General features: G+C 47.7%; 4 protein-coding genes, 3 non-coding genes and 1 pseudogene across 8 annotated transcripts in view; 3 read left to right on the forward strand and 5 right to left on the reverse strand.

Moving 5' to 3' along the window:
• The first annotated feature begins 6,891 nt into the window (after window positions 1–6,891).
• Window positions 6,892–87,887, forward strand: ACBD6 (acyl-CoA binding domain containing 6). The gene is made up of 8 exons (XM_049776579.1): window positions 6,892–7,284; window positions 11,890–11,954; window positions 13,716–13,812; window positions 35,497–35,579; window positions 48,886–48,991; window positions 58,370–58,459; window positions 82,022–82,052; window positions 87,596–87,887. The coding sequence occupies exons 1-8, from the start codon at window positions 7,060–7,062 to the stop codon at window positions 87,751–87,753; spliced, it is 855 nt and encodes a 284-aa protein (XP_049632536.1). The 5' UTR covers window positions 6,892–7,059; the 3' UTR covers window positions 87,754–87,887.
• LOC126015168 (uncharacterized) lies at window positions 37,727–37,839 on the reverse strand (annotated as a pseudogene).
• Window positions 52,758–52,864, reverse strand: LOC126015167 (U6 spliceosomal RNA). The gene has a single exon (XR_007498059.1). It is a non-coding gene; the product is annotated as a U6 spliceosomal RNA (small nuclear RNA).
• On the forward strand, window positions 57,316–57,422 carry LOC126015024 (U6 spliceosomal RNA). The gene has a single exon (XR_007497932.1). It is a non-coding gene; the product is annotated as a U6 spliceosomal RNA (small nuclear RNA).
• On the forward strand, window positions 62,168–62,355 carry LOC126014907 (U2 spliceosomal RNA). The gene has a single exon (XR_007497856.1). It is a non-coding gene; the product is annotated as a U2 spliceosomal RNA (small nuclear RNA).
• Window positions 87,888–97,547: 9,660 nt separating the features above from the next.
• On the reverse strand, window positions 97,548–130,149 carry LHX4 (LIM homeobox 4). The gene is made up of 6 exons (XM_049776542.1): window positions 130,092–130,149; window positions 110,933–111,104; window positions 100,810–101,012; window positions 99,561–99,715; window positions 99,025–99,190; window positions 97,548–98,166 (listed from the first exon to the last, which is right to left on the reverse strand). The coding sequence occupies exons 1-6, from the start codon at window positions 130,111–130,113 to the stop codon at window positions 97,772–97,774; spliced, it is 1,113 nt and encodes a 370-aa protein (XP_049632499.1). The 5' UTR covers window positions 130,114–130,149; the 3' UTR covers window positions 97,548–97,771.
• A 21,326-nt stretch (window positions 130,150–151,475) lies between these two features.
• Window positions 151,476–177,512, reverse strand: QSOX1 (quiescin sulfhydryl oxidase 1). 2 transcript variants are annotated; one of them, XM_049776469.1, is made up of 12 exons: window positions 177,140–177,512; window positions 170,105–170,205; window positions 162,114–162,159; window positions 161,719–161,821; window positions 161,160–161,250; window positions 160,285–160,430; window positions 158,646–158,777; window positions 157,334–157,463; window positions 154,401–154,523; window positions 153,646–153,793; window positions 152,812–152,991; window positions 151,476–152,216 (listed from the first exon to the last, which is right to left on the reverse strand). In XM_049776469.1, the coding sequence occupies exons 1-12, from the start codon at window positions 177,438–177,440 to the stop codon at window positions 151,501–151,503; spliced, it is 2,217 nt and encodes a 738-aa protein (XP_049632426.1). In that variant the 5' UTR covers window positions 177,441–177,512; the 3' UTR covers window positions 151,476–151,500. The 2 variants fall into 2 exon arrangements, with proteins under 2 accessions (XP_049632426.1, XP_049632424.1); XM_049776467.1 differs by lacking the exon at window positions 158,646–158,777.
• Window positions 177,513–197,568: 20,056 nt separating this feature from the next.
• Window positions 197,569–285,877, reverse strand: part of CEP350 (centrosomal protein 350) — a 91,685-nt gene continuing 3,376 nt past the window's right edge. The window contains exons 2-37 of the mRNA XM_049776645.1: window positions 284,949–284,992; window positions 283,630–283,744; window positions 280,843–281,002; window positions 272,830–273,449; window positions 271,122–271,235; window positions 270,679–270,792; window positions 269,432–269,578; window positions 266,054–266,715; window positions 264,437–264,558; window positions 253,631–254,700; window positions 252,440–252,593; window positions 251,755–251,897; window positions 251,166–251,352; window positions 249,450–249,664; window positions 248,671–248,834; window positions 247,418–247,528; window positions 246,654–246,785; window positions 245,474–245,610; window positions 243,967–244,089; window positions 241,000–241,169; window positions 238,225–238,421; window positions 234,983–235,167; window positions 231,801–231,888; window positions 230,252–230,398; window positions 228,896–229,053; window positions 221,128–221,330; window positions 219,212–219,432; window positions 216,070–216,214; window positions 214,685–214,845; window positions 212,687–212,823; window positions 206,957–207,039; window positions 203,187–205,162; window positions 201,791–202,198; window positions 201,552–201,698; window positions 198,453–198,575; window positions 197,569–197,971 (exon numbers count right to left, since the gene is read on the reverse strand). Coding sequence (XP_049632602.1) covers window positions 197,807–197,971; window positions 198,453–198,575; window positions 201,552–201,698; window positions 201,791–202,198; window positions 203,187–205,162; window positions 206,957–207,039; window positions 212,687–212,823; window positions 214,685–214,845; window positions 216,070–216,214; window positions 219,212–219,432; window positions 221,128–221,330; window positions 228,896–229,053; window positions 230,252–230,398; window positions 231,801–231,888; window positions 234,983–235,167; window positions 238,225–238,421; window positions 241,000–241,169; window positions 243,967–244,089; window positions 245,474–245,610; window positions 246,654–246,785; window positions 247,418–247,528; window positions 248,671–248,834; window positions 249,450–249,664; window positions 251,166–251,352; window positions 251,755–251,897; window positions 252,440–252,593; window positions 253,631–254,700; window positions 264,437–264,558; window positions 266,054–266,715; window positions 269,432–269,578; window positions 270,679–270,792; window positions 271,122–271,235; window positions 272,830–273,449; window positions 280,843–281,002; window positions 283,630–283,744; window positions 284,949–284,992 — 9,248 coding nt within the window. The 3' untranslated portion in view covers window positions 197,569–197,806. The remainder of the gene's footprint in view (window positions 197,972–198,452; window positions 198,576–201,551; window positions 201,699–201,790; window positions 202,199–203,186; window positions 205,163–206,956; window positions 207,040–212,686; window positions 212,824–214,684; window positions 214,846–216,069; window positions 216,215–219,211; window positions 219,433–221,127; window positions 221,331–228,895; window positions 229,054–230,251; window positions 230,399–231,800; window positions 231,889–234,982; window positions 235,168–238,224; window positions 238,422–240,999; window positions 241,170–243,966; window positions 244,090–245,473; window positions 245,611–246,653; window positions 246,786–247,417; window positions 247,529–248,670; window positions 248,835–249,449; window positions 249,665–251,165; window positions 251,353–251,754; window positions 251,898–252,439; window positions 252,594–253,630; window positions 254,701–264,436; window positions 264,559–266,053; window positions 266,716–269,431; window positions 269,579–270,678; window positions 270,793–271,121; window positions 271,236–272,829; window positions 273,450–280,842; window positions 281,003–283,629; window positions 283,745–284,948; window positions 284,993–285,877) is intronic.

Consider the following 285,877-nt stretch of genomic DNA (forward strand, 5'->3'; position numbering starts at 1 on the left):
GGGATGCTGAAGATAGAACCCAGGTCGGCAGCATGCAAGGCTACATGCCTATGTAACAAGTATACAGCCCTCCCTACTGTACTATTCCTATAGCCCCAGATTCATGGATTTCTTTCTCCAATTGTTCCTGCAGAAACTAGGGCTAGGCGAAATGGGATATGGAGTTTGGTTATCACCATTCTCTCATAGTCTTGGGGGGGGGCATACCCAGTGGTGCTCAGAGATCACTACTAGTGTGTTTTGGGGACCACAAGGGATGCCAGAGATTGAACCTGGGTTGGGCACATGCAAGGTAAATGTTCTTCCCACTGTGTTATTGTTCCAGCTTGTATAATTTTGATAAACAAAGTTGCTCAGCGTGAATTAAATGATCACACTAATTTGTGGAATATATTAAAAAAAGATAGTATGGTAATAATATCCAAAGATAATAGAGATGAAAGCCAGAAGGACCACAAAGAGCAGGGGGGTGCAGTTAGAGCAGAGAAGGGAGTACTATGACAATTATGGAATACAATGTTGGAACTGAATCAACAACTTTGATTCAGTGTATCTATTGATGATTTAATGAAAGACTTTCTTCTTTTCTTCTTCTTCTTCTTCTTCTTCTTCTTCTTCTTCTTCTTTTCTTCTTCTTCTTCTTCTTCTTCTTCTTCTTCTTCTTTTCTTCTCCTTCTCCTTCTCCTTCTCCTTCTCCTTCTCCTTCTCCTTCTCCTTCTCCTTCTTCTTCTTCTTCTTCTTCTTCTTCTTCTTCTTCTTCTTCTTCTTCTTCTTCTTCTTCTTCTTTTCTTCTCCTTCTCCTTCTCCTTCTCCTTCTCCTTCTTCTTCTTCTTCTTTTTTTTTTGGCTTTTGGGCCACACCTGGCAGTGCTCAGGGGTTACTCCTGGCTCTATGCCCAGAAATCTCTTCTGGCAGGTTTGGGGGACCATATGGAATGCCGGAACTAGAACCACTGACCTTTGCATGCAAGGCAAACACCTTACCTCCATGCTATTTCTCCGGCCCCTAAAGCCTTTATATATAAAAAGGCTTTTATATAAAAAGATCCTCCTTATTTTATAAATTAAAAAAAATCACTAATTTATGGGATTGAACCTTTGGTGTTTGGGACCTTTTATTCCTGCACACTACCTATTCTAAATTTTGTGTCAACTCCTACTAACCCAGAATGTTCACCTCCAAAGAGCACAATGCTTAGACACCAACAGGGTGTCTCTCACTCTCTTGCTCATGCATCAGTGGTGGTGGGAGGGGAGGACAGGCTTCAGATGAATGACGACATCTGTGGCTAGAGTCCTCTTTACTTCGACTCATTGCTTTGATGAGTCACTCATCCTTGATGCGTTGGTACGTGAAATGCTCCCAGGGGCCGGAGGGCTCTTTCAATTTCTTCCAGTCCACTCTCAAGCTAAGACATTTCTGAAGAATGGCAATAGAGCAAAGAGAAAGGCGACGCCTCGTTTCATCGAAAGTCACACCAAAAGGGGCTTGATAGCTGTTTAAAACCAAGTCAAAGGGTCTGGAGCGATAATCCAGGGGTACGATGTTAGCCCTGCGTTCAGCCGACCAGACCCGGGTTTGATCCCTAGAGTCCCATAGGGTCCCAGGAGCCCGCCAGGTGTCATTCCTGAGCACAAAGCACTGTCGAGTGTTTCTCTAAAACAAAACAAATAAACAAACAAACAAAAAATCAAGACAGAACCAAATAAAAATGAATCCCAGTCCTTGTGGTATATGCATCCAACCTTCTGAAAGTGGAAAGCCGGAGGACAAAGCCAGGAGAAACAACATGGTCTAGGTCGCCATCGTGTGGTCAGTATCTGTATTGCACCTCCACTCGGCCTGAACCCGTCCAGGCTTAATTTTGATCACACGAGCGCCCCCAAGAGGCATGAATCCAGCAAGACCCATACGAAGACATGCTGCATTTCCCTGCTTTGTCCTCCTCCAAACAAAAGTTTGACTGAGTCCAGTGACTCAACCAAAAATTACACCAATGGATTAGAAAAAACGTTTTAACTTCTCGAACTGAACAGACAGTAAAGGAGGGGGGGGGCCACTTGCTTCGCACTGACCCGGGTTTGAGTCCCTAGAAACTCCCATGTGGTGCCTAATTGCCGCTAGGGTTCACTGTTGACTACAGAACTCCCACCCCCATCCCGAATCAATAAAATAACGAAAAAGTTAGTTTCTTAACTGGTAGAGATGCAGCGGAAAAGGATTCCTCCTCCGACTTCCTGCCTATCTCAACTGGATGGTGAGACCCTCCCACAGCTGGTAGGGTCTGTGGTTGGTAATAAAGGGGTTGCCTTGCGGGAAGGGGAGAGGGAACACAACAAGGAGATGAGACAGAGGATGGATGCAGAGGAGCAGGAAGAAGGCTGCTTAGCTTAGAGGCCATGTGAAAAAAAAAAACACATGGCAATTAGGGCCTTGTAATAAAGCTGGATGTCTCCTGAAACTTCAACTGACTGCCTGTGGATCATTTCTTCACCATCACGCTGCACCTACAGACCTGCTGCCGAAGGGGCTGCAGGCACCGGCCAAGCCGAGAAAGGCCTCACCATCCATCCACAACACCAGAACACTATATAATTAAAAAGACAACAGGAATGTAATCTGGTAAAACATTTTGTTCTTAATTCTTTAATACTTTAATTTCCAGGAAGCTACATCTAATTATCCCTGAGAATTTGAGGAGGGTGTTTATTATTATCATAATTGGGTTTTTTTGGGTCATACCCGGCGGTGCTCAGGAGATACTTTTGGCTCTACATTCAGAAATCACTCCTGGCAGGCATGGGGGAACCATATGGGATGCCGGGATTCGAACCACCATCCGTTCTGGATCGACTGCGTGCAAGGCAAGTGCCCTACCGCTGTGCTATCTCTCCGGCCCCTTATTTTTTAATTGTTCATAAAACTTAGCAGATGGAACGAAAACGCTCAAGTCAAGGCATTGATTTTCTTTCCTTTTGTTTTCTTTCTTTTTCTGTTTTGGCTTTTGAGGAGTCCCACCTAGCTGTATTCAGGACTTACTCCTGGCTCTGTACTCAGGGATCATTGCTGGTAGTATTTGGGAATCATATGTGGTAGTGGGAATGGAACCCAGGTCAGTCACATGCAAGACAAATATCTTCCTCATTGTACTATCCCTCTAGTCCCAAAACACTGATTTGCCTGCTGTGGCTCCATTTATTATTATTATTGTTTGGTTTTTGGGTCACACCCAGCAGCACTCAGGGGTTACTCCAGATTCCACGCTCAGAAATCGCTCCTGGGAGGCTCAGGGGACCATATGGGATGCCGGGATTCGAACCAATGACCTTCTGCTTGAAAGGCAAACAAACACCTTACCTCCATGCTAACTCTCTGGCCCCTTATTTATTTTTTTCTTCTTGCACTTAGTGAAATTGTGCTGGCTATTGCATTGGAAGGTATTCAGACTCCTTTAACTAAGACAAGATAATCGCTCACTCTCCCTGTTTATCCTCCTCGTTACAAGAGTCATATTAATGTGCTTAGAAGTACACAGATTACTGAGAAGATTATCTCCCAGGTAAATAAACACATTGATTGTGATGTAAAAAGTGGTGCAGGGGCTGGAGAGATAGCACAGCTGTAGGGCATTTGCCTTGCAAGCAGCTGATTTGAACAGATGGTGGTTCAAATCCCGGCATCCCATAGAGTCCCCCATGCCTGCCAGGAGTGATTTCTGAGTGCAGAGCCAGGAGTAACCCTTGATCGCTGCCAAGTGTGACTCCAAAACAGAACAAAACAAAAATGGTGCAGACTGATCCTGAGCGATAGCACATCCTAGGATTCCATATGTGAACCTGGTTTCTTAACATAAAATAAAATAAAATGGACTTAATGTAAATATAGGGTTAGTACTGGGGGATGCAGTGCTGTGAAATTAATTAAGGACTGATGCATGATTTCCAGGCTATGAGTCATCTTCCCAGCTCAGTGAGGTGTTTCAAAGGTGTGTGTGTGTGTGTGTGTGTGTGTGTGTGTGTGTGTGTGTGAATGATTCAGTGACTGATGGCCAACATACAAGCAAAAGGTCATGAGCATGATCCCTGGTATCATGTGAGCTGAGCCTGAGCCTTGTTCTACCATAGACTCATCTCTGCTGTCTGAGATCCCTGGCACCACATCCTAACTTAAGATGTGCTGAAATGGTAATAATAGGGAGTACGAACTCTGGCCTAAGGAATCTGGGTAAGATCTGCAGGGAACCCAGCTCCAGCTGAAGACTGTGACTCCCCCAGGACCCCAAATGTCAATCTAATTCCACCAGAAGACATGGCGTCCTAACTTCTAATTGCACGTCTGAGTTGCCTGGTCTTCAAAAATAAAATTTTTTTGTCTACACCCAGCAGTGCTCAGGGGTCATTCCTAGAAGGCTCAGGGGACCATATAGGGTGCCGATTGGTAGCATGCAAAGCAAATGCCCCAGCCCCTCATGGCCCCATGGCCCCCAGCACTTGAAACTGGTCAGTCTTTAAAGACTGACCAGTTTCAAGTGCTGGGACCATGAGGAAGGACTTGGGACTCTGGGTCCTCAGGGATGCTGGATCAACATATTGTTTACAAGGTCCAGGCACCTGCCCCATGGCCATGCCTGTAGCTGTCCAGCTTTCCATTGTTTAAACACATTACAGAGTTTTCTGGGTCGTCCTGAATTCTGGTGCTGTTTGCTTCAGACTCCATTAATGGCACGTGCCTCGGTGGACTCTTCCTCCTTACCCAAGAGAATTGCTGAACATTTTGTGCAGTTGGGGCTGAACATTTCCCCAAATCCAGATGGCCCTGGATCACTTTTAGCTTCAGAGAATTAGGCTTTACTCTACTTCCCATTATCTGAAAACTTTGCAGGCCACAGAAAGGACCACAGGAAGACTACAGAAAGAAACTTTTTAGTGAATTTTACAAGGCTGTTAGTATCCTATGGCAAAATTGAGAAAGGATAGATTAAAAAAAAAAAAGAAAACTAAGAGAAAAATAAAGACATTTAACAATGTTATATTTAAATAAATTCATAAAATTTGGAGGGACCAGCGTCATCCAGGAGGGTGTTTGCCTTGTACAAGGCTGAGCTAGGTTCCTTCCTGGCATTCCATATTGTCTCCCAGCAGGCCAAGAGTAAAGCCTGAGAGCCAAGTGTTTTCGTTTCTGGGTGTGCCCCCAGAAACCAACCAAACCAACAAATTAAACCATCTGGGGAGGGGAGGAAAACTACCACTCAATATAATCTTTTTGTTTTTGGGTCACACCCGGTGGTGCTCAATTTCTGGCTCTCTGCTCAGAAACCGCTCCTGGCAGGCCCGGGGGACCATATGAGATGCTGCGAATCGAACCAGCAAACGCCTTACCGCTGTGCTATTGCTCCGCCCCTCAATAGTATCTTTAAATTGGGCTGTAGACTGCAGAAAATAATAGCAAACAGAACCTAGAGACGGATAAAACAGGGTTTATTCCAGGAATACAAGTATCGTTCCAACATAATACAATCGAATATGGTGGGTGATTGAAACAGGCATTTCAATTAACTTATTATTATTCTCAATATAATCCATTAAATATACTTGGTTCATCACTTGTTGAAAAGAAAAGGGAGAAAAAAGCAAACATCATTTTCAAAGCTGTCTAAACCGGTGCCATTCAATTCCCATTTCTAATAGGAATTGTACAAGCAGATGCGGCTTCTTCCAGCAACCTTATGGTCTACGATGGTCTGACCCACAGCCTAACCTCTGATCAGAACAACTTAGGTTTTCTCCTTGCTGCCAGACTGCGCCTTGCAGCCTCGCGTGGGCTGATATTTTAGGAATAAAGCGGAAATAATCATCCCTAGCCCCAATAGCAAAGATGTGATGGCTTGCCTTCTGTTCAAAGCCAAATCCCCTAAATCATGAGCCAGAGTAAAAAACGTGCTTTGACCATCACAAGGTTCCAGGTCCCTCAAGAACCTAGAATTGGTGAACAAATCTCAGGACATGATCTTGTGACACTCTGGTTAACTTTGGTGAATTTGGGACTAGAGTTGGCCAAGAACAGTGCAACAGCTAGAGCAAGGGGGAACAGATGAGAGTCAGCTAAGCAAGGGGGACAGGTGAGTGAGCTAAGCTGGGGAAACAGAGAACTTCCAGCCCCCATCGAGCCTCCAGTTCTCATCCAGGCAACAGGTGTACTTGCAGGGAAGTGAGGCCTGTATTGGGACACTCCTTGGGGAGGCGAGCGCAAGCGGAACCTTTTTCCTCTGCTCTGAGTTTCCCACGACCCCTTTACCCTTGGACCTGATAAACAGTTTCCGGGTCAACCAGACCTAACCCAACGGTTGAAGAAGGCAGTTTCTCCCAGGAGCAGAGTCGCTTCACTCCGGAAGCCGCTCCATATATGGCAACCCCGCGAGCCGCCCCACCCCCTCGACAGATTAACGCTAAGAAGATGCTCGGCACGCTCTGCCCCGAGCGCGTGCCCGTCTTCTACGCTCTCCATTGCTCTCCATGCCTTGACCCCGCCTTGCTCCGCCCCTCACGCCTCGGCGTCCAATCAGCGTTTACGCGCCTCCCGCCCACACGCCCTCGATGTCCTATCAGAGTTCGCGCCCGCGACGCCCCGCCCCGGACCCTCGAGGTCCTATCAGCGTTCGCGCACCGCCCTCAAGGCCCCGCCCCTTTACGCAGAGCTTCCTCATTTGGGCGTCATCCCGCCCTCTTGGCTTCGAGGTCCTATCAGCATTCGCTCCCAAATTCTCGCTGGCCTATCATCTTTCGTGTCCAAAGCCCCGCCCCTAGCCCGACGCTCCGCCCCCTCTACGGATGCTTCGGGGCTCCGTTTGGGGAGACCTCCGGGTGGTCGGACTGGTTGTTGGACGTCGGGTCGAGATCGGGGTCGGGGAGGCCGGAGACAAGCCCAGGGAGCCGGGATCGGCCGCAACCAGCTCTGGCACAGGAAGGGAGGCAGTGAGGTATACCCGAGTCGGAGCTTGGGGGCTCGGCTACAGACCCCGCAGCTCTCGGATCCGAGCCGGGCGTGGACGTCCCGACCGCCATGGCCTCGCCGTTCCTGCCCGCCGGAGCCGCCACGGGCTGTGACAGCGGCGGGGAACTGAGCTCGGGGGACGAATCCGGAGAGGCGGAGTTCCTGGGGCACCCCGAAACCAGGGCACCCCGGAATCTAGCCGAGCTGTTCGACAAAGCCGCGGCGCACGTCCAGGGCCTGGTGCAGGTGGCCAGCAGGGAGCAGCTTCTGTACCTGTACGCCAGGTACAAGCAGGTGAGGTGCGGGGGTGGAGGTGCGGGCCTTAGTTTGGCCCCAAATTGCAGAGGTTGGTTGTTGCAGGGTCTGTGGATAACAGTCGGGTGCAATTAATTGCTGGCGATGGGTACGGGTTGGGATGCCGGGGGGGGGGCTTTTTGCTCAGGGAGAGGCCCCCTTCAGAGCTCAGAGGGGTGCTGACAACTTTCCTAACTCGGGGTGCCCCTTGTAAGCACTTAGATTCCTAGGGGTCTTGTTCCAGAAGCTGAATGGGATTACAGCATCTCCAAAGGCCTCCCCACCCTTCCATGCAACCGGTGATGTGAAGAAAACTAGTTGTGGCCCCGAATGGCATCTGCATTAGTATTTGTGTTCTTTATGGCTGTTATTTGGCTTGGGGGGGGGGGCGGGTCCACGCCTGCTTAGTGCACCCCGGGACCGACCTCAAACCCCTCTGCATTGCTTTCTCCATGTGCAAAGAGGGTGCTCCCCTTCGGAGCCAGACTCCCCAGCTTTTATTCGTTTACTAGCATATTTGGACAAGGTGATTTTAAATTTTTTTTAAACCCTCCAGGAGTCTCAAACTCAATTTACCTGCGGGCCGTAGGAGGCAAAGTCGGGGTGATCCTTGAGTGCAAAGTCAGTAGTAAGCCTTGAACATTGGGGGTGTGTGACCCAAACAACTAAAACAAAACAAAACAATAAAAGATTCCTCTAGGGCAGGGCCACAAAATGTTGTACGGAGGGCCGCAAACGGCCCGTGGGCCGCGAGTTTGAGACCCCTGCTAGGCTTAAGTTCAAGGGTTTTTTGTTTTGGGCCGCACTCCCGGCTGCGCTCAAAAATCACTCCTGGCAGGTTCGAGGGACCATTTGGGATGCTGGGAATTGAACATAGATTCGTGCTGGGTCATCTATGTGCAAGGCAAACCCTCTACTTCTGTGCTATTGCCCGGCCCCTAGACTTAAGTTCTGATGGAATAAACGTATCTCTCTCTTCGATACAACTCTGAAAATGGGAGTGTGAACTCAGGGTGAAATAATGCCCTTCTTTTATCCCAACCCTTCACCCCCCCCCCAAAATAAATAAATAAAAGGGAAGGTCAACAGGAAGAGAGCAGATAATTCTGCCTTGGGTCTTCCAGAAAAGTTGGTCCTAGCAGTGAGAGTAATGCAGGACAGAGCAAGTAACGTAGGATTTTAGGTATTTGAGAAAGAGCTTTTTCTCAGCCAGCAACTGGGGAGCATCTTTTATATGCCAAAGCGTTGGGGTCAATTCTAAGCAGTTGACTTGGGGTATTTAGGAGGAGGGTGTTTGGAGCCTATCACTGACAGGCTTTAACTCTAGCTATGGACCCCGAGGATAGGAGATTCTGAGTAATTTCTTTTCTTTCCTTTTCCTTCCCTTGTTTTTCTTTTCTTGTTTCTTTTTCTTTCCCATCCTGTGCCAGGGGATCACTCCTGACAGTGCTCTTGGGGACCCATTATGTAGTGCCAGGATTTGAACTGCGTGCCAAGGCAAACACCTTAATCCCTGCACTGTCTGTCTAGCCCATTAGCATATCATTCCCTTGTTCTAACTTCTTTTTTGTTCTCTATACAATGTATTTTCCTATTGTAGAAAGAGTTCAGGGACTCTCTTGTTCTCAAAATGAATTTCCTAAAGGGTAGATGGACTTTCATTGGAGCTGGGTGAGTATGAGTTTTGGGGATACGAGTGAGGAGCTTGTCATGTTTTTCAACCATTTCACCTGTGTCCGCTCCCAAACCTGTTTCTAGCTCCCATATCCTACAGATTGGTCTTTAGACTAGATTGTGTGTGTCCTCCACACCCCCATGTATATGATTTTCACCTGTGGTCTCCTTTAGAATATCCGATGGGCCCATGAGAACTGTATGGCCCCAGGTAAGAACGCCCATGTAAACCATAGCGCTCAGTGCAAATTGCCCTCTGAATTGACTTTTTGAGGAGGTGGGGCCAGGGGCCACACCTGGTTGTGCTGACTCCTGGCTCCTGTACTCAGGGATCACTTTGGGGATCATAACAGATTCTAGGGATCAAACCCAGGTCAGCTGTGTTCAAAGCAAATGCCCTACCTGCTGTGCTATTGTTCCTGCCCCTAAATTTTTTTGGAGGGGCCACATCCAATGTCTCTTAGAGGTTACCCCTGGCTCTGTGCTCGGAAATTGCTCCTGGCAGGCTCTGGAGACCATATGGAATGCAAGGGACCAAACCCGGGTCTGTTCCAGGTCGGCCCTGTGCTAGGCAAATGCCTTACTGCTGTGCTATCTCTTTCGCCCCTAATTTTTTTTGGGGGCCACACCCGGTGACGCTCAGGGGTTACTCCTGGCTATGTGCTCAGAAATCGCTCCTGGCTTGGGGGACCATATAGGACACCGGGGGATTGAACCACGGTCCATCCTAGGTTAGTGCATGCAAGGCAAATGCCCTACCGCTTGCACCACCGCTCCAGCCCCTAAATATTATTTTTAATGGACTTCTGCAGTGTGTTAAAACACCTGTCTTTGCTCTAATAAAGTTGAGAGTCCCATATAGCTCTTATGTAGCAGACTAAAATGTCCCATAAAGTTCGTTTTTATATTCAGACTCACACCCTTCTATGGGCAGAATGAGGTGTGGATGTGAAGGTGATAACAACTTAGCTGAAGTGTGTAAAATAAAAATATCCGTGAGATGGAGAGACAGCTCCAGACACTGTTTCTTTTCTTTTTTCTTTTTTTCTTCTCTTCTCTTCTTTTCTCTTCTTTTTTTATAGGCTTTTGGGTCACACCTGACAGCGCTCAGGGGTTACTCCTTGCTCTGTGTTCAGAAATCGTTCCTGGCAGGTACAGGAGACCATATGGGATGCTGGGATTCGAACCACCATCTATCTTGGATTGGCTGTGTGCAAGGCAAATGCCTTACCATTGAGGCACCGTGTTTCTAACCCCAGCGGACAGGTCTGATGAAGCAGGGTAGCGGCTGAGAAATAATACCAAGCCAGTCAAAAGATTCATTGGAGTTAGCCTGCTTTTACTTCCTGGTCTCTCTGCCATGTACTCTCACTCTGGAGCCCCAAGCCAGACTCCTTTCCTTTCTCAAACCAACTCCCAAATCCTAAGTGGGGAAAGGCCAAGTCAGATACAAAAGCAACTATCCAATGGGTTTTTACATCTCACTCCTGGTAGGCTTGAGGGACCATATGGGATGCTGAGGATTGAACCCTGGTTGGCCACATGCAAGGCAAATGCCCTACCTGCTAAGTACTATCGCTCTGGCCCCCGTGAGAGAGCTTTGTTAATATGCCTTTAATTTCCACACTTCTTTATGAAAGTTCTGCCCCTTTTATAACAACAGGCAGGAGATCAAACCTGGGTCTGTCCTGGGTTGACCGCATGCAAGGCAAATGCCCTACTACTGTGCTATCTTTTCGGCCCCTCGTTGCATTTTGTTTTGCATGACTAAGCATCGAAATTTATTTTGGTTATTTCCTTGATTGGGCATCTATTCACTCAACCCTGAAATTTTTTTTGGTATTTGGTTTTTATTTTATTTTTGAACTTTAATAAATTTTTTTTGGGGGGGTCACACCCGGCAGCGCTCAGGGGGTTCCTCCTGGCTCCACACTCAGAAATCACTCCTGGCAGGCTCGGGGGACCATATGGGATGCCAAGATTTGAACCACTGTCCTTCTGCATGCAAAGCAAATGCCCTACCTCCATGCTATCTCTCCGGTCCCTTCTTTTTTTTTTTCTTTCCCTTTCATTTTTTTTCTTTATTTAAGCACCATGATTACATACATGATTGTAGTTGGGTTTCAGTCACAGTTTTTGGTATTTGGGCCACACTTGGCGGTGCTCAGAGGTTTACTCCTGGCTTTGCACTCAGAAATCACTCCTGGCAGGTTCGGGAGACCATATGGGATGCCGGGGATTGAACCCGGTCATCCCAGGCCACCTGGTGCAAGGCAAATGCCTTACCGATGTGCTAACACTTCGACCCCAACCATGAACTTTTTAGGGGGAGATCAAGTACTAATAGTGGTAGGAGAATCAGCAATATTACAGAGCCTGAGAAATTCAGCCATAAAGCTTGATAATTGAATGTTTAAAAATTCCTTATTATGGTGCTAGAACGATAGCACAGCAGGGAGGGCTTTTGCCTTGCACATGGCCAACCTGGGTTAGATCCCCGGGATCTTATATGGTCCCTAGAGCCTGCCAGGAGTAATTTCTGAGTGCAGAGCCAGGAATAAGCCCAGAGCACTGCCAGGGGTGGCCCCAAAACAAACAAAATTCTTTATTGTATAAAAAGCAATAATGACTGTGTGTGGTTTATAAATTGTCTATGTCTAATTTGCTAAGTTAGGAATGAATGGTTTTCACCTGTTTTCTCAATATGTTGTGGTATTTGCTGTTAGATGCAAGTAGCTAAAACTGTGTGGCTTTAGTATTTAATTTTTATTTACTTTTTTTCAACAAATACACAGTTAGCTATTCTATATCTATGCAGATAATTTCTAACCTATAGTTTACTAAGTAAAAATAACTAATTAGAATAAAACAAAGCTTGCTGGCATTGCTTTTAGAAATAAAAATTGATTTTTGTTTTCCTCCTCCATCTAGGTCAAAGTTGGAAACTGTAATAGTCCTAAACCAGGCTTCTTTGATTTTGAAGGGAAGCAAAAATGGTAAGAAATGCTGGGATTCCAAGGAGGTCTTTGGAAATGGTTTAGGTGTTGGGGGATTAGAAAGTCATGAGCGGATTAAAGAATTATTTTTTATATTAATCTCTCCCCTTGAAGACTCTGCTATACTGCCAGGCAATTGGGAGGGAGATTAACAGAATCGGCTTGTAGCTAAAGCTCCTAAAGGATTCTGAGCTGGAAGCCAGCATGAAGGTGGTCTCGATTCCGTCCCACTCAGTGACCACTCACTACGCATCCCTCTGGGGGTCTCCAGAAGGTCTCTGCATGGGGGCCTTCCTTGCCCACTTTATTTCCTCATCTCCTCTGCTTTTCCATCCACCTCTGTCCCCCCATGGGCATCTCTGACCAGAGTGTCCAGGGTAGGAGGGGAACAGGTCAGACACTGTGTAAACTTCTGATTTCTGAGGAAGATTCACCCAGGGCCGGGGAGATGCTTTGTGTGCAGACTTTGTACACAGGAGACCTGACTTTGGTCCCCAGGGCTACATGGGCCCCTTAGCACTGCCGAGTGAGTCCAGAGCCCAGAGTATCTCCTGAACACTGCCAGAACCATCACTTCTCCAGAAAAAGAAAAACGTTTATTTTTTTAATTATAATTTAGGGAATGAAAAGTTCTGTTAGGGCTGGAACAATATCAAAGTGCGGAGGGCACTTGTTATACATGTGGACGACCCTGGTTTAATCCCTAACATCCCATATGATGCCCTAAACACTGCCAGGAGTGATTGCTGAGCACAGAACCAAATAAACCCCTGAGCACAGTTGGGTGTGCCCCCCCCAAAAAAGAAAAGGTTTTGATAGAAAGCTATACTTGGTGATGCTCAGGGCTTACTCCTGGCACTGCTGGTGTCCCTCACAGTCTTAATTCCTCTGCCTATCACTAGGTAGCAAAGGAGATACTTCCTTAGTCTTAGAATGGGAATGTTTGGGGGCCGGCGAGGTGGCGCTACAGGTAAGGTGTCTGCCTTGCAAGCGCTAGCCAAGGAAAGGACTACGGTTCGATCCCCCGGCGTCCCATATGGTCCCCCCAAGCCAGGGGCAATTTCTGAGCGCGTAGCCAGGAGTAACCCCTGAGCATCTAACGGGTGTGGCCCAAAAAAAAAAAAAAAAAAAAAAAAAGAATGGGAATGTTTGCATCACAGCTTCTCCATCCAGCTGTGGAGAGACATGTTCAGAGAGAGATAGGCTTTTGAAACACTTCAAGAGCACTGTGCTCAGAGCCAGTTAGAGCCTGGGACACATGGGAGGTCACACATTTAGAACTCAAGGCTCCTGTGGTGGGAGATAATAGGTGACCCTGAGAGGAGCTCAGCTGATGGTGCCTCGCCCCAGCCTCTCTCCTCGCCCTTCACTTTTCTGGGCCCTGCCTGAAGCCTGGGACTCTGAGCAGGGTGGAAATGTGCCTCCTACCTCCCACCCCCAGACTCCTAACACATGAGCCATACGGGGTATGTTATTTTTTTGAGGGGGGCACTTTGTGTTGGTCTGACCCAGAAGCCGTTCATGGAATGGGACCCAGTCTTCTCTGGTCCCTCAGACCACAGATTAGCTTAATTGTGACAATAGTTAGGGTGGCTCCCCAAGAGGTGGCCAGAAACATTTAGTGTGTGTGGGGAAAATATCATGGGGAAGGGGTGTCTACACCAGCGCCCTAGTCAGGAAGTGGAGATGGCAGGAGAGATTCAGTGCAACAAGTGAATGAGGCATTCCCAGCTCTAAGAACAACTCTCTTCTGTGTGACAGGGAGGCGTGGAAGGCCCTGGGGGACTCATGTCCCACCCAAGCCATGCAGGAGTACATCGCCATGGTGCGGAAGCTTGACCCAGCTTGGGACCCTCAGGTAAGGCTTCACAGGGGGAAGAAAGACTTCTCTCAAGAGCACACACCAGCTCTCTTGCACCCAGTTCAGGCCAGAGTCACAACTTGCACACGTGCTTAATGGGAAAGATTCAGGGCTTGGGGTAACAGTTCTCTCAAAAGAACAGCTCAAAAGTTCTCAAAAGACCAGCAGCTGTGGGGCCAGAGCTCAATAGCACAGTGGGGAAGATTCTTGCCTTGTATGTGGCTGCCCCAGGTTTGATCTCTAGCATCTTATATGTTCCCCTGAGACTGCCAGGAGTGATCCTTGAGCACTGCTGTGAATGGCCCCAAAACTAAAGAAAGACCAGCAATTGATACTAAGAACCATTTTGTGTGAGTGTATATTTGAGCTTAAAACACAAGAGTAGGGCCAGAGAGATAGCATAGAGGTAAGACGTTTGCTTTGCGTGCAGAAGGACGGTGGTTCAAATCCCGGCATCCCACATGGTCCCCGTGCCTGCCAGGGGCAATTTCTGAGTGTAGAGCCAGGAGTAACCCCTGAGCGCTGCTGGGTGTGACCCAAAAACAAAAAAAACAAAAACAAAAAAAAAAACGAGTAATAATTTTAATGATATCAAGACTCAGTTTCAGAATTGAGTAGTTCGGCTTGGCTCATCTTCATTGCCTTGAGAAATATAGGTTTCTGGACTTTCTCACCCTGTAACCACAGCCCCCCATCAACCACCTTCTTCCAGGGACTGCCAGGCCACAAGTTGTGTGTCTGAGTGTGACTTGTATGATGTTTGATGTCATGGACACAGGGATGCCGGTGTCTCTCTCTCCCTGCCCAGCTTGCCACAATTCACACCAGTGCTCCAGAGCCGTTAGCATCGTGGCCAGTGGCTGGGTCCCCTCTCTTCCCAGGGCTGGAGAACCAGTCTGCTCCCTTGACCAGTAGCCCTACTTTTGGCAGAAGGTGCCTTCCGGATACCACATCTGTGTAGAGCACTTATGCCAGCTGAACTCTACGCACGGTTTCACCCAGGCGTTTGCTGGCTAGATGGATGCAGCTGCATGGCTGTGTCGAACAACACTCCGACATCCACTCGCTCCTGGAAAGACACAGGCTATCTACTGTCCTCACTGTCCACTGACCCCTTCCAGGGCCACACATCTCGGATATGTACCTGTGGTAGTGCGGCTGCATCTTATCTTATGGAGCTCATCTCAATTTGAGGAACATTTTTAGTTTTTTTTGGTTTTGGTTTTTGGGTCTCACCTGGAAACGGTCAAGGGTTACTCTTGGCTCTATGCTCAGAAATCGCTCCTGACAGGCTCAGGGGACAAGATGGGATGCCAGGATTCGAACCACCATCCTTCTGCATGCAAGGCAAACCCCTTACCTCCATGCTATCTATCGAGCCTGCATCTCCATTTTTTTTTTTTAACCACTAATACACTCCCACACCCACTTGGTGTGCACACTCCCTTTTTCCCAAATGGAGGAATTATAACCTTAGTGCCACATATTAAATCTATAGCATATCTGCAAGTTTATAATTGACTCTCAAAAATTTTCTTCATAGTCATTATCTCAAGTTAAGATTTAGTGTCCAATACAGGAGTCTTGTTTGGTTGGTTGGTTTTCTCTACTCCAAAATCGTCTCTTAATTACGATCTTTGTGGGGTTTTTTTTTTGTTTGTTTTTTTGGTTTGGATTATACCTGGCGGCATTCAGGGATTACTCCTGGCTCTGTGCTCAGAAATTGCTCCTGGCAGGCTCGGGGAACCGTATGGGATGCCAGGATTCAAACCACCGCCCTTCTGCATGTAAGGCAAATGCCCTACCTCCACACTATCTGTCCGACCCTAAATTAGGATCTTTTTGAAAAAATGAAAGCCAGTTATATTGCACTGTCCTTCGAGTTACATCTCTTTAAGAGTTACTCATAATTAGTTTTGGGATATGCCTTTTTTATGACAAAATTGATTTTTCCCATTACATTATACCAAGAGATGTGTCTATTTTTCTCTCTGTTGGTTGGTTTTATTCCTTTTGATCTCTTGATGCAGGGGTGTTTGCCAAACTTCTCAACAGTAAAGAACCTACTTGCTTTCTGTAATTAGTGAGAATTTGTTTGGATGTTTTTGAGTCTATGTAAATTTTCTTTTTCCTATTCAGATTTCACTCCCTGAGTTAGTTAGTGGCTAGGAATGACTTGCTAACTCCATCATTTCTCTTACATTTATTCTTTGGCATTTCCCTGTTTGGCTGGGTTTTCCCCTTTCCCTTTATTATTCATTGTAGAGAACTATGAAAGGCTTAGGTTTTGACTTGCAAGCTAATAAGTTAGCAGTGACTGTTCTTTAGATTCTGTCAGAGGCAAGACTCCGGGCTGAAGCCAGAGGCCTAGAGTCCTTTGTTAGTTATTCAGGGCACAATTTGCTACAGGAACTTGATTGGATTTGCATCAGTTTCTTGTGTCATTGCCCCCCCCCCAATCCAACCAGGATGGTACAGGTCAACCTAGCCAGATTCCTCCATATGCCAGGAGGTACAGGGGGGCTTGGGGAGGGTGGGAGGCATGATTTATGTAGCAGGTGGAAGCCATTCAGTGTCTTGTTAGGATTCAGGACGATATTGGCTCCTTCTTGACCAGGTGCCTGTGCCCATGATCCTGAGAGGCTGGTTGAACTCTGGCATCTGCCTGAGGGTGTACAGGCCCTGCAATTTAGTATTCTGGCAAATACCCCGAATACCCACATGTTCTGTGAGTTTCTCCTTTTTTGGGGTGGGGGGTGCACACTCGGTGATGCTGAGGGCTGACATTAGGCTCTGCATTCAGGAATCACTCCCGGTGGTGTATGGGAACCCTGTGGAATGCCTAGGATCAAACCTGGGTCAGCCACATGCAAGGTCAGTACTCTCCCTGGTGTGCTATGGCTCTAGGCCTATTGTGAGTTTCTCTTCTATTTGTCAAGTGGAATCTGGAGCTCCCCAAATACACTGGGTCTCTCGAACCCTTTCCAGGACAAAGAAAAAGAAAATAATATAGCTGGGGCTGGAGCGGTGGTGCAAGCAGTAGGGCATTTGCCTCATGCACTTACCTAGGACAGACCACAGTTTGATCCCCCAGTGTCCCATATGGTCCCCTAAGCCAGGAGCGATTTCTGAGCGCATAGCCAGGAGTAACCCCTGAGCATCACTGGGTATGACCCCAAAACAAACAAACAAAAAATATAAAGTAATACAGCATTTTCCTGGAAATGTCTTTTTTTTCTTTTTTTTTGGTTTTTGGGCCACACCCGGCGTTGCTCAGAAGTTACTCCTGGCTGTCTGCTCAGAAATAGCTCCTGGCAGGCACGGGGGACCATATGGGACACCGGGATTCGAACCAACCACCTTTGGTCCTGGATCAGCTGCTTGCAAGGCAAACACCACTGTGCTATCTCTCTGGGCCCTGGAAATGTCTTTTTTAAATTAAACTCATGAATGGCTCCCAAAACCACTGCCACCTTCCCCCACCCATCATCATTCCGGAGGTCCCCCCCAATGGCAGCTGCACCCATTTTAGGAAGGAAATCCTGGTATTGTCTGTCCACTCTGGCCCCAGGGGCCACTTCTTCCCTGTGAGAGCCCTTTCTTGATTTCCAATCAGCAGGTTCCCTTGCTGGCAGTCACTGGCGATGGGGAGGGGTTGGAAGCCGAGATCTGGAATGAGGGTTAAGCAGAGGCTTCTGGGGTGGAAGAAGTGGAGTTTGCTGTATCCTTGCCAAGATGAGGAGGACCCAGGACTCAGTGTCCACTCCCTGGCCCTTCCCCAGGTCTCAGACCCCAAGACTTCTCCTTTCTCACCTATGTGCACCAATGGTACTGAATCCATTTGATCTGCTTTATTTGTGCTGTGCAATCACTACCTTCACCTCACTTCTCTCTCCTTCCTGGGATTGAGGCTTCTCTCTCCTTCCTGGGATTGAGGCAAGAGATGGCAGCACCTAAGAATTCAGCTGAGCAAGGGCAGGAAGGGAGGGAGGGGACCCTGAGATCTGGTGGAGGAGAGTGGGCATTCCTATGGAGCGCGTAAAACCCTTTTAGGAATAGAATAGTGAATCATAGTGCCTCCAAACTAAATCAGTAAACCTACAGTGATCTCAACTTTCAAGCATGTTAGAGTGGAAGCACCTAGAATCCATGTGCTGGACATCACTTCCACTGAGTTTTCTTGTCTTGGCCAGAATATGTGGCCTGGGTCAGCTCTTATTATTCCCCAAGTGCCTGGACAACTTCATTCTACACTCTTCTCTGGGGCTCCTGGGCCTCTAGAGCTCACTAGAACTCACTCAAATTAGAATTTGAGCAATGCCTCAGTGCATCCTGTCCCCTAACATCCTCTCTCTTTTTTTAAACTCCTCCTAAGGGTAGTTCCTCACCTCTGCCTCTGAGTCCTCTGCCCAGGGGTTCTATGCTCACTGGGTACCACCAGTCCTAGCACCAGAGCTGTGAATTGAGAGCATACAGACATTTGCATTCTGGGATGCATCTAATCTGGAGGTGGCAGGAAGAAAATAGCCAAATTGGACCCTTCCTGGGGTGATTCCATGGTGGAGGAAAAGCAGAGAGGGGTAGGGGTGGAAAAGGGTCTGTCTTAAACTTGATGGTTGAGGAAGGTTCTCTGGGCCTAGGTTTAGATTTGTTTGGGGGCTTCTCCTAGATCGCTCTGTGCTCAGGGATTACCCCGAGTGGGACTCGGGGACCAGGTTGTGCCAAGGAATCAAACATAGTAGTTCTGCATGTACAGCCCCCGATGCCTGCTCTTTCTTTGCACCTTCTTTGCTGTTTCTCCTCATACCTAGTAGTACCTCTACAAGCCACTAGAGGGGGCATCGATCTTTAGAAATAAGTTTATTCCCAGAATTTCTAGGCTTCTTGGAAGCAGAAAGTTCAGTGTCAGGGTCAAGAATGTTGAGTCCTGGGGCCAGGGTGATAGTACAGTAGGGAGAAGAGCATTTACCTTGCATGCAGCCAACCCAGTTTGACCCCTGGTATCCTATAAGGTCCCCTGAGCCTGCCAGGAGCAATTTCTGAGTGTAGGGCCAGGAGTAACACATTAGTGCTGCCAGGTGCACCCCCCCCCAACCAAAAAAAAAAGAACCTTGAATTCTAATGAAATTAAAACAGATCCACATTCTAAAAGAGCTCTCCAAGATGCCACCCTGGCCATGTTGCCTTTCCTAGCAGGTTCCATAAGCATCTTCTGCTTTCCACACTCCTGTTTCTCTATCTCTGCAGCTTGTCTTCATGGGCCATCTGCTGTGTGTCCCCAAGGTGGAGCCCCCTCTTCAGGGCATCCTAGGATCCCTCTCAGGGAGCTTAAAACTTCCCCTGGATTTAGGAGGGAGGGTGAAAAAAAAAAAAAAAACTTCCCCTGGATTTATATGTGATTCACCGGCGCTAATTTCCTGTGGGTGGTGACTACAACAGAGCCTGGCCCCTTATGTTGTGTTTGATGCAATGTAAATGCAGATGCAGGAGTGTAGCGAAATGTGCTGGCCTACATGTGTGTGTGTGTGTGTGTGTGTTTGTGTGCATGCATCTTCCACTTCTGCGCAGATTCCAAGCCCATCACTTCCCCAATTATAATAGAATCAGGTTCAGAGGAAATTGGGTTAAGACTGTGTGCATCAAATTCTGAACTTCCTCTCTTTATTCCTTTATATATGGGTGGTTTCCCTGCTCTACATATTTTGGTCTGGACTTATTACTTAAGATTAATTGGATTAAATACTGTTTTCATTGGTTTTAGGTTTTTGGGTCACAACTGGCAGTGCTCAAGGATTACTCTTGGCTCTAAACTCAGAAATTGTTCCTGGCAGGCTCAGGGACCATATAGGATATCGAGGATCAAACCTAGGTCAGCTGTATGCAAGGCAAATGCCCTCCCCACTGTACCATTTCTCTGGTTCCTGAATACTGGTTATTTGGGGGGGGGGGGGTCTATTTTGTTTTGGGGTCATTCTGGCATTGCTCAGGGCCGACTCCTGGATCTGCACTCAGAGATCACTCGTGGTAGTGCTCAGAGGACCCTATGGGTTGCCTGGAATTGACTCTTGGTAAATCACATGCAAGGCAAGAGCCCTGTCTGCTGTCCTATCTCTCAGCCTCTCTGTTCTTAATGCCAACGTGATAAAAATTATGATCATATTTCACTAAGAATTATGTTTCGGATGGGTAGTTGGGACTTTCAGAGGTGAGAGAATATTTGGAAAATGGTTTTCCTGCTATAGATTTCTATTTGCCTCAGAGATTATTCAGGAAAACCCAAATTTTCTTGGCTGGATTGTGTTACGTAAATAAATTGAATTCCTTTTCATGTAGCGGACACTAGAGGGCAGTGAAACACTATTGAAAATTTTTGCGCTGTCTTGGTTCCCAAGCATGGCCAGTAGTGAAATCTGAGTGCAGAGCCAGGAATAAACCCAAAGCACCGCCAGGTGTGACCACAAAACAAAACAACAAATGTAGAAAAGTGATCTTTCAGTTTATTCTTTATTCAGAAACCAAAGTTTCCAGCATTTGCGATAAGAATTCACAAGCTGGGTTTTAATTTAACAGTACTGAGAAGTATTAACTTGTGTATTTAGATTTACATTGAGAAGTCATAACATGGGGATAAAACTTTTAGAATATTAACCTTATTTTGTAAAATGGAAGCTACATGTATATGCACACACACAGATACATAAGCACTTCCCAAGATAGATTTTGTTTTTGTTTTTGGTCACACCCGGCAGCGCTCAGGAGTTACTCCTGGCTCTATGCTCAGAAATCGCCCCTGGCAGGCTGGGGTGGGGGGGAACCATATGGGTTGCTGGGATTTGAACCACTGTCCTTCTGCATGGAAGGCAAACACCTTACCTCCGTGCTATCTCACTGGCCCCAGATTTTTATGTTATTTTTTTGTTTGTTTCCTTGATTTTTAGATTTTCGTTTTTGTTTTGTTTTTTTGGGCCACATCCGGCTGCGCTCAGGGGTTACTCCTGGCTCTATGCTCAGAAATCGCTTCCAGCAGGCTCGAGGACCATATGGGATGCCAGGATTCGAACCACCGTTCTTCTGCATGCAAGGCAAATGCCCTACCTCCATGCTATCTCTCTGGCCCCCCCTTTTTTTTTTAGATTTTTTAGTTTTTGATAGAGGTATGAGACTATAAAAAATATTTTAATCTGAGAATGCCATAACTTTAGCTTTGTAAATTTGTTTTTGGAAAGTGTGTTCGCCCATGTGCATGTGCGTGCGTGTAAATCTTCACACTGTGCTGAACTGTCAGTGTTCAGTATCAATAAAGATAGAAAAGGGAGTTTAATTCTGTGACTGAGAAAATAGATCAATGTATTAAAACCTAAAAGATGGAAAGTTGTGGTTCTTTACCCCAAACCATTTTACCTTTATTACTTACTTACTGAAAAGAAATGCCTGAGCAACTGTATGTATCTCCATTTTAAAACTCTTAGGGCCAGAGCGATAGCACAGCAGAGAAGGCATTTGCTTTGCACGAGGCTGACCCGGGTTTGATCCCTGGTGTCCCAAATGGTCTCCTGAGCTCACCAGGAGTGATACCTGGCTGCAGTCAGGAGTAAGCCCTGAGTATTGCTGGTGTGACCAATAAAACAAAACAAAAATAATTATAATTAAAAAGACATTGCCTTTTGGGACATTAAGATTTTGTTTCGGGGCCAGAGAGATGGCGTGGAGTTAGGGCGTTTGCCTTGTATGCAGAAGAACGGTGGTTCAAATCCTGGCATCCCATATGGTCCCCAAAGCCTGCCAGGAGCGATTTCTGAGCATAGAGCTAGGTGTAACCCCTGAGCGCTGCTGGGTGTGACCCAAAAAACAAACAAACAAACAAAAAACAATAAAAAGATTTTGTTTCAGATACCTTGATGGATGATGCGTTTGAGGTAGCTTTTCCACTTCATCTGCCCCAATTTTTTGCATCAAGTGTAAACGTTTTATATAAAGAGATAACGTTTAAAATAATGTTTAAGTTATGTTTAAATTTTCTTTTTTTTTTCTTTTTTCTTCTTCTTCTTCTTCTTCTTCTTCTTCTTTTTTTTTTTTTTTTTTTGGTTTTTGGTCATATCTGGCAGCGCTCAGGGGTTACTCCTGACTCTATGCTCAGAAATTGCTCCCGGCAGGCTCAGGGGTCCATATGGGATGCCGGAATTCGGACCATCATCCTGCATGCAAGGCAAAAACGCCTTACCTTCATGCTATCTCTCCGGCCCCCTAAAATTTCTAATGTTTGTGTAATTGGCTGGCTAAATTCTTTTGATCACAGTTTAAGCATTCCTGCCCTTCTTGTCCTTTCTACATCTTAATTTTTATAGTCCACGTGGCCTTTCTGGGTATGTTTTGTTCTGAGGGGTTAGTTTAGACTCCCATTCTTTTTGTTTGTTTTTGGGCCACACCTAGCCACACTCGGGTTCCTCCTGGCTCTGCACTCAGAAATTATTCCTGGCAATTCTTGGGGACCCTGTGTGATGCCAGGTATTAAATTTTAGTTCAGCGCTAGATTTCTTTGCCTCCAAGTGTCTAGTCTCTGTTTCCTGTTCAGATCTATTTTGTGTCATGAAATTAAGGATGACTGTTAATTTGTCCTTTGAGATGTAGTTTAGCTTAGATTTATTGAATCTCTTCTGGCTCCATTATTTAGTATAAACTAATGTTGTAATCTTTCTGAAATCTTATAATAATAATGATTAATTGTATGTCATCTTCTGAAGTTTTTTTTGTTTGTTTGTTTTTTTGGCCCACACCCGTTTGACGCTCAGGGGTTACTCCTGGCTATGCGCTCAGAAATCGCCCCTGGCTTGGGGGGACCATATGGGACACCGGGGGATCGAAACGTGGTTCCTCTGCTTGCTTACCTCTAGCGCCACCTTCACGGCCCCATCTTCTGAAGTTTTTAAAGAATTGATGCAGTTTGGCCTGCAGTTTTCTCTGATAGTTTGATCCCAGATTACGTAGTTGTTTCTTTTTGTAAACCTTACATTTTGTTTTGTTTTGTTTTGGTTTTGGATTTTGGGTCATACGCAGCAGCGCTCAGGGGTTACTCCTGGCTCTATGCTCAGAAATCACTCCTGGTAGGCTCAGGGGACCATATGGGATGCTGGGATTCAAACCATCGTCCTTCTGTATGCAAGGCAAACGCCTTACCTCCATGCTATCTCTGGCCCCTAAACCTTACATTTTTGATGGTGTAGATAAAAATCTTAAAATTACATAATTCTGTTATTCTGCCATGGGACTGTGTGGCATTTTTTTTTTAATTGGGCCACACCTGGCGATGCTCAGCAGAAGTTTATCCAGATAGGCTTGGGGGACCCTATGGGATGCCAGGGATCAAACCAGGGTCAGCTGTGTGGAAGGCAAATGACCTACCCTATCCACTGTGTTATGGCTCTGGTTCCATGTGTGTGGCTTTAAAAAACACACATACACAGATACAACTGAATTTAGGGCTGGGTAGATCAAGTGGCAGAATGTCTTTTTTGGGTGGTTTATTTGGGCCACACCTGATGGTGCTCACTGTTTACTCCTGGCTCTGTGCTAAGGAATCACTCCTGGCATAGCTCAGGAAACCACCTGGGGTTCAAATTCTGGTCAACTACATACAAGACAAGCACATTACCCACTGTGCTATCTCTCTAGCCCAGAATATGTCTTTGAAGCATGAGGCCTTGAGTTTGATCCCTGGCACTCATGTTCCCCTTCTCCCCCTATAAACAGAAGACAGAGCTAAACTATAAGATCAGATGTATTGTGTATTTTGTGTTTGTGGTGTCTTCCAAGGACATGTCACTAAGTTGTGGCCTTGTCCTCACAGACCTTGGGCCTGACAGAGTGTGGGAAACACATCAAGAACTGCGGCCTGGTGAGGCTCTGTCTTTGTTTCCTTCCTTCACCGTCTTGGCTTTGCTGCCAACTGTCACTTAATGGTGCCTGTCAACTTAGAGTGATGAAGTGGTGGAAAGGGTTCATATATTTGGTGTGCAGGTGACCCCCCAGCGGAGGATGCGTAAATAACAGACGCTCTAGAGCCTCCCCTACTCCCGTCTCCCTAACTCCCAGCTTTCATTCTGCAGCAGCTCTGCAGATTTTACTGCCTTGGAAATAATCCCTCTGAAATGTGGGGCTCTGCTTATGAGCAGGAGACCGCCTTCCTGTGTGCACAAATGCGCATTGTACGTGGAAGGAGCCTGGGTATAAATCTTCCAGGTGGCGCCCATCCATCTTTCATATCATGCTGAGCCACCACACTTGTGTCTGTTGAGTTCTTTCTGGGCTCCCAGCAACACTCTGGTCAATTTATACACCTTTAGACCTGCTGGTGAAGAACAGAACATCAGCTATCTCTTCCTTTCAGGACTTTGACCCGACTTCTAGCTATTATTCTTTAGGAATAAGGAAATGTTTCCATTGCAGGGACTGGAGCAATAGCATAGCTGGGAGGGCATTTGTCTTGCACACAGTTTATCTGGGTTCAATTCCCGGCATCCCATGTGGTCCCCTGAGCCTGCCAGAAGTGATTTCTGAGTGCAGAGCCAGGAGTAGCCTCTGAGTGTTGCCGGGTTTGGCCCAAAGACAAAAAGTTTCTACTGCAAAGAGAAATATAGCAATTCTCAGGAACTATTTTTCCTGGGTGGGGGGCTGGGAACACTTCCTGGTAACATTTAGGGGGTGCTTAGAGAGTGCTGAGAGGGCTGTATGCAGTTCCCAAGAGTTGGACCTGGGCCCTGGCATGGACATTGTCTGCTGGGTCATCTGTCTGGCTGGAGGACAACAGTTTTTCAGCTGTAGATCTCTGTTTAAATTAGGTCCCCAGATTAATGCCATTTGAATCATGTGCTTTCCAAGTTCATTTAACTTAACCGTACATATTCTATTCTTTAAAAATAAATATTTTGGGGGACTAGAGTAGTGGCGCAGCAGTAGGGCATTTGCCTTGCACACGGCTGACCTAGGACAGACCACAGTTTGATCCTCCAGCATCCCATATGGTCCCCCAAGCCAGGGGCAATTTCTGAGCTCATAGCCAGGAGTAACCCCTGAGCGTCACCGGTATGACCCAAAAACCACCACCACCACCACCAACAAAAGTAATTAATATTTTTCTAGAGGGGCTGCAAAGATAATATTTCAAGTAGGGTGCTTTTCTTGCCTTACATGTAGCAGACCTTAGTTTGATCCCTTCCCCTCCCCTGATGGTCCCCTGAACCCACCAGGATTTCCCTGCACATAGAGCCAAGAGTAAGCCCTGTGGGTGCTGGGTGTAGCTCCCCCAAACAAATATATATTAAGCAGAAGCTAACTTCCCTCTTAGAGCCACATAGAAGATGCTGATGGAGCTTTGGTTGGTATGAAAATCGCTAAAACTGCCCCTTCAACCTTTCATTGTTTGTCTAAAATCTGTTTACTGGAGGACCACATCAGCGGCATGAATAAAGAATTGAGGGTGGGTTTTATTTTTCAGAGATCCATGCTTCTGCCATGCTGTAATATATATTCCAGCCTAAGTGTGTGCTGTTTCACGGGGCTCTCGTCTCATACAGCTCCCTGTATTTAAATAACTCATATCATTGCTATTCTAAGTAGTACTTTTGCAGCCAAACATCTGAAAGGTGATTGACTCCCCCCCTCCATAGCTCCATAATTTATAAGAACCTGTAAAATGTAAAGTCCAGTCCAGGATGATTTTGGTACAACACATAATCTTAATCTTGGCTGTGGAGAATAAGTCTGTTCAGAATTGACGAGTTAACCCACCCGCTAGAATTTCATGGAATAAATTTTTTGCCGCACGCGCGCGCGTAAGAGTGTGTGTGTGTGTGTGTGTGTGTGTGTGTTGCATTTAATTTGTAGTGCTCGGTATCTTTGATTTTATGTCTTTGGGGAAATTTATGATTGGGCAACTTTATTTATGGCTTTGAAGTCTCAGCTTAGGCAATTGATTGAAATACAATGTAAGGACACTGGTGTGTTATTTTTTTTTTTAGAAGCTGAAATTGGGAGGATGAACCCACCTTGCTATTGTGGGGGTTGTTTGGCAGTAAGGGAAGAAGGAAATAGCTGGTTCATTTCTTTTTTTTTTTTTTTTTTTTTTTTTTTTGGTTTTTGGGCCACACCCGGTAACGCTCAGGGGTTACTCCTGGCTATGCGCTCAGAAGTTGCTCCTGGCTTGGGGGACCATATGGGACGCCGGGGGATCGAACCGCGGTCCGTCCAAGGCTACCGCAAGCAAGGCAGGCGCACCTTACCTTTAGCGCCACCGCCCGGCCCCGCTGGTTCATTTCTTGATACTTCTGGGGCCTCCATTGTTACTTTCTTATTTATTGTATTGGGCCTGATTCGCTTTGGGAGATTTGTAGTCTAGTATTGTGTTTGGAAGCAGTACAGGAAGATGATAATTCATCGAGATTATATATGTGGAAAAGAGTTTGTAAACTATAGTGCGTAATGCGAATATAAATTATTTTTTATTGTTTTGCCGACTGTAGTGTGTAGAGAGGCAAAGGCTTTTATTTACCTTCTCTCACAAAATCTGTTTTTTGGTGCTGTGAGATTAGCTCCAGGTTGGCCGGCTTGGGTAAGTGACAAGGTGGAAATAATCGAGGTATTGTGAGAAGAAAAAGGAAATGCATCATATGCTGAGGGCATAGTAGTGAATTTAGGTTCTTAAAGAACTGATGGAAGTAAGTCGAGGCCAGGTTCCTTCATTCAGAGTTGGAAAGCAGTTTCTCCCCCTATGTCTATTGAATTAGTCAGTTGCATGGATCAGATTTCATAGACCACGTAGGAAACAGATACACTAGTTTTAAAAAAATCCACTTTCCACAGGGTTGATTTTGAACCCTATGCCATAGCATGAGGCCAGCACAGGCCATGGGAAGCCTGTTTCTGGTCTGAGACTAAAGGTACCTGGGCAGTGGCCTCATTGCTTTTAGATTGTGGCAAAGATGGAAGTGGGGGCAGGGAGAATGGAGGTCAAAGATCCTGAGGCCAAGAACCAGTCAGGGTCAGGGCCAGAGCAGTAGACTAGTGGGGGAAGGCATTGGTCTTGCATGTGGCTAACCCGGGTTTGATCCCCAGCATCCCATAGGGTCCCTTGAGTACTACCAGTAGTGATTCTTGAGTGCAGAGTCAGGAGTCAGTCCTGAGTATCACTGGGGTTAGAACTCCAAACAAAACCATGAAAGTAACAACCACCTACGAGAAAGAAGCAGTTACAGAGGGTTTGGGGTGAGTTTCTTGGTGCCTGTATTAGGAGGGGAAAAGTCACCTCATCTGCCATCAGAGAGGACCGAATGAATGTGGCAGTGAGACCAGACCCCATGGAACTGGTCCCATAGCCGCTGGACATCTGAGCAGGCAGGTGCTTTTGTGGAAGCTGAAGGAAAATGCAGGTCCCCCTATTGTGGGTCTCTTTGACTATCTGGAGTTTAGTGATGGGGATGAAGACTAGGACTTTGTCTTTCTCTTATCTCAGTGTCACCTCCATGACATCTGTGGACACATTGGTTGGAAGTTCTAGGACTCACCAAGAAATCTGCCTGCCTGTCCAAGGTGCTGACCATGAACCACCTCACTGGAGCTAGGAGTCCCACCAACATGCATAAAAACAATAGCATATGGGGCCGGAGAGATAGCATGGAGGTAAGGCGTTTGCCTCTCATGCAGGAGGTCATCGGTTCGAATCCCGGCGTCCCATATATGGTCCTCCCGCGCCTGCCAGGAGCAATTTCTGAGCCTGGAGCCAGGAATAACCCCTGAGCACTGCCGGGTGTGACCCAAAAACCACAAAAAAAAAAAAAAAAAAAAAAAAAACCAATAGCATAAAACAAATAGAGGTAGAAAAAATGATTTTTGTTATTTTTGGTGCTTATCTTTGGAAAACTCTAACGTCTTCTCACAGATACAGAATTCAGGGTTTAAAGCTTCTTTTTCTCTCCAGTGGAATTGCCTGCTTATGATTTTCTGTTTGTTTTGGGGCCACACCTGGCGGCACTCAGGGATTACTCTGGCTATGTGCTCAGAAATGGCTCCTGGCAGGCTTGGGGGACCATATGGGATGCCAGGAATCAAACCTGAGTTTGTCCTGGGTCGGCCGCCTGCAAGGCAGACATCCTACCACTGTGTTATCCCTCCAATCCCTGCTTATAATTTTTAAAAAATCTGCTTTGCTTGCCAAAGATCATTCCAAGTTGTATGTGGGCAGATGTGCTCCTAGTGTGCACTGCACTTCAGGTGAGCTTTTATTTTTCCCCTTCACAGAGAATGTGTGATTATTTTCCCTTTACACAGAGAAGGCTGCCCTCAATATTATTCTATTTGGATTGTGCACCAACCTGGGAATTTCTTCGCAGTGCATCCTGGGAGTTGCGGGGCAGCTGCTCTAACTATTTCTCCTAGAATGGTTCAGGTTGGCCCTGAAAGAAACAGCCCCATGAATTCCTGTGACAGTTAGGAAGGGCCTCATTCTTGGAACATTGCACACCCCCCAGGACCATGCCCTCCCTTCCTTGGAATGATTCTGAGAAGTGTCACTGGAGACTTTTCTGCCAACCAGAGGCTTTTCACAGTAAAGGATGGAAGCCACGTGATGCACTTATTTCCTAGACGGGAAGCAGGAGGATGAACTGGAACTTGAAAAACCAAGTGGATCATCCTTGGCTTTTTTTTTGTTTTGTTTTTTGGGTTACACCCAGCAGTGCTCAGAAATCACTCCTGGCAGGCTCGGGGGACTATATGGGGGATGCCAGGATTTGAACCACCATCCTTCTGCATACAAGGCAAATGCCCTACCTCCATGCCATCTTGGCCCCCATCCTTGACTTTTATGAGGTTATCTGTGGAATTGGTTCTTCTCCCATCCCTTGTTTCTAGGAGGTTCAGAAAAGGTTCTTGTGGGCCTGGAGCGATAGCATAGATGAGAGGGTATTCAGCTTGTACGTAGCCCACCCAGGTTCGATCCTTGGCATCCTATAGAGTCCCCTGAGTAATGCCAAGAGTGATTCCTGAGCACTGCAGGAGATGGCCCCAAATCAAACTAAAGTGCCAAACAAGAAAAATCATCTGTGCATGATCCCAGTTAGGAGACAAAGTGCTAATGAAAGTGGGAAGGAATAAAATGAATGAACGAGAATGGTTACTTGTTTACAGAAAAGTGGGCAGCTTAGACCCGTAGCCTTTGAGCCTTGGGGTACATGTCTCAGGTTGCTACAGAGATTTTAGGGTAGGGTGGAGCAAGATCACACTCTGTTATTAAGCCACCCCATGATTGTGTCATTGTGGCCGAGTGGTTGAGCCTCTGTTCTATGTCCACATTATGCGGCCTAATGATAAACTCCGGGTCAGCCCCACACCAGGAGGAGGCAGGCCCATAAATCAGGGTTACAAATGATGTGCCCCAAAGGGGTGTTTACCGGTTACTTTAGCCAACTTAGAAATGAATAACTTAAGACCTCAAGTAATTAGAGCGAGTCCAGATGGAGAATATTGCTAAGATGGACGGCGATTTCTCAGGGGGTTGGTAAGGTATGTGGACTCTGCTTTGATGCCCCTTCTCGCTCCAAGTCCTTATTTCTCCCCAGCATTATGGAACTCCTGAACATTATATATTTTATATTTTATAATATTTTTTTATATTTTATAATATTTGATAGACTCAGAGCAGCCTTGCTGGGGACAGTTTCCACAGTGGCAGCACAGATCGATGTTAGATTTCAAGTATGAAACATGATTGGTTGGCCTCATGAGTTTTCCTCTTGGAGTTCCAACACTTTCAGCTGTGTTGTGTAGAAGCATGTCTCAGGGACCATGATGCTTATTACAGCTAACAGCCTGGTCTGTTAGGGCTTCTTCCAAGTCGCAGAACATTATGACTTAGGTGCTTTGAAAATCAGCCACTTCTGTTCATTGCTTTGATAGGTTCCAGTCCTATCTTCAGAGTGGCCACCTTCAAATCACATGTGGAGTGAATTCTTTTATAGAACTGCAGTCACAGAGAGTCCCAGGAAATCCCTCTTGAATATACTGTGCATATAAAATCAGTTGGATGCTGCTAGTTTATTGCTTTAAAATTGAATCTAGTCCCCAAATGACGTGTGCACTCTGCACAACGACACAGTTAAGACTCTGCAAATGTTAATTAACCTGGTCATTGGCAGTGACCTGCAGAGCATGGCAGCTTCCTCTCCAATACTCTCAGTGCTCCCTCTCTAATACTCTCAGATCTCCTTCCCTGATGCTCAGTCCTCCTCCTGCAATGCTCTCAGTCCTCCCTGGTGTTCTTGGTACTTCCTTCCTGATGCTCTTTTTTTTTTGCTAGTTTTTGGGTCACACCCGGCAGTGCTCAGGGGTTACTCCTGGCTTCATGCTCAGAAATTGCTCCTGGCAGGCACGGGGGACCATATGGGACGCTGGGATTCGAACCGATGACCTCCTGCATGAAAGGCAAACGCCTTACCTCCATGCTATCTCTCCAGCCCCTCCTGATGCTCTTGGTTCTCCCTTTTCAATGCTGTTGATGCTCATTCCTCCCTGATGGTTTGTTTGTTTTTGTTGTTGTTATTGTTGTTCTTTTTTTTTTTTTTTTTTTTTTGGTTTTTGGGTCACACCTGGCAGCGCTCAGGGGTTACTCCTGGCTCCATGCTCAGAAATCGCTCCTGGCAGGCTCAGGAGACCACATAGGATGCCGGGATTTGAACTAATGACCTTCTGCATGAAAGGCAAACGCCTTACCTCCATGCTATCTCTCCGGCCCCTCCCTGATGTTTTTGATGCTCCTTTTCTATCTAAGGCTCTTGATGCTCCTCCTTCCCCAGTGCTCTTTACTTCCTCTCTGATGCTCTTGAGGCTCCATCAAGAGCATCAAGCTCTTTGTGCTCCCTCTCTGATGCTCTTGATGCTCCCTCTTCCTCCCCAATGCACTCTGTGCTCCATCCCCATCTCTGAATGTTTTGGGCTCATGGATGAAGCTGGATGCCCTGTGGGACAGCATCCAGGTAATGTGGGGGAAACAGTCCTGGCTCAGCTCTGTCAGGTAGCGAGGCTCAGGATCCCTGCCTAGGTAGATCTATCCCCCACGTTTGTCCCTACAACCTCTTATTTCCAGATGTGCCCCAGTTTCCTCCTGGCTCTTGGCATCACATGTTTGCTCCTGCCTCCTGCTTCACCTTGCTCTGGTGGAGCTGTGCTCACATGCCGGGTCCAATGAGCTCCAAGGTGAGGTTTGCTGAGTCGCCCTGCACCCGACTGCAGCAGTAATTGAAAACACCAGCGCTGTTGTCACGCCCTCATTAATGGGCTCAGAATCTCCATTCACCCTGGCGTGTAATTGCAGCTGGCAGGCACTGTTCCCCATGTGTCTCTCTCAAGGGGCAGTTGCCTCCAGCCTCAGGAAGGCAAAGACTTCCTGCAACTTTCAGAGGTTTTGACAGTGAACTGATCGCTTTGAAAGGACAAGACTAGAAAAATCACAAGGACTGGAGTGACAGCACAGCAAGGAAGGCATGTGTTACCTTGCATGTATTTGAATTGGGCTTGATCCCCTGCACCCCATAGGGTCCCCTGAGCACTGCTGAGTATGAAACCCCCCCAATAAAAACGACTATAAAACCACATGAGCTTTTTTTGGAGGGTACCAACATGGTGCTTAGGCGGCCTAAGGGCCCCAATTATGACTGTGTGGACTCACAAAATCCTATGGCTGGACTGATGAATGCATCACCCAAACAGAAGCCCAGTAGGGTAATAATACGTGGTGGCTCTTTCTGTGCCCACATCAGCCTGGTCTTTTCTGGAAGGATCCTTGTTCAGAGGGTGGCATGGTCTCAAAGGGTTTCTTTGATCTTGATCTTGCAGCTGACTAAGGTGGAATCGAAATCAAGTGATAAAGATTCTACCAACACCTTATCCTCACTCCTCTGAGTGAAGGATCATTTCAGTGTCTCAAATAATAGAGGCTGCAGCAATGGAAGATTTGGCAAATTTTATCCTCTTGCCTGCCAAATCAGTCACTCTCTTTCTCTGTATGTGTCTCTCTCTCTTCTTTCTGTCTCATTCACTGCTGATGCAACATAAAAATAATCTGATGGATTTGGAATAGAGAGAAGTGGAATAGACTTCTTACACCTCTATGAGAAAACATTGCATTGGAATGGAAATCCAGGGGGTAAAGCCACCAAAAATATACCCTTTATTTAACTGCATATAGCAGTGCTCAGGGTTCCCTCCTAGTGGTGCTTGAGGTACCATGCAGGCTGGGGATTGCATGAGGGACTTCTATTTGGGAAACAGGCACTTCACTGTCTCTGGCCCTTCACCATTGCCCTTAATGTACATGATGCAGAAAGGGATTAATTTGAGGAAAAGAAATGAGCAAATTGCTTTTCGTGCAAAAGTCATTCATCATAGCTTTGCTTCTAAGTGAAAATAACTTACATAGAAAACTAGGAGGCAATTAGGGTAGGTAGTGATTAAGATTGTATTAGAAAGAGGGAGATGAGAGAGGGAGGGTGTGAAAGAGAGAATAATAATCGGATGTGTTTTCTCTCTCTCCTTCTCTCTCTCTCTCTCTCTCTCTCTCTCTCTCTCTCTCTCTCTCTCTCTCTCTCTCTCTCCCCCCCCCCCCAGGCAGGTTAGGCTAAGGGGAACAAGATTAAGGAATACCTTTATGACTAAAGCAAGAACTGCAAATACAGTAGGCGAAACAGTGATTTTCAAGCACTGCAGGACAAATCGTATTGGGTGATGAGTGAAGGGAAGGAAAGAGGGATCCCTGCCTGTGTCTAGAGCTTACAGCTAAAGGCAAAGAGAGTTGAAGGAATCTTACTGTCTGACTGATAGGAGCAAAAATGTGTAGGAAGCAAAGCTGAAGAGGATGTTTCGGGAGTCACCTCATGCCACAGACTGGACAGTTTTATAGTTAGAATGATGGTAGAGCTGGGGCAATAGCACAGTGGAGAGAGCATTTGCCTTGCCCATGGCTGAGCCGGGTTAGATCCCTAGTATCCCGTAGCACCACTAGGAGTGATTCTTGAGTGCATGCAGAATCAGGAAGGAATAAGCCATATGCACTTCTGGGTGTGCCAAAAACAAATCGAAAAAAGATATTACTTCATAACTACAGAGCCAGTGCAATCACCAGCCAAGTTCCAGCTACCATTGTTATTTATTTATTTATTTATTTATTTATTTTGGTGTTTGGATCACATCCGGCAGCGCTCAGGGGTTACTCTTGGCTCTGTGCTCCTGGCAGGAACAGGGGACCATATGGGATGCCGCGATTCAAACCACCATCCATCCTGAATTGGCTGTGTGTAAGACAAATGCCCTACAGCTGTACTATCTCTCTGGCTCCCATTGTTTGTCTTTCAAAGAGGTCGGTTTTGCTTTTCATCTGGTGAAGTCCACAGCAAAGTCAAGAGGAAAGCTGGTGGAAAGGGACCAAATAGCCATGCATCTTTTCTGTCAATCAAGGCATTAATAATTGTACATACAGAAATGTGTACAGTGTAACAGGAAATGCAGATCAAAACAACCCAGTGGAAATGGCCAAAACCAAACATGACAACCTACTGAAAAATTGGTAGCGAATTTGAATCGATGCTTCTGAAAGACCTGCAGATGGCCAGCAGGCGCCTGAAAAGGTGTCCATCCAGACTAGTCATGAGGGAAATGCAAATGAGCATTAGGGCGAGATGCTGCTGCACATCTGTCCAGATGGCCGTTCTCAAAAAGACAGGAGCTAGCCAGTGTTGGCAAGGATGAGAAGAAATGTGGGCTCCTTTGTTCTCTGGGTTAAGGCGAGGATAGGAGGGGAGAGATGGAAATTGGTGTGGTCACTATGGAAGAGAGTATGAAAGTCTCTTAAAAATTTTAAAATAGGGGGCCGGAGAGATAGCTTGGAGGTAAGGCGTTTGCTATGCATGCAGAAGGACGGTGGTTCAAATCCCGGCATCTTATATGGTCCCCTGAGCCTGCCAGGAGTGATTTCTGAGCAGAGAGCCAGGAGAAATCCCTGAGCTGGGTGTGACCCAAAAAAATTTTTTTAAATAAGGGGCTGGAGAGATAGCATAGTGGTAGGGTATTTGATAGCATGGGGCCAGCCAAGGAGGGATCTGGTTCAATTCCAAGTATCCCATTTGGTCTCCAGCCTGCCAGGGCAATTTCTGAGTGCAGAGCCAGGAGTAACCCCTGAGCACAGCTGGCTGTGGCCCCAAAATCAATCAATCAATAAAGTTTAAAATTTTTAAAATAAGGGGCCGGGCGGTGGTGCTAAAGGTAAGGTGCCTGCCTTGCCTGCGCTAGCCTTGGATGGACCGCGGTTCAATCCCCCGGTGTCCCATATGATCCCCCAAGCCAGGAGCAACTTCTGAGCAAATAGCCAGGAGTAACCCCTGAGCGTTACCGGGTGTGGCCCAAAAACAAAAAACAAAAAAACAAACAAAAAAAATTTAAAATAAGGGGGCTGGTATAATAGCACAGTGGGTAGGGCGGACTGGAGAGAGAACAGAAATGAAGATGCTTGTCTTGCACACAGCTTATCCAGTTTCAACCCCCATCCCCTGGACACCTCCAGGAGTGATCCCTAAGCACCACTGGGTGTAAGCCAGCACTCCTGCTCCATCTACACCTCAAAAAAGAACATAGGAATAACTGTGATGGATATTTATTGCCTTATTGTGACTATCTTTGGCATGAACTCATTGTATGAAATGGGCAAAAGATATGAAGATACCTTCCCAGAAAAAGTAGACCAATGAGATGTTCAGCAGCATGTGGGATTAGGGACTTGCAAAGTAAAACAAGGAGAAACTGCTATAGAATTATTCAGATGACTATAGTGATAATCCCTGCCGCACTACATGCTGGCACATTGAATGGGACAAGGATTTCTCATTGACCAATTTGACCAAATTGCCTAATTTCCCCGGTCAGGACTTGGAATACTGTGTTGTTTTGTTCTAGGCTCAGAGGAAAGACTTTCAGGTTTTTACCATGGAGTATGATGTTAACTGGGGTCTGAGAGATGGCCATGATGACACTGAGGTGCATCCTTCTCTGCCCACTCTATTGAGTGTCCTTTTCACGTGCAGATGTGGATTCTGTCCACTAGTTTTTCTGCATCTGTTGAGATAACTGCATGATCTTTTCTTTGGAGGGGCACCCCCTGTGATGCTCAGGGGTTACTCCTAACTATACACTCAGAAATTACTCCTAGCTAGCCATATGGTACACTGGGGATCGAACCAAGGTACGTCCTGGATTGGCAGCATGCAAGACAACGCTCTACCACTGTGCTATCGCTCCGGCCCAACTGCATGATTTTTAACTTTCATCTTTTGATAGCATATGTCATATTGATACGTAGATGGTTGAACCATCCTTGTATCACAGATAGCTTCTAGTTGATGCTGCTATATGAATGTTTTTTGAGCTTGGTTTGCTGATAGGTTGAGGAATTTTGCTGTGATTACAGAATTACTTTTTATGGTACTATTTGAGTGAATTTTCTGTTTTGCTTTTTTTGCTGTTTCCTGGGCTTTGAAGAAGATGTGGAATGGCAAGTCTTTTAAGTGACCAATAGCGTAGTATTTCGCCCTAGGCCTAAATACACAGTGCTTTAATTCATGTTTCTTTTTTTCCATTTTTGTTTCTCAGTCACCAGAGAAGAAAGGACAAGAAGCAAAAACAGGTTTTGGTGGGCCAGTCGTTAGTTCTCTGTATCACGAAGAAATCATCAGGTAATTATTTCTCCACTGGTCTTTGATAATAGTGGAGAAAAGGGGGAGAAGGAAGAAAATGAGAGGCTGAAGGGTGATAACTAGTAGGTCAGTAAGTGGTAAGGAAGGGAGTAATCTCTGAGCACTGGGCCAGGAGTAACCCCTGAGCACCTCCGGTGTGATCACTAAACAAAATATTGAATTTTGGAGCAGTGAAGACAGGCTGTTTAGTGAAGTTGATGAGAGATGGTCCTGCTTATACTTTGTGAGCTACAGTATATGGTGTTTGATTTTTCTGTTGTTTGTTTCGTTTTGTATTGTTTTGTTTGGCCACACCTGATGAAACTTGGGGATTACTCCTGATGGTGCTCAGGGGATCTTATTGGGGTGCCAGGGGTGGAACCCAGGTCTGCTGTGTGCAAAGACAGCACCCTCCCCACTGTGCTATTGCCCTCCCCTGGGAAAGATGTTCTTTAATTGACTCAATTGCTGTTTCTTGGCAGAATTAGTTCACCTGAGGTGAAAGTGCTGATTGCTTTTCTAATTTAAACTGTCCAAGGAGCATGAGGGGCTGGCTCAGCCCTCAGAGCTTGAGGCTGAGAGTTCGGTCCCCTGAGGTCCCCTGTGGATCCCTCTGCATCTCACTGCATGTGCCACGATGGAATGTGTGTGTGAGCTCTGTGGCCACGAGAGAGTGAGCCCCTGTAGGCACATATGTGAGCAACATGGCTGGATGTGTGGCTTACACGGGCATATATGTACACACACAGGAATACACAGACATGCACACTCGCATACAAACACGCGCACAAAATTGCACACAAGACAAGATGTGTGATGAAAAAGTCCCCTGGATTACGCCCCCCCCACAGGAAAATTCCAAAAGACTTAATGGGGAAGACTATATTTCCTTTATATGTTTGATAGCTGTATAATAATACCCCCTAGTCTGTTTAACCCCAAATATAAGTTAACCTCCTAAACAGCTTTTTTTCTTTAATTCCTTTTTTAATTTTTTTGCTTTTTCTTCTCTTTAATTTCACCAGATTTGGTTCTGCTTAGTACAAAAACCTACAAGAAAAAGTCTTGCCTGGGATAAAAGCTCAGGTCAAAACCAGAGCACAGAGAATGTATAGACTATTATTCTTACCCCCAATTCCACCAGCAATATAATTTGGCACCATCCCCTTTTGCACAGGCACTTTATTTATATAAGGGAAAATCTTATACACAGAAACAAACTCTTACCTACTTGGGATAAGAACCATACATTTCATAAAACAGGAAGCCTTCCACCTTGAGCATGTGCCATGTGGACCCAACTTATTCTCCATGTGATTGGACAGCGACTGTCCAACCCAAAACCCCAGATCCCAGACGTAGAACTGACTCAGGTCCCAGCAACAGCACCAGGAACCAAATTCCTCCCTAGGAAATTCCTAATACTGCTCTGGCACCAACTTGCAACAGTTTTGATATGACACCCTGACATGAGGAAACAGCAACAACCTGATCTAAGAGAGCGTTGCCCTATCTCGTCACCACTGGTCTGATGCAATCAGGAGACATGACAGCCTTTGCTATATGCAAAAACCAAAGTCGCTAAACTACAGAAGACTGACTTTGACAAATATAGACTGGGTAGAACCTATTGAGGGACCATGAGAAAGTTCCTAGCTGAGGCTTCGGCCTAGGATTCATACAAAAACCAAAATCTCTAATTTCAGAGGTCTGACCTTGACAACTGCAACTGAACAGAACAGAACTTTTGGAAACATACTGAAAGTCTCTATCCTAGGCCTTGTTCTAGGATCTGAGCAAAAAAACAAGACCACTAATTACAACAACAGGGATGGAACAGAACTTATAGAATCATTAAAAAAAAAAAAAAAGCTCTCCTAGCCTTCATTCTGTGACCTACGCAAATAAGATCTCTAGCTACAGAGGCGTGATGTCATCATCTACAACTGACCAGAAAGTTCCGTGGCGCCTTAAAAAGAACTTGGGGTGTGAAAATGAGCATGTATGGAGTCTGTAGTTGTTCTCATAGCAGTATGCTTTAAGGGTGGAGAAACCCTGTGACTCTTGGGCCAAGGAAATTCCCGTTCTAATTTCCCCAATATTTACTGTGCCTTTGCAAAAAAACAAAAAAAAACACCTTTTTTTTTTTAAATATGGAACGCTTCACGAATTTGCATGTCATCCTTGCGCAGGGGCCATGCTAATCTTCTCTGTATCGTTCCAATGTTAGTGTATGTGCTGCCGAAGCCAGCATGAACACAAACCTTTTTAAGTAGTAGCTGGGTTTTTGTTGTTGTTGTTGTTTTTGTTTTCTATTTTATTAATTTTTTTGTTTGGTTTTGTTTTCTTCTGTTTTGCTCTTTTTTGGGGGGTTGTTTTTTTTTTCTTTTTTGGGGGGGTTTGGTTTTAGGGTCACATCCGGCAGTGCTCAGGGGTTTCTCCTGGCTCTATGCTCAGAAATTGCTCCTGGCAGGCTGAGGGACCATATGGGATGCCGGGATTCAAACCACCATCCTTCTGCATGCAAGGCCTTACCTCCATGCTATCTCTCCGGTCCTGCGTTGTTCTTTTTGTACTTTGTTGTTACTGCCCTGTTGTTTTTTGTTTTTGTTTTTGTTTGCTTTGTTTTGTTACCCTTTTCTTATTTTTTTCCCTTTCTCCTTCTTTTTTTTTTTTTTTTTTTTTTGGTTTTTGGGCCAAACCCGGTGACGCTCAGGGGTTACTCCTGGCTATGCGCTCAGAAGTCGCTCCTGGCTTGGGGGACCATATGGGACGCCGGGGGATCGAACCGAGGTCCATCTCCTAGGCTAGCGCAGGTAAGGCAGGCACCTTACCTCGAGCGCCACCGCCCGGCCCCCCTTTCTCCTTCTAAAGGGAAATTTATAACATCTAGACGCACTCTCCCTAGTTCCCCCCTTTTTTTTTTTTTCTTTCCTTTTTTCTTTCTTTTTCTCCTTTTGCTTTTGTTTTTGTTTCTGTTTTTCTTTTCTTCTCCCTTATATTTTCATATATCTACAACAGAACCACATTACTGGAATCATCTCCTTCAGCCTCACAATTTGAGGGGGGAAAATGGATGGTACCAAGACCAGACAGTCGAATGAACATTTAGTGGAAATAAAAAATGATCAGATTGGAACACCAAACCCACAGTCAACGACAACAGAATCGATACCCAATTTACAACAAGCTGTACAAGTGGGGAACAGTTACACTAGCATTATGGGGGGTAAAAGAGGAGTATATGGGAGGCATGCTGGGAACAGGGGTGGAGGGAAGACAACACTAGTGGTGGGAATGCCCCTCAGTCATTGTCACTATATGCCTTGAATTACAATTCACTTTGACCACAATAAAAATTAAAAAAAAATAATTGCACAGAGAAGTGCACCTTCATACATACATATACACACATGCATACAGACATATACACATACAGACACACACATGCACACAGTTGCACACTCAGTACAGAGACATGCACACAGACACAGAGTTGCACCCATGCATGGACATACATACAGACACATATACAGATGCTGCCTCACAAAACCACCCCACAGCATCGTCAAATGGAGAGGTGGCTATACCCGGCAGTGCTAAGGGTTACTCCTGACTCTACCCTCAGGAATCACTCCTGGCAGGTTTGGGGGACCATATGGAATATCAGGGATTGAACTTGGGTGGGCCACATGGAAGGCCACATGCAATGCCTTACCCATTGTGCTATATCTTTGGCCCTGTTGGTATTTTTTTTTATAATTTTTTTATTTTTAATTATGACAACAAAGATGCAAAGAAAGAGGACAAGATAAAGTTACAGTAGAAGGACAATCACCCATAACATAATTCTCAGAAGTCCCCTTGCTGATAACTTTGAACTTTTAGCCAAAGAACATTAAGATAAATAAAACAGAATCCATGTACAATTACTTTGTCCCTCAAGTCCCCAGATTGTAACACATTATAATATTTCAGCACACAAGGCAATCTAAAGCCATAAAACTTACGTAACTCCTTAAACATTAGAGGCATAGTATTTTTTACATTTCCATGTACATGCATATTAGCTTGTTAACCTCACATTTTAAGTGGGTTTTTTTTTTTTAAGGATTAGAGTCAAAGGAGCACAGTAAAAACGGTGTTAGAGTGGCAATTGTTGTTTGCCCACCAAATATGAGGGGCATGGAAAGGAATAACCTTGGCCTAAATACAAAGAGACCCTACCCCTGAAGTTTCCTGGCATAAGACCAACTCTAGGCTCCAGGCAAGCTAGATAGTCCAATCCAAGACATTGTCTGTAGTGCCAACACACTTTTATTTTTCACACAGTCTCTGTTGTTGGGTATCATGTTTCTGTATTAAAGATCCTGGAATCTGCATATCCTACATTGAAGTCAGGATGTGGAGCATCCTCTCGTTTCACCTCACAATTAAAGGGCAATGCAGGGAGCCCTGTCCTGTAAGCAGGTTGTTGTTGTTAAGTCTTCTCAGTGTTAAGGGAAGTCTCTTGAGCAGGTCGATGTCTGAGCAGTGGTAGGGTCTTCTGTGGTAGAGGATTGCTTCCAGGTGATTTTATAGACAAACCTGGATGTTTCGTGGATGGCTTCCCTGGTTCAGGGGTGAATGGAAAATGCCCTTTTCTTCTGAGGCCTGTGCTAGGTCATTATGTCAATGTTCAGGGTGTAAGGTCCGTTTGCACTACAAGATTTGTGTGTTCCAATCTCTATTAGATAGGATTTTATTTGTATGTATAGTATTTTCCCATTTTATTGTGCCTATGCAAAAAAGGAGCAATGCCACGTGGCATTATTGGTGCATATGGGGGCCATAAGAACTAGTCCAACAATTCCCGTGACATGGTTCAATCATAAGCATTAAACTGGGGGACACTTTCACCAAAATTCGTATTTTTTTTTTAAGAATATAAAAATGTATCTCTAGGTTAGTTGTAGTTGTTCTCATGGTAGTATGCTTTAAGGGTAGAGAAACCCTGTAATTCTTGGGCCAAGGGAATTCCCGTTCTAATTTCCCCAATATTTACTGTCCCTTTGCAAAAAAAAAAAAAAAAAAGAAGAAACACAAACCTTTTTAAATAGTAGCTGTTTTTTTTTTTGTTACTGTTTTTGTTTTTTATTTTATTAATATTTTGTTTGGTTTTGTTTTCTTCTGTTTTGCTCTTTTGGGGGGGTTGTTCTTTCTTTCTTGGGGGGTGAGCCCTCAACCCTGTGGTTTTGGGCCCTTGGCCTGTCTCAACTATCAGGTGCCATGGGCAGATTTGAAAAGCCCTTTCACTTTGTTAGATTTTTAATAAGAGCTACATCTGCAGGGTGTGCCGTGTGTGTATTTGGGCCCTTGGCCTGCCTCAACTATCAGGTGCCATGGGCAGACTTGAAAAGCCCTTTCATTTTGTTATATTTTTAATAAGAGCTACATCTGCAGGGTGTGCTGTGTGGTTCTGGAGATGGAACTCAGGGCTTCTGCCACTGGGACACCTATGATATCTGGGACCAGCTTGGAGCCTGTTTGGGTCACGATAATACACAATAAGGTAACAATAAATGGCTCCCACTTTAGGCCTCCTGCCAATCTTCTAGAGCACAGACCCCCTTCCCGCTTATTTGGGGGGTTTGATTGTTTGGGGACCACACCAGTGATGCTGGTGGGGGCTTACCAAGACCCTATGGGATGCTGGGCATTGAACCCAGGTTGGCCACATGAAAGACAAATGCCCTCCCCACTGTGCTATAGACGCAGCACTGTTCATTTTGGAGCTTGTCCATTGGGCAGGTCCACACCATGGACACTGCTGGTTTTACCACTCAGGATAGTACCTTACCTATATGGCCTTTGGGCAGTCCCAGAAGTAACTCCATTCTCAGGCATTCTTTTTTTTGGTTTTTCGTTTTTGTTTTTGTTTTTGGGTCATACCCATTGACACTCAGGTGTTACTCCTGGCTTTGTGCTCAGAAATCCACTCCTGGCAGGCACAGGGCCTGCCAAATGGGATGCCAGGATTTAAACCACCGTCATCCTCGGTCGGCTGCATGCAAGGCAAATGCCCTACTGCTGTCCTATCTCTCCAGCCCCCTCGGACATTCTTGAATTCTGTCCGGCACCCAAGAACTTGTGCTGTCCTCATTGTGTCTTGCTAACACTATGTCCCTGAGGCAGGGAGAATGGGTGTTGTCCCATCTGGGCAGCAAATCTCTCTTGAAGGAGCTGAGGGATCCTTGATTTCTTTTGCAGACAAGCCAAAATGACCACACTAGTAACCCAGGACTTTGCAGAATTCATGGCTGGTACCTAATGACACGTGTTGCAAGAAATCACTTTGGGTGACAGGGTGGTGGTGGTGGCTGGGCAGGTTTGTGCAGCACTTGGCCCACATTGGGTGAAGAAGACTGGAAGGAGCAGGGCCAGATAACTTGTGATTCGGGCCTGGGCTCCATTTTCCAACCTCCCACTGTGGTGAGGGTTGTTGGCTGCTCTGATCTCTCCGAATTTTATTAATCCCACTTACGCAGGCCACCATCTGGCCCTTCTCGCTCCCACCAGCCCCGTGCACAACTGCAGTGATTGATGGGCTCGGGAATTGATTAGTTGTTCCATGAGACAAATGAACTGTTTTGGCAGAAAATACCAGAGGTCACCCGCGTGGTCAGGCTCAAAAGCCTGCAGCATTTTAAAGACCTGCTCTCTGCTTCCCTCCGTGACTAGAAAGTTTCCCTCCTGGAACAGTAATAGATTGTGACATGATCTTCGAAGTACCTTCTCTTTGGGGCTCCTAGAAACCGTGGTTCTGAAACAGCATCCGTCCATCAAGTTCAAATCAAAAAAAGACTGGAGTGAAAGGAATGATTGTAGGCAAGCATTATTATTATTTTTTTTTTTTGATTTTTGGGTCACACCCGGCAGTGCTCAGGGGTTATTTCTGGCTCCAGGCTCAGAAATTGCTCCTGGCAGGCACAGGGGACCATATGGGGCGCCGGGATTTGAACCGATGACCTCCTGCATGAAAGGCAAACGCCTTACCTCCATGCTATCTCTCCGGCCCCAGCAAGCATTATTTTTGAGGAAGTAGGACCTGGTCCTCAACTGTGGGGACAATCTAGTGATGCCTGCACATTTTCTTATTCCCGTTCTCTGCACCCAAGAATTTTCCTGAGGTATAATTGGAGAAGAAGCTACCGCAATCCTGGTTTTATGCTGATTTATACAGTCAGGGTAACAAAAAAAAAAAACCATTATTTATTTTTTATTTATTTTTTTAGCCAAAGCACTGCACAGTTCAGACTCCAGCCCCTTTGTAAAAAAGCAGTTTCCCCACTGAAGCATGAGCAGTTTGGGTCACCCCTGTTCCTTATTTTTGCAAAAGGCTTGTCTGGGTTCTGCCACCACCTGCGACAGGCCAGATCATCAGGGACATTGCAGCCCCTTTGACAACTCTGCCCTTCGCCCCAGAAAAGGACTCAGTTCCCTCCTCTCCCCATCTGGTGGGTACCCCAAAACCTTTTTCATGTCCCGTGCCTGTCCCCTCCTCCATGCTGCTTGTGATCCACCTTGTGTTAACACTTTGGCCATTGGTGATGAATTGGGTGACATATGTCTCGTTCCATTCGGCTGCTTCCTGGAGCATCACACAAGTGTGCAAGCGAGTGGTCCACTCCCCCTGGAGCTGCCTGGATCCCGATGAACTTGAGTTATGGATTTATTCCGCCCGGGAAACCTCAGCTGGCACCAGTAATTGAGAAGGCAAAGGTTTGTCTGTGGCACACACCTCTGGGACCCTGGCTCCCTTCCCCCTCTCGGCCTGCCTTTCTCATGAAAATGATCCTGGTTAGACTCCCGCCACATAATAACGCACCAAGCAATTAAAAGCCATGGGTGGCTGGAGAGTGGAGAAAAGGTTTAGTTAATGAGCTTTTCCTCTGCCAGGGCCCCTGAGAGCCTCTGGAATGACAAGGCGATTAAAGCAAAGAGATAATTATAGATGATGTGAAAATGGGCCCCCAGGGAGCCAAGCCCCCCACCCCCAACAGCCAGCTCTCAGGCTCCCATCGCCTGCCTTCCCCTTGAGTGTTTGCTTTGGCCAGGTGCTCCATGTACAGTGCCCAACCGAGTGCAGGCACAGCCACCTGTTTGCAGGGTTGCCCCTGGGGCATGGATCTCCTACCCTAAAGGCCGCGTACCCCCCCTCCCCCCCCTCCCCTTGCCCATTCTCTGCCTCATTCTTTCTCCTTCCTGTAGGTAGAACCTCTGAAGTGTTAGAAAAACTAAGGTGTGTTGCTAAAGTTTGTGTGTATGTGTATGTAGGTGCTTTGTGCATAGAAAGGCCTGTGGTTATGATACTGTGCCCACTGTAATAAATGGGGTTCTGTGTGGGACAGATGACAAAAATGCTTTACAGGGCCCGGAGAGATAGCACAGCAGTGTTTGCCTTGCAAGCAGCCTATCCAGGGTTCGAATCCCGGTGTCCCATATGGTCCCCCGTGCCTGCCAGGAGCTATTTCTGAGCAGACAGCCAGGAGTAACCCCTGAGCACCACTGGGTGTGGCCCAAAAAACAAAAAAAACAAAAACAAAAAAAAAGCTTTACAGAGGGGCCTGAGAGATAGCATGGAGGTAGTATGTTTGCCTTGCATGCAGAAGGACAATGGTTCTAATCCCGGCATCCCATATGATCCCCTGAGCCTGCCAGGAGCGATTTCTGAGCAGAGAGCCAGGAGTAACCCTTGAGCGCTGCCAGGTATGACCTAAAAACAAATAAAACAAAACAAAACAAAAAATGCTTTACAGAGCTATAATAGGGAGCTAAAGCACTTGTCTTGCACCCTCCTGACCCTGGCTGGGTCCCTCAAGCACTACCAGCAATCACTTTTGAGCACAAACTCAGGAGTATGTCATGAGCATGGCTAGATTTGACCCCAATCCCCTCACTCCCCCTCACACCACACATAGACACACACAATACTTGTACGGTTTGGCTTTTGTTTTGGGGCCACATCTGGCGGTGCTTAGGGGTTACTCCTGGCTCTATACTCAGGAATCATTCCTGGCAGGCTTCAGAAGACCAAACGGGATGCCAGAGACTGAACCTGGGTTGGCCGTGTGCAAGGCAAATGCCCTCACATGTGTTATGACTCAGGCCCTATCACACACAGTACTTTACAGGGAGAGAATTTAAGATGTTAGCAAAGATGTCAGCATCATGTCCTAGAATCACTCTTACCAGTGTTCAGGGGACCATTTGCTCACTTATTCTGCTCATTGTTTCTCATCCCCTAATTTTTGTTTTGTTTTTGTTTTGGGGTTACACCTGGCAGCGCTCAGGGGTTACCCCTGGCTCTCTGCTCAGAAATTGCTCCTGGTAGGCTCGGGGGGGAGGGGGGGAGACCATATGGGATGCCTGGATTCGAACCACTATCCTGCTTACAAGGCAAATGCCCTACTTCCATGCTGTCTCTCTGGCCCCTCATCCCCTATTTTGTTTTTGGGTCACACTCGGCGGAGCTCAGGGGTTACTCCTGACTGCGTTCAGAAGTCACTTCTGGGGGGGCCAGTAGGGCCCCAGGTAGGGCGGTAGAGCGTTTGCCTTAGAAGCAGAAGAATGGTAGTTCGAATCCCGGCATCCCTTATGGTCCCCCTGAGCCTGCCAGGAGCGATTTCTGAACGTAGAGCCAAAAGTAACCCCTGAGCGCTGACAGGTGTGACCGCAAAAAAAAAACAAATAAAAAATAAAAAAATAAAGTCGCTTCTGGCAGGCTCGGGGAACCTGATATTCTGTTTCTATCAAATTCCAAAACTTTTAGACAGCAAATAAAGCTATTCCCCACTTCCAAAAAAGAGAGAGAGAGGGAAAGGGAGGGAGAGAAAAGAAAGGAAGGAAAGCATAGCATCCTAACAGTTGGGGGAAAAAATTTCCCATCAGACAACTAACAAGGGGTTAAAATGTCCCATATACAGAAAACTTGGAAAACTCACTCCCGAACCTAAACTCAAACAACCTAATTAACAAAACAAACAAAAACAGGGCCAGAGAGAAAGCACAGGGACCCAGAGATAAAGGTACTGACCTTGCACACAATTAGGCCAGGTTGGGTTCATTCACAGCACCACAGATAGTCCCCTGGGTACCACCTGGAGTGACCCCTGGGCACAGAGTCAGGAGTAAATACTGAGTACTGACAGGTGTGGATCCAGCGTCCCTCCAAAAGTAAAAATCCTGAATAGATACTTCTTTAAAGAAGACACATAAACAGCCCAGAGATGCAAAAATAAATAAATAAATAAAATAAAATTAAAAAATTTTGCTTACTAAGGTAGTGCCAGGGGCTACAGACCTGGGAGCCCATGTTTCATGTGATCTGGGCATCCATGCAGAGATGGCTAGGACAGGACATGGGGGACCCTCTCCCATGCATTGTTTATGGAAAATAGCGTGGTGAGACCTAAAACAAGAAAGAATGGAAATCCCCTTGTCCACCAGCCCCGCTCATGGGCTTTTCCTAGAGCCCCAGCCATGCTCGGCACATGGCCAACATAGGGCAGCATGGACCTAGGCATCCAGATGAAAGTATGCCCAATGCATAGTGCTTTGATGCCGACAACAAGGAAACCCTACCTTTGGGGCCAGCGTGGATGTATCTGGGGATGCTATTACTGAGAGCAGTGGGGTGTAATACTTCCATCATGGGGAATGAGAATTTCAAAAGCAGCTCCAAGCTGGCAAGAGATGGCAGGATAGAATCCTGAACTCAAGGGAAAACAGTGGAGTTGGGTGATTGGGGACTTGGGGCAACACCCAGTGCCCTCAGGACTTCCTCCTGGCTCTTGTGTCTTCCTGGTGGTGCACAGAGGTCCATATGAGATGCTGCAGATGGAACCCTGGTCGGCCATGTGCAAAACAAGCAAAGCACCCTCCCTGCTCTGCCCTCTTGGTGGCCAATGTGCCAGTGTTACAGATGAGACTGGAATTTAGGTTTCATGAGTTCAAGGTCTCTCATTACTGGAACTTCCTCCTTGCTCCAAAGAGAAGTTTGCCACAATGTCATTCCCAGTTAATGAAATCAAATTTGATTGCTAGTAATGGAGTAGAATAGCTTCAGTTTTTAATTTTGAAGAATATGTTACAGAGTTTTTACAAATGTGCTTCCCTTATCAGATTAGGAAGCATTGTCTTTGCATTTATCAAAATAGTGATGATGAAGTTTCCCTTGGATTAATTGTTTTTTATTGATTTTTTACTTACCTTAATGGTGGCAAATGTAACTCCGTTTTGTGGAACCTGTTAGTAAACGAATTTATAGATTTTTTTTTATGTGATCGCTGGTGTTCAGGAGTTGATCAGAGTTGAACTTAGATTATTTATTTAATTTAGGGTATTTATTTTTTGGTATGCGCATTTAAAGTATCAAGAGCTAAACAACCCTGAAGATCTGAGAATGCATTTTCAGTACCCAGTATTTGTGTAAATCATGGTTGAATAATTTTTCCAACATAATGAGTTATCTACAAGAAGTGCCAGCCCATTGCTCTTTCTCTTTGTCAGTGTTTGTTTTGGGAGGGGGGAGGAAAATAGGTTAAATTGCAAGGCACCCTCATCGACACGAGTAAGATTATAAACAGCTTTTTATTTGAGACTGTTAACAACTGTCTGGTCCTAGAGTTAAGTGCTGTGTCTGAACCTATCTCAGAACAGTCAGTCACTGTGTGGGGAGGAATTGGGAAGCAAGATGGGCGGACTGGTCCTTTGGTGCACTGGACTGGGTGGGCTTTCTGTTGCGATGATCTAAACCAGACGCTTCCACACACTGAGCCAGAGGATGTGGCCTCCTGCCCTCCTGCCTTGTCCATGTACAATGGGTCACTGTGGCTCTCTGAAGAGGATTCATGATCTCTAAGCCCCACGGATGTTAGGAATCGCACTATTTAAACACAGTAGTGGGGGCAGAGTGATAGAACAATGGTAGGGTGTTTGCCTTGCATGCAATGCGGCTGACCCAGGATGGACCCAGGTTCAATTCTTGGTGTTCCATATGGTCCCCCGAGCCTGCCAGGAGCAACTTCTGAGTGCAGAACCAGGAGTAACCCCTGAGCACCAGCAAGTGTGGTCCAAAAACAAACAAACAAAAAAAATCAGTAACACACTTAAAGAGTTCTTGTATCGGGGCCGGAGAGATAGCATGGAGGTAAGGCGTTTGCCTTTCATGCAGGAGGTCATCGGTTCGAATCCCGGTGCCCCATATGGTCCCCTGTGCCTGCCAGGAGCAATTTCTGAGCCTGGAGCCAGGAATAACCCCTGAGCACTGCCAGGTGTGACCCAAAAACCAGAAAAAAAAAAAAAAAAAAAAGAGTTCTTGTATCATGTGAAGAAAGGAAGACATTAGGGCTAAAGTGACAGTACAGTGAGGAGGGTTCTTGCTATATATATGTAACCAACCAGGTTTAATCCCTGACACCTGATATGGTCCCCCAGTCCTGTTGAAAGTGATCCTGTAGTACAGAGCCAGGAGTAAGTCCTGAGGACACCTGGAGAAGAAACAAGGAAGAAGACAGTAATATCTAAAACAGCAGTGGGTTTATTCTTAGTCTGACAAGTTAATAAATACCTTTTCTGTTTGTTTTGTTCTTTGGGGATCACATCTCGTTATGCTCAGGGCTTACTACTGGCCCTGTCCTCTGAGATCACGCCTGGTGAGGCTCTGGGGACCATATTGGCTATTGGGGATCAAAACCAGATTATCTAGTTATAAGGCATTAGTGCCTCCTGCCCTCACTCTTCTATCACTCCAGCTCCCATAAGTAATTTTTTTTTTTTTTTGGTTTTTGGGTCACACCCAGCAGTGCTCAGGGGTTACTCCTGGCTGTGCACTCAGAAATCGCCCCTGGCAGGCACAGGGGACCATATGGAATGTTGGGATTTGAAACACCGTCCTGCATGCAAGGCAAATGCCCTACCTCCATGCTATCTCTCTGGCCCCAATTTTTAGTTTGTTTTAAAGCTATTTGTAAATCAGGGTTTTGTCTGTCCTGGTCTTTGAACACACCTACCTTCCTAACAGTAGATAATGCAGCCCTCTCCCCCAATCCTGGGTGTGACTTCCTGTGGGGAAACTGCTCAAGTGACTTTAGGGTCCCAAAACTACATCCAGGCCATATCTGAGATCTGCTGTTCTCAAGAAAATCCTTATAAAATCTGTTAAGGTTGGGTCATTCCGCAGCACATAAGTCATGTCAAAAACATGAAATTTTATGGACTCCTCAGTAAAATAGATCCTTTTGTTGTTGTTTTTTCCTCTAATTAGGGAAGAAGACAAAAACATATTTGATTACTGCAGGGAAAACAACATTGATCTGGTAACCAAGGCCATCAAATCGCAAAGTGTGGATGTGAATATGAAAGACGAAGAGGTAGGAGAACTTGCCTGGCCCCTTTCTGCTCTTTCTCCTCACCTCTGCCCTTCCTTCCATTCTGTTCCCTTCTGCTCTGTCATCCAAAATGACAGCAGCTCAGACTCCTCCAGTGCAGGACACATTGGCAAATCCACATGCCCCCTTATTGCCAAGATAGACCCTGTGAGCATCTTGCCTACTGTGGGTGCAGTGCCCGTGAGGGGGTGCACTGCTGGATTCAGTGCTGGCACTAGGCTGTGATATGGCCAGAAATCACTTGTGGCCCCAGGGGGTCACAGAAAACAAAGGTGCCAGGAGCACATGCTTGATTTAAGAGATGGTATGAGCTGTGGCCTTGCATCACCCACCTGCTCCCAGTTCCCCTGGTCCCCCGAGTTGCTTGTAGGCAAGCATGTCCCCCATTTTATTCCCTTCTGAATCTTCTGTCTTGCTCTCACTGTTTCATTATGAAAACCATAGTAATGAATCAGAGGGTAAGGTAGTTGCCTTGCATGTAGCTCATGGAATATAGTCCCCCAAGCACCACTGGGAGTGATCCCTGAGCATAGACAGAAGTACGATAGTTCTCCATCCTATTAGTAAATATGAATTGCTATTTTACAATAAAATAAAATTTAATTAAATAGATAGATCTATTGGGGGCCAGGGTGATAGTACTTATCTTGTACAGAGCAGACTCGAGTTTGATCCCTGGCACCCCATACCCTGAGCACCATAGCACTATAGGCAGGGTATTCCAGGGCAGCTGCATGCAAGGCAAATATTTTTCCTGCTGTACCATTTTTATCTATTTTAAATATACTGAGACCTTAGGTGGGAAATGAGGAGCCCACATGCCAGTGCTCAGTGGCTTTTCCAGGTCATGCTCAGGAGTTGCTCCCAGCAGTACTGGAGGTGACGGTGTGGAGCTGGGAATTAAACCCAGGCCTCCTTTCTGAGTATTCAGGGAACCTATTAGCAGCTTTTAAGATTCCCATCTGTGGACCAGTTTATCTGTCCTTCCTGGCTGCCTAGGTCCCCATTAGAGCCTCTGCATATTCATGTGAAGATCTAGAATTTTAGTTTAGTTTAAATGGTCCTTTTTTATTTTACCTTTTGGGTGCACCTAGAGATTTTCTGGGCAGATTGGGTATGATATGCCTTATACAGAGTACAGCTGTTACTGGGTTATTGCTCAGCAGGGGGCCCTGGAGTTTCCAGGGGTCTCTCCTCTCCCTGGCATGCTGGGGGATATCAGCTGGCACCCTAAGCCCTCCAGGGTCGGGCCTCCCCAAGATTCCCAGCCTCTGCCCCCTGTTTGATGCTTCTATGGAGTGTTCTCTGGCATTGATAGGAGGAGGCCGCCCCACTCATTGGGGTCACCCCACAGTGACCTCACACACTTCCACCCAGAGTTTCAGCAGTGGAAGATCAGCTCTCAAGTCCCAGGCAGGGGATCATCCCATTTCCTGCACGCTCTTTGGAGTCCAAGGAATGCTGTTGGTTTTTCCCTTTGTTTGGCATTTTTGTGTGTGTGGATTTTTGCGGGGAGGGAGGGCTGCACACCTGGTAGTGTACAGGGCTGGCTCCTGGCTCTGTGCTCAGTGATTACCCCCAGGCAGTGCTCAGGGAACCTTATAGGATGCCAGGGATCAAACCTGGTTGACTAATGCTCCTCCATTGGGCCTTTTCCATATGTTTTGGAGAGGGGGCCCCTTTCTCAGGGCTAACACATGGGGAAGAGAGCTGGGGCCATCCAGTGACCCCTCTCATGACCCCACAGTCTACTCAGCCAGAACAGCACCCCTTCCTCCTGCAGGGTGGGGAGCAGCCTTCATCCCACTAATGGGAACAGTGTACCCTGTCTCCTACTGCAGAAGCAGTTGCCCTCTTGGGCCGTGCTCAGCATAGCACTACTCCACAAAGTGAACCCCAAAGGCAGATCCCACACATGCCCTCGTGGGGGCCTCAGGTCAGTGGGAGCCAAGGCAGAAATGTCTAGAGCCCCAGGGGTGCCCACTGCAGCTCACATGTGAATACATGTGAACATGAGTGTCTGGCGCTCTGCACCTTTGCTGTCTCCACCTTCCCCGCTCTGTGATTCGGCTGTCTGTGTGGGTCCCCCCTGTACCCCACCATCTGCCAGAATAGGGTGATTCCATTAGCAGATGAAGTGCTTACACATTCATAGACTGAGACGCCCCGAATTCAGCTGGGCACGCGCCGAGCTCTGAGCACATTTCTGCTCTCTGGGCCGTGGCTGTGTGGGCCGGGATTTGCATACTGATGGTGAAGCTCCTTCATTGTTAGGGGCCTCAAGTGGGAGGAAGTAATTTGAGAATGTGAGGGGGCACCGAACTTAAAAAATAGAGTCAAATTTTCTATCCAATTTTTTCTTTTTTTTTAATTTGGGGGCTACACCTGGCAGTGCTCTGGGGTTACTCCTAGCTTTGCACTCAGGGATCACCCTTGGCAGTGCTCAGGGATGCCAGGGATCAAAATTCAAGTGGGCCCTGTGCAAGGCAAGCACCCTACCTGCTCTATTATCTCTTTGGCCCCCAATCTTTCTAAATAAAATCAATACCACTGCTTCGAAACAAGGTTCTAGCAAATGTCTCTGCCTACAGGCGAGCCTTCATAAACCCAACATGTCTGAGGTGAGTTGCTAAATAAATATTTTTAACCCTTTCTCAGAAAATCAGCCATTATTTCCCTCTGTAATAAGTTGGGTTACAGTTATTCTTGAAAGAACATTCAGGGGCCCCAGAGATAAGATAGAGGTAAGGGACTTGCCTTGCATAAGGCCCAGTTTGATAACTAGTACCCCACACAGTTCCCTAAGCTCCTCCAGGAATTAGTTACCCCTGAGCACAGAGCCAGGAATAAACCCCAGCACTGTAGGTTTTGGTCCCCCAAACCTGAATAAATCAATTTAGAAAAATAGAACCGCCCAACCTCAGTCTAGCTCTTGGCTGACTTAAAGGTGCATTTATTTCACCTTAAAATCTGCTTTGAGCACATTAAAAATTACAGTCCCCAAATGATAAACTGTAGTTAACATTTCCTATACGCTGAAATAAACACAATTGTATTTCCTGAATTATATCCAGGCACCCATAACTATAGCACAACAAAGCACATACATCAAATGCCTGGAATAAAATATTTGTATTTGGTTGTTATGTTATTATGAGGAAGTATCGTTTCTCCTTATATATCTTCTATTCATTATAAGTTCAGTTGCCACCAGATTAGTAAGGCCTGTAATTCTCATCTGAGACCCTTGCTTTGCAGTCTTTGCTGGAAAAGGTGCATGATTGTATGTCCATAGCCCAATTGGGGTGGATCACATGTTTTAAGGTCCACGTTTATAGCATCCTGGTTATATATATATATACTCATTTATATTAGCTATTTGTGGACTCTGGGCACTACTCCTATGGTGCCAGGGGTCCAGCGGGGGGCCATGCCAGGCCAATGCTTATCCCTGTGCCATCTCTCCAGCCCTAAAGGAAGTAAATAGTTCTTCTTCCTATGGGGCCAGAGTGGTGGCGTAGTGATAGGGCATTTGCCTTGCAGGCGGCTCACTTAGGAAGGACCGTGGTTCGATCCCCTGACATTCTATATGGTTCCCTGAACCAGGAGCAATTTCTGAGTACATAGCCAGGAGTAACCCCTGAGCATCACAGGGTGTGGCCAAATCCCACCCCCCTAAAAAAAGTTCTTTCTTTTTTAGTAAATTAAAAGATTCTAATGAAATCTCCGTGGTTTAAAGGAAATAAAAAAAAATATGGAACGCTTCACAAATTTGTGTGTCATCCTTGCGCACGGGCCATGCTAATCTTCTCTGTATCATTTCAATTTTAGATTATGTGCTGTTGAAGTGAGAACAGTAGTTTTTATTTCTTAGAGGAGAATTACAAATGCTTTTTCTTTATATCTGGGAAAGATAAGCTAATGTAAATGATTGAAAACAATCTGGTTGGGGCCGGAGAGATAGCACAGAGGTAAGGTAATTTGCCTTAGACACAGAAGGACGGTGGTTCGAATCCTGGCATCCCATATGGTCCCCCGAGCTGACCAGGAGTGATTTCTGGAGTAACCCCTGAGCGCTGCTGGGTGTGACCCAAAAACTAAAAAAAAAAAAAAAAAATAGGAAACAGTTTGGCATTGCTCCTGTAGTGCCAGTCCTCAGACCCAGCCCTCCTCCATTCTGACCCTGTGTTCCATCATTGAGCCTTCACCCTCGCCCTCTCAACAAGGTTCTTGTTTTTTCACAGAGAAATGGACATGCACCTGTATGTGTTTTGTTGTTAAGTAGATACCATCTTTGACACAATGGTGAGGTGACCCTAGGACATTTAAACATGCCCATGTTGCCTGGGGTTGGTTTGGATTGGGTTTTGAGGGGGCTACACTTGGTGGCTCTCGGATCTTACTCCTGGGATTAGGGATCTCTCCTGGCAGGGTTCAGAAACCCATATGGGGATTGAATCTAAGTCATGTGTGTGCAAGGCAAATGCCCTACTTGCTGTCCTATAGCTCCAGCCCCATTACCTTTGAAAAGTGCACTTGCTTTTTGTGTGCCTATCTGAAAGGACCCTGAGAATACCAAGTCTTGTATATGATAATTCTTCCCATTTAGCTTTGTTATTCCAAGAGGAAAATCGAAAAAAGAATTTATTTTACATGGTTTTAGGACAGGTAACTAAGGATAGCAAAGATGTATTTAAAATATTAAGCCTCTGCTTTCCCAAAGATATGGAGGTAGCACCACTTAACAATGCTTTTAAAGCACTTTAAAGCATCCATCTGTGGAGATAGGGTAGGACACACCTCCTTGGTTATAGATGTTTGTCCTCCCCTCACCCCAATATTTTACTGCATTTGAGTTCCAGGATTTAGCTAGTGCTCACCCAGCAGTCTGGAAGGACTTATGGCAATCTAACAGAAGGTTCTTTATAATAATAACTTCCCACCCCAACCCCTCCACCCTTAGCATCTAAGGATCTTTGGGGAGATTTTTTTTCCATTTGGTTGTAAAAACTATAGAAATAGCAGCTTTTAGGGGCCCACATTCGGCAGTGCTCAGGACTTACTCCTGGCTCTGTGCTGAAGGATCATTCCTAGTGGGCTTGGGGACCCTATGGGATGCCAATGATCAAACCTGGGTCAGCCACATACATGGCAAGTACCTTACCCACTGTGCTCTCTGGCTCTTAAAAAATTATTTTAGTGGGGGCCGAGAGATAGCATGTAGGTAAGGCGTTTGCCTTTCATGCAGGAGGTCATCGGTTCAAATCCCGGCGTCCCATGTGGTCCCCCGTGCTTGCCAGGAGCAATTTCTGAGCATGGAGCCAGGAGTAACCCCTGAGCACTGCCGGGTGTGACCCAAAAAAAAAACACAAAAAAAAAAAATTATTTTAGTGGAGCCAGAGCACCCAGCAGGTAGGGTGTTTGCCATGCAAGCAGATGACTTGGATTTGATCCCTGGTATCCCATATGGTCCTTGGAGCCTGCCAGGAGTAATCTTTGAGCACCAAAAAAAAAAAAAAAAGATGCTCAAAAAGGTATGGCCCAAAAACCAACAAAAGAATGATTTTAGTTCACAAATTTGTGAGAGAGATTATCTCATAAATGATTAGAAAAAACAATTATATCGGGCCCGGAGAGATAGCACAGCGGCGTTTGCCTTGCAAGCAGCCGATCCAGGACCAAAGGTGGTTGGTTCGAATCCCGGTGTCCCATATGGTCCCCCGTGCCTGCCAGGAGCTATTTCTGAGCAGACAGCCAGGAGTAACCCCTGAGCACCGCTGGGTGTGGCCCAAAAATAAAATAAAAAAAAAAAAGAAAAAGAAAAAACAATTATATCAACATGAGTGCACTGCTTCTTATTTGGAAAGAAGTTTTTAAGCATTTTTTTCTTAATTTTAAGACCATACTCAAGGATCAAACTCAGGTTTATTACATGCAAAGTTTGTGTTTTAGCCCCTTGATGCATCTCCTGACCCAAAACAAATTTAGCTTTTTTGTTTGTTTGTTTGTTTGTTTTGTTTTTGTTTTTGTTTTTTGCTTTTTTGTTTTTGGGCCACACCCAGCGGTGCTCAGGGGTTACTCCTGGCTGTCTGCTCAGAAATAGCTCCTGGCAAGCACGGGGGACCATATGGGACACCGGGATTCGAACCAACCACCTTTGGTCCTGGATCGGCTGCTTGCAAGGCAAACACCGCTGTGCTATCTCTCCGGGCCCTAGCTTTAATGTATAACTAATTCCTTGTTTCCCTGTGAAGCAAAGACTCTGGAATTTTGTATCTAAAATAATTCAGCAGGGCAGGAATGCTAGTACAACAGGGAGGGCTTTTTTTTCTTGCCTGCAGCTGACCCAGGTTGGATCCTCAGCACCTCAAAAGATGCCCTGAGCCTGCCAGTAGTGATTCTTGAGCACAGATGAGAATAAGCCCTTAATACCACTGCATGTGACCCCAAAACAAACAAAATAAATAAGATAAAAAATCATTCAGTAATTGTACACTGTAGGATTCAGAGATGCATGTAGTTTCTGAAATAGAATTTATTTCCTCATTTGGGCATTGTTGGCTGTAACAGAGACCTCACTGCGGACTACTGGTTTTGTTATTACTTAAACTAATAACATTAAAGGAACATTGGAGAGGAACTTCCATAAGTTGAAGAGATTTTCCAATGCCAGGTTGCATTGATCTCTGTTCATCGAGAGACTATCTCGATGGCAAACATTCCAAAGCCCTATTCCCTTTTTTCTCTGCTTATTTACCTGTATGCTTAATCTTGCTCATGTTTTTGCACTTTTGAATATTGCATAAAAAAAAAAGAATCATGAGGTGTTCTAAATAGGGTCTCCCGTAGTTCTACAGAAAAGTCATTGGCAAAGGCAATTTATTCTAATTCGAGGTTAATTAGTGAACCATTAAAATAATGTGTTACCAAAATTCATTGCATTGCAGGTCAGAATACATGTTCAAAAACGTCAGCATAAGTGTCTGAGGGCACATTGCCCTCCTGAAACACGGCTGTGCTGGCGCCACCTTTGGGAAAATACATCCAAAGGGGAAGTCACCACCCAGGTCCAATCATAAGGGCTTCCCCTAAAGTACATTTTTGGCAACCCAGATGGGAACTTTTAAAATATTGCTCCCCATTAACAGGAAAATATGTGCTGCCATCTGCCTGCCCTCAGAAACTGCTAAGGATTTATATTTTAGCATTGTACGCAGTGACCCTCTTGGGTTAAACCGAAGGAGAAATTACCAGTATATCTAGTAGGGGAAAGTATTGAGATCCCTGAATAATATCTTTTGACTTAATGACGAGGTGGTTCTGATACAGCAAGAGCATTTAAACTCAAGTCATTCTTGTTAGTGCAGCGGGGAGGAAGCTTGCTTTGAACGCGGCTGACCCGGGTTTGATTCCAGCGTCACATAAAGTCTATCGAGCTCCACCAAGAGTAGTTACTGAATGCAGAGCCAGAAGTATCTCCTGAGCTTTGTCGAATATGAGATTCCCCCCCAAAACACACATACACACACACACAAACACACATACACACACACACACACACACACACACACACACACACACGAGTTTAACTTCATAGCCCACTGTGTCTATTTCTAAGTTAAATTAAAATATGCTGGAGGCTTTGGACTGGGGAGAGAACGCAGCAGACTGGAGCAAAAGTTTTGTATGCAGGGGACCCGGCCTAGCCTTGAAATCTTTGTTTTCTGGGCAATTCCAGCAGCAGTCCCAAGTTCGGAGCCAGGAGTAATCCCTGAGCTTAGTTACTCCCCATCAGAAAAAAGAGGCAAAGCAAAATGTTCAGGACTAGAATTGATCTGATTCTTTGATAGTAAAAGCTGTTGTAAACCTAGTAACCTTGGAATACACTGAACTTGAAGTTGGTTCCTAGGGAAAGCTTTGCGGCTATGCACTAGAGCAACTGACTGGTTGGAACCGCCAGAAATTCATAATTTGAATTCCAGAAACCACTCTACTCTACAATACATTTTCAAACTTGGAGTTTTGGTACTGTCTTCTATTTTGTCCAAAATATTTTGCCAGTAGATGCCAAAGCAAGCAATTTTGTCATTATCACTAATTTACCCTTTTCTGTTTCGTTTTGCTTTTGTTTTTCCATGTTTTCTGCTTCTCTTTCTTTTTGGATTTTGTTATAAAGTAAAATACAATTTCGAACAAATAAAAATTATGTGAGCCAGTGGCAGGAAAAAACGTGTTTCTTTGGTTCTCTCTTTTCATTTTGTTTTAGGACTAGTTAATCTCATTAAACTCATTAAGAGTTTAATATAGTGCTCGCTTCGGCAGCACATATACTAAAATTGGAACGATACAGAGAAGATTAGCATGGCCCCTGCGCAAGGATGACACGCAAATTCGTGAAGCGTTCCATATTTAAAAAAAAAAAGTTTAATATATAGCTCACTATAGCTATATATAGTTCACTATAGCTGGTGAGGGGTTTTAGAAAAGTCTTGAAAAGCACTGTGTCTGGGAAAGCCAGCCTGACCCAGCTGTTAGTGCTTAAGTCTTTTCAAAATGGACATTAAGTAGGAATTTCCACTGGCCATGGAGAAACATTCCATTTTTTTTTTCTTTTTTGATTTTTGGGGCCACACCTAGCGGCACTCAGTGGTTATTCCTGGCTCTGCACTCAGGAATCGCTCCTGGCAAGCTCAAGGAACCCTATGGGATTCCGGGGATTGAACCCAGGTCAGCTGCTTGCAAGGCAAATTTCTTCCCCGTTGTGCTATCACTCCGGCCCCACATTCCTTTTTTGTTGTTTTTGGATCACACCTGGCAGCACTCGGGTTTCTCCTGGCTTTGCACTCAGAAATCACTCTTGGCAAGCTTGGGGATCATCTGGGATGCTGGAGATCAACCAGAGTCAGTCCTGAGTCGGCCATGTGCAAGGCGAACACCCTGCCTGCTGAGCTATCATTATTTTAAAGATGGCATCATACCCACTCTCAAACTGTCATTCGTTTCTCGGGAGAGGAGCCCTTAGCTCTTTGGAGGGATTGTTTATATTTTGCACCAAATAGGTTCTGATAGTGGATAATAGATTTAGCACATCCGTAGTTTCTGTGAAAGTAGAAAGTTTCTTCAAAGTTTGGCAGAAAACATTGGTCTGGACTTGCTTGATTTGGGGATTGAAACCCTGCGCCTCATCTCTTTGAGGCCTGAGAACACTTAGACAGTGTATTACTGTACTGAGCTTTATCTTCTGCTTTGTTCATTCAGCACTATGTTTTCCTTAGCATTTCATTTGCCTTTCCCTTAGTGTTGCGTTTCCTGTTCCCACTCAGTGAATTCATGAATCCGTTTCTCTGTCTGGGTTTCTAGGGCAGAGCATTGCTCCACTGGGCCTGCGATCGAGGCCACAAGGAACTCGTCACAGTCTTATTACACCACAGAGCTGATATTAAGTGCCAGGTAAGCGCAGTGGGAAGTTGGGGGGGGGGTGCTTTTCCTCAAAAAAGAGGTTGGACCCTGCATTATGGGTGTGGGGGTGACAATTCAACAAGTACTAGTATCTCCAACAGTGACATTGGGTGGCCCTCATTCCTCTCTTCTGCCACACACATCTTTAGCACTCCTGGGGCCCTCATGCCCCTTCCCCCCACCCCACCAAACCTCAGTAGAAATGTGCTTTCTGTATCCTTGAATTTGCCTACTCTTGCTTTCTCCTGAGACATGGCGTCATTAGATTTCTTTCTCCTTCCTGGGATCATTTCCTGTTTGTGGTGAAGATTCTCAGCCGGATACCACTGTTGGGTTGTTCTTCTCAGTACTTAGGGTCATATCTGAGATCAAAGTGGTTAATAAATAATAACCAGCTCACTTGAGAAGTTGGCAAATGGAGCAGTAGAGTATACAGCAGACCAGCAGGTATACCCGAGCCTTGGGAATGTTGGTAGCTTGGGGTTGATTAGGAGACTCTGAAGCCATTCCTGGCAGTAGTTGGCCAACAAAGCTGATAATTCAGTGCTTGGGCCTGAGGCTGCGTGGTGCCAAGAGAGCTCCAGGGTTACACATCATTGCCAGATTGAACCCAGGTCAAAGACAGCTTTTTCACAAATGCTGTTTTCCTGGTTAGTCCCACACAGTAGCTTAGTTCTGAGTCAAGTCCTCAGCTAAGGCAGGGATTTGTGCTGGTCTGGGGTGAGGGGCACTGCACTGCTGGTCAGGCATTCAGGGAGTTGCTGCTTCAGTCATCTGCAGCCAGAGGGGATCAGGGGCTTGCAGCCCCCTTGGAATTCCTTCCCCACTCGCCTGATTGAAAATTCCTTTCAGATCAAGACAATGCACGTTGGAACTGAAAGGCTCCCCCTCCGCCCCCCACTCCCCTGAGACTCAGTCTTGCTTAAACAACATTATCATTGACTGCCTCTGGGTTGCCAAAAAGCCAAATCAATTTTATTCGAAGGATCCCAGGCACTCGCTCCCAGCCACGAGTGTGTAGAGTTGAGGTTGGTGGCTGTTGAGTCCCTGAAGACAAAGTCTGTTCCCATGGAGGTGGGGCAGGGACACAGGACTTGGAGTGTTAGAGGCTCCACTGGATCGTGCTATAGCTGGCAATGCCCCCCTGGGGGCAAGCCCGAGGAGTTTTGCATTCTGGGTGCCAGGAATCACACCTGGTCATTTTATTCTTTTATTTGAACCAAAGATCTGTAGTGATTCCAGCAATGTTTCTGCCATGTTCTAGCACTGCTTGTTCGTTTCAGATCCCCATATCAGGGAAACTGGAGAGGAGAAAGGGCACCAACCTCAGCCCCCCTCTCAAAGTCCCCAGAGTAACTTTGATCTTTTAAGCTCTGGAGGAAAAAAATTGAAACTTCTCCTCAAGTGTCCGTTTGAAGGGCAAAGATTTATTGCCAGGCCTTCTCAGGCTGATTGTGGAGCCACATAAAAGGTGGAAGTGGGGGGGCCAAGAGAGAGAAGGCTCATTGGTAGGGGGTGCTCCTCTGTGTGGGAAGGAGAGGCTGCTCACTTTCCAGGAGAAGTAAGAAATGCCTTTTGAAACCTGGAATATTGGTGATTTCTACCCAAACCATTGAGCATCACACCATTTTCATGAATAGCTCTGTGACTACATGTACATGCATAGAAACTTCCAAAACCAGAGCAGAGGCACGGACGGGTTAAGGCCTGACTGAAGTGTGACAGGCTCCGTTCCTCACAGCCACTGCTTAGGGTTCCTGAGCTCTCCCAGGAATCAGAAGCAACCACTATGTGTAGCCTAGGCCCTGAAGACCTCCCAAAATAAGATTTCAAAACTGAGAGGCTAGAGGGATAGCACAACAGTGGGGCATTTGCCTTGCATGTAAAAGGATGGTGGTTCAAATCCCAGCATCCCATATGGTCCCTGAGCCTGCTGGGGGTGATCTGATCTTAGAGCCAGGAGTAGCCCCTGAGCACTGACGGATGTGACCCAAAAACAAAACAAAATAAAACAAAACAAAAATATTTCAAAACTGAGAGAAACGGGCCCGGAGAGATAGCACAGTGGCGTTTGCCTTGCAAGCAGCCGAATCCAGGACCAAAGGTGGTTGGTTCGAATCCCGGTGTCCAATATGGTCCCCCGTGCCTGCCAGAGCTATTTCTGAGCAGACAGCCAGGAGTAGCCCCTGAGCAACGCTGGGTGTGGCCCAAAAACCAAAAAAAAAAAAAAAAAAAAAAAAAAAAACAACCCAAAAAAAGTAGATAAGCGTAAGACAGCAAATGACACAATCTGTGCCTCTGTGTGTGTGTGTATGTGTGTCTGAAATCCTTCAGGCATCATCAAGGCTGTGGAAGAACATGACATTAATCTACGATGTGCAATGTGAGTGGAACACATGACATCCGTCTTGTGTGTGGGTAAAAAAATACCTGATGTCAGTCCTGTGTGGGTAAAACGCACATAATGACCTTTGTGTGGGTAGAACATATGTGATATCAAGCCCATGATTTGGGTGGGACATACATGATATCCTGTGTGTGACTCCAGCCAGGAACTCCAGGCTGTAGTCTTAAGCTTGAAGCCTCCAGAACAAGAAACATTTGATTTCTCTTATTTAAGTTACGCCCTCCATGCCCCCAATAGTACATATACAATCTACGTAAATATGGACATTAAATGGGAAAATTGTCGACCCTTTAGAAGACGTTTTGCTCCCTTAAAGAATTTTCTATTAGGGGCTGGAATGATAGCACAGCTGTAGGGCATTTGCCTTGCATGTTGACAACCTGGGTTTTGTCTTTGGCACTCCATATGTTCCCCCAAACCTGCCTGAAGTAATTCCTGAACACAGAGCCAGGAGTAACCCCTGAGTGCTGCCAGGTGTGGCCCAAAAACAAGACAAAAAAGAAATTTATGTTAAACATTCCCACCCACCCCCATCCCGTCCAAAGTTTTCAGAACTAGAATGCAAAGAGAAAGAAGGATGGAAGAGGGGTGATTAAACACGAGCATTGTGGGCATTTTGAAAAGAATCAGCAAACATTCATTTGAGTTTAAAGCACTGTCGCTTTCAAAATGTGTCACAAAGGGGGATTTTGTTTGAAAATGGAAACCAGAAAGGGAGAGAGTTTGAATGGCTGGTAATTGCCCGAATTAATGACCCAGCAGATCCTCAAGCTAGCTAAAGGAGTGACTGATGTAGGTGTCCCTTGGGTGGCCATCCACCTGGAGGGCTCTGTATACAGGTGAGGAGCTAGAAGCTTCCCACCCCCACCTGGTATCTCGTCCCCTCCCCGCCCACCTTCTCCTAAGTCTGTGCACACTTGGGTGTAAAGAACAATTTCACCTGGGCCTGGAGCAACTGTATTTAAACTGGGCCTAAGCGATAGGACAGCAGAGAGGTTACTTGCCTGGCATATGACCAATGCAGATTCAATCCTCAGCGCCCCATGTGATCCCCTCTCCCTCGAACTGTTAGGAGTGACTCCAGAGCATTGTCTGATGTGACCACCCCCCCAAGCCAAAAAATAAAATAAAAATTAGAGAGTCAGAGAGACAGTCAAGGAGTGAGGCACTTGCTTTGCAACAGAGCACCCCTGGTTTGATCCCTGGCACACATGGTCCCCTGAGCACAGAACCAAGAGTAAGCACTGAGCACTGCTGGATGTGCCCCCTTCCCCCTCAGAAAAGAGACTATAATCGCTTCTCAGCCTTTTGGCTAAGATCAAGTGTAGTATCTGTTTTTATCAGTTTAATATCTGATATGTCCTCTATCCGAGGACAATATATTAAATGGATTTTTGGAGCTGGGAGTTGGAAGAGCTTGCTCCATCTGCTCCGCGCATTGACCCGGTATTGCAGTACCTCTGGGAACGGTGCACAGGAAAAAAGAAAAGAGACTATAGGGGCCAGAGTGATAACATAGCAGTAGGGCGTTTGCCTTGCATGCGGCCAACACAGGACAGACAGATATTGGTTCGATTCCCAGCATCCCATATGGTCCGAGCCTGCCAGGAGCGATTTCTGAGTGCAGAGCCAGGAGTAACCTGAGTGGCACAAGGTTTGAAACCCACCCCCTCAAAAAAAAAAAGGAGAGAGGGACAAACTATGGAGTGTGAGATATAGATATAATTTCATCATTTTTCCCTAGGTGCTTTTCTGTGGTCCCTTTACATCTCTCAAAATCCATCCTTCACTGATTTGAGGGGCTTCATTGGAATCCCACACATGCATTTATTCTGGTTCTGTACTTGAATAGTTGAGCCTGAACTCAGTCTATTTGGGTAAAGATCCCACATTTTGTTGTTGTTGTGCCACACCCTGGTCAGTATTCAGGTCAAACTCAGGTCAGCTGCATGTGCTGCAAAAGCCCTCCCCACTGTGCTTCGCTCTAGCCCAGGATTCCATATTTGAACAAGGAGGCATCATTGGCTCTTAATGCCAGAACAGCTCTTACATTTTTCTGGGTTTTTTTGTTTGTTTGTTTGTTTGTTTTTCTGTTTTTTTTCTTAAGCTCCACAGTTCTTTCCTTCAAAACGTTCTATTTGTGGATGTGAACTTTAGTGTCTGGTTTTATAATCCCCACAACAGCTTGTTGCTTTTTGCCCTGGTTGTACTGATGAGGGGAAGTGAGCAGACTTGTTCGTGCTTTCCAAGTCTTATTCTGGTGGTTATTTGTGGGTCTTACTGGAATGTTGACATTTTTTTCTCCATGTAGACGTCCTTGGCACTTTCTTATTCAATTTTTTTTTTTTGTGTGTGAATGTATCGTCTTTGTTATTAGAGTTGGTTTTTTTTTTTTTTTCTTTCCGGATCATGTTGAGTACTTTAAAATCTCTCTACAGTCTTTAATTTTTTGTTTGTACCAGCTGGAGGCTAAACAATTTTCTACATCTCAGCTGTTTCAACTGTAAAGGAAGCCCAAAAGCCGCTTGATTTTCTTGCTTTACTTCTATATTGTCCTTTCACCAACTGTCATTGGTGTCTGAATGTGACCCTAATTTAGGGGTCCTTAGAAAAATCCAGGCTAATGTGTTAAATCACCTGTATAATTTGCTAGAGAATTGCCCTAATTCCACTTAAGAATATGCAACTTAATGAAAGTCAGGTGTGAAAACAGGCACTTTTAGCCAGAAACACAATCCATTTCGTCACATGACTTTTTTTTTTTTTTTTTTTTTGCTGAGTGAATCACTATGAAAATAGCCATAATCACCAATTATTTCTTTAGTCCTGAACTATCCTGAGTCCTTTCTCCCCACCACTTTGCTCCCATCTGAGATAACATCCTGTTTAGGGTCCAGAGGAAAATGCATGAGCTTCAGCCCTTCCTTCCCTTGGGGACGTTTCAAATCCTTCTCGGAAATGATCGACATCTTAGTTTGACATAATCCACAGGACCAAGTGGTGGGGGGAGAGGAGGGAGATTATTACATCTGATAACTTGACCTTTTAAATGTGGGTGTTTCATTTTTCATTGCCACCATCCATTGCATGTCTACCTGTCCCTTTTTCTGTAAGATTACTTGATAAGAACCCTAACATTTTTTTTTTCACAAAGGCTTTTGATAAATCACTGGTTCATAGTGCTCTGGTATGTCCCTTTATCCTAAGGAGTGGCCACATTTACTGGAATTTCTAGCTGGCATTGAGAATAGGATAGTGTTCTGAATGTGCTTTGCTTTTAAGGATGTGCTTGCTTTTATCGTGTATGTGTGTATGTGTGTGTATACATGTATGTGTTAGAGATCACAACCAGGTGTGGCTCTTTATGTGTTGCTGAATATTCATCCCTGTATGTATGAGTTAGAGATCATGTGTGTGTGTGTGTGTGTGTGTTAGGCTTTATGTTATATGTTATATATCAGGCTTTCACTCTTGTCTCAGAGCTCATTGCAGCCAACTGCAGTCATTTTGATATTGAAGTTGCTGCTTTACTTAGAGACCCTAATAAATTAATTTATTTATTTTGTTTCCTATAATCAAAAGAGAATTTCAATAACAAAGGAATCAAAAGGTTTTGTGGGCCAGAGAAATAGCACAGCAGTAGGGCATCTGCCTTGCACAAAGCCTAATCAGGACTGATAGTGGTTCAAATCCTGGCATCCCATATGGTCCCCCCAAAGTAACCCCTGAGCACAATGATTTTGTGCTGTGTCCAAAATAACAAATTGTTCATGTACCTAGCTTGGGGGGTTCTTTAAAGTTTCAAAACTTTTTTATTTTTGTTTTTGGGCTACACTGGTGACGCTCAGGAGTTACTCCTGGCCATGTGCTCAGAAATCGCTTTTGGCTCGGGGGTCAAACCAAGGTCCGTCCTGGATTGGCTCCATGCAAGGCTAACACCCTACTGCTGTATTGCTCCAGCCCCTAAGGTTTCAAAACTTTTTGTTGTTGTTGTTTTTTGGGTCACACCCGGCAGCACTCAGGGGATACTGGCTCTGTGCTCAGAAATAGCTCATTTCAGGCAGGGGGGACCATATGGGATGCCGGGTTTTGAACCACCATTGGTCCTGGCTTGGCTGCTTGCAAGACAAATGCCCTACCGCTGTGCTATCTCTCTGGCCAGGTTTCAAAACTTTTACAGGTTTAATATTAATTACCAAATATTGTATTTCAGATTCTAGATATTCATTCTTGCATAATTTTCATTACATTTTAAAATTATTTATTTAGACCTAGGTAGTAAGTTGTAACATTGCAACAGTAGATTTAGCAAATTCTGATATCACAATTATTGTAGCAATGAACTGGATTTACAATTCTTTTTTTTTTTTTTTTTTTTTTTTGGTTTTTGGGCCACACCCGTTGACGCTCAGGGGTTACTCCTGGCTATGCGCTCAGAAGTTGCTCCTGGCTTGGGGGACCATATGGGACGCCGGGGGATCGAACTGTGGTCCGTCCAAGGCTAGCGCAGGCAAGGCAGGCACCTTACCTCTTGCGCCACCACCCGGCCCCGATTTACAATTCTTGTTGGCTAGTAGTATATTAGCTATCTCAGTGAGCCTTGGATTAAAATTAATCAATTTGCACATTATACTTTGCAAGCTTATATATTGCCATTTTAGTGGCATTGACTCTCAGATTTTTTTGTATTCACTATATTTTAATTGGTATAGAGAATTAGTATTATCTAAATTAACTATATTAGTAACATTAAATTACCATTATTATTAACTAAAAACTTGTATTTCCTTATATTGTGTTTTATTTTCTCCTTGATGTTCTGAAATAAAGTTTTTTCTATTTTTAGTCACACCTAACAGCCTTCAGCCTTCTGACTCTGCACTCAGGAATCACTCCTGACAAGGCTCTGGGGACCTTCTGGGATTCCAGAGATTGAACTTGGGTCAGCTGTGTGCAGGGACACACAGCCCCTGCCGTGTCCTTGCTTTGCTGTTTATTGCTTCAGTCCTGAAAGAAAGTTTTAAGCTGACATTCTTACAGATGCTTGTTGTGATGGGTCACTCCTCATGAAACCCAGGAATAGTAGTACCAAGTACCAAAGTAGTACTTGGTAATTTTTTGTGGTGGTGGTTGTTGGTTGATAAGACAAAATAAATTTTGTTGAAAGAAAATGAGAGAGAAAGAAAAGGGAAAGAGAGAAGGAGGGAGAGAGGGTAGGAAGGAGGGAGGGAAAGAGAGAGAGGAGAGGGGAGAGAGAGAGAGAGAGAGAGAGAGAGAGAGAGAGAGAGAGAGAGAGAGAGAGAATGAGAGAGAACAGAACAGAAAGAAAGACGAAGTAAGTTAGGTCACCAAAGCCAGATAAATTGATATTGGCAGCTTCTGAGCGATGTGCCTGATGAACCATCTTTCAAAATACTTCTTGTCCATTGCGCTGTCCCTTTATTTATTATTAAAATAGCATGATCCATGAGGAGCTTGGGGGTGACTCGGGGCCTCACTAATTCTAATTAATCCAGTCGGGGAGAGCAGGAGGGTAAATGGGACAGTCTATCGGATTGAAATTCATAACTTAATTGAGGTCAAAGTCCCGAACTGGAAGAACAAAAGTCTTTTGCTCGGACCAGGCAGATCAATAGCAATAAATATCTGGCTTGGGTACAAGTGGCTTTATCGTGACAGATTATCTGACAGTGGCCAGAGGTCCTGGTTCTGTTCAGGGCAATGTCTTGAGCCTGCCACGGTGCTGGCTGATGTCCGATCCGTACCCCTGACACTTGGGCGGGAGGAAGCCATTGCTCTGGAATTCCTCAGTCTTCACAGTTGCTGCATGCTTATTTGCATGTTGTTCCTCCAGGAGTAACATTCTGGAGGGATTGGAATTTTGAAAAGGGTAAAAAAAGACTTAACCTTCCAGAGCACAGTGCCAGGGCTATCTTAAAAGGTTGACAGAGTCGATTCCAATTAATTGTTCAAAAGGGGCAGAGTTATTTTGGGAGAAAGACCTAAGAGAAGCTTGCATTGGCATGATGCAAGTGTCATTGGGAAAGTTTGGAGCCAAAGGGAAAGGAAAGAGTGTTGGAAAGGGCCAAGATAGTACTGCAGGGAAGACCTGAATTTTATCCCAGGCACCCCCTAGGTCCTCTAAGCATCACTAGGAGAGACCCCTAAGCACCACTAGATGTTGCTTTCCCACCAAAAGAGAGAAACAGACTTGCAGATCTTTTTACTCTTTTGTTGGCATAATGCACCCCCCAGGCAATCATACCCCCAACCTTGTAGGGTTATGTCCCTGAGCGAATCACCAGTATCGGAAAAGCAAATGGGGGGGGGGCCTCTCCTGCCTGTGGGGCTTCTAATGGAAACCCCTCTTGCCAGTGGAGGCTTCTCTCTCCGTGCACCCTAAGTTCAAGGATACGAGTGGATGAGTGGGAGGCACCCTTTTAATTGGCAGGCTGAGGTCTTGGTGTTGCTGCCGGGGATGGTGATGTGATTAGTGACACCCTGGCTTCATCAAACCATACCCCACCCTTGTCCCCCACCCCTGCTTCTGCTTTGTCTTGCCTGTTGAGGCAGGGATTTGAAAATGGATCCCATCACAGCATTGGAAATTGGGGTACAGAATTCCAGGTTTACACTTTATGCTTTATTGACTCCAGCTCCCTCCCCTGCCTTGGGATTTGCTGGGCCCTGGGACTGAACTCTCTCACATTCCAAATCACATGCTGGAGGCATTGCCCTCAAGAGAGAATCTATTAGCTTGTAGGCTGGAATCATAGGACAGTGGGGAGGGTGCTTGTCTTCCCCTCAGCCAACCCAGGTTTGATCCCAGCATCCCAAAGGATCCCAGAGCACTGCCAAGAGTGGCCCCTGAGCACTTCTGGGTGTGACCCGAAAATAAAAATAAGTGAATATATATACATACATAGTTGTTATTGTTATTATTTTTTTTACCAATATGGAGATTTAACAGACTGTTAGTAACTGGAATTTCACAGCATTTTTATTTAGAATTTCATTGCTAGTGTTTGAGGAGTTACTGGCAGCAGCTGAAAGAGATAGTTCATTCCATTCTCTGTGGAAGGGCCAGAACGAGCAATCATAAAGCATGTTAAGTTCTTAGGCATGAAAGGGTACGCTGGGGTTTATGTCCGAGGATGCAGCTTTTATTTTTGTTTCATTTTGTTTTGTTTTGTGGTCACACCCAATGGTGCACAGGGCTAACTCCTGTCTCTGCACTCAGATCACTCCTGGTGGTGCTCAGGGGACCCTGTGGGATGCCCTCTCCACTGTCCTGTCATGCCAGCCCCATGAATGCAGCTTTTAAATGATGCATACATCTTGGTGCATTAAAGAGTATTGGCCAAGATTGTGAGGGTGGCTGTGCTCGATGACCGAGTAGGGGGACTTTTGCCCCCAAATCCCGTTCCTGGCACCTTCTCTAGCCAGCAGGCACACCTTGGCACTGCTTCAGGGACCGAGATTGGAGGCTAGCTGAAAACACATGTGGTCTGTGTGGACCTTGCTTATCATCAACCCCACCCTGTCTTCCCAGAGGGAAGACAGAAGGTCATTTGGGGGGGGGGGTCCCAGGATGCCACTCACAGTGGGTGGGTAACTCAGCACTAAACCTGAGGATGTGGTGATGAAGAGTGACCAGGCACCCCTGTACTGATCAGGACCTCCAGAGCTGCCCCCTGCAAATGCTTGGGGGACTATGTAGGGAGCAAACCAGTGCAGGCCAGATGCAGAGCATCCAACCAACATACTCTCCAGCCCCTCAGAAAATGGGGTTTGGTTGGTTTGGGGGTCACTCTAGGCTTTGCAGTCAGGCAGTAATCAGGAGACTATGAAATGACAGGAATCAAACTATTGGCCATGTGCAGACCAAGTACTCTCTCCCCACTAAACTTCTTTCCTGCCCCTTCAAAAGAATGCATTGTTGTTGTGTTCTTAAATTTATTTTTAATTACCATGAGATACAGTTCCAAAGTTGTTCATGATTGAGTTTCAGTTATACAGTGTGCAACACCCTACCCTTCCCCAGTGCACATTTTCCACCACAAATGTCCCCATTTTCCTTCCCATCCTTCCCGATGGGCTCCCCACTGCCTGCCTCTGTGGCAGAGAGAAAATGTTTTTCTTTTTAATTGTCCTTAGCATGTGTTGGAAATATTGGATGACTTTTGTTATGGAGCATGTGTGTATCTGTTTGCTGGGAAGTTGCATTCTCTGCCAGGGTGACCCATGCTTTTTTTTCTCTCTCTAGCAGACCCCAAGCCTGAGAAAGCACCTGTATTTTTTTTAAAAAAAGAATTACCCTTAACACAAAGTGTCCCACCTCCGATTGATTAAACCTTGACATGCTATATTACTTAAGAGTTCCCCGAGAAAAATTAAAACCCTTTGACTGGGGTTTTGCAATGCAGGGAAATTTTTAGTGACATTTAAAAGGTTTCTCCTGTGTTCCTCTAATGGGATAAATAAAAAAAAGGCTTGTTTTAGCCCAGCAAATGGGGGCGCAATCCAATTTCCTTGATTCCATCAAGACACTCTTGGAGCATTAGCCGGTGCAGTAAAAAAAAAAAAAAAAAGTAAAAGCCAACTGACCCCCTTCGCTGGGTGGCCTTGAAAAGTGTCCGGCTAAGAAGATATTTGCCCAGCACAGCACACTTGGTTATTGCTCTTCCAACACGACCGTTGATGGAAAATCTTATGTGAAGTTCCAATAAATGTCAGTTGACGTTATAGAACCATAAAAACAGTGTGGCCGCCTGTAATGGTCCCTCTGAGAGGTGGGCTGTCACGGGGATGTGAGGAGATACCTACTTGTCCAGTGTATTTATTTCCATTAATAAATACATATATGCATTATTTTTCTAAGAGAAGAGGATTTGTTTAAAAACTACCTCATAGTCAGCTTTTTCCAACATTGATTCATTTCACTGGTAGTTGGTGGTTGGTGTTCATTCACTCCTTTCAGTGTCAAAGACAGGAAGTTTCTTTGTGGAAAATAGACTTGTAGGTCTTCTACAGGGCTTCCTCACGTGCAAGTACTACCCAACCCCAGCCGTGTCCCCCGCCACACACACACACAGATGTTCTGGGGCAGGGAATCAAGCTGGCATTTTTAGGAAGTTCCCAGATAGGTCACAGAGACAGGACAGGGGTTATGGCATCTGCCTCTCCTGTGGCTGTGCCCAGCTTGGTTCTCAGAATTATCAGAATTATCCGATGTGGTGCCCTATTTCCTGCCAAAAAAATTTTTTTTAAGTTTTTGGGGCTAGAACAATAGCAAAGCAGGTAGGGTGTTTGCCTTGCACGTGGCTGACCTAGGTTCAGTCCTTGGCATTCCAGTGGTCCCCTTAGCCTGCCAGGAGTAATGTCTGAGTGCAGGACCAGGAGTAACCCCTGAGTGTCAGTAGGTGTGGCCCTCCAAAAAAGTTCCTAGACTAGGTGACTGGAGAGATAGCACACCAGTAGGGCGTTTGCCTTACACACAGCTAATCCAGGACGGATGGTGGCTTGAATCCCTGTATCCTATATGGTCCCCCATGCCTGCCAGGAGCAATTTCTGAGCTTAGAGCCAGGAGTAACCCCTGAGACAATTGCGTGTGACCCAAAAACCAAAAAAAAAAAAAAGTAAATAGGGCTGGAGTGGTGGCGCAAGCCTTAAGGCATCTGCCTTGCACGCATTAGCCTAGGACAGACCGTGCTGGTTTGATCCCCTGGAGTCCCATATGGTCCCCCAAGCCATGACCAATTTCTGAGCGCATAGCCAGGAGTAACCCCTGACCGTTACTGGGTTGGCTGAAAAACAAAAATATAAAAATAAATACATAGGGGCCTGGAGAGATAGCACAGCGGCGTTTGCCTTGCAAGCAGCTGATCCAGGACCAAAGGTGGTTGGTTCGAATCCCGGTGTCCCATATGGTCCTCCGTACCTGCCAGGAGCTATTTCTGAGCAGACAGCCAGGAGTAGCCCCTGAGCAACGCCGGGTGTGGCCCAAAAACAAAACAAAACAAAACAAAACAATCAGATTAGTAAGGGAAAAAAATCACAAAAAAATCGAATTAAACATTTGCAGACCCCGAATGGAACTGCTCGGGGTAAGCGAATGTTTAATGCGATTTTTTCTTACTAATGTGATTTTTATTGTGATTTTTGTAAGTGAATAATCGCGAATACTGCGATATTTGAAGGCTGACCGCAGGCCACAAAATGTTGTACGGAGGGCCGCAAATGGCCCGCGGGCCGCTAGTTTGAGACCCCTGCCTTAGTGGGACACACAACACAGGTCACGTCTGTGTTTCAGAGCCAGCCCTGACACTCTGCTGATTCCCAGCCCACATCTGCAGAATGGAGGGTGCCATTGTGTCACATTGCACCCTAATGTCCTGGTTCAGACAGGGCATATCCCACCAGGACAAATAGTTCTCAGATTTTTATGCAAGCAAATGCCTTGAAGGAATATGAGCCACTTGTTATTTGCAATAAATTCTCCATGTGTTGCTTTAATTCCACTGTTTTCTTTTCTAGTTGTGGGTGACAAAACAAACCCTCAGGGCTGACTCCTGGATCTGCTCTTGGGAACAACTCCTGGCAGGGTTTGGGGGACCTATGGGATGCCAGGGATGGAACCTGGGTCAGGTGCATGCAAGACCAGCAGCCTTCCCACTGTGCTATGGCTCCATCCCCATATGGTTTTCTTTGAAAGTCCCTAGGAATACCTTCCCAGCATCTGGAGTCCCCCAACAATCTTTCTGGCCAGAGATGGTCCTGAGTATAAGATTCTTGCTCTAAAAGCTGCTTGCATACAGCTACTTGTAAAAAGTTCGAGGTTGCTCATGTGCATATTTGGGGATGCAGCTGTTAGCTGAGATTGAAAATAACTACAGGAGACCTGGAAACCACTTGGGTTAAATGGCTGCAAGTAAGGTACTGGGGGGGTGCCCCATTTTTTACAAGCCCCTTGAAGCCCTGTTTTCTGTGTTCCTTCCCAGAACCAAAACCTGGTGATAAGTCAGGGGGTTCTGCTGGCCCTTGGGAGGCACTATCTTGTTCCCCTCCCCTATGTGAGTGGGTTGGGGGGGGAGCAGGTTCATCCTTGGGGCGTCCATCCCTGCAGCTCTGATCCCCGACAGCTGGTCCTATGTAGGCCTGGTGCCAGCCGAGCCCCTCCCAGCTTTGTGCCCCAGATTATTCAAAGGAGATTAGTCCTACTAAACCCCTTATATTTAATTATTTCTGTATGTATTGCTAAAGCCCACAGTCTGCTTATTTGGGGGACATCATGGTCCAAGTCCTTGTCTTTAACCTAGTTTTGTCAGCCCGTCAGGTCTAGGGTCTTGGCTGGGTCCTGTGCCTGCTGCTGTTTCTGGAAAGGCTCATATAGGTCACAAATAGGGATTAGCCGGGGTACCTTGAGCCCGGCCACTTCGATGATTTCCTTGTGGAACTGACATGCCGTTTAAGTTCTCATTCTGCTGCCTGGGTTTGCGCTGCCATTGAGGTCATGCATGTAATCCGAACGTCCTTTAGCTTCCTTAATTGTGAAATGGAGCAATGCTTCTCAGCTTGCTGACTCCTCCAGGAACCCTCGTTTCAGAACCATTAATGTGTCCACAAAGATGCTTTGACATGGCAAGCACGCATGTATGTTGGTTTCCTTGGAAGGAAAGAAAATCGAGGCATGCCAGAGGCTCATAGTTAAGGACATCTTCTGCTGCCTGTCATCTGTGAAGGGATCTAGTTTCATTGATTTCAGTTGGGTTTTTTTCCTTTTGTCTATTTTACCCCTAAAATGTATTACATTTTCCCTGTATTTGTAATTTTTCTAAAATATTCTTTAGCATAGTAGCTGTAATGGAGATACATGTTAAATTTCAGTAAAAGATGGAGGTTTAGCTCCTAACCAATAAATATACAGAGCTGTGAATAAAATGGAGATTCATTATATAGTGCATTGTGTTTGAATGAACCTAAAACTTCCCACATGTGTATTATCAGATTTTAAGGCCATGGCCTTTATTTATTTTTTTATGGGCCACACCCAGCAGTGCTCAAGGCTTAATCCTGGCTCTGTGATCAGGAATCACTCGTGATGGTGCTCAGGGGACCCTAGGGGTTGGTGGGAATAGAATCCAGGTTGTCCATGTACAAGGCAAGTGTCCTCACCGCTGTGCTATCATTCTGGCCCCAGTGTTGGAATGTTCGACTTGTAATTGAAGTTTGGGAAATCCTTGGAGCTTCTCAGGTGACTCAGTAATTGGAAGATACTCCCATTTCAGATAGGTGCTGAGTGGCTTCAGACAGTGTTTGCCTAGGGCTGAAGGACCAGGAAAGTGGCAGGGGAGGACCAAGCAAGATACAGAGGTCAGCTCCATGCTCCAAGAGTTATTCCTCAACCTCCAAGAGTTATTGCTCAGCTCTGAGTCAGAAGTGACCCCTGAACGAAGCAGGGAATGACCCCAAAACAAAAACAGAAGAAAACAGAAAGGGTCAGAAGCAGACCCTTAAGGAAAAGGCAGTTTACCCCACTCATAAACTACAGTTTCAGAAATCAAAGGGTTATCAGGAGAGCCACAGACAAGGAGGGATTTCCAGTTTTGATCTGGCTAAGTTGAAGAGGTGCTGTGGAAAAACTTGAGGAAGCATCTAGAAGGGCAGGAAAATTCTGGACTGATACATGTGTGCAACAAATTTCCTCGAAGAATGAGAAGATACTGGAAAGAAGGTCAGTGCTAAAATAAACAAACATCTCTCCTTACCTAAATCTGCAGGTAGACAGACCAGACGCCTGGCCCTTACATGGTTTTGGAGCCAGGGACCTAGTTGAGGTTCCTGATCAGTACCTGCAAGTCATGGGGCCTGAACAAATACCTAAGCTGAGGCTTCCTTGTTTGGGATATGAAGACGTCTCATGCAAGCTTCACAGGAGAGCCCCCATGCTTTGCTCAGAGCAGTACACGGCTTTGCTGCCACCATCAGTGTTCCACTTATGGCCGTCTGGCTGGTTGCAAGGTCAAGTGAGAGAAGGAAAAGAGCCACAGTAAGGTTTGCTCACTCAGCTGGGAATGGGCGCATGTAACAGCTACCTCGATGCTGCCATGGGTGTCCAGACCCCTGAGTGAGGTTAATGGACTCTCCTGCTCTTCATTTTTAACCTGCATCAAAGATTCGTAGATCTTTCTCCACTGGTGCTTAATGGGCACTAACTTTCCCTTAGGACAGAGAAATGAAACAGGAAATAAGAAACTTGAGCTTCTTTTGGGGACTCAGTTTCCCTTAATACTGGTCCATTCAGGCCAGAGCGGTGGTGCAAATGGTAGGGTGTTTGCTTTGCACGTGCTAACCTAGGACTGACCGTGGTTCGATTGCTGGTATCCCATATGGTCCCCCAAGCTAGGAGCAATTTCTGAGTGCATACCTAGGATAACCCCACGCATCACTGGGTGTGGCTCAAAAACAAACAAACAAAAAATACTGGTCCATTCAGGACTGGAGAGATAGCACAGTGGGGAGGGCCCTTGCCTTGCCCGAGACCAACCCTGTTTGATCCTCAGCATCCCATACAGACCCCTGAGCACTGCCAGGAGTGATCCCTTACTTAAGAGCCAGGCATTAACTCTGAACCACAGCCAAGTGTGGCCCTAAACAAAACTAAAATAGTTTGCTCTCAGAATCTGTATGTGATTTTGTCCCCTGTTAGCTGTATTTTGTTTTTCTTGCCCCCCTCCCCCCAAAAAGCAAAGTATTTAATCTTTCTCTAGAAGACCCAGGAATTAGATCCAGGATTAATGCAGAGGTGTAAAAACAGAAGGGAAAAAAGAGATCTTTTCGTGACTTAAAGAAGCTTTTCAGTTCATTTGAAGAAGAGCAACTGTGTGGCAGGTGGCCAAGCACCTTTTGTTACGAATTAGAGGACCCAAATTTGAAAGAAATTGGCGGAGGAGGGGGATATGAGAGGAGGGGCTGGAAATGGAATCGGTAGCTTGGGTGCTTGCAGGTAAGTAGAGGGTTAAGTCGAGAGCTGTAGAAGTGGATTGTGTCTTCCTTGTGTGATGGGGCCTGACAAGACATCAGTATTCTATTCATCTGTTGGGAATTAGGCTGTTAATCCAATCAATGACTCTTGAGTGAGTTGTGGTCCCCCCTCTGTGGAGCAATCGGATCAGGCTGCAAGGCCTGTGGCAGGTGGCAGGGGGTGGGGGTAGGGTGGGGGGGTGGCCCTGTTCATTTGCCCTCTTCAGAGAACCAGGTACCACCTCAGCCCAGTGAAGCAGCTAGAGTCCCACACACACCCTGGGCCATTAACTTTGACGCTCAGAGTGGTCCAGCCTTACAGTGTCCATTCTTACAGTGATTTTTGCCTTTTTTTCTATGTCTGAAACTCGAAATTGTTTTTCCTGCTGGTGTCTCTGTGTGTGTGTATGTATATATGTATGTATGTATGTATGTATTGTGGTAGTAGTGAACCATGTTTATGTGTTTGGATTTGGTGAATCATCTGGAGTCTTTGACCTTTTTACCAGGCCCTACCTGAAAGTCAGCAGGGTACCAATAAATTTCAGTTTAGATTACAGAGACACTAATTAAATAATGTTTTAATTTTAAAATCTCTTTCTCTGAGGCATGCTAATTATAATTAAATCAAATTTTAATTTTAAAATCTCTGAGTTGGAGCATACATAATTTTGACAATCTTTTTTGCAGGGTAGCAAAATTTGATTTCTAATTACTGATTAAATAGCCCATTAAGTACATTTGGAAATTATTATCGAACTGGCTAAATAGATGTTTAGCATCACCATTGCCTCTTCTAAAGGGCAGCCCAAAATTTCTCCTCAGAAGCAATAAGGCAACTGAGCAGAATAACCAAAATGGAAAAATAAAAACAAAGATTAACTCTCAGAGTAGGTCTAGAATCCTTTCAGGCTTTCGTGGAGACAGGCTTTTGAAGGATCATTTTAGTGCTTCCTATTCATTTCATGGCAAGTGTCTCCTGAAGAATTTCTAAGAGCGGCCAGAATGCACATCAGTGTAAAAACAGATGGGGGAGGTTGGGTGGGCGGGGACAGTGAGACTAAACATCTGGGGGTTAGTGCTTGGTGTGGGTGCTCTGGGATGACTGTACTGTCTATGTGAGTAGTCTTAGTCGGGTCCTCAGTCCCCAGGTCAGTTGCCAACCACAACCAGCAAAGTGGGATGTTGTGGTTAGTAAGTAGTTTCCTGTGATTTTGAGCCTTCCAGATTGATAAGCTTTGTTGGAGGAAATGACAGCACTTGGGATTCTCAGAGAAGGCACAGAGAGAATAAGTTCAGCATGAAGCAAGGTGGCATGGACATTTTTTGAATCTAGGAGATAAATATTTCAGGGTTCACACATTGCTTTTTGGTGAGATTTGTCGGGACAAAATAATTGTTGTTTTGGGGCTGTACACGGCAGTCTCAGTGTTTACTCCCAGCTCTATTACTCCTGTTGAGGCTCAGGGGACGCTATGGGATGCCAGGAACCAAATCAGGGTTGACTGTGTGCAAGGCAAGAGCCCTCCCTGCTATGCTATCGCTCCAGCCTTGAGAACAGACACTTTGGCCTGTGGGGAGTTAGAAGGGCCTGGATCTCGGAGTGCACGTTGCATATAACAACATGAACTCAGCTCTTGTAATAAAGTTTGGGATTCAATCTCTGGCTGTGATAACCAGACAATAGGGAAGGGCCATTAGTTCTGCTGGAATTGGCCCCATGGTGCCATCACTACATGCAGGTTCCTGATTTCTAGTGTCCCTGAGCTTCTTAACCCAACCTGATCTTTTTCTTCTTTGGGGGAGGGGATAGGGGTTTGCTGGTACTCCTGGCTTACAAGTGATCCACGGTGGTACTCAGAGGACTATATGGTGCCAGGAATCAGGCCAGTGTCAGCTACATGCAGAACAAATGCCTTACCTACTTATTTACCTCAAAAATATCATTTTGTGGGTGGAAGCAATAATACAGTGGGTAGGGCACTTGTCTTACACACAGGCAACATGGGTTCAATCTCCAGTATCCCACAAGTTCCACTGAGCTCTGCCAGGAGTGATTCCTGAGTGCAGAGCCAAGGAGTAAACCCTGAGCATCACCAGGTATGGCCCCAAAACGATGATAATGATGATGATGATGATAAACCAATTTTATTAGCCAGAGAGCTTGCATGCACCTGACTGTGTTTGATTCCCAACACCACATATGGTCCCTCAAGCCAGCCAGGAGTAAGCCCTGAGCACAGCCAGGGGTGACCCAGAAACAACACAAAAGCCTCACTTGGGTGACCAGCTGAGCATACAGCAGGCTTGGGTTTAATCTGGAACCACTGAGACCCACCAAGCAGAGGTGGGAGCTTCCCCCAAGTAATGCCAGGTGTGGCCTAAAATCCAAGCAAACCAAATGCCTCCTTACCTAAGAAGAGTCTAGTTACCTAAAATCGGTTTAGAGGTAGAAATATGTCAAGAGAGAGGAGTGACATTTTTACAGTGGCCTAAAGCCAATAAAAAGAGGAGTAAGGGCCCGGAGAGATAGCACAGCGGCGTTTGCCTTGCAAGCAGCCTATCCAGGACCAAAGGTGGTTGGTTCGAATCCCGGTGTCCCATATGGTCCTCCGTACCTGCCAGGAGCTATTTCTGAGCAGAAAGCCAGGAGTAACCCCTGAGCAACGCCGGGTGTGGCCCAAAAACCAAAAAAAAAAAAAAAAAAGAGGAGTAAGTTTACCTTCTTTCTCCCTGGGGAAGGCAAAAAGAACTTCCTTTAGAGAAGAGGGAGTGATTTTCTAATGGAAATTTGGCACCTAATTTTGCTCTATTAACTAGAGAATTAAAAATGACAACTGCAAGAACAAAAATGAAAATGCATTTAGATTTTACTTGTAGATTTATCCAGTAAATCTTCCATAGGATTTTCTCAGGTGTTTTGTGTGTGTGTGTGTGTGTGTGTGTGTGCGTGCGCGCGCATGCACGCTTGTGTGCCTTGCACATGTCTGACCCAGGTTTGATATCCAGCATCCCCATAAGTCCCCTGGACCCCGCCTGGAGTGATTTCTGAGTGCAGAGCCAGGAGTCAGTCCTGAGCATAGCTGAGTGTGACCCAAAAGCTAAAAAGAAAAGAAAATACTACTCAGGCTCTTTGCAAGCTTTTAGGGCTAGTTTTTTTCAGACAGAAGGACTTGATTCTCCCAAACTGGGAGGCTCAGCACCCCTGAGCCTGCTGGTGGGGCCCTAGTGCCACTCAGCAGGCAAGAACCCCCTGCCAGCCGCCTGACATTTAGACATTCCCATTTCTACATCATTGCTTGATGGCACCACCTTGGCCTTCACTTCCTTCAAGACCTCACAACCTTTTTTTTTTTTTTTTTTTTTTGGTTTTTGGGCCACACCCGGCTTTGCTCAAGGATTACTCCTGGCTGTCTGCTCAGAAATAGCTCCTGGCAGGCACGGGGGACCATATGGGACACCGGGATTCGAACCAACCACCTTTGGTCCTGGATCGGCTGTTTGCAAGGCAAACACCGCTGTGCTATCTCTCCGGGCCCAAGACCTCACAACCTCTTATTCCTTACATCTCTTACCACCTCCCTCCCGAGCCCACCCAAACTCCAAGTCTTAGCATTGTCAGTTCATCTGGATCAGGAGTGAAATGCCATGGGGTCCACTGGTCCCCATGCTGAGATCCTCTTTCTCCCTGGAATGGCTTTCACTTCTTCACTTCTTCACTGTTACCAAGAATTTGGGAGGACACAGAAGGGCCTCCTGGGACCACTCTCAGTTGTACTTGGTCAACAGAGCAGGTGGTTCACTGTCAGGGCTCAAGGATATGGCGCTCAGGGACCCCTGAATTGTTCCCCAGCCCCCAGAGTTTTGTGTTTGTTTTGGGCCCATATCCAGCAGTGCTCAGAGCTTATTCCCAGCTCTATCCTCTGGGATCACATCTGGTAGTACTCGGTGGACGACATGGGATGCTGGGAATGGAACCCCAGGACAGCTGCATGCAAGGCCAGTGCCCTCCCTGCTATGTGTCACTCTGCCTGAATTTTATTTTCAGTGTGCCCAGTAGGGAATGATAAGAAATCAGATCAGGGGCTGGAGAGATAGCATGGAGTAGAGCATTTGCCTTGCATGCAGGAGGACAGTGGTTCGAATCCCGGCATTCCATATGGTCCCCCGAGCCTGCCAGGAGTAACTCCTGAGCGCTGCCAGATGTGACCAAAAAAAAAAATCAGATCAGGACAGCAGGACCTGTTCAGGTTTCGGGCCCTGTTGTCATTACTTCAGGTGTGTGTTTGTTGCTTCTTAATCCTGGCCAGGTCTGGAATGTTTGCGTGCTGTAGTAAAAAATAATCTCTGTTCTCGCACAGAAGTTAATGGTCAGGTGCCTAGGAAGGAAACCATCATTAAAGTGGTATTAATCAAGCCATATAAAAGGTCTTACTTTCTCTCCGCATTCAACTTCTAATTAGTCAGCTGTATACATGTGAGAATATTCAGGGATAGGAAAGTGAAGGCATAGAACATAGTGTTTTTAATGTCTAGAAGTATCTTTGCATAAGTCTGTTTCTCCCTCGCAGTGTCGCTTTTGTAACCTGGAGCTCAGCAGTTTTTAAAAAATTTTTTTCGTGTTAGTGGGTTATTTTGTTTAGTATTCAGCAGTATTCTTTACCTCCACGTGTAAGCTTTTTGCAAGGACTGCAGATGTATGGCCAATTTTAATTTATTGGAATTGTTTTTGCTGCTGTTTATAAGAACTCTATATTTATTAAATTTGAGCATTTCTTTTAGCTAAAACCGAATGGAAAAGCATAAATAACCATGACAAACAGTCCTGTGCAGGAGTGGCCATTTGAAATGAAACAACCAAAAAATTTAATCAACTTAAATTTAGAAAAATTAGCTGATATAAGTTGTAAACCAGATGAGTAAAAGCTTTCACTTACTCATTCTTGACAGTCAATTCCATTTATTCTTTGTAATATATTTAAAAACAGTATGTTTATATATAAAAAAAACAAACTAGTAAGGTTTGGGTTCCTATCTTCTGTTTTGTGATGATCAAAAAAAACACTGTTTAGAGTCATATTTATGCTTTCATGCAAATTTCATTTAACTTACATATGAGAAAAAATAGGAGGAATATAAGATGATATATAAGATAATATAATATATATATTATATACTTCTCTTAATTATAACAGTACTCTACTGGAGTGGTTGATTAATATTAATCATTGATGACAGTTAAAAACAATGGATTTTGGGATCCAAGGCAATAGTATAAAGTGGGGAGTGCTTGCCTTTCATATCCCTGACCCTGGTTTAATCCCCTATACCCCAATTCCTGCCAGGAGTAAGGCTCAAGTGAAGTTATCTGATTCATTTATGGACTCAATCTTGCGTTATTCTACGTACTAGCATACAAAACACAAACCAGCGCAGAACTGGAGGGTTGCAGTTTGGCTGGAAAATAATGGGGAATAATAGCTTGTTCTCTGTCTCCCCAATACCTGTGCTGAAGCACCCCCTGTGAGGTGCTTAGGCGGGTAAAGCACAGGGAGACCACAAAACCCAGTGCTCTCATACAGCCTGTCTCCCTGGCCCCCACTTTCCCCTCAGCTCTCAGCATGGGAGTGACAGACCTTAGCTCACTGTGTCCATTGGAATTGATTGTCAAAGGATCAGAACTCTCTTTCTCATTCCACATAGACTACTTCAGCCCCCAGCATCAGCACTCAAAGACCTGAGATTAGGCCTGAGGCACAGAACCATCAGGAAGTGGGGGCAAGAGGTCCTGTCATGCTTGTGACTAGCAACCACTGTTTGCCTTTTGTTTTGTTGGTTTTGGTTTGGGGGCCACAGCTGGCAACACTCCTGGCTCTCACCCAGTGTCCCCCAATTGCACAGAGGTATCCTCCTGCCCCCCTAGATGTTCCAGCCTCCTGAAGGCAGGGGGGTGCTATGGAGCCATTTGGGGAAAGCCTGCTCTTAATCTCTTTTGTCAGTTTTATAGTGTTGTTTCTTCCTCCCCCCCAGAACACAATATTCATGTTTAATATTAAACATATTTATTTGCTTCCTCACTTCTCCTTTTGAGCGAGGAGGCTGTATCCCCTCAGGGACTGTCTCTCTCGCTCAGCCCTGTTTCTCAGTGCCTAGAATGGTGACTGGGATCCTGGTTGAGCTCAATAAACATTTTTAATTAATTGGAAATTGGGCAAGAGATCAAGATTTAGTATTCCTTTGGAAACGTGATTAAAAGAAATTAATTATGCTTCCACCTCCCAGTGGAGAGAAGCAATTAGAGCCGGAAAGAGAGTGAGTAGCCATGACGCTCTCACATGCATGGCACCAAGAGCCACAGTCGAAAGCTGAACCAGGGCTGGAGCAGTAAGACAATTTGGAGGGCGCTTGTCTTGTGGCCTTCCGAGGGTCGATTCCCAACATCCCAGAGAATCCCCCAACCACTGCCAAGAGTGATTCCTGGCACAAACCCAGGAGTAAACCCTGAGCAAGGCTGGGTATGGCCCAGAATACAATACTTCTGTTTTTATATCAAACATACTTGATTCTCAAATAAGGTAGACCTTTGGAGAAGCAATGTGCTGTCACTGCATTGGTATATGGTTGACTCACTCTCCCAAGTAAGCCTTAAGCACTACCTGGTGTGACCCCAAAAGAAGTAAAATAAAAACTGCTAAGTTACCTTATTTTGTCCAAACCCAGTTTAATCTTTAGCACAGCGTAAGGTTCCTCTGAATACTGCTGGGTGTGTCATCCTCTCCCCCTCCCCCCCCACACACGACTAACTTTTATGGTAACTTATTGTTTTTTTTGGATCAGTGAGTAGCTTAGCACCTCTACACACACAAACACTTTTATGGTAACTTATTGGCTTTTTGGGTCAGTGAATAGGTTAGCAAAAACAGTGTAACGTTAGTCTAGAAAGGCACTTTTCTGGCTCTGCACACACACAGCCAAGCTGCCTGGTTTGTATGGGGGGGGGCGGGCCTTGTGAAAAGTGACTGTGGCTTCATACAGCCAGGTGTGCACCATGCTGTCGGGGTTGTGGGCTAACCCACCCCATGTTGTTTTGGTATCTCTCACATACTGTTCACTTCTTTCCCAGGATAATGAAGGCCAGACAGCGCTGCACTATGGTAAGTCACTGTATCCAAAGCATCGCTCTTGTTTAGTTGAACTTTGTCCAACCTTAGAAAGTGCCTCCCAGGGCTGAAGAGGTAGCACACTGAAGAGGGCATTTGCCTTATGTGGTTGACCCAAGTTTGCTCCCCGCACCTCATCTGGTCTTCCAAGCACTGTCAGGAGTAATTCTGAGTGCAGTCAGGAGTAACCCCTGAGTACCGCCCAAAAAAATAAAAAGTGCTTCCCCAAACACACACTTTTTTTCTTTTTTCTTTTTTTTGGTTTTTGGTTTTTGGGCCACACCCGACAGCGTTCAGGGATTACTTCTGGCTATCTGCTCAGAAATAGCTCCTGGCAGGCATGGGGGACCATATGGGACGCCAGGATTCGAACCAACCACCTTAGGTCCTTTGTCGGGTGCTTGCAAGGCAAACGCTGCTATGCTATCTCTCCAGCCCCCAAACACACATTTTTAAATAGATTAACATGTTGATGCTGGTGCTGCAATTTGCTCTAATGAAGCCCTATCCAAGTGCTACGCATCAGTGTCAGCCTAATTACTAGTCAGTAAAGCAGGAGATGTCTGGAAATTTATGTGGATTTTTATAGAAAATGGAGAGTTTCTAGTGCCTGTGAAAACAGAAACTTTTTCGAACTTCTTTAATTTTATTTGGGGAGGGGCGGGTTGGATCACTCCCAGCAGTGCTCAGGGATCACCGTGTGTCTCTGATAATCGAACCTGGGTCAGCTACAAGCTAGCCATGTACCTTAACCCTTGTGCTATCTCTCCAGTTTTTTTGTTTGTTTGTTTTTGTTTTTTTAAACTCATTTTCCCAGCCAATAGGTCAATCAAGTTAAGAAATAATTGGGGCGGGAGAGATAGCATGGTGGTAAGCCATTTGCCTTTTATGCAGAAGAATGGTGGTTCGAATCCCGGCATCCCATATGGTCCCCTGTGCCTGTGATTTCTTTTTTTTTTTTTTTTTTTTTTTTAGTTTTTGGGCCACACCCAGCGGTGCTCAGGGGTTACTCCTGGCTGTCTGCTCAGAAATAGCTCCTGGCAGGCACGGGGACCATAAATGGACACCAGAATTTGAACCAACCACCTTTGGTCCTGGGTCGGCTGCTTGCAAGGCAAACACCGCTGTGCTAAATCTCCGGGCCCGCCTGTGATTTCTAAGCATAGAACCAGGAGTAACCCATGAGCGTTGCTAGGTGTGATCCAAAACCAAAAAAATAAATAAATAATAAAGAAATAATTGAGTCGGGGCAGGAGAGATAGCATGGAAGTAGGGCATTTGCCTTGCATGCAAAAGGAGGTGGTTCTAATCCCACCATCCTATAAGGTCCCCCGAGCCTGTCAGGAGTGATTTCTGAACATAGAGCCGGATTAACTCCTGAGTGCTGCCGGTGTGATCCAGAAACAAAACAAAACAAAATTGAGTTAAGTCATTAAAAGAGAGGCTATGGAACTGGAGAGACAATATAACAATGACCCTGGTTTGGTCCCTGGCATCCTGTATGTGCCTCTGAGGCCCTCCAGGAGTGGTTTCTGAGTGCAGGAATGACCCCTGAGCATCACTGGATGGGTCCCAAAATCTAAAAACTAAAATCTAAAAATAGGGGCCAGAGAGATAGCACAATGGTAAGGCATTTGCCTTGTACACAGCAAATCCAGGACAAAAGGTGATTTGAATCCCGGCATCTCATTTAGTCCCCCGTTGCCTGCCAGGAGTGATTTTTGAGCGCAGAGCCAGGAGTAACCCCTGAGTGCTGCCAGGTGTGGCCCAACCCCCCACACACAATCTAAAAATAGGGGGCAGTAGTTGTATGGTGAGTAGGTTTTTGCCTTGCATGCTGCCAACCTGGGTTCAATCTCTGGTATCTTATATGATCCCATGAGTACCACCAGGAAGTGATCCCTGAGTTCAGAGCCAGGAGTAAGTACAGACAGGTGTGCTCTCACTCCACACTTCCACACTTGCACATGTGTCAAAGCCCCAAGAAGGGAGCAGAGGAGAGCAGAGGTAATGGGTCCCTGTCTTCATTCATGAAGAAAGCAAGGGGCTGTGCCTCAGACAGTGGTGTGGACCGTGGAGATCGGCCTGTTTTTCTTCCACCTTGCCTGGGCTTTCCCATTCCTGATTGGGAAGTCACTGAGGGCTCAAGGGTCTGTGTTCAGCCTCTGAAGATGGGAAACATGAGCCCACAGGCTTATGGGCACCAAGAACCTTGGTGAAGGGGTAAAGACGTTAGGGGGTGACTGCTGCGGGGGTGGGGGGGTGCTTTGTGTCCATGCAGCTGCTTCCGTGGCCTGATTTCTCCTCCCCACAATTGCTCCCAGATCTAAGAATCGTGCCCAGAGTAGAGCCTTTAAAAACCCCAGCATCTCCATCATGGATTCGTCACTTGGGAAAGACCAAAGTGAACCCCAGAGGAGTGATGAGTCAGATCATCACACACAACAGCTTACTCTGGAGATCTGAGCACTAGAGACATGAAACTGGAATGTTCTAGCAACTTGGGGACATTGCCCACAACTAAGGGAAGAATTACTTCTACTTTTTTTTTTTGGTTTTTGAGCCACATCTAGCGGTGCTCAGGGGTTACTCCTGGCTATCTGCTCAGAAATAGCTCCTAGCAGTCACGGGGGACCATATGGGATGCCGGGATTCCAACCAACCACCTTAGGTCCTGGGTTGGCTGCTTGCAAGGCAAACGCCACTGTGCTATCTCTTCGGCCCCCACTTTTACTTTTGATATTTTTGTTTTGTTGTTGTATTGGGGCCACTCCTGATAATGCTCCTGAGTTATTCCTAGCCTTACTTTTCAGGGATCACTCCTGGAAGTGCTCAGGGAACCCTATGAGATGCCGGGGATAGAACCCAGGTCGGCTGTGTGTAAGGCAAATGCCCCTACTCACTGGGCCCTTTTTCTAAAGGTCTCTAGACTGTGGCCTTTTTTGTGATTGTCAGGATGGGAATTTAACATGTAACCATAAGAATAACAGCCACTTCTTGCAATTGGCTAGGCCAATCTGATCCCTTAAGTCACTTATCATCGAACCTCTTTCCACTTCACATTCACTCTCTGGGGACTGTGTGTGGATTTCAGGGTCCCCACAACCCTGTTCTTGGAACTTTCCTCCAACCCTGCCGATGAATGCCAATGAGCTTGGGGATAGTACGGGGTGGGTGGGTGGTGGTCTGTTGTTGGGTCTGAGTTACGGTGTGACTTGACAGCTGTCCTTGAGTCCCCGGCCCTGCTGATCAGAGCCCTTGTCAAGTCCCCCCCCCCCCCCGCCCCCACGCAGCCCATAAATCCTGGCAGCTTCAAGGAAACCTGGGTGGGAGCCAGGAACTAGGGAGCCCGAGGCCAGTTCCGCCTGTCCACTTGCTCCAGTTTGCTCTGGGGGCATGTGGATCCTTGTGATCCACCATGGAGAGGTGGTGGGGTGGGGTGTGGGGGTGAGCCCCACCATGCCGCGCCCCTCATCCCTTGCCCCTCTGGGAGGCTGAGAGTGTGGCCATGCGTCTCCCCAGGGAAATCAAGGCTGCTCCTCACCCGTGCCATCACGTGCTCCGAGTGGGCAGGCCCTGCGCCCCCGCAACCGCGCCCTCTCCTCCTCTCCTCCACAGCCATCTGTTCTCTGCCTTCCACCCAGTTTGCAGAGCAGTGGGGTGGGGGCCCTAGTGGGTGGGATGAGGGAGGCACATGAGGGGAAATAAATAAATAAAAATTCCTCCCCCCCAAAAAAAAATTCATCACCAAAATCCCCCAAGGATTAATGGATTCAAAAGGTTCCTGGCTAGGCTCAGAATGAAAAATCCATCTTCACCTGGCCCGCCCTGAAATACTTGACAAATAAGGGCTCCCCAGGCCCCATAAATTCAGCGCCCTACGAAGCTGCCCCCAACTCTCCCACCGCCCCAGCCAGGCTTGGGGCTCTTTCTTCCCTCTTTTCCAGCTGAGCTTTGGGGACCCTGGGATAGGCTCCTCGGTAATGGAGAAAATGTGTGCCCCGCTCCTCCATTATTCCGCTCAGAGGCGGGGGCAGACCCCACATTTCGGGAAGATGCCTCTGCCTTGGGAATTGTGCTTCTCTGAGCAGATGCCCAGGGCACAAGAACAATTAACTAATGAATTTTTCGCTGGTCCCAAGTCACCAGAAACACTGAGCAGGATGGAGAGTCTCCAGCCCACTTGGGGGCAAAATCGGGTTTGGGTGTTTTTTTTTTCCCCTTCCCAAAACTATTTGTTGGACACAGAGCCTGGGAGTAAGAGACGAGTGTGATCGATTCTGCTTGCTTGGCTCTCAGGTGCTAAGAACCTCTTTCTAACCCCAAAGGGTGCCTCTTCCTGGGAGCCCCATCTCCCTGCAAACTTCTTTCCTATACATGTTCCTTGTCCCGTTTCTCTGTAGCCCCTGGCCATGTGCACTCCATCCTCTCAGTGTTTGTGGACAGGAACCAATCCCTGGCATTTATTCAGGAAATTCATAAAATTCCTTTGACCCTGCTTGGGTTGACCCCAAGCATGCTGTGACAGAGCCACTGGCTAGGCCAGTTGATACCAGGCAGCAAATCTTTAGCCTTTTATTTCTTTGTCTGAGGTTTTGGTGTTTTGTTGTTTTTTTTTGGGGGGGGGGTTAACTGTGTCTTGAACGGTTCTTTTTTTGTTTGTTTTTTGTTTTTTTGGGTCACACCCAGCAGCGCTCAGGGATTACTCTTGGCTCTGTGCTCAGAAATCGCCCCTGGCAGACACGGGGTATCAATGGGATGTGGGATTTGAACCAACGTCCTTCTCCATGCAAGGCAAATGCCCTACCTCCATGCTATCTCACCGGCCCCATCTACTTACTATTATTATTATTTTGTCGTGTTTTTGTTTTTGGGCCATACCCGGTGGTGCTCAGGGGTTACTCCTGGCTATCTGCTCAGAAATAGCTCCTGGCAGGCACCGAGGGCCATATGGGACGCCGAACCAACCACCTTAGGTCCTGAATCGGCTGCTTGCAAGGCAAACGCAGCTGTGCTATCTCTTCGGCCCTTGAATGGTTCTTTAGGAGACTCCCTTCCATTTGAATCTTCTTTCATGTTCACTAATTTGTAGGTGAAAAGCATTTCTGGAATTTAAATTTAAAATATTTAGACTGGGGACCAAACTATATGTCAGTTGGGAAGATGCTGGCCTTGCACATAGTTGACCTGAGTTTGATCCCTGGCATCCCATAGGGCCCCCTAAGCCCAGAGCCAGGAGTGATCCTTGAGTGCAGAGCTCAAGAATACATAAATGCAACATTAAGTTCATGACTGTCCCTCCATTATTTGTTATTTATTTTTGGGCCACACTTATGGTACTCAGGAATCACTACTAGTTCTGTGCTCAGGGATCACTCTGGCGTAACTTGGGTGACTCTGTAAACCGGAGGTGGAACCGGAGTTAGCACAGCAAACGCCTTGAGCCCTGTCCCCACTTTGGGGCCCCCAGGCAGATCCCCCATGCTTCCGTCTCTCCCTCCATACTGTATGGTAACCTGTGCTCTTTGTGCCCACAGCTGCAGCCTGTGAGTTCCCGGACATTGTGGAGCTGCTACTCCAGGCAGGTGCAGACCCTGCAGTGCGGGACCAGGAGGGTTGCCTTCCCGTGGAGGTGACGGGCTGCAAGGCTGTGTGTGCACTGCTGCAGAAGCACCAGGTACCCGGCTCCGGCTAATACCACAGCAAGCGTGCTGTGTGACGTGCTTAAATCACATGAGGCAGGGCTGGCCTGCGCGCCAGGGTGAAGACTCGCCCCCTGCCACCGCCTCTGGCCCTGACTGGCTAATAAATGCTCCTGGTTTACAACATCTAAGCAGTTCTTCTGGCGCATCACTGGCCGCCCAGGGGTGGAGAGCACAAACAGGTTGGACCTCAGGGTGGGGGCCTTGTAGCCTGGCATGTTGAGTCCCAGTTATATCCCTTCAACCACAGACTGGAATACAGAAGCAGAGCCAGAGCGGTAACACAGCTGGGAGAGCGTTGCTCGAGGGTGTGGGTGGATGTTCAGGCTCCACTGCTTCAGCTGCATCACTGCCACCTCCTTTCTGCGCCCCCCAGAGTTGAATATTTGAAGAAATGTGATTTGTCTGTCATAGGGAAAGAAACCAAGATGGTTCTTAACTGTCCAGGTCTGTGGGACGCTGCTCCCAGGAGTCCTTCTCTGTGTCTCATTTGTCATTGACTGCTTGCATGTTTGGGGTTTGGGGCCACTCTTTTGGTACCCAATGTTCTCCCCTGGTTTGTGCCTAGGGGGTCACTCCTGGCAGTGCTCAAGAATCAAACCACGGTCAGCCACACACAAGGCAGGTGCCTTCATCCATGTACTCTCCTTCCAGCCCTGGGCTGGCAGCTTTCCATGCATTTTTATAACTTGCTTTGCCACATGTCAAACTCTCTGTACATGATTTGATCCCCACCAGCGCAACATATGGTTCCATTAGGGACCCCCATGAGGGACCCCTGAACACAGAGCCAAGAGAAAGCCTTGAACACGGCCTGATATGACCCAAAAACTACAATAATAATAATAATAGTAATAATAATAGTTTATTTTCTGTATAAATGAGGAGGCTGAGGCTCATAACACTTTAGGGAAAAATGCCCAGTAGAACACTCCTACGTACATGGGCACTTTCAGATAAACCAGCCTTGCACATAGTCTGGATGACCATCAGGTTTGGCCATTCCTGAAGCTTCTCCTACCTGCCTCAAAGTCCCCTTAGATGGATTAATTGGGACTCTCTCCTGATAGCATCATGCACTTCTGGTGTGGGCTTTTGTGATATGGTGGCCTGAAAAATGGTCCCATTCTAGAAGCTTCCCTGTATCCCCTTTATGGCTGTCGTGCAGACCATGCTCTGCTTATCAGAAATTTGGAGCCCAGCTTGTATGAGTCCTAGATGTGTCGTCTCTTTGACATACTCTAAAAGCTTTGTTTTGTTTTTATCATCTTTAACTAGACCAGTTCAATACCTTTTTTTCTTGATCTTCTATAATATTTACATGTTTTTGTTTTTGGGTCACACCCGACAGTGCTCAGGGGTTACTCCTGGTTCTACACTCAGAAATCGCTCCTGGCAGGCACAGGGGACCATATGGGATACTGGGATTCGAACCACCATCCTACCTGGTCGGCTGCATGCAAGGAAAACGTCCTGCCATCGTGCTAACTGTCCAGCCCCTCTTTGACATACTCTAATGAGACTTTTGTTTCACATGATCAGTTCCCAAGTGGGAGCAGTTTTCCAAATTTTCATTAATTGACAAGTCTGTGAAAGGATTGAATGGAAGCTACATTATTACTCGCTCACCCCTGAAATATTCTTTGCCACAACTGTGCCCTGAAAAGCAGGATTTAATGGCTTGGCCCCTGTATGTGTCACATACTGGGGTGGAAGGGTCTATGTTTCTTTTATAGCAATTCCTGAAAGGTTTATTTCCTTTGTCGTATGAGATAGCCTTGTAGGAAAGCAGATATAAAGGGTCAGAGGTAACATTTTTATTTTGTTTACTTTGGAACCAAAATAGTGCCCAGGGTTTACTCCTGGTTCTGTGCTCAGGAATTACTCCTGGTTCTCTGATCAGGGATCACTCCTGGTTCTGTGCTCAGGGCTTCCTTCGGGCAGGCTCTGGGGCCAAGTATCAAACCCAGGGCAGCTGCTTGCAAGAGAAAGCACAGCAGGGAAGGCACTAGGCCTTACAGCCAACCTGGGTTCTATCTCAGCATCCCACATCACCCCACCCCACTCCTTAGCACTGCCTGCAATGATTCCTGAGTGCAGAGCCAGGAGGAAGCCCTTAGCGTCACCAGGTATGTGGCCCCAAAAACAAACGAAAAACCAAAACTGAGGTGGGGTCCAGAGTGTTGAAGTCTAAGCCCAGGTTCCACTCCAGCCCAAGAAGCCCATGCATAGGTGAGGGGACCCATATCATTCCCAATCATGGGGGTTCCTATGGTGGGTGGGAAGTGTCCATAACAGCACAGACCTGAGGCCAGAAGCAGACTTGGGGGACAGAACCTGAGGCAGCTGCCAAGCATCTTTGCTTTAAGTGGCATTGAACAGTTCGCCTCATGAGCCTGGTTTCCATTTTCTGCTCCGAAGGTAAGTCGGGCTGACGGCTGCTCTTTCACAGCCCCGCACACTCGCTCACAGAAGGGGGGGCTGGCTGGGCCAGGGACACGGACACGCCTGCAGTGCATTGGCTGGCCCATGTTGATGGCACTTTAGCTGCACTGGGGAGTCTGGCCCACCTCCAAAAACAGGAGAGCAAGACATATATTATTGTTTATAATCTGCTTTATTCCGCCCAGCCGTGACGGCCCCAGCCTTCCATGGGCTGCCTGCTCCAATCCCTCGTTGCCTTTAACTACAGATGCAGAAAGTGGCTAATGTGCCTTTGCCACGAAGCTTGGCATCCACTCCGGGAAATCGCTTTAATTGAAAAGCATTAAATGGTAAAATGATGCTAAAAATAATCATCATCAAGGCTGTACATAGGCAGCAGGCAAAGTCCAGGCCCATCGGGGAAATGGGATGGAGGAACCCCCTCAGGATCAGCACCCCTTCAGGGGCTGGAGAAGGACTGTGCACATTGGCAGGGTCAGGTGCTGAGAAAGTAATGGGACCCCCACAGCCACTGTCTGGGACCCAACTTGGAGGAAGGAAACAAACTAGAGGGGCTCAATGTTTGTGGCCCAGGAACTACACGCTAAGATACTTCCCCAGTGGCTGAAATAGGAGATTTAGTCTCCAATGTCTTTCCTGGGCCTGGACCATCTGTTAGAACCTATTTACCATGTTAATGGCCTTTCTCAAAAATCTGCCCATTGCCAACCCTAGTGCCAAGACCAGTTTTTTGTGGGGAGGAAGGAACTTTATTTTAGCTTTTTCAGCAAATTCCAGCCTGGCCCAAACCCCCACATCCCTCCTCCTTAGGTGACCCCAGGTCCACTGAGGGTTGACAAAAAAGAAAAAGAAGTTATTGTGGTGATGAGAGGTGGCGACCCAGCGCAAGAAGTTGCCTGAAAAGCTTTGGAAGGGCAGTGCTCGTCTGGACTCAGTCATTCATATGCCCCTCTGCTGCCACTTTTCCAGATAGATGACAGCGGTGCCAGTGATAGACCCAGATGCATTTCTTTTGGTGGAGACACTTGGTTTGAGCCACACCTGGCAGTTCTTGGAGACCACTACCAGCTCTGAGTTCAGGGGTCCCGCCCTGTGGTGCTTGGGGGACTATGTGCTGGAAATGAACCAGAGTCAGCCACAAGCAAGGCAAGGTACCCTTCCCCCTCAGTGCCTTGCTAGCCAACGATGCAAATTTGGGAAGGGGGCCATTAGGACCACACCTGGCTGTGCTGACGCCTGACTTGGTGCTCAGAGATCACTCGTGGCAGGTCTCAGGAGACCCTATGTGGTGCTCAGATGAAGCTCAGATAGGCCGTGTGCAAGGCGAATCTCTGTGCACTGTTAACCTTTTCAGCCCCATGGGATGCAGTTTTTGTGTTTAGCAAGAGTGAGGGGGCATCTGGGAAGTGACTCCCAAGCCTAAGGGTACAGCTTTGCTTGTGGGGGCCCTGGGCTTGATCCCCAGTACAGCCAGGTGTGATCCTACAAACAGGAACAATGCCCAAAAGGAAAGGGAATTTTTCTCTCTAAAGTTTCCAAAGGAAATTTCTGGGCTCCATTGGGCATCAGCCAGAGAACATGGCTCCATGGAGGTCAGCCTGGTCTACTCAGGGTTCAAGCCCTGGCCCTGCACAGCCTCCCTGGCACTGCTGGATATGGCTGTGGTGATCAATCCCAGCACCTATGGGAAAATCTCTCATCCCCCCCAAAACAGTGGTCCTCAAATTTTTTAAACAGGGGCCAGTTTACTGTCCCTCAGATTGTTGGCGGGCCGGACTATAGTAAAAACAAAAACTATGAACAAATTCCTCTGCACACTGCATCTATCTTATTTTGAAGTGAAGAAACAAAACAGGAACAAATACAATATGTGGCCGGCGGGCCATAGTTTGAAGACCCCTGCCCCAAAAGAAGAAGTGAAAGCCCAGGGCTGTGGTTCAGTGGAAGAGCACTAAGGAAGAGCACTGGTCTTGCACATGAGAACACTACCCGTAAAAATAAGTCACAATAGAGGCCAGAGAAATAGCACAGGGGTAGGGCATTTGCCTTGCAATGTGGCCAACCTGGAGGGACCCGATTCGATCCCATATGGTCCTCCAGCCTGCCAAGGGCAATTTCTGAGTGCAGAGCCAGGAGTAACTCCTGAGCGCCACTGGTGTGGGCCCAAAACCAATCAATCAATCAATAAATAAAGTTTAGGGGCCAGGAAGGTGGCGCTAGCGGTAAGGTGTCTGCCTTGCAAGCGCTAGCGTAGGACGGACAGCGGTTCGATCCCCCGACGTCCCATATGGTCCCCCCAAGCCAGGGGTGATTTCTGAGCGCATAGCCAGGAGTAACCCCCTGAGCGTCAAACGGGTGTGGCCCAAAAACCAAAATAAAATTAAAAATAAATAAAGTTTAAAAAAGAAAAGAAATCACGGTAAGGCCCAGGGAGAGGGTGATAGCTTAAAGGGGTGAACACAGGGTGCCTAGGTTCAAACCCTAGAACCACATGGTTCCCCCAAGCATTTCTGGGAACCACACAGCCCTGTGCACTGTTCTGGGAGCACCACCAGGTGTAATTCATAAAAAGGCCCAGTGTATCTGGGGGAGAAGAGGGGTCACCTCATTCTGCTGGGCTGGTCCCTTGCAGTTGTCAGTGGATAATTAAATCATCTCCCTAGAGGTTTCCTCAGCACCAGCATCTATCTCCCTCCTGACTCTCCCCCGCCCCAGTTGCTCCCAAATAGGCCCAGGCTCTATCCCAGCCCCACCCACCCCCCTAGCGCCAATCCCAGTTTTCAGCCTCTCCAGATTCAAGAGCTGCCTCCGGGCACCACATGTGGCATGCATACCTCCCTCCTTCCCTCTGGCCAAGGTAAAGGTCATAGCAACACCCGGCTAGAAAAGGCCCAGCCCTGGAAACAAGTGGCACATGGCTGAGAGTCCACCCTTTGACTTTGCACCTGCCACCAAAGGGGTCTGAGCAGGAGTGAGGGGCAATGGATTCCTGGAAATGATCCCATTCACTGCTGGGGTGGACTGGTGACTAGGGACTGAACCCCAAGTCAGGACAGATCTTCACCTTCCTTGAGAAGCTGAGGATATTCATTATGATATGAAAGAAGAAATGTTAACGCAGGATGGGGTTTGGCATTAGACCCCAGAAGTCACACTGAGGAAGGACAGGAATGGGTCTGAGAGGGGAGACTGAGGGGTTGGCTGTGTGCAAGGCATATACCTTACCTGCTGTGCTATCTCTCCATCATCAACCTCCTTTTTACAGTAAAAAAAAAAAAAAAAAAAAGGCCTAGACCAGGAGGTGGCATCATGGGTCGAGCACTGGCTTTGTGAAGCTTGGGTTTGATCCGTGATACATTTATGTTCCCTTGAACCCCACCAGGAGAGACCCAAAATCAAGTTTTATAAAAAGGAGTAGACCAGAGCAATAGTACAACAGGCAGGACACTTGGCCAATCTGGGTTGGATCTCCAACACTACTTAGGTCCCCTCAGATCCACTAGTAATGATCCTTTTTTTTTTTTTTTTGGTTTTTGGGCCACACCCGGTGACGCTCAGGGGTTACTCCTGGCTATGCGCTCAGAAGTCGCTCCTGGCTTGGGGGACCATATGGGAAACCGGGGGATCGAACCGTGGTCCATCCAAGGCTAGCGCAGGCAAGGCAGGCACCTTACCTCTAGCGCCACCGCCCGGCCCTAGTAATGATCCTTGAGCTTAGAGCCCTGAGTATCATCAGCTATGGCCCCCTAAGACCCAAAATAGAAGAAATGGAGAAATGGAGGCATGCTCAGAATTAGTAGATGGAATTAGATCTGTCTTTTTAGGGTCCCAAGTTCTGGCTCTTCAAGCCCTGTTGGGGGGGCCTTCTTGCTTTGGGGGAGAAGGATCCACATCAGTTCAACTTCACAATCCACATGTTTCCCAAGAGCCCCCTCCCAGGGCCACCAGTGAAGAGTTGGTGCATGGCATCTAGAGAAGTCAAGTTTATTGGATGTTGTGTTACCAGCCCCGCAGCATGCGGGCAGTCAGGAAGTACAGACACAAGGCGCCGTGCCCAGGGCACATGGCAATAAATAAGGAGGGGAGGGGCCTGGGGCTTTTTCATTTTTCATTTTCTCCCCCTCCCACCCCAGGAGATGAGACTCATTCCCTCTTTAACTGTACAAAATTTACACTATGTTGGACGGGGCCTCACCTTCCCACCCTGAACCAAGGGGGTTCTGGGGCTGAGGGCTGAGTGCAGCCAGCCTGTCTGACTGGGCAGGTGGGGATATGGACGGCCTGGGTCAGGAAGGGGGAGCGCAGATGCGATGAAGGGGTCCATCTCTGCTGTGCTCTGCTCCCTCTGTACAGAGCTGCACCGCCCCACCTGCAGCTATGCCCCGATTCTGTGCTTCCACCCTGGTCCCCCTCCACCCCCCAAGCCGGGGTACTGCCCGACTCTGTTGGCTCCAGGCCCTGCGACTGCTGCCAGCAGGGCCCGGCACAGAGCCGCTGCAGAGAGAGACAGTTGATGTGCTTTGGATTCCGTGTCCAGCATGCCCAGAGCCTCCCATCATTGGGCAATAAGACAGATCTCGTTTCCGCTTAATCGCCATTTTCTGCAGCCCACCATTTCCAAGTTTTAAAGTGCAATGTTGCAGAATAAGCCTCCTCTGCCTTCCCAGGCCCAGCTGGCCTGGAGGTGGCCCTGGTTATAACTCAGGTCTGGAGCTGTGTTCAAGAGGAGTTGCCAACAAGCCCCACATCCAGCTGTGGCCACCTACTACCTCGCCAGCAGAGGGCGATCTTTCCTCTGCCCCACTACTGCACCACCAAACCAATTGCAGTCTCTCCACCAGAAGCAAACTCTCCTCCCAACTCCACGCCTCTAGGCTAAGATGTCACCTTCAGCCCCTCCACCAGAGGCTGCACTTTCCTCCGCAATGCCACAATGCCCCAACAAGCCTAAGTTGTCATCTGTAGCCCCTCCACCAGAGGGCGCTCTTTATCCCCAACTCCACAACACACCAACAGAGTTAAATTGCTGCCTACAGCCCCTCTTACCAGGTGGTGCTCTTTCAAAATGGCCTACAGGAGCTGCAGTACCTTGTCTTACACTCTTGCTATTCCTGCTAAGTGAGGAGAATTATGATGCCTATCAACCCCCATCATGTTTTATATTGGGGAAAGAAAACAAATCTTTCCAAAGCACTGCCAAATGCCTGCCTTATTGCGTCTGTATTCCCCTGCAAGAAGAGAATCCTCTATGACTGTACCCTTTACCTCCCTTCCCTATTCTTGGCAGGGGCACAAGCTAGGCAGCCCAGAGACAGAAAGGCATTTCCTCAGGTTGCACAGCAACCCCCTCAGCAGCAGCAGCACCAGCCAGTTTGAGGAGAGGAAGAAGGTAACTGATATTTCCCACCAGTTATTTCCTCCACAGTTTTACTGTTCTGAAAAATCCATGTTCTTTTGTAGCCCCCACAGTTGCCATTTTCCACTCATTGCCATAACCACTCCCTGAAACTGAGGTGTCTTTTTTTTTCTCACTACTGTTTAGCTTCTAAATCTAGCCTGAGCATTGCAAGGAGGTTGCCCATTCATCACTCTCAGAGCCAAGGACATGCCACCTTTTTGCAAGTGCCTCTAGAAGACCTTGTTTAGTTCTAAAATTTACCCACAGCATCTTAGCTAGCAAGCCGGAAGGGGGGGACCACTTTCTGCCTTCATGACTGCAAGAGAAGAACCTCCCCTCAATTCTGTTCCCTCCGACCCCTGTGGGCACAGACACCCCCCTGCTGGAGAGAAACTTCTAATCTGAGAGCAGCTGAATTTAACCTGTGCTTCTTTCAGTGCCGGCTGCCTGGGGGCGCATACATCAAAGTACTCTGGGCTTCCCACCAAAGCTGCCAACTAGCCACCTTTCCCAGTGACACCCACAGCCCTGCTCATGAGTTTCCCCAGAAATTTATGACTAAGGAAAGGGAAGTTCCCCTCCTCCTGCCTGATTCCCTGCTCAGCATCCACTGAACCCCCAAATCTGAGTGCCACACTGCACTCCCAGTAGCTATGTGGATCCAGAAGAGATGGGGGTGCCATGATTGGTGCAGGGGAGATGGTGATTTGACACCCCCCACCCCAAGGAACATGGCCTCATCTTCATCCTCACATGGCCTATTGGCTGGACACTGCTTTCCTGTGCTCACCCCGTGGACTCTCCACGGCACTGAGGGGAACCTCAAAGAGCCTGTTTTCAGGACAAGTGCAGCCCAGCATGTGAGCTTAACAGGCTGGAGTGTGCACCCTACTTCTCCTGAGCACTGCCAGGAACACCCCCCAAGCATGGAGCCTGGTGCACCTGAGAACCCTTAACAGGCATGAAAGAAAAAAGGGTGAGCTCAGAGTGAGTTGAATGGGACCATCTGTCTGGGAAGACTAGGCTGAGGCAGGATGCTCCAGGCTAAATTCCTAGCTGATGTTCAAATGTGCAGTCCGGTGGGGGCAGCCCCTGAACCTCAGGATGGGCCTTAGGAACCTGTGGAACTGTTGTCTCTCCCCAGGTGATGCCACCAAGGAGGTCTTACAAATCCAGGTGACCTATGTGCAGCTATACCCCACGAAGCAAAAGCCAATGTTGGGGCTGTTCCCTAGAATGAAGGATGGGAACCACAAAACATGGTGAGGATGCGGGTAGAGAAGGGCCTGATGGTGGAGGGGAAGCTGAATTCTCAGAACAGTTACAGGGTGGGCTTGCAAGCTCCTTCAAGCAGACTCCCCAGGCCCTTACACCTGCAGAACTAGGGTTCTGCCCCCCTCACCAGCCTGCCATTGCCCAGGAGAAGAAGCCCAACGGTCTGCAACCTTCTGCACTGTTTGCTCCGCCCCCTCTGGCCCTAGGTCACCTCACAGCCTAGATGACACACAAATGGAAAAAGCACATGGTCTTGCTGGGACAGCGCCTGGGACAGGGCTGAGCCAGGAAAGCTGCAACTTGGGGGCATCCCAGAAAGCCCAAATGATCGATTCTCAGACAGATGCCTCTGGTGAGCATCGGGGAGACTTGCGGGCAGAATAGGAATGGGGTAGGCTCCTGTGTCCTCAGGGTGCTCTGTATCAGGTCCTTGACTGAGTGACTTCGGGAAATCAATGGTCAGGAGTCATGGGGTGGAGTTTCCCAAGTCTGTGGCACTTTTCTCTTGGAAACTGAGGTTCAGGGACCATGAGGTGCACAGGGCAGCAGGTTAAATTCAGGGTGGCCACACACAGTGTGACCACCGGAAAGCCAGGTTGCAGGACAGGTGGAATTAACAGAGCCTGTACCCCTGTGCCTCATCATCCGAGCAGTGGGGTGGGAGGTTGAGATCCCCACAGGAAGAGCATCAAGGCCAGCTCTGATGTCCTAAGGCCTGTAAATCGTGGACTTGCCAATGGTGTGCCTTGGACATTCAACCCATACATCTCTCTCTCTCTCTCTCTCTCTCTCTCTCTCTCTCTCTCTCTCTCTCTCTCTCTCTCTCTCTCTCTCTCTCTCTCTCTCTCTCTCTCTTATTGGCGATGGAAAGTTGGGGGGCTGGACAAGGGTGCCTAGAAAGGAGGGTGCTCCATCTCATCGAGCCAGGAGGCAGGGCTGGTCGGGAAGTCGGGGTAACCCACGCTGCTCCCCGTGGAGATGTCGGAGGTGGGGCCCCCTGCCAGGGCTCGCAGCGTTTGGCTGACTCCAGGGCCCGCATGTGCCACAATGCCCAAGTTATTGTCCACGGTGTAATCCAGCCCATTGAGCAGTGGTGCGTGCGGGGGCAGGGATGAGATGGAGGAGGGGGACTGGGGGACCCCGTAGGGGCTCCCATCCCTCAGGTCCTGATAGGGCTGTCCCTGCCCATCCACGGAGAAGCTCCCGTTCATCAACTGCCCAGCAGGCACGTCCGCCACATTGCCGTAGAGCCGGTTGGTGTGTCCAAGCTCAGAAAGAATCTGATCCTCTGTGGGCCAAGGAAGAGGAGAGTGAGGAACCGTAGCCCGGACCCCTGAGCTCCCCTCTGCCCCCCAACATGACCAGGAAGACCCCAAGGTGACAGTAGTTGGCCGCATGAGTGCCAACACTAGCCCAAGCTCCAACCAGGTTGTGAGGGGATCCACACTGGACCCCTGTGGAGCAGGAGGAGGAGTGGACGAGGTTGGGGGGGGGTCATAGAATTTACATCTCCTGTGGAAGTTCTACGTTCTCACCCTGATGGGGACAAAGTCCTTCCCCCTGGCGACAGAGATGTTCCAGGTCAGAGCCCTGGAGTCCTCCCTCATCTGGGAAGTTCCCATTCAGCCCCACAACTTCCCAATGTCCTGATGTGGGTGGGATCAAGGCTCAACAGAGAAGGTGCCTCTCAGCTTGGGGAGGCCCTTGCAGAACCCACAGATACCCAGGACCCCTGCCAGCCTCGATGTCCCCTACACCATTCATTTCCCCATAGATGAGACTTGGAGCAGAACCTGGGTGAAGCCACGTGTCTCCCCCAAAAGAACGCTCATGTTTATGTTTCATGGCTCTCAGCAGATGGTGTGCAGGGCTATGTGGCTCCAGGAGAGGCAAACAGCCAAAGCATTAAACCCTCTGTGACACAGGGGCCAGAGGAGGAACAAGGCACTGCAGGACTGGTTCCCAGGAGGAACTGAACTGGGTGGGGCCCCAGCACTGCAGACGGAGGGTACCCCGAAAGGAGAGAATCCTAAGGAAAAGAGCAGGGGAGTCAGGGAAGCTATGTGCATGCATCTGCAGGACTGGACTGGACCATAGGCAGGAAACCCTCCCTGGTTTCTGCTCCTGGCCTGGGAGTACAGCTCACCACGAAAGCTGAGTTCACTGTCACTGGCCCCGCAGTCCTCAGCCGAACTCTCCTTGTCCTGTTTACCTCGGCTGCGCTTCACACTCTTATAAAACTGGCCCCAGCGGTGCCGACCTGCATCCTTCTTCAGCCGCTTCTCCTTGGCCCTGCGATTCTGGAACCAAACCTGCAGGGGCATGCAGGGGACATGCTATGGGGACCATACCAGCCCACAGGCTTCCTCCAGCAGCTTGTACTATAGGGTACAGGGGCCCCCACGTGATGGAGCCCCTCCCAACATGCATCTGTCTTAGAACCTGCTGCATTTCATTATTTTCGTGGTTTGGGGGGAGGCTACACCTTGTGGCGGTCAAGGCTAACTCCTGCCTCTGAGCTCAGGAGGATGCTGAGGGGGCCCTCCAAGATGGCCATGTACTAGCAAACTTCCTACCTGCTGTCCTATCACTCTGGCCCCACATTCTGGGCTTCACGGCCTTTGCCTGACTCGCCCTAGGGGGAAGGTATCCCGCCCTCATGTGCAGAGGTCCCGCACTCACCTGCACCACCCGCATGTCCAAGCCGGTCTCGGAAGACAGCTGCTCCCGCACGTGCCTTGCTGGCTTAGGTGAGTTCTTATAGGCGCTTTTCAGCGTCTCCAGCTGCTTGGCCGTGATGGTGGTTCGAGGCCGCTTGCTCCCCGCTTCCGAGTCATCTGCAGGGACAGATGCAGGTCACTAAGCTGGCCCCAGACTGGCCCACCCCCAGCACCTCATAGCCCTGCAGCAAACAGTGTGCATGTTGGGGGGGCAGGACCCAAACCCTACAAAATCCATTACCACCCCCAGCCCAGACAGTGAACTTTGTCTTAGAGCCAAGACCTGGTGGGCTGGGGGTGGGGAATGTTTCAGGACCCTCCCTAGCATTCCAAACCCAGGATTTCCTTTGGTCAATTATGGGGACTACTATGCTGTTATCTGAAGCTTGGAAGCTATTATCACTTAAAACCCCCTTTAGACCTGATAATAATGGCATCTGAGTATTCATTACACTGTGGGGCTGGGCAGGTGGGAAAAGTTCTCAGGAATCAATAGCTTTGCTACAATCACTCAGCATGCCCTGAGCAAGGAATATAAGAAAATAAAAAAAAGCAGAAAGCAGTGAGGCAGAAAAATCTGTGCACCTCAACCGACAGCTTCTTTTTCATGCAAACCTCCTAGATGGACATGTCCTGGAAGGGAAGAGCTTCCACGCACATAGGGTGTCCCAGCCCCAAAGGCACCTTCACTGTGGGGCGTTTTTGTTGGGAGCAACCCCAGTTCTGCAGGGCTGGAATGAGCTGTATGCTCGGCCCCTTGGGCATCAGCCCAGCTTAGGTGCCCTCATAGTCTGAAAGAAGCAGGTGCCCTGGGGCTGGAGAAAATGGGGTGCACTGTGCTCCCGGAAAGGGAAGAGACCAAAAAAGGGGGTCCTGGCAGGGATGAGGCCTATCACAGGAAGATTAGGTGCCTTATGGGATACAGTGAGCTGTCTGGATTAGGGGTTTTGTTTCGTTTTGTTTCGGTATTTCGATTTTGTTTTGTTTAGGGGTCACTCCTGGCAATGTGCATGGGGTTACTCCTGGCTCTCTGCTTAGGGATTACTCCTGGTGTGGCTCGAAGATCCTATGGGATACCAGGGATCAAACCCAGGATGGCTGCGTGCAAGCCAAGCACCTTCCCCGCTACTCTATCACTCTGCCCCGGGATGTGGTGATGTGAGCACTGAGCAGGTAGAGGCAGGCACAGGTGGGCATGGGCAACCCCTCACCATTTTGCTTGGCCGTCTCGTAGTCCTCCTTGCACACGAGCCTCCCGTCCTCCATGAGGTAGAACTCATCGCCCGTTGCGAGCTGCCGGTGGCAGAGGACACAGGCGAAGCACGGCAGATGGTAGACGAAGTCCTGGGCTTTTCGCACCACCTGGGTCGGGGGGATGCCCTGCTGGCAGGCTGTGCATTTGGTGCCAAAGCGCCTGTGCGGGGGGAGGGGGGGTGCAATGGGGCTGAGCAGTGTCCCTTCTCTCTGCCTCCATATTCCCAGAGCCCTGTCACCTCTCAGCATGGCCTCCAACGAAGCTCTGGCCACAGACAAAGAACACACACCTCCAAGGTCCCCATAGCTTCCACCCTAGGACCTCCCCATTCCACAGGCACCTCCCGGAATCACCTTCACATTAAGGCCTCGAGGACTAGCCCTGACCAGGGTGCAGAGACATCCGATGCACACTGGGTTCCTTGGAGCACTTCCCCTCCCTCTGTCTCTCCAGCCCCTATTTCGGGAGTCCAGAAATCCTGGAGAGATGTGCATTGGAAAATGCTGCTTCTGAGCCAGGAGATGCTGAAAGGGCTGGAACAGTTTTGTATGAAGGAGCCCCAGCACAGCCATGGAGCGAACCTTCACTCCCCACCCAAAGTTCAAATAAATAAAAAAATATATGCTAGGGAGAGCAATAGTAAAGTGGGGGAGGGTGTTTTTGTCTGTGAAAGGTTGACCTAGGTTCAATCTCAAAACCACATAGGGTTCCCTAAGTCCCACCAGAAATGTTCCCCAAGCACAGAGCCAGGAGTCAGCCCCTGAGCATATCAGCTCCTGATACTGGGTGTGACCCCAAAACCACACACACACACACACACACACACACACAAATGCTACTTTGGACCAGAGCAATAACACAGCAGGTAGGGTATTTGCCTTGCACACGGCCAACCTGGGTTTGGTCACCAGCATTCCACACCTGCCAGGATTGATCCCTGAGCATCGCCAAGTGTGGCCCAGAAACAAACACAAAGTGCTACTTGTGAGGCAGGAGAGATAGTACAAGGCTAAGTGGGTCACTTGGTTTGAGGCCCCAAACCACAGGGTCCCCTAAACATCACCATGGCACCATTCGGCCCTTCACATTGAACTGCTGAATCTGATAGGCAAAATATGTCCAGAAAAGGAGCCCCCCCCCCCAAAGTGCTACTTCCAATTCACTGCTGGTGACATGTCTAAGGACCGTCTAAGGGGCTCAACCAGGCTGGGTCCGATGGGAACAGACTAGCCACAAACACCCAGAGGACACAGATTGGGTGTCACGACACCCCTTCCCCATCCCCATCCCAGGCAGACATAATCTCAGCAGAGTTGGGGCGAGGAGGGATTGGGGGAGCAGGAAAGCTGAGGTTGGGGGACCAGAGAAGCTGGGCACGGGGCAGGGTTGGAAACCAATCAACCTAATTATTCCTGACACTTCGCACAGACCAACTTCATCTTCCTCGGGATGAGAGACTCAGCCTAATGGATCTGGGGCAGGTTGGATTTTAATGGTCCTTTTAACTAATGCTTAAAGGCAGCGTGATTTCCCCTGAAAGGACAGTACATATTTCATCCGCATTAATACCAAATAAATTAATTATGGTCACGGCGATCATGATGAATCCCAGATTAATGCGGAACGATGGGGCTCTTATGCTGTAATGATGCCAGGAGGCGGGGGTGGGGGGGCTGGGGGTGTGGCTGGTGGCGGTCCCCAAAACCCCCTCCCAGAGACAGGCTGTCTCAGAGAGATAGGGGGCTGGTCTTTAAGTCTAAATGGGGAACCCCAAAATAGTCAGATGATCACCCTTCTGGGATGGGACCCCAGGAGAAGGCTGGGACATGAGGGACTAAGGTATCCAATCTGTGGGAACCCTGGGGTCCAGGCCTCTTTTGTGGGGTGCAGGGGAGTTAATGGGTACACAGGCGACTCTAGATCTCCCCCATATTGATCACACTCATGTTTTGGTAGGATGTAGACTCTGCTTTTAAGCTTTTCCAGGGGTTCAGAGTAAACAAAGAGCTGGCATCTAATGAGGTAGGTTGGGGCGGCTTAGAAGCCCAGGACCAGGCTTGGGGCCCACAGGCTCATGGGGGTTTCCTGGGCTGAGCAGGAAGCATCAGATGGAGCATGGAGGGACAGACTGAGAGCAGCGCTGTGTGGCCCATATGCACCCCTGCCCAGGTATGCCTCTATCCTTAGGGGACCCTCCCCAATCAAACCCTCCCTGGTCAGATGGCCAAACCCAGGGGTGTATCTCATCCACCACATATTCGGGGAAAACTAGCACCATCCCCAGAGCTCTGGGCAGTTCATACCAATGAGGGGGCCAAAGAATAGTACAGTGGGAGAGGGCACTGGTCTAACTCCATCCCTGGCATTCCACAGGGCCCTGAGCACCACCAGGAGTGATTCCTGAGTGCAGAGCCAGGGTGAAAGGGAGACCAGAGAGAAGACTGTGAGGGACCAAGACACCACCCGTCCTGGGAGTGACTGCAGGGATGAGGCCCTGGTCTTACATATGGCATGCCCCCCCCCCCCCCGCAAAGATTCCCCAGAACATCACCAGGACCTACTGCTAAGCACAGAGCTAGGAGAGCCCTTAAATAAGAAACCAGAACAAAGCAAGTATGAGCTGGACATGGCACCAAGTTCTGATCCCCCACTACCCCCTGCGTGCTTACAGGTGGGAGACCCAGGTTGGAGCCCTGATACCGCCACCAGCTGTGCCCCACCCTGAGCACTGACACTAGAGCCTTTGAACATGACAAGATATGGGACATGGCTTCTAGAGCTCAGCAGACCTGGGGCTATCAGTTCCCAATAAGTACCCTCAGTTACCTATAGTGAGACTGAAAGCACATGCTAGGGAGGTACAGCCAGAAGAGAGTGAAAAAGGCCCCCTTTATCCATACCCATTTACTAGCAAGAAAGCAACAGATCGGGGTGTTTACCCTGATCAAAGCTGCAGGCCCCTAGAAAGTTGCTGCCCTGTCTGTTTACATGAAGGGTCCACCCTCAAGTACCCGGATCTCAGACCAGTGACAGATGGTAGAGCCATGACTTAGGGTAAGCACAGAACCAGCTGGTTGCGGCCCAGTCTCCTTGGTCTCCAAGAAGGTCAAAATTTGGCCACAACCCAGAAAATGGATGGTCTCAGTGACCCAGGAAGGAGCCATAGGAGAGACCAGGGCACCTCAGGGCACTTCGATCTCGTCCATCACTGGCACCAATTCGGCCAGACCTAGCCACTGGGGCAAAGAACACTTGCCTCTCTGCAGGGGCCAGGCCAGGCTCTGGTGAAGGGGCTCCCCTGATGAGGCAGCTAGGGTTGAGCCAAAGAGGAAGGGCCAGAGCTGTAGTCCAGTGGGAAGGGTGCTTGTCATGCACTGAATAACCCGGGTTTCATTCGTGGTACCCGATATGACTTCCTGAGCCCACCAGGAGAGATCATCCAGCAGAGTCAGGAGGAAGTCCTGAGCTTAGTCTGGTGTGGCCCCAACACAAAAATAAAAAAGGACAAAGGAGATTCTAGGATTTTCTTGTGCCAGCAGCACCCCAGCATAAGTAAATGGATGACGAGGCATGAAGGGGGTGGTGAGTGTGGACAGGCAGGGGGTGTGGGAGAAGGAAAGATGTGCAAGTGAATAAGTGATGTCTGGATATATGAATGCATATGCATTCATAAAGAGAGAGAAAGTGTTCTAGATAGCAACATCAGCTCTTATTGGGTTTAAAAGCATGTCTGACACACACTTGTACCCTCACAGATTTGCCAGCCCCTTACAAACTCCTCAAAGACTCCTGAGGTCCCCTCATAGACCCCCGTGGGCCCATCACAGATCCCTGGAGACTTCTCATAGACTCCTGCTAACACTTCACAGATGCTTCACAGACCTCAAAAAGATCCATGCAGGGCCTGGAGAGATAGCACAGTGGAGTTTGCCTTGCAAGCAGCCGATCCAGAACCAAAGGTGATTGGTTCGAATCCCGGTGTCCCACATGGTCCCCCGTGCCTGCCAGGAGCTATTTCTGAGCAAACAGCCAGGAGTAGCCCCTGAGCACCGCTGGGTGTGACCCAAAAACCAAAAAAAAAAAAAAAAAAAAAAAAGATCCCTGCAGTTTTTCAGACCCCTGCTGACCCTGAGGACTCACATAGACCCCTGGGGCCCCTCAGACTCTTTATACATGTGTAGCTCTATTGTGAGCCCCACTTTGGCATGTTCACGGCCCATCTCTCCCCCCACCATTTAGAACTCGGCACTCAAAGCCTCTTATCTCCTCTTTGCACCCCACAGGCCTCATCTCAGCCCAGACCTTCTTCCCTCACTCTCAGGGGACCCCAAGACCCTAAGAGCCCCGTGTGGGTACCCTTCTACATGCTCAGCCCAGGTGACCTGAGCTGAGTGACCTCTCCTTCATGTCCCAATCCCACTGGCTCTGCCCTGCTGAGATACTAGGGTGCAGCACCTGTGACCCATCCCACCTGCCTCTGTATCCCCAAAGTCTGTGACTACCCTCCCCCTGTAGTGGGACCATCTCACCCCCATGGCCTTGCCCTCTCTTCGGGTCCCAAAGTCTGTGTCCTCTTTTCCCATGAGTTCCATCTCCTCTACCCACCCCCAAGTTGGCACTCTTGTGGCACTGGTGGCTCCACCCAGTGTACTCTCCAGCCCCCTTATACCCCAACAGGAATCCTTGTATCCTCATCACAGGACTGACCCCTACAAAGGGTTCAGAGAGATTTGGGGTAAGTCAGAAACTTTGGAAGGAGCCTGGACTTGACCTAAACAATTCCAATGCCTGGCCTCCTCCTCTGGTTGCCACTGGTGCAGACATTTCCAGGACGCAGGTTGGTGCTGGGGGTTCTGGGGTTATTTTGTGCCTGTGTGTCTTCTCCCTCACTGACATGTTCTCCATGTATTTCTTCTCCCTGTCACTACACTTGACAGGTGACTCGCTGATATTTACTCTGACGTATGGGCCAATATTTCCAACGTGTGTCACATTCTGGCCATGCCCAGGGCATGGAACATTCTGGTGTGTGGCCAGCCTTGTCCTGTGTCCATCTTCCAGAAGGGGCGATACTTAGGAGTACCTAAGCCCTGAGAAACCCCCAGGCACCCACCAGCCTTGCTAGAATCACTCTGGAGGGGGGCAAAGGGGAGGATGTCTGCTTTATATTCAGGTTTTCTTTATTCTGGCTCCAAGTGGAGCCAGACCCTCTCAGATGCCAGTCCTGCCCCTACCAGTTAATAGTGTTTAGCTTTTGGTTTTTGCCCCTTTTGGGGGGGTCATACCTGGCAGCGCTCAGGAGTTACTCCTGGATCTACGCTCAGAAATCACTCCAGACAGGCACGGGGGACCATATGAGGTACCAGGATTCAAACCACCATCCTTCTGCATGCAAGGCAAAAGCCCTACCTCCATGCTATCCTCTCAGGGGAAAAAAAACCAAGGGCACATGAGTGTAGGTGCTGGCCTTGCCCATGGTCACCACATACATATGACACCCACATCTTCCCTCTTGAGATGTGACCTTCCTATTTTCCTGCTTTCCTAATGGGAGGTGAACTGGGGCTCTCTCCACCTTTGGAGAATCACACGTTTGCTCTCTCTTTTTCACTCTCACTCTTTTTTTTTTTTAGTTATTTTTTTTGGGGGGTCACACCCAGTGACCCTCAGGGATTACTCCTGACTCTACACTCAAAAATCGCTCCTGGCGGGCTCTGGGGACCGTATGGGATGCCGAACCAATCCACCGTCTGTCCTGGGTTGGCCACATTCACCGTCTGTCCTGGGTTGGCTACATGCAAAGCAAATGCCCTACTGCCCTGCTATATTTCCAGACCTACACTCTTGCTCTCTCTTAAGCACTTTACTCACTCTTTCTCTTCCTCTACCTCCTCTTCCTCAGAATTTTCTCCCCCCCACAAAAAAAATTAAACCTTAATTTTACTTCCAAATAAACAAATAATATCCAAGAGGACTTTAGCCACAGTATAGGGCTGGGTCCTTGCCTTGCACATACATGACATAGGTTCGATCCCTGCCACCACACAGGATTCCCCGAGCCCACCAGGAGTTAGCCCTGAGCACAGCCAGGTGTGGCTACAAAACCAAAAGGGGGTGGGGGGCTGGAACGGTGGTGTGAGCCATAAGGCATCTGCCTTGCGCGCACTAGCCTAGGATGGACCACGGTTCAATCCGCTAGTGTCCCTTATGGTCCCCCAAGCCAAGAATGATTTCTGAGCGGATAGCCAGGAGTAACTCCAGAGAATCACTGGGTGTGACTGAAACCCCCCCCCAAAAAAAAGGATAGTGCTGAAGCGGTGGTACAAGTAGTAGGGCATTTGCCTTGCACACGCTAACCTAGGACAGACCATGGTTCAATCCCCTGGAGTCCCATATGGTCCCCCAAGCCAGGGGCCATTTCTGAGCACAGAGCCAGGAGTAACCCCTGAGCACACTGGGTGTGGCCCAAAAAGCAAAAAAAAGGGGGGGGGAATTCTGCTGCTGGGGTGTAGGAGCAACTCCCATGGTTCTCTCCACCATCCGGGTCCCTGCCTGGGGACCATGTTTCTACAGTCCAGAGGTCATGGACTTTGATGCTGTTGTGGTGTGCACAGAACTGCCCTCCCCTCAGAGCCAGGGGCTTTCACCAGGGATCTGGGAGGTGACACAGGACACGCATAGGCAGAAAAGACAGACATACATGCCACCATGTATCCCCTTGGTCCAGGGTCCAAGGGCACCTCCTTAAGGACTTTCTTGGACCCTGGTCCTGAGTCTTTTGCTAAATAATCCTCTGAGCATCCTGAGCACAACTATGTCTCCACCTCAGGGAACAGAAAAATGACAAGAAGCTACACGTCTGACACTCTCAAGGACCTAGGACATGGATCAGGAGTGGAGCACATGCCTGGCACATGAGAAGGCCTGGGTTCATCCCAATACTATAGGGGCTTCACAAACTCCAGCTGTGGTCCTGAACACTGAGACATCAGGTCTGCAGTGCTGGAGAGACCATCTGAGGGGACCACAGAAAGGGAGGAGGGAGTGAAGGAAGGAAGGAAGGAAGGAAGGAAGGAAGGAAGGAAGGAAGGAAGGAAGGAAGGAAGGAAGGAAGGAAGGAAGGAAGGAAGGAAGGAAGGAAAAGAGGGAGGGAGGGAAAAACAAGGAGGAAGGAATAAAGAATGAAAGGAAGGAAAGAGGGAAGGAAAAAGGAAGGAGGGAAGAAATGAAAAGGGAAAGAAGAAAGGAGGAAGGGAAGAAAGGAAAGAGGGAGGAGGGAAGAAAAGAAGAAAGGGGGAAAGAAATGAAGGAAGGAGTGCGGGAGAAAGGTAAGAGGAAAGGAAAGAGGGAAGGAAAAAGGAAGGAGGGAAGAAATGAAAAAGGAAAGAAGGAAGGAGGAAGGGAAGAAAGGAAAGAGGGAGGAGGGAAGAAAAGAAGAAAGGGGGAAAGAAATGAAGGAAGGAGTGCGGGAGAAAGGTAAGAGGAAAGGAGAGAGGGAAGGAAGGAAGGAAGGAAGGAAGGAAGGAAGGAAGGAAGGAAGGAAGGAAGGAAGGAAGGAAGGAAGGAAGGAAGGAAGGAAGGAAGGAAGGAAGGAAGGAAGGAAGAAAAAGGGACAGGAGGGAAGATCCCTTAATACCACTAGGTGTAGCCCCTACACAAACCCCCAATAGATAAATGCTTCAAATTATAACTACTCGTGGCCAGAGAGATAGCATGGAGGTAAGGCATTTGCCTTTCATGCAGAAGATCATTGGTTCAAATCCCGGCATCCCATATGGTCCCCTGTGCCTGCCAGGGGCGATTTCTGAGCGTAGAGCCAGGAGTAACCCCTGAGCTTTGCCAGGTGTGACCCAAAAACAAAAACAAACAAAAAAAAATTATAACTACTCCAGTAACTCCTCCTCTTTGCGAAATGTTCTGGAAACTGGCCCCACTCGCATACCCATTTCCGGACCTGGAGGTCAGAGTTGGGAGTGACAAAAGCTGCATGTGAGCCAGGGCCTGCAGCAATTGGCCCTGGGTAGAGAGACATCCACACACAAGCCCTGTTCCCCAAGCCTGCTCCCTTTGCTAGGAGCAGAGAGACCAACACTGGGCTGGGAGCATTTTCTATTTTGTTTTTGCTTTGGGGCCACTCCCAGCAATGCTCAGGGATCATTCCTGGCAGTGCTCAGGGGAATTATATGGGGTGCTGCGAATTAAATCCTGCAAGTGTCCTCCCCACTGTGCTATCACTTCGGTCCCAAGGGTGTTTTCCAGAATCTGCTGAGCAGATGCATCACTGGGGGTAGTCCTTGGCCCTTGGCCTTTTCATCCACAAGGTCACAGATCTGCACCCTCCTGAGCAAGAGGGCTGAGTGCACCCCGTGGCCACAGCGCCCTCCTGTGTACTCAGAAGGCATTGCAACCCAACATACGCAGGAACTCAGCCCTGGGCCTCCCCTCTGGGCTTCAGAATCTGTTTCCCTGGGCTAAAATGGGTTCCAAGACCCTAGAGACAAACACAACAAGCAATATCAAACGTCATAAAAAGTGTTACCCAGCCAGGTGGAGCTCAGGGGAGGAAAGAAATATCACGACCATAGAGAACCATCTTCCAGCCACACTTCCTCCCAGGGGCCCATGTGTTCGCCCAGTGTCCTGTGCTGGCAGTCACCAGCATTAGCACGCCCCCTCCTCCGTGCCTATAGGGGGCGTTCTTCACAACAGGGACTCCCCAGGGCAGGATAACAGGGTGCCTCCTGGAGTAAGGCAGGTTTGGGGCTTGGTCTTCCTCCCTGGTTTTCTTCCCAATCCCAGGATGCGCTGTTCATTCCTGCTACATATGCTAGGCCCAACAAGCCAACTTCCAACAACCCAGCAGCTGCCAACCTGTGCTCCTTCTCCCTAACCCATGGGGGCCCAAGTAATGACATTTGGGAGAGAAGACACAATCTAAATATCACTGGAAATTCAGCATAGAAGGTACCTTCATCCCAATCTAAAGTTCCAATAGGATTTTTTTTTCTGATAATACCCCTGTCTCATTCCCAAAGGACAGTGTTTCCCGGTGGTTAGAACTGACTACTTGGTGCTTTGGTTTGGACCTGACTGAGTTGGGGGAAGGTCTGGAACAGCAATGGCCAGCATGGCCTCATTTCACAGAGAAGCAAATTGAGGCACTAACCAACAAGAGCAGCCAGAGCACAAGAAGCCTGGGGACAGGAGGCACCTTTAGATACAGCCCCAAGCCTCGAAGAACCCATGGGCAGAAAAGACCCAAGTGCTCTAAGGTATCAAAACCAAAGAACTGAGGGCCAGAGCACCCTGAGGAGGGTGCATTTATCTTGCATAAGACTGACCGTGGTTGATCCCCAGCACGCTAAATGGTCCCCTGAGCATCACCAGGAGTAATTTCTGAGCACAGAGCCAGGTGTAATCCCTGAGCATCGTTGGGATTGGGCCCCAAAACTAAAAAAAAAAAACAAAAACAAAAAACCAGAAACACCCAAGAACTTGGGGCCAGTGTGATAGCAGAGCAGGGAAGGCAACTGCTTTGCATACAGTTGACCTGGGTTCAGTCCCTGACATCCCATAGGATTCCCAGAGCACTGCCAGGAGTGCTTCCTCAGTGCAGAGACAGGAGTAATCCCTGAGCATCACAGAGTGTGGCCCCCAAATTCAAAGCAAAAACAAAACAAACTAAAACACTAAAAAAAAGGGGCCCGGCCTTTGCCTTGCAAGCAGCCGATCCAGGACCAAAGGTGGTTGGTCCGAATCCCAGTGCCCCATATGGTCCCCCGTGCCTGCCAGGAGCTATTTCTGAGCAGACAGCCAGGAGTAACCCCTGAGCACCACTGGGTGTGACCCAAAAAACAAAAAGCAAAAAAAAAAAAAAAAAAGGACTCAATGATGGAGGTTTGCAGGCCCTTGTCTGGCCCAAATCACTGCCCCAACAAGGCCCTGATGGGGAGTCAAGAGTCAAGTCTTCAGCTCAACATTCAGGGGTTCCCAACACAGAAAGTGAGTCTCCTCTCTTCCTTCAGCTCCAGCTAGCTGCCCAGGGAGGCCCCAAGCCTCAGATTGGTGGTCCGACTCACTTGAAGAAATCCTCTTTGCAGTAGACACTTCCAGCCCTGGAGAAGCAGCGCTCGGCCAGCTGCATCTGGCAGTCCGCACACTTGAGGCAGGAGCTGTGCCAGTGTCTGTCCAGGACCTTGAGGATGAACTTGTCCAAGATGTGCTGATTGCAGCCTGCGCACTGAGGGATCTCTGCAGGGAAAGAGACTTGTGTGAGCCCGCAACACTGCCCCACCCCACCCCCTACCCCAGGACCCAAGGCGGCCATGTACAGTCATGTAGGTTATGCATTGCACACAGACGCCCATTCTGATCTTAAGCATGTGTTGGGCTGACTGGGCTGACTTTGGGTGCTTTGGGCTCACAGAGACCATCTTCAAGACCCCCCTTTAATGCCAACTGTAAAGTACAACACTCTATGTCCCCCCCAGTTTTTACTAACCAGTGCTAAATCTGTAGCCTAGGTGGGAGCAACAGTCCAGTGAGTGAGGCACCTGCCTTGCATGCAACCGATTTCAATTTGATCCCTAATACCAAAGATTCCCAAATCACATGCTCCCCAAGCACCAGAATGAAAGAAAAAAAGGTATCTTAATACTTGAGGGTTTCTGTGTGTGTGTGTGTGTGTGTGTGTGTGTGTTTGTGTTTCCACGTGTTCAGTCTTTCTCTGTAAACTCTGAAGCTAATTTTCTTAGCTCATTCTTTTCCCTTAAAAAAAATTAGGGGTGAGGGCTGGAGCGATAGCATAGCTGGTAAGGTGTTTGCCTTGCATGTGGCCAACATGGGTTTGCTCCCTGGCATCCCATATGGTACCTCAAGCCTGCCAGGAATTTTTTTTTTTTTTTTTTTTTTTTTTTTTTTTTTGGTTTTTGGGCCACACCCGGAGGTGCTCAGGGGTTACTCCTGGCTGTCTGCTCAGAAATAGCTCCTGGCAGGCACGGGGAACCATATGGGACACCGGGATTCAAACCAACCACCTTTGGTCCTGGATCGGCTGCTTGCAAGGCAAACACCGCTGTGCTATCTCTCCGGGCCCTAGGAATGATTTTTTAACCCCTGGGTGATGCTGGGTATGTCCCAAAAACAAAAACAAAATAAAAGGGGGGGGGTTTCAACCTGAATGATAATATAAGGGTTAAAGCACTGGTGTTGCATGTCTGAATCCTAGAATTTAATTTCTAGCACCATAAAATTTTTTATTTTGTTTTTAGGTCATAGCTGGCAATGCTCAGGGGTCACTCCTGGCTTTGGATTCAGAAATTAATTAATCCTGGCAATTCTTGGGGGACCATGTGGAATGCCAAAGATTAAACCCACGTTGGCTGCTTGCAAGGTAAACACCCTCCCCCATGGTATTATCACTCTGACCCCTCTAAAAGAATATCAAATCATGAGGCCAAAGAGATAGTACAGGGTTAAGATACTTGTCTTGCATAAGGCTGACCCTGATTCAACCCCTAGTACTACACAGCATGGCCAGGAGTCACTTCTGAACACAGCTAGGTGTGCCCCAAAACTCATAATAATAAAAATAATAATAGGGGCCAGGAGAGATAGCACAGTGGCCTTTGCCTTGCAAGCAGCCGATCCAGGACCAAAGGTGGTTGGTTCGAATCCCGGTGTCCCACATGGTCCCCCGTGCCTGCCAGGAGCTATTTCTGAGCAGACAGCCAGGAGTAACCCCTGAGCAACGCCAGGTGTGGCCCCAAAACCAAAATAATAATAATAATAATAATAATAATAATAAGTATTTCTTTCTGATAGAGAAATCTTTACACCTGTTAAGTTCTAAGAATTCCATGCAACATGGGTAGTGGACACAGGTATTAGTTGGCTCCCAGCTATTACCCAAAACAAAGAAATTCCCTCAATTTCCTCTTCCTTTCTCCTATCCTTTGGATTTTAAAATCAAAGGATAGGACATCCTTTCGATTGGACAGCATGATAGCAGGATAGCATGATAGCATGGAGGTGGAGCATTTGCCTTGCATGCAGGATGGTGGTTTGAATCCCTGCATCCCACATGGTCCCCCGGACCTGCCAGGAGCAATTTCTGAGCATAGAGCAAGGAGTAACCCTTGAGTGCTGCCGGGTGTGATCCCCCCTCCCTAAAAAAAAAAGTTCACCTGGATCTCACTGGACCATCCCCTGCTGGTTAAAGTTGTACTGATGAAATAAACAGGTTTCACTTTGTCTTGCAGGGCAGAGACACCACAGGCAAAAAGCAAACTGACTCCATGATTCTCTCCTGACTGCTTGGTTTAATAATTCTTCATGGCTACCTGCTTCAGACACATTCATTTGGGGTTGAAAATACAGTGCATGGGGTGGGTGATTTCTTTTTTTTTTTTTTTTTTTTTTTTGGTTTTTGGGCCACACCCGGTGACGCTCAGGGGTTACTCCTGGCTATGTGCTCAGAAGTCGCTCCTGGCTTGGGGGACCATATGGGATGCCGGGGGATCGAACCGCGGTCCTGTCCAAGGCTAGCGCAGGTAAGGCAGGCACCTTACCTCTTGCGCCACCGCCCGGCCCCGGGGTGGGTGATTTCACAGACACAGGGACTCTCTCAATTCTAGGGGTCCAGTGGGGTACAAGGAGGGCCATGGAACTTGGAGCCAGATCATGTCTCTGATCCGGAAGCTCAGGCCTTGCTCAGTCTCTCCTGGCAGTGCTCAGGGTGAGCCACAGCCCCAGTTGCAGAGCCTGGAGTTCAGCCATTGAGCTGTGGGCCTCGTGGGTACTGTGAATGGCCACTCCAGGACCACTGTGCTTAGCAGAGGCCTCAGGTCCCCCAACAGCCTGACTTGGAACATCAGCAGATGCCCTGCAGCTCCCTCAAAAGACAATGCCAGCTCCCCCTAGCTGTGCCACCGATCAGGGTTTCCATGTACCCTAACACATATAAGCCTACCTGGGCATACCCCTCTCTCAGGAATCCTCAGTGGTTGCCCCTCTGTCTGTCCACAGCAGCCTGGGGAGTTTCTGGGGCACAGAGAGGGTGGCAGAGCCTGGCTCCCCTGGCATACATCAAGCCCAGCACCAGGAAGGAACATATGGGGGGACACTGAGAGGGAACACACAGGGCAGGAGAACCTACCTGCCTCTGCCCATCTTGGCCAACAGGGAAGTGGGGGGACTCATTGGTTTGGGGGTTCAAGAGCCAAGCACCAGCTGCAGTGCCCATGGGGACCACAGGGGTTTTGTGGAAACACCCCAGGTCTCAGCGGCAGGAGCCTGTCTGGTGGCAGAGCAGGTTTGCTCTGCGGGGGACATGTCTCAGGTGGGGGGGAGGGCTGAGAGCTGCCCATTTCCACCTCATTGTGGCTTGGCCTTGACCCCAAGGGGAAGATACAGTCATATATCTCCTCCCACTCACCAAGGCCCCTGCAGAGTCAGTAGAAGCAAACCCATAAAATTTATTTCCTGCAAGTTATCTTTGGGAAGCTTAATCTGATGAACATTCTAGAGAGAAGCATCAGAGATAATATATGCAGGCAGGGGAAGTGGGTGGGCCCCAAGTCTTCCAGGCAACAGCACATTCCAGAAGAAACAGCAGGGAAGAGGGGCGCTTCTCGCTATTGAGCTGCCCCCAAACTCTGTGTTTACAGAGCAGACATGGGCCCAAACTGGGGTCCTTCAGGGAGCAACTAACACTGGTTTTAAAAGAAAAAATCCTTAGAACCAGACTCAAAGTTCTAGAGAGGAGATTTTGTATGTAAGAGCCCCCACGTTTGAGCCCAGAGGTACCTGGTTCCCCCTTCTCCCAGAAGCACTACCAGGTGTGGCCCAATCACAGAGATGGGGGATGGAGAAACTGTACAAAAGATGCTGACCTTGCACATGGTTGACCCCCCCCCCCCACCTCCCAGCTCAATCCCTGGCACCATAAAAGGTCCTCAAACACCACCAGGAGATTCCTGATCACAGAGGCAGGAATAACTCCTGAGAACTTCTAGTTGTGGCTAATCCCTCACCAAAAACATACTTTGTGAATTTTGAAAGTCAGGGATTCTATTGGAAATTTAAGTAATACACAGTCTTACATGGAAAAGACCCAGCAATTTGGTGCTGGGAAAGATGATAAGGGAACTGTCAGTGGTCCTGAAAGCAAGTTCCCTCAATGCCCCACAAGTCAGAGTGCCATACCCCTACTTCACAGATTGGCAAACCAAATTGAAGGGGACCTGCAAAGTGACCAGGGTCCCACTTGTCCACTTGTGCAGGATAAACAGGCACCATCAATCCAACTGGGGTAACCTGAGTTGGCCACCCCTCCCTCATCCCATCTGGAAGTTTCTCGAGCTGAGATGGAGCTGCTGGGAATGGAGGAGACAAGCAGACTGGTCCATGCACAGGGACCAGGAGCAAGGGTGCCATGGCCTGTGATTCTTGGGGCCAAATGAGGGGCCCCAAATGCCCAGGAAAGGCTTCAAGAGGGGGCACCAGAATTGCTGAGTCCCTCTACCTGTCTCAGGTGAGATATCAGTGACATTGTCAAGCTCAGCTTCTTCTCTGGCAGTGAAGGAACAGAGAATAGGGACATGGGCATTCCCGCCTTTCATATCATCATATCGTCTTCATCACCATCATTCTGATCATTATCATCATCGTTATCACCACCATCATCATAATTTTTGAGGTGCTGAGGATTGAACCCTGGGCCTCACACCTGTAAAGTCAGCCCTACCACTGAACAATTTCTCTGGCCTCTTCTACATCATTATTGAAATTAATATGAAACACTAAGAATTTTTCAAAGAGCAAGAACATTTTTCTACCAGCAACAAATTATTATTATTTGCAACTTAAAGAAACATAGCAGGACAGTGTCTAAGCGTTCAAGGAGCAAAAGAAACCATACTCAAGTAATCTCAGTTAATTTTGAGTTGCAGGTGACCCCTTTCAAACCTGAGATGACAGAAAACCCTAGGCCTCTGTCTTTAGAAAAGAATTCAGCCCCTCAGCTCACTTCCTGCTGTGAAGTCATTTCTGCTCAAATGAGTGTGTTTATCTGATCTGCAAGCCAGTGCTTTTGGTGTCCCTCCTGCTGGCTCTAGGTACCAAGGACAATAAGGCTCTGGAACAGTTTGCAGAACCACAGTTCACAGCAACCTAGCAGTGCCATGCCACTTGGTTTTTCCATTTGATTCTGCAGGGGGATGTGAAAAAGAATATAATTGCCCACAGAGAGGTTAGGTCTGTGTGGATGGGCAGAAACACAACACTCAGACAGACAGACACATACATACATGTACTTGAGCAAAAATGCCAACACTCAGATGAACAAATACACACATGCACACTCGCGTCAAAATGTTCAACAGTTAGATCCTCACACACTCACATACATGCTCTCACATAAATACACACTGGGAGAGAAAATAAACCAACAAAATCAACACTTCTCTTCCCATTCTATGTAAAGCCAGACACTCTTCTGAGGTCCAACACACACACACACACACACACACACACACACACACACACACACACACACACACAAAGCAAGGCTTGGCTGGGGGATGGAGTGTCCACAGCTTAAGTTTGAGCCTTAAGTCCCACAGAAAGGGCAGGAGAAGTCTTGTGTCCAACATTAATTTGAGAGAACTAGTGGGGTTTGCATTGGAAAGTTTCCAGTTCTGTTTAGACTTTCAATATCTGTATTTTTAGAGCTGCCTAAATGTTTGCAACTCATCCTCTGAGATATCAGGGTCCAGATCCTAACCTAGGGCTGGGGAGATAGTTCAACAGGCTGGAGTATTGCTTTGCATGCAGGATTAGCCCCCAGAACCTCATCAAGGCATACCTTGTGCCATGCTGGGTATGTCCTCCACTGCTACCACTGTACCAATTGGTAGCAGTGTTACCAATTTTTGTTAGATCACTAACGTCATGTCTGAGCCTCAGTTTTCTTACTACTAAAATGAGGCTACATACTAGCACTGTTTCATGGGATTCATGCATGAACTAATTAGGCAACAAACCCCTAAGTTGCATGATATGGACCCCTCTTCATTTCCCCTGACAATGGTCAAGACAAGTTTTTGTGACATATAGCAAAATGATTGTCACCTTATTTCTCAACATTCCCCCCCTTTTTTATCTCCCTTCCCACTCCCCACCCCAACAAAATATTCTTTTTTTTTTTTTTTGGTTTTTGGGCCACACCCTGTGACGCTCAGGGGTTACTCCTGGCTATGCGCTCAGAAGTTGCTCCTGGCTTCTTGGGGGACCATATGGGACGTCGGGGGATCGAACCTCGGTCCGTCCTAGGCTAGCGCAGGCAAGGCAGGCACCTTACCTCCAGCGCCACTGCCCGGCCCCCAACAAAATATTCTAGTCTCTCTTCCAACCCAAGTCTTTTTAGATCAGGAACACACAATCCTCAAGTCAAAACAGCAAGGAATGGAACATTCTAAGGTGCTGACTCTTTAAATTAAAGAAACCTGTTATCCTTTTCCTCCACAGAACATGGGCAAATGTGGACCAGAGAGATGACACAGTGGGAAGAGTTCTTGCTTTGCTCACAGCTATCTCAGGGTCAATCCCAACATCCCATATAGTCCTCTGAGCCCTGCCAAGAGTGATCCCTGAGCACCACCAAATTTGCCCCCCAACAAAGAATGAGGGTAAAATTGTCCTTGATGTCCCTCTTACCACATATAAATTAAATACATATGAAACCCTTTTGGTCTTCAGAGTCTGACCCTACTTACTTTGGCCATATTTCAGATAAGAGTAGCAAAGGTTTTTAGCACTTTTCCTGGAGACTCAAAACACCCAAAGGAAAAAAATTTTTTCTGAATTCCAAACCCTTTGCCTATAGCAAAGGTTACTTGATCAAGGAAAGGAAGAAAGAAATGAAACCCAGGGGCAGCCTCTCCCTCGGAACACCTGAGGGCAACAGAAAATTCTGTCTCAAATCTCCACCAGAGCGGTTTTAGGAAGCTGCTGGGAGTATAAATGAATGGAAAAGTCTGTGGTTGATCAGATGCCCCACACTGCCTTGATACTCTAATAAACGTCAGGGGAGGTATATAGGAGAGATAGTACAACAAGAAGGGCATTGCCTTGCACACAACCAACCTAGGTTCAGTCCCTGGCATCTCATATAGTCCCCCAAGTAGCACACAGGAATGATTCCTGCACACAGAACTAGGACTAAGCTCTGAGCACTGCCAGGTATGGTCCAAAAACAATAATTCCTGTATATTTTATATTCCACTCATGTTCCTCCATTTCTAGGAATCTTCTTTCAACCTGGACCATGGGTTTGGGGGGAGGAACTACCAAATAACATGCCAGACCCTTTAATTCTTCAAAAGGACATGGCCAGAGCAATAGCAGTGCAGGTAGAGAACTTGCCTTGCACATGACCAACTCATATTCAATCCCTACATCCTATGTGGTCCCCAGAGCCCTGGCAGGAGTGATTCCTGAGTGCAGAGACAGGAATAATACCTGAGCTCAGCCAAGTATGGCCCAAAAATTAAAAAAAAAAAAAAAAAAAAGAAAGGAAAAGAAAGGAAAGAACGAAGGAGGGAGGGAGGGAGGGAGGGAGGGAGGGAGGAAGAGAGGGCAGGAGGGAGAGCAGGCAGGCAAGAAGGAAGGAAGGAAGGGAGGGAAGGAAGGTGGGAAGGAGAGAAGGAGGGAAGGAAGAAAAAAGAAAGGAAGGGGGATTGGAGTGTTAGCACAATGAGTAGGGCATTTGCCTTCCATGTGGCTGACCTTGGTTGGGTCCTTGGCATTCCATATGGTCCCCTGAGCCTGCTAGGAGTGATTTCTGAGCACAGAGCCAGGAATATCCCGAGTGCCGCTGTGTATGGCTCAAAAACCAAAGGAGAGAGAGAGAGTGATAGAAGAAAGGAAGGAAAGAAAAAGATAAGAATGAAAAAAAAAAAGCCCGGAAAGATAGCACAGCGGGGCGTTTGCCTTGCAAGCAGCCAATCCAGGACCAAAGATGGCTGGTTCAAATCCCGGTGTCCCATATGGTCCCCCGTGCCTGCCAGGAGCTATTTCTGAGCAGACAGCCAGGAGTAACCCCTGAGCACCACTGGGTGTGGCCCCCCCAAAAAAAAGAATGAAAGAAAAGAAGGAAGGAGGGAAGTAAGAAAGTAAAAAGAAAGAAGAATGAAAACAAGGGGAAAGTTAAGAATGAAATAGGAAGGAAAAAGGGGAAATAAGGAAAGAAAGGTAAAGAAGGAATGAACAAATAAAAGAAAGGAAGAAGGAAGGAAAGATGAGAGAAAATGACGGAAGAAAGGAAAGAAAAAACAAGGGGAAAAGTTAAGAATAAAAGAGTGGGGGCCCGGAGAGATAGCACAGCGGTGTTTGCCTTGCAAGCAGCCAATCCAGGACCAAAGGTGGTTGGTTCGAATCCCGGTGTCCCATATGGTCCCCCGTGCCTGCCAGGAGCTATTTCTGAGCAGACAGCCAGGAGTAACCCCTGATTACCGCTAGGTGTGGCCCAAAAACCAAAAAAAAAAAAAAAAAAAAGAATGAAAGAGTGAAAGAGAAAGAAAAAAGGAAGGAAAAGGAGAAAGAAAGAAAAAGAAAGAAGGAATGAACAAACAAAAGAAAGGAAGGAGGAGGAAGGAAGGAAAGAAAGAAGGAAGGAAGAAAGGGAGAGAAAGAACATGGAAGAGAGCAACCAGGTGAGGAAAAATATTCCTCATTTAAGAGGCCAGAGAGATAGCATGGAGGTAGGGCATTGCCTTGCATGCAGAAGGACAGTGGTTCGAATCCCAGCATCCCATCTGGTCCCCTAAGCCTGCCAGGAGCGATTTCTGTGTGCAGAGCCAGGAGTAACCCCTGAGCATTGCCAAAAAAAAAAAAAAAAAAAAAAAAAAAAAAGAATAAGAATAAGAAAAGAGGGCCCGGAGAGATAGCACAGCGGTGTTTGCCTTGCAAGCAGCCAATCCAGGACCAAAGGTGGTTGGTTTGAATCCCGGTGTCCCATATGGTCCCCCGTGCCTGCCAGGAGCTATTTCTGAGCAAACAGCCAGGAGTAACCCCTGAGCACCGCCGGGTGTGGCCCAAAAACCAAAAAAAAAAAAAAAAAGAATAAGAAAAGAAAAGAGACCAACCATTGACCAAGATTGATGAGAGCAACAAACACCTCAATGTATATTTTTGTGGGGATTAAATCACGTCTAAGTGTGACTGAGAGGGCGATGCAGAAGCGAGAGAAGAAATTTCAGATTTCAGCTGCTTTCATCAGCTTCAGAACACCCAGACTACCTTGCCACAGAGTAATTTCTGCTCTGCCCAGGAACAGAGCTCAGCAATCAACAGATGTTTGGCAGATTTGGGAAACTGAGGCACCACCTGGCTTTTGGATGAAAAGCTCCTTTTTTTTTTTTTTTTTTTTTTGTGATTTTTGGGTCACACCCGGCAGTGCTCAGGGGTTATTCCTGGCTCCAGGCTCAGAAATTGCTCCTGGCAGGCACGGGGGACCATATGGGACGCCGGGATTCGAACCGATGACCTCCTGCATGAAAGGCAAACACCTTACCTCCATGCTATCTCTCCGGCCCCCGAAAAGCTCCTTTTTATTACAGTTTAACAACCCTAACCTCGCACCTTTCATAGAATTGCATCTAAAATCCCAGTGCCACCTGCTTGGAGCCAAAGCGACTCCAGACTTAAATGCAGATCCTTCCCTTAGAACTTCAAGCACTCTGAACTTGAGGAAACCTGGCCAATATGCAGGTATTTAATGAAGTTCAAAAGGATAAATTAAGGTAAAAAGTGACCTTCTGCATTTAAAAAGACTTTCAAAGGGCAAACAGTTGGAGACAAAACTTTGATTTCTGTTTCTGGGGTGGGGCTAAGAGTGGCCCCAGAAATTCACCAGGATTCCCCACACCAACCCCAGATCCTTTCCATTTTCTACCGAGAAAAGAGATTTTTGTTTGTTTTTTTGTTCTGTTTTTGGGTCACACCTGGCATTGCTCAGGGGTTACTCCTGGCTCTACGCTCAGAAATTGCTCCTGGCAGGTTTGGGGGACCATATGGGATGCAGGGATTCGAACAAATGACCTTCTGCATGCCATGCAAACACCTTACCTCCATGCTATCTCTCCGGCCCTGAGGAAAGAGACTTTTGTTTTTGTTTCTTATTTGGGGGCTATACCCTGTAGTGCTTAGGGCTTACTCCTGGCTCTGCACGCAGAAATTGCTTCTGGTCCTGTTGGGGGAGGGGGCTTATGGGATGTCGGCACCAAATCCAGGTCATTCACCTGCAAGGCAAACACCCTCCCTGCTGTACAATTGCTCTCGCCCCTGAAAGAGATTATTGGCTTCAATCTTAAGTAACATTTGGCCACTATATAAAGGTTTCCCAAAAATAATTTTTTTTTAGTTTGAGGGTATATTTTAATTAAGTTTCTTTTTATTCCGTTTCTTGACTCACAATTTCTTTTATTAAGTTTCTTGACTTGCTTGAAAGTGAAAGTAGAAGCCAAAGGAGGCTTTAAAGAGACAATTGAAATAAAATGCAAATGTTTTCCTTGGAATTCTCCATTTCTTTCCCACATTTAAGGAAGGTGGGGTGGGGGGGAGGAGGGGGCGTGAGCACTGGCAGTAGCAGAAAGTGATTACTCTGAGGAAAAACTCATTTTAATTCTAAAGCCGAGAGATGCAACACAGCTTAGCCTAGACCAGTTAGGGCCGGGCCTGCCTTCCCTCACACCTCCATTCTGTAATATTCTTGTTTAAGAATGATGATGAGTCCAGTAAAAACTAAATTCATTCTGGCTAGGGAAATAGATAGGGATTGAAGGAGGGATAAGGCTCATGGTTTGCAGGTTTAATGGACATTTTGCTTGCAGTGTGTACACTGTTAAATCTCATTTACCAGGTACTTAGTTCCAAAAGATTTTCACAAACTTGCCCCACCATCACTCATGAGAAGATCCTGTTTTTCTCCTTACCCCTTCCCTCCTGAATTCAACTGGGAAGTATGGCAAGAAGGTATAAATAAGTTGGTCCGAGGGTTGTGTGTTATTGTTAAGCTGTTTAACATTGTCTCCTACTCACACCCAAATCTGACTAACTGAAAAAAAAAAACTGAAAAAAAAAAGAAGATATAAATAAATACACGGGGAACCCCACATCTGCTGAATCGCAAACCCTAACTGCAAAGCTTTGCCTGCCCCTTATTGGCTCCTGTCATTGAGATAAAAACAATTTATTGGGGCCAGAGACATAGCATGGAGGTAGGGCATTTGCTTTGCATGCAGGTCAGTGGTTCTAATCTTGGCATCCCATATGGTCCCCCAAGCCTACCAGGAGCTATTTCTGAGCGAAGAGTCAGGAGTAACCCCTGAGCACAGCCGGGTGTAACCCCAAAACAAAACAAAACCAAATAAACAAACAAAAAACAATTAATTTGCACTAACCCATCTCAAACTTCTTTTATGCATAAAAATGCCCACCATTAGATTTCCCATATGCTCACCCCATATCCTGTGAAGAAACACCCCCCCATACCACATCATTTTCCAAATTGTTTTCTAGATATCCGCAGAAGAAATTCTCTTTCCCGCCTCAATCATCTCAATAGACCACAGGCACAGTGAACACACAAATCCCAATCTTAACTCTCCAAAACTGAAGGAGAAAAAAAAGCACGTTAAATGGACAAGCATTTGGGGAGAGCACAGAAGAGAGAGCTGGGCCAGCCAACAGACAGGAGATGGGAAAAGAAACTCATTTAAAAAGGGGGGGTCCCACATTTGAGGACAATCATTCTCTCTCATCTGTCACCTTCGCTTCTGTAGTTTAAGAATAACACCACTCGCACACTTAACGCACTTCTGTTTCTCTAGTCGGCTGACAAGTGGCAGAGATTGAAGGTCCTTTCCTAGCCCGTGTGATCCCTGATACCTTTGCTTTCTCCATTTCCCATCTCAGCTCCTAGCTGGCAACATATCCTGGCTTGGGGGTGGCTTTAATTTTTCCCCTTTATTCTTTTCTGCTTGATAGTTCTCCCCCCCACCCAAAAAAAAGCGACATCAGTCTCCATCACAGAGCAAATTTCAAAAAAGTATCCTAGAAATAAGGTCACTGTTGCTGAAAACTGCATCTGGAGGACATTTTGGACATTTTAAATCAGGGCTTCCATTGACCCAGACAGACCAAGAAACAAAACTCACAACCCCCCAGACCCTAGGTAAATATGTAACCTGTAAGCGGGTATTACATTAACTTCCAGATTATCTACTCATCAGCACAAAACTGATATTCTTTAGCAGGCTGTGGAATAGTCCCATAAATTGCAAATAAACCAGGGGAAAAAAATCCCAGGACCCATTATGCAAATATAGTCGGTTCATCCCTCCCTCAATCCCCCTTTTCTCACTCAATCATCTATTCACCATTTCTTTTCTGATGTCTCATTCTGTAGCAATATTCCATATGTTTGGCAACTACTCCCTCATCAGAAGAAACTTTCAATTAATTTGGCTCCAGGCTTTGCCTCTCTTCAGCTATTCCCCAAACCAATCCCTTAACCCTCTAAGCATTATAATTCAAGCAAATTGGGCTTTAAAGGCAATTGGGGGCCAGGATCCTCAGTAAAACATCTGTAGCTGGAACCAGGCTGACAGGCAGGGGGAGGGGAAATCCAGGGAGAGAAATGCACCCAACAACTCGAATTCAGACTTCGAACCCCCCCTCCCACAGATTCTCTCAGCTTTGTTGACACCCCAGAAGGTTTGCTGCGGTCCAAATCCACCCTGGCCGCTGACTGCCTGCAGGGGTTATTGCGGAGGGTTAGAAACCCCAGGGCAAAGCATCCTAACTCAGCAAAGCTCATAGCACCGACTGATTACTTCCTCCCTCAGTTAACAATAGCCCAATTCAAGGAAAGCGCTGAGATCCAGGAACTTCTCGCCCTAAAGGGAGAATCACTGTTGGGCAGCCTAGAAGTTACTTCAAAATCATCTCACCACCCTGCTTCCCAAAAAGGCAAAACCCAGGAAGCTCACAAAGGATGGAGACAGGTGGGGAGGGAACGAGAAAAGGGGAGGGAGAGAAGGAGATAGAGAGAGGGGAGCGAGGAGAGGAGATGGGATAGAAAGAATGGAAGTGGGATAGGAGAGTGAGAAAAAAGGAGAGAAGAAAGAAAGGGAGCAAAGAAAGGAAATCAAAGAGGATGAGAGAGGAAATGGGAGAGAGGAGGGAGAGGAAGGGAAGGGAGAGAGAGAGAGAGAGAGAGAGAGAGAGAGAGAGAGAGAGAGAGAGAGAGAGAGAGAGAGAGAGAGAGAGAGAGAGAGAGAGAGAGAGAGAGAAATTCAAGCCAGAATGGAATTTTACTAAAGTCAGTTGTTTCTGCTTGCTGGTCCGAGTTCTGCCTTCCAGGAGGGGTGAAAAGACAGTAACTCATTGCAAAACAGAATCTGCACCCCCTCCAGCCATCCCCCAAAAACCTAGCCCTTGCTGAGATCTCCTTCTGCCCTGCGCTCTCCCTCTCCCAGGTTGAACTGGTTTTAAAGTTCATTGGCACATTCCAAAAATGCTCAGCCCTAATCCCGACAAATTTCCCTTATAGAAAGAAGAAAACACCAGCCCCCTCCACTCAACGCAATTTGGAAAAGGAGGGGTTTTATTTTTGTTTTGTTTTGTTTTGTTTTGTTTTGTTTTCCCAGCTAGAGAAATACACCCCTGACCCGGACGGACCCGAACAGCCAGGCTCTAAGACTACCGGTGAACAAGGGTGATCAGGGGAAGCTTAGTCCCGGTAAATTCATTTCCCATTCTTGGATTACCAGAGTCCGCCTCCACCCTCCACCCCAATACAACCTCAGCACCCAGCTGGGATCCTCGCTCGGCCTCCCTCTGCATAAACGCAATTGCTAATTGCTTCAGTGGAAAAGCCTCGAGTTCTGATCCCGTGAAAATATTTAAGACTTGAGGCTCTGTGGAGAGAGAAACTGGGGACTACCAGCCACCCTGCGTCCCCACCCCTCCCTCTGCAGGTGGGATGTCTGGGGACTAGATTGAAAAAACTCAACCTTCAACCTTGGTATTTGCGGTCCAGGAGGCGTCTCCAGACCTTTAAATCCCTAATACCAAAGCATCCGGCACACATTCTTGCTTTAATCCAACCCCGGCTCGGGTTTAGCTCTGCCCAGGGCGGGCGGGGACACCTCAAGGATATCTGGGGGCGTCCTTTGGAACCCACCAACGCCGTATCCGGCTGGATCCAGCCCCAGAATTTGCGCTTAAAAGCCGCGGCGCATCTCATTTCCTAGCGCCCGAACATTTCCAAGCGCCCGAACATTGCTTCCGAAGGCGCATTCGCATTGCCCCGTGAGAGACAAAGATTCGAGTATAGGGGCCGGAGAGATAGCATGGAGGTAAGGCGTTTGCCTTTCATGCAGAAGGTCATCGGTTCGAATCCCGGCGTCCCATATGGTCCCCCGTGCCTGCCAGGAGCAATTTCTGAGCATGGAGCCAGGAGTAACCCCTGAGCACAGCCGAGTGTGACCCAGAAACCACAAAAAAAAAAAAAAAAAAAAAGATTCGAGTATAAATTAGAGAAATAGGAACCACGGATCTGGGCAGGACAGGGCGCGAAGATCTGGGAGGCTCAGGCCCGCCCCCATTGCGCTGCCCACGTCCCAAATTGGTGCCACCACGCGCGCGGCTCCACCGGTGGCTTTGCCGGGACTCCGGGTGCCACTAGCTCCCAGACCGGCGTGGGAAAGTCTCAGGGATCCTGGATTGGCTGGCCCGACGGTCTGGCCTGAAGTTCCCCACCGGGAACCGGCTTCCTCGAGTGTAAATGTTACCGAGTCTGGAGCCGCCGGCTGGGCGCGCAAACCCTGATCAAAGGGCGAGAGAGGTCGGCGCGTGGTCTGCGCTCTTTGCCGCCACCATCAAATTGCAGGAAAATCCGCCCCCGCAAGCCGCTTTTTCGGGGGGCTTCTTGGGGTGGGGGAAGGAACGGGCGAGACTGCTCGAGAGAAGAGGCCCGAGTGCCGGCTTTGGGGAGCGGGTGCGCCCCCGGTTCTCCCCGCGACCGGTCAGCACCCCGGAGCGCTCCAAAAGCCCAGGTTTATGGAGAGTGTGCCCTAGGTCCGGTCCTCCAAAGGGGCACGGCCCCTGGAAGCCGGTGGAAGACCGGCAGCGTGCCGCGGTTTCGCGGGACCCCTGGCCCCGGGCCGCGAGGTCACGCAGGTCGTGCGCCCTAGGTCACCCTCGCGGGCCAAGAAGACCGTTTCATTGGATGTTTTGTCCACCACACGGCTCCCCCGTCCTCTTGGGAACTGAGGATCCCACAAAGCAAAAAGGACCAGCAAAGTCTGTATGCCCCAAAGAGGGGTCCCGCGCACCTCCCAGCGAACACCGCCTTTCTGCAAAATGCGCTGGAGGATGGGGAAAGTACCCGTAGGACTCAGCGGGGTTGTTGGAATCCGGTTGTTGGGATCAGAAATAATTGCATCCACACCCCGCGAGGTGCAAATTCGCAGCGACGATAGATACACCCTCAAAATTGGTTCGCAAAGGGAAATATTTGGGGCGACGCGGGACTCGTTTGCGATGCTTCAGCCTCAGTTTATCAGAATCTGATAGAAAGGCCACCTCCGCCCTTATCTGCACACCCATCCCCACCAAAAAAAAAAAAATGAATTAAAGAAAGGAAATAAAGAAAAAATAGATGATTTGCTTTTCCAGCGCCAGGAAGAAAGGCAGGACGGAATAGAGCAAAAATCCCTGCTCCAGAATTTGAAAAAGTCCTACTGGGAACTGAGTCTTGGGGTAGGGGTGAGAGTTCCCCCAAGAAATGGCCAGCAAGGAGAATGAGAATGGAGGGGCAGAACTGGGGATGATGAGGTGCTGAGAAATGTGTGTGTGTGTGTGTGTGTGTGTGTGTGTGTGTGTGTGTGTGTGTGTGTCCCCATACCCCAGGAAGCCTATAAAGGGAAGAAAAGGGAGCAGGGAGCAGATCTGAGCAGGTGCAGAACCAAATGTCAGTTCAGCACAGCCTTGAGCTCCCCCAAAGCCACAGAAAGCTGGAAACAAAGACTAGCTGGCCAAAGCCCCTGAGCACCCCAGATCTGACCCAGAATCACCCTGACCAGCGCCAATACCTGGAGACCAAAGTCCTTTTCCTCCCTATGAGTGTGTGCAGGGTGGTACACTAGGGTCCTCCCATTTCACCTTCCTAAATATTCAGGTCTTTTCAGAGCTACCTAGAGCCAGCACTAGGGAGACAGGGTGATGCTAAATTGGGGGAGAAGCGGTTTTGAGGCTTGGGACACTGGGGAGGATGGATCAAAGAGCACCAAGGAGCAAAGGCAGATGGAGATTGGCTCTCCTAAATCAAGTGGGGTCCCTCCCCAGGATGAGCTCCTTTCAGAATATTCCTAAACTACTCCTTCAAAGACACAAATGCTTTCAGGAGAGCGAGGGCGGCTTTAGAAAAGAACGATCAGGATTGGATCAGGAAGTGATTTCTGCACCCTGATGTATGCCAGGACACCCCGACTTCTTCTGGACAAGTCTCCCTGCACTTCTTGTCCAGTTTATCCCCAGAAATGACCAAAGAGCTGGAGCCCATCTCCTGTCCCCTGGGGTGAAGGGGTCTGGCCTCCACATCATCAAGGGGTCCTCAGGAAAAACCTGTGTGCTGCATGGGGTTATGAGGGGGAGGTAAGAATACAAAGAAGCCCAGATAGCACAGGAGGGAGGGCACTTATTCATGCTGGAGGTCAACCCAGATTCGATACCCACATCTTATAGGGTCCCCAAGTCTGTCTGGAATGATCCCTGAGTGCAAAGTCAGTGTGCACCCCCAAAAGAAGAGCATTGAAGGAAAAGTGTCCCATGGTGGGGATGTTGCTTTGATAAACTGCCTCTACTCCTTTCAACAGGCTGTACCTCACCTCACCCACACCCAGGGTAACAAAAGAACATTCCAGCAAACAAACAAGTATCCAGGGTGCCCCGAGGTTCAAGGTTGGGGTCCAAGTGGTCCTAGGATCGTGGTGTTTAGGATGGAGGTGAAAAAGTTATACAGGTGGTGGGCCAGAGAAACCCTGGAAAAGAGTCTTATATCCTAGTCCCCACCTTAACTCCAGCACTCCAAGTCCTGAGATTCGCCTTCTCCCCTAAGACCCCAGGCCTGTCCATCATCCCAGGTTCTAAGGTAACTAGGCCCCCATGCACCCCCCAAAGAATAACCATTTGTGGGGACCACGCCCTACCTGCCCTACCTGTGCCCTACCTGTACTCAGTTCCTGTCACCAGGAGCTTGGTAGCCAGTACCAAGATTTGCTGCAAGGGGTTAAGGTCCAAGTTCTGTGCACCCCAAAGAGAAAAAGGATGGATTTGGAGATCTTCTTGGGGATTTAGGCCCCCCTTTGGGCTGTTGCCCCCCTGAAAATGGCAGAGAACCGTGGGATAGACAAAAGGAAGGTAATGGCTGACTGGATTGTTAGTGCCTCTTGGTACCCCATTAAGGCAGACTGGGAGCACTGAAGGAGCCAAGTTGGCAAAAATTCCCCTAAAGGTCACTAGAGCAGACTTGGCCTCCTTGTCCTAATAGGTCACCAGTGAACCTGAATGTCAAAGCAGAGCTGGTCACCAGCCCACTGCTACCTGATTAAGGACTGGGTGTAATTTTGGTCTTGCGGTCCGGGGGGGGGGTGGCGCGCGGGGACAGTGGACCCGCAGCATCGTCTACCCACGCTTCCTAGTTAATGCCCAGAAATGAAACTAGGTCCAATGGGGAAAGACAGGGAAGGTTACAGCTAGCGGTACTCAAGGAAATCAAATTTTGGAGAGAGACTCTATTCTAGTGCCTTCTCCCAACCTCTCAGGGATTCTGGGCGTGATTGCCCAGACACCCCTTTGAGGTCTCCAGGGCCAGAAACCCTGCCATGAAGAGCCTGGGAGCCGGAGGACGCGCTCTGCTCGTGCGCCCCAGATCCTAGGTGGGCACCCCTGATAATGAGCCAGTTCTTATTTAAAAATAAAGCTGGGAAGGACCCGTGGGCAGCAGCACACTCGCTTTGGCTAGCGGCTAGTGGACGCTCAGTCATTTTCGGGGGGCAGTGGGGGTCAGAGGGTTATGGGGAGCGCGCCATCCCGGCCCCGCTCTGGTCGCTGCACCGATTCTCCACCCAGACCATTCTTGGATGTGGGACCGATCTCTCCGGGGAAAACCCCCAAAGCTTTAAAAAAAAAAAAAAAGGGGGCCGGGCGGTGGCGCTGGAGGTAAGGTGCCTGCCTTACCTGCGCTAGCCTAGGAGACGGACCGCGGTTCGATCCCCCGGAGTCCCATATGGTCCCCCAAGCCAGGAGCGACTTCTGAGCGCATAGCCAGGAGTAACCCCTGAGCGTTACCGGGTGTGGCCCAAAAACCAAAAAAAAAAAAAAAAAAAAAACCATCCTCGCGCTGCCCATCTGCCCCGCAACGCACAGTGAGACTGTGGGGCATAAGTGTCCAGCTCCAGCTCCCCATTTCAGAGCGCGGGGGAAGCGCAGCGCGCACTCCTTCGACCCATTTGGAGCGCCAAGGCTGCACCCAGAGTTGGACCACAACTTGGTCCTGGTGCTTCTCCTCCGCTTGCATGCCGGAGGATAGAGGATAGACCAGCTCCGTAGCCGCTGCCGCTGCCGCCGCCGCCGATCCCCGGGGTTCAGTGCAGCGCAACGCAGGCAGCGGCGCCCTGAACGTCCCGGGGTGCGCACGCTCAACGCGCGGAGGGTCCAGGCGGGTGGTCCCCGAATCTCACCTTCCCAACCCCCAGCCGGAGACGCACTCAGCAACTTCCCGCCGGAGGGCACGAAGTTGCATTGCAGCCGTGGGAGGGCGCTGGGCTGGGAGCCCCCAGAGAAGTGGGAGGAAAAAGGGAGAGGAGAGGATGGTTTGGGGGGGTGCTGGCCTGATGCTCATTTCCCAGGTGTCCCCCAAACTCGGGATTATAGCCATGAAACAGGAATGCAAGAGTTCAGGGCACCACAACCAGGGTCCCGGAGGCTTCTTACTTTTGAGGGACACCCCCGCCCCCAAAGGAACGCGCCCCCGCTCTTGGACCGCACTCTGTCTGGCCCGAGTGCCCGAGCCGCGCGCGGCCCTGCGCCCCCGCCGCGGCCCTGTCCGTCCGCCAGCGCTTTGTGGATCCGATTCGATCGCGAGGAAGGGAGTGAGGGGGGGTGTCTTACGTGGCACCGGCACCGCGAGCATCTCGGGGGGCCCCGTGACAGCCCCCTCCGCCGACACCGCCGCGCTCTGCATCATCCCCTCGGACGCGCAGCCCGAAGCGAGAGTCGCGGCCGGCACACGGAGAGTCTCGGGCTCAAGCTGGATTCGGGAGATTTGAAAAGGATGATCAACCGCGCCCCCCACCCACCCACCCACCCAGCTCCCCGCCACCCCGACAGGCCGCCGGCGGAGTCACGGGGCGCGCGACCCCCTCGGCCGCCTGGCAGGCCCCTCCCCCGCCGGCCTGCGAGCCCCCAATCCGCGCGCAGCCGGCGGCTCGGCGCTCAGCCCCGCGTGGCGGATCTGCTATTGCTGCAGCTCCTCGGGGCTTTTTTTTCCCCCTCCCCTCCCTCTTCCACCCCCCCAGAGCCGCTCCCGCCCCCCGCACCCCTCCCCCGTGCCCACCCTTCGCGTGCCGGGAGGGAGGGAGGGAGGGCCGCGGTCACCCCGGCACTGGGATTCTTCATTCACGGTGCAGGAGCGGCCGTGACGTCGCTTTGCGCAGGAGGCCGCCCTGTAGCCCGGCTCCGCGCTCCCCTGCCTCTTCCCCTTCCCCTGGGACCGGAGGAGTCGGGGGTCCCGGTGCCTTCCCCCCCCAAAAGAGGCCTAGCTGCCAGGGCGGGGTTGCCCGGCGCGGGGCGGGGCCGGGCACCCCCGGGTTTAAATGCCGCAGCACCCCGGGCCGCCGCAGCAGGTGGTCCCCGGCCGCGGCGGGACTCGGAGGCTGGGAAGGGGCCGGTGGACGCCCCCTCTTTGGCGGGCGGCGCGTGCCGGCCTCCCCCCCTCGTCGGGGCCGCTCGGCCACCTGAGTGGGCAACTCGCGCGTGGACGGGGCTGGGGACCCCCTCCGGCAGCGGCCCGAGCGCGCCCCGTAAGCCGATCCTACCCATCCATCTCCTCCTCCTCCTCCTCCTCTTCCTCCCCCTCCTCCTCCTCCTTCTTCTTCCCCTCCTCCAGTTCCCTTCCCGCCGGCGTTTCCCCAGCCTGCTCGCTAGCTCGCTCCCTCGCTCGCTCGCTCGCTCGCTCTCCCCCGCGTCTGGTCTGGCTGAGGCTGGGCCAGGGACAGCCCGTCCTGCGTCCAGAACGCGCGGCGCGGGGACGGAGGCCAGCGGCGGTGCGCCCGGGGTGGCCGCGGCCTGCAGCCCAGCTCTTGACTCCTCACCACTCCTCCTCCCTTTTCTCTTCCTCTTCCTCCTCCTCCTCCTCCTCCTCCTCCTCCTCCTCCTCCTCCTCCACATCTTCCTCCTCCAGAGGTTTGTCCTACACACACACACACACACACACACACACACACACACACACACACACACACACACACACACACAGAGCTCTGCCTGGTCGGGGGCGCTTCGAACCCGCACCGACCTCGTGCGCGCGCGTACCCGGATCCCTGGACCCTTGCAAGTGAGCAGCCTGTGACAGCTTGGATCCTCCACGACTCCACGAGACTTCCTAGCCAGGGCCAGAGGACTCGGAAGACCTCATGGACATGCGCGACAGGAGCCACTGACCTCGGGCCCTGCCTGGAGACACCCGCATCCCGCATTTCGTTCCAGAGTCGGTAGACTCTCGTTCCACGCCAGTCCCAGTCTCATATTGTCCAGCTCCGGATGGAAACCGGGGCTCCCGTCTCTAGCCTAGTCTGCTCCCCAAACCCAGGGTTGGTGAGGATGGAGTGAGGGCACTGGCATTTTGTCTTCCCCGTAGCGACTCAGAACCATCCTGGCACCTTGGCATACTATAGACCTGTTTATCTGTTTACTCCGAGATCTAAAACAAATGAACACACACACACACACACATACACACACACACACACACACACACACACACACACACCGTGATCTGTCGGGGCTTATTCAAATGCTTCCCCCCAATAATTCAAAGAATTAGTAAGCGAAGATGTAGAAATGCCAGTTTTGTGATCAGGCAGAGACCCCGAGTAACCAGCAGCCTTTTGTGTTAGTCGGCGGCCAAGGGGGAAAATATCCTCGAATACTTAGGCTGATAAGGTGCTGGGAAACGGATGCTCTCCCCCAACGTGGTCTGTGTGCTTCAGACGCTCTGAAATCCGTTTGCAAAGCAAGGAAGCTGCAGAAATGAAAGCCAGACACAAGAACGCTCTTGCTCTTGTCTTTCCTCAACATAATCGTTCTGGTAGTGGGTTTATTCCACAGAAAGAAATTTCTACATTGGAATCCCTTTCATAATAAGATAGTCATGGATTTGGGGAAGGGAGAAATCCTTTAGTAGTCAACAAAAGCAACATGAAGTATAGTCCATTGGCTTGGTAATATAGTTACAATTATTCAAATAAGCCATGAAATCCAGCAGCCTAGGAAATGCTTGTGAAATGCTCAATTATTTTTTAAGAAGTGGGATGTAGTAGTATATGACAACACATATTCAAAAATGTGAATCCAGAGTGAAAACACTAATTAGAAAACAATTTCCTATGGAGGATGGAAAGAAAAAAACAAGGTTTTTCTGAGAGTAGTTGGCACTGTATTTTCTAACCTCAAAGTGTCGTGGATCTGACCCAATCCCTATAGATATTCACGAAAAAAAGCTTGAGAATATTATTTTAAAAATGTATTTGCAAGGAAGTAACTAGCATATTGGAAAGAATAACAGACATCGCCAACAATTGTGGATTGTTGCATAAATCAGAGCAATTAAAATGTTTTGTTTTATTCTTATTAGAAAATACTGCAGAGGGGCGTTTAATAATGTAGAAACATTTTTGAGGGTTAGTAGCAAGTGGGGAAAAGGAAAACGATGGAATTATCCCAAAATATTTTAAAAAGGAAATAGCATAGATTTTTAAAATGCATTCAACTATAACATATATTAGTTATATAATAATGGTTAACTGGCCCATATGTATTTGTTTCCCTCCATCACTGGTTTTCTCAGCACATTTTACCTAGCAAAAATGCTAATAAAAATGATCTTCAAAAAACACTAGGGGGAAAATAAATAAATAAATAAATAAATAAATAAATAAATAAATAAATAAAAAACACTAGAGGGAAAAAATAGAAGGAAATACATCCAAAGTCTCTTTCTAAAGTATATTAGAGGAAAAAAGCAGATTAGGGCATTTTTATTTTTTCCTTGCCAGATTGTCTATAATTGGTTATATATTTTTTCAGTAGTATTAAGAAAAAACAAAGACTTTCTTGCAGTAAAATGCAGGTTCTGGGTGGCAATTATATTTAGAACAATTTGCCAGTTTAAAACTGCCCCTCTGCCCAGGAATAAAATGCCCCTTCCCACCCGGAGATGTCCAAAATGGGGGAGCAGGCACCTGGGGCAGGAGAGGACTGTAAGGACCTAGTGGGGATAATCAACATCTTTGGGGTGCCCTTGAGGGAAGGGATGCTTTCGCTTTGCTGGCTTCATGAAGTTAGATTTCTGGGATTGAGTGTTTTGTTGTTGTTTTTTCTCTGCAGAGGGGATGAAGGACCAGAGAAATTTTAATTTCTCTGCTCCAAGGGTCCCAGGCTTAGAGAAAGTTTACTGGGGGTGGGGGACTCCACTATTATCTGCGGTGTCCACTTGGCTCTGTGCCCTGGGCTTCAGCTTCCCAGCATTGGTCTAGGGACCCACAATGCAGTTCAGCCAGTACCAGTTTCTGGAGGGGCCACACCTGGCGTGGTCAGGATTTACTCTTGGCTCTGTGCTTTTTTCAACTTCTGATGAGCTCAGGGGATTCTACTGGTGGTGCCCCGTGGTATTATTGCCTCTACCCCTGGGGAGAAGCAAACTCTGTGCTGAGTCTGCTCGTTCCCCTATTTAAGTCCCCCCCCCCCCATCACTCTCCTCTCTCTATCTTCCCAGTTTTCTAGTCTGTCAATCCTAACCCCTGCCTGAAAAAGCAGCTTTTTTTTTTTTTTAAAGGGATCTTCCTTTGTTTAGGGACCACACCTGGTGGTGCTTAGGGGAACGGTGGGACCAAGGACAGAATCTAGGGGGTCTCACATGCAAAGCACATGCTAAAGCCCTTTTTCATTTTCCTGGACCCTTAAATGGGTTTTTAGTGCCCATGGTTACTGCTTGGAGTAAAAGAATAATGATGATGATGTTAGTGGTGGTGATGCTGATGGCGGGTGATGATGATAGTGACAAGATAACATTCTGGGGCAATAACAACAAACAACACACATGTGCAAGTGTAAGCCTGCTCAGACAGTCGGACCCCTTCCCCCTTCATGTCCCCTTCATGTTCCACCACAACACCCAGGTGGTCCCTTAAAAAAAAAAAACCTCAGGGACCGGAGAGATAGCATGGAGGCAAGGCATTTGCCTTGCATGCAGAAGGACGGTGGTTTGAATCCTGGCATCCCATATGGTCCCCCTGAGCCTGCCAGGAGCGATTTCTGAGTGTAGAGCTAGGAGTAACCCCTGAGCGCAGCTGGGTGTGACCCAAAAACAAAACAAACAAACAAACAAACAAAAAAAACTTTAAAAAAAAAAAAGAAAAGAAAACTCAGGTCAGCAGGTGCCTAGCTAAGCTCTGTCCCTGAAGAGTGTGTGCAGGGCTACAGCCCACAGAAAGCCCAGGGTTTGGGGCTGTTGACCCTGCACCTTGGAGGAGCTGACCAGGAATCTACTCACAACCTTGCACCATCATCCCAGCCTGGCTCCATGGAGGGGGAGCCCGAGAAGGCGAACCAATGCTGACGTGGCTTTGCCTAGAGCAGAGAGCAGTGAAAAGCTGGCAGAAGGAGGATCCAGTACTTTCTGGATGTTCCCCCATTTTATTTCTGGCAGCCAAACCCCACATGTTAGCAGGTGCAATTCCAAGGGGAAATTCTGCAGAAAGCCCATTACAAAAAAACGTATCTAACTTGCATCCTTCAGGCATTTTCATAAAGACAAAATCTCTTGGAATCCTGGCATCTCATTTTCCTACTGGTGTGTGTGGTGGAGTAGGGGGACCACCAGGAAACAGAGGAAGTGGTTTGCCGGAGGTCACTTCTCTGGGAAGTTGCAGACCGCCCCACATACAATGAAATGCAGCGTTTGACTCCCCGTTTGGGGAGTTTCCCCACCGGCTTCTGGGCAAGGGAACCCTTAAGTCTTGGAAACTTCCCGAGCTCACCTTTCCAGCCTCCTCAGTGAGAAAGAACCCTTCTTGCTCTTCATCACCCCATCTCCAATCACCTCCAGCTCCTCCTCTTCGCCCTCTATAGCCCTCTCACATCATTTGCATTTTGAAACTGTTTCCGTAATTATTCACAGCGGCTGCAAACCCCCCTCTAGCTTTCCCATGGCATCCTCTGATTTATCTCTGTCTCCATAACAGTTCCCCGAGTCTCCTTGGGGGATTCAATTTTCATTCATTTTTCTGCCCAGCTAGATTGATACAGACCCTCTGCCCTGGTCCATATTACTCATCCTAACCAAGAGCACCAAGACCACCCCTTGGCCCCAGCCCCTGGGGAGTCACTGTCTTGTTCAAGGGGCCGAAAGAAGTTCTCCAATAGAAGGACAGGGGCCTCTGTCCCCCCCAAGCATTCCTATCATTTGTCACAACCCCGTTCATGTGCCCTCCACTTTGTCATTTGTCTCCTTCCCTTCCCAGAACTTTTCAGAGATCTGCCCCCCATCAACCCACCCCCACCCAGAAAACAGCAGAAACTGCTGTTGCTCATCCCAGACCCACTCTCTGTCCTTGACATGGGCATCTCAGGGGGCACAGGAGACCCCGCTGGACATATGCAAAGAGGTGCTAGGTGTGGAGAGTGGGTGACACCGGAAGAGAAGGACCACGAGGATAGCAATCTAGTGCCCATAGCGTGCCCTATGCCCTCAGGACCCCTCCCCCATCTCTGTTTCTAGTGTACCCAGTCCACAGATGAGAAAGATAGACGGAGGATCAGAGTGATGGCACAGGAGGGAGGAGTTTGTGTTGCACACAGCTGACCCAGTTCAATTCCCAGCATCCCATATAGTCCCCTGAGCCTGCCAGGAGTGATTTCTGAGCCCAAAGCCCAGAGTAACCCCTGAACGCTGCAGGATATGCACCCCCCCCCCCAAAAAAAAGTGCCAAAAAATAAGAGAGAGATGAGTGGAAGCTGCCCTGCCAAGTGATCTCTGAGCTGTTTCACCATCCTGCAGAGGAGGTCCTGGGCATGGCCAGACTGGTCCACATGGGTTTGGGTTTCTGGACCTTCTCTGCTGTCCTACGTCGGCTCCAGAACCTCATTTGGATATTTCTGTGTGTGTGTGGTTTTTGGGTCACACCCAGCAGTGCTCAGGGGTTTTTCCTGGCTCCGTGCTCAGAAATTGCTCCTGGCATGCACGGGGGACCATATGGGACGCCGGGATTCAAACCGATGACCTTCTGCATGAAAGGTAAACGCCTTACCTCCATGCTATCTCTCCAGCCCCTCATTTGGATATTTTTAGGAATATGTTTGTGTTTTTTCGCCCCCAGACTAAACAATACCCCTAATGGGTGGGCTGGGATGGAGGGGTTGATTTTTGGGGCTTACTTCCCTTTTGGGGACTAAAGATTTGTTCTCACCAATGATCAGTTACAGACCTGGGCAAGAAACCCAAATAGTTCATGGGGAGAAATCCTAGGTCCCTGTGGGCAATGCTCATGCCCTGCTTTATTTTGTTTGTGAATTAGACCCAATGATGCTCAGGGCTTGTTCCTGGCTCTGCATTCAGGGATTACTCCTGGTAGTGCTTGGGGGGACCCTATGGGGTGCCAAGAATAAAACCTGGAGGTCCAGAGAGATAGCATGGAGGTAGGACATTTGACCTGCATGTAGAAGGACAGTGGTTCGAATCCCAGCATCCCATATGGTCCCCTGAGCCTGCCAGGAGAAATTTCTGAGCATAAAGCCAGGAGTACCCCCTGAGCGCTGCCAGGTGGAACCCAAAAACCAAAAAAAAAAAAAAAAAGTAAAAGGAACCTGGAGGTTCAACTACTTGCAAGGCAAATGCCCTCAATCTCTGTGTTTTCTAGGGTTCAGAAGCAGTAGTCCCAATTCTCTGTAAACCCCAAAAAATCTGACTCAGGAATCAACCAGTATACCTGTGACTTCTGGCTGAGGGTGACCTGACCCTCTGATGTCTCCGCCCTGGCTCACTCAGAGGCCCACTTTGTGCGTGCATGGGTAGACTGAGGCACAAAAAGGCCATGCACTATAGGCTGCTACACACCTCTGACTTAGCTCCACTGTGAGCACTGTGAGGTCCAGACCACTGTGTCAGCTCCTCACACAAGACTGTCAAGGTTTTGCTTTGGGTCCCCATAGCTGTGTTTCAGGGTCACTCCAGGCCCGGTACTTGAGGTTGTTCATGGCAGTGCACAGGGGTGGGGGTGTGGGACCCACTGAACCTGGTCCTCTCAATAGGATTTTTTTTTTTTTTGGTTTTTGGGCCACACCCAGTGATGCTCAGGGGTTACTCCTGGCTATGCACTTAGAAATCGCTCCTGGCAAGCTCGGGGGACCATATGGAATGCTGGAGGATCAAACTATGGTTCGTCGTAGGCTAGCACAGGCGAGGCAGACTCATTACCGCTTTGTGCCACTGCTCCGGCTCCTCAACAAGAATTCTGACTCAAGCTTAGCTCAGGGGTCTCAAAGCTAACTGGAACACACACACAGCAGGGGAGGGGCTGGAAAATGGGGTGCTGTGTCAAGCAGGGCTGTGTCTCTGGGTGCCTGTGGAAGGTGACTCTTTTTTTTTTTTTTTTTTTTTTTTGGTTTTTGGGTCACATCCGGGCGGTGCTCAGGAGTTACTCCTGGCTGTCTGCTCAGAAATAGCTCCTGGCAGGCACGGAGGACCATATGGGACACCGGGATTCGAACCAACTACCTTTGGTCCTGGATTGGCTGCTTGCAAGGCAAACGCCGCTGTGCTATCTCTCCGGGCCCAGAAGGTGACTCTTAAGTTGGAAATAGGCCCTGCTCTGCATTGTTGCAGCTGTGAGTTTCCATGCTCAGCCTGTAGTACAGGACAAAATTCTGCTGGGTGGGGGGGGGAGATAGAATGGAGATATGGAGATAGGGCATTTGCCTTGCATGCAGAAGGATGGTGGTTCGAATCCCGGCATCCCATATGGTCCCTGGAGCCAGCCAGGAGTAATTTCTGAGCATAGAACCAGGAGTAACCTCTGAGCACTGCTGGGTGTGACCCAAAAACCAAAAAAAAAAAAAAAAAGGTCTGCTGGGGATCATTGTTTGCTGCTGGGCTAGACTGAGCACCTTGACTATGGGGAAACTGGACCCCTAGGGGTACAGGTGAGTGATGTGGGTATGTGTGAGTTTGAATGTGTTGTGGTTGAATGAGTGTGAGTGCATGTGTTTGAGTGTGAGTACGTTTATACATTTGTAAGTGTGAGTATATGTGTGATTGTGTCTGTGTGGGTGTGTGCATAAGTTCGTATGTTTGCATAATTGTGATTAAATGTTTGTGATTGTGTAATGTGAGAACGTGAATGTGTGTTCATGTGTGTGAGTATGCATGTGATCCCCCTCAGACCTCACCCATAGGAACTTTCCATCTTCTGCCAATCCCTTGATCTCACCACACTTGAGCTCATTTCATTAACTCCTTTTCCTGTTTCTGGGAACTATAACCTGGAGAATTCTTTGTGGGGGGAAGGTGTATGGTGAAGGCACCCAGGGAGGGAGGTTTACTCCCTACCCCACCCCTGCTCCTCCAGAGGACACTGAGTGGGTGGGTTCTGGGCACAGGCCACAGTCTGATTCTGCAGATGTGAGGCCAAGGCCCCTCCCTCCTTCCTCCCTCTTTTCCTCTCCTCTCTCCTCCCTTTTCTCTTCTTCCTCTCTTTCTCCCTCCTCCCTCTCTTCTTCTTCCCTCTCTTCCTCCATCTCTCCTTTACTTTCTTCCTTCCCTCCCTCCCTATCTCCTTTCTTTCCTTCCTTCCTTCCTTTCTTCCTTCCAACCTCCCTTCCTTCCATCCTCCCTCCCTCCATCCCTCCCTCCCTTCCTTCCTTCCTTCCTTCCTTCCTTCCTTCCTTCCTTCCTTCCTTCCTTCCTTCCTTCCTTCCTTCCTTCCTTCCTCCCTTCCTTCCTTCCTTTCTTCCTTCCTTCCTTTCTTCCTTTCTTCCTACTGCCACCCCCAGGAGTACATAGGGGCTACTTTTGGCTCTGTGTTCAGGTTCACCTCTAGCAGTGCTCAGGGATCATGCGTTGCTGGGGATCAAACCCTGCTTATAAAGCTGTGCTCAGCCCATTGACCTGTCTCCCTGCATTTCTAACAAAGCTCTCAGAGATACCCCTGGGCCTACTGTGTGATTGGGGGCAGTAGGGGTGTGGAGAATGTTCTAGAACTCTGCTAATCTGGCCTTCACTAACTACATGGGCTTCCTGGGTAGCAAACAGGACAGGTGAGCAAAGGGCAGACCTGTGAGTTGGACAAAGAGAGGCCAGTGGCCAGCTCATGAGGTGGGTTCCTAACTCCTGGCTCTCATCAAGGCCAGCCAGGTGGACCACTAGGGCAGCTGCTTAGTGCCTGGGATGAGGAAGACAGAGACAAACTGGGGGATTTAATTCTAATTTAATTCTAATGCATCATCTGACACATCAAACCTCTTAAGGAAGGAAGGAGAAGCAGAGTAGAAGGAAAACTAACAAAAAACCCTCCTTCAGATCCACAGAGCAGATTAGCAACTGGCAGGAGGGGAGAGGGGACAGGTGGGAAGAGTGGATAAAAGGGGTCAGGGTCAAGGGTGGAATTAGAAGCAGCAGCGAAGCTCCTCTTTATGCTGGTCTAGTCTGTGTGACTTTAGAAAACTGCTCCCTGGTGTCACTCTGAAAGAGAGTGGTTGGGAGGTTCCAAATTTGCTCTCCAAGCTGACTTGCAACTATCACAGTTTTTTGGGGGGTGGGGAACAGAGCAGAAAGGATGCCCCCTCCACCTAGCCAGCGAGGGGACCAGCTGCAGCAGGGGGGCTGGGCTGAGCAGGGGGAGCCCCTGAAAGCTGGACCCCCTCCTTGCAGAGTGATCCTGAGTTGCTGAGTGAATATTCCCGCCCTCTGCTCTGCTCAAGGCTCCCTGGAAAGAAAAGGGGACTCCAGCCCTGCCCCTCAGGTTCCTGATTTGGAGGATCTAGATACTGCCTGAAACCAGGAACCATAGCATCTCTGCTCCTTTCCTGGAGCACTCTACCTAGTTCCTTCTGCCCCCCCCCCCCCCGTTGTCCACATTTTTGTTTTATTTTTACACCACCCTCGGCTCTGCTCAGATCTGACTCCTTCCTCTGCCCTCAGGGATCACTCCAGGTGAGATTTGGGGGGCCCTATGGAGTTCTAGGGAGTGAACCTCATGCAAGGCAAGTGCCCATCCCATGGACAAGCCCTTCATCTTTTCCACATCTTACTGGGGCTGTTTCTGAGCCCACCCAGGCCTTCCTGAACCTTACCACAGCCCGACAGGGGCAAAGGGAGCACCAGAAAAACCTGGAAAGTAGCATCCAGGGGACTGAGATGAGCAGAGAGCCCCTGGAAGTCAGCCAAGTGCACACCTGTCCACACTCCCTGGGGCCAGAGCTGGGGCTACTGAAGCCTGGGCTTTGGAGTGGGGGTTAGTTTGGGAGAAACCAGCCCCCCATCTCCATAAGGTCTAGGGAGCCAGAAAGATCTCCCACAGGGTGTCCAGACCCTGTACCCCAAGCTTGTCTTCTTCACAACTCACCAGGTGCTCATAGTCCTTCAGGGTGCCTCCACCCCATTTCTGCAGATCCAGAACTAGAAGAACCAGAGAATTCTGGAAAGGGACTGACCAGACAGACTTACCAGGGTTCAGGGGATGAGTTGGTCCTCATGGCAGGGAGCTTCGAGCCTCAGAGGAAAGTCAGGAGCATCTGGAAAGGGGGTACAAAGCACCCCTTTGGGTGTCAGAGCAGGGAGGTGAGCAAACTGGCAGAGTCCAAGGAGCTGCCGCTGGCCAGAGCCCCAGAGAGGCCTCAGTTCCTTCCTCCCCTTCCCTTGCTCTGTGCCCCCTTGAAGCCAGGGGAGTGGAGGGTCTGCCTGGGGGAGGGCAGAGAGGGGGCTGGGGCCTGCCTCAGAGAAAATTAAATTGCACTTGAGGGCAAATTCTATTAGGGAATAGAGCTTGTCTCTCAACGCCGCCTCCATTTAAGTGATTAGCTGGGCCAGGCCTCTCTCCATGCCTGCCCAGGATCAGGCTCTGGACTCTGTGCCCCTCTGCTTCCTTCTTGCTCCCCCAAGCCACTTTGGCCAGGATCCCTCCCCACCTATTCTTAAGGAAAAGGTACTATTCTAGAACATTCTTGGGGGAGGACACTTCCTGGAATAGCACCAGTAAGCAGAGTAGGTAATGATCCTTCCTAGGCTTCAGCATGGGTAGAGGTCAGAGGTCCCGAGAGGGCCCAGGTGGTCAGACAGCAGGGACTGAAAGGACAGGGCTAAATGTGTGTGGGGGTACTGCCCTCAAACAAAGGGCAAGAGGCCAACAGAGAGGAGAGCACAGGAAGAGGTTTCTCAGCCCAGGGAGCCCCACTTGGGGGAAGGCCCTTGACATGCAGTCACTAGGCTTGGATATCAAGGCAAATCACCCCTTACCCCAGAATGTGAGTAGGATCAGAGTTCGGGCTCAGTCTATATCCGGGCTCTGCAGCGTTGTGTGCACAAGCCCTGGATCCGCCCTGTCACGGTCTAGTCCTTAAGTCCCATCATGAGTGACCCCAAACTACCACATAAAACTAGGGGTCTTTAAGTTGCTGGCTGTGTAGAATCATGCCCGGCACTCTGGACCATTCCTGGCAGAAGGGACTACAACCCAGACACCTAGATTTTTGTTTTGTTTTGTTTTGGTTTTGGTTTTTGGGTCACACCCGGCTGATGCTCAGGAGTTAATCCTGGCTGTCTGCTCAGAAATAGCTCCTGGCAGGCAAGGGGGACCATATGGGACACCGGGATTCGAACCAACCACCTTTGGTCCTGGATCGGCTGCTTGCAAGGCAAACGCCGATGTGCTATCTCTCCGGGCCTCAGACACCTAGTTTTTAGCACCTTGGTTTTGGGATGGGCACAAGCAAATGGCCCCAACTTAGTTCCCTTGCTACCAGCAACTTCCTTTTATTGTTTTTGTTTGTTTGCTTGCTTGTTTTGTTTTTTTGTTTGTTTTTTGTTTTTGGGCCAACCCCGGTGGCAGTAGGGGTTACATCTGGCTCTGGGGTCAGGAATTACTCCTGGCAGTAATGAGGGAACCATATGGGATGCCAGGGATCGAACCTGGGTTGGATGCATACAAGGCAAAAGCCCTCCCCACTGTGCTATGGCTCTATCCCCAACTATCAGCAGCTTCTGTACCCCAAGTGGCTCCCACACCACCAGTGCAAGCAGTTAAACTCTGTGTCACATCTTTTCTGGGCATGTGTCCCTGGGAGAACCCTTCAGCCCTGACTCTGCTGCTGGGGGGCCTTATCAAAGGCATAAATGCAGAACTGAATGTCTGCTTTGCCCACCCCCCCACCCCCCCAACAAAAGTCTGGGGTGAAGCAGAGAGGGATGGCAGAAGGAGACAAGTACTAGAGGGAAAGGAGCGAGAAAAGGGGACTGGGGATCATGTGTGTGCAGACAAGCAGAGCTTCACCAGACCCTGCTGAGGACTCAGGTCTCTCTTCCAAGGCTGCTGTCCCCACCCCATGTCGGGGAGTGAGAAGCAGGAGAATGGAGATTCCACTGAAGGGTGAAGGGTGGAAGGTTTCTTTGTGGGACTTTGGGGGAAGGATATGGGAACACAGGTGGGGGCTGTAGAGAGCCCCCGACTTGGACAGACAGAGCACTGTTGAGATCCAGTAGGACTCCAGTTTACAAAGCCTCCCAGCGCCCTTAAAATTTGGTGAGCCCAGTGTGCACCGGAAATAGTGGTGTCCAGAGAGGCTGCTAGGGTGAGCTCACGATTGTCAGGGCGCTCACCGGAAGCCCTAATGTGGCCAAATCTGATAGACTCCTGCACATCAGACTTCATTATCTGCTGTCTGAGGAGAGTTGGGAAGAGGACCCGCCCGGCCTCTGCTTCAATATCTAACTAAAAGGCCAGGTGGGCTGGGAGCAGCCTGCAGGCCCGGTGGGCTCTGCTAGCTCACTGCATGCTCAGGCCCCACTATCCTGGTTGTGCTGCTCCCCCAAACCATCCGAATTACAGGACCCACTTCCTCAGGCAGGAAGTAGTGAAAGGATTTAAAGTTTATTGCCTAGTGCCAGGTTGTGTCTACACCCTGCAGACTGTGTTAGACACATACGGGACTGTGTCTATGCTCCTGTGGGACTGTGTTGATACCCCCACAGACTGTGTCTATATACCTGCAGTCTGTATCTCCCCCACCCCCGACAGTATCTGTAGCTGTTTCTGGCCCTGGTGTTGGGTCTCTGCTCCTGATCCAGCACTTTTGTAGGTCTTTGAATAAACTCAATTGAGTAGAATTTGGGGCTTGTTGACATAGTTTTGAGGTAAGATACACTAAGCATAGGGCAACCTTGTTTTGATCCGCAGCACCATTTAAGTGGCTTTGGTGGTACAGTGGTGAGCATAGCTGCCTTCCATTTAGTAGTGAGCACTCCAGGTATGATCCCAAACCCCAAACATGGCACTCAAGTACACACAGCACACCACATCACACATCACCCACCGACACCCACAGATCCCACAGTTCCAGGGCCAGACCCTTGATGCTGGACAGATTCGGTACAGAGCAAGCTCGGGGCAGACTAAGATGTGTGAGGCCAGATGGGAGAGCTAGCAGACCAGTAGGGTGTTTGCTTTGCATGCGGCCCACCCAGATAGACCCGGGTTTGATCCCTGACATCTCATATGGTTTCCGGAGCCTGCCTGGAGCGATTTCTGAGTGGAGAGCCAGGAGTAACCCCCAGCACTGCCAGGTGTGGCCCCCAAACAAAAACAAACAAAAAAGAGATGTGAGGCAAGGGCTCAATTCCAGCACACGAAGGGGCTTGGGACCCTTGAGTTCTGCTGGGGTGCTTTCAATTTTTAAAAGTTCATGTTCGGGCCCGGAGAGATAGCACAGTGGCGTTTGCCTTGCAAGCAGCTGATCCAGGACCTAAGGTGGTTGGTTCGAATCCTGACGTCCCATATGGTCTCCTGTGTCTGCCAGGAGCTATTTCTGAGCAGATAGCCAGGAGTAACCCCTGAGCACCGCTGGGTGTGCCCCCCCCCCAAAAAAAAGTTCATGTTCATGGGGGTCTCAGGGGAGCTTTCACCCATCTGGCTTGTGTCCTACTACGCATCCTTGGCTGAGTCTGGGCTGAGCCAGGAGAAAGCAGCAGAACCGATGTAGGGGCAGTCTGGGGTTCGAGGAGCAGAACCCACCTTTGAGCCCCATCTAGGTATGATGCTCAGTGGCTGTGTGGGAGAGACAGAGGCAGCATGCAGGGTCCCTGTGTTGGGGGTCATGTGCAGAACTGGACCCACATCTACAGATTCGAGAACTTATGAGTACCTAGGGGCTCAGGCAGAGAGAGCACCTGGGGGTGCTTGCTTGTCAGCAGCTTAGAGTCCCCACAAGTGGTGGCAAGAATGGGGAGACTCCTAGGGAAAGTGTGAAGCTGTCTCTGTAGTCTCATCAAGAGTAAGAAAAAAACAGGAAAGTCCCCATTTACCCCTTTGTTCAGCTTTGTTTGGGGGGCACACAGAGCACCTCTGTGCTTGGGGGTCACTTCTGGGGATGCTCAGGGGACACTCTCAGCTCCATGTTCAGAGCTTGCTGACCTCCCTCTGGTCCTCACATAAATTTTAGAATAAGTTTCTTGTTTGTTTGTTTGTTTGTTTTAGTTTTGGGGCCACACCCAGCAGCGCTTCGGGGTTACTCCTGGCTCTGTACTCAAAAATCGATCCTGGGCCGGAGTGGTGGTGCTAGAGGTAAGGTGTTTGCCTTGCAAGTAGTAGCCTAAAACAGACCACGATTCAATCCCCCTGCATCCCATATGGTCCCTCCAAGCCAGGAGTGATTTCTCTCTCTTTTTTTTTTTTCAGGAACGATTTCTTTTTTTTTTTTTTTTTTTTTTTTTTTTTTTTGGTTTTTGGGCCACACCCTGTGATGCTCAGGGGTTACTCCTGGCTATGCGCTCAGAAGTTGCTCCTGGCTTCTTGGGGGACCATATGGGACGCCGGGGGATCGAACCGCGGTCCGTCCTAGGCTAGCGCAGGCAAGGCAGGCACCTTACCTCCAGCGCCACCGCCCGGCCCCTCAGGAACGATTTCTAAATGCATAGCCAGGAGTAACCCCTGAGCATCAAATGGGTGTGGCCCAAAAAACTTAAAAAATAAAAAATCGCACCTGGCAGGCACAGGGAACCATATGGGGTGCCAAGAATCAAACCCAAGTCAACTCGCATTGACCTCATGTAAGACAAACTCCCTACACACTCTGCTATTGCTTCAGCCTCCACACCACATTTCTTATTTTCTTTCTTTCTTTCTTTTTGTTTTTTGGGCCACACCCAGCAGTGCTCAGGGGTTACTCCTGGCTGTCTGCTCAGAAATAGCTCCTGGCAGGCACGGGGGACCATATGGGACACCGGGATTCAAACCAACCACCTTTGGCCCTGGATCGGCTGTTTGCAAGGCAAATGCCGCTGTGCTATCTCTCTGGGACCATTTCTTATTTTCTTAAAAACAAATTAACAGGGGGCCTGTGAGGTGGTGCTAGAGGTAAGGTGTCTACCTTGCAAGCACTAGCCAAGGAAGGACCATGGTTCAATTCCCCGGCATCCCATATGGTCCCCTCAAGCCAGGGGTAACCCCTGAGCATCAAACGGGTGTGGCCCCAAAAAACAAAAACAAACAAACAAACAGGGGCCGGAGAGATAGCATGGAGATAGGGCATTTGTCTTGCATGCAGAAAAACGGTGGTTCAAATTCCAGCATCCCATATGGTCCCCTGTGCCTGTCAGGGGTGATTTCTGAGCATAGAGCCAGGAGTAACCCCTGAGCACTGCTGGTGTGACCCCAAAACCAAATCAAAACAAAAAAAGATGGCCTCCAAGAGGGCATGTTGATGTTGCAGGGGTGTGACACTAAATTTAGGTCAGTTTAGGCCTAACATTCACCTGTCCTGGGTCAGCTAAGAACAAGACAGGCAAGGGAATCTTCACTCTGTTCAGTAGAAAGAAGTCTGATTAGAAGGAACCTAGAACTTTGGCCCTAGGGGGAAGAACAAGATTCCTTGAGTTTTGGGGATATCATAAACTAATGCTAAGACTATGAAAAACTTTTCAAAGAATTTTCCTCGGTTCCACGAGACCCTGGTTCCTATTTCATTGATGAGATATTCTCTGTCTCAGTTTCCTGTGGACTCAAGTGTGTGTGTGTGTGTGTGTGTGTGTGTGTGTGTGTGTGTGTGTGTGTGTGTGTGTGTGTGTGTGGTGGTGGTGGTGGTCAGGGAACAACCTCATGGTCTCACATACAAAAACTAAGATCTCTAGCTCTGAGCATGAGATTCCTCTTTTTGCTTTTTTTTTTTTTTAGTTTTTGGGTCACACCCGGCAGAGCTCAGGGGGTTACTCCTGGCTCCACACTCAGAAATCGCTCCTGGCAGGCTCAGGGGACCATGTGGGATGCCGGGATTCAAACACCGTCCTTCCGTATGCAAGGCAAATGCCCCACCTCTATGCTATCTCTCCGGCCTCAGAGATTCCTCTTTTATTTTTGGCGTGGGGAGACGAGATGGGCATAGAATCTGGCTGTGCTCAGAATCACTTCTGGTGGTGTTCAGGAGACTGTAGATGGTGCTAGGGATGGGATTGGGCTCAGTTACATGCCAGGCAAGCACATTCCCCCATCCTCTCATTTTAGTATCCCCTTTTTTGTTGTTGTTGCTTTTAGGTCACACCCAATAGTACTGCTTGGGGTATCGGACCCAAACTTCCCACATGCAAAATTCAGCACTTGAGCCATTCTCGAGATTTCTTTTCCATTTACCTGGTGACCCCAATATGTAGATCTGAGGAATCCCACTTCCTTGAGGAAGCAGAAACCAGAGGAGCTAAAAACCACATCTTTGCACAGAGTAGCCCCCTTGCATCCACTATGATGGGAGAAAAGTAAGGAGGTGCTGATCAAGTCAGACTTTGGCCTTTTCCAGAAGGTTCTGAAAAGAGCAAGGGAGGGAGCTAGGAAGGGGCCCAAAGGAGAGTTCTCACCAATGCATAGGGAAAAGATGAGGGGCCTCTGCAAGGAGAGAAATGAGAAGCAGGGAAGTAACAAATGTTACTTGGACACCAGCTCTCTGGACCTCCTGGGCTATTCTAGCTATTCAATTCCCTGTGCTATTATAACTATTAGAGCTGTAGCACAGCGGGGGAGGGCACTTGCCTAGCACATAGCCGACCCAGGTTTGATTCCTGGCACCCCAATAGGGTCCCTAAGCCCACTAGGAGTGATGCCTGAGCACAGAGATAGAAAGCCCTGAGCCCTGGCAGGTGGGGCCCCAGAAAAGAACACCAACAATTTCCAGGTCAAAGTCAGTCAGGCGTCAGGGGAGCAGGCCCATGTAGGAGGTCCTGGGTTTGAGCTCCGCAAAGCAGGTCTTCACACACTATGGGGGTGTCATTGGGAGCCCTCCAGCACTGTGAGATCTGAGTAGAGCAGATCTCAGATCTATCCAGGATATTGGGCTGAGGTACATGTGGAATCACTGAGGCCTCCTGTGGTGTAGACAGGTATGTAAGTTGGTGGTTGATGAATTTGACTGAGATGCAGAAAGAACGAACCCACGCAGCTGTATTGAAAGGCGAGTGTGCCCAGACCCCTGAAGCTACATCAGGAATCCCTGCGGTATAGTGGATGCCTCCATCGAAGGTAAAGCTCTTGGCCAGGCCAGGAGAAGAAACTGCATGGCTTCCAACCCCTTCAACTGGAGGCACTCAGGACCTGAGACTGACCTCAAAACCCAGAGAGGACCAGGACAATAGGACAGAAAGGAGGGGGCATGCCTAGCACATGGCTGACCCGGCTTCAATGCCCCATATCCCATAGAGTCCCTGAGTGCAGAGCCAGGAGTGACCCTGAGGGCCGCCGGAGAGATAGCATGAAGGCACAGCGTTCGCCTTGCATGCAGAAGGACAGTGGTTCGAATCCCGGGGCCCCATATGGTCCCCTGAGCCTGCCAGGAGCGATTTCTGAGCATAGAGCCAGGAGTAATCCCAAAGCACTGACGGATGTGACCCGAAAACCAAAACCAAAACCAAACCAAACCAAACCAAACCAACCAACCAAACAAACAAACAAACAAAAAACCAAGTGCATATGCCCCCCCATCAGAGGGGGGCCTTATGGGACTTCTCAGCCCAGAGAGGCAGCTTCTCCTCCTAAAGGCTGCCCAGGGGCCCCACTTCTGCTCTCCTGGAACTGAGTTTGCTCTGCAGGGCCACTAGTCCTTTTCTCTTTCCAGAATGAGCTTCCAGGCCACCCTCTCTCTGCTTTAGCTCATGCGTCATGAGGAGGACTATCACAGAGTTTCTGCTTTGGCATCTGCCTGTGTGACCTCCAGTCTCCTCCTCCTTCTCCTCCTCTTACTTCTCCTCCTCTTCAAACTCTTTTGTCTCCTCCTCCTCCTCCTTCTCCTCCTCCTCCTCTTCTTTTTCCCTCTTTACTTCCCCCCCTCTTTCTCTTCCTCCTCCTTTTTTGGTTTTGGGGACCTGCTGCCAGTGCTCAGGGGCTATTCCCAACTCTGCTCTAGGATTGACTCTGGCCACCCGCAAGCTTGCCTTCCCCTTCCCTTTCTTTTCCTGATCACCCACTCTTTTCTCAAAGGCACCTCACCATTTCCTCCGGACACTGTCTGTACCCCAGGCTGGGATTCTCCTGCCCTGAGTCCTTTGTCTGGAAGCCCCTGGAACCCAACTCTGCTGCCTGGTGCAGAGAGAAACAACCTACAGTGAGGGGCTTTTAGCTCAGCCCCCACCCCCTCAGCACAGCGGGCCAGGTGGAGGAGGGGACCAGCTGGTGGGCAAAGTCGGTTCATCGAGCTGCTGAGGGACCCCTGGGAAATCAAGGTGAAAGGCAGCAGCCTGCAAAGGGGGGCCTTGTTTATCAATCAGAGCGGCTAGGACAGGGACGGACCCCTGGGAAGGCCCAGCCTCCTTTTTCAGAGGTGGGTGCTGCAGGCCCTACCCCAATTCTGGACATCCCAGTCTAGCTCTGAAGCCACCAAGGTTTGCTGAGAAAAGCTCCATTCTGGTACTTAACAGAGAGAGCAAGTAGGGTGCAGTGGGATGCCCACCCTCCTGCACTGTGTTTGGGGGGCACAGCTGTTAATGGGCTGGGTTGTCACCTCCCAGCTGGGCCTTGCGGGACTGCAGTCAGCCCAAGACACAGAGGAGAAGGCAGGGGATGTCCAGAAGGAGCAGTAGCTAGAGGCCTTTGGGGGGTCCCAGCAAAGAAGGGGAAGCTGGCCCTCTCCTGGCACCTCACCTTCCCCATCCCATCAGATGAGAGTCTGCTCCCCCTTAATGAAGTTCATTACCAGTCACTCTAAGCTGGCAGCGCAGCCAGTGGAAGAATTAGGGGCGCCTTTAAATCGGGCTGAGAAGGCTGCTGAGCTGTGCCCAGACCACAGCCCTGTTTGAGAGTGGGTGAGGGGGACACAGACCCCAGAGGAGGTTCATTCTCAGAGTACCTTGCTTAGCTGGAGAGACTTGTGGGGTGGGGAGGAAGCGGGGTGATGAGGACTCTCCGAGCTCAGGGAGGTCCCAGGAGCAAGTTCAAGAACAATAAATAAAACTGTAGAGTCAGGAGGGATAGCACAGTGGGGAGGGCGCTTGCCTGGCACATAGCTGATCTGGGTTTGATTCCCAGTATCCCACAGGAACCCCTTGAAGCATCCCCAGGAGTGAATCCTGAACACAGAGCCAGATGTAAGCCCCAAGCACCCCTGGATAAGGCCTCAAAATCACACACACACAAAAAAATATGAACACAGAGCTGGGGCAGAAAACTGAGTGCAGAAGTTCTTTTTTTTTCTTTTTTTTGGTTTTTCGAGCCACACTCATTTGATGCTCAGGGGTTACTCCTGGCTAAGGGCCCACAAATTGCCCCTGGCTTGGGGGGACCATATGGGACGCCGGGGGATCGAACCATTGTCCTTCCTTGGCCAGCGCTTGCAAGGCAGACATCTTACTTCTAGTGCCACCTCACTGGCCCCAAGTGCAGAAGTTCTATCCCTGATAATCCCCAGTTTCCTAGCACCATTGAGTGTGACCTTCCCTGCCCCCAAATTAGACAAACAAATAAGTGGGGCTGGAGCGATAGCACATTGGTAGGGTGTTTGCCTTGAATGCGGCCAACCTGGGATGGACTCAGTATTCAATCCCCAGCATCCCATACGGTCCCCTGAGTCTGCCAGGAGCGATTTCTGAGTGCAGAAGCAGAATGACCACTGATCGCTGTAGTGTAGCCCAAAAAGAAAAAAAAGAAAAAAGAAAAAGAAAAAGAAAAGAACAAATAAGAACACATGGGAACTTTCTGCTTTAACAAAAATAATTTATTTGACAACCCTGCCAAGCAGCAGGGTAGTGGGAACTAACACTGCATACATGTTTCCCTTGTGAACCCCGAGAACACCTCAAGAAAAATGACCAAACCCCACCCAGCCAGCATCCTTCACCCACAAAGCCAGCATCTACAAGGAAACCCAAACCAGAAGACAGAGACCCATATGAAGAAGGTAAGTCAGAAAGACCAAGGCTCCTCAAAACATTCAGTCCCTGACATTCAGAGCTAAGCCCAAAGCCAAGGCACCAGCATCTCTGCATCCCCTTCTGCCCAGCCTCAGCCCCAAGCAGCTGCCCCTAAACAGTGTCCCTGGGAGAATGTCCCACTGCTCCTCCAGGATCCTGGGGACCAGCCTGGTGCCCAGGGGCTTCCAGACCTCCCTGAAATCATTCTGCCAGATCTGAGAGGCTGGAGGAATGGGGGGTCGGGGGACATGCAAGGGCCCCTTCTCTGGCATCAGAGATTTTATGGCTCCAGAAGGGTCAGGAGGGAGAGAACCCTAAAATACTGACACACCATACCAGCCCAGTGGACCTTACCCTAACATGGAATCCCAGAGAATCAGGTCTCAAAGAGCCAACCGGGGGTGGGGTGGTGGTGGGTAGGGTTCCAGATGCACCTCAACCCAAACCGTACCCAGACTCTAGCTGGTGGAACACTTAGCCCCCAGCCTCCCCCCCACCCCCACCCCCACCCCCGAGTCTACGGGATATGTCCACTTTGTTGAAAGTCAAGGGAGATGCCCAGAGCAGCGAGTTTTTCAGAACTTCCCTGAACAAGGAGGGGCGGGGGGGGTGGGGTGGGGGGGGGAAGGACAGGAAGCGGCTTGTTCGAGAGGCTCAAGCCAGGGAGTGTCCGGTGTGGCCCTTTAGGGCCTTGATCCTGACCCGCAAGTAGATGTACATGGCCAACAAGCCCAGGAAGGACACAGAGTACAAGACCACACAAAGACTTACGTCCACATGGGACACTTCTTCCCCCAGCAGCTGCAGCCATTGCCCATGACCCTGCAGAGCCCCTGCCTCGGAGTCCCCGGGAGGGATGGGGCCCCACAGACTCTGCACCCCAGGGAGCTTCTCCAGCATCAGCCTCGAAGCCCCCGTGTCTCGCTTGCTCAAGCGCCGCAGCCCCCCAAAAGTCTCAGGCTTCTCCTCTTGAGGTTCTGTGGGGTGCTCAGGGGCTTCCTGGTTGGGCTCAGTACTGGGCAGACTGGCCTCAGCAGGCATCTCCGGGACATCGTTGGCCTCTAGCCAATCAGCCAAAATCTCCAGGGGGACTGTCTCCTCCACCTCCTCTGTGACCACGGTGGAGTTTTCGATGGATGGAGCTGTGGCAGAGGGGGGCATTGCCATCCACTGGAGCCCCCCACTGTGAGCGCCTGTGCCTGGGATGCCCAGCACCAGGTTGCCCCGGGAGAAGTGGGCCTTGAGGAAGCTGAGGGTGTTGGTCAGGTCCCACACTGGCATGTTGCCCTGGATCTCATTGTGACAGGCAGGACACAGCTCCCGGGGCGGCCACTGCATCTTCGGAAAATGGGGGTCCTCACTGGGGGAACCTGCAGAGATGGGGGACAAGTACATGAGTCTGGACAGGGGCACAGCAGAAGGAACAAGGCCTCCTATGCAAAGGCCATTGGGGGAATCCTTTTCTCTACCCTCCCCATGCTCGGACTCTGGGGACTTCCAGTGAGGAGGTCAGAGGTATGGGGGTTTAGGAGGGGAAGGAGGAAGCCCCCCATCGTTATGAGAAAGCATCAACTTTTTCGGTTAAGTGACTCATTTTGCAGGGAACACAGGCAGTCAGGCCAGGGCAGGTCCCCCAGGGCTGAGGGCCATACAAAATGTGCCTCGGGTTAGCAGGTTTGGGGCCAGACAGGCCGCGCTCTGAGTTCCAGCTCCCCTGAACTCTGGCTTGGCACCTTTGGCTGAGGATTGGTGCCTTACCTTCATATCTTCCTTCATAAAATTGGGAGCAGCAGAATGGGGAGCTAGAAGCTGGAGGGGCAGCTCAGAGAGGAAAGTGCTGGACCTCAGCCTATGGTGCCCCACAAGGCCTGGAAGGCGCCCCTGGTTGGGGTAGAAGTGAGGATGCCCAGAGCTAACTCTGGGCCATGTTCCCCACCCAGCTCTTTCTGGGAGGGGGGGCCTTACCTTTGAGGCGGGTGTTGACTCGATTGTGCCTAGACCAGAGCCAGAGCACGGCACCATCCCGAGTGTCCACCTTGTGCATGGAGGCCACCGCCATCTGCTCAAAGTGACCAGCACAGTCACGGCAGCCAAAGAAGTAGCGGATGTAGGCACGAATGGCCTGGAGCACTTCCTGCGCCTTGGCTGAGGGCAAAGAGGAGGTGTAAGTCATGCTAGGCCCAATGCCAGGCCTGGTGGGGGTGTCCCATCCTCTCCCGCTCTGTCTCTCCAGAGTTGAAACTCCCCTGGATGAGCTCCCAAAGCCTCAGCCTCAGTTTCCCTTTTGTATCATTCCAGGCCTTGGACACTCGCTGTTGCTCAGGGTTCATCCAAAGACCTCATCGGGATGTGTGTGTGGGGGGTGGCTTTTGGAGATGTTGAGGAGCTGGGCAGGCCAGCATTCCAAGTTTGCTCCTCTCTGTCCCTCTGCTTCTTATCCTGGCTAACTCTCTCCATCATTCTCTGATGGAGCCCTCCTCTGCTTGTCCCCTACCTCCTCCCTGCCTCTGAGACAGCATCGACACAGGATCCCCCAAATGTTCCCTCTTGTTGAAAGACAATGGATTTCTCCCTGAAGACACCATTGCATACTCCACAAACATGACCCCTAGAAATTCTCAGGTCACTACTCTCCCTATTCCTCGGCACTGTATCAGACTCAGAAGTGCTGTCTGGCTTCTAGAAGATTTTGATACTATCTTCTATCTTTCTGCCTTTCAGAAATCAGCGCCTCCCAGGCTGCTTGGTTCTCAGCCATCATGCCCTGGAGGTGGATTCAGGGGGGAACCCCAACCTTACCTGACTCCTGGGAGGGGTTGATCTGGGACCTTGCAGCCTGCACAGTGAGGGAGTGGAAAAGGAGCCACAGGGAGCACGGGAAGCCCCGGAAGTGCAGCTCGCTGCCTTGGCAGCCCACCCAGGTCACTTTCTCAGCGATCACAGTGCCCTGTGGGACACAGATGGGCCAAGGAGAGATACTTCTCTGATTGGTGCCCCGTTCTATGAGGTCCCTCCCTCCCACCACCTGCAGGCAAGGAACAGAGCTGAGAGTTCCCTGGCTCATGGCTCATTCTCCCTGGCAATGACAGTTGGGTGGGGACCAGAAGTGAGTGCCCACTTTCTCAAGTAGGAGCCTGAAAAGGACCTCCAAGAGGACCTGGACCTGGGACCCACCAAGAACAGCAGCTGAGATTCACCACTGGGAGACAGCTGAGAGGGCTAGAGCACAGGCATAATGTATGAGGCCCTGATGGCCAGGTGTTACCCTGGTGGTCCCCAAGTACTGCTGGGGGTGAGGATCTTGGTCCCCTGTACGACTCTACTGGGTTGTGACTATCTCCCCCCAAAATACTTCCGCCTTTCAGGGGTCTCACCATCCAGCTAATTTCCAGCCCCCCCCACCCCCCCCACCCCACCCCCCCCCCCCCGCTCAGTGGCTGCATGATTGTAGGTGAAGATACTTTGTCCCGGGGTTGTCATCTGCTGACTGGGGGGGATATTTCTGGGGACCAATGAATCATGTGTGCAGGGAGGTGAGTAGCCCCCTCTCTCACCTCCCTCCTGTTGTCCAGGGCAGCCTTAAAGGAACTGTAGGGGATTTTCTTCCTCTGCTGCCTCCTGAGCCAGTCATGGGCGGAATGCAGGAAGTTCTGGACCAGAGGCTGACCTGGAAAGTACTGGGGGACAAAGCAGGAGTGTGAAAAAGTGATCCCCTCAGCCATCCCCAAAGCATCAGCAGGGAATGGGCCTCTCTGGTCTGGGGTGTCTGGTGAGGCCGGCAGGTTCAGGTTTGAGATGGAATCGTCCTTCCTTGGGGCTACCCAGGGAAGGAGAGAGCCTGGCCCCAGTATCATGGAACCCCAAGTTGCTGCCTCCCCTGGAGGTGGAGGGGAGGTGGCAAAGAGCCTGTCACTGGGGATGGAGGGAAGATGGGGAGCAAGAGGGTTCCCTGCCAAGATCCCAATCTTGATGGGGATCCCAGTAGTGCAGCAGGAGCTAGAAAGCTCCTTGGACAACACGTCAACTCAAATCTAATTAGTATCAACTTTAAAACCGTGGGGCTCCAGGGAAAAGGAGGACAGCTGTGTGTGGACTCGTGTGCGTTTGTTTGTGCATGGCCTATGGGCTATGTGCACACCCACACACACGGGAGAAGAGGTGTGGTGTGGTGATGGGTTCGAAGAACCTTGTGGAAAAAGCAGAGACTGGAGCACTAGAACAGTATGTGGGATGTGAGGTGCTTGCCATGCATGCAGCAGACAGAGGCTTGATCCCTGGCATTCCATTTAGTTCCCTGAGCCCCACCAAAGGTGATTCCTGAGCTTAAACAGGTGTGACACCCACCCTCAAAAAAAGAGCAAAGCAGCTCATCTGAGCAAAGTTAGAATTGGAGAGGAAACTGATAGGAGCTGAAATAAAATTGACCGAGTAGAAGTGAATCTATAGGGGCCAGAGCGATATCCCAGTGGTAAGGCCTTTGCCTTGCAAGCGGCCAACAGAAAATGAACCCCAGTTTGAATCCAGCATCCCAATATGGTCCCCCCCACCGAGCCTGCCAGGGGCAACTTCTGAGCGCAGAGCCAGGAGTAGCCACCTGAGAGTCAATGGGTGTGACCCAAAAACATAAAAAAAAAAAAAAGTGAGGGGCCGGAGAGATAGCATGGAGGTAAGGCGTTTGCCCTTCATGCAGGAGGTCATCGGTTCGAATCCCGGCGCCCCATATGGTCCCCCGTACCTGCCAGGAGCAATTTCTGAGCATGAAGCCAGGAATAACCCCTGAGCACTGCCGGGTGTGACCCAAAAACCACACACACACACACAAAAAAAAAGTGAATAAATAGGTTCTCACCAGCACCCCCATGCCTGCCTGCCTGCCTCCCTCCCTCACCCACCTTTCCCTTTCTCTCTCCCCATCTCCTTCTATCCCTCCTCTTTCTTTCTGTGGGGAACAGAGGACACCTTTGTCAACTCCCCCTGGGTGTCTCAGCATCATTTACTTCCTCATTCTGGACTCAGACCTCTAGTCTGTCAGCGGAAGGACCGGGTGGGCAGGATCAGTTAAGGGCCCTTGAGTGAGCCAGGTAAACCTGGAGCCGGGCAGATGGGAAAAGTGGAGGCCATACGCCACCTAGCGGCCAGTCATGCACGAGCAAGCCCAGAGCTGGGTGCCCTTAGCTCAGATGAGCAGGCTCCCAGGGCCCCCAAGTGAGGCCCACAGTTCCTTGGACAAGGCTTTGAAGGTGCTGGGGTGAGGCAGACAGAGAAAGCACCAAGCATCCGCAGGTAAGGTGCTAGTGGGGCCATAGGCTTACATCCTAACCGGGAAGAGATTCTGCTGCCCAGAATTAGGAGTGGAAGCCCAAGACACATCAGGCCCCAAACACACGGGGAGTCCCCTTTCCCAGGACCCCAAATGGAGAGAAGACCAAGAGGTTCTGGGCAGACGGCCAGAGTCTGGGAGGAACGAGCAAGAGGTGGGGCCTTGCAAGCTACTGGTAAGGGTTTCAATTCCCTGGTGTCCCACAGTCGCCCAGTGCAATCTGTCCAGGACCAATGAATGGCACAAGAGAATTTCGACGGCACCAGAGCCTGGGGTGAGCATGCAGGAGGAACTGGGTAAGACCCACCGTTGGCCCCTCGCTGAGACAAAGCGCTGGCTAGGAAGTGCGCCCCCTGAGAAGCCCTGTGAGTTCCACATGTGGCCTCAATGAAGGCTTTGCAGGCTGATGGACAAATGCAGCAATTTATCCAGGCCTGGTGAGTGAGCATTGGCAGCCGAGCATGTGCAAGAGGAGTGAGCAGCCGGCTGTAGGGGTTGAACGCAGGATTTGCCTAGATGCAAGTCCCAGCGCTGCATGGCCCCCCTAGTACAGTCAAGAGTGAGTCCAGAGCACAGTGGTCCAGGAGTACCCGTGAAATGTAGCCTCCCAGACCACAAATCAAGCATTATTCTTGTATTTATTCATTTATTTTTTTGGTTTAGGGGTCACACCTGGCGATGTTCAGGTCTTCCTCCTGGTTCTGTGCTCCGGGTCTACTCTGACAGTGCTCAGGGCTTCCTCCTGGCTCTGTGCTCAGGGACCACTCCTGACGGGGCTCAGGGGACCCTAGGGGATGCCGGAGATCAAACCTGGGTTGGCCACATGCAAGGCGAGTTTCCTCCCCACTGTCCTCTTGGTCCAGATCCCAATCAATAATGTTTTAAATATTAAAATGAAAATAACCAAGAAGCCAAAAATGCCTCCACAATCCCATCACCAAGACCTGCTGGGATGGGGTCCCACCGAGAGCAGAGCTCAGGCTCAAACCTACTGGAAATCTCCCAGGCTTGGGACATCGAGCCCTGCAGTGTGGGGGCTGCAGAAGACTGGGTTGGAGATGGGCAATCTCCTCCAGGCTGGCAACGGGCCTGCTGGCAAGGATGCACTGAGGGCCGTATTGGACCATGTGGAACTGGGACAGCAAGGGAGGCCGGGTCAGTGCCCACCTGAGCCAGCACTGCCATAAACTGTTTCAGGGCTGCCAGGCGCTGGCCCTCCAGGGCGGAGAACTTGCCCACTTCAACCCGGAGGATATAGTGAAGTGCTGATTCCAGATCTATCATGTAGTTCTTGGAGCTGAGGGTGGGGGGTGGGGGAGGCAGAGAGAGAAAAACAATGTTAGCCAGGGGATGGGGTGTCCCAGTTGGAGGAGGGGGCATGGCAGAGGGGGAGGGTACCAGAAGGTGACACTAGGTTCCTTTGTTCTTTTGTTTTGTTTTAGGGCCACACCCAGCAGTGCTCAAGGCTGACTCTTGGCTCTGCACTCAAGAATCACTCCTGGCGGGGCTCAAGGACCCTATGGGGTGCCAGGGATTAAACCCAGGTCAGCTGTGTGCAATGCAACACTCCCAAACTCCCTGCTGTACTATCACTCTGGCCCCAGTTCCATTCCTTCTGTAGCCCTGCTGTGTGACCTCAGATAAAACACTCAATTTCTCTGAGTCTCGGTGCCACCTCAGGGAGCGAAGCACTCAGGAAAGCCAAGGCAGAAACTGTCCGTAACTCCTGATGCAGCAGGGGCCAGCCCCCTAACTTCCCAAGCCCACTACCAGTGTTTCCATGATGACCAGACTTCAAGATCTGCCCTCCAGGGCATAAGGTCCCATAAGGTCCCCTGAGCCCTGCTAGGAGTGACTCCTGAGCACAGAGCTAGGAGTAACCCCTAAGCACTGTCAGGTGTGACCCCAAAAACAAACAAAAAGATCTGGCTCCAGCAAGGAGACCCTGCTAGATCCCATCCCGGGCTCTAAAGCATAGGGCCTGGGATAAAGAGGCTGGGCACATGGCAGAGGCAAGAGAGAAAATGGTATGTATTCTGGTGTAGGGGCGGGAAAGGATGGGCTCCCAACTGCATGTGGGGGAGCCCAAGGAATCAGGGCTCCTCGGTTCTGCAGTGCAAGGGATCTAGCATCTCACCCAGATTTGGGACCACCCCACCCCACTCGGTGAAACCAACAAAGCAGCCTGAAAGTACTAGCCAATGTGTGACCGGCCTCAGTTTACCTCTCCATTTCCCAGATCTACCAGCAATGAGCTCTGTTTATGAAGCCCTGAATATTAGTGACCAATAGTTCTAAACCATTGAGCAATCTTAGCCACCCCTGTACAGTCCGGGGTGCCTTCAAGAAGGCAGACACCCTTCAAAGCTGTCGGCCGCACTCAGAGGTTCTGGGCCCAGGAGGCCACATGCTGTGGTCATGACGGGGCAGAGCTTGGCAGGAGGTGGCAGGACACAGCGAGAGATAGGCCAGGGCCTACCGGTCTGCGATCTTCCAAATGGTGGGAGCCACGGGCTGGGGGGTGGGTGGGGCTATGGTGGTGGGGGCCACCCTGGGGGCCCCGGAGAATCTCTGCAGGTAAGTGGTGTAGAAGGATCTGGATTCCACCAGCCTGAGAAGGAAGAAACAGAGAGATGCAGTGAGGGGGATGGGGGTGGGAGACTGGCAGGGGTGATGCAGAATTGGGGTGAGGAACTGCTAGAACCTGGCTGGTTCCTCAGAAGGGCTAATGGGTGGGCATAGAAATGTGTCCGATGGCAGCAGGGCTGGGTCCCAACACCTGGGGATGGGAGAGTTAGTCACCATGCCTCCAGAGACCAAAGGCTTGGGAATTGAAGACAATTGGAACGGAGCTGCCTCACATATAAGGACCTACTGCCCTCTCCCTAAGTCGGGGGAATGACATCAGGATTTGAGTCCTCCCTCCGCTTTTTGTGTACAGTTGGGGTTTCATTTGTTGTTTTGTTTTGGGGCCACCACCCGGCAGTGTTTAGGGCTCACTTCTGACTCAGAATCATTCCTGGTAGGGTTCTGGGAACCCCTTTTATATATTGCCAGGGATGAAGCCAGGGTCAGTCACACCTCACTCTGGCACTAGCTCTCCGCACTCTCATTTGGGTTTTTTGTTTTTGTTTTGATTTTTGGGTCACACCCAGCAGCGCTCAGGGGTTCCTCCTGGCTCTATGCTCAGAAATCGCACCTGGCAGGCTCGAGGGATATGGCATATGGGATGCCGGGATTCGAACCACCATCCTTCTGTATGCAAGGCAAACTCACTACCTCCTTGCTATTTCTCCGGCCCCTCATTGTTCTTTTCGTTGAGGTTTGGGAGCCTCTCAGAGTGGCTCAGGGACCCTGTAGTGCTGAGGAGTAAGCCTGGGGCTCCCTCTCCCTCCTCTCATGATCCAATCAAACATGCTCTTCTCTGAGGGAGGCGGGATCCTGAGAGGAATGGGGTTTCCCACAGTGGGGGCTCAAGGCCACCCTGGGGAGAGATACCCGCTCGGTCACTTTCCACTTGGCAGACCTGGCGCTGTGTGAGCTGGTAAGCAGATGGCAGCACAGCCACAAAGGATTTTCCCTTCCGTTTGCCCTGAGAGAAAGAGCAAGGAAGCGAGTAGCCAGCTGGAGCCAATACAGCTCCTCCTGCACCAGGACAGCCCCCACCCCACCACCAGGCACCAGGCTTGCCACCCCCAGGGGAAATCTCCAGTGCCAGCCTGGGCGAGCGCAGCCCTCCTGTCCCAGGCAGTTCCCTAGGCGCCCAGTCGGCCTTTAGCCACCCGAGCTTGAGCTGGCAGAGCCCGCTGGCATCACTCATCTAATGGGAAGGGCACAGAGGCACCATCTGGTGCCATTTACCAGTCACCCCACAGTGAGAGTCCAACAGAGATTGTGGCTAGGCCCACTGTCTGTGCCTGCCATCTTGGAACGGGTGTTGCTGGTATACTAAAGGACTGTCTGCAATTGGTGGGGGGGCTCAGGCCTGCTGGGCGACTGCCCTGGAAGAGATGAGGTGAGGGGTCCAGGGTGCAAGGTATAGGATCTGGGGTGTAGTGGGGAGACAGCACAGCCCATTCCAGAATGTGTCAGTTCTCAGCAAGCTGGGGGATACTCACACGGGGACCCGTGAGACAGAGCCATTCCGGAAGAGCAGGTAGCAGGACGGGAAGTCTGTGACGCCAAACTTGTCCACAGCATCAGCCTCAGAGCTGAGCACGCGGCGTACGGCCATGCCGGGTTGTTGAGACAGGTCCAGAATAACCTGCAGGGACAATGCTGAGGGGCCCACATACTCGACTTCTCCCCGGAGTGACCCCCTCTACCCATGGCATGTGCGTGCTGGGGGAACAGGAAGTGGGTAGGCATGCACCTCAGACTTTTTTCTCCTTTGTTCTGGCAGGGATGGAGGCCACAGGGTCCCACATGCAAAGCCAGCACTGCCCAATGCACCATCTCTCCAACCCCATAGGAGACTCCCAAGTAGAACTCCTTCCATGAGCCAACTTCTCCACAGGCAGAAACAATTATGGAGAGGCCAGATCGATAGTCCAGTGGGGATGCCTCATGCCTTGCTCACAGATGACCCAGATTCCAGCCTCGACACCCCATGTTGTATCCCAGGCCTCACTTGTGAACCCTAAGCACAGCTCTGTGGGTTCTAGAAACAAAATACTGGGAATGTTGAACTTGCCTGTCCTAATTGGGTGAGCGATATCTGGGGACCCAGTTGTCTCTCAGCCCTTGCATCCATCTATGTGGGGTAGGCATACCCACGGCGGGGGGGTGGGGGAGGAGGTCCAAGCCTGCCATGTTCCTTCTCATCTCTGTCCTCTGCACAGGCCGATGATGCCACATGACTCAGCACCCCCAGTGGCCAGCAGTACCAGCAGTACCCCCCAGCCTCAGGCCTGCTCCAGAAAAAGGCCCAGTTCTCGTCCCCCCCCCCCCTCACCAATGACTCCCAGAAAGAGCGGGGCTGAGGGGCGCTCACCTCTCTGCCCAGATACGATCCTTCCTTCTCAAACACCAAGGCCAGGTACTCTTGGTTGTTGCGGGCGAAGAAGCTATCGATCTCTTGCAGCCTGTGAGAGACCAGGTTTGGGTAGCACAGCACAATGGGTGGCAACCCAGGTGCCAGAGCAGGTACCCTGCACCATGAAGACAGATGCATAGACCTTCCATGGCCTGAGACTGTCTCACCACGCATCTCAGTCAGGGTGCCACCCGGTGCAGCCATCTGCTCAGTTAGACTCAGGGGTGAGCAGGTGGTGGCCAGAGCAAGGGTGCTCTAGGGGAGAGCCAAACCCTTTGACAGAAGTGAGGGAAGCACTCTTTCCAGCACTCCATGCCACTCCCTCCCACTCTCCGGGGGTGCAGTTAGCTGACATCTGTACCCCACTATTTCCCAAAGATGGATGGTGAAGGTTAACCCTGACCACCTTCCCTGACCCCACAGGTGAGGTCCTCAGGTCAGCAGTCCCCCAGGGCTGGTTCGAAGTCAAGAGTATCAGATCAATTGGGTCCCCTAGTTGGTCACCAGCCCTGAGTACCTGGTAGGCCCCAGCGGGGGGCAGGCGGAAGGCCAAGTGTCTGTGTGGGTCTCCAGGGCATCAATGAGTCTTTCCCGAAGTGTCTGCACATCTGCGCCCCCCACTGTGGGTAAATTGGACATAGAGTGTGTCGTGAGGGAAGAGGAATCCACATGGATCGTTAGCTAGGCCGGGTCTGGTCAGCCAGAAATGGTGTGAGAGGGACCCTGCAGCCTGAAGCAGCACTCAAGGCTGTTCCTCGGGAAGGACAGGCCGCATGGGACCAGGGGGGTGACCCCCACATACACACTGGGGCTTGTCTCAAAGGGCTGCATCAGGGAGGCTGGACGGGCACAAACGGGCAATGGCTTGGGGGCCCTGCTGGCCCACCTCACCCTTGGAACCTGGGTACTCACCTGGCAATGTTGATCCGATGCCATCCTTGGTGAAGGCTTTAAAGAACTGGAAGTAAAGACATTGATAGCATCAGTGACCAGGGCCATACAGGCTTGGGGGCACTCCTGCTCAGAGACATTGGGCCGAGTGCCTAACTGGGGGTGGGACTCAGTAAACCTCAGGCTCTTGGGAGAGGCACTAAGTCCCCCTCTATCTCCACTCAGCTCCTAGTACTGCCCCGTGGCCCCAGTCCTGAAGGTAGAAGCTTGTAGAAGGAGCCTTAACTGCACCTGGGTCCAGTTATGGTGTGAATGAGGCCCAGGAGCTATATGGGAATAATGTCCTCCTTCCCTGCCTCCCCAGGCTCTGCTTTGGTGGCCTCTCCTGAAACAGGGCCTCAGAGAGTCTGGGGACCTGATGGGGACCCCCAGACAGACCCAACACATGCTGGAAAATCCCTTGCTTTCCCATCCAGGTGAGGGGTCGGCCAGCAAGAACCTCCTGGGTTGTGTGAGTGATGGGCTCAGTGCCTCAAGGTCCACTCAGAGACTCATGTCGAATGTGGTTCAATCTAGGTTCAATCCCTAATACCACTAGGCCACCTGAGCACCACTGTGTAGGACCCTTGAATAGAATCAGAAGCTCCTGAGGACTGCAAAAACCCTCACCCCAAATAATAAAATTAAATAAAACCCTGTGAATGAATGAAGGAATGAGTGAAAGACTGAGTAAAGAGTAAAGGAATGAGGGGCTGGAGAGATAGCATGGAGGTAAGGTGTTTGCCTTTCATGCAGAAGGTCATCGGTTCGAATCCCGGCGTCCCATATGGTCCCCTGTGCCTGCCAGGAGCAATTTCTGAGCATGGAGCCAGGAGTAACCCCTGAGCACTGCCGGGTGTGACCCAAAAACCACAAAAAAAAAAAAAAAAAGAGTAAAGGAATGAGTAGATGAGTAAGTGAATAAGTGCATGAATAAGTGAGTGAGTGAATGAATGAATGAATGGGACATCCATCGATGGGGACTCCCTGCAGGCAGGCTCAACAGATGCTTACAAAGCAGGGCTCAGAGCCTGAATAAACCAGTCATGTTAGGGATAAGTGAATGAGTGAATAAATAAGTGAATAAATGAGTGAGTAGAAAGGAAATGAAGGTGTGGGGCTGAGTGAAGGTGCAAATGAACGAACAAGTGAATAAATGAAGGAATGAATGACTCGACAGCTGTCCCCTGGGTATGTCACCTACTCTGTCCACACTGGCTGCCTGCACTGCAGGGGGCTTCTGCTCCATCCTAAGTCCTGCACACAGGTACAGGGCTCTCGGAGCCTGCCCCATTCTCCAGCAGTGACTCAGCCTCTGGCCAACTTGTTTCCCAGCTTTGTTCCTGCTCCCTTATCTCGATAGGTAGGCCTCCTCACTGGCACCTGAACCAACATGGCCAGGGTCCATGACCCATCCTACAGCTGCCAGCAAGCTGTGTGCCCCAGCTTCAGGGATTCGCACTTAGTGGGGAGTTTGCCGAGACCGGGCCACACAGCCACACTCCCCGAGATCCTCATCCTCTGCCTCACTGTGTGCACTCAGCTTGTGCCTCCTTCTCTGACCATCCCCTCACTCCCAGCATGCTGAATGTCCCCAAATATATAGCTCTGCGCCAATCCTGCATCTGCTCTGTGCTCCTGCCTGGGCTGGCTGACCTTTGGGGATTAGTACCATGTGACTGAACACTCATCCTGGCCTCTTCGTCCCTGGCCCTGTGGCACCCCGTTTCCTGCCTGGGATACATGGCTGCTCATGGCAGCCCCAGACAATCATCTCTGTCTGTTCTTAGATCATCTGTGTGGGAAGCGCTTGTGAAAAGCGTGTTCAAATCTCGTCGGTGCACATTTTTTTGTCCCTTATTAAAGGGCACTGTGGCTAATTCAGACATACCGCCTGGCATGAGCCTTGCCCAAAGGAGGCTTAGGGCCCTGGAAAGCAGGCATTTAAGACTCTAGGAGGGATGCAGAAGCATTAGGGAGGGCGCTTGCCTTGCATGGGGCCCTCCTGGGTTCAATCCCTAGCATCCCTGAGCACCACCAGGTGTGATCCCTGAGTGCAGAGCAGAAGTCAGCCCTGTGTATCACTGGGTGTGGCCCAAAATCAAAAACACAAAATAATCGGCCAGTAGGTTTATCCTAAGGGGAGCAGGAAGATGCATATCCCCAGAAAGCAATTTCACTGACTCTCCCCACTTTCTCCTCTAGGGGACAGGACAAGCGAAACACATTCTGGAAAGTTCTCCTTCGAGTCAAATACAAAATCTGTTCCTTGGGGCCAGAGGGAGAGGACAGGGGTTTAGGCACTCACTTTGCAAGTGGTGGACCCAAATTCAATCCCTGGCACCACACAAGATTCCTCCCCCACAGCCCTGCCAGAAATGATGATCCCTAAGCACAGTCATCTCTGAGCACCACTGGGTGTATCGCAAAACTACACTCCCCACTCCAAAAAAAAATAAATAACAAAAACAAAACAACCAGAATATGATTGTTATAAATACTTCCACCACAATAGACTCACACCTCTCTTAGAACTTAGTCATAACAATCATGTTCCCAGAGAAGGGTGAGGGCTGTTGGAGATCAGGTTTGGCATATGGGGGTCCGGGATCAGACCTAAAGCTGTGTGTGGTCCTGACCACCCTAAGAGTGACCCTTGAGCATCACTAGGCGTGGTTCCAACACCAAACAGCAAACACTCGAGCAGGAGAGAGAGAGGGAGGACGCTCTCTGGCCATGGACAGCCCTGGATCAAGCTTTTAAAACAAGATGAAAGCAAAGTGCCCAGGCCTGAATACGGAGCTCAGGGTCCCACAGGCTTAACCAGTTCTACGGCCCCCTTTCCAGAAAGTTCTGTCCTCTGCTCCCTAGCTTCCATCTCTAGCAGGGCCACATCAGGAAATGACCCAGCTGCTGTGCCCTGGGGGTGCCCGGCCTTGAAACTGAATTTAGGAACCGGCAGTCCTGGGTTCCTTCCCTCCCCTTTCAGCCCCACGCCTGCACACAGCTCCTGCCAGACCTGTCTTCTCCACAGGCCACCTGCTCCCACCCACTTCAGACTTTGCCCTTGGCGTTCCCCTGCCCAGGCACCTCCTCTCTCCAGGCCAAACCCCGCCCAGCGAGTGTCCTTCACCTCCAAGAAGTCCTCCTGGGGTCCACGCACAGGAACCATTTAAGCCCAAGACGGCAACAATCCCCTCCTCACAGATGCATGGTCTAGATATGGCATTCTGGCCCCCCACTCGCAGCTAGTTGGCCAGCTACAAGTGCCCCACACTCATGGCCTTCCTGGCTGGCCTCTGCTATCTATAAGCAGGAATGAGTGCTGAGTTCCCACAAATATTTATTCAAGAGCTATTGGTGGGAAGGGCCTGCCTCAGAGGCAGAGAGCTCAGCGAAGCGCCACAGACCTCAGGGGAGAGACCCTGAGCCAAAATAGCACCACAAGCCTGGGGGTGACGTCCCTGAGCCCACAGAAGTACCTCATTTCACACACGGCAACAATCCTATTGAGCAGATACCATCACCCCAGTTTTACAGACAAGGAAACTGAGGCTGGAGGCCCAGACATGGTGAGGTGACCGCCCATTTGCAGTCAGCCCTGGAGGCAGGATTTGAATCTGCTTCACCAGGGAACTCATCTCCTTAGTAATACTGAGGGGATGCTTCCCTTTTCTCCCACCCAGGCTCTGTCTGCTGTCCCCTTCCAGCTAGGCCTGTCTCCCCATGGCTTACTGAGAGGTTTCCCTGAGGTTCATTGAAAAGCCCTCACACCCCCAATGTTCCAGCATCTAGACCCTTCTAGAACCTGCTAGAACCTGCTGTTCACTGGTCACTCCCTCCCCCACACCTGTGTTTGCTCCAATGGGACACGCCCTATGGGTCTGTTTGCCAAACAGGCTGGGCTGGTGGAGGCTGACTATTTGGGTGACAGAGCATAGGGCTAATGGCACGTAGATGTTCTCTCATCCCCCTGTTGGAACTTCAAACTCATTGGCCAAGAGGAGCAAGAGGCCAGGCTGGTCCCCTGCAGGTTGCAGCCAGGCCCCTGCCTGCTGCTCTACCATCTAGGGGCACCACACACACAATATGGTGACCCCTCCAGAGATAGGGTTCTATTTTCCAAACACTAGCAGAAGCCCAGTAATTAAGTTGTAAAATGAATTTAGTGAATCAGCTGGTATTTAAAAAACCACAGAGAGAGAGAGAGAGAGAGAGAGAGAGAGAGAGAGAGAGAGAGAGAGAGAGAGAGAGAGAGAGAGAGAGATATTTTTGGGGAGTGGAGGTGCTTTGGGACATATCTGAAGGGACTGAGGGACTAGTCCTGGTTCTGTGCCCCAGGGTTAGGGGACCTTATGAGGTGCTAAGGGTTCAAACCCAGGTCATCCTTAAACCTTGTACTATCTCTCTGGCCCCATGATTAAATATTATTTTATAAAATTTCTGTTTTTGTTTTTAAGGAACAGGGTCCACATCAGTTGATGCTCAAGGCTTACTCCTGGCTCTGCACTCAGGAATCACTCTTAGCAGTGCTCAAGGGATACTTTTGGATGCCAAGGATCAAACCTGGGTCAGCTGCATGCAAGACAAGTGCCCTCCTCTCTTAAGTCCCTGAATTTGTTTTCTTTTTCTTTTGAGCCTCTCCAGAGCCTGGGGGCCACCAGAGCCTCTCAGTTGCTCAGTAGAAATGGGTTCAAGTTCGAACGCAGACCCTGTCCTTTGAGTGGCTGTCTGGCCTGGTGAAGTTCTTGTTGATACACATCAACCCCTCTTAGGGCCTATCCCCCACTCTTGAACAGGAAAGAAACTGGAAAGCCATAGCACAGCAAGAGGGTGTTTGTCTTATACAGGGTAGACCCATATGAACCCCGGCATCCCATATGATTCTCTGAGCACCACTAGGAGAAATTCCTGAGTGCAGAGCCAGGAGTCAGCCATGATCAGTGGTAGGTGTGGCCCCAGAACAAAAATCAAAACAGAGGCAAGCTAGACACTGCAGAGAGCTGAGGCAAAAAGGCAGGTTCTCAGGGACTCAGTGTCCCTATCACCTTCAAGCTAAGAAGCTGCAGGCTCCTTGGGAGAAGCCAACAGGTGCCAATCTGAGGCTCTTAAGAAATGGGCTGGGTGAGGAGTTTGGAAGACCAGCTCAGCCATATCTACTCCCCACCCTCTAGCCTGGCACCTCGGGGTGAGTAAGCCCTAGAGCTATCTGAGCTGTGTGACCTGTGAGCTCATGGGGACTGGCTCGTGTCTCCCTCCATCTCCTGGGCACCACCCAGGCTGGACAGAGGCGGAAGCCCCGGCATCATGGCCTAGGGGGCCCATCGGGACCGGACAGCCTGGCCAGCCCACGCCAGTGCCCACGGCTGAGTCTCACTGGCTCGGAGAAAGCTGGATCCAGTCCTGGCCAAACCGGCAGCCCACAACTGCCCACACAGGGCTTGGCAGGAGAAACGGAGCTTTCACAGTCTCTCTGGGCAAAGTCACAAGCACTCCCAGGGCCTAAGATTTCATGCATGAGCTAGGGATCAAACTCAGGACCCTCCAGAAATTCCCAGGTATCCCTCTCCAGTACTACTCAAGGCAAATTCTAGATATTTCACTTATTTTAGGGTCAAAGTTGGCAGGCTTATTTATTTTTATTACATAGAGTACTTTTTTGGTTGCTTTTTGATTTTGGGCCATACCCAATGATACTCAGAGGTTACTCCTGGCAGTCCTCATAGTCCATCTGGGATGGACTCAGATAGATTAAACCCAGGCAGGTTGTGTGCAAGGCAGGCACCTTCCCCACTGTACTATTGCTCCATCTCTCATCCCTTTTAAAAAATAGTGGCCATACCCAGCAGAACTTGGTAGCACTCACAGGAGTCTGGAGATATCAGGGCCACACTCTGCAGTGCTAGGAGCACTGGGGAATCAAACTCAGGGCTGGGCACATGCCAGGCCTGGCCTTACCCACTGAAGTCACATCCTCAGCCCCTCTTTCCACTTCTTAACAGAGCTGTGGGCTCACCCCAAACCTCCAGAGGCCTTGCCAGGGATGGAGGAGTGGAAACAGATCTGGGGGAAGTAGCCTGAGAAGATACCTGGTGCTGAGAACCAGGGTCCCTGAGCTTCTGGGAAAAGTGAGTGCCCTGGCTTCTGGGCGCATTGCCCAGGGGTCATTAGGTCCAGGGACGGGGCAAGGTTCCCACCAGGGACTATGTCCAATCTTCTGCTTTCAAAGTTCTCCCTAATTTCTGGAGGCCTGTCTGGAGCTGTCCCCAAGGTTTAAGTTGAAGGCAGGGGGACTGGGTGACAGGCCAGACTGGCCCCTGGGAGGCCTGGTGCTGAGCCATGCCTTAATTAAGCTGTGGTGGCCTGGGCAGCCTGAGGGCCTCCTCCCGGCTCCTGCCATGCTCAGCCTGAGCTGGGATGACGGAACCTCACATGCTGGATGAGACAGCCCAGATGGAGATCCTGGCCGCCAGAGGCATTGTCATTTCCACCCCAGGGTGAGGCCACAAGCAGGGCACCTCCCAACGGACTTGAGACCTTGGTCCCCTAAGCTGGGGCTGAGCCAGGTCTGAGGTTTCCTCTGCCCTTGGAGGGCATCGGAGAGAGGGGGCTGCAGAGAGATGCCCAGAGTGTGGGATCTCACCAGCCCTGGGAGGAGTAGTTCAAAGTTCAAGCCTGGGGACCCCCTAATGCATACACATGACACTCACATGCATATACATATACACACATACACAGATATACACAGGGAGGGTCCCCAACATATAGAGACCTCTTCCCCCTGCATTTTGTTCTGTACGGGGGCCACACCTGGTGCTGCTCAGGGTTTTCTCTTGGTTCTAGTGGGCTCAGGAGATTCTGGGGTACCAGAGATTGTACTAGGGTTGGCCACATGGAGGGCAAGTGCTCTCCCACTGTGCTCTCCTGACATGACCCTTAGGAGGGTTAAAATTTGCCAGGTGGGGCCCGGAGAAATAGCACAGCGGTGTTTGCCTTGCAAGCAACCGATCCAGGACCAAAGGTGGTTGGTTCGAATCCCGGTGTCCTATATGGTCCCCCGTGCCTGACAGGAGCTATTTCTGAGCAGACAGCCAGGAGTAACCCCTGAGCACCGCCGGGTGCTCAAAAACAAATATATATATATTGCCAGGGGAGCTGGAGAGAGAGCATGAAGGTAAGGCGGTTCAAATCCTGGCATCCCATATGGTCCCCCGAGCCTGCCAGGAGCAATTTCTGAGCGTAAAGCCAGGAGTAACCGCTGAGTGCTGCCAGGTGTGACCCAAAAATTTGCCAAGGGGCCAGGGAAATAGGATAGAACAGTGGGTAAGACACTTGCCTTGTACACACTGACCCTGATTCTATTCCTGGCATCCCATCTGGTCTCCTGAGTACTGCCAGGAGTGATTTCTGGGTGCAGAGCCCAGTGTAACCCCTGAACACTGCCAGATATGGCCCATAAACAAACAAACAAACAAACAAAAAAGTTCACCAGACAAGGGGCTGGAACATAGCAGAGAGGGCTCTTGTCTTGTACCTGGCTGAGCAGGGTTCAATACTCAGCATCCCATAGGGTTTCCTGAGACTGCCAGGAGAGATCCCTGAGCACAGGTGTGACCCCACACACACACAAAAATACTACAGGGCCAGATAGATAGCATGGAGGTAAGGCGTTTGCCTGGCATATAGAAGGACGGTGGTTTGAATCCCAGCATCCCACATGGTCCCCCGAGCCTGCCAGGAGTGATTTCTGAGCATAGAGCCAGGAGTAACCCTTGAGCGCTGCCACGTATGACCCAAAAAACAAACAAACAAAAAAAAAAACAAAAAAATTTACCAAAGGAACCACCTGTCTTGTCTCTAAAATAGGCACCTCAGAAACAAGGCCACCCCATGAGGCACAATTTAAACTGAAGACAGAAGCAGCAGTGGCCCCCTGCCCCAACGTACCCCTGCCCACAGCCCATGTCACCCACCCGAACAGTCGGAAAGCCGGAGATGTCGAAGCTGCGGCAGACATCACTGTTGGTCTCATCGGCACAGTCCAGGACCGCCAGCTGCAATGCTGGCCGCCAGCCTGCAAGGACACACAGAACTGGTGAGCCAGACCCGGGCACCCTGCAGCCACCACTCAGCCCTGCCCTTCCCACATAGGTCCCCCACCTTAGAAAAGAGCCATAAAATGGCCTCTGGGGGGCCGGGAAGGTGGCGCTAGAGGTAAGGTGTCTACCTTACAAGCGCTAGCCAAGGAACGGACCGCGGTTCGATCCCCCGGCGTCCCATATGGTCCCCCCAAGCCAGGAGCAATTTCTGAGCACATAGCCAGGAGTAACCCCTGAGCGTCAAACGGGTGTGACCCAAAAACCAAAAAAAAAAAAAAATGGCCTCTGGGTCCCCCATTATTCCTGGACTACAGATTGCTGAGAGGGTGGGGACAAGAGAGGGGTCTGCAGAGAGAAAAGTACCAGTAGCAAGAACACCCAGAGGAGGGATGAGAAGCCCCCAGGAAGAGTTCTGGGGTTCAAGGACCTGCTGTCAGATCTGCCAGGGTACTGGGTTCCCCAGGCCAGAACTGGGGTTCCCCCCAGGGTAACCCCAGCCAGGTGGTAAGACTCTAAATCCACTCCCAGGTACCCTGATTCCAGGCCAGGATCAAGGGGGACCCCCCCCCACAAGTTCCATATATCTCAGGCTGCTCCAGCTGAAAGGCCAGAGGAGCCTCAGGAAACAGCAGTACCGGGCAGGGGTCAGCTTATAGGAAGGAGGTACATGAGAGGGTATGGTTGTACATCACCCCGCACATGCTGGGTGCCCAGGGGCTGCAGATTAGCCACTCTAATCCCCCCAGAGCATTCTGCCTCAGTTTCTCCACAGGGGACAGTCCCACCAGACCCCAATGTTGCTCTTTCCCTTGCCTAACTGCAGGCCACATAGGCCCCTCAGTGTACTAGGAATTCCAGTCACATTGTGTGGGGAGGCCACAGGCTGGCTTGTAGCTGTGGAGGAGGTTGGAAGGGGCCTGTTTATCAGTGGTTCCCCCAACAAGGACCCTGAGCCCCACTATCTCCCCCAATCCCAAGGCCACAAGTTGGGATGTGATGCCTCTGAGAAAAGAACAGAAAGTTCTGCCCCAGGCCAGAGAGACAGCATGGCGGGCAGGGAAGGCCTTGCACATGGCTGACCCGGGTATGATCCTGGTACCCCATAGGGTGCCCTGGAAACTGCCAGGAATGAGCCCTAAGTGCAGAGCCAGAGCACAGCAAGGTGTGGCCCCAAAACAGAAACAAAAGTTCTACTCTGAGTAGGGTTCATGCCTTATTCCAGAAGCTTCTTCATCCTTACCACAGGGCTCTATACTAGTCATCACTCACCATTGCTTCTGAGTGAGAACATGTACCCCCAAGTACCCACAGGTCACTATCACAGTGTCCCCCTGCCCTGTGTCTCCTTCCAACATTTGCTCACTCCAGCCCCCCTCCCGGGGTGGTGGAAATATGGGGCCTTCCAATTTGGTTCTGCCTAAGGTACCTGCGGCATTGTGGACCAGAGCACCCAGCTTCTGGCCAACTGGGCCTGACATTGAGGAAAAGCCCAATCCTACTTCTGAGGCGACATAGAGGGTTGGGACCCACAGTCTAAGTCTTTCTAGGTAGGGGCTGAGGGGGAAATCTGGGACCAGTCAGGCTGGGGGCAGAATATTCCTTAGGGGTATCAAGGTCAAGGCCACCATGAGTCCTCCAGGCTGTGGGAAGGTCCACTGGGCCTAGAGGGCGTGATGGGCCTGGTCACTGCTTCTAGAACAAACTGACCAGCAGGGCCAGAAAACAGAGCTGCTGAGGCTGGAGCAATAGCACAGCAGGGAGGGTGCTGACCTTGCACATGGCCAACCTGGGTTCAATAACCAGCATTCCATAGGGTCTCCTAAGCCCGCCAGGAGTGAATGCTAAGCGCAGAGTCAGGAGTAACCCCTGACCACATCTGGGTATGACCCAAAGATCAAAACATTTTAAAAAGAAAAAAAGTTATTTTAAGTAAAAGTTTGAGGTCTCAGAGCCCCAGGAAGAGATAGGCAGGCACCTCAAAGACCAAAACTCCACACAGAGACAAGAGTGAGGAGGTACAGCCAACTTAGGGAAAAACAACTCACCAGGGCAGAGAGAGAAGAAGTAGGGGGTTTGGGGCCCAAGAGACGTTTCTCTGGGAGTCACATCTCTTCACTGGGCCCAGAAGGAGATCTGGACCCACAGCCCAAGTCCTGCCCGGACTGACAATGAGCCAACTCATCTTGGAACTGTGTCCCTGGGCATCTGGTGGGCATTGGGGGTGGCCTCGGGTCTCTGTTTCTTCAGGCCCAGCTCAGATAAGGCTTGTCAGGAGGCAGAGTGGGCAGGCAAGTGTGGCCAGAAGCAGGCAAACTGAGAGCCAGTCAGGCGGGAGGTCAGGACTGGACCCCCAAACACAGTCTCAGTAAATCAGGACACCCTACATCTTTTCCTGCTGGCAGCAGACCCCTGGCACTGAGGTCATAAGGTTTGTCAAATGCCTGCTCTGCCCCCACCCCCACATAGGAAACCCTGCAGCACTCTCAGACACTTTCACCCTGAATTTGCAAAGGCCTCCAATCCTGTTTCAGGCATCTAAGGGATCCCAGGTGGGAGAGAAGGGTCAAGGGGAAGGGATGTACCCCCAATCCTTAAAATCACCCCCATGCCTTGACTACTGCGAGGGGCTCTCCTCCTCCCTCACAGCACCACCTTCCCATTGATTCAGACCCAGGAGAGTCTGCAAAAGAAGTTTCTGGAATCTTCTTGAACCATCTCCCACTTCTGTGTAATCTCTGGCCAATGAAACTTATCTGTGGACAACTGAAGAGAGAGAGAGACAGACAGACAACCTCTATCTCGAGCGATTTTTCCTGGCAGATTACACATAATAGTGGTTAGGAAAGGCCTGGCCCAGATGTCAGGCCAAGTAGCATGTTATAAGTGTGTGAATGGGGAAAACATGGCTTCTCTGTCCTGGATCCCACAACAATGACTATACTGGGCCTTTGGCCTTGACCAAACACGGCTCCAGCTGTGGCCAGTTCCCCTGTGGTGTGTGGTGCTCATGTCCCTCTGGGCAAGGCAAACATCCTTGGCATATTGAGGTCACACAACAAATATTTGCCAACTTGATTAGCAGGCCGAGAGAGATATGGGATTAAAAACAGACATAATTCTTCCCCCTATTGTGTGGACTAGGAGCACTACTTCAGAGTACAGAGGGGTGCCAGGTTCCCAGAGCAACAGGGGCAAACCCCCATCAAGCCCACAAGTAAAAAAAGAAATGACTGAGTGTGCCAATGTGGGTGCTTGCACCAACCAGGCAGCCTTTCCCACTCCTGTAATTAGGACCTCTGCTCTATCTACAACCCCAGTGGAATGAGGGGTCACAGGTCCACAGGCAATGCTAGACCTCATGGACACTCTGGGGATTATACCCAGACTTTCCCAGGGAACCTCAGAATTCAGACACTACCAGAGAGATTCAAAGGCAGGTATGCCAAGAAATAGTCAAAAGGTTTCAACCTCCACCACTAACCCCAGATTTCAGCCAGGATCTGCCATGGGCCCCAGGGACCTCTCGTCCCCACTTACACCTCACCATGCTGACATTTCTGAACTGATCTGGTCTCTTTGTTTTTTGTTTTTATTTTTGTTTTTTTGTTTTTTGTTTTGTTTTGTTTTGTTTTTGGGCCAAACCTGTGATGCTCAGGGGATTACTCCTGTCTCTGCACAGAGATTGTTCCTGGAAGGTTCAGGGGCCATATGAGATGCTGAGAATCGAACCTGAGTTGGCCGCATGCAAGGCAAACACCCTACTCACTGTGCTATCACTCTAGTCTCATAGTCTTTTTTTCTTTTTTAATTTGTTTTGTTTGGGGGCACACACAGCTATGTTCAGAATTTCTCCTGGTTCTGTGCTCAGGGATCACTCCTGAAAAAACTGAGAGTCCATATATGGCACTGGGGATTGAACCTGAGTTGGCTGCATACAAGGCAACCCACTGTGCTATTTCTTTGGCCCTGATTTGATTTATTGTTGTTGTTGTTGTTGTTGTTTTGGGGGGAGCACATCTAGTGATGTTCAGGGGTTACTTCTAGTTCTGTGATTAGTAATCACTCCTGGCAGGTTCAGGGGACCATATGGGATACTGGGGATAGAACCTAGGTTGGCAGCATGTAAGGCAAATGCCCTCCCCACTGTACTATTTCTCTGGCCCATAATTTGACTGCCTTTAGAAATCTATTTATTTTTTAGTTTTTAAAATTCTTTTGGTTTTGAGGCCATATCTGGCAGTGCTTAGGGGTTACTCCTGGCTCTGAGCTCCTAGCAGGCTTAGGGGACCATATGATGCTGGGGATCGGACCCGGATCAGTTGCGTGCAAAGCAAACAAACATCCTACCCACTGTGCTATCACTCTGGTCCAGAAATCTATTTTTTCTTTTTCGTTTCTTTTCTTTTTTCTTGGTTTTTGGGTCACACCCAGCAGTGCTCAGAGGCTACTCCTGGCTCTGTGCTCAGAAATCACCTCCAGCAGGCTCAGGGGACCATATGGGATGCCAGGATTCGAACCACTGTCCTTCTGTATGCAAGGCAAATGCCCTACCTCCATGCTATCTCTCCGACCCCAGAAATTATTATTTTTTTTTGTTTGTTTTTGGATCACACCCTGCAGCGCTCAGGGGTTACTCTTGACTCTACGCTCAGAAATCACTCCTGGCAGGCTCAGGGGACCATATGGGATGCCAGGATTCAAACCATTGTCCTTCTATATGCAAGGCAAATGCCCTACCTCCATGTTATCTCTCTGGCCCCAGAAATCTATTTTTTAAAGTGAGCAAACAGAAAGAAAATCCCCTCATCCCAATTCACCAACTCACCCATGGCCACTAACAGCCCCTGAATCCAAAATCACTCTAGCATCCCCCTGGGTCGCTAACTTTGCCAGACCTTGGGAAGCACTGTTATTCCACTCCCCTCTGGGTAGGGAACCACATCCAGCCTGGTGCCTGGAGCCTGGAGCCTGCTGGGTCAGCCTTGGGATTTGCAATTCATGAGAAAACTCCAGCTTGCAAGAGGCCAAGTGCATGAATCAGATGGAGACTAATCCCTTTCCTCCAGGACAGCAGAAGGATCTTTCGGGAGTTTGAGTCCCTCTGTGGCCCATCAGGATCTCAGGACATGGGACAGCCTCAGAATGGGAAGCGATCGAGGAAATATTATTAGGGTGCTCAGGTCCACCCTGTATCCCCCGACACTTCCCAGTCCCAGGCCACTCCATTCCACAGTCATGCTGCTTCCTGTGGCCTGAGTCTGTGTTGACCTCACTGCAATGAGGTGTAGATGAGGGCATGGCCAGGTGATGGGACTGGAGAGGCATGCTGGCATGTGTCTCTAGGTACCCCATTCCCAATGTTGTCTTCCCCAGCTTGGCAGCAACTATGTGTGCAGGACCAGTGCCCTGAACTTACAGAGAACATCACAGAAATGCAAGGGAACCTCTGTTTCTGGTTCGCCTCTCTCCAGAATGTGGTCTGTTCCCCAGATGCCCACAGCACTCACTGCAAGCCCCAGACAAGAAGGGGACCAGAGGGACCAGAGCGATAATACAGTGGGAGGGTTTGATCTCCAACATCCCATCAGGGTCTCCTGAGCACTGCCATGAATGACCCCCTTAGCACCTCTAGGTGTGTTCCCACCCTCCAAAAAACATAAAGAGAAAGAAAATAATTAAAAAGGATCCCATATTTAGACACACACACACACACACACACACACACACACACACACACACACACACACACACACACTGGCAGGCTACCCCAGCTCCCAGGTAAACCTTACCCCCAGTAGAAAGGCCCCACTCAGAGCTAAGCTTACCCAGAATGCGGGCTATGACAGTTATCTGTGCCCCCCACTCTGAATCTTAAGTTCCTGACCAGGTAACAACATAAATGTCGCATGCAGACCTGCCTGCTGTCCGCCCTTCCCTCATAGGAAAAAGGTTCCTCGCAGGCTGGATGAGAGACTCTGAAGCCAGGAAAGAAGATGGTGTGTGTGTGTGTGTGTGTGTGTGTGTGTGTGTGTGTGTGTGTGTGTGTGTCTGTGTGCCTGTGTGTGTGTCTGTGTGTGTGTCTGTGTGTGTCTGTGTGTGTGTCTGTGTGTCTGTGTGTGTCTATGTTGACAGGCCATGGATTGTGTGTGTGTGTGTGTGTGTATTCAGGCCACGGATTGGCCACATCGAGCCCAGGCCAAACATAGCCAAGAGGCGCCTGTGTTTAGGGGCTGTGTGTGTGTGTGTGTCTGTGTGTGTGTGTCTGTGTTGACAGGCCACGGATTGTGTCTCTGTGTGTGTGTGGACAGGCCACGGATTGACCACATCGAGCCCAGGCCAAACACAGCCAAGAGGCACCTGTGTTTAGGGTGTGTGTGTGTGTGTGTGTGTGTGTGTGTGTGTGTGTGTGTGTGTGTGTGTGTGTGTGTGTGTGTGTGTGTGTGCTGGGTGAGAGAGTGTGTGTGTGTGGGGGGGGACAGGCCACGGATTGGCCACATCGAGCCCAGGGCCAAACACAGCCTGTGTTTAGGGGCCGCTGAAAGCAGGGGTTTGGGCAAGGAAGGGCAGAGAGCCCAGAAGATGCGGTCCAGAGCAGGCAGGAAGCCGACGACCGGGCGGGCAGAGTCAGGGCAGAGGGGAGGAGAGGGGAGGAAGGAAATACACGGACGGACGGAGCAGCAGCCCCAAAGGAATGCCAGGCCTTCATCCCCCGCGCACCCCACCGGGGCTGGAGGACGTGGCAGGAGGGCGACACCGGGGGTGGCGTGGGGGACTGGCTGAAGGGGGGGAGAGAGGGAGCGAGATTGGAAAGAGGGGAGAGAGAGATTGGAGAGCGGAGAGAGAGAGACTGGAGAGAGATTGGAGAAAGAGAGGGCGCGAGGGGAGCGGGAGAGAGGACCGCTCGCTCACCCTTGACGTCGTTGGCCAGGGCCTTCCACGTCGGGGCGAAGGCGATGCAGTGGCCGCACCAGGAGGCGAAGAACTCCACGGCCCAGGCGCTGCGGGAGCCCAGCACCTTCGGGCGCACCGTGTCCGCCTGCAGCAGCGTCAGCGGGTCGGAGGGCGAGTAGAGCGCGGAGCGCGGGGCCGCGTCGGCGCGGGGCCCCACAAACAGCAGCAGCAGCAGCGGCGGCAGAAACAGAGACAGCGACAGGGACAAAGACGGCGACGGCGTCCACAGCGCTGCGGAGCAACGGCCGCGCCTCCCCATCCTCGGGGAAGCCAGAGGCGCGCGCGAGTTTCGGCCGAGGAGGAGCGCGGAGAACTGGCGTCTCCTTGGGTCTCCGCCCGGTCCGAATGGGAGGAGCCTCGAGGCCACGCCCCTATTCCTAGTTCCGAGCGTCTTAGTCCCGCCCCTCGCCGCGCTCCATCCAATCCGGGGCGGGCTTCCCGAGGGCCCCGCCTATCGTCCAAGCCCACTTCTTCTCTAGGCTCCGCCCCCAGGCTCCTACTCATAAGGGCCTTTCTGAGCTAGGTGGCCAAGGAATCCTAGCCCCCCATCTGATTCTAGAACCCCCCACCCCCAAATCAAAGAAATAGGTGGTCCAGAACAGACGCCTGCGCTGTGCTGGCTTTCATTCTCTGCAGGGGGCATGGATGGGGCAATTTCTGGCCCCTCGAGACCCCCACCAGGAATCTTGGTGATGTCTAAGGACTTAAAGGCGGATTCTTCACCAAGAGCATCTCTACACGCTCACAGACTAAATAAATTATCTCTATTAAATTCTTCTTTGGGGCAGCAGAGACGGCTCTGTGGGCTGAGCACACACTTGACATGCTGGAGATACACCTGGGATCCAAGGGTCCCCTGAACAGTCCCAGGAGGGACGCCTGAGCACTGTCAGGTGTGGCCTTTCCTCTTGGCACCCCTCTGCCAGCAACTGGGCCCCCAGGAGGGTGTTTACCGGGAAAGGACAGAGGGAGGGAGGGTGCGGAGGACTCTAGAAACTGTCCTGGAGTCGGGGTGGGGAGTTCTGGAGTGTCCTCCAAGAAGGTATGAGGAGCAGGTGTTTTGAGAGACTCTACCAATGCCCCCCCCCATTAAAATCCCAGGCTCCTGGGCTCAAGATACAGGGTCGGTACCCTTCTCCAGGCATTTTGGAAGAGGGGAACCATTTGAGTTCAAAATGTAATGTGGTGTGGTGAGCTCCCCAGAAGAGCATTTGGGGGATTTGCTCCATCTCTACATCTAGACCCCAAGTCCCAAAATGCATTTTAAAAGGCAGGTTGTGTGGGGAGTGTGTCTCTGACTCCTCCCAGACATCCTAGAGGGAGTTCATCTTCTGCCCCTCTACTTTCCTCTCTCCAAGCAGCCTCTGAAACTAAAGAAGATGGAGGCAAGTGGGCAGCTATCTCTCTAGCAGCCTTGAATTCCAGGGGTGGAAGGACTCCATATAGTGCCCATTAAGAAACCAGATTTTAGGGGGCTGGAGCAATAGCATAGTGGTAGGGCGTTTGCCTTGCATGTGTCCAACCCTGAACAAACTCTGGTTTGATTTCCAGCATCCCATGTGGTTCCCCAAGCCTGCCAGGAGCTATTTCTGAGCCAACAGCCAGGAGTAACCCCTGAGCGCCACCAGGTGTGACCCCCCCAAAACAAACAAACAAACAAAAAAGAAACCAGGTTTTAAGTGTTATCTCCTGGATCCGGGGAGCCCCAACGATAAAGCAGGAGCATCTCGGAAAATCCTCCATAACACAACAATATCCTCAAGGTGGAGCGATAGCACCGTGAGGAGGGCACTTGCCTATTATATGTGGCCGACCGGGGTTCAATTCCCAGCATTATTTGGTCCTCTGAGCACCATCAGGAATGATTCCTAAGGGCAGGGCTAGGAGTGAGCCCTGAGCAGTTTGGGGTATGGCAAAACAACAACAAAAAGATTACAATGTTTTTATATAAAAGATTGTGCAGGGGAGCGTGGAATAAAAAGATTGTGCAGCTTGTTCTTGTAGATAAGATTCACAGCAGCAAACAAACAAAAAAAGTACACAGGGGTAGGGAGGACAACATTGGTGGTGTGAGTGCCCCTGATTCAATATCACTATGTACCTAAAAATTACTGTGAAAGATTTGTAATCCACTTTGGTGAAAAAAAGAAAAAGAAAAAATAAGTAGTACAAAGCTTTGGATGAGAAAGAGGAAATAGAGAGATTTGACAGTGGGGCCCCAGAATCCAGAGCTGAGAGTTGCCAATAGTTGCCAAATATCCATGATAGTTTAGAACAGGTAGTTAAGACTTTGATAGGGAACATGGAAGGCAGGTGGGCCATGTTCAGGGGTCTGGAGACCACTCAGCTGGGCCCACAATATTCTGGCCCACAATGCAGGCTCCTGTGTAGGGGATTGAACTTGGGTCCTCTAGCAGCAAGACTCATACAAGGCCCATGCCCTAACCCCTGAGCCATGTTCTGAACTCTTGGGATGTCTGAAAACCACTGGTTTAGAATTGGAAACAGATAAGATAGGTTCACAATAGCCTATATGTCTTTCCAGAAGCTTCCAAGAATGCAAAATGGCAGAGAACACTCTAAATGGAATTTGGAGGAAAAGGGTATATGTAAATGGAGATATATTGGGAATTCCTACCAGGGCCCTTCCCTTCCTGAATGTAAGCCATGGGGTGGGTGAGGCCAGAGGAACCTAAGGGGGGTTATTTCTGAGGCACCCATAAGTGCTGCCCAGCTCATCAACCCCCACATCCTTGAGACTAACAGCATCATGGTCCCATGTTAGCAGGGAAGGAAACACTGAACTTATTCCTGAGTCATCTTTCCTATGTTGTGGAGAATGGGGGGGGGAGTGGGGGGTCCATTAACCCTCTATTTTGGTGAAAGGTTTCAGCCTTTACACAAATAGCGAGAGTTACAGTTCTCCAGAGGATGGGGCTTGGTCCAAAATGTCATTCATGAACACCTTTACTACCTCATTTGAACAGAGGATGGGTGTGGTTGGGAGGGCAACCCAAGACAAGTGCCCAGCCACAGAGCCTGAGATATGACACTGCAGCACTCTGAGCTGACTCTCTGGCTTTAAGGTGTCTCATCCCTTTTCTACAAAAGAGAAATTTGGTTCCGGCAAACAGCCTTGGCCTTGCAACCTGGCTTGCATCTGCACCATCCTAATGCTACTGACACAAATAGCCCAGCCCAGCCCAGCATTGATAGACTTCGGGGTGGGGCTAGAAACCATTCTGGTTCCACAGTCCTGCCCTCAGTGACTTGGCATCATTTTCCTCCTGTCCTGTGTGCCAATAAACTGCATCCCCAGACTCCTGGAAATATCTGGATGGCTCAAGCCAGGACTAGCTGTTTTTTGAGGGGAGCTTTCCCCTTTGCCCTCCTATGACCTTTGACATAGGGTTGACATAGGGAAAGTACTGGAGAGATAGATAGGACATATTGCCTGGTACGTGGCACACCTGACTTGTGTCCTCAGCACTACATATAGTTCCCTGAGCACCACCAAGATTGATCCTGAGCACAGAGCCAGGAATAAGTCTTGAGCACCACCAGGTGTACCCCCACTCCTCCCAAAAAATAATGAGGCACATTTAATATTAACCAGACAAGTTATCCAAAAAACGTGCTCAGAGAAAAAAAGCAAGTGGTGGTGTAGGCACTATCTAGTGACTGTTCCGAAGACACAAGTGTATGACACAGGAAAATCCAATATGGAGTTTGTTATGTCAAGAGCCCTGACATGGAGCAGGAGAGAGAATGCCATGAGGCAGGTGTCTCCATTGGGTGGAACTCTCTCTCACTACAAAGCCACAATTTACAGAGCCAATTTCTTTTTTTTTCTTTTCTTTTCTTTTCTTTTCTTTCTTTCTTTCTTTCTTTATTTATTTTGGTTTTTGGGCCACACCTGGTGACGCTCAGGGGTTACTCCTGGCTATGTGCTCAGAAGTCACTCCTGGCTTGGGGGACCATATGGGACGCCGGGGGATCGAACCGCGGTCCATTCAAGGCTAGCGCAGGCAAGGCAGGCACCTTACCTCTAGAGCCACCGCCCGGCCCCCAGAGCCAATTTCTTAGCAACCCAAGATGTGGGGGCCATTTTCCAACCAGCTTTGATTTGGCAATCATCCTTACAGAAGAGGCTGTGTTTACTCGTGGTGGTGAGGTTCACTGTATGTGTTCAGGGGACCACCAGGATCCCCAGTTAGTGCTGGGGACCAGACCCAGAGCCTACAGCAAGACACAAGTCTCTCAGTAAGGGACATTGGCAGAACTATCTCCCCACACCATGGAATGTTCACCCCTCACCTCCAATATCCTTATAGAAACCCTAAACTTGGGGCACATTTTTACAATGCAAGACAAGAGCATCTTGAACTTCATGGTTTTGGAACTGTAGTTCTATTGGACACACACCCTCAAAAAATAAAACTAGAGGCCTGCAAGATGGTGCAAGCAGTAAGGTGCCTTGCCTGTGGTAGCCTAGGATAGACCTCAGTTCTATCCCCTAGCATCCCATATGGTCCCCCAAGCCAGGAGTGATTTCTAAGCGCATAGCCAGGAGTAACCCCTGAGCTTCACCAGTGTGACCCAAAAACCAAAATAAATAAATAAATACAACTAGACTTCTTTTTTTGGGGGGGGGGCATACCTGACAGTGCTCAGGAGTTACTCCTGGCTCTGCACTCAGAAATCATTCCTGGCAGGCTTGGGGACCATACCAGGGACTGAACCTGAGTAAGAAGCATGTAAAGCAAATGCCCTATCTGCTGTACTATCACTCCAGTCCCTTGAGCTATTTCTAAAAACAGTGTAGTTAAAAGAGGAGGAGTTATTTATTTATTTTTTTTTAGTTTTTGGACCATACCCAATGATGCTCAGGGGTTACTCCTGGCTATATGCTCAGAAATCACTCCTAGCTTGGGGGAACCATATGGGACGCTGGGAGATCAAACCGCAGTCTGCCCTAGGCTAGCGTGGGCAAGGCAGATGTCTTACCCCTTGTGCCACCACTCTGGCCCCAGGAGGAGTTCATTTTATGATCCAGCTTTACTTAAAAAAGAATTTCTTTGCTCCTATACCTACTTAATTCATTTTGAGCTGACAGAGAGGGAAATTCACTTACATTGGATAAATTTAATGTTTACAATTGCCAAACCTTTTCTTTTTTTGTTGTTTGTTCTGTTTCTTTGTTTTGTTTTTGTTTTGGGGCCACACTTGGCAGTGCTCAGGGATTACTCTGGCTCTGCACTAAGGAATTACTCCAACATTCTCAAGGGGACCCAATGGGATGCCTGGATGAAACCCAAGTTGCATGTATGGCAAGTGCCCTCCCCACTGTCCTATCACTCAGGTCACTTCCACCTTTTCTTAAAGATCTTAACTATAGGATGATACCAAGCCATCAAGCCCAAGACCTCTTGCCACTGGATAGGTACTTTTGTCTCATTCTTGACCTTAACCCTCCTGGTGGATGGGTGTTGATATAAGAAAGAAAAGTCAGGGCCCGGAGAGATAGCACAGCGGCGTTTGCCTTGCAAGCAGCCGATCCAGGACCAAAGGTGGTTGGTTCGAATCCTGGTGTCCTATATGGTCCCCCGTGCCTGCTAGGAGCTATTTCTGAGCAGACAGCCAGGAGTAACGCCTGAGCAATGCCGGGTGTGACCCCCCCCAAAAAAAAAAAAGAAAGAAAGAAAGGTCAGTTTTGGCTTGGCACTGGGAGACACCATGAGGGAGAAGCCACTGCCTCCATGGCTCCCCCCTGACTGGCTTGGCTTCTTATTTCTTCACCACTGCCCTGCTTCTTCAGACCCGTCCGTCTGAGGGGTTAGAAACACAGCATGCAGGGTGATCTCACAACCTGAGGATTTTATTTTACACTAAATCATTCATTTACTAGTCATACTCCAGCTTCTGTGCTCACCCCCATGTGATAGTCTCTCATTCCTGTTCACCTCTCTCTGCTCTGGAAGGCAGCCCATGACATCTTATTTTCCTTTCATGTGCTGCCCCTCGGCAATAAAGAAGGGCTAAAGAGCTGCTTCTCACAGCTATTTTTAGGCCTTTGTCCTTTTCTTTCTTTTTTTTTTCTTTCTTTTTTTGGATTTTGGGCCACACCTGGTGACGCTCATGGGGTTACTCCTAAATATGCGCTCAGAAATCGCTCCTGGCTCAGGGGACCACATGGGATGCCAGGGATCCAATCGAGGTCTGTCCTGGGGCAGCCGTGTGCAAGGCAAATGCCCTACAGCTGTGCCATCACTCTGGCCCCTGTCCTTTTCGTGTGTGTGTGTGTGTGTGTGTGTGTGTGTGTGTGTGTGTGTGTGTGTGAGAGAGAGAGAGAGAGAGAGAGAGAGAGAGAGAGAGAGAGACAGAGAGAGACAGAGAGACAGAGAGAGAGATCTAGAAACTGGGGTTCCTTCTCAGACATTGGGTTGGTATCTTACTGAGCTGGAAGTCTGTGACAGAAAGTGTTTGGGAGAGAGGGGAGATGGGAGAACAAAAGTTGGGCAATGGAGGATTCTCCCTTTTCTCCTCCTTCCCTTCCTCCTTCTTCTCTTCCTCTTCTTTCCTTCCTCCCTCCTCCCTTTCCTTCCTCCCTCTTTTCTCCTCCCTCCCTTCTTCCAACAGAGCTGGGACTACTCTGGAATTAGTACCAGAGCTCAAACCAGGGTCATATGGGAGACAGTCTCTCTTCAGCCCAGCCAACCATTTCCTTCTCTTCCTCCTTCTCCTTTGGGGGGATGGACTCAACTAGAGAGGAGAGGAGGAAGCTTTGGGTGTAGGCAGGAGCAGTGCAGGCCTCATCTAGCACCTCCTGTTCCAGAGTACAACCTGAAACAGCCCTGTCCCCTTGTCCCTGGAAGCTCTCCCTGTGCCCTGCTGGGAGCAGAAGCAGGACCCCGACTCCCCAACACCCACACCTATCCCTTCTGGGAAGCTGGTTGGACTGAGGGGTGTGTCAGGGAAGCAAAACCTAACAACCTCTTTAGGTCAGATTCATTGGATCTGGATGCCCAGGTCAGGTCCTGAGCTCTTGGATCTCGAATCTCCTCACTCTAAGAGGTCCATCTCCACAGCACCAGCAACATGTACTAGGAAGCCAAATGGGCAGGTATTATCACCAGGCTGCCTGAGTGGATGACAATTTCAGGGGGTTCTCCCAAGAGAGAACCTGTACCCTGACTTCCAACAGACCTTTGTTCTGGCAGCCCCAACATGTTCCCCAGGGCTTCGTGGCTGTAGGTGGAGGATAGAGGCATTGCTCATACCTTCAGAGTAATCTCAGAATGCACAATGCATCACCTACACTCATCTCAGGCCTTTGGGGGATCTCCCACTTTCTGTATTAAGGGAGGTTCCTCCTGCTCCACCCACAGATCAGAGCATCTATATGTCCATGGCGTTTGCCACCTAACACAGCTTCCATGGAAGATGTGACTCATGGGGTGAGCCTAACTAAAACAAGAGGAGAAGAAAGATTCGGGAAGATGAAGGCGGTTCTGGATGGGTCTGGAACTCAGCCTACACAGTCTACCACAGGCCACTTGGACCCTTTACATGTGACTCTAATTCCCAAAACATTCCCCATGTTCCCTTCACTCCAGCCCCAAAGTCCTTAAAACTTCAGTTCTGTCATTTTGGTGTAAACACACCGAGAAGTGAGGGCTGGGAACCCTCATGGTTGAAAGTCCAGTATGATTTAGAGCTGGTCCTTCAGGTCCAGGGGCTGCCCAGTCCAGAGGCCTGCAACCCCCAGTGCAGTTTGGATCATGACGATGGAAATAAGGATTAAAAACATTCTGCAAGGGGCCTGGCGGTGGCGCTAGAGGTAAAGTGTCTGCCTTGCCTGCGCTAGCCTTGGACGGACCGCGGTTCGATCCCCCGGTGTCCCATATGGTCCCCCAAGCCAGGAGCGACTTCTGAGCGCATAGCCAGGAGTAACCCCTGAGCGTCTCCAGGTGTGGCCCAAAAACAAAAAACAAAAAACAAACAAACAAAAAAAACCATTCTGCAAGGCTGGCGAGGTGGCGCTAGAGCTAAGGTGTCTGCCTTGCAAGTACTAGCCAAGGAAGGACCGCAGTTGGATCCCCCGGCGTCCCATATGGTCCTCCCAAGCCAGGGGCAATTTCTGAGTGCTTAGCCAGGAGTAACCCCTGAGCATCAAACGGGTGTGGCCCGAAAAAAGCAAACAAACAAAAAAAAATTCTGCGTGGAGAGCTGGAGCAATAGCACAGCTGGAAAGATGCTGGCCTTGCACATAGCTGACCCAGGTTCAATCCTTGGTATCCCATAGGTCCCCTGAACACTGCCAGGAGTGATCTCTAAGTGAAGAGCCAGGAGTCAACCCAGAGAAAGCTGAGTGTGGCCCCAAAACTAAACAAGGTAACACTGAGAGTGGAGAGAGAGAGAGAGAGAGAGAGAGAGAGAGAGAGAGAGAGAAAGAAAGAAAGAAAGAAAGAAAGAAAGAAAGAAATAAAGAAAGAAAGACAGAAAGAAAGAAAGAAAGAAAGAAAGAAAGAAAGAAAGAAAGAAAGAAAGAAAGAAAGAAAGAAAGAAAGAAAGAAAGAAAGAAAGAAAGAAAGAAAGAAAGAAAGAAAGAAAGAAAGAAAGAAAGAAAGAAAGAAAGAAAGAAAGAAAGAAAGAAAGAAAGAAAGAAAGAAAGAGAGAAGGGGAGAGAGGGAGAAAGAAAGAGAGAAGGGGAGAGAGGGAGAAAAAGGAGAGAGAGGGAGAGAGGGAGAAAGAGGAGAAGAGAAGAGAAGAGAAGAGAAGAGAAGAGAAGAGAAGAGAAGAGAAGAGAAGAGAAGAGAAGAGAAGAGAGAGACTATGCAAGGCTGAGTGCAAGCTTGGGGTCAGCATTCAGCAGGCCCAGGTTTGGTCTCTGGCACCACATGGTCCTCAGAGTTGGCAGTGGGTGCTTCCCCTCACAGTTCAGACTGTGGGGTTCTACTGCTCCTCAAATTTGTTGACTGCATGACCACACAGGTGGCTGTGTGACACCTCGTACTTTCGTTGTTGTTGTTTTTGGGGCACACTTATGGTGCTCAGGGGTTACTCTTGGTTCTACATTCAGAAATCACTCCTGGCAGGCTGGGGAGACCATATGGGATGCTTGGAATCGAACCCAGGTTGGCCACATGCAAGCAAACATTTTACCAATGTGCTATCACTCTTGCTCCGACACACCCCATAATTTCTTTTAATAATTTTAATTTTGTTTATGATTTTTGGGCCATATCTGGCAGCATTCAGGGGTTACTCCTAGCTCTGCACTCAGAAATCAATCTTGGCAGGCTTGGGGGACCATATGGGATGCCAGGAACTGAACCTGGTCAGTCCCTCTGGTCAGCTGCTTGCAAGGCAAACACCCTGCTGCTTTGCTATTGCTTTGGCCCATACAACCCATAATTTTAACTCTGATTTCCCAGTAGTAATACACAAAATGTTATTACTATATGCCAAGGGACAGGGTTTGAGGAAGTTAGAAAACTGATGACCAGTTTGGGGAAAATTTTACATTCATGGTGAATTATGGAATGCCAGACATAACTGTATTATGAACAACTCTGTAAACCACAGTATCTAAAATAAAGAAAAATATTTTTGTTGGTTTTTGGGTCACACTCGGCAGTGCTCATGGGTTCCTCTTGGCTCCATGCTCAGAAATCACTCCTGGCAGGCTCAGGGGACCCTATGAGATGCCGGGATTTGAACCAATGACCTTCTGCATGAAGGACAAATGCCTTACCTCTATGCTATCTCTCTGGCCCCCAGAAAAAAAAATTCAAAAAAGAATATGTGGTTCAGGTGCCAGAGTGACAGCACAGCAGAGCGGGTCTTTGTCCTACACGTAGCCCACTCAGGTTGGATCCCAGACACCACATATTGTCCCCCCTCTGCTAGGAATAATTTTTGAGCATCACGGGGGTGGCTCAAAAACAAATAAACAAATCAACCAACTCAGAATATGTGCTTCAAATTTCAGTTTCAGATGCCTGGCACCAGAGCATAGTGTTCTCTCTCTCTCTCTCTCTCTCTCTCTCTCTCTCTCTCTCTCTCTCTCTCTCTCTCTCTCTCTCCCTCTCTCTCTCTCTCTCCTCTCTCATCTCTCTCTGTCCTTCTTCTCCTTCCCTCTCTCTCCTCTTTATCTCTCTTCTCTCTCCTCTATCTCTCTCACCTCCCTATACCCTGAGTGCCAGGCCCTTCCCAGAGGCAGCCTCACTCCCCCACACACACACCAGTGCCCCAGCATCGCTGCCATCTCTAGCCCTGCCTTTCAAGTCCTAGTGCCCTCCTCGCTCTCTACCTGCCCACTGCCAAGGTTGGGGTCACGCCCTGCCTGCCTGCTATTGGCACCTCTCATTTTCCTCTATTTTTTTTTTTTTTTTTTGGTTTTTAGGTCTCACCCGGCTGTGCTCAGGGGTTACTCCTGGCTCCATGCTCAGAAATTGCTCCTGGCAAGCACGGGGGACCATATGGGACGCCGGGATTCGAACCGATGACCTTCTGCATGAAAGGCAAATGCCCTACCTCCATGCTATCTCTCCAGCCCCTCATTTTCCTCTTACTCAACCCTGTTGGCCCAGACACAACTGGTGGCTCCTTGGGTCACTTCACTTCTGGCATTTCATCGGTCCCATAGTAACACCCCAGCTCAGGCTGAGTGACTTGCAAGGACACCAGAGCATCATCACCAATTCCCTGTCATGTTGGAGTGTCTCACACTGTGGTATCTGCAGGCTACGATGAAGGTGCTGGCACTAGCCTGGCATGTAGTTGACCCCGATTTGCTCTTTTGAAAACCCCTCAGGAACAAATCCTCCCTCAGCACTGAGACAGAAGCTGATCCCACTGCAGGCAGCTCTCCCTGTCAAGTTGAAAGGAACTCTGGGACTTCAGGGCAAGCCTGCCCTTGGCCTGGGCCTGTTCACTTAGGTCCCAAATAGATAAGGAAGTTGGGGCTCCCTGCTTGCTAGCTGGTTCTTCTTTCTGCATTAATATAGCCCAGCAAATCCTTGATAAGGGGAACCCTTTTCAGCTATGATTCATTCTGTTTTACAAACTTCACACAGCTCACTGAATGTGGCTGGTCCAGCCAAATGGGGCTAGGTGTGCCCGGGGGCCCAGAAAGTGCTTACTGAACTCTACTTACTGAATTTCAGCTGCATAAACTTCTAAGTTTGTATCTGCCTTTTGCTCTGGTATTCCCGGGCAGGGTCCAATCCCCTCACGGGCCTGACTCTGCCCCAGCCTCCCATGTGCCAATGTATCTCCATACACAGAATCTCTGGGTCTGTATTTGTTATTGATTTTTGTTTGTTTTGTTTTTGTTTTGGGCCACACCCAGCACTACTCCTGGTGGTAGTCAGGGGACCATATGGGATGCTGGTGAATCGAACCAAGGGCAGCAACGTGCAAGGCAAATGCCCTACCTGATGTGTTATTGCTGGAAGCCCCTGGTTTGTTCTTTTTGTATATATATATATATATATATATTTTTGATTTTTGGGTCATAACCGGCAGCGCTCAGGAGTTACTCCTGGCTCTACACTCAGAAATAGACCCTGGCAGGCACGGGGGACCATATGGGATGCCGGGATTCGAACCACCGTCCTTCTGCATGGAAGGCAAACGCCTTACCTCCATGCTATCTTGCCGGCCCCATTTTTTTGTATTTTTTTTGTTTTTGTTTGTTAGGGCCATACCCGGAGGTGCTTAAGGGTTATTCCTGACTCTGTGCTTAGAAACTGCTCCTGGCTCGGGGGATCATGTGGGATGCTGGGGACCAAACTCGTGTCCATCCTGGGTCAGCTGAGTGTGGAGCAAACACTAACACTCCGGGCCCTGTGGTTTGTTCTTTTTTTTTTTTTTTTTTTTTTTTTTTTGGTTTTTCGGGCCACACCCGTTTGATGCTCAGGGGTTACTCCTGGATAAGTGCTCAGAAATTGCCCCTGGTTTGGGGGGACCATATGGGACACCGGGGGATCAAACTGCAGTCCTTCCTTGGCTAGTGCTTGCAAGGCAGACACCTTACCTCTAGCGCCACCTCGCCGGCCCCGGTTTCTTTTTTAACAGGAGAGGGACAACAACTGGGGGAGTGTGAGGGAGGGATGCATCAGGATCCAGATGAAGTGATTTGTCACTTACAATTTCAATTATCAATCAGAGTGTAGCACGAACAGAGGGCCGGATCAACGTGGCTAGCTGGACGGAGCGATGACTCACTGGCACATCTGAATCCTCACACGTGTAGCCAGGTCTGCTCCTGGCTGTTTTTGGTTTTGGCCTTCTGTTGATGGTGTCGGGAAACATTTCGAGCATAGCTGAGGTAATATGGAGCACTTGGATAGGCCACGCCAGGCTCTGCGCTATTCCTGAGTTTTTAGTTCTCTGGTTTTATCAGGTCTCTGTTTGAATGTCCCCTCAGTAGGCTACATCTTAGATGTCTCTGAAAGGACTCATTTTCACTGGCCATTCTCTCCTGTCTTGCCACTGGATTCCTTTCCTTTCCCTGTCTTGTTAAATCGCTTCCCAGTTTCATCTCAATATCTGCCCCCACACATACCTACAAGAAGAAGAAAAAAAAAAGAAGAAAAGAAGAAGAATGTCCCCCACACTCCACCCACTGTCTGGATTCTTCTTTTGCCCAGGCCCAGAAAGTGGCCCCATAAGCAATACTTTTTGATTACTGTTTTGGGGCCACACCTGGCCGATGGTATTCAGGGTTGACTCCTGGCTCTCTACCTTCAGGGCTCACTCCTGACTGGCTCTGGGAACCATATGGGATGCAAGTGCCTTCCCCACTGCCCATCACTCTGATGCTAGTTGAACCTTTTGTGCTCTTGTTTTCGCTCACTTGGCATGTATTTTTGTTTTGTTTTGTTTTGTTTTTTTGTTTTTTTTGTTTTTTGTTTTTGGTTTTTGAGTCACACCCGGCAGTGCTCAGGGGTTATTCCTGGCTCCAGGCTCAGAAATTGCTCCTGGCAGGCACAGGGGACCATATGGGGCGCCGGGATTCGAACCGATGACCTCCTGCATGAAAGGCAAACGTCTTACCTCCATGCTATCTCTCCGGCCCCTTGGCATGTGTTTTGATGTGTTTTCCCATCCAATTTGCTGTGCTCCTTTGATACTGTCAGGACTGAAATTTGGAGGTGTGGCTGTGCTCCTGGAAAAATCATTTTTGCATGAATTAAAGACACTCCACCCCTCCCTGTCTGCACCACATACACTCGCCTTCTGTCCCTATTTCCCCATAGTTGCTATTCCTCTCATAAGCTCAGGCCTGGAGACAGGCTGGTTCCCAGAATGCTCAGTTCCTAGAATCCTCTGGCCACTGAAGAACGGCTCTGCCCCACCCCCAGTCAGACCAGGAGTTTTTCTTCGGCTTGGTTCTCCATTGAGGTGCCACACCAGTCTGACTAAGTCTGAACAACAATTACCCATAATTGGCAGCACTTACATAATGCTTGGTCTGCTGAGCACTGTGAAGCACTTGGCCTGGCCCGCGCCAGCTCTCTTGCTCTTCAGTTATTCCTTACTGTAACTTATTCCTTTCTTGTGACTCACGATGGCCTTGCTGTAATCACCTGCATTTTATAAAGCAGCAAAACAAGGCACAAAGAGGTTCCTTAATGGCCTCCATGTTTCACAATAAGGAAGTGTGGGCTCCAACCTGCTTGATCTGACGATGAGCTAGGCAGGCTGGAAGAGAAGCAAAAGGGAGTTCCATGTACTTCTTTGTCTCTGCCTGTTGCCCACCCTCGTATGGACACTGTGGGGGTGTGGGCAACAGTGTGGGGGACTGTCCAGGTACAAATATGATGGTGATGGAAGTACCTGGAAACTCTAGAAAGTGCCCTGAGAAGATTCAGGATTCCTAGAGACGGGACCTGGTCATCCACAAGGGGCAAACCACTGACCACCGTGGGTCCAGTACTCACAGACACCAGCTGGACTATCCTGAGATGTGACCCTTTCTTTTTGGAGTGGCAAAGGGATTTGAGACACATCTGGTGTGTCTCCATGACTCCTAGCAGTGCTCATGGGACCATATTAGAGTGTTAGGTCACAAGCAAGGGAAGTGCCTGATCCCCAAGACTAGGGCTTTGGCCCCATAGATAAAACCCCTTTTCCCCACAGTCCCTCTTTCCCATCTTTCTTCCAATTTACCTTCTCATCCAGCCTTTTATAAACTCCTCATGCCAACCTGTGACTAAGAAGGAATTTAGGGAGACAGTACAACCATCTTGGATTGCTAGCACCTGAATCAATCTGTTTTTCTCACACCTATCCTGGTCTCGTGTAATTCATTCATTAGCTCTGAGTGGCTAGCGCCTGCCTCTTACCAGCAAGGCCCGAAAGGCCCTAAGTACTTCCTGCCCATTTCCTGATTCCTCTTCCGGAGGGTGGATGGGCCCCTGAGGGTGCCAGGTGTGGATAGGACAGTGGAGCAGGCTAATAGATGGGACCTCGAGTCAGAAGCTGATGGACTTGCTATCCAGCATAATGGGTGGGTCCAGGTGGTGACCCAAGGTGGAGGGACAGGAATAAGGGTCAGGGGTTGTCAGGGGCAGAGAGACCCCATGCAAGGGGGCTGGTGGATAATACAGAGGCCAAGTGATCCCTAGTGACCACAGAATGAAGCTTTGGCCTAGATACTGTTCAGACACTATGAAGCCAACCAGACACTTTCTGCTCTCCTTCCTGCCCTGGGTCTCCCCTTAGAGGAACATCCTGGACATTTTGTGAGTCTCCTATAGAATGTGGAGTTGCAGACGATGTACCATATTTGCTGGCATATAAGACGACTGGATGTATGACGACCCCCTAATTTTGCAGTTAAAACATAGGTTTAGGCCTATATTTGCTGTATCAAACAGAACGTTCTTGTGCTGCAACTGTATGTACAATAGTGAGCCAATCACAACAAGCAAAGGTTCAAAGGTTATACTGTAATAGACTTCCTCTCTGACTCTGGTCACTCTGAGCAGGTTTTTTACAGTGTAGATTCGGGTCCAGAACATTGTCCAGAACATGCATAAAAAAGCCTGCTTGGATTGGCTGAGTTAGAGAGGCGGTCCGAGCAGCCTTGCAGTGATTGGTGCAGGATCGAGTTGGAAAATTCGTTTTGTGGCAATATTCAGACAATTTTCTTTTAGCGGCATATTGAAACATTTTTCAGGATATACTCGGCGTATAAGACGACCCCCGATTTTCGGTTGACTTTTGTTTCAAAAGTCGTCTTATACGCTGGAAAATACAGTAGGTGTAAGTTTGCTTGGACTTGGGAAAATTTGAACCTCTTTCTCCTTTATTCGGTGGGGGCCCACACCTGGCGATGCTCAGGCTAACTCCTGGCTCTACTGTGGGGTCATTCCTGGCAGGGATCAGGGGACGCTATATAGGGTGATGGGGATCGAACCAGGTAGGCTGCAAACAAGGTAAGTACCCTCCCCGAGGTGCTATTACTCCAACTCCCTCCTTTTGTTTTAAGAGGTTACTCCTGGCGCTGCACTCAGGAATTACTCCTCATGGCCTGGTGGTGCTGAGGGATCATATGAGATGCTGAGGATCAACCTTGGGTCAGCTGCGTAAAGCAAGCGCCCTCCCTGTTGTATGTACTATTACTCTATCCCCTCCTTTTATCTTGGTTTTGGTTTATACTCAGTAGTGCTTAGGACTTACTCTGACTCTATGCTCAGGGATCACCCCCAAGGGGATACAGGAACCATATGGGATCCCAGTCAGATCTGTACACAAGAAAAGTGCCTTACCCTATGCACTATCTTTCTGGCCCTTAACTCCTTTTTGTCTGCCCCCCCCCCCTGCTGATTTAGGGGAGGGGGTAGCCTGTGCTCGGTACTCCAAGTTGTCTCTGGCCCTACTAGAAATCCCTCAGATGAGTCTTCTCTGCTCTTTCAAGTGGAGAAAACCCCATTGGAGGGAATGGGGACTTTTCATTCCATAGAGCTCTGTCATGGATTTAATTTTCCCCAAATGCTCACAAGCACACCGAAACACCAGTTAGGGAAGTTAAATGATAATTATTTTGAAAAATTTGTTGACTCTACCTAAAATGGATCATCATATGCCTCTTTCTGTAGAAACTCAAGATCCTGGAATGTGGGAATGAAGGACAGTGGTAAGTTTTCTGACAAGCAGCCTGAAGGTGAGAAGACAGATGGCCTATGATGTATTTCTTTTAATTAATTTTTTTGGGGGGAAGGTTGAAGTGACAGTACAGTGGGTAGAATGCTTGCCTTGTATACAGCCAATCTGGATTCGATTTCTGGCATCCCATATGGTCCCTAGAGCCTGCTAGGAGTGATCCATGAGCAGAGCAGAGTAAGCCTTGGGTATTATTACTGGGTGTGGCCCCAAAACAACATTTTTTGGGGAGGGGCTGATTCAGGTGGTGCTAGGGCTGGAGGCCTGGCTCTTCCCTACAAAGCCTGTGCTCCAGCCATCTCTGCTCCCACAGATGTGTTCTGAGATATGTCTTGCTCCAAACAAAAGCCCCTAGAAATTTCACCTCTATGAGCAGAGGAAGCCAGAATCCTGACAAATCACTAAATATGATACCTTGGTAGTAAGGGAGTCGAACAAACTGGTTCCAGACTCGAAGGCCGAGTCAGCAGACTCACATGCAAACACACATACAGACTGTCCCCTTGAATCTGTCATCCTACTTTTAGTTTATGTTTTGTTTTGGGGCCACACCCAGTGGTGTTTAGGAGTTACTCCTGGCGTTGCTGGGGGGCACCATATGGGATACTGAGGATGGAACCAGGTAGGCTGCATGCAAGGCAAGTGCCCTCCCCACTGTCCTATCTCTTGGTCCTGGGATCTCTTTGACTGGAAGCTCCCAAAGCCAGGACCTTACTCTCGGCCCTCCACGCAGCTCCCCAACCTTCCTCTTGAGAAGGGTCTGCCCTAGGTGACAGCAGAAATGTGAACTTCAGAGCAATCCGTTTCAGACCCAGAGGAGGAAAAAACAGTCACGGGGGACACAGAAACATTAGAAATCAGTTTATTTACAGATTTTTTTTTCTGTAATAGTTTTCTTAAAGTACATTTCAGTTAACAAATCTATTTACACAGGTGTACATGGACAAGAGTCCCAGTTATTTTACAGATCATACTTACAAAACCACACCCCAAGTTTTCTGTGCCAGGGGAGGGGAGCACTGGATGTGACAATTGGTTGAGAAGGGCCTGGAGACCAGGCGACACACACACACACAGTAAACGGGTTCGTTTTTTCATGTCTGCACGGTATAGTATATAGGTGGAGGTGGCGCCTCCCAGAATTCACTTTGCAACTCGGTTGACTGTGACGGTTTCGCAAAGTCCAGAAGAAAAAGCTATTAAACGTGGGTTGAGACAGGACCTCCTCACACTGAGTGGGTGGGTGGGTGGGTTGGTTGGTTTTATTTTTTCTTCACATTTTTTTTAGAATACAAAGAGTTTATTGAATTGCTGCACGACCAGTTTAGGATGGTTTGTAAACATGTAAATTTCTAAAATTTGTGTTCAACATAATTGTAGCTCAGATTGCTTGCTCTTGGAGCTTCTGTTGAATTCACTAGTATTGTTAAGGTAGTAAAACAAGATGCGAGTCTGAACTTCTTGCAGAAAAGTTACGAGTTTCTAATGCTGTGCGGGTAACACACTTGATTCAAGTATTGCAAAAAGCTAAGGCCACTTTTATTTTTTTATCAAGACAAGAAAGTGAACAAAATTTTTTTTTTATCAATAGGCCACAACACTCGTATGAGCAATGAAATCTTTTCAAAGATCATTTCTCTGAGACCTGTAGTCAGAGAAAAAAAATTTTCTTTTCTTTCAAATAGAAAGAAAAACACCACTTCCATATGAACTACTTTTGAGCGCTCCCCACTTTTCCCTGTTTAGACCTGAAAGGGGTTCAGTACCCTGTACTTAGTTCACCCAGAGTTAAGCACCCTGGACACAAAAGTATTCTGGATTCAGAAGTAAATCTCAAGCCTCTATGTTGGTTTTCTACTAACCTCTGATTAAGTGCTATCCTCAAAGATATTACTGCTGTTAAAATTTTTTTTCTGAAGAGGATTTATGAATAAAGAATGAAAGAGATGGGATGTGTGGAGAAGGAACAAAGATGTGTGGGTGGGGGGATTTAGATTATTTAGATTGACTAGAGGCAGAGCTTGGATCAAAAGATCCCAATAAGGAGCAAATGGGTTACTTCTAATTCTAAGAAACCCCTTTTCAATGATAACTAAATAGCTGAAATAAAAAGTAAGCCACTAGCCCTAGATTTCTTTGTCTTCTGCCCCCTAACTAGGGCCGTGGTGCCTTGCAAGGATGGAGGCTAATTCAGTCCTGCCTCTGAGGTCCACCCTGAGATGTCCAGGAGGGTGAGCATGGCTGGACAGCGTGAGGCATGCGCCAGGGCCTCAGTGGCATGCTCCAGAGAATTCCATATCCAGGCAGCTGAGCTCATGGACTTACATGATTTTTTTGTCCCCCCCCCCACAGCTCATTTTTTAAACTAAAGTGTCAAAGATCCAAGATAAAACTTTGCTACTCAAAACAGATTTTGAGGTCCAATTAAAAGCAGGCATGTGAAAAACCCACTTCTATTCTATTCTATTATCTTCCTATGGGATTATAAAAAATGGACAGCAGCTATGCTGGGAAGAATAATGAACTTCCAGAAGGGGGCAAGGATGTAGCCTGGCAGGCTCTGTCCTTCCAGACAGCACATGACTAAGAAGCTCTCAGTACCCTGCTGGCTCCTTGAAAAGTAAGCCTCTGTTCTACCCCAAGAAACCCAAGCTCTCCTGAAGTCCATCCATTTGCTCATTATGGCTACCTGACTCAAGCACAGCAGGAAAAGACCAGAAGTCGCACAGCCAGCGCGCCTGGCCCAGCAATTCCCCAAGGCCTTGCGTTCCGGCACTTTCCTTTTTTATCAAGAGCAATTATCATACCAGTCTCTGTGCAAAATACAAAGATGCCAATGACCACGCAGGTCGGATCTCTCCTAAGACAAAGTGAAAGGAAAGAGGGATGGGGTGAAAAATGCAGGATGCATAAAGGCCAGTGGGGAGAACAGATGTGGCAACAGACAGATATGCACGCTGAGCACTTCAACCATCTTCGGGGTTCTACCTTCATGTACTCAGGAGCGTGGACGTGCTGGGATGCTGGGAACTATGAATCCAGGGGTGGGGAGGGGTGTCTTCAATCGTGCTTGACATCAGGACCTTCAGGATTAAGGCATTTACATTCAAGCCTAGGGTGATCCATATTCTTCTGGACTATTGAGAAGGAGTGGGTTGGCTCCAAAAGGCCAGTGGAGAAGGCAGGGCCATGAGGTGGGAGTGTCCTGGGGAGCCCCATGAATACGGATACATGCAGCAGCTGGAGTCCGGAGCAGTTCTGCTAGCTAGAGCCTTCCTTGGGATGCACAGGGGCTGGTTAAAACCACCAGTTTCCTGTGCAAGACTGTGCATGAGCTTCAAGAGGGAAGTTTGAGCTAGACCAAGAAGGCTCTTTTCACTTCTGAATAGAGACGCATGGCCAACAAAATAATTTACCTCAAAATAAATTAAAAAGAATGTTCTGCAGCACAAAATAGAAGCACGCACACATACAATGTGTTTTCTGTCTTTGGTGGGGGAATGCACTCACTTCCCACAGCATTCAAGTCACTGCGTCTCTGACTGGGCGGATCAAGAGGGCAGGCGGGATTCTAACGACCAACACAGATTCTTGCCACTTCTGCCAGCCGTGCCTGAGGGTTCTGAGGGATCTGGGTGCCTGTGAGCAGCTGGTCAAGGTGCAAAGGAGGAAGAGGAGGGCACAGCCGGTTGAGGGCTAAAGATACTGCTCTGCACCTGTCGTGTGGGGTCCAGGCTGTGTGGGGACAGTTCAGTTTCCATGCCCATCTTAAGAAAAGTGGCCAAATAATGCACAGGCTAGCTCATGATTCCTTCCACAGTGCTCAGGAAGCCAAACCTTCCTGCTGAAATCACTGATCAGCACCTCTGTCTACTACCCTGATTCCCCTCTGGGTGTGGGTCAACTGCAAAGGGGAGAAAGATGGTCTTCAAAGAGAAAGGGGGTGATTCCCCACACCCTTCAAGTGACACAGGCACAGATGAGAAAACCTGCCCATCCGCAGTGGGCCAAAGACTTAATACTGTTTAGAGACCAGAATATCCACAGATGACACTCGATGCCCACCAGAAAGACATCCCCAGTGATGCCACGGCCTCTCCACCCCTCCTTCTAACTTCTAGTTAGCAGAGGGTCAGTCACCTGAACCCCAGTAGGGGAGCAGGAGAGATGGACAGTCACACTATGTGCTGACAATGGGAGGGTGCCAGTCCAGAGGACAGTCTCTCAAGGTAAAGGCTGCAAGACCAGTTAGACCACACCATGCTGTCCCGTGAATTCCGGCCCGGAAGTCTTTGAGAACAGGAGAGCGGTCCGGCAGCACTCTTGCTTGCTTGCTTGCTTGCTTGCTTGCTTGCTCGCTTGCTAGGATGGAGACGGTATGCGGCTCAGGAGGCAGAAAGGCCCAGGACTCACATTAGCACTCAGGTTCGGTTTATTGGCAAGCAGTCACACGAGCAGTGCCCTTCCCTGCTTCTCACTGATCTCATTCAGCACGTCCACTGTGTCTCTGAGAAGGCTCTCGAAGATGCCCTCAGCGAGCTGCATCTTCACGCACAGTTCGTCTTCATCGTAGTTCACCCACTGGGCCTCCTCTTCATGTAGCTCCTGGACCTGGGTACAGAGGGCAAGAGGGGATCTTGTCAAGAAGTGAGGACAGGGACCGAGACCGCTGGCTGACCAGGCAGTGTCTCCCATAAGGAGAGAAGGCGAGGAAACAAGTAAAAGCCACATGAAGTGAGAATGCTCGGTGGAAGGCGACACCTTCAAACATGCAATTAAGCACGGAAGTGGCTTTGAGGGGGTTGAGACTGGGCTGAAGTAAAGCTGTTGCCTTGCATGTTTGAAGCCCTGGGTTCAACTATTCCCTGCAACCCCAACCCCATGAGAGATAAATTAAAAATGGATTTTGGGCCTGAGACAGAGCTTGGTGAGCTGAGCACATGTTTTGCACAGGGGAGGCCCAGAAATGTGGCAGATTAGGATTTCAGACTCTAGTGTCATAGAACTAAGGCCATTAATATTCTGTGTCCTTTCAGAAATGAGATTCACTCTAAAAGATGAGCAGGGAACAAAAAAGGCTGTGAGCACTGACCAGAATATGATCAACTCGGTCTCGCTTTTTCCTCCCAAACTTCATCATTTTCTGCCAATCAGTTTTATTGTTTGGCTCCTTTTTCAGACTAAACAATTTGAGTACTTCAGTGGCTATGAAGTTCTGTGGAAAGAGATGAATGAAACACAGATAATCAGGTTCCTAAAAAGTAGCGCTTATAGTCAATTATAGTAAAGACATAGTGGCATAGATATTAAATATCTGATGTATCTGGTATTGTATGTAACATACAATGTTCTTTCACCTGGCAAGCTGAAAAGCATCCCAAAATTTAAAGAAAGTCAAATACTCAAATCATTCACTTTTTGCTTTTACATAACACATAAAAGTAAACCTATTGTGATCCATTCCATGAAGTTGAAAGACATTTAAAAGGTTTTTAGAGGCATAGGAACAATAGTATAGAAGGTAAGGCGCTTGTATTGCACTGTACCAATCCAGGTTTGATCCCTAGCATCCCATATGGTCCCTCAAATACCACTAGCAATGACTCCTGAGTGCAGAGCCAGGAGTAACCCTTGAGCACCTCTGAATGTGATCCAAAAACAAAAATGAACAAACAAAAGATGTTTTTAGAAAAAAAATTAGTATTTGGGGGCAGGAGTGATAAGACAGTGGGGGAGACACTGACCTTGCATGTGGCTGGCCTGGGTTCAATGTCCAGCATTCCATAGGTCCCCTGGACACTAGTAGGAGTGAATCCCGAGTGCAAAAATATAAATAAACCCTGAGCATTGCTGGTTGTGGCCCAAAATCAAGAAACAAGAAAAATATGGGATTTGATTACTTTTGCTACTTGCTCTAGGCAGAGGTAGGTGTGCTAGATTATACACTTTCATTTTTGAGGGCTTCCCCCATCAGTGCTCAGGTGCGCCTTGAATGCATTCTGGTGGCCCAGTGTCTCAAGTGCTGTATGAAAGTGGACCAGTCAGTGGAGGAAAGAAAGTTTTCAATGATAATGTACATTTTGAAGAAAGAATTCTAGAAACCTGCTATTCAAAGGCAATTAGGATAAATAACGACAGTATCACTTGGAAGCCTGGATGAAAGGCTTTCCTACACATTTCAAAACCTCCTTAGTGATGCAAACTCTACCTCAAAGATGAAAAAGTAGCACATATCAGTGACTGGGATTGGCATGTTTGACTTTTGAACTATTTTGTTTTTAGTTTGGGGCCACATTTGGCAGTATTGGGGACCATATGTGATGTCAGGGATCAAACCTAGGTTGGCTGCATGTAAGATGAAAGCACCTTACCTGCTACTACTCTATCTCTCCAGCCCTACTTCCAGGATATACACTGATCTCTAACTTACCAAAAAATGCAAATAAAACTCCTGTTAGTAGAAATTATCTGTATATATATATTTTTTTTATTTTTATTTTCATAGTTTTTTGCTTTTTGGGCCACACCCAGTGAACCTCAGAGATTACTCCTGGCTCTGCACTCAAAAATTGCTCCTGGCTTGGGGGACCATATGGGATGCCAGGAATTGAACTGTGGTCCGTCTTAGGTTAGCATATGCAAGGCAAACGCCCTAACGCTTGTACCACCACTCTGGCCCCTCATTTTCTTTGTTTTGTTTGTTTTTGTATCACACCCATGATGCTCTTGGCTCTGCACTCAGGAATCATTCCTTGGTAGTGTTCAAGGGACCACGTGAGATACTGGGGATCAAACCCAGATTGGTCATATGCAAGATAAGTGTCCTACCTACTGTACCTTTCCTTATTTTTTCTTTTTTCATTTTTGTTTGCTTTTGGGCCATATCTGGCGGCACTTACGGGCCACTCCTCATTCTGCACTCAGAAATCATTTCTGGCAGGCTCGAGGGACCATATAGGATGCTGGAAATCAAACCCAAGTCTGTTCCGACTCGGCCGCACACAAGGCAAATGTCTTACCCGCTGTACTAAGCTCTGGCCCTCATTTTTTTTCTTTGTCTTGTGTTTTGGGCGACACTTGGCTGCACTCAGGGGTTACTCCTGGCTCTGAGCTCAGAAATCGCTCCTGGCAGGCTCTGGGGACCATATGGGATGCCGGGAATCGAACTGGGGTCTGGCCCAAGTCTAACTCTTGCAAGGCAAACACCCTACTGTTGTGCCATTGCTCCAGTCCCCTCCTCATTTTTTTTCTTTCTTTCTCTTCTTTTTCTTTCTTTCTTTCTTTCTTTCTTTCTTTCTTTCTTTCTTTCTTTCTTTCTCTCTCTCTCTCTCTCTCTCTCTCTCTCTCCCTCCCTCCCTCCCTCCCTCCCTCCCTCCCTCCCTCCCTCCCTCCCTCCCTCCCTCCTTTCTTTCTTTCTTTCTTTCTTTCTTTCTTTCTTTCTTTCTTTCTTTCTTTCTTTCTTTCTTTCTTTCTTTCTTTCTTTCCTTCTTTCTCTTCTTCCTTCCTTCCTTCCTTCCTCTCCGCCCTTCCTCTCCTCTCCTTCCTTCCTTTCTCTCTCTCTCTCTTTCTTTCTTTCTTTCTTTCCTTTCTTTCTCTTCTTCCTTCCTTCCTTCCTTCCTCTCCTCTCCTTCCTTCCTTCCTTTTCTTCCTTCCTTCCTTCCTTCCTTCCTTCCTTCCTTCCTTCCTTCCTTCCTTCCTTCCTTCCTTCCTTCCTTCCTTCCTTCCTTTCTTTCTTTCTTTCTTTCTTTCCTCTCTCTCTTTTTCTTTCTTTTTTTGTTTTTTTGGTCACATCTGGCAGTACTCAGGAGTTACTCCTGGCTCTATGCTCAGAAATCGCTCCTGGCAGGATCAGGGGATCATATGGGATGCTAGGATTCGAACCACTGACTTTCTGCATGACAGGCAAACACCTTACCTCCATGCTATCTCTCCGGCCCCATTTTTTTTTTCTTAATATAAAATTTTGTATGAGAAAGGTAAATAATAATTTGAAAGATAAACAATAAAGAACATGTGCTTTTCCGCATTCATCTATATTATGAGCAGCAATCAACCCGGAAGGAGAGAAGGTTCAGAGGGCAGAAGGGTAATGATGTAGGAGCCCTGGGTTCAGTCCCAGGGAATCACTTTCCACACCACCAAATGAAAACCAGCGAAATAAGAACACTCTCTACATCCTGCAAGGCTGTACCTTGATTTCATCGAGGCTGTTTGGATTTTTCACGCGACGGAAATAACTTGAGTTGATCCTGGATGGCTTCATCCAGACAGGCTGGTTCAAGTTTGGATCCTCAGCAAATATTTCCTCAAAAATCTCTTTTGTTAAATCAAAAACCGCCTGAAGAGGGAAGAGGGACACAAAATGAAGGTACTTAGCCTTCATTTTCAGATGACAGAAGTTTCAAGAGAAAGCGCTACCAAGTAACCCACCTGCTTATAGACTCTCTTACTGGTACTTTCTAGATCGAGATCTTTCCCTGAATCGCCAGGCAGGTCTGCAGGAAAGCTTGTGTCATGAACATTGTGACCTGACTCCCTCCACTTCCACAGTTCCTCAGCCGCATTATGCACAAGGACTTGTACTTCTTCTGCAGTGTGTGGAACTGCCAATAGTGTTTCACAGGGTGGTGGGGGCTCTCTCTTAGGTTCTGCCATCAGAGGTACAATGGTTTCTTCAACCTTGTTTTTGGGGATCTTGTGGTTAGAGCTCAGGCCGAAGTCCTCTTCAAACCAGTCCTGCTCATCCCCTAACACACTCAGGAACTCACGGCTGATCTCAAGCTCAGCAAGTCTCTTAGCAAGTTCTTCCTGACCGCTGGCGCCAAACACTGGACTTTCCTGGGGAGAGGGAAGCAGGTAGAGAGGAACTCATCAGAGACAACAACCACTTGCCACTCTGACACTGATTGCAATGTGTCTCTGTGTCAGAAAGAAAAGCAATATGGTGGCTGCAAAAAAAAAAAAAAACCAAAACCTATAGACTGTGGAGGAATGATCCCATTTCTCAAGTCAGCTTCTCTTAACCTTATAATTGAACTTTAATCAAATGTTTTTCTCCCCCCATCTCTTCTCTCCACCCCCATTCACTCCTCTCTCCTCCTCCTCTCTCTGTCTCTCACACAGAAGTGCTCAGGGGTTATTCCTACCTCTGCACTCAAGAATCACTTCTGGCAGTGCTTGGGGGAACCCTATGTGTTGCTGGGGATCTAACCCAGGTTGGCCGCATGCAAAGCAAGCACCATACCCTTTATACTATTGCTCCAGTCCCAATTTTCTCTATTTGAGTCAACATCACTCTGTTTTTTTTTTTTTTCAAGAACTGCCTTGACTCTGAGATATATAAATGAGAGATGAAATTTCTCACCTTTGGTCATTACCTAGCTCAAGTTACTCAAAATCATTACTTTTGCTCAATTGTCCCCAGGCAACCTAAACAAGCAGATAGTCTTGAGTCTGTGTCATCAGAGTAGATATATTCCAGGATCACCAAAACCAATACCACAGTCACTAATTTCTGCAGGACAACCATGACTGAGTTGTTATATGGACAGAGAATCTAGGTGGCACAAAAGAACTGGGCTGGGAATCACCCGGAAGCAACATTTGTTCAGTGAGTCTAAAAGAGAATGTGAGCTGTGGCCAGCGAGTGGCCGCCCAGCATGAAGCTGCCAGCACCTGTGATGACCCCATAGTGACTACACATGACCTAACAGAGAGCAATTATGCTCCAGACAGAAAAACAGTGCCAAGGTAGGTTTTTGAGATACCCATGGAGCTGTGCTACTAAGGCAGGCTCAGAGACCTATTTCCCAGACAAGACACTTACAGGCCTGGGGTACAGGTCCGGTGAGGACATCTCCTCTTTCTCATCTTCCAACTCTGATCTCAAGTAGCCGTCGGGAATGGCAGGGGGCTGAGCCTCTAGGTGTGGGGTTAGGTCTGGAGATAGAACTTTAACCTGGTGGCCCTGGAAAAGCTCCCGGTTGCTGAGCTGTATCTTCTCCTGCCGTGCTTTTTGGATCTGCTGGAACTGGCTGACTGTGTCCTTGACAAACGCATCCAGCAAACTGTCGGTCAAGCAGCTGGCGGCCTCCAACTGTGGCTGGCATTTCTGGCCCTCACTCTGTGATGACTGGAGCTGGGCTTCCAACTGGTCCTTTTCTCTTGCCAACAGGTCCAGAAGTGGCGTCAGAGGCTTTTCAGAAACAGTGGGACAGGGTCCCTCTTCCTTTTCTATTGTGAGCTGCAGTTTGTTGAGTTCGTCGGAAAAGGTGCTGTCTAAGGTATCATCTTCAGCAGCTGTGGAAATCCTCTCGGTGGCATCAGAAAGGTCCCCGCATTCCTTGGAAGAAATCAGGGAGTCCAGTGACAACTGTTGGTGGGCACAGGCTTCTAGCCCTGCCAAAACCCCATCTAGCCTACTGTCTGGTTCTAGCTTAAGGCTAGTGTCCAGCGAGGTGTCTGCCTCATGCATACTCGGGAGGGAGTTCTCATAAAGATCTTCACTCGCATCCTTTTCTCTCTGCAACTGGGGATCCTCTTTGGCTTTTTGGTCTTGGTCACGGGACTGCTCTAGCTCCCCTGAGGCCACGTCTTCATCTTCGGGCACATCTGCATAGTCGTCCAAGTGTTCTGGAATATGCGATATTTTCTGAGGAGGAGCAAAAATCCCGTGCTTCTCTTTGCACACAAAGTAGACGACACCACTGTATGTGCCATTGTTATTCCCTGCTGGCTGATCCAACTCGACCCCAGCCCAAAAGCCTTCAGCGAAGCTTGTCTGACCCTTGAATCGAAGGGTTCCTGGCTGAACATTGCCAATTAATACCCGATCGCCAATGTGGAAATCACGCAGCTCATTGTCAGCAGGAGTCCCAGGAATGCTCGGCTCAGGCCCCACATCACTGCGCTCAGCGTTCCTCAGCAACTCCGTGGGAGACCTGAGGTCTAGCAGCTGTTCGGAGTAGGCGCTGCTGGGGACCGAGGGGCTCTGCTTGCTCAGGCACTCGCTGATCTCATCATCACTCCCAAAGCTCAGAGCTCGACTTCCAGAGCTCCTGGTGGGCTGTGACCGATCTCGCCAAAACTGAGTATCCTGCTTCGGCTGTACCGAAGGGGATGTGACCAGGTCATCTTCAGACAAGTTGGTGGTAATTTCTTTCTTGAAAGAAGATGCTTCAAAATCTTCAGAGTAGGACAGCTCTTTGGGAGCAAAAAGAGGCTTGGACAAGAGGGGGTCCCTTTCCCGCACACCTTTTTGCTCAGAAACATCTTTTTCTGAGCAGATGCGTGGACTCTGGTCCAATTCCTCATTCGACTGCCTGTCCTTCAACTCCTTTTTATAAAGACTCTCGAGGGCTAATCTGATCGAGTCTTTGGAGACACCTCTAGACTCTACAGGGTCCTGGGGAAGAAGTTCCCATGCCTTTCCTTGTTCCAACTCCAGTTTCGCGAGGGCACCTGCCTCCCTGGATCGCCTCGAGCATGTCCTTTCACTTGCATCCTCCTCCAGACTTGCTACGGACACTTCTTGTAGCTCTGACTTCTCACTCGTTACTTCTAAAATGCCATCAGATCCATCCAGAATTCGACTTAGCACCTTCAAGTCTTTAAGACAAGAGAATGAAGGGACATTTTCTAGAGAATCTCCAGAGTCTGCTCTGATTTTCCTTGATGCTCTGAGAATTGGAGATGATGCCTGAAAACGCTCTTCTGCCCGAATGTCCGAGTCAACCATTCTCTTTGCATAGGCAGACAGAGACTTTTCTGATGATGATCTCTCAGCATTTGCCACAGCAACATCTGAAGGAGAGGAAAACAAACACACACATATTTATTTTAATACCTTAATAAAGTATTTATTACAATCTTTAACTTTCCGGAATCAAAGTTCATGAAATTTTAAATGGAATCTTTGAGAAATCTCTGATAAATAAATATAATCTGTTTTGTTAAAATAAGAGGTAAGTGGGAACCAGAGAGACAGTAGAGGGGGAAGGCACTTGCCATGCACAAGGCAACCGAGGTTCGATCTCAGGCATTTCTTCGGGTACCAATCTCACCAGGAGTAATTCCTGAGTGCAGAGCATGGAGTAATAGCAACCCTGGTTATTGCCATCCTCCTTCCAACCCCCCAAAAGGTAGGTTCTCCTTTAAGAGAAATAGGTTCCACGAATCAGAGAACATTCAAATGATTGAGATCTTTTGTTTCAAGTAATTTTTTCTTGGGGGAGGGCCAAACAGTGCTCAAAGATCACTCCAAGATCCAAGAATATCCTCTGAGCACCACTAGATGTGGCCCAAACCCCACACAGACAGAAAAAAAAGGAAGCCAATGAAGGAGCAAATGTGTCAATATATACTGATAAAAATATAAATTTTTCCTAGGTAGTCCAACTAGGCATTCAAATATAAAGATCAACAACTTATTATTTTTTGTTTATTTTCGATCTACACCCTGGCTCTGTGTTCAAGGATAACCTGGTGGGCTTGGGGAGCCATCTGGGGTGCTGGGGATTGAACTTGGATTGATTGTGTGGAATGCAAAGTCACACTACTTGCTGTACTATCCACTCTGGCAAATACAGTACTTGAAACTAAAACGACAAAGTAATGGAGGGAAAATGACTCAATAAATGAACAAAACAAGAATTGCAAATGGATTTAAGGCCAATTTAAGGCAGTTGGGTGGTAGAGCACAGAGCAAATGCTTCCCATGTCTAAGGCTCTGGGTCTATCTGGGTCTAGACCCTCCCTGATCCTGGCCCGCCCTGACAACAAACGACCTGAAAATTCCATTGCTTTTGTCAGTGCTGGTCATGCTCTTGGTCAAATCATACATTTATTTTCAATAATTTTTGTCTGTAAAGTCCAGAAGCCCCTGGCAAACTCTAAAGGTTGAAAATATAATCAGATACAAAATCTGATTAACTAGCCAGCTGATGCTCTGATGTGTCATTGTAGATCAGTTTCTCTACCTTTGTTTCTATCAAAAATTTATGGGTTTACATAAATCTTTAGATCAGGGGTCTCAAACTCAATTTACCTGGGGGCTGCAGGAGGCAAAGTCGGGGTGAGGCAGGGCCGCATAAGGGATTTCGCTTACTGAATATTCGCAATAAAAAATCGCATTAGTAAGAAAAAAAAATCACAAAAAATCGCATTAAACATTTGCATATCCCGAATGGAACTGCTCGGGGTATGCAAATGTTTAATGCGATTTTTTTCTTATGATTTTTTATTGCGATTATTCAGTAAGCGAATAATCGCGAATACTGCGATATTTGAAGGCCAGCCATGGGCCACAAAATGTACTGAGGGCCGCAAACGGCCCACGGGTCACGAGTTTGAGACCCCTGCTTTAAATGAAGTAGATTTACCTTTTTTTTTTTTTTTTTTTTTTTTTTTGGTTTTTGGGCCACACCCAGTGACACTCATGGGTTACTCCTGGTTATGCGCTCAGAATCGCCCTTGGCTTGGGGAACCATATGGGACATCGGGGGATCAAACCGAGGGCAATCCTAGGTTAGCACGTGCAAGACAGACACCTTATTTCTTGTGTCACCGCTCCACACCCCCCTTTTTTAATTTACATACCAACTTGCTCAGAAATAGACTCCAAGGACCCTCTGGATCGCTCTGACTCTGTCAGGGACTTCCATGTTCTGGCTGTTTCCGATCTGGTAGGAAAATTAACGAATACAAGTCAAAAGTTTTGCTGATGGTACAAGTGGCAACACAAAACAGCCAGTCCTGAGTCAGTCATCACAGCAGCCCTCACCGCGTTCACACAGACCTGAGTGCAGGCCACGCATGTGCCCCACAACCGGAGCTGTGTTCCTGATGGCTGCCTGCTCGACTCCATCTCATTTATGTTTGGGGTGCTCAGGAGATCATGCAAGGCTGTCTACCAGCATGCACTCTGCCTTCTGTCCTAGAGCCAGCCTGACTGGAATTCACCACCAAGACAAATGGAGTATCAGGTATGAAATTTCTTTGTTTTGAGGCAACACCTGGCAGTGCTCAGGGTTTACTACTGGCTCTACATTTTTTCCTCTATTTTAGGATTTCTAAAACTTGGATATTTAAAATAATGCTGAAATAAATATAGATATTTTCTTTTTAAATAATCTTTTTAAATAGTTGATTTCTTTCCTAATAATATTTTCATTTAAGCACCATGGTTACAAACATGTTCGTAGTTGGATTTCAGTCACAAAAGTACACTTGCCTTCATCAGTACAACCTTTCCACCAACAATGTCCCCCATCTTCTTCCTCCCCCACCCTCTGCCCGTCTTTGAGACAGGCATTCTATTTCTCTCACTCACTATCATTGTCATGATAGTTGTTAGTTATTTCTCCAACTGTGCTCACCATTCTCTGGCAAGCTTCATATCGTGGGCTGGTCCCTCTTGCCTCATCTCCACTGTCTCTGGACATTATTACCATACTGTTCTTTACTTTTCCTAAATCCCACAGATGAGAGTGATACTATGCTCTGTCTATCTATCTCCCTCTGACTTATTTCACCGAGAATACTCTCCATGTCCATCCATGTGTAGGAAAATTTCACACCTTCACTTTTCCTAACAGAGGCATAATATTCCATTGTGAATATGTACCACAGTTTCTTTAGCCATTCATCTGTTGTTGGGCCTCTGGGTTGTTTCCAGATTCTGGCTATTGTAAATAGTGCTGCAATGAACATAGGTGTGCAGAAGGCATTTTTGTATTTTGTTTTGGTGTTCCTAGGGTATATACCTAGGAGTAGAATAGCTGGATCATATGGGAGCTCAACTTCCAGTTTTTTGTGGAATATCCATATTATTTTCCATAAAGGCTGAACAAGACAGCATTCCCAATAGCAGTGAATCAAAGTTCTTTCTCCCCACATCCCCGCCAGCACTGCTGGTTGTTCTTTGTAATGTATGCCAGTCTCTGTGCGTGAGATGGTACCTCGTTGTTGTTTTGATTTGCATCTCCTGGATGATTAGTGATGTGGAACATTTTTCATATGCCTTTTGGCCATCTGTACTTCTTTGAGGAAGTGTCTGTTCACTTCTCCCCATTTTCTGATGGGGTTAGATATTTTTTTGTTAAGTTCTGTCAGTACCTTTATAACTTTGATGTTAGCCCCTTGTCTGATGGGTATTGAGTGAATAGTTTTCCCATTCTGTGGGTGGCCTTTATATCCTAGTCACTGTTTTCTTTGAGGTGCAGAAGCTTCTCAATTTAATGTAGTCCCATTTGTTTAATCTCTGCTTCCACTTGTTTGGACAGTGATGTTTTCTCCTTGAAGATACCTTTAGACACAATGTCTTGGAGTGTTTTATCTACATGTTCTTACAAATACCTTAAGTTTCTGGGTCTAATATCAAGGTTTTTTTTTTTTTTTTTTGGATTTTGGGTCACACCTAGCAGCGCTCGGGTTACACCTGGCTCTATGCTCAGAAATCGCTCCTGGCAGGCTTGGGGAGTACGAAATGCCAAGATTTGAACCACCGTCCATCTGCATGCAAGGCTAATGCCCTACCTCCATGCTCTCTCTCTGGCTCAATATCAAGGTCTTTAATCCATTTGTGTTTGAACCTTTGCGCATGATGTTAGATGGAGGTCTGAGTTCACTATTTTGCATGTGGGTGACCAGGTGCCCCATTTTCTTTGCTCCATTTTGCATTTTTTGCCCCTTTATCAAAGATTGATTGTATATCTAGGGAATATTCTCTGAATAGTCAAGTCTATTCCACTGATCTGAAGGTCTGTGTTTATTCCAATACCACGCTGTTTTTTTGTTTTTGGCCACACCAGGTTACTCCTGGCTCTGCACTCAGAAATCACTCCTGGCAGGCTTGGGGAACTATATGGGATGCTGGAAATCAAACCTAGATCTGTCCTGGGTTGGTCACATGCAAGGCAAACACCTTACTGCTGTGCTACCTCTCTGGCCCCTAATACCATGCTGTTCTAATGACTACTGCTTTGTAATACAGTTTTTTTTTTTTTTGGTTTTTGGGCCACACCCGGTAACGCTCAGGGGTTACTCCTGGCTATGCGCTCAGAAGTCGCTCCTGGCTTGGGGGACCATATGGGACGCCGGGGGATCGAACCGTGGTCCGTCCAAGGCTAGCGCAGGCAAGGCAGGCACCTTACCTCTTTGCGCCACCGCCCGGCCCCTGTAATACAGTTTTAAGTTGGGGATAGTGATGCCTGCCATCTTCTTTTTCCTACGGGTTGCTTTAGCTATCCGTGAATGTTTATTGTCCCAAATTAATTTCAGGAGTGTTTGATCTACTTCTTTGAAGAATGTCATGGGTATCCTTAAAGGGAGTGCATTAAATCTGTACAATGCTTTGGGGAGTACTGTCATTTTAATGATGTTAATCCTCCCAATCCATGAACAGGCTATGTGTCTCCATTTCCTTGTGTCCTCTTTTATTTTTTGTAGCAGTGTTTTGTAGTTTTCTTTGCATAGGTCCTTCACCTCTTTAGTTGACTCCAAGCTAATAAAGTTTCTGTGGCACTACTGTGAATGGGACTGTGTTTATTTGGGGGGGGGGGGGCGGTCACATCCGGCAGCGCTTAGGGGTTACTCTGGCTCTATGCTCAGAAATCACTCCTGGCAGGCTCAGGGGATCATATGGGATGCCGGGATTCGAACCGCCATCCTTCTACATACAGGCAAATGCCCTACCTCCACGCTATCTCTCTGGCCCAGGATTGTGTTTTTGTTTGTTTGTTTGTTTGTTTGTTTTTTTGTTTTTTACAGTGCTCAGGGGACCCTATGTGGTTCTGTTGAATGAACCTGGGTCAGGCACATGCAGGTAAATGCCCTCACCGCTGTCCTATCACTCTGGTCAAGCATGCCTTTTCTTCTGTTTTTCTACCTACACGTTTATCTAAGTTCATTCATTGCCAACTGTCTTTTCTCCAGTCTGTAAGGAATAAAAAGATTTATCTTTTATTCAGTCACATCACCTAAACTGGCTTCTACTCCAAACTCCATAACACTCCTGATAGCTTTATCAATTATCCACTCTCTCTCTCTTTTTTTTTGTTTTTTTGGGCCATATCAAGTGATACTCAGGTGTTACTCCTGGCTATGTGCTCAGAAATTGCTCCTGGGTTGGGGGACCATATGGGATGCCAGGGTTCGAACCCAGGTAAATCCTGGATTAGCTGTGTGCAAGGCAAATGCCCTACCACTGTGCTATCACTCCGGCCCCTATCCTTCTCTAAGAATCTCTACCCCTTGAGTATGAAGATCTTCCCTCTGCAGTTTAATGTTATGCTTTAACCCTCAAACGGAACAGGCCTCCAACTCCACTGCTCTAGCTCCACCATCTATCCTCTTTCTCTTATTATAAGTGAGGAGCTACACCCTAGATTCTTGTTTCCTTGCCTTCTCCTCACTTTCACCAGTACCTGGCTCCAGTTCAAACCTCCTTGTAACACTTTTAGGTGACCCAGTTTCCCTATGGCTAAGAGACAGAAAATCTAAGCCCCAGCTCAAAGCTTCTAATCAAACAGCTGGTTTGCCACTGAATTTACTGACTTTGACTCCACCCACAAACTGGAGAAAGCTGGAGCACCCCAAATTCCTTCTGCTTCTTGTCTTCATGTTAAGGAATCATGCTTTGGCTCTTCCTCCAGCCCATATTGCCCATCTCTGTTCCTACCACCACTGATCTGAGAAGAGGCCCCTTGCTTGGAGGCTTACTGTAGTGTAGCCAAAGGAACAAGAATCTCAGGGTCCTTTGGAAGCTTTTGCTAATGACCTTTGGTTGATGAAATGATAAAACCTCTCAGTAGTAGATATAGAAACTGGATTTACAGCCGATTGTTTTTGGCCACATCTAGCGGTACTCAGGGATTACTACTGGTTCTGCACAAAATCTTAGCCTAATCTTAATCCTAATAATCTTTGGAGACAGATCTACTGTGATATTTATGATTCCTGGGGAGTTGGGTCTGATGTGATCAAAACAGTTTTCTTTTTAATGTTTCTCAAAATGTTCTAACAGCTACAATAGCAACCACACAACTAACACATAGTATTTGATGTATGTAACATCCCATCCTAAGTCTTTCAGACCTCAAAACGATTAATCATGTACTATTAAGTTTTCTGTTTCACAGGGATATAAAGATCTATTTAAAAAAAAAAAAACAAGCAGAGGTCAAAATAAGTCGCTAAAGTAGCTAATTAGTACTAGAGTCAATAAATATTCCTTTTTTTTTTTTCTTTTTGGTTTTTGGGCCACACCCAGCAGCACTCAGGGGTTACTCCTGGCTATCTGCTCAGAAATTGCTCCTGGCAGGCACGGGGACCATATGGGACGCTGGGATTTGAACCAACCACCTTAGGTCCTGGGTCGGCTGCTTGCAAGGCAAACGCTGCTGTGCTATCTCTCCAGCCCCAATAAATATTCTTTCAAGTGGGGCTGCAGAGATAATATGGCAGGCAGGGCATTTGCTTGCATACAGCAACTTGCATACAATCCTTGGCATTCCATATGGTCTGCCGAGTCCACCAAAAGTGATCCCAGACAGAAAGGTGGTTTCCAAGGTTTAATAATTGTTACTAGTATCAAAGATATCATGAAGAATGTGTGTGTGTGTGTGTGTGTGTGTGTGTGTGTGTATGTGTGTGTGTGTGTGTGTGTATTATATATATATTTTTTGCAAACAGATATTTGGTATCGCATTATTTTTCTGAAGATCAAATTTCCAGAAATGAAACTAAAGTAAAAAAAACAACCTTTTCAAATCCCGGACGAGCCCCCCCCCCAAAAAAAAACAACCTTTAAACTGCATTCAGCTTTTGCAACAAGCCAAACTTTTTTTTTTGGGGGGGTGGTTTTGGGTCACACCCGGCAGGATTATTCAGAAATTATTATTCAGAAATCGCTCCTGGCAGGCTCGGGGGAACCATATGGAATGCCGGGATTTGAACCACCATCCTTTTGCATGCAATGCAAACGGCCTACCTCCATGCTATCTCTCCAGCTCCTACAAGTCAAACTTTTTCCAAGGGTCTGTACTATTCTGTCATGCTATTCTATAATACTAAAGACTATTCTTTTCATTGTACCTGCTCACTTTCTGAAGTCAAAGATATTTCTTAATCTGTACTCCGTTGTACATTTGATTTATATCCTACATGGCAATTTTATTCTAATGAAGCTAAAAACTGGAACCAATATTTTTATTTCTATATATTTCAGTTATATAAGACAGTATCTCCCAAAAGCTTTCCTCCTTTTATTTTAAAAAAAAAAAAAAAACAAAATAAGCAAAACTGAGGCAAGTTATCAAAAATGTGTACCTGTGTAGTGAAAGAGGCTTAATCCTGGGTTTTTCCGTAGCAGCAGAGAGCGTTTTAATCTGAGGCTTGGCAGTTGGGGATGTTTCCAAATCACGACTGAGCTCAGCTTCAGTTTTCTTAATGAACTCATCATATGACTAAGTTGAGAAAAAAACAGCATCACCAGGTATATTTCAAAAGATACTCCAAATTATGAAACCGTCTATTTTTATGATCAGATATTCAAATGGTGAAGAAAATAGAAAACAACAAATTTTCACTTTGCTTCACCAGAGCTCAGTCAATAGTTTTGTGCATATTCTTGAAATGGTCTCTACTGACATATCTGACTGCAGTCCCAGAGTCTACATTTAAGACTTAACACTGCTATCCTTGTGTCAACTGGGAAATGATCGCCATGCTTCACCCCACAGGAGTTCAGCACTTATAAAATGGCAATTTATGTCCGGCCACACAAGAAACACTTTTCTTGCTAATTATACAGTTAGAGATTATATACTAGGAAAAGTATGTAAGAGACACTGTTATACAATTTGGAGAAATTTCCATTAATTGATGGATCTCTAACATTTTCATGGGATATTCAGGCCAGTCTGCCATGCCAAATTTTGGCGACAGCCGCAGCCCCAACAGGGTGATGCTCAGGGATACAGAAGGCTACATGTGTTGTCAGCTCAACACTGAAAGTGATGTGAGTTCTGAGCCATGTTCAACCAGGCACAATTCGAAAGGATACCTTCCATCTTTCCTCTCTTCCCTGACCTGGGCTGAAATCCTCTACTTTCCACTATCTGACACGAGGAAGGTCAGCATGTACAAAGCAGAATGCCAAGGCATGTGTAGGAAGACAGATACTGGTCCACTGCTAGAAATCCCAAAAGGCATAGGCTGAGCATCCTACTAGCATAGCTCTTTCCTTCCTCCAGACATGGTACCTTTGATAAGGTAATTTCTTTTTTTGTTTGTTTGGTTTTTTTTGGCCCACATCCTGTGACGCTCTGGGATTACTCCTGGCTATGTGCTCAGAAATCGCTCCTGGCTTGGGGGACCATATGGGATGCCTCGGTCCATCCTAGACTAGCGCGGGCAAGGCAGATGCCTTAATGCTTATGCCACTGCTCCAGCCCCTGATAAGGTAATTTCTGGCATTAAATAAATATTATAGTCTGGGGCAGAATCGGGAGGCTGTAGAGTTTGGGAGAAAGCCCTGTTTAGAGTTACCACACTAAAGTAACATGTTTTCTGGGAAAAACAACAATAGCTTAAAACTAACAATTTCAAGAGTTGGAATGATTTATCGCCCGGTTCTAGGAATCTTAATCATATCTATCCATTTAACTATATAACTTATATAATATATAACTTAATCATAACTATCTCATATGCATGCCTTCTTATTTGAAAATGCCCCATTTTACTTTATTTTTAAAACTTTTTTTTTTTTTTTTTGGTTTTTGGGCCACACCTTGTGACACTTACGGGTTACTCCTGGCTATGTGCTCAGAAGTCGCTCCTGGCTTGGGGGGAACCATATGGGATGCCGGGGGATCGAACCGTGGTCCGTCGTAGGCTAGTGCTGGCAAGGCAGACACCTTACCTCTAGCGCCACCGCGCCGGCCCCTATTTTTAAAACTCTTAATATGACAGTACTTAATGATTTTTTTTTCTTTCCTTTTTGGGCCACACCCAGTGATGCTCAGGGGTTACTCCTGTTTCTACGCTCAGAAATCACTCCTGGCTTCGGGGACCATAAGAAACGCCGGGGGATCAAACCACAGTCTGTCCTATGTTAGTGCGTGCAAGGCAAACGCCTTACCACTTGAACCACTACTCCAGCCCCAGTACTTAATGTTTTAAGCAAGATTTTGAGCCAGAGAGTGTAGACGAATTGGAATCCAATGCAGCACTGAGTAAGGAGGGGTCCTCAGCCCTCCTGTGGATTCTACCACAGCCTGTACTCCTGTACCCCCATGGCCTGCTCAGTCCCAGGGCCCTGACCTCCAGCTGCTTGATCAGACTGGCCTCCTGAGCTCTCAGCCTTTCCTTCTGTCTCTTCTTCTGCTCTTTTTTCAGCTGCTCCACCACTGATTTCCTCTTCCGAAGCTCATCCTTGAGAGCACGAATCCGACCTTCGATATCACTCTGGTCAGAGGTAGTTTCTGGAAGAGAAGCATAATACTTGACTGAACTACACACTCAGTCACTGTTGGTGGAAAAGAATAATGTAAGACTCCCATTTACAGGAGGTCAATCTCATACTGAGAATAAAGACATTTGAGTCTTGGAAAAAATGTATTTGTGATTTATATCTCTTCTCTCTCTCTTTCCCCCTCCCTTCCTCTCTCAGTGTAATCTACTTTTACTTTCCAATTACACTATTTGAAGTTGCAAATGGTCTCAAGATAGCCTGCTTTAGTAAGATAAGCAAAAAAAAAAACAAAAAATTACCAGGTTAGGAAAACTCATGAAACTTGATCATTCTGTAAGGAATTACTTCCTAGTGAAAGATAATCACCCTACAAGTACCTGCTGGAGCAAGGAGAGGGCACTTGCTCTGCACACGGATGAGACAGGCTCAATCCTTGGTATCTCATATATTCCCCTGAGCACCACCAGGATTAGTTCCTGAGTGCACAGTCAGTAACCTCTGACCATTACTGGATATAGAAAGAAAAAAAATAATAATTACTTTGTCCACCAGTCTTTGGAAAAAGGATTAACAGCCAAGAGCAGAAACTTTCTAAGATCTATGAGTAGCCAAAAGGTATGTATCACAAACAAGCAGTGTTGGCATGACTATAGGAGAGCGGCCTCAGTCATTGTTGGGTGAATGTTGACCAGTCCCACCCTTCTGGGAAACAACACGGACACTTCCAAAAAAAAAAAGAATGGAGGGACCAAAGCAATAGCACAGCAGGGAGGGCATTTGCCCTGCATGCGCCACTGACACTGGTTTAATACCTAGCACTCAATATGGTCCCTTTGCACCACCAGGAGTGATGCCTAAGCACAGAGCCAGGGAGTAACTCCTGAGCACTGCAAGTACGTCCAAAAAAGTAAATAAATAAACAAGGAATCAAGTTTCTAATTCCACTTGGCTCAAAACCATATTTAGAAAAGCCATATGTGCTCCTAGGTCCACAGCAGCCAAATTGAGGGAACAACCCAAGTGCTCGAGAACAAGTATTTCTGTTCTCCAGCTCCGCCACAGCCTCCTTCCTCACAGCCACAGTAACTATAAATCTGATTACTAAAGAAAGGTAGAGTAATGTGTGATTCAAGATAAAACCTTGACAGATACAACAAAGGCCAGCCATTCTGACTCACAGTCAGAATGAGCAGCTGCAAGGGAAAGATGGGGACTCATGGCACAGACATCTTACCTGACTGTGTCACAGACAAGGACTCATCCGACCAGCTGCATGAGTGTTGATGAGCCGTGACAGGCAGGTGGCCTAGGCTTCCGTTCCTGTGGCTTCCTTTGCTCAATTCCTGCTTGGATAAAGATGTGCAGCTTTTGGGAGGTGACTGTAGGAGCAGAAAAGCACAGGACATGGGTTGAATTCATATTCTGGAAACAACTCAAGCCTCAGAAATGGAGAGAGAACAGGGTTAAGGTGCTAACGTGCCAGGTTCTGATCCTTGGCACTCACTGAGTGCAGCCCAGTAGTTCCCCTGAACACCAGCTGCAGAGACCACCAGGACAGGCACCCAAGGACCTGAGCACCCAGGGCCTGAGCACCATAGAGAAGACCCCAATCCACAAAAATAAATAAAATATAAACCAGTTAGAGATAAAAATAAATACCTTTAATAAACAAATAACTTTAAAATATTTTTGGTTTTTAGTTACTTCCCATGAGTGCTCAGTTTGCAGTTCTCCTGACTGTTCTCAGAAATCACTCCTGGTGGTGCTCAAGGGATCCTAAGGGGTCAGTTGATGCAAGGCATGTGCCCTACCAGCTGCTGTACTATCCAGCCCAGTTTTAAATAATTTTGACATAAGTAGTAAAACTTAAAATTGTACAAACTGCATAAAGGACTGCTTTAATTATTTTTAAAAGGACATAAAGTTACACGATAGCGATTAAAAAAAAGAAATGATGATAACAAACTTGGAGCTATATAGTAATTTATATTTTAAAATTTAATTCTTTCCTTTTCAATTTCAAAAATATTGAATGTGAGGTATGCTATGTTTCTTCAATATTGTGACTCTGCTTCCTCAGATACACTCCAAAGTGTAATTGCTGTTTCATATGGCAATTCTATCTCAAGAGATGAACAGCTAAAGAAAATCTGGTACAAAGCAGAGATATACAGTGACAATGCAAATGCTTTGCAAGTGTGGGCTCTGGGTTTATCTCTGGCACTACAAGATAAACAAAGCAAAGAAAGACAAGGTGGGGACCGGAGCAATAGCGCAATGATAGGGCATTTGCCTTGCACTTAGCTGACCCAGGAAAAAACAGGATTCAATCATGTGATTCCCTAAGCCAGGAGCGATTTCTGAGCACATGGCCTGGAGTGACCCCTGAATGTCACTGAGTGTGGCCCAAAAACCAAAAAGAAAAAAAAGAAGAGGTGGTGGAGAGGTTCGGGGGGAGTCCCATGGCTGGAGAGGGGTGTGGCCTGCATAAGAGCCTGGGTTTGAGGCCAACATCCCAGCGGCCCTCTCCCCTCCTCCATAAGCACTGATGAGTGCAGCCCTGGTGCTCCAAGTTCTGGGTCCAAGCAGCAGTGCATCCCTCACAGTGTGGTCCCAGGCTTGAGCATTAGACTCTTCAGTGCACCCTTAGGCCTGAGCACCTGAGTTTCTGGCCCCTGAGCATGCAACTGAACATTTAACCTGCAATGCCAAATTTGAGTGTCACGAAGTAAGGATGAGATTTTACTGAGGGAAAAAAATCACTTTAGGGGCTAGAATGATAGCAAGGTGGGGAGTACCTTGTCTATGGCTAACCCAGGTTTGAACGTCTGTGTCCTGTATGGTCCCCAAGCATAAACAGGAATGACTCCTGAGCACAAAGCCAAGTGTGACCCTTGAGCACTGACGGGTATGACCCAAAAACAAATCAAAACAAAACCACTATAAAATGCTCTAGTTTTGGGGCTGGAGCAGTGGCGCAAGTGGTAAGGCATCCGCCTTGCCCACACTAGCCTAGGGACGGACCGCGGTTTGATCCCCTAGCGTCCCCCAAGCCAGGAGGAGTAACCCCTGAGTATCACTTGGTGTGGCCCCCCCCCCAAAAAAAAAAAAAAAAAGCACTAGTTTCTACTTCTTGTAAGAAAACAGTTTTTAGAATTCAATCTGAAGTTGGTTACCTTGAATCTCAATAATGAATTCCATCAACTTATAGAAAGTAATAAGCTAGAGTAAGACTGTCAAAAGTAAGATGCACAAATTTACTTAGTTGTAAATTCCTGGGGAATAGAAATTATGCTACAATTCATTAAATCTATTTTATATATAACTAAGATTCATTAACAGAATTTCAAGGCTTTCCTTGTAATTTAAAAACTGTTTTCAAGCCCAAGACTTAGTTCAAAGGCTTTAGATACATATACTTCTCCCATCAAAAAATTATAACAGACTTTCTGGAGCTGGAGCAATAGCACTGTGGGAGGGCATCTGCCTTGCACATGACCAAACTGGGTTTGATCACAGGCATTCCATACGGTTTCCCAAGTCTTTTTTTTTTTTTTTTTTTGGTGGGTTTCCCAAGTCTTAAGGAGAAATTTCTGAGTACTATTGGTTGTGGCCCCAAAACAAAACACCACAAAAATAGAATTCAGAGCATATAGTTTCATAACTATCATTAGTGTAAAATTCATATATTTATCAACATATGGAAAGTCAGTAAAAAGCTTTCTTCTGAAGCCAGAACAGTGGTGCAAGTGGTAGGGCATTTGCCTTGCACGCGCTAACCCATGATGTATCGTGGTTCAAGCCCCATATGGTCCCCCAAGCCAGGAGCAATTTCTGAGCGCATAGCAAGGAGTAACCCCTGAGTGTCACCAGGTGTGGCCCAAAAACAAAAACAAAAACAAAAACAGGCTTTCTTCTGTTCAATGTTGTATGGCACAAATACAAGTATACCAAGATTATAGCCCATTTATTTATTTATTTATTTACTTATTTATTTTTTGTTTTTGTTTTTTTGGGGGGGTCATACCCAGCAGTGCTCAGGGGTTACTCCTGGTAGGCTCGGGGTACCATATCCTTCTGTATACAAGGCAAACGCCCTACCTCCATGCTATCTCTCCAGCCCAAGAATATAGCCCTTTTAAATAAAATATGTCCGACAAATTTTCTCTTCCAAATAAGCCTTAAGATATAAACACACACAGTTCAGCATGGAGGGCAAATAAGTCCAGCATATGGCCAACCAGGGTTTAGTCACCAACCTCCCATAAGGTCCCAGAGCCACACCATGCAAAACTCCAGAGTGCAGAGCCAGGAGAGCCTTGAGGTCATCAGGTAGGGCCCCAACACAACAGAAAACAAAAGCCAAGTTAACATACGCGTTTACTCAGAGAGGTAGAAGACTCGAGCTCCTGTGTGAACCTCAGTTCGTCAGTAAGGCTGTGGTCGGGGCCTGTGTGCTGCAAGGTGGCAGCTGACTCAGAGGGGAGGGAAGGGAGGGACTCTACCGCGGGGCTGCCCAGCTCCTCGGGGATTGTTGGGCTTTCACTGAGCTGGTGAGAAGAGGGCAGGAATGGTGACTCGGCTTCCCCCACTGCTTCTGCGGAGAGAAAGTGAGTACATGAGACAGTGCACAACCTGCTCCAGGCTACCTCGTGAGCCCTCAAGTCTGCAACTGACTATAGCCTCCATTCACTCATCATTTCTAGATACATATTGGAGCAGCGGGGGGATTAGGACACACCTGACCATGCTCAGGGGCTATTTCTGGCTCAGTGCTCAGGAGTGATCCCTAGGTGGGACTGGGGGGTTATAAGCAGTATTGGGGATCAATACTAGGGAGGACGTAGGCAGCAAGTACTGGGGGTCCTCATCATGAAAGACAAGTCTTGGGCCCGGAGAGATAGCACAGCGGTGTTTGCCTTGCAAGCAGCCGATCCAGGACCTAAGGTGGTTGGTTCGAATCCCGGTGTCCCATATGGTCCCCCGTGCCTGCCAGGAACTATTTCTGAGCAGACAGCCAGGAGTAGCCCCTGAGCACCGCCGGGTGTGGCCCAAAAACCAAAAAAAAAAAAAAAAAGAAAGACAAGTCTTGTACTTGTACTCCTCTTGTACTCTCATACATTGTATATACATCATAGTTGACATCTCTCATGTTTCCTGAGGACCACGCACTATTTTTCACCTTGCCTTGTCACCAAGATTAGGAGACAGAAAAGGCAGTTCTCAGCTGGCTTGTTGCTTTGATCTGAGATTTGCCTTATGACCAGTGCTTGCTGGATTTCATCAGGTGTTTCTTAATTCACTGAGATTATGGTTGTGCCTTCTGTTTTGTTTTTGGGTCACCTGGCAGCACTCAGGGCACTCCTGGCTCTATGCTCAGAAATTGCTCCTGGCAGGCACAGGGGATCATATGGGATGCCGGGATTCGAACCACGATCTATCCTGGATCGGCTGCTTGCAAGGTAAACGCCCTACTGCTGTACTATCTCTCCAGTTCACGGTGTTCTTTTTTGTTGTTGTTGTTTTGATTTTTTGGTCACATCCCGTGGTGCTCAGGTGTTACTCCTAGCTCTGTGCTCAGAATTCGCTCCTGGCAGGCTTGAGGGAACTATAAGGGATGCCAAAATTCGAACTGGGGTCTGTCATGTGTTGGCTGTGTGCAAGGCAAATGCCTTACCGATGCGTTATCACTGTGTGTTTGTGTGTGGTTTTTTTTTTTTTGGTCACACCCGGCCGCTGCGTGTGCTCAGGGGTTACTCCTGGCTCCATGCTCAGAAATTGCTCCTGGCAGGCACGGGGGACCATATGGGACGCTGGGATTCAAACCGATGACCTCCTGCATGAAAGGCAAACGCCGTACCTCCATGCTATCTCTCCAGCCCCAGGTTGTTCTTTTTTAATGTTTAAGCAATTCATATGGGGAGAGAAGGCACACATCCAGAGATGTTCAGGGCTTACTCCTGGCTCTGTATTTGGGATCAGTCCTTTAAGGTTTGGGGGACTATATGTTCCAGGGATCAAACAGATCCACTGCGTGCAAGGCAAGTGTCCTACCCACTATATCTCCAGTCCCTCACTGTTTTAAATATATGCTAACTGCCCCCTTGGTCAAAGAATTTCCCTAATTCTTATAAGTTTTCAAGCAATTCTGTAGCATTTCTGCAATGACATTATATCTTCACTTTATCTTTAACCCTTAATAACTGGTATTTCTCATAAGGAAAAAAATTAATAACAGAAAAAGGAGTGTCTCATGCTCATTTGTGGGCTGAGCAAGATAGGTATTTATGACCTTTCTGTTCAGTTATCAAATGTTCCTCCAGCTCCTTCTTGGGTGTTTTTGGTGGGACTAAGTCTTTGTCCCAGGCTGCCAGGGCCTGCTTCTCCATCTGCCGAATTTCTGCTTCCTCTGCGTCCAGGCGCCGCTTCCATTCAAGCAGCTCCTCGGCATGTTGGCGCCGCTGCATCAGCTTCTTCTCACGCTTGGTCAAATATCTAGGAGCACAGGGCAAGCAAGGGTAAGCTTCCCAGCTTCACATAGACACCTCTCAGGTGTCTTCATGCCCAGTCCCTTGCAGCCAGATCAGGGAGAAGGGGACTTGACACCAGTCCTGTCTGAAAAGACTTCCAGATGTCAGGAGCTGTGCCAAATCAACTCACTGAAACATGCGAGCACTTATGCTTTCTTTGGTAAGAGTTACAAAGGACAAACAGTGGAGCATTAGGAAATAGCTCAAGTAGCATCATCCTAGCTGGTAACACTGCTTCCCTTTCTTTTTTTCCTATAGGTGAGTATCCTTCACAACTCAAGATATAAGGAATTTATTCTGAGGGTTCACAGGAGGAATACTACACAACCCCTGCACAACAAAGACCAAAATAACAAAGCAAACTCCCCAAGCTCCCAAACAAGCAAGCAAACAAACAACAAAAAAAAAAACAAACCATGTGCAAGTCCCCTTTCAACTCTCATTTTTTAATTCAGTATGGTTTGGCTTCGAGTACAGGGAATATGGTTGGCATGTACCCAAAGAATCAAAGTCACAGACAGAATAGCAAGAGCCCTGCCCAGGCACCTTCTGCTGGGAAACAGGGCAGGCACATCATTTACTGGGTGAAGGAGACATAGGGAAGTTGCCAATACACTCACTGAACCAAATTTCTGAAATCAGCCTGATATCTTTTGGATTCAAAGGATGAAAAAAATTACTGATTTCAGAAAAGTGATTTGAGTAGTTAAAAGGCATGTTAAACTCTTCCCAAAGCAAATGTCACAGTTAAATAAATGAAAGGCAGGCAGGTGCCTACTGGTGTTACGTGTGTAGTGAGCCCTCGTCAATAAAAATGCATTCAAGCATCCAGCAAACGCCAAAAACCGTACAAGAACGGTCATTTCTTCGACAACAAGCATGTCAAATTAATCATAAAAATGAAAAGGTTTAAAAATATAAAACCACACTATGGACATTTGACAAGAGGCCTCCAAGCTTTAAGAAAAAAAGGAAAAGAAAAAAGGCAAACCAACAACAACAAAAAAAGAACAGAGCATGCTCTATCAAAGAGTGCACAGAAAAGGTGCAGTTACCTGACCAACTGGTTGTAGATATACAGCTGGAATTTGGGATGAAGGTTGGGAAAACAAACACTGAGAGAGGCCCAGTGATGAGACGTAAAGACAGAGAAGAAGTAGTGAACAGGAGAGCAGTGTCTACAAAATAAGGAGGGAGATTTGTAAAACCAAGAGATCGGGAGGCGGAGAGAAGGAGGAAGGGAGAGGCTGAGAGAGGGGCCAGGCATGACCCCCAGGTTTCCTGCAGAGAATCATTGGGGAACCTCCACCAGAACCGGGGTCACACACTGGTATAGATCTCCCCTCACCCGCTGTCCTGAATCAACACACTTTTTTCTCAGACTGGGCTCCCCAGTCCACCAGGTCAGGGAGCTCACTGGTCTGTGAGCATAGGTGACAGCGACACAGTAGTGTATGCTATTGGCGTGAAAAGGACAGTCTGATTCCACATGCCCTGCCCATGGTCACCCTATTCTACCCACACCACATCTGATCTTCTAAGCTGGAAATTAAGGAAAAGGCACAACCCTGGCCTTACCATGGTGCTCTATTGTGAAAAGAACAAAATTTACAAAAACACCTTTGAGCAAAATGTGGTGTTGTTCTCTACACCATCAAACTCACTGCTCGTCTTTGTAGCCAATAATAGTCTTCACTTGAATCAGTAATGCTGAACTGCAATAGCCATGCTCCTATCAGGATACACAATTAACCATTGGCTAAGGTAGTCCCACAAAATACCTGCCAGTTAAATAAATAAATTTAAAAAAATCTTGCTGTGTTCAACTCTATCATTAAGTTGGTAAGAAACAAATTTCATATAAAACTTGAAAGGAAACAACCTGACCACTTTCTCTTCTATTTAAGAAGTAAACAAATTACTATCTACATGAAAGGATAAGTAAGTCAGTCTGGTGATGGCTTGGAAAGGCTAATTCTCTTTGACAGAGCATGCTCCTGCCTCATGCACACAACACTTACTCCTAGGTAAAGGCAACATCTTTGATTGCCTTGGAAGGGCAAGGAATAGCATCAGTGTGTCACAGAGCAAGAAAACCTAGGGATAAATTCAGCAGCCCATTTGGATTTCTAAAAGTCAGAATCCTTGTCCTTCATGTGTATCCTTAGGGAACAAAGCCAGTTTTCCAGTCCCCCCACACATAATGAGTTCACATTCCCTTCAGCTCCTTATTCACACATACACACTTACATGCACACTTATCTCTAAATTGCCTTTATTTTCTGCCCCAAAGTTTTAAAGGGAAAACAATCTTGTCAAATTTTAAGACATTGCAAATCTTCCTTGCCATTCCTTCTGAGTGAAGAATACATTGATTTTTTATGCCAAGCATCAAAAACACAAAAAACAAATGCATTTAGTAAAAACTTCAGATCTATTCCAAACACTCAAACATCACCCACCCTCGTAAAAGTAGAACTGTTGAGTACATGAATGACCTGGTGCAAGGTGCGAAAAAAAAAAAATAAAACTAAACTAAACATTGGAAAATGTAAAATAAACTGTAAGAAGATATGATTTAAAGATTCTGTTTGGTCCAATATAGAGGACAATAATTTTTTCTATCAGAATAAGAACAGATCCTTTATTTTTCATTTATAAAGATCAAGAGTATGAGGCCAGAGAGATAGCACAGTGGCGTTTGCCTTGCAAGCAGCCAATCCAGGACCAAAGGTGGTTGGTTCGAATCCTGGTGTCCCATATGGTCCCCCATGCCTCTGAGCCAGGAGTCAACCCCTGAGCACCGCCGGGTGTGGCCCAAAAACCAAAAAAAAAAAAAAAAAAAAAAAAAAAAAGATCAAGAGTATTCAAAAGCTGTTGCTTGGGATACAGTGGAGAGGACACTGCATGCAGCTGACTCAGGATTAATCTCCCAGCACCACATATGGTCCCTGAGCCCTCCAGGCATGATCCCTGAGTGTAGGGCCAAGCAATAGCCGTGATTACTATCAGGTGTGGGCCCCAAACAAGACAAAAAGCTGTAGATTTGGGGGTGGGTCGTATCTTTGGAACACTGATAGAGAGAAGTGGGCATGTGAGAAAGAGCAGAATGATGGATGCATGAAACTACCATGAACAATCTCTGAAACATGGCACTTCAATAAAAATGGGAGGGAAAAAAGGAGGCTAGAACAGCAAAACGAACTAGAAATAAAAGCAAATGAAATATAAAAGTCTAAGAACATTTTCAAGTTAAAATTTCTTTGCAGGGGGGTTGAAGAAATAGTACAGCCAATAGGACATTTGTTTTGCAACACTAACCTGGGTTTCAATCCCAGGCACCCCATAGTGTTCCCCTAGCATCACCAGGAGTAATTTGAGCACTGCCAGGTAGGACCCAAAAACAAACAAAAAAAATACACTTCTTTCTAGAAGCAGCCTGTTTCTTTTTTTTTTTTTTTTTTTTTTGTGGTTTTTGGGTCACACCTGGCAGTGCTCAGGGGTTATTCCTGGCTCCAGGCTCAGAAATTGCTCCTGGCAGGCACGGGGGGACCATATGGGACACCGGGATTCGAACGGATGACCTCCTGCATGAAAGGCAAACGCTTTACCCCCATGCTATCTCTCCGGCCCCACTGTTTCTTATTTAATATATATATATAATTCTAGAAATAAATCAATTTAAAAGACTAAAAGAATATGAAAATAAAAGGAGAGTCAACAATCTTTCTAGATACTGGGTAAAAAAAAAATCTATAAATCATGGAGACAAAAAAATGTCTGATAGAAAAGACTACAAATACTCAGAACGGTGTCAAGGCACCTGCAGTAAGGTTTCTAATCAGACCGAAAATACTAACAATGTGTAATAGTTTTCCACTCTCAGGGAAATCAGTGTGGGGTCCCACAATGTGTCAACTGAAAGAAAGGCAATTTAGGGGCTGCAGAGATAGTGCAGGGGTAGGGCATTTGCTTTGCCTCGAGGCTGACCCAGGACAAATCTGGGTTCAATTCCTGGCGTCCCAAGTGGTCCCCCAAAGCCAGGAGCCATTTCTGAGTGCGTAGCCAGGAGTAAGCCCTGAGCATCACTGGTGTGGCCAAAAACAAAAAACAGAAAAGAAAAAAAAAGGGAAATTTACTTGCTTCTTTCTATAATGCACACCTGAAACTTATGTCATGCTATACTGGAATGCTACTTCAAGTAAAAGAAGTATTAGGGTGCTGGGGACATAGCACAGGGTGCAGGCCATTTGTCTTGAATGTGGCCGACCTGGGTTTGATCTGGGGCATCCATATGGTCCCGCACACCTGCCAAGAGTAAGGCTCGGGGGACCATATGGGATGCCAGGAATTAAATTCGGGTCCATCAGGGTTGGCTGTTTGCAAGGCAAACACCTAACTGCTGTGCTATCTCTCCAGCTCCTGCCAGGAATAATTTCTAAGTGCAGAGGCAAGAGTAACTCCTAAGCAATGCTGCTGGGTGTGGCCCCAAAACAATAAATAAATAAAAGTATTAAAATAAAAAATAGGGACCAGAGTGATAACACAGTCCTGCACACTACCACCCCAGGATGGGCTAGAATTCAATCCCCAGGATCCCAGATGGCTCCCTAAGCCTGCCAGGATCAATTTCTTTTCTTCTTTTTTTTGGGGGGGAGGGGGGAGGGGGTCACACCCAGCGGTGCTTCGGGGTTACTCCTGGCTCTGCGCTCAGAAATCGCTCCTGGCAGGCACAGGACCATAAGGGATGCCGGGCACATTCTGGGTCAGCTGCGTGCAAGACAAATGCCCTACCTCTGTGCTATCTCTCCAGCCCCAGCCTGCCAGGATCGATTTCTGAGTGCAGAGCCAGAAGTAACCCCTGAGGCCGGAGTAATAGCATAGTGGTGGGACATTTGCCTTGCATATGACAAATCCAGGATGGACCTCAGTTCTATTCCTGGCATCCCATATGCTCCTCCGTGCCTGCCAGGAGTAATTTCTGAGCGTAGAGCCAGAAATAACACCTGAGCGCCGCCAGGTGTGACAAAAAAAAAAAATCAACAAAAAACAACAAAAAAAAAAACCTCACAATTTCATATCCTGACACTGTGGCCTGTAGCTTCTTGCTTTATTAAAAATGTTTCCCATTGAGATGTAGAGATAACACAGTGGGTTGGGTTGGGTAGGGTAGGGTAGGGTAGGGTAGGGTAGGGTAGGGTAGGGTAGGGTAGGGTAGGGTAGTGTAGGGTATTTGCTAACCCAGATTCGATCCCTAGCATCCCATATGGTTTCCTGAGCACTGCTAGGAGTGATACATATTATTTTTTGCTATCTCTTCGGCCCCAGGAGTGAGTTCTGAGCGAACAGCTACGTACAGCAACCTTTGAGTGCTACCAGGTGTGGCCCAACCCCCTAAAAAAGTTTTCTGGGACCGGAGAGATAGCATGGAGGTAAGGCGTTTGCCTTTCATGCAAAAGGTCATTGGTTCGAATCCCGGCATCCCATATGGTCCCGCAAGCCTGCCAGGAGCAATTTCTGAGCCTGGAGCCAGGAGTAACCCCTGAGCGCTGCCGGGTGTGACCCAAAAACAAAACAAACAAACAAAAAAAAAGTTTTCCATTTACAGGATGAGTTGCTACTGAGATCCCTAAGGCCTCAATGCCACTTATGAGAAAGAGATCTGGGGTCAGAGAGATAGTACAGCAGTAGGGCATTTGCCGACTGGGAGGGACAATTTCTGAGTGCAGAACCAGGAATGACCCCTGAGCACTGCTGGGTATGGTCCCAAAGCCAATCAATCAATCAATCAATCAAATAAAAAAAGTTTAAAAAAAAAAGAAGAGAAAGATCTGAGACTGACAGAAGGTAAATACAAAAAAATCACTCCCTGGTCCTGCTTCTGAGAATCTCACTGATTTGAATTTTGTTTTGCAATCACACAGGGTGACTCCTGGCAGTGAATTCTTTGAGGATGGAACCCAGGTGGGCCTTGTGAAAAAGACAGTGCCCTCCCTACCCTACTATACTAGGGCCCTGTTTCTGAGAATTTTAAAGCTTTCCCAAATCTGAAACAATGAACCAATCTCAGAAATAATGATTATCTGTTTCTTCTACAGATATGATAAAATGATTAGAATATTATTCAGAGACTGCAATGATGTGCTTAACTGATCAAAATGAAAAGATTTACCAAAGAAGAGCTTAACCCTGGGATTTTTCCTCTAGTGTTTACCAAAAACATTCCAAGCAGATGGGAAATGACCAATTAATCAATTATGAGCTGTGAGGGGCAGGCTGGTGGAATTCAAAAATCCACAAAGCAAATGAGAACGTCACAAAGATCACTGAAAGTTTCGAGTAGATCTATTCCTAGCAGTTTCTATTTCAGAAAGCCCTGACTAGCTTGCGAAGATCACACAGATCCAGCAGTTTCACGATAGTAAAGATTTGACTGGCCCAAAATGGAGACAGGCAGGAGTTCCCCAATGGTGCGGGGTGGGGAGGTTCTGACAGCTACCTCCAGTGTGAGTAAAGTAGGTCTGATGGGGACATTGGGATCACTGGCCACTGGACTAGGCTCTGAAGTGTCCTGGCACTGATTATTTGTTCAGTGGTCCAGCAAATATCTCTTGGTGGAGGGTACTGGTTCATTTCCCTACCACTGTCACCTGCCTTCCAGATGAAAGAATCCTTAGAAAATAAAGCTTCTAGGATGTGAGGGCGATCTGGTTGCGACATCTGTCACCCCATTGATCGCCAGGGTTGATTAGGCTGATCTGGCTGGCTAGGCGGGTGTCCCCTTTCTCCCTCACCACTCCATGTGCATCCCTCCCGAAGCTGCACCTTCCCCGAATAGAGACGAACCGTTCTTCAGTAGAAGGTGTAAGAGTAGCTGCGCTCCCCTGCTAGAACCTCCAAACAAGCTCTCAAGAAAATAAAGCTTATAAACAGAAATAGTTGGCTGACAAAATGTTCAAAATCCTAAGAAAAGCTCAGGTTTTCTAGCTTTAGCCAGGTGGCTCAAACTGACTCACAGGGTAAGTTTCCTTTGAAAGCATTGAAAGTTTCATAAAACAAAAGAAAATACTGTGTGGGAACTATATGAGACTATTATCATTTTCAAGACACAAACCAAACTATTAAAAACAAGAAAATCGGGGCCGGGCGGTGGCGCTCGAGGTAAGGTGCCTGCCTTACCTGCGCTAGCCTAGGAGACGGACCTCGGTTCGATCCCCCGGCGCCCCATATGGTCCCCCAAGCCAGGAGCGACTTCTGAGCGCATAGCCAGGAGTAACCCCTGAGCATCACCGGGTGTGGCCCAAAAACCAAAAAAAAAAAAAAAAAAAAAACAAGAAAATCTCTTCTATAAATAAAATATACATCTTTAAAATAAAAAAATTTTAAATATGTAATTTTAAAAAATATCTATAAAACTGACTTTTAGGTTAATATAGTCTTGAACCCATTCAATATTTCTTTGACACAGACATACATTATAGTGATTATTGGCTGCTATTATAACAGGGGTATTTACAAACAAGTCATTACTTTTCGTCCATGCGGCTCCTCATTTTCTTAAGCTTCTGCATGATGCTGCTGGTCTCGCTGCTGGAGATGGAGATGGGGGACGGGCTTCGGGTTTCCAGATATGTGGGCCCTGGGCTGGCAGCTCTGTCACCTCGACCTTCATCATCGCTAGGAGATTCCTGCAGAGATGGGATCTAGTGTTAGCATTTTCCTTAGATTTCAGAACTCAGTCACTGGTTTATGCTTCCATCACTCTAAAATGAGTGAAAATGTCTAGTCCTTTAACAAATGTATGGATGCTGGTATAAACCACCAGGTGCTCACACCTGGATGTGGTAGATCAACACATTAACACCGGCATCAGCTTGTTAAATATAATCACTTCTTGTCACCTGTTTTACAAATAATGTTTGGAGAGTAAAATATTCAAGAATCTAATATATAAAAAAGCCTCTAACTTTTATCTACAGGTTTGGTTTTTTGGATCATGCCTAGCAATACTCAGGAACTCCTTCCTAAGTGCTCAGGAATTACTCAGTGGACCATATGGGATTCCAAGAATGGAACTCAAGTCATCCACAAGCAAAACAATTGCCCTCCCCTCTTGTGGGAATAACCGGTCGTCATTCTACATAGGCTAATTCTTCTTTGCTGGTGATTATTACTATTTGGATTTAAGTACCTTTTGGATTGGTCCCTTACCCTACCGGTCTCCACCCCAGGCTGTGGTCTTTTGCTTCCCAATAAAGATCCAAGGTATCAGGGAGAAAATGCTTTCAGTTTCAGTTTTCCACCACTGAGCTATCTGCCTGATGGCCTTAGTGTTAGGAGCAGAAAGCTTGTGGTGGAATTTTCCTGAACCTGTACCATTCCCATAGACTTTGTGTGGATTATTTCCTGTGTCAGTGTTTGCTCCCAGAACCACGTCTCCCCAAGCCCTCGGGATTGGGCCATGAGACTTCTGCTTCCCTATGTACTATGTACATAGTACATATGTACTATGGCTATGACTAGAAGTAGCTTCTTATTTTTTAAGTGAAACTATACAAAAGAAAGACAGTCTTCAAATACTATAGAAAACACACCTACACATACACAAAGCATGAAGGCATTAGATACTTCCTTTAAATATTTCCCAGGGAAAACAGTGTTCCACCAGTTAAAAAGCACATGATGATTACGAGTTTAAACTGGTATTTTTTTTCTTGTCTTGGCTAGGGCCGTGCTCTAGGCTTCCTCCCGACTCTCGACTCAGGGACAACTAAGGCCAGGTGTGCCCAAGCCCAGGTCTACCCACAAGGGTAAAGCAAACTGGAAAAGGTACTGACAAGCTAACAGGAAGTGAAATCAAACTCAGGACAGTATTACAGAGTTTACCAATTTGCTGTCCCCCGCGGACTTCAACTTCTCTTGTAATTTCACAGTAGTCTGACGAATCCTCTCAATCTCTTCCTGTTGCCTCAGGAGCAGCTGCCTTTCCTTCCGAGCTGCCTTGCTGGCTTCCTGCAGACGCTTGATTTCTGCCTGAGGTTTTAAGGAGTTAGGAGACGGATGATATTGAAAGGAGAAAAGGTTGGGGCCGGCGAGGTGGCGCTAGAGGTAAGGTGTCTGCCTTGCAAGTGCTAGCCAAGGAAGGACCGTGGTTCGATCCCCCTACGTCCCATATGGTCCCCCCACACCAGGGGCAATTTCTGAGCACTTAGCCAGGAGTAGCCCCGGAGCATCAAATGGGTATGGCCCGAAAAACCAAAAAAAAAAAAAAAAAGGAGAAAAGGCCAAAGTAATATTAGGGGTGGGGGTGGGAAAAAGACTATCAAATCACATATATAGGGGCCAGAAAGATAGCACAGCGGTAGGGCGTTTGCCTTGCATACAGCCGACCAGGACCAGGACCCAGGTTCAAATCCCGGCATCCCATATGGTCTCCTGAGCCTGCCAGGAGCAATTTCTGAGCACAGAGCCAGGAGTAACCCCTAAGCACTGATGGGTGTGACTCCCAAAACAAACAAACCAAAAAAATAACAAAAAAAAAATCACATATATAAATGTGTGTAGAGTCATATTAAGTTCATCTTTTTAAAATAATTAACAGGCACTCATTTCCAAATTAACCCTTCTACAAGTATTTTACTTTGTAAAATTGCTTTTTTCCCAACTATTTATTTATTGATTGATTGATTGATTAGTTTCTGGGCCACACTCAATGGAGCTCAGGGGCCACTCTGGCTCTGCACTCAGAAATCGTCGCTGGGGCCGGCAAGGTGGTGCTAGAGGTAAGGTGTCTGCCTTGCAAGCGCTAGCCAAGGAAGGACCATGGTTCGATCCCCTGGAGTCCCATATGGTCCCCCAAGCCAGGGGCAATTTCTGAGCCCTTAGCCAGGAGTAACCCCTGAGCAAACGGGTGTGGCCCAAAAAACCAAAACACAAAACCAAAAAAAGAAATCGTCACTGACGGCCTGGGGAACCATATGGGACGTTAGGAATTGAACCGGGTTCCTCCAGGGTCGGCTGCATGCAAGGCAAATGCCCCACTGCTGTGCTATCTCACTGGCCCCTGTAAAATTGCTTTTTATATGTCAGGGATGCAGGTTAGTGAAAGCTGCTTTGCCTTGTATGTGTGAGGAATCACAAAACATTAATAAAACATGCACTTCAAAAGGGCTGTTCTTTTACAGGTTATGTGAAGGCAGAAGATTTGAGTGGATAGTATTTAAATTAGCAGTAACATACAATCCTAAACTAGGAGAAATACCACGCTTTGTCATTACACTGTAATTAAAAAATTATTTGTGCATATACAATTGCAACGTACTAACACCATTCCATCTAAGACAGTAAAAAGGAAAAGAGACAAAACAAAATGACAGATGGTGCCATCTAAGCTGCCTTCTAAGATGTTCTGAGAGGAATATTCCTCCTAACATACCTTTTCTTGCTGCAGCTTTAAGAGCAAGCCCCGCTGCTTCTTCCGAAGCGGAGGCATCTTGTCATCTTCTCCTTTGTCTCGGAGATGTCTGAAAATATTTCCCACGGAGACAAAGATAAGATTATATTTCTATCCCAATGTCAGAGAATACATTACTGAAAAATTTGTTTTGGTTTGGTTTTTTGGGGCATGCGTAATGGCACTCAAGGATTACTCATGGCTCTGTTCTCAGAAATTACTCCTGGCAGGCTTAGGGGACCATATGGAATGCCAGGGATCGAACCCAGGTTGACCACATGCAAGGAAAATGTACTATTTGCTCTGGCCCCTACTGAAAAGTTCTTAACGAAGAAAACACTTTCCGGGGCCAGAGAGATAGCAGGGAAGTAAGGTGTTTGCCTTTCATGCAGGAGGTCATCGGTTCAAATCCCAGCGTCCCATATGGTCCCCCTGCCTGCCAGGAGCAATTTCTGAGCCTGGAGCCAGGAATAACCCAACCCCTGAGCACTGCTGGGTGTGACCCAAAAACCACAAAAAAAGAAAAAAAATACCCATTTTCCAATGTGGAAAACAGCAGATGCATACAAACATCCCTAAGGTTAATACCTGAAATATCTGTACTCAAGACTTTTAAATTTTTCCCGTCTGTGACCCTAGAGGCATGTATATATCAAGCATTTCCCGATAATAAAATAATAGAAAATGCATTTTTTTTGTTTTTGTTTTTGGGTCACACCCAGCAGCACTCAGGGGCCATTCCTAGCTTTATGCTCAGAAATTGCCCCCGGCAGGCTAGGGGGACCATATGGGATGCCAGGATTCGAACCACTGTCCTTCGAGTGCAAGGCAAAAACCTTACCTCCATGCTATCTCTCCAGCCCCTAGAAAATGCATTTCTAAATAAAGTTTTTTTAATTTTTTTTTTTTGTTTTGCTTTCGGTGCCACACATAGTGGCACTCAGGGTTTTCTCCTGGCTCTGCATTCAGAAATTGTTCCCGCTGAGCTTGGGGGACCATATAGGATGCTGGGAATCAAACCGGGGCCCAGACTGTGTGGGTCGCATGCAAGGCAAAGGTCCTACCACTATACTATTGCTCTGGCCCCTACATTTATTTTTTTTAAAAGCAGTTTATTCATTTATTTATTAATTGGGGTTTATTTTGGTTTTTAGGTCACACCCGGCAGCACTCAGGGGTTACTCCTGGCTCTGTGCTCAGAAATCACCCCTGGCAGGCACAGAGGACCATATGGGATGCAGGGATTCGAACCACCATTTGTCCTAGGTTGGCTGCACACAAGGCAAACACCCTACCGCTGTGTTATCTCTCCAGCCCTTGATTGACTGGTTTTTGGGCCACACCCAACAATAATCAGGGGATACTCCTGGCTCTGCATTCAGAAATCACTCCTGGCAGGCTTGGGTGACGATGTGGGATGCTGGGAATCTGTCCCGGGTCAACTACATGCAAGGTAATTACTGCTGTGCTATCTTTCTGGCCCCTAATAAACTTTTTTTTTTGGGGGGGGGGGTCCACACCCAGCAGTGCTCAGGGGTTATTCCTGGCTCTGAGCTCAGAAATCATTCCTGGCATGCACAGGAGACCATATGGAATACCAGGATTTGAACTATGGTCCATCCTGGATTGGCTGCTTGCAAGGCAAACACCCTACAGCTGTGTTATCTCTCCGGCACCTAAATAAGGTTTTAAAAAGTTACTTGACATGGGGCCGGAGGGATAGCACAGTGGTAGGGCTTTTGCCTTGCATGCAGCCAATCCAGGACAGACTGTTGTTCGAATCCTGGCTTGCCATGTGGTCCCCCAAGCCAGGGGCGATTTCTGAGTACAGAGCCAGGAGTAACCTCTGAGTGCCACTGCTGGACATGACTCCAAAACCAAAACAAAATAAAAGTTACTTGACATAATCACAGTTTATGAGGCAGGGTTCTAGAATAGAAACAGGGACACCTTTTTCTGCAAGCATAGTAATGTGGTATTTCTAGCATTCCTGGGACACAGGCAATGACATGGGGCACATGTGTGGGTTAACAATATGGACCAGGATCAGAACACATTTCCCATGGCCAGTGGCCCCAACAATCCCCATGCCACTCTACTCTGGGTGCTTTAAAGACAAAATAATTTTGAGAGATTTATAATAATAATAATAAAGAAATTAAGTATAAAAAATTAATATAAAAGTTAAAGAAGATGAGTTATAGGACTGGAGCAATAAAGTGGGGAGGACATTTGCCTTGGATGTGACAGGCCCAGGTTCCATCCCTGGCATCCCATAGGGTCCCCGAACATTGCCAGGAAAGATCCCTTAGTGCAGGACAAACAAAAAAAGAGTATGAGTCAAACAACCAAAGAGATATAAAAAAAACAGTCTGGGTAGAAGTTCTCACAAGCATAGAGTAGAGTAGGGTTCCTACTTCTAGCTAGAGAAATTGGAATGATATGGACAATATCACAGCACAGCAGGGAGGATGTTTTCCTTGCCCATGGTTGACCCAGATTCAGCACCCACCTGGTAATTAATTCCTAAACACATAGCCAGAAATAAACCTGACCACTGCCAGGGTGGTACAAAACCCCAAAAATAAACATAAATTTTTTATAAAAGGAAAAAAAAAAAAGAAAGAAAAAAGAATAAAAAAACAAGGACCAGAGAGATAGCATGGAGGTAAGGCATTTGTCTTGCATGCAGAAGGACAGTGGTCAGAATCCCGCATCCCATATGGTCTCCTGAGTCAGCCAGGAGTGATTTCTGAGTGTAGAGCTAGGAGTTACCCCTGAGTGCTGCCGGATGTGACCCAAAAACAAAAACAAAAGGAATAAAAAAACATAAAACATAAAAGAAAAAAACTGGATTGATAGAAACAAATTAGAACAAGAAACTAAGCATTCTTCAAAGTCAAGCTAAAATATGTCTATGATATATGCTGAGTAAATACCTTGCGTTAAAAAAAAGATTAAGCAAGCATTTTCTTTTCCAGAAAGAAGCAAAGAAGAAACCAAAGTAGCAAAGAAGAAATCCATGCTTGCAGGGGCTGGAGAGATAGCATGGAGGTAAGGTGTTTGCCTTGCATGCAGGACGCCAGGTGTGACCCAAAAACCAAAAAAAAAAAAGAAAAAGGAAAAGAAAAGAAAGGAAACCCACGCCTGCAGGAAAAACTCACTTTTTCTGATGTTCTAGCCAAGCCAGCTCAGCCTTTGTTTTTTCCTTCAAGGCCTTCTCTCGAAGCCGCAGGAGTGAAGACTGGTGAGCCGCCCTCATCTCTTCTTCTTTCATGTACTGTCGGACCATCTCCATAGTAAATTTAGAAAAGCTGTCTTGTCCCCCTGAGAAGGGCATGCTCAGCTCCTAAATGAAGAGAAACAGTTCTGATTCAACATACCCAGGTCTTTTTTTTTTTTTTTTTTTTTTTTTTTGGTTTTTGGGTCACACCCGGCAGTGCTCCAGGGTTACTCCTGGCTCTATGCTCAGAAATTGCTCCTGGCAGGCTCAGGGGACCATATGGGATGCCGGGATTTGAACCACCATCCTTCTACATGGAAGGCAAACATAGGGGCGATTTCTGAATACAGAGCCACGAATAACCTCTGAGTGCCACTGCTGGACCTGACTTCAAAACCAAAACATGCTATCTCCATGCTATCTCGCCAGGTCTTTCATCGACTTAATAACCTCACCAAAAAATGTAGTTGTGAAAATCAATCTTATCTGGGCACGAGTGATGGCAGGACAGCAGGGAGGGTATGTGCCTCGCATGTGGCTGACCTGGACTGAATCCCAGTCATCTCCTATGGTGCCCAGAGCAGTACTAGGAGTGATCCCTAAGCACAGATCAAGATCCCTGATACTAGTGTAATAGTTTAAATTGTACTGGTAGGTGAATGCCATTCCTTCTCACATTCCTGCCTTGAAGAACATGATTGGCAACCTTTAAAAAATATATATTTTGGAGACCAAAACAATAACACAGCTAGAGATAAGGTGTCTGCCTTGCAAGCGCTAGCCAAAGAAGGACCACGGTTCGCTCCCCCAGAGTCCCATATGGTGCTAGAGATAAGGTGTCTGCCTTCCAAGCGCTAGCCAAAGAAGGACCACGGTTCGCTCCCCCGGAGTTCCATATGGTCCCCCCAAGCCAGGGGCAATTTCTGAGCACTTAGCCAGGAGTAAACAGGTGTGGCCCAAAAAACAAAAACAAAAACAAACAAAAAAACAAGAAAAGATCCCTGATACTGTCAAGAGTGACCCCCAGGGCCGGAGAGATAGCATGGAGGTAAGGCGTTTTGCCTTTCATGCAGGAGGTCATCGGTTTGAATCCTAGCGTTCCATATGGTCCCTCTGCCTGCCAGGAGCAATTTCTGAGCCTGGAGCCAGGAATAACCCAACCCCTGAGCACTGCCGGGTGTGATCCAAAAAACCACAAAAAAAAAAAAAAAGAGTGACCCCAAAAATAAAAATAAATCTTTACAAAAAAGCTGCCAAAGGGGTGTGGGAGAGATAGAAGAAAAGTGTCTACCATAGAGGCAGAAGAGGGAGTGGGGATGGTGACAGGAGGGAAACAGGTAAAATTGGTAATTAGAAATGAGCACTGATGCAGGGATGGATGTTAGAGCACTGTATGACTGAAAATCAACTAGCAACAACTTTTAAACTCGGTATCTCACAGTAATTTTTTATTTCGTTTTTATTTTTGGGCCACACCCGGCAGTGCTCAGGGATTATTCCTGACTGTGCGCTCAGAAATCACTCCTGGCAGGCACGGGAGAACCATATGGTATGCCAGGATTCGAACAAACACAGGTCCTTGTCAGCTGCTTGCAAGGCAAATGCCCTATCATCTCTCCAGCCCCATTTTTTTTTGTTTGTTTGTTTTTGGTTTTTGGTAACACCTGGCAGCGTTCAGGGGTTACTCCTGGCCCTGTGCTCAGAAATCAGCCCTGGCAGGCTTGGGGAACCATATGGGATGCCGAGATTTGAACCACCATCCATCCTGGGCCAGCTGCATGCAAGGCAAATGTCCTACTGCTGTGCTATCTCTCCAGCCCCTAACAATGATTTAATTTAAAAAATATATATTATATATATGTATAATATATTTTTTTTTTCTAAGGGCCACATCAGGTAGCACTCAGGGGTTAATCCTTTCTCTGTGCTCAGAAATTGCTCCTGGCAGGCTTGGGGGAACCATATGGGATCCCAGAGATCAAACCCAGGTCTGTCACGGGTCAGCCACATGCAATGGTAAACACCCTACGGTTGTGCTATCACTCCAGTCCCCCAACCAGCAGCGCTCAGGGGTTATTCCTGGCTCTGTGCTCAGAAATCACTCCTGATTGTGTTCAGGGGACCATAGAGGATGTTAGGGATCGAACCCGGGTCTGTCCTGGGTCAGCAGCTTGCAAGGCAAATGCCCTATTGCTGTGTTATTGTTTCAGTCTCCAAAATATATATTTTTTAAAGGTTGCCAATCATGTTCTTCAAGGCAGGAATGTGAGAAAGAATGGCATTCACCTACCAGTACAATTTAAACTATTACACTAGACTGGGTGCCATCACAGGGGTATAAAGCAAAGCAAACTTAGTCTTTGTTATCCCAAAAGCTTACCATTTATTTATTTATTTTGATTTTGGGGCCACACCTAGTCGTACTCAGAGATTACTCCTGGCTCTGCACTTAGGGATATTTTTGTTGTTGTTGTTTATTTTGGGGCCACACCCAGTGGTGCTGAGGTGTTACTTCTGGTTCTGTGCTCAGAGATCATTCCTAGCACCATATGCTAAATACTGAACCTGGATTCCCTGCATGCAAAGTGCCTTATCTGCTGTCCTATCATTCTGGCTCAAGGCTTACAATTTAATAAAAGGCAACTGTTATTTTATTATTACTACTGTTTGGGGGGGGCCACACTTGGGAATGCTCAGGAGCTATTCCTGGCTGTACACTCAAGAATCACATCTGGTGGGGCTTGGGGAACCATATCAGATGATGGAAATCAAGCCCAGCTTGGCCACATGCAAGCCAAGTGCCTACATGCTGTACTATTGCTTAATCTTCATAAAATGGAATAAAGTGTTAATGAGTAAAGCAAGTTAGAAAATAACCAAAGTAACATCAGCTTGCTCCTAAAGGAGCTTTATATATCATTTCACATATCATTCCAGGCCAACTGCCCTCTTTGCAAGGAAGCAAAATCAAATTTTACAGAAACACACACATACTCTAAAGTTGTTATCTTGGGGAAATCAATCTGGGAGACAACAAATGATATGAAATAAATGATGTCTCAATGTCTCCAGAGGCTGGCTGGGCCAGGGCATTGGCAGAGGCCCAGTTTTAGCCACCACATCACCCTGATGAGGAAGCAACCGGCTGTGTGTGGCCCTGCGCAGGTGCAGACAGTCCCACACCTTGGAAGAAGCTGGGGTGGTCTTTTCTGGGGAAGTGTCTTCATCCGAGTCATCATGCTGGCCTCGCTTTCTCTCCATGTTAAACCGGCGGTGACTCTCAGACGGTAATAAAGACCGAAACGATTTTTCTTCAATTTCATCTTCTGTCATGGACTCATCAAATTTCAGGGAATACTCTGTGGCGATCGAAGTTGAATCTAAAAGATCAGGATAGAAGTAGATTTTGTCATTTTTTTTTGTAGTTGTCATTATGTAGTTTTTCAGTTCTGTTCTTTATGGGGCAATTTAACAAAAAAAAAACAAACCCTAAAGGTGAGGCCAGCGATAGCACAACAGACAGGGTATTTATTTGCCTTGCATTCAGCTAACCTGGGTTCAATCAGTGGCATTCCATATAGTCTCCCAAACCTGCCAGGAGTAATTTCTGAGTGCAGAGGCAGGAATAACCAGTGCGCACTGCCAGGTGAAACCCCAAAACAAAACAAACAAAAATCCTAAAGCCAATGGGTAGCAATTAATAGGTATGGGATAATAAAGCTGTTTCCATTCTAAAAATACTAAACACACAAGCACAGATACATAAGCATATTGTACTCTGCCATACCATGCTCTCATTAATCAGTTAGAAAATACTAACATCACCATTTAAGAATGGTCATGATCAGATGTTCCACAAATGAGATATAAATGACTTCGAAAAGGTTTAATCTTTTCTTTTTTTTTTTTTTTTTTTTTTTGGTTTTTCGGGCCACACCCATTTGATTTCAGGGGTTGCCCCTGGCTTGGGGGGACCATATGGGACACTGGGGGATCGAACCACAGTCCTTCCTTGGCTAGCGCTTGCAAGGCAGACACCTTATCTCTAGCGCCACCTCACCGGCCCCGAAAAGGTTTAATCTTACTACCAAGCAAAATTAATTTTATAGCCTGTAATTAAAATGAAAACACTTCTAGGCTGGTTCCTACATACCTCTGACAACTCTTTCAGCCTCATACGAATCTTTCTGGAATTGTAAGTTACTCCAGGCTTCTTTTCTTTTTTTTTTTTTTTTTTTTTGTTGTTGTTGTTGTTTTTGGTTTTTGGGTCATACCCAGCCTGGCTCTATGCTCAGAAATCACTCCTGGCAAGCTCGAGGGACCATATGGGATGCCGGGATTCGAACCACCAACCTTCTGCATGAAAGGCAAATGCCTTATCTGCATGCTATCTCTCCGGCCCTGGCTGCTTCTTTTCTATGCTCTGTCCTGCTCCAGGATCATCAACCCTCAAGAGTTATTATAGCAGGTTATTATAGCACCTTTAAAAACCAAAATGTAGGCCCTGGCTGACCTCGTTCTCACTGACGAAATTACTTCTTCACTCTTCCCAGCACAGAGCAAGGTGATAATGTGTGTATATATATGAACCGACATACATACACATGCACACAGACATTTCTGTATACAAACATGGATTCAGACAGATGTTTCTGACTTTTTTTTTTTTTGGTTTTTTGGGCCACACCCGTTTGATGCTCAGGGGTTACTCCTGGCTAAGCGCTCAGAAATCACCCCTGGCTTGGGGGGACCATATGGGACACCGGGGGATCGAACTGCGGTCCTTCCTTGGTTAGCGCTTGCAAGGCAGACACCTTACCTCTAGGGCCACCTCGCTGGCCCGTTTCTGACTCTTAACTCAGTAACTTGCCTCTTCAACACTGGACAAACCAGAACCTCACCAACTGATATCCATTTCCCCAATATCTTCTTAGAGGTGCTATTACTTGTCAGTCTGATTTTATTACGTTATTTATCACCCAAGGTTTGCTAGTACAGCATCTGTTAATGACTGGGGCAGAGTATTGTAGTCCATTTACTGGGCTATAAAAAAATAAAAAGCAGCACTATTTCATTGTTAAAAATACAACAATATGGGGCCAGAGAGATAGCATGGAGGTAAGGCGTTTGCCTTTCATGCAGGAGGTCATCAGTTCGAATCTCGGCATCCCATATGGTCCCCCGTGCCTGCCAGGAGCAATTTCTGAGCATGGAGCCAGGAATAACCCCTGAGCAGTGTCGTGTGTGACCCAAAAAAAAAAAAAAACAAAACAACAATATGGGGGCCGGGCAGTGGCGCTAGAGGTAAGGTGCCTGCCTTGCCTGCGCTGGCCTAGGAAGGACCGAGGTTCGATCCCCCCGGTGTCCCATATGGTCCCCCAAGCCAGGAGCGACTTCTGAGCGCATAGCCAGGAGTAACCCCTGAGCGTCACCGGGTGTGGCCCAAAAAACAAAAACAAAAACAAAAAAAAAAATACAACAATATGGGTTTTCTATGATCACTACCTAACTTGGATAGGATCAAGAAACTCTGCTGCATGAACATTTGTATCCACAAACATGCTCTCCCTGATTATGTTCTTTTTTTTTTTTTTTTTTTTGGTTTTTGGGCCACACCCGGCGGTGCTCAGGGGTTACTCCTGGCTGTCTGATCAGAAACAGCTCCTGGCAGGCACAAGGGACCATAAGGGACACTGGGATTCGAACCAACCACCTTAGTTCCTGGATCGGCTGCTTGCAAGGCAAACAGTGCTGTGCTATCTCTCCGGGCCCTGATTATGTTCTTGGTCCGTGACTCGCCATTATGTAAAACACCGACCTAGGGAACCAGCGAAGGCAGCCATACCATGACATGTATGGTGCCAGTCACACTGCTGTCAACCAGAGTGCCAGGTCCTAAGTACTTGAACTAGCTTAACCACACAGTCTCCCAATACAAATTTCATAAGAGGGAGGGACCTTTGTCATCAGGAAGGGATGGGACGCTGTCACTTCGCAGTGAGTCATCAGCAGCTATTGGAGCCTGATCATCAATGGAACTCTCAGGCTTTTCACCAAGAAGTCTCTGCTCTCCATCCTTCGAAGACAGAACTGACGGGCTCTCCTGATGGCTGCTGCCACTACTACTTCTGCTGACAAAGAACAGAGCAAAGGTTATACATCACAGCAGACTTTGATCCAAATAAGACAGGAAGACACAGAATGTAGTGCAGCATACTGCAAAGAACCTGGAAGAAGTGCAGTGTATGGGGCCGGAGCAGTGGTGCAAGCAGTAGGGCGTTTGCCTTGCACGTGCTAACCTAGGACAGACCACGATTCGATCCCCCGGCGTCCCATATGGTCCCCAAAGCCAGGAGCAATTTCTGAATGCAGATCCAGGAGTAATCCCTGAGCATCACCGAGTGTGGTCCAAAAAGAAAGGAAGGAAAAAAAAAACCAAAGAAGTGCAATGCATGGGAGGCAGATTTCCCTCTCCAGAACTCATGCTGGGCAGCCCTGATTCTCAGGCTCCCTCCTTTTCCTGCTTTCCATTCACAAACCCGGTTTCTGAGAAGGGATGTTCAACTTCGTGCTTTTCGTCACCAACATCACTTAGCACTTAGCACAATGTCATGAAACAGGTCAACCCTAGGGGCCAGAGAGATAGCACAGTGGAAGGGTGTTTGCCTTGCAAGCGGCTGACCCAGGACAGACCCTAGTTCAATTCCCAGCTTCCCATATGATCCCCCAGCCTGCCAGGAGTGATTTCAAAGCGCAGAGCCAAAAGTAATCTCTGAGTGGAGCTGGGTGTGGCCCCAAAACCAAAACAACAACAACAAGAAAACCAAGTCAACCCTACAGACACTTCTGATTACTAAGCCAAGAGATAATCAAATCCATGGCAATGCTGCAAAGAGTTAACCTCTCACTCTTCTGAAAGTTCTAAAGGATAAAAGCATGGCTAATAAAAGGTTAAAATGAGTATCATCGAGATATGTGGGACCTTGGTTTTATTCTTTCCCCATTTCTGTAAACTTGGGATTGTATCGAGGTAGAATGTTTCCCTTTTCTAATAAGTAATAACACTAATCTCACCTGCTAATCCCACTTCCCTAAAACCTAAAATCCAACTTCCCTGTTTTTCTTCCCATTTCTTTCATTTGCTTTAAATTTGGTCTTCGCTTAAAATGATGGCACTTTTTGATTTTGCTTTTTGTTCCTCTGTCTTTAAATGTTACTCTCCTTGCATGATCTTCCATTTCCCGATAACCTCAGCCTCTGTTATTTAGACTGAACCTCACATCTGAATCATTATCTCTGCCCTTCCCCTAGTTTTAAGGTTCAAATTTACACTGAGTGAATTTGTTTTTAAGGTCAATGCTTTCCTTCCTTTTCTTCCTCTGCTTTTCTTCATGCATTTATCCTCATACACAGTTAAGTAGCCAACTGACTGTCAATCTTAGAAAAATCGCCCTGGGTACCCTGTGGCTAGCTACCAGAGTTGGGAAAGGATACAGGGAAGAGAGACCTATGAAGAGCTGCAGCAAATACATGGGTGACAGCCCAGAAAGAAAGCAATGGGAGGGGCCGGGCGGTGGCGCTGGAGGTAAGGTGCCTGCCTTACCTGCGCTAGCCTAGGAGACGGACCGCGGTTCGATCCCCCGGCGTCCCATATGGTCCCCCAAGCCAGGAGCGACTTCTGAGCGCATAGCCAGGAGTAACCCCTGAGCGTTACCGGGTGTGGCCCAAAAACCAAAAAAAAAAAAAAAAAAAAAAGAAAGCAATGGGAGTCAATAAAGGAGAAATAGAGGTTTGGCTTGGGGGACATACCCAGCTGTGCTCAGGACTTACTCCTGGCTTTGTGCTCAGGGAACCATATGGGGCATTGGGGATTGAAGCCAGATTAACCAAATGAAGACAAGCACCCTCCCACTGCCTGTCGCAGGTAAAAGAAAATCATGTGCTTCCAGATACTCATTCCTGCTACTTATTTCCAGATGAATTCTCAAGATTTTCAATTTAGGTTTCATAACATTTTGGCAGTTGAAGCATCCCAAACTGCCAGATTACCATCTAAAACTTCTAATTCAAGAATGAAAATGTAACTTAAAACTACTGTTAATTTCATATAGATGCTGGTGACAAAATTCTCTTGTAGTGATAAAAATTTTATGTAAAATATCAAGAAATGTGGATGTCAGTACAGTGCCATGCAGTCAATCACACAGGCTTAGAGCCAGATAAAGTGGGGTTGCTTCCTTGGTGGGCGCTTCTGTGTGGCCTGGAGGCACACCTCAAAACTCCAGAAGCCTCTGTTCCTTCAGTTAAAGTTGGAATCTGTCTGGGAAGCAGGGGCCGCAGTAATTAATTAGCACTTGAGCACTGCCAAGAGTGATTTCTGAGTGCACAGTCAGGAGTAACCCTTAAGTATCATCAGGAGTGACTCCCAAACTAAAGAAACCAACCAAAAACCCCAAATGTGCCTAAAAGGGTCCTCTAGGGATAATAGTGACATTATTAAATGGTACCACTACTCTGCAAAGTTGTTCGTTCAATATAAAAAAAGCCAATGCTGGGGACTGAACTCAAGACCTCACATACAAGTAAGTGCTCTCGACCACTAAGCTCCTTTACAGCCTAAAGTCCTAACTCTGAAAGTCAGGCATTGTCACTTAACAAAGACAGAAGCAGGGGTCCTCAAACTTTTTAAACAGGGGGCCAGTTCACTGTCCCTCAGATCATTGGAGGATCTGACTATAGTAAAAACAAAACTTATGAACGAATTCTTATGCACACTGCATATATCTTATTTTGCGATGAAGAAACAAAACAGATACAAATACAATATGTGGCCCGCAGGCCATAGTTTGAGGACCACTGGAATAGAGGGAACAAGGAAGGTCTAAGGCACTAGTCAGACAACTTACACACACTTGGCTCACTCACCTTCGATCACGGTGCCTATGTCTCGACGACTCGGAATAGCTGGCATATGAGGGGGAGTACTTGTGATGCTTCAGGGCAATGGAAATGTCCTTACTCTGAGCCAGAGAAGCAGACTGATTCTTCCTACAGATGAAAAGGAAAGGAAAACCAGGTAAATATTTGATGTCTCTAATAAGAGAAAAACACTCCCCATCACTAAGGATCTATCTTCAAAGTATAGAAACCAGTAAGTAACAAAGTACCCAATGAAAGGAATTTAACTGCAGAAAAGAAGAGGCAATGTTAAATTTTCTTCTACTATGAGAAATAAATACAAATCACCCCAAGTTTTGAGAAGTGGATAAAAATAACTTAAACTTGGTCTAGGGAGGGAGTACAGTGGTAGGGTGCTTGCCTTGCATGCAGCTAGTTTGGGTTTTATCTCTGAACCCCACATAGTGCGCTGAGCCTCAACAATCCCATTGCATCCTGCCTAACAAGTTCTCTAGGGGCCAGAGTGGTGGCGCAAGTGATAGGGCATTTGCCTTGCACGCAGCTAACCTACGGCGGACCCTGGTTCGATCCCCCAGTGTCCCAAATGGTCTCCTAAGCCAGGAGCAATTTTGAGTACAGAGCCAGGAGTAACCCCTGAGCGTCACTAGGTGTGGCCCAAAATAAAAATAAATAAATAAATAAATAGGAAGGAAGGAAGGAAGGAAGGAAGGAAGGAAGGAAGGAAGGAAGGAAGGAAGGAAGGAAGGAAGGAAGGAAGGAAGGAAGGAAGGAAGGAAGGAAGGAAGGAAGGAAGGAAGGAAGGAAGGAAGGAAGGAAGAAAGAAAGAAAGAAAGAAAGAAAGAAAGAAAGAAAGAAAGAAAGAAAGAAAGAAAGAAAGAAAGAAAGAAAGAAAGAAAGAAAGAAAGAAAGAAAGAAAGAAAGAAAGAAAGAGAAAAAGTTCCCTAAGGGGCCAGAGCACTAGAGACAGTGGGGAGGGCATTTGCCATGATGCAGTTATCTCAGGTTTGAGCTTTGGCGTCCCATGTGGTCCCGAGAGCATAGCCAGGAATGATTCCTGATTGTAGAGTCAGGAGTAACCCAAATACTGCTCAAAACCAAACAAATAAACTGCTCGAATGGCATTTCAGTGCTTCTAGAATAAACCTGAAAGACTTGAGAGGCTGCAAGGTAATTTCTCCGTTGTCCCTTCAGTCCTATGCTCTGCCTCCAGGTATAGATTTTTCCTCACTTCCTCTTCTGGCTCTGGCACACGCTAATCTTCTCATCCCTTACTCTTTACATCACCATCTCCTGGATTTTACTTGGGCAAACCTTCTCTGGTATCCATGCACCCAGACCTTCCCAGAGCTCCAGAGCTCCAGATCTAGGGGGTATCAGCTCTGCTGGCGAATGTGTATTCAGTGCCTCCAACTCAGTGCCTCCAACTCTACCAGACCACACGGCTATACTTCCAGTGCCCATACTAGGCCAAGACACTGACCAGGCAAACTGACATCCCAACAACTCTGCACACCTATCAGTCTCAGCTCTGCTCCGAAGCTGCTTCACGAGGTCAGATGAGGGTAGCCGTGGGGGGTCGTACAGTGCTGCCAGGGGTGCTCCAGTGGCACCAATGGTGCCTGTGATATGAGTTCGTGTCAGCTCTTCCATCTAAGTACAAACACAGATGTCAGGACAGGAACACCATAGGAACCGACACCATGGTGAATCAATGGTAAGGACATAATAAGTAAAATATTGAGGGGATGGAGAGATAGCACAGCGGTAGGGCATTTGCCTTGCACGCAGCCAATTCAGATCAGATGGTGGTTCGAATCCCGGCATCCCATATGGTCTCCCAAGCCTGCCAGGTGCGATTTCTGAGGGCAGAGTCAGGAGTAACCCTGAGCCCGCCACCACTGGGTGTGACCCAACAACCCCCCCACCCCGAAAAAAGCAAAATATTAAGCCCACTGAATCTCAACAGCTGTCTTTTAAAGTCTGCATGTCCAATTCTTGAGATGTCCCCAGCTGGAACAATCATACGATCAGAGAGAAAACCTACATGCCTCAATTGAACCACTAAATCAATAGTCTTTGAAGGACCAACCTAATCACCCACTCCCTCCTTTCCTCACCACTGACTACCATGCCAAGGACAATTCCTAATGGTGCAGCAAAGAGGAAGAATGACTCTTCGTGAGAATGAAACAGAGCAAGGGGCCTGTGATCCAGTGCACATACTAGAGTGCAAGTCTAACCTGGTGCAAGGCCCAGGTTTCATCTCTGGCATGACATGGCACTCTGAGCCCATAAACACCATAAACACCACTGAGTACAATCCCCCAAAACAAAAGTACAATTTAAGAAACTGGGATTTGGGGCCGGGTGGTGGCGCTGGAGGTAAGGTTCCTGCCTTGCCTGCGCTAGCCTAGGACGGACCGCGGTTCGATCCCCCGGCGTCCCATATGGTCCCCCAAGAAGCCAGGAGCAACTTCTGAGCGCATAGCCAGGAGTAACCCCTGAGCGTCACAGGGTGTGGCCCAAAAACCAAAAAAAAAAAAAAAAAAAAAAAAAGAAACTGGGATTGAGCATACCCTTCCTTTTGGCCTCTGCCCCAAGGTCCCCTTTCCAAACTGAGGGGAAGTCAGGCACTAAAGGGCAGATAACCAAGGCAGTCACCACAAAGGGCCCAGCCCGGCAGTGGCACATACCTGGCGGGCTGTGTTGGAGGGGAGTTGAGTTGCCTCACTGTGCTGCACTGCCACCCTGCTGGTCGCCTCTTGCAGTACCTCAGTGACATCCTTCTGGGACTTCATTGTCTGCTGTAAGGGCTCTGAGTGGACCTGTTCAGGAAAGAGGCATCAACATAGAAGCTAGAAAACAGACTCTCCTTAGCCCAAAGCTACTCTGGTCACTGCAACCACGTACTGGGACAAATATTTGTTCCAAATAGCACTTGAAAGATCCAGCATCCTAGGTGTCAGAGAGATGGAACAGTAGGTAGAGCTTTAGAAGCATTAGGAGCCCAGGTTTGACCCCTCAGATCCTATAGAATCCCCTGAGCCTGCCAGGTGTATTACCTTAGTGAAGAAGCAGGAGTAAGCCCTGAACATAGTTTGGTTTTGGATATATCCCCAAACAAACAAACAAAAAAGAAAGAAAACCCATTCTCATAGTTTGACTATTTCCTGCCTTCAGATCTGTAAGATAAATCTGAAGCCTTACAAATTACTGCAGAGGTCCCTAAAGTACAGCTCCCTGAATTGTGATTTTATGTGCTAAGAAACCAGAAATCGGAAACTACTCTGAACCCCCAATGCCACTCCAGCCTATATCAAGTCCCAGGAAATATGCCCAGATAGCCCAGGTCATGAAAGCTTTATCCTGAAAACCAGCCAATCCTAGGTTGAAGGAGTCAAATCATCTCAAAACTGCACACTGAGGCTGCCAGAACAAAGGCCAGCAGGCCACTCACCTGGGCTGCTCTGTTCCGAGTCTCCTCTAACTGTCGTTGGCATTCCAGAGCCTCTTGCTCGGCCTTCAACTTCAGCAGGGCCAGGTCCCTCTCATGGCGCTGCTGCTGAGCCTTCAACAGAAAAGAAGACCAATTATTCTAAAACTGATATCGTAAAACAGTGTAGTATAGCTATTGTATTGCAAGGATAAGATAGATACCAGTTTTGATCACTGGTGCTTCGTTAAAAAAACAACAACAACAACTTATTTTCTATCAAAAAAAGACAGAAAAATGTGAGAAAACAAAACATTTGAGAATTACCTTCCTCTTTTTTTCAGTCACACCTGGCAGTATTCAGGGGTTACTCCTGGCTCTACGCTCAGAAATCGCTCCTGGCAGGCTTGGGGGACCATACGGGATGCCAGGACTCAAACCACCGTCCTTCTGCATGCAAGGCAAACGCCCTACCTTCATGCTATCTCTCCGGCCCCTGAGAATTATCTTTCTGATGGTATTTCCTTCTTCGTATATGTCCATATAATTCCCAGGGGCCGCCCCAGACCCCTCTCAGACATACTTAAACAACAGGACCAGGCCAAAGGGTTGGTGCCTGCTCAAGCCCCAGGTGCTAGGAACCAGCATCACTGTACCAGCAGCATTGGTGACATGGCATCCAAGGCTAAATGCAGCAATACCTGTAGCTGTGCTGCCCATGGCTGAAAGCAGGTTGAATGCAGGCTAGGCTATGCACCACATCTGCTATCAAGCTTTTCTCAAAGACATTTCGATGTGCTGTAGAACAGACCCAGTTTTCTATGCAGCATGTTAAAGCTTAGGTGTTTCTTTCTCAAATTCATCACTAGTCTTTCTGATTTTTTTCATTACATATTCCAGTTGGAATTGCAATACTATTAACAGTCTTTTTTTTTTTTTTCCCTTGGGCCACACCCGGCGGTGCTCAGGGGTTACTCCTGGCTGTCTGCTCAGAAATAGCTCCTGGCAGGCACGGGGGACCATATGGGACACCGGGATTCGAACCAACCACCTTTGGTCCTGGATCGGCTGCTTGCAGGGCAAACACCGCTGTGCTATCTCTCCGGGCCCCTACTATTAACAGTCTAATCCCTCCAGTATCCTAACACCAAACCCACATCAGTGTCTGCTCCCCCCACACCAAGAGACCTATGGGCCACCCCCACCCTGATGAGTTTAAATAAAAGGGAAGGGAAAAAGAACAGCACAGTAAGCTCCAGGTGAAAGCCCCTGAGTACCTTTATGATTTGAGCCAAGGACACACTCTCCTGTTGAGCCAAGGAGATGCCGCGAACCCTTTCCACGTCGGCCAGCTGGCGTACCGACTCCTCAATGGCGCTCAGATAACTAAGTTCGGCTGTCAGCCGGTGCTGGAGGCCAGTGGGAGAGAAGCGCCGAGAACCTGCAGGCAAATGGGTCAGAAGCTGAAGACCACATGAAATGGCAGCTCAGTCCCTAAAACTAATGTCGGGAGTCTAAAATTGGAAAGAAACAAACTTCATAGGAAAGATGATGACTGCTTAGATGTGATTTTTGTGAGGAGGATGGGGGTTTGTTTGGTCTTTGGATCATACCCAGTGGTGGTTAAGGCTATTCCTGGCTCTGTGCTCATTCATGGATCACTCCTAACAGTACTTAGGGGACTAGATGTGATGTCCAGAATAAACTGGGCTCAGCAGCATGCAAAGCAGGCACCTTAGCCCCTGGACTACTTCTCTAGCCTGATATGTGGTTTTAATCACTATGTCCTGTGCATCTGTGTGCATGCATGTACACACAATTATATATATGTATATATACATATACATATATATATACATACATACGGGAACATGCTGTTTAAGTGTTTTCAAGCCCGCAAGATGGGAAAACAATCATGGACTCTCTCTTGCTTTTTAACATTTGCTTAACTATGTTTGACACTTCAAACAACAGTCACCTTCATGTGCCACAGGGCACCCTCGGCTGAGAGTCTGGGAACAATGACCCTGCTGGACCCAATTGCATGGGTACTTACCTGGTGACGCTGCCCGCTCTGATGTCGGCCTGCTGCCAGCCAGATCTGGGAAGGTGGCACCTGGGCCGAGTGTTGTGGGGGCTGAAGGCAGCATCACCGAAGACTTGGATCTTTCTTGTGAAGTTCCTGGGAGGTCAAAATGCAGTAATTTCTGGGAGCTTGGAGACAGGGGAGAAGTTGGAGTTTTCTGAGCTCTTCCCTTGTCTGATGACACGCTAAAGAATTTTGATTTATAAAGACATTAGAGAAAGGGAGAACACTTCAGGAATTGCTTGTTGACTTAGAAGAGAGCATGCATTACTCTACCCACATTCATTTCTAAAGCTATCAGTTATGCATTCAGTGACTTAACAGAGCCATTATGTGGGCCCCATAAAAACAAAACAGCAATAATAAAAAAACCAACCCTAGTCTAAACTATATAGTATGAGGCATTTGTCAGTTCTGGTTGGTTATGGATTCTGCTTTAGAATTTTTAACTTTGAGCGTTTGGTGTGATAATACAACAGGGAGGGAGCTTGCCTTGAACGTGGCCAACCTGAATTCAATCTCTGACATCCCACTTGGTTCCCCAAGCACTGACAGAAGTAATTCCTGAGTGTAGAGCCAGGAGTAACTCCTGAGCACTGCTAGGTATGGCCCCGAAACAAAAAAATAACTTTATTTAACTTTTCCATTTTATCAATACGATTATAAGTATCTCGGGACTGTGCAATAATGCAGCAGGTTGGCCTGTGTTCAATCTGTGGCAACTGATATGGTCCTCCCAACATCACCAAGAATAATTTCTGAGTGCAGAGCCAGGAGTAAACCCTGAACATTACCAGGTGTGGCCCCAAAACAAAACAAAACAAAAAATATCTAAGTATCTCTTATTTTTTTTATTTCAACAAAGAAATTGAAATTCCACCTAAAACTGTGCAAGTGGATTGTATAAAACATAACTGTATCTGACTCTGTACTCAAAGAAAATTTTCAAACAAAGATAGGGGCTGGGGGTCCAGAAGGATAGCACAGTGGTGTTTGCCTTGCAAGCAGCTGATCCAGGACCAAAGGTGGTTGGTTCGAATCCCGGTGTCCCATATGGTCCCCCGTGCCTGCCAGGAGCTATTTCTGAGCAGACAGGCAGGAGTAACCCCTGAGCACAGTCGTGTGTGGTCCAAAAACCAAAAGCCAAAAAAAAAAAAAAAAAATAGTGACAAGGACTAAAGAGTATGTATGTAAAGCATAACCTGATAAGCAACAGGCTAAGCACACCATGAATGGCATTAAAGAAAAAGCATGGGATGGGATTCCAAATGTGAGGTGTGTGATTTCAGATAGAAGCAGAAGATGCACTGAAATCAGGAAACAGCAGAGTCTTGTGGGAACCAAAACAAGGAGCTTGAACTTAAAATACACAACTAGACCCATTCTCAAAGGCACCATCACCAAAGTTCCCTGCAGAGGACAGGGGCCAGGTTAGAGAAGTAAGCCAACTGTGGTGGATGTATGTAGGAGAGAAAAAAGACTGGGCTTATAACTGTCCAGTGAAAGATGAACAATGTTCTAAAATTAAGGACTAGATGTCTAAGAGAAATGGTAGCCCACTCAGAGATGGCCACCATAGTGGATCCTATCGTCATTGAGGCTATAGAAATTCTAAATACCCCCCAAAAAAGCAAAAACAAAACAAAACAAAACCTAAATACCCAGTAAAATGCAAAATCACTGTACCTCACAGAGTGCCCAGAAAGATCCTCCAAAGTGTTATCTAAGTCGAGATTCTGCTCGAGGTCTTTAGCAGGGAGCCTGGTGCTGCTGCCTGAAGTCTTTCCCTGGTGAGAGCCACATTCTGAGCCCAAGTGCAGCCTGTCCTCGTCCAGAAGGGAACTGTGGGCACTTCCAGACAGTGAGTCCAGCCCTGGAAAGCAGCAGGACTTAGAGGGCTGATCCTGATCCCAGGATCAGGAGCTTCCTGTACCAAGTATCATATAACTGATAAAGCGAGCACAACTAAAGCATCTATATGTGACACTCATCCTTAGAGAGCACTTGTCACAGAGCATGCAGAACACTCCGAGTGTGTCCAGCACAACTAAAGGAGTGCTGGGACCACAGCCAAGCATGCCAGCACCCCATCCTGAAGCACAAGCTCTAGGAGACACCCCAACTAAAACATGTTTGAGCCCCAAATCCATACATGTTCAACCTGCAGTCCCAGTGACAACGGGGGGGGGGGGGGGCATAAATAAACTTAAAAAATTAGGAACACCGCAAAAAGCCACTGAGAAGATGCAACATCATTGCAGAGGGTTCTGCTTACACTCCATCTTGTCCTTCCTCCCTTTCTTCCCTTTCGAAGAGGAAGAAGATGGTGAGGATGCAGCTGACTGGGACCCCGAGGAACGCAGGGAGGTGACGTCGGTAGACATTCTGCTAGAATGATCCTCCTGGACACCTGTGCTGCTGCCAACACTGTTAACAAATTCATAGCATCAATGCAGTTGTATGGAGATACTGGACTGAAATTGCAATGAGAAGCTACTCAAAGATTCAGGGATGAGCTACATTAAGAGCAGCTGTCTACACTGACCTGGGGTAGTCACATCAAGGCTCTGTAGGCAGTGCTATTAGGGAAAGTCATTTCTTAGCCTCCTGGCACTTCCCAAGCCCCTCTGTGTTTGCAGAGTGGGGTGGGGGGGACTGTGCTAACCAACTTGGTCTCACCACATCATTGAATGCCATCAGACAGGCACTATTGCATTTCAGATCCAGAACCTGAGGGGCTGGGAGGGTAAATACTTGGCCCAAAGATAAACACCATGAGGCAGGAGAGTTGGGTGGGTAAGCTAGGCAGCCCCGCTACCACACTCTGACAAACCCTGGGCTATGCAGCCCAGACACAGGCTCAGCACGAGGTACCTGTCAGGATAGCAAATACCAAAGCTCCTGTGAACACTTTTTACTCCTGCTTTGTATTTCATTCTACCCTGCCAACACTTTCTTACTTAGGCTCAAGAGTTGATTTCCGGTCTGTCAAAGTCCCATTCCCTGAGGAGGATACAAAATCATCTTCATAGGAAGCACTGCTCAAAGGGCCAGGAACGGCAGTCAAAGGTCGGGGAGACCCCGGCGCTCCTCTCTCCAGCCTGTCTTCAAAGCCTATCAAGGGGAAGAATGGAAACATGTAGAGAGCAAAGATAAGGAAACCAGACAGGCCACCAGTGAGGAAAGCAACATGGATTTAGGAACTCCTGTCACTGCTTTCATACAAGACCATCATGAAATAGTCAAATCCTAATATTCTCGGTGAAGCAAGGTGATACCCAAACAGGGATCATGGGGACATGGGCACAATTCATTTGCCAAATAAGACATTTCCTATGCATGTGGGAACCAGACAATAGTATTCATAGCTGACTTGGGCTCAGTCTCACTGTTCCCAGGATATCCCCAGCTTAGGTGAGCAGAAGATGCATGAAACAGAGGGAGGTACTGGAAGGCACCTAATCTGTCATCAAGAAGAAAAACTGCAATATAAACTTCCAGGGTTACAAATTTAAGTGTTAGGGAGACAGAAAAGGGGCAGGACACATGCTGTCCATGTATGGGCTCCCAGTCCATTGGAGGGTCTAATCCAGTCCATTTCAGGGTTCCCCAACCAACACTGCAGTGACTGCTGGTCACTGCATCCTCAACACAGATGGCCCCATGGGGTTGTGGGCAGCACCTGAGTCCCATAAGAACTGCTTAGGGAGGCAAAAAAAAAAAAAAAAAAAAAAAAAAAAAGGGAAAACTTTAGACATAATTGTTTAGGGTAAATTCTTCACAACTTGGCTCCCTGACTCACAAATCACTGTATCAAAACATATACTTATCTTCCACTCAGGTTCTAAACTATGGAGAAAACGGGCATAGACCAATCCTAAATATCACCTGCCTGAGAACAATTTCTACCACTGACAAATCAACTAATATTTCTATGACAAAAACGGAAATAAAAATAACACAGGTAAAGATCAAATCACTAAGAATCTATTGGAAGACTGCAAACAATTTAAACAATGACCAGCAAGGAAAACAAGACACCTCTATAGCCACATAACAAGTCATCAGAAATCTCTCCATAAGTTTTGCCCTGTACAGATCCAGAACTTTGAGAGGACATAGGTACGATTTGGCTCACTTCTGCTTCTCACCTTTGCCATATAGTTGGTAGGACTTGGTGAAGATGTTAATGACACTATGAGGGCTTCCCTTGGCCAGTTCTTCCCATGGGCTTGTGCTTTGCTTGCTGCCACTCAGCTGGCCAAAGAGTGGTAAAAACTTTTCAGCTTCTTTCTGGAACTCTTTGATAGGATCATAAGCGTTTCTTTCCTCCGCACAAAACTCCTTGTCTTTTAAGATATCTGACACCTTTGGAAGTGGCCGGCTGGCCAGGCACCCCTCTTCTTCCAAGACACTCCCTTCGCTCAGCAGCAGCCCCTCACTGACCGACTCGGTACTGGACCCAAGGGACCGCTTGTTCTTGTCTGGAGAAGCGACCTGCATATCCAAGCTGGAGCTGTCCGCTGGCCTCTTGCACAGCTGGGCTAGCAGCCCTTCTGGTTTGGGCGCAGGAGACCTGATTCTGAGACTTGATATGGCACTGTGGGGCCTGATCACCTCAGGCAGTTTCTTAAACTCACTGAGGTTGCCCACGCCAGGAAGGTCATCCTCGAAAGTCGCATGAGATATACAGGTGCCCAGCATCTTCTGGATCCGGGCAGAGAACACATCTTCGGTGTCCTCTTTGACAGGTGGGCTCAGAGGCTTGCTCCAGGGCCGGTCCTCCTGGGGCACTGGGCCACCCACATATTCTGAGCTCCACACAGACCCATAGTTAATGTTGGCCCCGGCTAACTTCTTGGCTTCATTCTCAATCCGGCTGGACAATGAGGCCGCTGTGGCCTTCAGGGCTTCGATACGGTCAAATTTATTCTTATACTGACTGGCATTGGGCTTGAGCAAGGCGTCGGGAAGAGCAGCTGGTGAAGTCATGTAGGGTTGAGGGGTAAAAGTCAAAGGCCCAGAAACCACGTTGGGAATTTTCCGGGTTGGCAAAAGAGATTCTACATCCTGATGCAAGATTCCTCCATGCTCGAAACTCAAGAGTTGAGAGAGCAAACTTCCTGTGGCCCCAACAAGAGGCTGTGACTGTGGCTGGGACTGGGAGACTCGGGGGCTCAGTCGATCAGGCTGCACCCAGGTGGATCCCATCACATCCCGTCTGGAGACAAAGTCAAAAAATGTCACTTAATGCAGCAATGGTTCAGAGAGCTGCCAGCAATTGCTAAAAGTCATGATTTTTCCCCAACCTAAAAGCACAGCCAATGCCAACAAACCTGAGAACATTAGAAACGAAAACACAACCCAGCAAGGAGAGAGAGGCCCTATTTAATACTTTTTGGGTCATACCCAGCAGCGCTCAGGGGCTTACTCCTGGCTCTACCAGTGTTCCCAGGTTCCCTCCCCTAGATCTCCTTACCCCAAGCCAGCCTTCTTGACAGGCAGCTTTTTGAGTTTGGTTGTTCAAGTTTGGGTCTCATGATTCAGTGTTATTGCCTCTGTGGCATGGACATTTATCGCTGTCCTTAACTCACTGCTATTGATAAAGTGGATGGCTGGCACACAGGAGCGATTAAGGTCTTACTTGACTCTATGCAGTCCTTTTTGTCTCCCCATTCTCTACCAGTAACAGAGCACCTGCCTGATAAATAGCATTCTAGGGGCTGAAGGCACAGCTCAGGGGGGAGGACATTTGCGTTACTGATCTGGGTTCAATCCCCAGCATCTTATATGGTCCCTGAGTAAGCCAGGTGTGAGAAAGGAAGGAAGGGAAGGAGGGAGGGGAGGGAAAATCAGCACTGTATGGAGAGGAGGAGAGAAGAATCAGATGAGAGTCAATGTGGGGGCAATCTGTCTCTGCTCCCATTTACAACCTAAAAAAATACTGTGAAACTTCACATCTTAGGAGACTGTGAAATAGGAATATATTGACAGCATCTAACTTGAGGAAGTACAAGGAATAAATAAGCAAATACTTTTTTCTTAGTTCTTGAGCTATACCCAATGATGCTCAGAGGTTATTCCTGACTGCAGTCAGGAATCACTCTTGGTGGTACTCAGAGAGCCATAAGGAATGTGAGGGATCGGGGATCAAACCCAGGTTGGCCATGTCAAGGCAAACACTTTTACCTGCTGGTCCACATTGAAAATATTTTCGATCAGGGATTAGAATCTAAAAAGTTCTCAATAAGATTCAGGAGCTACCCAGCGAGCCAGTGAGTGAGTGAGAAATGGCTGCATGTGGGGGTTTTCAGGCAGAGTGCTGATTGCTCTACCTGCAGAGTCTCCACCAGGCTGTGCTTCTTCTGAGGAACTGAGCACCGGAAGGGAGCCCTGTCCTACCCTTCTCTGTCTTTCCTGAACTCTGGAAGCTCTCCTCAGAGCCCTGGGAAGCGAACCCCAAAGAAACTACATTCGGAAGCTACCCAGCGAGCCAGTGAGTGAGTGAGAAATGGCTGCATGTGGGGGTTTCCAGGCAGAGTGCTGAGTGCTCTACCTGCAGAGTCTTCACCCGGCTGTGCTTCTTCTGAGGAAACTGAGCACCGGAAGGGAGCCCTGTCCTACTCTTCTCTGTCTTTCCTGAACTCTGGAAGGTCTCCTCAGAGCCCTGGGAAGCGAACCCCAAAGAAACTACATTCGGGAGCTACCCAGCGAGCCAGTGAGTGAGTGAGAAATGGCTGCATGTGGGGGTTTTCAGGCAGAGTGCTGATTGCTCTACCTGCAGAGTCTCCACCGGGCTGTGCTTCTTCTGAGGAACTGAGCACCGGAAGGGAGCCCTGTCCTACCCTTCTCTGTCTTTCCTGAACTCTGGAAGCTCTCCTCAGAGCCCTGGGAAGCGAACCCCAAAGAAACTACATTCGGAAGCTACCCAGCAAGCCAGTGAGTGAGTGAGTGAGAAATGGCTGCATGTGGGGGTTTCCAGGCAGAGTACTGATTGCTCTACCTGCAGAGTCTCCACCGGGCTGTGCTTCTTCTGAGGAACTGAGCACCAGAAGGGAGCCCTGTCCTACCCTTCTCTGTCTTTCCTGAACTCTGGAAGCTCTCCTCAGAGCCCTGGGAAGCGAACCCCAAAGAAACTACATTTGGAAGCTACCCAGCGAACCAGAAACTGAGCACCTGAAGGGAGCCCTGTCCTACTCTTCTCTGTCTTTCCTGAACTCTGGAAGCTCTCCTCAGAGCCCTGGGAAGCGAACCCCAAAGAAACTACATTCGGGAGCTATCCAGCGAGCCAGTGAGTGAGTAAGAAATGGCTGGATGTGGGGGTTTCCAGGCAGAGTGCTGATTGCTCTACCTGCAAAGTCTCCACCCGGCTGTGCTTCTTCTGAGGAAACTGAGCACCGGAAGGGAGCCCTGTCCTACCCTTCTCTGTCTTTCCTGAACTCTGGAAGGTCTCAGAGCCCTGGGAAGCGAACACCAAAGAAACTACATTCGGAAGCTACCCAGCGAGCCAGTGACTCTCCTCAGAGTCCTGGGAAGTGAACCCCAAAAATACAGCATTCTGAAGCTGCCCAGCGAGTGAGTGAAAACTACGCCTGACCAGTGGGGCCCGACTGTGAAAAACTGTGAGTGCTGCCTGTGTGTGTCTCTCTGCTATCCTGTTGCGTGAACCTCCTGAGAGTGGGCTGAAAAGAGGCTCCAGAAGGCACTTAGCTCCACTTCGCTACGCAGCCGTGCGCTCTTTCTAAAAAAAAGAACACCATCACAAGAAGAAAAAAACCACACTAAGAACTGTGCTGGATCACAGAAGCAAGAATTTCTCTCCAGACTGTCTTCTCTGCTGCGTGCTTGGGCCTAAGATTTGATCCTGTGTGAGGCTTCATCCACGGAGGACTCCCCTACCTTGGAGGCAAGTCGGCCCATCCAGAAAGGGCGGAGCCAGAGAAGTGTGTTGCCTGCATCATATAACCAATGAATACCACCACAACATGTAGAAAAACCCACAATACAATTGTGACAATGGGGAAACAACGCAGGCCAGCATCAGACATAGAGAATGAAGATGACAATTCTGATGACCAGTTAACGACCAACCAACTAATCAATCTCTCAGATAAGGACTTTAGAGTAGCAATATGGAATATACTCAAAGAACTCAAAGAAACCATGAATAGAATAGAACAGAACACTAATAAGAATCAAGAAAATATGAAGACAGAAATCACAAAACTCCAAACTGAAATAACATGTCAAATAACAGGCCTGAAAAAATCAGTAAACGAAGTGAATGACAAAATGGATAAGCTCTGGGACAGGGTATCAGAAGCTGAGAATAGACTTGGTGCTGTGGAAGATGAGATACATAACAATTCCATACAACAGGAGAGATTGGAAAAAAAACTTAAAACAAATGAACAGACAATGGAAAAATTAGTCAAAGAATGGGAACAGATGAAAATAGAGGTCTATGATAAGATCAACAGAAACAACTTGGGGGCCGGGCGGTGGCGCTAAAGGTAAGGTGCCTGCCTTGCCTGCGCTAGCCTTGGGCGGACCGCGGTTCGATCCCCCGGTGTCCCATATGGTCCCCCAAGCCAGGAGCAACTTCTGAGCACATAGCCAGGAGTAACCCCTGAGCGTTACCGGGTGTGGCCCAAAAACCAAAAAAAAAAAAAAAAAAAAACAGAAACAACTTAAGAATCATTGGAGTCCCAGAGACCCAAGAAGAAAATTTCCAGGAAGAATCAACGGTCAAGAACATCATTAAAGAGAAACTCCCAGAGCTAAAGAATATATGTGATCAAATCCTGCATGCTCGAAGAGTACCAACCAAAAGAGACCCAAGAAAAACCACCCCAAGACACATCCTAGTCACAATGACAAATCCCACAGATAGAGACAGAATTCTGAAAACAGCAAGATCAAAAGGGGAAATTACATTCAAGCAAGCATCCTTGAGATTTACAGCAGACCTGTCACCAGAAACACTAAATGCCAGAAAGCAGTGGTGGGATATTGTGACAAGACTGAATGAAATGAATGCTTCACCTAGAATACTGTACCCAGCAAAACTCACTTTCCGGTTTGACGGAAGAATACATGGTTTCACAGACAAAAAACAGCTCAGAAACTTTACAGACTCAAAACCAGTCTTAAGAGAAAAACTGAAAGACCTAATCTAAGACAAGACTGACCAAAAGACACACCAAATTTCGATATAAAGATGGCATTAAATCCCAGGACAATTCTTTCTCTCAACGTCAATGGACTAAATGCACCAGTTAAGAGACACAGAGTGGCTAAATGGATCAAAAAACTCAATCCAACCTTCTGCTGCCTACAAGAAACGCACCTGAATAGTCAGAACAAACATAGACTCAAAATAAAAGGCTGGAGAAAAGTTATCCAAGCAAACAACACCCATAAAAAAGCTGGAGTGGCCATACTAATATCAGATAATGCAAACTTTATACTCAGGAAGGTTGTAAGGGACAAAGATGGATATTTTATATTAATCAAGGGGTATGTAGAGCAGGAAGAAATAACTCTCCTAAACATATATGCACCAAATGAGGGGCCAGCAAAATATTTCAAACAACTGTTGACAAATCTGAAAAACAATATCAATAACAACACAATAATTGTGGGGGACCTCAACACTGCTTTGTCAACACTGGATAGGTCAACCAGACTGAAACCCAACAAGAATATACTAGACCTGAGGAGAGAAATGGAAGAAAGAGGCCTAGTGGATATATATAGGACACTCCATCCCCAGAAACCTGGATACACATTCTTCTCCAATGTACATGGGACATTCTCCAGGATAGACTACATGCTGGCACATAAAACATACCTCCATAATATCAAGAGGATAGAAATTTTGCAGACTACCTTCGCTGACCACAAGGCTCTGAAATTATTTGTGAATTCCAAAGGGACTCAGAAGAAAAACTTTAACACCTGGAAGTTAAACAGCCTCATACTCAATAACCAGTGGGTCCGAGATGAAATCAAGAAGGAAATCAAAAGGTTCCTGGAAACAAATGACAATAAAGACACAAACTATCAGAACTTATGGGACACAGCAAAAGCAGTACTGAGAGGAAAATTTATAGCTTTGCAAGCACACATCAGGAAGGAAGAAGGAGCTTACCTGAGTAGCTTAATGACACAGCTACTAGAACTAGAAAGTACTCAACAAAAGGACCCAAAAATAGGAAGACAGAAGGAAATAACAAAGCTGAGAGCAGAAATCAACGAAGTGGAAACCCAAAAAACAATCCGAAAGATCAACGAAAGCAGAAGTTGGTTCTTCGAAAAAATAAACAAGATTGATAGACCACTGGCAAACCTAACAAAGAAAGAGAGAGAGAGAAACTTGATAACTCGTATTAGGAATGAAAAAGGAGAGATCACTACTGATATGACAGAGATTCAAAGGGTAATCAGAAACTACTTTGAAAAACTCTATGCCACTAAAAATGAGAACCTGGAAGAAATGGATAAATTCTTGGACTCTTATAATCTTCCACGGTTGAAAGAAGAGGATGTAGCATATCTAAACACCCCCATCACCATTGATGAAATAAAAATGGTAATCAAAAGTCTGCCCAAAAACAAAAGCCCAGGCCCAGATGGATTCACTAATGAATTCTATCAAACTTTCCAAGAGGAACTACTACCAATCCTGGCAAGACTCTTTCATGAAATTGAACAAGTGGAAACACTCCCAAATAGCTTTTATGAAGCCAACATCACCTTGATACCTAAACCAGACAGAGATGCTACGAAAAAAGAAAATTACAGACCAATATCGCTGATGAATGCAGATGCAAAGATCCTCAACAAAATCCTGGCAAATAGGATTCAATACCTCATTAAGAAGATCATCCACTACGATCAAGTAGGTTTCATCCCAGGAATGCAAGGATGGTTTAACATCCGTAAGTCTATCAACATAATACACAACATCAACAACAAGAAAAATAAAAACCACATGATTATATCAATAGATGCAGAGAAAGCATTTGACAAGGTCCAACACCCATTCTTGATCAAAACTCTCAGCAAGATGGGAATGGAAGGAACCTTTCTCAATATAGTTAAGGCCATCTACCACAAGCCAGTGGCAAATATTATCCTCAATGGAGAAAAACTAAAAGCCTTCCCTCTAAATTCTGGCACAAGACAAGGCTGTCCTCTCTCACCACTCCTATTCCTAGCACTGGAAGTACTTGCTATAGCGATTAGGCAAGAAAAAGATATCAAGGGAATCCAGATAGGAAAGAAGAAGTCAAGCTCTCACTGTTTGCAGATGACATGATGCTCTACTTAGAAAACCCTAAAGACTCTACCAAAAAGTTTCTAGAAACAATAGATTCATATAGCAAGGTGGCAGGCTACAAAATTAACACACAAAAATCAATGGCCTTTCTATACACCAATAGTAATAAGGAAGAAATAGACATTAAGAAAACAACCCCATTCACAATAGTGCCACACAAACTCAAATATCTTGGAATCAACTTGACTAAAAATGTGAAAGACCTATACAAAGAAAACTATAAAACTCTGCTCCAAGAAATAAGAGAGGACACGCGGAAATGGAAACACATGCCCTGCTCGTGGATTGGCAGGATTAACATCATCAAAATGGCAATACTCCCCAAGGCGTTATACAGATTCAACGCTATCCCTCTAAAGATACCTATGACATTCTTCAAAGAGGTAGATCAGGCACTTTTGAAATTTGTTTGGAACAATAAACACCCTAGAATAGCTAAAGCAATCATTGGGAAAAAGAATATGGGAGGAATTACTTTCCCCAACTTTAAACTTTACTACAAAGCAATAGTTATCAAAACAGCATGGTATTGGAATAAGGACAGACCCTCAGATCAGTGGAATAGGCTTGAATACTCAGAAAATGTTCCCCAGACATACAATCACCTAATTTTTGATAAAGGAGCAGGAAATCCTAAATGGAGCAAGGAAAGCCTCTTCAACAAGTGGTGTTGGCACAACTGGCTAGCCACTTGCAAAAAATTGAACTTAGACCCCCAGCTAACATCATGTACGAAGGTAAAATCCAAATGGATTAAAGACCTCGATATCCGACCCCAAACCATAAGATATATAGAACAACACATAGGCAAAACTCTCCAGGACATTGAGACTTCAGGCATCTTCAAGGAGGAAACTGCACTCTCCAAGCAAGTGAAAACAGAGATTAACAGATGGGAATATATTAAGTTGAGAAGCTTCTGCACCTCAAAGGAAATAGTGCCCAGGATACAAGAGCCACCCACTGAGTGGGAGAATCTATTCACCCAATACCCATCAGACAAAGGGCTAATCTCCAAAATATACAAGGCACTGACAGAAATTTACAAGAAAAAAACACCTAATCCCATCAAAAAATGGGGAGAAGAAATGAACAGACACTTTGACAAAGAAGAAATACAAATGGCCAAAAGACACATGAAGAAATGCTCCACATCACTAATCATCAGAGAGATGCAAATCAAAACAACAATGAGATACCACCTCACACCACAGAGAATGGCACACATCACAAAGAATGAGAACAAACAGTGCTGGCGGGGATGTGGAGAGAAAGGAACCCTTATCCACTGCTGGTGGGAATGCCGTCTAGTTCAACCTTTATGAAAAGCAATATGGAGATTCCTCCAAAAACTGGAAATCGAGCTCCCATACGATCCAGCTATACCACTCCTAGGAATATACCCTAAGAACACAAAAATACAATACAAAAATCCCTTCCTTACACCTATATTCATTGCAGCACTATTTACCATAGCAAGACTCTGGAAACAACCAAGATGCCCTTCAACAGACGAATGGCTAAAGAAACTGTGGTACATATACACAATGGAATATTATGCAGCTGTCAGGAGGGATGAAGTCATGAAATTTTCCTATACATGGATGTACACAGAATCTATTATGCTGAGTGAAATAAGTCAGAGAGAGAGAGAAAAACGCAGAATGGTCTCACTCATCTATGGGTTTTAAGAAAAATGAAAGACATTCTTGCAATAATAAATTTCAGACACAAAAGAGAAAAGAGCTGGAAGTTCCAGCTCACCTCAGGAAGCTCACCACAAAGAGTGATGAGTTTAGTTAGAGAAATAACTACATTTTGAACTGTCCTAATATTGAGAATGTATGAGGGAAATGTAGAGCCTGTTTAGGGTACAGGCGGGGGTTGGGTGGGGAGGAGGGAGATTTGGGACTTGGGTGATGGGAATGTTGCACTGGTGATGGGTGGTGTTCCTTTTATGACTGAAACCCAAACACAATCATGTATGTAATCAAGGTGTTTAAATAAAAAAAATAAATAAAACTAGGATTTCTATCAAAAAAAAAAAAAAAGTTCTCAATAAATATTTTTTCACCAATACTGTTCTTGGGGCAGATAAGAAGGGGAAGAGAATAATGTATGTTAACCCAATATTAAAAAAGTGATTTGAAATTTTTTTTTGTTTTGCTTTTGGGCCACACTAGGCGATGCTCAGGGGTTACTCATGGCTCTGTCCTCAAAAATCGCTCCTGGCAGGCTCAGGAATCAATACCAAGTCTGTCCTATGTGAGCTGCATGTAAGCAATTGCCCTACCACTGTGCTATCCCTCTGGCCCAAAAAGTAATCTGATTTTTTTTTTTTTTGGTTTTTGGGTCACACCCGGCGGTGCTCAGAGGTTACTCCTGGCTGTCTGCTCAGAAATAGCTCCTGGCAGGCACGGGGGACCATATGGGACACCGGGATTCAAACCAACCACCTTTGGTCCTGGATCGGCTGCTTGCAAGGCAAACACCGCTGTGCTATCTCTCCGGGCCCAAGTAATCTGATTTTTACTTGTGCCTTCCCAAATCTCAAAATCTCTCTTTCCACAAATGATTACTGTCAAAGATAATTTATGACCACATAATCTTGAAATCACCTGAATGCACTATCTATTTCATTTTTTTGAAAAAAAAAAAAAAAAAAAAAAAAAACGTATTACAAACAGCAAAAACAATTCTTAAGAAAATCTAAGACAAAATGAGTCACAATTCCTCAAATTTCAACCAACACGGACTGTTTGGTGCACAGAAAGGGAGATCACTTCTATCTGCACTTGATTCCCCAGAGGCTCAACTCCTACACAGGCATAAAGTCTATATCAAAACTGAATAAGGGGGGCAGGAGCGGTGGCACAAGTGGTAGGGCATTTGCCTTGCAAATCTAGGACAGACAGTGGTTCGATTCCCCAGCATCCCATATGGTCGCCTGAGCCAGGAGCGATCTCTGAGCACAAAAACTGAACAAGGGGGAGTCAGAGTGATAGCACAGCAGTAGGGCATTTGTCTTGCAATGGCCAATCTAGGACAAACCTTGGTTCGATTCCCCAGCGTCCCATATGGTCCCCGGAGCCAGGAGCGATTTATGAGCGATAGCCAGGAGTAACCCTTGAATGTCACCGGGTATGGCCCCATAAAAGCAAAAAAAAAAAAAAAAAAAAAAAAAACCTGAACAAGGGAAAGTCGGAGTCGGAGAGATAGCATAACAGAAGGGCGTTTGCCTTGCATGCAGTAATCCAAGATGGATGGTTCAAATCCCAGCATCCCATATGGTCCGTCCGTCCCCATCCCCATCCCCACCCCCAACCCCAACCCTTCACCCCCGTGCCAGCCAGGAGCACAGAGCCAGGAGTAACCTCTGAGTGCCACCGAGTGTGGCCCAAAAACAAACAAACAAACAAAAAAAAAACTGAACTAGGGAATAGGACATGGCATGTACAGGGACATATGTGTTCTATGTTCAGGGAGCCGTCAGAAGATATTAATGAGTGAGTCCTAAGTAAACCACTGTTCTCATAAACCTGCAAAAGGCGCCAGGCACAGATTATGTCAGCCTTTTCAGAAAGACTATCACCCACTTTTATCCCCTCCTTACTTTGTAAGAGGCTGTAGGGGTTCAGACAGGGACATGTCGCTGCTGGATGATGCACTGGGGGGACGTTCCTGTGCTTTGTTCTCTTTGTCCGATTCCCCGGATGGCTGGTACGCTGGTCTGATCTAGGAGAAAAAGACATTCAATTTGTCCACCAGACATAGGTAGGCAGAAAGCGTGCAAGAGAAATACCAAGTCATTCTCTGCCTGCAAAGACCATGAATCGAAAACCTTTTTCTCTCAAATAAAACCCATTTAAATTTAGAAAAAAATGGCTGTTAAAACTGACAGCAAAATGATATAATTAGAAGAATGTTTTCTTTTCTTTTCTTTTCTTTTTTTTGTTTCTATTTCTTGGTTTTTGGGTCACACCCGGCAGCGCTCAGGAGTTACTCCTGGCTCTACGCTCAGAAATCACCCAGCAAAAAAAAAAAAAAGAAATCACCCAGCAGGCTCAGGGGACCATATGGGATGCCAGGATTCGAACCACCATTCTTCTGCATGCAAGGCCTTACTACTGTGCTCTCTCCGGCCCCAAAGAAGAATGTTTTCTGAATCTAGGCTTTTTTCACCAGTTAAGTAGAATCCTATTAAGCTCTGTGTCTTTCACTGGGTTGTAAGGAAGGACTTGGCCACCATTGAGAGTTCTTCAATGTCCTATAATAAATAGTGCATGGCTGTGGCATTGTTTCAGTGCCATTATGTCTTAAAAACAAGAAAAAAGGGGCTGGAGCGGTAAGGTGCCTGCCTTGCCTGTGCTAGCCTAGGACGAACAAAGGTTCCATCCCCCGGCATCCCATATGGTCCCCCAAGCCAGGAGTGATTTCTGAGCACATAGCCAGGAGTAACCCCGAGCGTCACCAGGTATGGCCCCAAAAAAACAAAACAAAACAAAATAAAAAAAGAAAAAAAATTTTCAAGCTGTAATCTAAATCACCAAACTGAGCTTTTCATTTATTTACTTGCTCAATTACAGGATGGAAATGAGGCAGTTTCTGGCACTAGGTACATGTTACACAACAATAGCAATGACAAGATTGCTAAGAAACTCTTGATCACTCACTAATATTTCAAACGACCCAACTACAATTTCCCAAGAGGCAACACTGCAGTTTCCTTACCAGGGCCTGCCCGGGTACAGGAATGGCGAGCAGTGGCTACAAAGGAGGGCGAATAAGGGGCCAGAGTGGTGGCACAAGCAGTAGGGCATTTGCCTTGCAAGCACTAACCCAGGACGAACCGCGGTTCAATTCCCCCAGCATCCCATATTGTCCCCCAAGCCAGTAGTGATTTCTGAGCATATAGCCAGTAGTGATTTCTGAGCATCACTGGGTGTAGCCCTAACCCTCCCCCTCCAAAAAAGAAGGGCAAACAAGCAGCTCAAACCCCTGAAAATGGTCCTCTGTATGAACACGGACCTAAATGATCCTGCATCCTGCCCTGTATGGATCATGTTCCTGAGGGGTCCTGCTCTACTGCAGAGGAACCCCTGTCCTGCCCCCACGTGTCCTGTCTCCAGTAGGTCCTGCACCCATGAGCCCTGTCCTTGCATGTCCTGCCCCGTGTGTCTTTTCCCTGCATGCCCTGCCCTGTATGGACTGTGTCCTGGCGCAGAGGTACCTGCGTGTTCTGCTCTGTGCACTGCACACTGGGCTCCTCCAACAAGGCCTTCTCTTGAAGCAGCTTGGAATAGGTCTCCTGCAGCCGCCGGGATGAAGCTACCTGCTCAGCAGCAGAGTTCCTGCCTTTGGCAAAGGCTTCCTTCTGCCGGCGGTACAGCTCCTGCAGCCGTTTGTTCTTCTGTTCCGTGGCCTCTTTCTGCGCCTTCTTCTCCTCATTCTGCTTCCTCTTCCTCTCCTCCTGCTGCCGAATGATGTACTGTCGCACCTGGTCTGAGTCATAATGGCGCTTTTTGGAAATCACAGGGGGCTCGTCACTCGCTGCCACCTTGTCAGGTTTTCTCTTCACAGGGCTGTGACTTCTTGGAGGGGCCTGGAGTGAGACTGCCGGGGGCCGGTTCTGTGACTCGATGCCCTCCTGTCTGGGTGCCTGGGTCGCAGAATCCAGCTGCAGGTCATCCAGGATGCCCCGGATGGCATCGGGCAGAAAGTCTGTGTTTAAGGCAGTGTTTTCTTCTGGCTTCTGTGCAGGGAGGGACGAAGCCACCCTCTTAGCGCTGCTTTCTGCCTGGACTCTGCTCCTGGACCGATCTGAGCCCCGTGGAAGATGCAGGGATGTGACATCCAGTCGAGGATCAGATTCAGCTCTTCCAATGGGGCCCCCTGCAAACAACAGACTATTAGTGAGCAATCATAATTCTAGACTTATTCTGAAGACTTGTTCCACTGAAGAGAAAAATCATAAAATGTTATGGGTTTCTAAATCTCCTATACTATCTTCTAAATAAAACTCTTAATGGGGGAATTTGGTCTACACACAGCAGTGCTCAGGGGTTACTTCTAGCATCTGCTCAGGATTCACTCCTGGGATGCCACAATGGAATCTGGTTAGTTACAAGCAGGCAAAAGCCCTACCTGTTGTACTAATGACTTGGTCCCTAAAAACATCTTTTTATTGTTTGGTTTGGCTTGGTTTTTGGACCACACCCTGTGACGCTCAGGGGTTATTCCTGGCTATGCACTCAGAAATCGCTTCTGGCTTGGGGACCATTTAGGACGCCAGAGGATCGAACTGTGGTCTGTCCTAGGTCAGCCACTTGAAAGGCAAACACCCCTACCAATGTGCCACTGCTCCGGCCCATTTGTTTTGTTTTGATTTTGGGTCACACCCATCGGTGCTCCAGGGTTACTCCTGGCTCTACGCTCAGAAGTCGATCCTGGCAGGTATAGGGGACCATAAGGGATGCCAGGATTTGAACCGGGGTCCATCCTGTGTTGACCGCATGCAAGGCAAACACCTTACCACTGTGCTATCGCTCCAGCCCCTAAAAGACATCTTTTTTTGGAAAAGAATTAGAATCTTCTAAATTACTAGGTACTTCCTAGGTATTTAAAAATGTATATTTGGGGCCGGAGAGATAGCACAGCGGTAGGGCATTTGCTTTGCACGCAGCCAATCCAGAACAGATGGTGGTTTAAATTCCGGTACCCTCTAGTTTTTAAAGAATTATTTTTAGGTGCAAACAAATAGTACATCAGGGAGGAGCTTGCCTTGCACAAGGCCGACTTAAATAAGAATCTCAGCATCTGGGGCCGGAGAGATAACATGGAGGTAGAGCGTTTGCCTTGCATAATGAAGGACAGTGGTTCGAATCCCGGCATCCCAATATGGTCCCCTGAGCCTACTCGGAGTGGTTTCTGAGTGGAGAGCCAGGAGTAACCCCTGAGCACTGCCAGGAGTGACCCAAAAACCAAAAAATGGAAAAAAAAAAAACAAAAAGAACTTGAGCATCCTATATGGTCCTCTGAGTACTGCCAAAAGTGATTCCTTAACCCTGAGTATCTCCAAGAGTGGTCCAAAAACAAAAAGTTTTATTTTATTTATTTTATTTTATTTTATTTTATTTTTTTTGGTTTTTGGGCCACACCTGGTGACGCTCAGGGGTTACTCCTGGCTATGCGCTCAGAAGTCGCTCCTGGCTTGGGGGACCATATGGGACGCCGGGGGATCGAACCGCGGTCCGTCTCCTAGGCTAGCGCAGGTAAGGCAGGCACCTTACCTCGAGCGCCACCGCCCGGCCCTATTTATTTTATTTTTTATTATTATTTTATTTAAGGCGGAAGGTGTTGATGACACAGCCAGCCTGTTTCTGTTTGGGGGTAAGGGCCACATCTATTGGTGCACAGTGGCTATTCTTTTCATAGGATCCCATATCCAGCCCTCTGAGGCAATCTATGGCTGGACAGAGAGAGGATCACTCTTAGTGGTGCTTCAGGGGACCTTGTGTGGGGCCAGAGACAAAACCAGGGGCTCCCCACATGCAAAGTATGCACTTTCTCTCTAGTTGGATTGTAATTCTTTTAAATTTTCTTTTTAATTGAATCACCATGAGATACAGAGTTAAAAAACTTAATGGTTGAGCTTTGGCCACATAATGCTCCAATTCCAATCCTTTGCCTAGTGCACATTTCCCGCCATGGACTGGAATTCTTTCTTTTGGGGGAGGGGGAGGCCACACCCAGTGACGCTCAGGGGTTACTCCTAGCTATGCGCTCAGAAATCGCTCCTGGCTTGGGGGACCATTTAGGACACTGGGGGTTGAACCCAGGTCCATCCTGAGTCAGCTGTATGTAAGGCATATGCCCTACTGCTGCGCTATCACTCCAGCCCAGGACTGAAATTCTTGGGTTTTTTTGGTTTTTTGGGTTTTTTTTTTAGTTTTTGGGCCACACCCGATGATGCTCAGGGGTTACTCCTAGCTATACACTCAGAAATCACTCCTGACTTGGAGGACCCCATGGGATGCCAGGGGATGAACCACAGTCTGTCCTAGGTTAGTGCTTGCAGGGCAAACGATCTACTGCTTGCACCACCGCTCTGGCCCATGAACTGGAATCCTTAATAAAGGTTCCTAACACTTCAGAATTATCCATGGATACAATAGAACATTTTCCCTTTTTTGAGCTATATTTACATCCAAAATATCGCCAGGGATATAGCTCAATGATGAAACAAATGTCTTATATGTGGGAAATCCTGATAGCACCTACCCCCAGGAAAGAATTAAAGAGCTAAAATGATAGTATAGGGATTAATATGCCTTGCACATGGCCAAGCCTCCACATTACATATGGTCCCTAAGAGGAATGATGCCTGAGCAGAGCCATGAGTAAGCCTGAGCACTACATGGTGTGGCCCCAAAACAAACATTAAAGAATTTAATGAGAGAAAAAAATATGGAAGAGAGAGAAAAATTAAGAGTAAAATCTCAAAAACATTATCAGGATTATTTCTGACTATTCTATAGTACTTGCCAAGCCCAAGAAGCTTTTCTCCAGTTTTACTGAGATTGTTTGACTTAATTAAGTAACTACCCACCGGATTTCACAGTTCTTTCTCTTCCACTTCTGTCACTTGATGCTGCTCTTCGCTCTTTTGGTTCCACTCTGGGCGCAGGTCCTAGAATCTTCTTAACTAGTTTTTGTCCATCTCGCCAAGAAGATGTACTTATCAGACGACTGCTACCTAAAATATGTATATGCTTATATATGTACATATATATTACAATGAATATTGTAATTATTACAACTAATACTATGAAGCTACAGCTTTCTGTTCTAACTTTCTGTGATACTGCATTATCCTATTTATAAGAAAGACTTTGGGGCCAGAGCAGTAATAGAGAGGATAGGGATTTTGCTTTGCGCAAGTTCATTCTCCAGCACATCATGATTCCCCTGACACCCTAATGTAGGCTCCCACCAAAAAAAAAAAAAAAAGACATTGTAATAGAGCCGGGTGAGTAATGTATGGACCATGAAATCATGGGATCTGGCCTAGTGTGTGACAGGACAGAAACAAATGCTTCCTATTGGCTTCCAATGGTCCATTCACCTGATTTCTTGTAATTCATGAATGCTCTAATAACCAAAAGGCAGTAGGCAGAAAAAAGGATCCCCACCCTCAATTTTATTTTAGTCATATTCGACAATGTTCAGGATTTATTCCTGGCTCTGCACTCAGAGATCACTCCTGGTGAGCTCAGGGAACCATATAGGATTAAACCTGAATCGGCCAGGAAAGGCAAACATCCTAACCACTGTGCTACTGCTCTGGTGCCCCACATCTAAAATAAGAATGTCGTGTAAAAGGGCTTAACTATGCCAGCAAGATAAACAAGATTTTCTATATAAATCCATCAGTAAGATTCTCCTATATAGGTGCTGAAGGGGAGGCCATACAGAAGGGAGATGGCTTGCCCCGCATGTGGCCAACCCAGGTTCAATCCCCAGCATTCTTTTTTTTTTTTTTTTTGGTTTTTGGGCCACACCAAGCAGCAGTGCTCAGGGATTATTACTGGCTCTACATTCAGAACTTGCTCCTGGCAGGTTGGGGGACAATACAGTATGCTGGGGATCGAACCAGGGTCCATTCTAGGTTGGCCTCGGGTAAAGCAAATGCTTACCTCTGTGCTATCACTCCGGCCCCTGATCCCCAGCATTCTATATGGAAACCAAGAATGACATTCTAGGTGTGGTTTTCTGGTTAATGAACATTTATTCACAAGCTGATGCCAAATCATTAAGGTGCCACCTGAGGATAGCCATAATGCTGAAAGAACAAACCTGCTTTGCCTTCTGGACTTGATAACTGTGCTACTTTCTGAACTTTCCGTACTGGCTTGACTATTTTCTTCTCTTTATTTTTTTCAGTAGGTTTCTCTTTCACAGAGCTATCATCTGAAAAGCAGGAACAAATGTGTCAAGTCCTCTAATGATTCCAAATCACCCTTGTCACCTTCCCCCAGTTTGCATTCAGCATCAAGTCTATTTATTTAAAGTCTGAAACTAGATGTATTTATCTGACATAAGGATTGAGCCTCATTTCTGTCTCAAAACCATATACACTAATCTCAAGCCTGGAGGCTAAGAGAGCATCATGAAGGAAAATAAGTGTCCACTCCACAAGTACGTGGAACATGGCTATGAAGGGAAACTAGTGGCCTGGTGACGAGTCTAGTTTACAAGGTAAAATCCGTACACTTAATCCTGAGAAAGCATGCTCTCACCTGCCAAATGAAGCGCCATGTCACGGTATAGTTCTCTGCTGAGGTTCTGAAACTCGGCCTCTGGCCACACTTTCCCATCGGGTGTCCGGATCTTGGTCTCTGAAGTATTGAACCCTGAGTACCGAACCAGCACACAGAACATTCTTAGCAAAAAAGCTTTATCAATTTTAGAGGACTCATCTTTCTTTTTATTTTTTTTTGGTTTTTGGGTCACACCCGGCAGCGCTCAGGGGTTACTCCTGGCTCTACACTAAGAAATCGCCCCTGGCAGGCACAGGGGACCATATGGGATGCCAGGACTCGAACCACCATCCTTCTGTAGGCAAGGCACACACCTTACCTCCGTGTTATCTCGCCGGCCCCTCTTTTTTATTTTTTTTAATTTTTTTGAGGGGGATCACACCCTAGAGGGCTCAGGGGTTATTTCTGGCTCTACACTCAGAAATCGCTACTGGCAGGCTCTGGGGACCATATGAGATGCCGGGATTCGAACCACCGTCCTGCTGCATGCAAGTCAAATGCTTTAACCTCCATGCTATCTCTCCGGCCCGAGTTGCCATTTTCTAGATAGATTTTTTTTTTTTTTTTGGCTTTTGGGCCACACCCGACTGTGCTCAGGGGTTACTCCTAGCTGTGCTTAGAAATAGCTCCTGGCAGGCACAGGGGACCATATGGGACACCAGGATTCGAACCAACCACCTTTGGTCCTGGATCGGCTGCTTGCAAGAAGATAGAGATTTTTTAGCATAGATGATGAAAGTTTATTTAAAAGAATATTTCTTCAAAAGTAGTTTAAGTTTGGGGAAAATTCTCACTTTTTTTTTTTTTTTTTTTTTTTTTTGGTTTTTCAGTCACACCGGCAGTGTTCAGGGGTTACTCCTGGCTCTATGCTCAGAAATCGCTCCTGGCAGGCTGGGGGAACCATATGGAATGGCAGGATTCGAACCACCACCCTTCTGCATGCAAGGCAAACGCCCTACCTCCATGCTATCTCTCCCGCCCCAAGGACTCATCTCTTAAGATGAACAGACCACCAAAATCACCCTTTTCAGAAGTCGGACAGTGTCTGCTGTATATCCTGACACTCTGTAACTAACCCCTCTCTCGAGTGTTGGGAGAGAATCGCTCTGCTCTGCTTTCCCCAGCAACCTCTGATCTAGCTTCCCTCTCCAACAACTGGAACTGGAACCTAAACAGTCAGGTGCTACTATGCCTGGCTTCTTACAATGAGCATGTTTTCAAAGTCCACCCACCCTGCTGTGTGTATCAAAGCTGTTTCTTTCTCTTGTTCAACAGAATTCCACCCTCTGGATATACCAATTAACTAGATGATGAGAGAAATAGCTACGGTTCTTTTATTTTTCCTGGAAGGATCAGGGATCAGGCTACCCCCAATGTGCTCAGTAGCATTACAAGAACCTGCATCTTTTTTTGGGGGGAGGGGGTGAGGTCATACCTGACAGTGCTCAGGGGTTACTTCTGGCTCTAAGCTCAGAAATCACTCCTGGCAGGCTTGGGGGACCATATGGAATGTCAGGATTCTAATCACTGTCCTTCTGCAGGCAAGGCAAATGCCCTACCTCCATGCTATCTCTCCAGCCCCAAGAACCTGCATCTCTGACCTACACATTGAATTCCTGTTTCGGGTGAGACCCACCACCCTAGGAAGGAGGGGAGAACAGCGGAGAAGGAAGAGAAGGCCACACACCTCGGTAGATTGGCGCAGGGGGAGCCGTGGCCACTTTCCTAACCTTGGCTGTCACTGAGCTGTCCACACTGACCACCATCACAGGATGGTCAGCATGGCCCAGACTCAGGCCCCGGCCGCTGGCCTCCTGTGAGTGCTCCCACTGCTTCCGGATCCTCTCCTTGAGTCGCTCGAGCTTCACGTCATGCTGTCGCCGCTTCAGGAGGTCCAGCCTTTGGGAACTGGTCGTGCTTGTGGAAGAGGGAGAAGAGTCCGCAGGCCGAAGTGCTTTGGACTCAGTATCAGGGCCACTGCTGATCACTGTGGGCTTCAAGCCGTCCTCATTTCCACTGGCCCTGTGGGCATCTTCCTCCTCGGTCTTCACTGGAATGACCTGTTTCATCCCACTTTCAGAATTCTGCAAGGCATTGATGGCCGGCTGATCATTTAAAAACCGGATAACAGCCTCGCTGATGACAGATGGGTGGGTGCTCTCAAAGTCACAGACCGGGCCGTTCCACACCTCCCGACCACTCCTCATCTGGTCCCCACTCTCAGCCTTGTCCTCTTCACCAGCCACATAGACATGCTTGGACTCTGCGTGGTTTGGAGTGACGTTGGTGGGGGTCCCATGAATTTCCCTGTTTTTTTTTTTTTTTTTAAAGAATAAGCATCAAGGGGAGATAGAGAGAAAAAAAAAAAAGAATAGCATCAAGTAAACACCCCAAGAAAGTTAAATTGAAAACATCATATAAACTAAATAGACTAGTCAGAGAATACTAAGACCATGAAATTCCAGTTGATTAAAAATAACCAAATAAATAATAATCATGCTCAAATAACAATAAAACCAATGTTCAAACTCTCTTCTATTAGCAAATATAGCAAATAATCTAAATCATCATGCATATTCTATATATTTTTGTTTGCTTGTTTGTTTTGGTTTTTTTGACCACACACATTTGATGCTCAGGGGTTACTCCTGGCTATGCTCTCAGAAATCACCCCTGGCTTGGGGGGACCATATGGGGGAATCAAACCATGGTCTGTCCTAAGCTAGCGCTTGCAAGGCAGACACCTTACTTCTAGCACCACCTCTCCGGCTCCCATCATGCATATTATAAAACAAGATGTAAAATATGCATAAAGAGATTTGACTTTGGACCCACTACCAACACATCTTTTCCTCTCTATGATGTCTCTAGGACAAAACGTGTTTCTCATGAGTAACTTCTGAATAAAGTGTCAAACTAACAAACTGATAGTAGACATCAAGTGAAAAAAGTAATCTTTTCCTCAAAAAAAAAAAAGTGTGGTTAGTAAATGTTAGAACCAAAGGCCACATTCTTTGGGAGCTTCCAACTCTGCACAGCCTAAATAGAAAGTTCAACATAAGCAAAGACGATTGACAGAGCAAAAGTCACATTCCAGAGACCCACATTTTGTATTCGTCAAAATGTGAGCCCAAGTCTTGCTGCAGAGACCTAATTCTATTTTAACATCATCATTCAAGTAGGCTGCATTTTAGGAAAACCAACTCATTCAAAGGGAAGTTAACAAAGACAATGAAAGGATTTAAAAAAAAAAAAAATAGGGCCCAGAGAGATAGCACAGCGGCGTTTACCTTGAAAGCAGCCAATCCAGAACCAAAGGTGGTTGGTTCGAATCCCGGTGTCCCATATGGTCCCCCGTGCCTACCAGGAGCTATTTCTGAGCAGACAGCAAGGAGTAACCCCTGAGCACCGCCGAGTGTGACCCAAAAACCAAAAGAGAAAATAAAGCATCCTGGGAGCTGGAGCGATAGCATAACAATAGAACCTGGGTTCGATTCCTGGCATGGTCACCTGAGCCTGGCATGAGCAATTTCTGAGTGCAGAGCCAGTAGTAACCCGAGCAAAAACAAACAAGCAAACAAAAAACAACAACAAGCGTCCAGTGACCAGGGAACTAGTTCTCAGGCACGCCATGGTATCCCCAGTGAGCCCCGGTATCACTGCAGGCATGAACTCCAGATCCCTGGGTCCAAAGCAGGAATGATGAGCCTCATTCACCCTCCTGCAAAGAACCGCATCTCAAAGTGTCCTCTGGAGTCAAACACGGAATAAAGAAAATCATTTCACTCCCTCGGTTACTTATAGCTCATGATTCTGTCTAAAATAATCACGGGGCAGGGTGTAGAGTTTGAGAACAGTGGGGAGGGTGCTTGCCTTGCATGTGGTTGACCTGGGTTGGATCCCAGCATCCCATAAGGTCCCTCAAACTCCACCAGGAGTAATTCCTGAATGCATGAGTCAGAAGTTACCCCTCATGCACTGCCAGGAGTGGGCCTAAAACCAAAAATTACTTAATTAAATTAGTACATGTAAAGAATAAAATAAGGCATAAAACAGTGGGTTCCATATTCTGCTTCAGTCTTAAAATGGAAAAATCAATTGACCTCTGCTCCCCAAAAGTAACTCTATACAGGTTCATAAACTATTTATTGCATAATAAATAACAAATAAAGCTGTTCACGATGCAATGTCTTAATCTTCTTTAACTTTTTGTAATAAAATGTGGCAGCAATATTCATGAAATGCCTGGTGAAGGACAAGTATATAAAGCCAATGCTTTCTCAATAAGACACATTTAAAGTTCTACATGAAATAAGGAAGGAAGGGGCTGGACCAGTGGCACAAGCTGTAGGGCATTTGCCTTGCACGTACTAACCTAGAACAGACATCAGTTCGATTCCCCGGCATTCCATATGGTCTCCCAAGCCAGCAACGATTTCAGAGTGTATAGCCAGGAGTAACCCCTGAGCATCACTGGGTGTGGCCCAAAACAAACAAACAAAAACAAAAAAAATAATGGAAGGGGGATAACTAGAATCAAAATCGGGTGCAATAGGAAAGTGCTGCAGCAGAAAAAGGGAGGTGGTGGTTAGAGCACACAGCATGTCCATCAGCTGCAGGATCAGAATGGGAAAAAAACAACAATTGTGGAGAGATGAGTTTAAAGTACTGAAAGAAGGCCAACTACAGTAAGGCACTGACTTTTGCTTTGCTTGAAAGGCAGAAAATTCATGGAATTTTAAATGCCAAGTAATATTCTTTGTAGGAAGAATATTTAAATAATTTAAATAGGCATTTAAATAATACTGCTATTATATATAGATATAATACATAATATATAATAATACTGTTGTTTAATCATCTGCATGCTTAAAAACTCTATACTCTGGAGCCAGAGAGATAGCACAGCAGTAGGGCATCTGCCTTGCAAACAGCTGATCCAGGGCAGGCAATGGTTCAAATCCCAGCATCCCATATGGTCCCTGGTGCCTTTCAGGAGTGATTTCTGAGCTAAGAGCCAGGAGTAACCCCTGAGGACTAATGGTGTGACTCAAAAACAAACAAAAAAACAACTCTAAACTCCAAAATATACCTTTCTTCTTTTTCCTAAACCATGGACTTTTATCCAGGTTAAGTACCTGGTTTCTCAATATGTATTTTCCACCATTTTAATAAATTGAATACTAGTTTATCTTCCTGGTAAACAAGTTTACTTTCCTGGCCTTTCTATTCACATTCCCAAATTTTCAAGTGTCTACTGCTTCATTTTCACCAAGATATCTTTTGTTTTTGTTTTTGGTCACACCCAGTAGCGCTCAGGGGTTACTCCTGGCTCTAAGCTCAGAAATCTCTCCTGGTATGCTCGGGGGACCATATGGGATGCCATACCTCCATGCTACCTCTCTGGACCCTCACCAAGATATCTTAAAATTGCATTAAATGCAACAGACTGAAAACTAAACTTAATACCCACCCCCGCACATTCCACATTCCTTATCTCATATCTGACAGCACATATAGAATCAGAGCTACCAAAAGTATCATTGAAGTCCCATGATTAAACGTTGATAAGTGAAATAACTATAAAGTCCAGTGTTCATTATTTATTACGATTTGCTCTACTAAGGGCAAGGATACATCTATATCATTAGCAAAACAACTTTCAAATACAAATTCTCTAATTTTTATCTATCAAATACCCTAAATTACCAATTAACAAAAATACAAAGTATTTTATACTGTTCATATAATGAACGCTTATACATCAGTCTTATCTACTGATTATGAAGTTCCTGAAACTACCGACAACAAAGTCAAATAAACCAAGTTACTTTGAAAAAGAAATTTAAGATAACTAATATTACTTGCAAAAAGGAAAAAATGATGCTATACAAACCCATCATAGGGGTCGGAGAGATAGCACAGCGTTAGGGCACTTGCCTTAGATGTGGCCAACCCAGGGCAGGGCAAACCCAGGTTCAATTCCTGGCATCCCATATGATCCCCAAGCCTGCCAAGGGTGATTTCTGAGCACAGAGCCAGAAGTAATCCCTTAGCGCTATCAAGAGTGGCCCAACCCCTCCCCCCAAAAAAACCCAAGACCATGCATAGAAACTTAGCCTGAAACAGAAAGAAAAGGCATATTTCTAGGGGCTGAAGAGATAACACAGCAGGCAGGGCATTTAACTCACACACAGCCAACCCATCATTCCATACAGTTCCCCAAGAACCATTAGAATAAATTTCTGAGGGGCCTGAGAAATAGCACAGTGGTATGGCATTTGCCTTGCATGCAGCTGAACTGGGACAGACCCAGGTTTAATCCCCACCACCCCATTTGGTCCCCGAGCCTGCCAGGAGCACACATCCAGGAGTAACCCCTGAACACTGCCAGGTGTGGCCCAAAATTAAAAACAAACAACAAAGAATAAATTTATGAGTGCAGAGCAAAGTAAAATCCTTGTACATTGCTGGGTGTGCCCCCTCCCTGCCAAAAATAGAAAGCCACACTCTAGAGAATGAATAATTTTCACAGGAAACATATGTTTTAACATAATGGTGGTGTCCTGGCCCAAATATTACTACTCCTTCCTCCTTCCCAAATATATGTACAAAGAGTAAAAAGTCAATCCTGAGTAAGAGATATTACAAGGTGCTCAATTCCTCAACCAAACTCCAAAACAAAGAAATGGCCATTGACATTTCCCAGGCAGTCTGGTCCTGGATACCTCCATGGAATTCTCAGAAAGGTGAAAGAAAATTCTCTTTTCTGCATCATTCGACAGAAATGGCCTAGCTCTACAACTTAATTGTATTAAACTTCCAAGCCACCAAATCTGTTTTAGATTTATAACTCCTGGACCATGTGGCCACATGCAATAGTAGCACAGGAAGTAATCACGCCCACAATGCAGTTGCCATGTTCAAACTTGGCCAACTCCGAAGACTCACTCCTTTTTGAACAAGATGTAAACTGAGCCATGAAAGATTATGCTATACTGGCCATGCAGCAGAAAGCTAGCCATCTCAGGAAGAGAGGGTGGGCCAAGCCCCCACCTTGCCAAAGCCACAGTTTTGCCTCCATCACCCAGAATCACCATTTCCCCAATGTCCCTGCCTCGTCTATGATCCTCCATGATTCCCTTGGGGGACACCGATCTTGACCAGGGCGATCCATAAGACTCTTTTCTCGAATAAGATGTAAATCAGGCAGTGAAAGACTATGGTTATACTGGCCCATGCAGCAGAAAGATGATCATCAGGCGCCGGGCGGTGGCGCTAAAGGTAAGATGTCTGCCTTGCCTGCGCTAGCCTTGGACGGACCGCGGTTCGATCCCCCGGTGTCCCATATGGTCCCCCAAGCCAGGAGCAACTTCTGAGCACATAGCCAGGAGTAACCCCTGAGCATTACCGGGTGTGACCCAAAAAACAAAAAAAAAAAAAAAAAAAAAAAAAAAAAGAAAGATGATCATCTCAGGAGGAGAGGAGGCCTGGCAGCTGACTACATGTCCCTAAAAGTCACAGTATCAGTAATAGTGCTTTGAACTTCTGGGCAACCTCATTTGTTTGATGCTGTCATCCTGAAAGGAACATCCAATTTAACAGAATGAACATCTAACAACAAGAATGTAATAAATCGGGGCTGGAGAGATAGCATAGAGGTAAGGTGTTTGCCTTTCATGCAGGAGGTCATCGGTTCGATTCCCAGCGTCCCATATGGTCCCCCCGGAGCAATTTCTGAGCCTGGAGCCAGGAATTACCCCTGAGCACTGCCGGGTGTGATCCAAAAAAAAAAAAAAAAAGAATGTAATAAATCTCTGCCATTGTATTATTATTGACTTCATTGGAGATACAATGATTTTCATAAATGTCCTTGCTATTGTACTTTTTTTTCTTTTTTTTTTGGTTTTTGGGCCACGTCCAGTGATGCTCAGGGATTACTCCTACCTATGCACTCAGAAATCGCTCCTGGCTTGGGGGACCATATAGGATGCCAGGGAATCGAACTGAACTACAGTCACCTAGATTAGTGTGTACAAGGCAAATGCCCTACCACTTGCACCACTGCTCTGGCCCTAGTACTTTTTTTTCTTTCTTTTTTCCGTCTCTTGCATTTTATAAATTTTTTCTTTCTATTTTTTTCCCCAGTAACACTGCTTTCACTTATCTGAAAACAAATGTATTGTGATTAATTATATGAGCAAATCTCTATATACATGACGCATTTTCTTTAAAAAAAATATATAGTATCACAGGAGACCTAATGGGAAAGTTTCATATTAATTTACCAAGATTAGAGAGCCTAAACACAGAAGCTCAATAGCACCAACCACCATCCTCAGATACTGACTTTAGAGACAGTGGATAGAGAGAAAACAATTATTTCAAGTTGAACCTTGTTTTTTTTTGTTTGTTGGTTTGGTTTTTGGGTCACACCCGGTGATGCTCAGGGGTTACTCCTGGCTCTGCGCTCAGAAATTGCTCCTGGCTTGAGGGACCATATGGGATGCCGGGGGATTGAACAATGGTCTGTCCTAGGTTAGCGAGGGCAAGGCAGATGCCTTACAGCTAGCACCACCACTCTGACCCTGTTTGTTTGGTTTTAGGTCACACCCAACATTACCCTGGAGTTACTCCTGGCTCTGTGCTCAGAAGTCACTCCTGGCAGACTCGGGGAACCATGTGATGCTGGGATTCGAATAGGGGTCCATTCTGTGTTGGCCACATGCAAGGCAAATGCCTTACCGCTATACTATCGTTCCAGCAAGTTGAACCTGGTTTTTGTTCTGTTTTTGGGCCACACCCGGTGACGCTCAGGGATTACTCCTGGATATGCACTCAGAAATCACTCCTGGCTTGGGGGACCACATGGGAAGCCAGGGATCGAACCAAGGTCTGTCCTGGATCGGCTGTTTGCAAGGCAAACGCCCTACCACTGTACTATCGCTCAGGCCCAAGTTAAACATTTTTGATCTAAGTTTTGATACTTCATTTGTCTTTGTGTTGTAACAAACAATGCAATAAACTTGTTTGCGCCCGCATAGAGGCAGGCTATGGTGGTGGGTGAGATATTTGGGAAGGGAAGGGAAGGTGGGATTGATATTTTAATACTAAATTCCTGAAACAACTGTATTTTAAACAACTTGGTAAATCACATGTTTAATAAAAAAAAATAGGGGAAAAAGAGGATCTTATGGGGTTAAGGTATCTTTGTGCATACACATTCTACTAAGTCAAAATGCTATGAAAAAATTGGAAAACAAGTTAGAATCATTCTTTTTTTAAATTTTATTTTAATTAATTTATTTATTTGGTTTTTGGGCCACACCCAGCTCCTGGCAGGCAGGCCTGGGGGACCATATGTTGGGGATCGAACCCGGGTCAGTTGCGTGCAAGGCAAATGCCCTACCCACTGTGCTATGGCTCCAGATCCTAGATCATTCTTTTTTTTTTTTTTTTTTTTTGGTTTTGGTTTTGGTTTTTGGGTCACACCCGGCAGCCCTCAGGGGTTACTCCTGGCTCTACACTCAGAAATCTCTCCTGGCAGGCATGGGGGACCATATGGGATGCCAGGATTCGAACCACCGTCCTTCTGCATGCAAGGCAAATGCCTTACCTCCATGCTCTCTCTCCAGCCCCCTAGACTCATTCTTTAGTCCTACAGATTTATCCTATTAGATGACTTTCTTTTACTACTAACCTGTAAGAAGCCAAAGGTTCACGGAATTCCACATGATTGTTTTTCTTTATATTACTCTCTAAGGTGGTAGCTCTGAGAGGACTACGGGATTTCTCTTTCCGTGATTTAAAAGCTTTGGAGGCTGGTTCAGCAACCCAAGGATCATCCAGGTATCTACCATCTGAAGGAAAAGAAACTCTGTGAGAACACGGCATGAAGTTAAATTGTCTCTGAAGTCAGCCAGTATCTGAGAAGAAAACTGAAGTATCTGGGGCCGGAGAGATAGCATGGAGGTAAGGCGTTTGCCTCTCATGCAAAAGGTCATCAGTTCGAATCCCGGCGTCCCATATGGTCCCCCGTGCTCGCCAGGAGCGACTTCTGAGCATGGAGCCAGGAGTAACTCCTGAGCACTGCCGGGTGAGACCCAAAAACCAAAAAAAAAAAAACAAAAAACAAAAAACTGAAGTATCTATCACACTTCTGGTGTCTCAACTATTGTCTAAGTGCAAGGAAAACACTCAAGTTATTAAAGGCACTCAATCTGTAAAGACTGTAGTCTGAGCAAACTATGGAAATAAAATTCTACTAAGAAAATTCCACTTTAGCAAAGGCTCTTAATCAAATAAATATATATCACATAAAACCCAACAAACTCACAGGCTTAAAGAAAAAGAATTGTGGTGAAAAGTACTAATCTGTAAATGTTGACCTACGTAAAGACAACAAAATTAAACAAATGAAAAATTAAAAAAACTTGTGTGGGACCAGAGTGATTGCAAAGAGGGTAGGGCCTTGCACATGGCCGACTGGAAACTGACCAGGGACCAACCTGTATTTGATCCCTGGCATCCCATAGGGTGTGACTCAAACCCCACCCCCCAAAATTGTATTGCATCAATTTGTGTCTCTATAAAGTATCTTACACATTTATGACTTGATACCTCAACAAAGGATATCTTCCTAGATCAACAAAATTTCTAAGTGATATAATATAACTGTGACATAAAAAATAAAAATGAAAAAAAAAAAAGAAGAAGAGAAAGACACAGAACCACAGGGAACCCCAAAAGCTCAAAATCAATTTCTTTTTTTCTTTTTTAATTTGATTTTATTTATTTTTTGGTTTTTGGGCCACACCGATGCTGAGGGATCTGAACTCAGAAATCACTTCTAGCAGGCTCAGGGGAATGACGATATGAGGTGGTGGGCTCAAATCCAGGTCAGCCACAAGCAAAACAAACAGGAAGGGAGGGAGAGAGAGAGGAGAGGAGAGGAGAGGGGAAGGGAGGGGAGGGGAGGGGAGGGGAGGGGAGAGGAGAGGGGGAGGGGGAGGGGGAGGGGGGAGGGGAGGGGAGAGGAGAGGGGGAGGGGGAGGGGGAGGGGGGAGGGGGAGGGAGGGAGGGAGGGAGGGAGGGAGGGAGGAAGGAAGGAAGGAAGGAAGGAAGGAAGGAAGGAAGGAAGGAAGGAAGGAAGGAAGGAAGGAAGGAAGGAAGGAAGGAAGGAAAGAGAAGAAGAAGAAAGAAAGAAAGAAAGAAAGAAAGAAAGAAAGAAAGAAAGAAAGAAAGAAAGAAAGAAAGAAAGAAAGAAAGAAAGAAAGAAAGAAAGAAAGAAAGAAAGAAAGAAAGAAAGAAAGAAAGAAAGAAAGAAAGAAAGAAAGAAAGAAAGAAAGAAAGAAAGAAAGAAAGAAAGAAAGAAAGAAAGAAAGAAAGAAAGAAAGAAAGAAAGAAAGAAAGAAAGAAAGAAAGAAAGAAAGAAAGAAAGAAAGAAAGAAAGAGGGGCTGGAGAGTTAGCATAGCAATAGGACATTTGCCTTGTATGGCTGACCCAGGACAGACCTAGGTTCGATTCCCAGCATCCCATTTGGTATCCCGAGCCTTCCAGGAGCGATTTCTTTTTTTTTTTTTTTTTTTTTTTGTGGTTTTTGGGTTACACCCGGCAGTGCTCAGGAGTTATTCCTGGCTCCAGGCTCAGAAATTGCTCCTGGCAGGCTCGGGGGACCATATGGGATGCCGGGATTCGAACTGATGACCTCCTGCATGAAAGGCAAATGCCTTACCTCCATGCTATCTCTCCGGCCCCCCAGGAGCGATTTCTGAACTCAGAGCCAAGTGCTGCCCAAGTGAGCCAAGTGAGGCCCAAAACCCCCCACAAAAAAAAAAAAAAGAAAGAAAAGTAACTGTCAGCAGTGGCAGTAAAGTCTCAGTGAAGTCTCAGCTAAATGCTGGCAAAACATAACAGCAGCCAGGTAGTTTCATAATGCCCCAGTCTCAGTGATACAAGCAACAAACTGGGTCTTGAAAACTAAAACTGAAGGCCTAGAGCAACAGGTCAACAAACTAGGTTTGATCCCAAGCATCCCATTGGGTCTCCTGAGCCAACTAGGAGTGACTCCTGAGTGCAGAGCCAAAAGTTACCCATTTGCATTGTCACGTGTAGGGTCCCCTTTCCATTCCCACGACACTAATAAAACTGAGAGTACAGGGGTTAAGACACTTGCCATACACAGCCAAACCAGGTTTGATTCCTCTGGAACCCTGCAAGGAATAATCCCTAAACACAGAGACAGGAACAAGCCTGAAGCACTACCAGGTGTGGCCCCAAAACTAAAATGAAGAAATGAAACCGAAACAAAATCAAATTAAAAAATGTGTTGGGGGGGCTGAGGGAAAAAAATGTGTTGGGGTGGAGCCTGCCAGGAGCAATTTCTGAATGCAGCACCAGTGCTGCCGGGTGTGGCCCCAAAACAAAACAAAACAAAACAATGTTTTCAAGTGATGCACAGATCTTCAGAAGCAACTTCAGTCCTACCTTTTCTGCTGATTTTTCGGGTTGCACTTGCTGCCGGTTTCTTGGTCTCCATGACAGAATCAAACACAGCTGTACTTGTAGGGGCTACTTCTAATTTGTTTTCAATGTGTCTCAGCTAAAGTATAAATACCGTCACAACATGTTAATTCTGTAAATAATCCAGTTACCGCTAATTTACATAATTTTGTAAAACGACACCTTCCTTTGAAATAGAGAAAACTCAGAAATGCTTTCCTGCAATTTCTTTTTTCCTTTATTTAGTACTTTAGTTCTGAGAATCAATAATACAGCGCTTTCCAAATTTGGACAAGAAAATAAGAGAGATCTTTAAAAAGCAAAGCATTTCTTTTTTTTTTGGGGGGGGGGTCACACCTAGCAGGGCTCAGGGGTTACTCCTGGCTCTTGCTCAGAAATATGCTCCTGGCAGCCTAGATTCTAGAGGGATCATATGGGATGCTGGGATTCAAACCACCGTCCTTCTGCATGCAAGGCAAATGCCCTACCTCCATGCTATCTCTCTGGCCCAAGCAAAGCATTTCTACTATCTCACTGACCAATCTTTATTTATTTTTAAATAACAGTGTACAGGTTAATGCTTTTGATGTACAAAGTTAGTCACCCCACCTACCAACTGACCTGCTTTTCAACTGTGGAGTTTCCTGAAGCAGTAAATTCTCTACATTACATGCCACTTAACATTATGCTGAATAGCTACACAATTTACAGGGAAAAAGAATTCTCTTATGTTCAACTTAGGACAATTCAAGAGCCACAACTTTTAAAGTTCTTTACGTATAAATATGGGGGGGGGGGGCGGTGTCTAGGATGTAACAGGAGCAGGACTTGTACTGAGCAGTGTGAGGCCGTGGGTTAAACCTCCGGCATTGCCCTTGTGATTCTAATGCCCCGCCCCCAGCCCCAGCATCACAGAAAGGCACATGGTCCCCAAGCACTACAGACCTATGGTCCTAATTTTATTTTATTTTTTTTTGGTCCTAATTTTAAAAGAAGCAGTACAAGAAGCAGATATAGGGGTAGCAATATAGGGGAAAGATATTAAAGCAATATAGGAGTAAAGCAGGGAAGGCAGACAGTCTCTGCCACGAACATGATCTGATCCTCGAGATCCCTTAAGTTCCCTCGAGCCTACCAGGAGGGCCTAAGCGCAGAGCTAGGAGTAAATCCTGGCCAAGAATAGACCAAAATGCCACCCCCACCCCACCATCCTAAAAAAAGAAAACATGGGAAAATTTTAGCTTAATTCAATCAGAAAAGGACACTAGAGGGAAAGAAAAGAAAGAGTAGCTCTAAGTACTTACTGCAGCCTTGGTTTGAGAACGAGCATCCCACACTGAGGTTCTATCTGCAGGAGAACAGTGAGATTTATGAAGTTAGAATCTCTTAAGTGACCTCATCAGCATTTTAACATACCGCCAAAGGCATTCAAGTATGACAAGCACTTTGTTAGGCAGTCAGCCCTCAGGAAGTACTGTATTGTATTGAGCTAAACATGCCTCTCCTCCCACTCCATAAAATTGAGTGTTCCAATACAGAGGTGAGTGTCATATTGAAAAACAAACAATAAAGATACTGACAGAACTTTACAAGAAAAAAAAATCTAACCCCATCAAAAAACGAGAAGAAATGAACAAACACTTTGTCAAAGAAGAAATACAAATGGCCAAAAGAAACATGAAAAAATGCTCCATATCACTAATCATCAGGGAGATGCAAATCAAAACAACAAAGAGGTCCTATCTCATGCCTCAGAGACCGGCACACATCACAAATAATGAAAATAAGCAGTGCTGGTGGGGATGTGGAGAGAAAGAAACTCTCATTCACTGCTGGTGGGAATGCCGTCTAGTCCAGCCTTAATAGAAAACAATATGGAGATTCCTCAAAAAAACTGAAAATTGAATTCCTAGGGATATACCCTAGGAACACAAAACGCCAATCCAAAAATCCTTTCCTCACACCTATATTCACTGCAGTGCTATTTATAATAGACAGACTCTGGAAATAACCAAGATGCCCTTCAACAGATGAATGGCTAAATAAACTGTAATACATATACACAATGGAACATTATGCAGCCATCAGAAGAGATGAAGTCATGAAATTGTCCTATACATGGATGTACATGGAAACCATTATGCTGAGTGAAATAAGCCAGAAAGAAAGAGAGACACAGAGAAAAATCTTACTGATCTATGGGGATTGGGGAGAGGGTCGTTTGTTTGTTTTT

Source organism: Suncus etruscus, chromosome 7 (assembly GCF_024139225.1).
Source record: "Suncus etruscus isolate mSunEtr1 chromosome 7, mSunEtr1.pri.cur, whole genome shotgun sequence".
Lineage (NCBI taxonomy): Eukaryota > Metazoa > Chordata > Mammalia > Eulipotyphla > Soricidae > Suncus > Suncus etruscus.

What these genes read in the sequence shown, in the direction of transcription:
- QSOX1 (XM_049776469.1), bottom strand. Translation starts at nt 177,440, where the DNA reads ATGGGGAGGCGCGGCCGTTGCTCCGCAGCGCTGTGGACGCCGTCGCCG. An exon ending in CCGGCTTTCCGACTGTTCGG is followed by an intron (nt 162,160 to 170,104) that starts GTGGGTGACATG and finishes CTTTACTTCCAG; the next exon opens with TTCTTTAAAGCCTTCACCAA. An exon ending in CCCCCGCTGGGGCCTACCAG is followed by an intron (nt 161,251 to 161,718) that starts GTACTCAGGGCT and finishes GGTCTCTCACAG; the next exon opens with GCTGCAAGAGATCGATAGCT.
- ACBD6 (XM_049776579.1), top strand. Translation starts at nt 7,060, where the DNA reads ATGGCCTCGCCGTTCCTGCCCGCCGGAGCCGCCACGGGCTGTGACAGC. An exon ending in TGTACGCCAGGTACAAGCAG is followed by an intron (nt 7,285 to 11,889) that starts GTGAGGTGCGGG and finishes TCCTCCATCTAG; the next exon opens with GTCAAAGTTGGAAACTGTAA. An exon ending in ACCCAGCTTGGGACCCTCAG is followed by an intron (nt 13,813 to 35,496) that starts GTAAGGCTTCAC and finishes TTTGTTTCTCAG; the next exon opens with TCACCAGAGAAGAAAGGACA.
- LHX4 (XM_049776542.1), bottom strand. Translation starts at nt 130,113, where the DNA reads ATGCTCGCGGTGCCGGTGCCAC. An exon ending in TGGACATGCGGGTGGTGCAG is followed by an intron (nt 99,191 to 99,560) that starts GTGAGTGCGGGA and finishes ATGCCCCTGCAG; the next exon opens with GTTTGGTTCCAGAATCGCAG. An exon ending in CAGTGAACTCAGCTTTCGTG is followed by an intron (nt 98,167 to 99,024) that starts GTGAGCTGTACT and finishes CTTGGCCCACAG; the next exon opens with AGGATCAGATTCTTTCTGAG.